Source organism: Notothenia rossii (assembly GCF_949606895.1).
Source record: "Notothenia rossii genome assembly, chromosome: 11".
Lineage (NCBI taxonomy): Eukaryota > Metazoa > Chordata > Actinopteri > Perciformes > Nototheniidae > Notothenia > Notothenia rossii.
The window spans coordinates 21,299,168-21,554,585 of record NC_136910.1 but is presented as its reverse complement, the minus strand read 5'-3'; the positions used below and the strand labels follow the sequence as shown (position 1 = coordinate 21,554,585).

The 255,418-nt window shown below is 41.3% G+C and overlaps 10 protein-coding genes across 17 annotated transcripts; 2 read left to right on the top strand and 8 right to left on the bottom strand.

Annotated features, from left to right (window-relative positions):
- Nucleotides 1-23,340: 23,340 nt before the first annotated feature.
- On the bottom strand, nucleotides 23,341-26,240 carry LOC307025696 (uncharacterized protein). The gene is made up of 2 exons (XM_079660531.1): nucleotides 26,038-26,240; nucleotides 23,341-23,938 (listed from the first exon to the last, which is right to left on the bottom strand). The coding sequence occupies exons 1-2, from the start codon at nucleotides 26,039-26,041 to the stop codon at nucleotides 23,571-23,573; spliced, it is 372 nt and encodes a 123-aa protein (XP_079516657.1). The 5' UTR covers nucleotides 26,042-26,240; the 3' UTR covers nucleotides 23,341-23,570.
- A 1,531-nt stretch (nucleotides 26,241-27,771) lies between these two features.
- On the top strand, nucleotides 27,772-33,017 carry LOC307024236 (zinc finger protein 862-like). 4 transcript variants are annotated; one of them, XM_079658194.1, is made up of 13 exons: nucleotides 27,780-27,863; nucleotides 28,781-28,846; nucleotides 28,993-29,200; nucleotides 29,319-29,489; nucleotides 29,773-29,948; nucleotides 30,031-30,203; nucleotides 30,588-30,757; nucleotides 30,844-31,082; nucleotides 31,173-31,430; nucleotides 31,537-31,743; nucleotides 31,985-32,203; nucleotides 32,279-32,431; nucleotides 32,536-33,017. In XM_079658194.1, exons 3-13 carry the CDS (start codon nucleotides 29,152-29,154, stop codon nucleotides 32,713-32,715), a joined length of 1,995 nt encoding a protein of 664 aa, XP_079514320.1. In that variant the 5' UTR covers nucleotides 27,780-27,863; nucleotides 28,781-28,846; nucleotides 28,993-29,151; the 3' UTR covers nucleotides 32,716-33,017. The 4 variants fall into 4 exon arrangements, with proteins under 4 accessions (XP_079514319.1, XP_079514318.1, XP_079514321.1 ...); XM_079658193.1 differs by having other exon boundaries at nucleotides 27,772-28,846; XM_079658192.1 differs by having other exon boundaries at nucleotides 27,772-29,200.
- Nucleotides 33,018-35,116: 2,099 nt separating this feature from the next.
- LOC307025257 (zinc finger BED domain-containing protein 5-like) lies at nucleotides 35,117-38,682 on the top strand. The gene is made up of 2 exons (XM_079659901.1): nucleotides 35,117-36,977; nucleotides 37,216-38,682. Exons 1-2 carry the CDS (start codon nucleotides 36,069-36,071, stop codon nucleotides 37,690-37,692), a joined length of 1,386 nt encoding a protein of 461 aa, XP_079516027.1. The 5' UTR covers nucleotides 35,117-36,068; the 3' UTR covers nucleotides 37,693-38,682.
- Nucleotides 38,683-59,643: 20,961 nt separating this feature from the next.
- st6galnac (ST6 (alpha-N-acetyl-neuraminyl-2,3-beta-galactosyl-1,3)-N-acetylgalactosaminide alpha-2,6-sialyltransferase) lies at nucleotides 59,644-97,220 on the bottom strand. The gene is made up of 10 exons (XM_079659094.1): nucleotides 97,064-97,220; nucleotides 95,436-95,667; nucleotides 70,797-71,100; nucleotides 69,315-69,480; nucleotides 67,719-67,893; nucleotides 64,421-64,559; nucleotides 64,230-64,333; nucleotides 63,458-63,541; nucleotides 63,121-63,220; nucleotides 59,644-61,424 (listed from the first exon to the last, which is right to left on the bottom strand). The coding sequence occupies exons 2-10, from the start codon at nucleotides 95,582-95,584 to the stop codon at nucleotides 61,257-61,259; spliced, it is 1,389 nt and encodes a 462-aa protein (XP_079515220.1). The 5' UTR covers nucleotides 95,585-95,667; nucleotides 97,064-97,220; the 3' UTR covers nucleotides 59,644-61,256.
- Nucleotides 97,221-98,301: 1,081 nt separating this feature from the next.
- cep131 (centrosomal protein 131) lies at nucleotides 98,302-124,315 on the bottom strand. Of its 3 annotated transcripts, none has more exons than XM_079659091.1 (30): nucleotides 124,162-124,315; nucleotides 122,544-122,740; nucleotides 122,301-122,395; nucleotides 120,427-120,538; nucleotides 119,332-119,459; nucleotides 117,570-117,674; nucleotides 116,813-116,992; nucleotides 116,601-116,718; nucleotides 116,357-116,473; nucleotides 115,743-115,935; nucleotides 115,205-115,296; nucleotides 114,985-115,107; nucleotides 114,710-114,890; nucleotides 113,304-113,401; nucleotides 112,996-113,175; nucleotides 112,561-112,752; nucleotides 112,299-112,436; nucleotides 109,214-109,339; nucleotides 108,996-109,112; nucleotides 108,743-108,772; nucleotides 108,287-108,389; nucleotides 106,804-107,005; nucleotides 106,309-106,416; nucleotides 104,788-104,905; nucleotides 104,555-104,629; nucleotides 102,537-102,679; nucleotides 101,746-101,923; nucleotides 101,414-101,610; nucleotides 100,762-100,822; nucleotides 98,302-100,643 (listed from the first exon to the last, which is right to left on the bottom strand). In XM_079659091.1, the coding sequence occupies exons 2-30, from the start codon at nucleotides 122,727-122,729 to the stop codon at nucleotides 100,572-100,574; spliced, it is 3,768 nt and encodes a 1,255-aa protein (XP_079515217.1). In that variant the 5' UTR covers nucleotides 122,730-122,740; nucleotides 124,162-124,315; the 3' UTR covers nucleotides 98,302-100,571. The 3 variants fall into 3 exon arrangements, with proteins under 3 accessions (XP_079515217.1, XP_079515218.1, XP_079515219.1); XM_079659092.1 differs by having other exon boundaries at nucleotides 119,332-119,450; XM_079659093.1 differs by lacking the exon at nucleotides 108,743-108,772.
- Nucleotides 124,316-124,678: 363 nt separating this feature from the next.
- On the bottom strand, nucleotides 124,679-169,342 carry rnf213b (ring finger protein 213b). Of its 3 annotated transcripts, XM_079660426.1 has the most exons (65): nucleotides 169,243-169,342; nucleotides 168,233-168,367; nucleotides 166,782-167,677; nucleotides 166,547-166,702; nucleotides 165,049-165,221; nucleotides 164,677-164,960; nucleotides 164,340-164,587; nucleotides 163,161-163,367; nucleotides 162,878-163,079; nucleotides 162,726-162,781; nucleotides 162,485-162,650; nucleotides 162,250-162,402; nucleotides 161,967-162,065; nucleotides 161,332-161,454; nucleotides 158,814-158,979; nucleotides 158,544-158,711; nucleotides 158,297-158,440; nucleotides 157,558-158,189; nucleotides 157,116-157,275; nucleotides 156,815-157,032; nucleotides 156,584-156,727; nucleotides 155,901-156,050; nucleotides 151,756-153,103; nucleotides 151,376-151,560; nucleotides 151,126-151,278; nucleotides 146,269-150,102; nucleotides 146,039-146,175; nucleotides 145,280-145,378; nucleotides 145,057-145,169; nucleotides 144,835-144,948; nucleotides 144,668-144,714; nucleotides 144,421-144,577; nucleotides 144,117-144,252; nucleotides 143,761-143,949; nucleotides 143,539-143,672; nucleotides 143,162-143,334; nucleotides 142,881-143,084; nucleotides 141,880-142,067; nucleotides 141,677-141,797; nucleotides 141,102-141,202; nucleotides 140,270-140,446; nucleotides 139,388-139,533; nucleotides 139,188-139,287; nucleotides 136,822-136,933; nucleotides 136,498-136,702; nucleotides 135,641-135,831; nucleotides 134,907-135,029; nucleotides 134,066-134,167; nucleotides 133,744-133,986; nucleotides 132,910-132,994; nucleotides 132,773-132,807; nucleotides 132,583-132,680; nucleotides 132,197-132,347; nucleotides 131,929-132,094; nucleotides 131,755-131,849; nucleotides 130,877-131,125; nucleotides 130,139-130,271; nucleotides 129,825-129,905; nucleotides 128,812-128,977; nucleotides 128,453-128,654; nucleotides 127,956-128,033; nucleotides 127,581-127,778; nucleotides 126,600-126,689; nucleotides 126,018-126,196; nucleotides 124,679-125,507 (listed from the first exon to the last, which is right to left on the bottom strand). In XM_079660426.1, the coding sequence occupies exons 2-65, from the start codon at nucleotides 168,320-168,322 to the stop codon at nucleotides 125,366-125,368; spliced, it is 15,615 nt and encodes a 5,204-aa protein (XP_079516552.1). In that variant the 5' UTR covers nucleotides 168,323-168,367; nucleotides 169,243-169,342; the 3' UTR covers nucleotides 124,679-125,365. The 3 variants fall into 3 exon arrangements, with proteins under 3 accessions (XP_079516552.1, XP_079516554.1, XP_079516553.1); XM_079660428.1 differs by lacking the exons at nucleotides 161,332-161,454; nucleotides 161,967-162,065; nucleotides 162,250-162,402; ... (9 more) ...; nucleotides 168,233-168,367; nucleotides 169,243-169,342 and adding an exon at nucleotides 159,477-159,521; XM_079660427.1 differs by lacking the exons at nucleotides 161,332-161,454; nucleotides 161,967-162,065; nucleotides 162,250-162,402; ... (9 more) ...; nucleotides 168,233-168,367; nucleotides 169,243-169,342 and adding an exon at nucleotides 159,339-159,410.
- Nucleotides 169,343-170,876: 1,534 nt separating this feature from the next.
- LOC307024956 (uncharacterized protein) lies at nucleotides 170,877-177,816 on the bottom strand. Its single transcript, XM_079659479.1, has 5 exons — nucleotides 177,011-177,816; nucleotides 176,606-176,787; nucleotides 176,402-176,502; nucleotides 172,249-172,378; nucleotides 170,877-171,511 (listed from the first exon to the last, which is right to left on the bottom strand). Exons 2-5 carry the CDS (start codon nucleotides 176,710-176,712, stop codon nucleotides 171,244-171,246), a joined length of 606 nt encoding a protein of 201 aa, XP_079515605.1. The 5' UTR covers nucleotides 176,713-176,787; nucleotides 177,011-177,816; the 3' UTR covers nucleotides 170,877-171,243.
- Nucleotides 177,817-177,955: 139 nt separating this feature from the next.
- nploc4 (NPL4 homolog, ubiquitin recognition factor) lies at nucleotides 177,956-195,547 on the bottom strand. The gene is made up of 17 exons (XM_079659478.1): nucleotides 195,351-195,547; nucleotides 194,606-194,686; nucleotides 192,029-192,135; nucleotides 190,947-191,183; nucleotides 190,815-190,863; nucleotides 190,639-190,733; nucleotides 190,423-190,546; nucleotides 189,224-189,403; nucleotides 188,992-189,078; nucleotides 188,184-188,255; nucleotides 187,964-188,090; nucleotides 185,622-185,782; nucleotides 182,676-182,747; nucleotides 182,483-182,575; nucleotides 181,696-181,812; nucleotides 181,295-181,397; nucleotides 177,956-180,585 (listed from the first exon to the last, which is right to left on the bottom strand). Exons 1-17 carry the CDS (start codon nucleotides 195,363-195,365, stop codon nucleotides 180,425-180,427), a joined length of 1,881 nt encoding a protein of 626 aa, XP_079515604.1. The 5' UTR covers nucleotides 195,366-195,547; the 3' UTR covers nucleotides 177,956-180,424.
- A 1,179-nt stretch (nucleotides 195,548-196,726) lies between these two features.
- On the bottom strand, nucleotides 196,727-200,563 carry pde6gb (phosphodiesterase 6G, cGMP-specific, rod, gamma, paralog b). The gene is made up of 4 exons (XM_079660005.1): nucleotides 199,859-200,563; nucleotides 197,961-198,177; nucleotides 197,843-197,883; nucleotides 196,727-197,752 (listed from the first exon to the last, which is right to left on the bottom strand). The coding sequence occupies exons 2-4, from the start codon at nucleotides 198,104-198,106 to the stop codon at nucleotides 197,676-197,678; spliced, it is 264 nt and encodes an 87-aa protein (XP_079516131.1). The 5' UTR covers nucleotides 198,107-198,177; nucleotides 199,859-200,563; the 3' UTR covers nucleotides 196,727-197,675.
- Nucleotides 200,564-201,373: 810 nt separating this feature from the next.
- On the bottom strand, nucleotides 201,374-203,854 carry oxld1 (oxidoreductase-like domain containing 1). The gene is made up of 2 exons (XM_079659769.1): nucleotides 203,609-203,854; nucleotides 201,374-202,442 (listed from the first exon to the last, which is right to left on the bottom strand). The coding sequence occupies exons 1-2, from the start codon at nucleotides 203,657-203,659 to the stop codon at nucleotides 202,053-202,055; spliced, it is 441 nt and encodes a 146-aa protein (XP_079515895.1). The 5' UTR covers nucleotides 203,660-203,854; the 3' UTR covers nucleotides 201,374-202,052.
- Between the last annotated feature and the right edge of the window lie 51,564 nt (nucleotides 203,855-255,418).

The window sequence follows — 255,418 nt, the reverse complement described above, 5'->3', positions numbered from 1 at the left end:
CTCGCTGTATAAGCCTGTGGTATTTAACCAGTCGGTTAAAAGACAGCAGGGCTTGACATTTAAATCGGCTGCTTCTATCCTTTCGGGTAACAAGCAGCGCGGTTTTTCCTCTGTTCCAGTTGTGCCTACACACAGTCGTATTAAGCCTAGCGCGGCTATTACGCACGAGGTGAATAGCACTGCACACACCTCCGCGAGTTGGAGTATAAACCCGCCTCAGGATCCTGTTTATGAGCCTTCTCCTAAACAGAGACAGGATGAGAGTCGGTGTGCGATGCAGCGTGTGGAGACCCCTTCTCAGCCCTTTAGGGCGGGGCCCAACTTGGGTTGCTTCACGGGCAACGGCGGCAAGGGCTCTGGCATGGCTTGTCCCCATGACTACCACAGCACAACAAAAACAGGTACGCCCGCTCTCAGAGCGGTGCTCAGAGTGGAGGCGGCTATGTTTAATGGACGGATGGATGAGCAGGCTGATCAGCAGTGGGTACTCTCCCCGCAGTTCGAGGGGATTCAGGAAACACTCCTATCATCCCAAGAACAGTGTCTTGCGCTCCAGTCAGAGCTGCGGGAACTCCAGTCAGAGCAGTCAGAGCTGTGGGAGCAATTTCCAGGGTTCCTCAAGGGGAAGAAAATTGGGGGTTCTACTCCTGTTAATCATAACTATCATCCCAAAAACACAAGAAATTCCTGCGTTTCTCATTCCAGCGAATAGCGTACCAGTTCAATCGACTGCCATTCGGATATTCCCTGGCCCCGCGCACTTTTTCAAAGTGTGTGGAGACGGCGCTGGAGCAGCTACGCAGAGGAGGGATGAGAGTGTTATTCTATCTGGACGACCTGCTATTGCTGGCTCGCTCCAGAGAGGAAGCTGCTTTACAGACGGTACAACTCGTATCTCACCTGTCAAGCCTGGGTTTCATAATCAATTGGGAGAAGAGCTGTCTTCTTCCCTCCCAGATTATCACGGATCTGGGAGTGGAATTCAACTCAGCCCGCATGAGAGCACGACTCTCACAGCGGAGAGTGGAGAATCTGACAGCTCTCCTCAGGCGCGTCACACCCGGCAGGGTGGTGACAGCCCTCTCCGTGATGCAGCTGTTGGGCATGATGTCAGCTGGTCACTCGGTGATTCCCTTGGGTCTCCTTCACATGAGGAGACTTCAGAGGTGGTTTATTTGCAGCGGCAGCCTACATAAATCGTCAGGGAGGTGTACGATCAGCACAGCTGCTGGACACAGCCAGGCGGCTGTTGTGCTGGGCGCGCACACACGTACTCTCTGTCAGAGCAGCATATATTCCCGGCGAGCTAAACAGAGGGGCAGACCTCATGTCAAGAGGGGGTCCTCGACAAGGGGACTGGAGCCTCCACCCCGAGCTGGTCTCCCAGGTGTGGAGCAGGTTTGGGAGAGCGGAGGTGGATCTGTTCGCTGCACGCGGGAACGCGCAATGTGCTCTCTGGTTCTCCCTGAGAAGGCAGGGTCACCCCCCTCTGGGGGTGGACGCGTTCGCACACAGACCTTGGCCCAGGGTGTTACTGTACGCTTTCCCACCAGTCCCTCTGATCCCTCGGTTCCTGGACTGAGTGCAGGAGGAGCGACTGATAGCGGTCTTAATTGCCCCGGAGCGCACGGGAGCGTCCTGGTTTCCCTGCATACAGCGGATGCTGTCAGGGAGACCGTGGGAAATTCCCTGGCGCGGGGATGCTCTCTCCCAGGTGGAGGGAGCGATCAGCGGTCACCCAGTGTTATCCCAACGTTTGTAGGCATGGCCCCTGAACGGGAACACTTAGAGGGGCTTGGCCTCTCTCAAGATGTTGTGAGTACTATTCAGGGATCTAGGACCGCGTCCACCAGGGCGTCTTATACAGCCAAATGGACAGCTTTCCAGCGTTGGTGTGTAGGGAAAGGCTTGGACCCCGTTACGTATGCCCTGCCTCACTTGCTGTCATTCCTCCAGCTGTCGCTGGACAGGAATTTGGCCTATAGCACGATAAAAACATATGCTGCTGCCATTCCTTCATGCCACGTAGGTTTTGAGATCGGCACGGTGTTTAGTCACCCTGTGACAAAACGTTTCCTACGAGGAGTAAAGAGACTCAGACCGGTATCACGCGCTTTAGCGCCTCAATGGGATTTGGCTGTAGTGCTGCGCGCACTGATTAAAGCTCCTTTTGAACCATTAGATCAGATTCCCCTGAAGTTTTTGTCAGCCAAAGTAGCTCTGCTCTTGCCTCTGACATCAGCTAAAAGGGTGAGTGATTTGTCTGCTCTCTCGGTGGCTCCGTCATGTCTCCAGATCCAAGGAGATGGCAGCTCAGCTGTGTTGCGCCCGAGCCCGGCTTTTATGCCAAAGGTGATCACAAGCTCTTTTAGATCGAGAGTGATAACTTTGGATGGCTTCTTTCCTCCTCCTCACACATCAGAGGAAGAAGCAGCATCTCATCTCCTCTGCACGTACAGCTGCTTTACGCAAATCCCAGCGTCTGTTTGTGCATTATAGAGAGCGCTCATTAGGGCAGCCTCTCTTTGCACAGTGCCTGTCACACTGGCTGTGTGAGGCAGTGTCACAGGCATATGTTTCCTCTGGGTTGGATCCCCCAGAGAACATTAAAGCGCACAGAACCAGGGGAATTTCAACCTCTACGGCGTTGCACGGAGGAATGACAGTGGAAGACATTTGCACTGCTGCATCTTGGTCTTCACCCTGTTCTTTTATTTACGGGGATGTCTCCCATTCCTCTCTGACACATTCAGTACTGAATAGCCTGCCAGAATGAGTAATGTCGGATTTTTAATTGCGTGCCCTCTCTCCTGCCTGTCGGCACTTAGAGAGCTGCCCTTTTTTCCCCCTCTCTTGATCGTTTTTAACAAGAGAGACTCGATCTCTACTTTTTATAAATGACAAGTAGCCTAAATAAGCCTACCTTCGTTCCCTGATGGAGAATATTCATTTTTAATGCTATATTCCCTGGGAATGTGATGCTCCATTTTACGCATGGCGAAATGGACATGGGTTATTAACTGAGTAGGTGTGTTTTGTGCTTCTGGTAACGGACGGAACCAGTGGGGCGTAGACTACATCCTGCTTCGCCCTTAACCCAACAGCAATAGCCTTAGAGGGCGAAGCCTTATACGATATAGAACTGGGGTTACATACTGTACAGATGGAGCACTGAATTTCGGACTCCAGCTTACAGCTTACTGCCTACCACCAGCCAAAGACCAGTATAGAGGAATGTTAAGCCCTCCCACTATTTTCCAAGAGGGCGTTGCCAGATTTTCAATTTCAGGTTTTAACCAGGAGATGGCGCTTCATTCACAAATACAGAAAGACAAGTTTCATGGACTTTCAGTTGTGTTTTGAAGAGCATTTTAACACATCAATATTTTAGATCAACTAAAGTATATCTAATCTTGTAATTCAATAATATATAGTCTTTATATATTAAATAATCATAATTATAATGTAAATGTTTACATTACACTTCTTTATTTGTTATGCTCATACTTTAACCTTTACAATCGTTTGCTTTAATATGCAGTATATTTTTGTGTTTGCTTCCTCCTGCTCCCTTTCGGACACATACTGTATGATTTATTATTATTATTAATATGAAGATATTATTAAGATAAGATAAGATGTTACTTTATTGATTGAACATTTTAGTTTAGAATGTGCTGTCCCACGGTAATTCAGAAGGCTCACAGGTCACATTCCGACCATTATTTAAAACAATAGATGCTTTCACACCGTCTACAGTTTGATTTGTATAGAGGGAGCTCTGTCAGTTTTCGAATTACCCATTTGCTTTCGGGGAGCCCTATTTTTCAGAGCACATCCTGCTAAAATATGTCACACGCACGCTGTTGACTGGCGCAGCAGCGCGGATGCGATCAATTGCTATAAAAACACTCTTCTACTAATACAGACGGTGTCACTATGCCGGCGGATGTGGCCGTTGTTGAAGCCTCTTCAGGCTCCGCATCGGCAGGCCTCTCCCTCGGTGTGGAGCAGTCAAACTCGACCCTAACGCCGCTTACAGCCAGCCAACTAAAAGTTGTTTTCCGTTCACGTTGTCATTTTTAGACTCCTTCGCTTCTTTGCTTGTGAATCCAAAAGCTGTGACGCTTGGCTGTTTTCGTTTTGCCATATTTTGTTATTACACAGCCAGAGTTAAAAAAATATCAATATGAACATTTCAAATACCGCGCCGGCATCACCGCCATAATCATAGCAACGTAAGTAAGAATGCAGCGCCGCCACATACAGATGGCAACACCCAGACATATTCACAAATATAAAACAAATATTCAGAAACTGTAATGAACAATAACTATTATTTATTTCAAGAACTGTTATTTACAGAAACTCAACATTTCTAATCTGTGTGACACAAATATGCACGATTGTTTTGGGCTCCCCCTATTTATCTCAAAGTCAGCCTTCAGGGGAGCTCCCTCCCTCTTCGGGGGAGCCTAGCTCCCCCCCATTTCGAACAGTGTCTGTGGCTGAATGGCCAGCGATTAGGTGCGGCGCATTTGTCATAGGTGATCAGAGCTAACTGCCTGCCGTCAGATTTCATTTAAAAAACAGATCTGATTTTAAGACTATTTCTGCGCTCATAAAGAATGATAAGAATAAGAATAATGCGTATTGAACTGGTTTCATTAATTAGTGAGTTTATTTAATACTAGAACCGCCAATCGGGTCAATTTGTGTGATGTGTGTTGTGTGTGTGCAATGTAACTTTTTTTCAATAAAATATTAAAGTCTCCCAGTCCCTGACTTTTCCTGAAAGTGTGTTATGTAGCACCCTATGTTGTTAAAAATTGCATTCTAATAGCGGGATTTGACAGGTTTAGGTAGGCCTATACAAAAACCTCTGGCGGTTCTAATGTTAAGGTAATTAGGTACAGTAGAAGCCCTTTTTTATCAATAACGAATTTAGCAGTTGAACATAAAAGTCAACTAACTGAGGGTCACTTGCAATGACAGTGTTGTGTCTAACTGTAAGCTTGTCACTCAGAGTAACCTACCGTTAATTTAGCTGCTGGAGAAGAAAGATCAAGGGGGGAGGGGGGGAGAGAGCTGTGGTTGATGGGCCATTAGTTGTGTAAATACACAGCTGAGAGCTGCCGTTTCAATCAGACTTTTTAAAAAACTGTAACAACGGACTATTTTTCTTAGCGGATGCATGTCAATTTAAATCAATACATACAACTATTTTTTAAATCAATACATACAACTATTTTTTAAATCAATAAAAACATTTTCTAAACCCATAAAAGCATTTCAATTAATATTGGGAGTCATGTCGTTACTTTGTTGAGAATTTGGCCGTGTAATAAGCGGGATAATTTGCAGCGACTTGTTCCTTATGGGGAAAATAACACCCGTCATGTGTGTGTAGAGGTTTGTGTGGTTAAAACACTTTCATGAAGTGAAGGAATTTCCTTCTATAAAACAGCTGTGGGCAGCAGTGAGTGTCATGGACATGAATTCATAGATCAAGGCAGACTGGTGCACACACTCTCCTGTCCTGCCAGGCGACACGCCCGTTCTAAGCCGTGTCCCTCACTCCTCACATCCCAAGCATCCCCACAAGTGTATTATGTTGTTACATCGTTTCAGATGTTATGTTTCAGTTGTGCTCTGTCTATGTTCAGTGATGCAAACTTGTCACCTTTCGGCGAAATTCGCCGTTTTTAATCCAAAATAAGTCGTTTGTGTGATTCATGTAGATCTGCAAAACAAATATTTTTGGGGTATGGGGGGGGCTGGGACCCGGAGTAATCTGCGGCCGTGAGCTGTTATGTGCCATCATGACACGCATGGTGTTCTTTTTTTATATATTATAATGAAGTACGAGCTGTGTGCTCGAGTCTTCCTGCCTGTCGGCTCTGCTCATGGATGTATAATAAGGCTCTGCTGCTCCGAGATGATGGTCTAGCTTCAGCAGCTACATTACCTACGGGTGCGTTCGTTAATATTAACTGTGCGTCCGGAGTCACTGTGGCACAGACTGGACCGCTGGTGAACAGCTGTTAGAACGGGCCGTTCAGGTGTTCAGAGCAGAGCTCCCTGTCGGAGCGGCAGAGCGTGATGTGAACTGAAAAGTTTTTCTGTGGCAATATTATTTAAGGAATCGTTGAGCTAGCTAGCTAGCATACATTGTCACTATCTGCTAACGTTAGCTTTAGCCTTCTATTTCTAATAGTTTTTTTCATAGGCTATAAACAGAGGTGGTATAAGTATATATATTGTACTTGAGTAAAAGTAGAAGTACTCAGATCTTGTACTTGAGTAAAAGTAATAGTCCCAGAGTGTAGGAATACTCTGTTACAGTAAAAGTCCTGCATTCAAAATGTTCCTCAAGTAAAAGTAGATAAGTATTATCATCAAAATATAGTGAAAGTAGCGACAGTAAAAGTAGTCATTGTGCAGATTGGCCCATTTCAGAATAATAGATATGATATGTTTTATAATGATTGATCATGAAAGTGTTCTCAAAGCTGCTAAAGGTGCAGCTAGTTCGAATGACTTTGTATACTGCAGGGTAGCTTGTGGATTTACTCCAGGTTGAACTAAAGTCTGATTTAACACTTGATTATATTTCACTTAATTAATCCAGATCTGTGAAGTAACTAAAGGTATTAAATACATGTAGTGGAGTCAAAGTACACCATGTACCTCTGAACTGTAGTGGAGTAGAAGAACAAAGTAGCAAAACATTGAAATACTTAAATAAAGTACAAGTATCTCAAAATTGTGCCCAAGTATAGTACTTGTTGAGTTTATGAACTTAGTTACTTTACACCATGTGGCTATAAAGATAAAAAGACTTAAGCCTTGCACAGAGGCCTGAAAATACATTTTCAAAATGCTCAACAGTGCTGCCAAAATTATAAACTGACTGCTCCACAATTCGAAATAAATTATTTTATATATTTCTATTATGTGACTCTTTGGCGTTTCTGTTATTATTAACACTGCTGCTTTAGTATTTCTGACTGCTAAAATCCTCTGTCATTCCGTGGGGTGGGGGAGCCGGGGGCTCGGATCCTTGTCACCTTTTTCATACCTGATGAGTTTGCATCCCTGTATGTTAAAAAGCCTCAGTCACCTTAATTCATGTAATAAAAACATCTCAGGTCAGTAACACTCAAAGCTAAATGTGCAATACCATGTTCAGCTATGTTACTATGTATAATGTTATTGTTGTTACATCAGAAGATGTACATATTGAAATGATTTCTTAACTTACAGTAGGCTATTTTTTACAATGTGTGTTGGAAGGATTTATTAAATTACAATGAATATTGTCATTGTTGAAGGCTTTTAGAGAAGGGTGAACTATAAGCCTGAATTACATAACATTTTATACCTAAAAACATAAAAGCCACAATAAATAAGTCACAATTACTGTAGTTATTTTTACCTCCCGTATTGCTTTCAACCCACCAGCTTTTATGGTGTTGTTACGTCACTGACTGTAAGCTTGTCACATACAGTCTATGGTCACTCAGAGTAACCAAATGTTAATTTAGCTGCTGGAGAAGAAAGATCAGGGGGGGAGGGGGGGAGAGAGCTGTGGTTGATGGGCCATTAGTTGTGTAAATACACAGCTGAGAGCTGCCGTTTCATTCAGACTGTTTAAAAAACTGTAACAATGGACTATTTTTCTTAGCGGATGCATGTCAATTTAAATCAATACATACAACTATTTTTTAAATCAATAAAAACATTTTCTAAATCCATAAAAGCATTTCCATTTATATTGGGAGTCATGTCGTTACTTTGTTGAGAATGTGGCCATGTAATAAGCGGGATAATTTGCAGCGACTTGTTCTTTATGGGGAAAATAACACCCTTCATCCAGATGAGGATCCCTCCGCTACACTTTGGGATCCTGATCGACCGACGAAACTCCATTAAAATATACATATTTTTGGTGAATTACTGAGTTTAGGCACGTTAATAACGTTTTAATGAAGTTGAATACAGTATATTCATATGTGTCAGTGATTTCATGTCAATTCGGCGAACATAAACATAAATGATCGTGGTGAAGATGATGATTAAATTAGGATTAAAAATCGAGAGCCGGGCTGCATTTCCTCCCGTTCGTTTTTTTCGAATAACAAAATTATTTTGTTAAATAACAACATGTTGATGTTTTGTAAATGATTACATGTCTCTTATTTAGCACAGAGTATGATATCCGTGACATATGGATCTTAACAAAGTTCCGCTGTACATCCAGCGTACTGTATCTGACTTTATTTCACATGAGCTCCAGTGTGGAACCCCACTGCACCTCCTGGTGGATCAATGATCCATTGCAGCTGGCTTCATTATAAATACATTTATCTATCACGGGGGCGGTCTCAAGTCAAGCTGGAGGTTTCTCTTGAGCGAGGGCAGATCACGTACCAATCACGGCCCTCGCGTTTCAAACTGTCCGAAATGAATCGCTCCATCTGTAACCCAGTTTCTATGAGTATAGGCGCAGCCCTCTAAGGTTCGGGCCCCACTGGCTCCGCGAATAGCTGAAGAAAAGCGGTTGTGTGGGAGTGGATTGTAGGGTCTACTTCCTATTTATACGGAAGTGAGCCCGGAGGTGGGGCCCACGTCATAGGTGGGCGTGGATTAAGTCTGTCAGTGCTGCAAACTTGCAGTGGGGATTACCCAATAGCGGTAGCCTTAGAGGGCTGCGCCTATACTCATAGAAACTGGGTTACAGTACGTAACCCCAGTTCCCTCCTGTCCAACCTGATCTCACCAGAATGCGTGACTCCACCACGACTCCTTAACACCGCATTGCGTGGTGGAGTCACGAACTTTGCTACATTTACGTGTCTGCACCACGCAAACAACCCCAATCTAAAGTGAATGAGGCTCCTTTCTCGTGGTGCACACACGCATTTCTACAACGTCCAGCAGTGAGCTTTTATTCTATAAAACGTTTTTTAAATCTACTTTATAGCTTGTAGTAACTCACGGGAGGCTTATTTTATTTTATTTGTATTCATAATAATTTGTATTTTTCGTCAGCATGTATTATGGCAACCCTGTCTCCTAAAAATTACATTCCCACAGAACTAAACTGCATTCTCAATTACGTTTAGCGAGAAAAGTATTTTCTCCCACGTTACATTCGTTATGAACGTATCTCAAATATGTTTATTTTCTACAGATCTTCTAGAAACATATTTTCTCCAACGCTACGTTTCTTATGAACATATCTTAAATACGTTTATTTTCTACATATCTTTGCCATTTATTGTCTTGCTTATAATAATGATAATAGTCATTTATAAATATCATTTGAGAGCACACATTTGAAAATCCTGTTTGTAATATACATGGATCGGATTTCAAGGCGTAGTCGTGGGGGAGGGGGTCTGCAGTTCGGTGGACTAAGGATTGCACAACTGCTTTTTGCAGATGATGTGGTTCTGATGGCTTCATCGGTCTGCGACCTTCAGCACTCACTGGATCGGTTCGCAACCGAGTTTGAAGCGGCTGGGATGAGGATCAGCACCTCCAAATCTGAGGCCATGGTTCTCAGCAGGAAACCGATGGACTTTCCACTCCAAGTAGGGAATGAGTCCTTACCCTATTTAGGGGCAATGGATGTCCACTCGCGGGAGACGACAGACAGTGGTGTGGTTAGCCAAAGTGACAGACCTAATGTTAGCCCTATTTACAGACAATGGACATCCACTCTCGGAAGACGACCGACAGTGGTGCGGTTAGCCAAAGTGACAGACCTAATGTTAGACCTATTTACAGGCAATGGACGTCCACTCTCGGGAGAGAGACCTCCAGCATGTGTCCCTGAAATGGAGACTGTCGTTATTTCTCTCATCCAGGACAGAGACCGGGGAAATCTCCTCTCTGTGGCCCCTCCAAGACCCCCAAAGGACAGACCACAGACCTCCAGCATGTGTCCCTGACATGGGCACCTCCATAACCTTGCACACCGTGAGTCCCCGGACTCCCGGACTTAAGCACTCCCCCACGGACTAAACCCAGATGTTCACACCCTACAGAACTTCATGCCCCTGGTTACCCTAAAGGGGGTGGATTTTGCGGTGCTTTACCGTCCGCACATCGGCATCCATATTCGGCCTTATTCACGGCACCACCACCCCTTCTGTGGAGGATATTCTCATGCTCCTGGTAACCCTTTCAATAGTCTGATACTGTCAGGGCTCATCACCGCACTTTACAAGCCAGAAATAATGTTTAAATGGTCGGGAAAAGTGTTTTTAAACGTCTGGAAGAGAGTTGTAGCCTGTCATTTTGCAGGATATAATTTAACATGTAACCTCTCCTGGAAATGCACAGAATATGTCCATTTCCAGGAGAGATTCCATGTTAAATTATATCCTGCAAAATGACAGGCTATAACCCAGGAACAAGTGTTTGAAAGGCGGGGAAAAGTTGTTTAAAATAGTCGGAAAAGTGTTTTTAAACGTATGGAAGAGAGTTGTAGCCTGTCATTTTGCAGGATATAATTTAACATGTAACCTCTCCTGGAAATGCACAGAATATGTCCATTTCCAGGAGAGATTCCATGTTAAATTATATCCTGCAAAATGACAGGCTATAACCCAGGAACAAGTGTTTGAAAGGCGGGGAAAAGTTGTTTAAAATAGTCTGATACCTCCAGGGCGCATCACCGCATTTTACAAGCCAGGGAAGGTGTCTGAATCCTGGGTAAACATATTTTAAATAGTCTGACACCTGGCACTGTATTTGCCCCTGGGAACCTTCAAGGTTATATTCATGTTTTATTATTTATTTAATAATCACATGATTTTTACAAAAACAGTATACACAGTATACATATATACAATAATAATAATAATAATAATAATATAACAATATACATAATAAAAACATGAAAAGTGGTTTAAATGAGAAAATGTATCCGAAAATAGTGCCTCATAATAAGGGCATGTGGACAGTAGCCAGAGACTCACAGGCACACACACATGCAGAGATCCAGGGGGCGGAGCACATGGCTTTTTTTACCCAGAAATAAGTCTCTGAGAGGCGGGGAGACTCAGAGGACAGGCTGCGTCACCTCACTTTATAACCCAGGAAAAGAGCAGGAATTCTGGCTGCGTGAGTGTTAAAAGTGCATTCATCTGTGTTAATCCGACAGCCGCAGAGGTGCTGACGGAAAGCAGGCGGAACAAATTGATTATTTTAACCAGGAATAAATGTTTGCAAGGCGGGGAAAGTGTTCCTGCAGCCCTTCCATAACGGTAATAATGATTAGAAATGATTTCCAGGGCAGAAAGCGGTTTTTAAATGTGGAAAAAAATATGTTAAACTGTTTAAAAAGCACAAAGTGATTTGAGTGCAGTTCTCATGTGTCCCCACAGGAGGGCGCGTCGTCCCAGGGAGCACAGTGCATGGTGACAAGGTACGATTTATACCCTAAAATAGCATGCTAAGCGTGGGTGGATTAGTTTCAAAGCATGCACACTCTGCTCATGTCAGACTTACATTAAAATAGACCGGGGAAAACACCTCTATTTAGCCCCTCACAGAGCCCCAAAGGACGGACTAAGCAGCTCCAGCACGGCTCCCTCACATGCACACTCTGCTCATGTCAGACTTACATTAAAATAGACCGGGAAAAACACCTCTATTTAGCCCCTCACAGAGCCCCAAAGGACGGACTAAGCAGCTCCAGCACGGCTCCCTCACATGCACACTCTGCTCATGTCAGACTTCCATTAAAATAGACCGGGAAAAGCACCTCACAGAGCCCCAAAGGACGGACTAAGCAGCTCCAGCACGGCTCCCTCACATGCACACTCTGCTCATGTCAGACTTACATTAAAATAGACCGGGAAAAACACCTCTTTTTAGCCCCTCACAGAGCCCCAAAGGACGGACTAAGCAGCTCCAGCACGGCTCCCTCACATGCACACTCTGCTCATGTCAGACTTCCATTAAAATAGACCGGGAAAAGCACCTCACAGAGCCCCAAAGGACGGACTAAGCAGCTCCAGCACGGCTCCCTCACATGCACACTCTGCTCATGTCAGACTTCCATTAAAATTGACTGGGAAAAGCACCTCTCTTGGGCACCTCACAGAGCCCCAAAGGACGGCCTAATGACCTCCAGCCTCTCTCCCTCACATGGAGCTCAGGTTATTTCATACCTCCAGGAGAGGGACCGGGAAAACCACCTCTCTGTAGCCCCTGACAGAGTCCCAAAGGACGGACTGAGGACCTCCGGCAACAGTGGTACTTCCATAACCTCGTGCACCGTGAGACCCCGGGCCCCCGGACTTAAGCACTCCCTCACGGACTAAACCCAGATGTTCACACCCTACAGAACTTCATGCCCCTGGTTACCCTAAAGGGGGTGGATTTTGCGGTGCTTTACCGTCCGCACATCGGCATCCATATTCGGCCTTATTCATGACACTACCACCCCTTCTTTGGAGGATATTCTCATGCTCCTGGTAACCCTTTAAATAGTCTGATACTGTCAGGGCTCATCACCGCACTTTACAAGCCAGAAATAATGTTTAAATGGTCGGGGAAAGTGTTTTTAAACGTCTGGAAGAGAGTTGTAGCCTGTCATTTTGCAGGATATCATTTAACATGTAACCTCTCCTGGAAATGCACAGAATATGTCCATTTCCAGGAGAGATTCCATGTTAAATGATATCCTGCAAAATGACAGGCTATAACCCAGGAACAAGTGTTTGAAAGGCGGGGAAAAGTTGTTTAAAATAGTCGGAAAAGTGTTTTTAAACGTATGGAAGAGCGTTTTAGCCTGTCATTTTGCAGGATATAATTTAACATGTAACCTCTCCCGGAAATGCACAGAATATGTCCATTTTCAGGAGAGGGTCAATGTTAAATGATATCCTGCAAAATGACAGGCTAAAACACCCAGGGATACGTGTTTGAAAGGCAGGGAAAAGTTGTTTAAAATAGTCTGATACGTCCAGGGCGCATCACCGCATTTTACAAGCCAGGGAAGGTGTCTTAATCATTGGTACACATTGTTTAAATAGTCTGATACCTGGCACTGTATTTGCCCCTTGGAACCTTCAAGGTTATACTAATGTTTTTTTATTTATTTAATTATCACACCGTTTTTACAAAAACAGTATACAAAATAAACATAATAACAACATGATTACAACATGATTAACAGGGGCCTGGGGGCCATATTAGCCGTCTAACTTGTACAGTGCACCGGGGAAAAAAGATTGAGTCCACGGCCCCTTTCCCCTCATCAGGAGTATCAATCGGTCCTGAAGAAGAGGTATCGCTGCTCTCCGCCCCTGAGTCCTCTTCGGAGGTAGCTGACGGTGGTAGAACTCCTTCTGATGATGATGCTGCTGCAGCTGCTGCCGCCGCCCTGAACATGGAGCGGATCTTCAATGCCTCCTTTATTCCAGGCGTATTCGCGTAGAACCGGTCTGCAGTGCTTACGTCGTGGCACATAAACCTAGCGAGAATCGACCTGCTTTCTGGATCTTGGTGATGCTTGATATTGTCAGCGAGGGCAGTGCGCAAGATGGTGAAGGTGACGGCTGTTTCTAGCCCAGCATCAGCCCAAGCCCTCTTCAAGTGAGCGTTCAGGTTCTTGGAAGCCTGCTTCCCAGATGTGAAAAGGAAGAATTCACTCTGAGGACCCGACAAGCCCTCTTTTATCCCCATCCACCGCATGACCCAGCTAAACTCCTTTATTGTAAGCACCAGCTGTGCTTCACCAAATGTCTTGGCAGTCTTGTGATCCTGCACGTGGATGATGTAGCCCTCAGCAGTGCCCCTTCTGTCCGCCTCAAAGACCTCCGTGTTGGTCATGTTTGCGTACACACCCGGACGGTGGCCATAGAGGAGGCTCCAATGGAGGGTTAGATAGCCATATAGCAGGGACTGGGTGATTGAGGTCGGATTGCTAGCCATCAGGTCAAGGAGATCAGGGATGCGTTTCTCAGCGGCCGCCATGGCGGCGAGAAGCTCCGCCTGGCTCGGCAGACGATCCAGCTTGTCCCTCTTCACCTTAAACTGGTGGAGAGTGACAGACTTTTTCAAATCGTTAATGTTGGCTTTCAACTCTCTGATGATGTGGGTCATATCAGACTGGGTGAGCCTGCACCCCCGGAGCTTTGATGCAGACATGTTCCTGAGGAAATGGTTCACAGTCTTCAGGAACAACAGCGATGTTGTGACTGTCCGGCCCGACTCTGAAATATACTCGCTCCAGCCACGGACCCTCTTTGTGTCTTTTAGAAACAGCCAGTCTGACAGCCGGTCAACACCATGGGCCATGAATACTAGGAAGTTCTTTATCCGGCTGACATTGGACATACAATTCTCTTTCCGTTTTACTGTCGGTGCGAGACCCTCACAATGACCTCTGTATGTCTGAATGTACGTCTCCATGCTTTTAGGCAACGTGATTTCACGCATGGTATTCCCCCGTCCCTTCCCAGTGGACCATTGATTTTGGGGAGAGGGCCAGTCCTTAGCCAGATTAGCTTTCAGCTTATTGGAGACAGACGCACGGGTCTTCTGGCATACAGGGGTCTCACTACAGGAGGCTTCTACAGACCGCATGACAGTCTTCACCGGGGTCTTGCTTCCGGAGGCTTCTGGGGACCGCATCACAGACTTGAGAGGGGTCTCACTCGCAGAGGCTTCTATGGACCGCATGACAGTCTTCACCGGGATCTCACTACCGGAGGCTTCTGGGGACCACATGACAGTCTTCACCGGGGTCTTTCTTCCGGAGGCTTCTGGGGACCGCATGACAGTCTTCACTGGGGTCTTGCTTCCGGAGGCTTCTGGGGACCACATGACAGTCGGGGTCTTGCTTCCGGAGGCTTCTGGGGACCGCATGACAGTCTTCACCGGGGTCTTGCTTCCAGAGGCTTCTGGGGACCGCATGACAGTCTTCACCGGGGTCTTGCTTCCGGAGGCTTCTGGGGACCGCATGACAGTCTTCACCGGGGTCTCACTACCGGAGGCTTCTGGGGACCGCATGACAGTCTTCACCGGGGTCTCACTACCGGAGGCTTTGTCGGACCGCATGACAGTCTTCACCGGGGTCTTGCTTCCGGAGGATTCTGGGGACCGCATGACAGTCTTCACCGGGGTCTTGCTTCCGGAGGCTTCTGGGGACCGCATCACAGACTTGAGAGGGGTCTCACTTGCAGAGGCTTCTATGGACCGCATGACAGTCTTCACCGGGGTCTTGAGAGGGGTATTGCTGCCGGAGGCTACTGTGTTCATGCCGGGGGTACTTGAGATTGCTACGCCCTTAAATCGTATACATTCTTCGTCTTCCTCAAGCAGAGCAGCAGTGGCATTCTGCTTCCTGGGTTTTAGACCCTGTTTTAGCCTGGAGCGCAGGGTCTTCACCTCATCAATGAGGGCATCCTTCTGAGCCCTCAATGCCACATTGTCCAGCCTCACCTGCATGCAGTCCTCTTCGTCACACTCGGTATGTGGGGAGAAGGGTGGAGGGTGCACCGGGTATTCCTCCTCATTGTCTATATCCAATAATGTAGCCATTCCAATGATGGGATTAGTCTCTCGGAGGTCATGGAGCAACTGCATGGCCACACTATGCTTCAGCCTTGCCATGACCTGATGTGCCTCATCTCGGGAGAACTCAGGGTGGTCACGAGTTACATGACGGTGTAGTTTCTTCCCAGCATACAAACACCCTGTGATGGGACAGGGTTTGGTCCGAACATTTATTCTACCACTGGCCATTTTAAGAATGATGCCTCTTTCCTCCAGGTTCCGCACTGCATGTTTGTGCTTAAGGTGCTTATTCAAAGCCAGATAGCGGAGACTGCACACCGGGCATTCGGTCAACATCCTTCCCAAAACACACACAATGAATTCTATTTAAATGGTTTTCTGTTTCTCCGTTTATATGCATTAGCCAACTGGTGATTGCAACCATGGGTCCGATGCTTCAATGCAGGGAACACGGACCAAGGGGAGGACTTGGGTTACCACCTGGTTAAAATGGTCCCACCTCCGCACCAACGCGGGGCTGGTGATGGGTCCGATACATTGATTGTATTTTGTTTCATGGTTCTGCCACGAGCTCACAAGACAGTTTTGGGTACAAAAACGTGGGGATAACAGTACCTCCGGGCGCTCCATCCTGCTCCGGCTTTCGCCGCAGCGGGGGGAGGAGGCATTGAACCCCTCGCACCTGCCCCCGGAGGAGGCAGGGGAGTCAGGTACCCGGAGGCGCACGGTGGACGGCCAGGGCGAGACCGCTACACCGCACTGGAGTCAGAGTTCCGAGTTTTTCGAGCCAGGTCCCGGTGAAACGCAGTACGGAGCACCCGGCAGGAACCTCCAGCAGACCCCCCCGCGCGGTTCCCTCGTCCCTCGGAAGAGGCGGAGAGGTGGGTGTTTTTCATCTGCTGGCGGACTGCCGGGGAGAACGTGCTGCTCGGGAGCCAGGCTCAGAGTTAGTGGCAGTGAGAGCCCGTGCACCTGCCTTTTACAGCAGGCACGCGCTGGAATCGGGGTGGGGAGAGAAGGTAGAAGCAGAGGCTGCAGAAACAGCCAGAGCCTTCCCCTCTAACACACCCCTCATTTGGTTCATGAGCACTGGGCAGAGTCCCCTGTCAACTCTCCTTATATTCCTCCGGAGACCAGTTGGGACATGGCAGCATCCCAATTCGCCTGGTACACCATATCGTTAAATGAGCTCAGTAATGTACTGCACAACATCACATGGGTAAAATGAGCTACGTAAAGCCCTGCAATATCACATTTGGTTTATTTCCAAAAAGCCTGGAAAAAACACATATCCGTCATGTCCTGTAAAATATCATTCTTTGTTTATTTCCATCCTTCAGGCAAATACACATATCTTTGTCCGCTCAAGGAGCACCCGTAGTTTGGATGAACCGACCGCCAAGCACCGGAAGCTGGACCCGGGGAGGAGGCCCTCCGATGGCGGGTCAAATTTGCTGATACCGCAGCTGGCTGGACACTAGCCGTAGAAGAACACCCGGGCGGGACCAGGCATGTCCCTCTTTGCAGACAAGCATATATGCGCTCCGGCATTCGCCGCTGACTTTGTCAGCCCCAGGAGCAGAGTCAAACCCGCAGTCTGGATGAACCGACCGCCAAGCACCGGAAGCTGGACCCGGGGAGGAGGCCCTCCGATGGCGGGTCAAATTTGCTGATACCGCAGCTGGCTGGACACTAGCCGTAGAAGAACACCTGGACGGGACCAGGCATGTCCCTCTTTGCAGACAAGCATATATGCGCTCCGGCATTCGCCGCTGACTTTGTCCGCACCAGGAGCAGAGTCAAACCCGCAGAATGGATGAACCGACCGCAAGAGCACCGGCACGAGGCCGGGCCGGCGGAGGCCTTCCGATGGCGGGTCACGTTTGCCATTTGATCAATGTCTTTGCAGACAAGCATATATGTGGTTGTTACGCAGGATCAAACAGGTAGTTTGATGAAGTAGGGTCCTGTGCCCGGAGCAAGGCCAATTGCTGAATGCCGCAGCCGACTAAGGCCGCTATGCCACAGTGGAGGATGAGAGAAACAGGTGTTTGTCTTGCATTCCGCTGCGAAGTGGGGAGGTGGAACTTCCACCCCGCTACGGAACCCGTGGTGGGACCCCTGAGTCAGACGGTTCGTCTTGGAAACGCTTCATATCGGTCGGCCTGGGAGGTAAGAGACACGCAGGGTAACGGACACGCAGGGTTACCCCTACGCAGCCCACGCAACACGGAGGAGGCAGGGGAGTCTAGTACCCGGAGGCGCATGGCCGCAACACCTCACTGGAGTCAGGGTTTCGAGTTTTTCGAGCCAGGTCCCAGTGAAACGCAAGACTCCAGCAGGAGCCTCCAGCAGACCCCCCCCCCGACGTTTCCCTCGTCCCTCCCGGCCATCAGTCGAACCCGCAGTTCGGAGGAACCGACCGCCAGAGCACCGGCACGAGGCCGGGCCGGCGGAGGCCCTCCGATGGCGGGTCGCGTTTGCCATTCAATCAGTGAGAAATCAGAAGAGGAAGGGAAAAAAATACTAACTTGTCTTTTTGGAGTTCCATAAAAAATGGGTGAAAATGAAAACTTTTATCCGAGAATAGTGCCCCATAAGGCGGGTAGAGTCCCCTGTCAACTCCCCTCGCATTCCTCCACACTCCCAAAGTAACACTTTACTTTTTGGAGAACCATCAAAAATGGCTAAAAGTGTTGAAATGTATCCGAGAATAGTGCCCCATAAGGCGGGTAGAGTCCCCTGTCAACTCCCCTCGCATTCCTCCACACTCACAAAGTAACACTTTACTTTTTGGAGAACCATCAAAAATGGCTAAAAGTGTTGAAATGTATCCGAGAATAGTGCCCCATAAGGCGGGTAGAGTCCCCTGTCAACTCCCCTCGCATTCCTCCACACTCTGAAAAAGTCAGAGTTATTTTTTGGAGAACCATCAAAAATGGCTAAAAGTGTTGAAATGTATCCGAGAATAGGGCCCCATAAGGCGGGTAGAGTCCCCTGTCAACTCCCCTTGCATTCCTCCACACTCTGAAAAAGTCAGAGTTATTTTTTGGAGAACCATCAAAAATGGCTAAAAGTGTTGAAATGTATCCGAGAATAGTGCCTCATGAGGCGGATCGAGTCCCCTGTCAACTCCCCTCGCATTCCTCCACACTCTGAAAAAGTCAGAGTTATTTTTTGGAGAACCATCAAAAATGGCTAAAAGTGTTGAAATGTATCTGAGAATAGTGCCTCATGAGGCGGATCGAGTCTCCTGTCAACTCCCCTTGTATTCCTCCACACTCTGAAAAAGTCAGAGTTATTTTTTGGAGAACCATCAAAAATGGCTAAAAGTGTTGAAATGTATCCGAGAATAGTGCCTCATGAGGCGGATCGAGTCCCCTGTCAACTCCCCTCGCATTCCTCCACACTCTGAAAAAGTCAGTTATTTTTTGGAGAACCATCAAAAATGGCTAAAAGTGTTGAAATGTATCTGAGAATAGTGCCTCATGAGGCGGATCGAGTCTCCTGTCAACTCCCCTTGTATTCCTCCACACTCTGAAAAAGTCAGAGTTATTTTTTGGAGAACCATCAAAAATGGATAAAAGTGTTGAAACGTATCCGAGAATAGTGCCTCATGAGGCGGATCGAGTCCCCTGTCAACTCCCCTTGCATTCCTCCCCACTCTGAAAAAGTCAGTTATTTTTTGGAGAACCATCAAAAATGGCTAAAAGTGTTGAAATGTATCCGAGAATAGTGCCTCATGAGGCGGATCGAGTCCCCTGTCAACTCCCCTTGCATTCCTCCACACTCTGAAAAAGTCAGAGTTGTTTTTTGGAGAACCATCAAAAATGGCTAAAAGTGTTGAAATGTATCTGAGAATAGTGCCTCATGAGGTGGATCGAGTCCCCTGTCAACTCCCCTTGCATTCCTCCACACTCTGAAAAAGTCAGAGTTATTTTTTGGAGAACCATCAAAAATGGCTAAAAGTGTTGAAATGTATCCGAGAATAGTGCCTCATGAGGCGGATCGAGTCCCCTGTCAACTCCCCTTGCATTCCTCCACACTCTGAAAAAGTCAGAGTTATTTTTTGGAGAACCATCAAAAATGGCTAAAAGTGTTGAAATGTATCCGAGAATAGTGCCCCATAAGGCGGGTAGAGTCCCCTGTCAACTCCCCTCGCATTCCTCCACACTCTGAAAAAGTCAGAGTTATTTTTTGGAGAACCATCAAAAATGGCTAAAAGTGTTGAAATGTATCCGAGAATAGTGCTTCATGAGGCGGATCGAGTCCCCTGTCAACTCCCCTTGCATTCCTCCACACTCTGAAAAAGTCAGAGTTATTTTTTGGAGAACCATCAAAAATGGCTAAAAGTGTTGAAATGTATCCGAGAATAGTGCCTCATGAGGGAACCATTAAAAATGGCTAAAAGTGTTGAAATGTATCCGAGAATAGTGCCTCATGAGGCGGATCGAGTCCCCTGTCAACTCCCCTTGCATTCCTCCACACTCTGAAAAAGTCAGAGTTATTTTTTGGAGAACCATCAAAAATGGCTAAAAGTGTTGAAATGTATCCGAGAATAGTGCCTCATGAGGCGGATCGAGTCCCCTGTCAACTCCCCTTGCATTCCTCCACACTCTGAAAAAGTCAGAGTTATTTTTTGGAGAACCATCAAAAATGGCTAAAAGTGTTGAAATGTATCCGAGAATAGTGCCTCATGAGGCGGATTGAGTCCCCTGTCAACTCCCCTTGACTTCCTCCAGAGCCCAGTTCAAAAACTTAAAGTTTGGTAAGAACCATGCTGGGGGGTCTCCGGGCAACAAAATGTATCCGAGCCAGAGTGCACATACAGCGGATGAATTCCTCCATGAAGTTAAACAGCCGTTTTTTTTCTGAGTCCTCTCAAAAACCGGGTTTCCGATTTCGTGCAGACAGTAGCTTGGAAAACATGAACGGTTTTTTACAACGGAGGAGGGGAAGTCTGCATTCCCCTCTCCGTTGTACATTGCAACGGGGGAGGGGAAAAGTGTTCGGCGCTTCGTCCCGAAGCGCCGAACACTTGAGCATCGGAGCCCCTTCTTCTGAGCCCCTTCTCCGTTGTAATTTCAAAAGTTCATTTTTTGATTATTTTAACATATAATTGACCGTTTTCTTTCAATTTTTTTTCTTTCCACGGGTGGGGGCCTATGGCAGGCCGCCTATGAGCTCCCAAATTTGGCCCGGATCCTCCGGGATTTGTGGGATAAGCTCCATAAACTGACAAAGTCATCCAAATATGTCGCTTTTATAGCCCAAAGATATATAATGCAAATACATTAAAATAGTAAAAGGTACAATTGTGCTCTGCATTAACCGGAATTTGATTTATATAGCCCCGAAAAAATGATTAAAAATCATTTTCGTGGGGAAAAGTGTTAAAACGCCTGATTAAAGCATATGCAGGACCCCAGCGAGCTCCAGACTATGTGCATTGTGTTGGGGACCCTTGTGAATGATAAGACCCATCATTTAAATGCAAAAACCACCATTAAAAGTCACTTTTAGGGGGAAAAAACAGGCTCTGTCCATTTGGTTAACAAACTGATAGGCAAATGGACAAAAGTGTGATTAAAGCATATGCAGGACCCCAGCGAGCTCCAGACTATGTGCATTGTGTGGGGACCTTTGTGAATGATAAGACCCATCATTTAAATGCAAAAACCACCATTAAAAGTCACTTTTAGGGGGAAAACGCAGGCTCTGTCCATTTGGTTAACAAACTGATAGGCAAATGGACAAAAGGGGGAACACGACCCAGCCGCTGCTCCACTGCTCCAGGCTGTGTGCATTGTGTCAGGGGGCCAGGTCAAACCCCTCCATGCACACCGCCAGAACCAGAACCTCACGCCCCTGGTGACCTTAAAGGTGTTTGTCTTTGTTTGTTTTTGTATTCCACATAGACAGGCTGGGGTTCAGCACCACGGACAGAGCCTGCCCGCTACCTCCAGGGCGCATCACCACATTTTACAAGCCAGGAAAGGTGCATGGATCCTGGGTAAACATTGATTAAGTGTTTTTAAATGTGTGGAACAGTGTTTTGTCACTTTCAAAACTCTCCTGTCATTGACCGGAGAATTTGGGTCGATGTTGTATTCAATCTGGCCATTAATATTCCAGTGAGACGAAGTACGTACATTGACCGGAGTGATCCCATGTTAATTTTGTCCAAAAACAGGAACGTTCCCTACCTACCCCCAAGTGAAGGAGTTCAAGTATCTCAGGGTCTTGTTCTCGAGTGAGGGAACAATGTAGCGTGAGATGGGTCGGAGATTCGGAGCGGTACTGCAGTCGCTTTGTCGCACCGTTGTGACGAAAAGGGAGCTGAGCCAGAAGGCAAAGCTCTCTGTCTACCACGCCCTTTTCGTTCCTACCCTCACCTATGGTCATGAAGGATGGGTCACCATCCTTGACCACCACCATGACCGAAAGAACGAGATCGCGGGTACAAGCGGCCGAGATGGGTTTTCTCCGCAGGGTGGCTGGTGTCTCCCTTAGGGATAAGGTGATAAGTTCGGTCATCCGGGAGGGACTCGGAGTTGAACCGCTCCTCCTTCGCGTCGAAAGGAGCCAGTTGAGGTGGTTCGGGCACCTAGTTAGGATGCCACCTGGGCACCTCCCTAGGGAGGTGTTCCAGGCACGTCCAGCTGGGAAGAGACCAAGGGGTAGACCTAGGACCAGGTGGAGGGATTATATCTCTTCGCCGGCCTGGGAGCGCCTTGGGATCCCCCAGTCAGAGCTGGTTGATGTGGCCAGGGAAAATAAAGTTTGGGGCTCTCTGTTGGAACTGCTACCTCCGCGACCCGACCACGGATAAGCGGGAGAAGATGGATGGATTTGAAATCAGTAGGCGAGGCTGTAATTTCGCCAGCTGTTACTCTCATGAGCGAGGCAGAAAATAATAGTTTTAACATGCCAAAAAGCTGCGGTGTCTTTTATTGCACCTCAAACATTAAAACAAATCCAGAGTTACGTGTTTCTGTACTTCCTCTAAGAAGAAAGGACAGTAACAGAAGATCTCTGTGACGCCAGATGTGGTGTTGTTAATGCGATATGATATCCGAAAAAAATTCAGTTTAGGATGGCCGAAGACACTACATAATCCCCAGCTATTGTTTGGGACTACAGTCCCGTTGACAAATCCCGTGATTAATCTTCAAACTCTGAGATTGGATGTTGGAGTGGCAGTGTGCCAAGGTTACGCCGAGCGTCAAGCTCTTTGAAATGGAACGAAACAACGGCAGACTATTCAAAACTGGACTCGAACGCCCCCCGAGAACTACACATGCTAACTATTGTGTTTCGCAACATGTTCTCTATGGCACGTCTCAACTGGGAATTGTAGTTTTAACCCTCTGGAGTCTAAGGGTATTTTCTCGATTTTTAGATGTTTTCTTAAATCACCTTTTAAATGTATTTCTTCTAACATGGCACCCCATGTGTTGAATATCAAAATGTTCAGGACGATCTCTGGTATTGCTATATATGCAAATTACTCACCTTAGAGCACTGTGTGATGAGATAAGTAGCTCAAAAGCTTAAAATGTGACATCCGATTTTCGTAAAATCGTCAAAACTCTTGCGAAAACACAAATTTACTCATGTGATCAAATTGTTTTGGTGTTTTAGATTTGGTTACCAAAGTCTCAGGATCACAAAAGTAGTGAAATATTTGAATTACACTGTATATAAATGTTTAATTCATGTCTAAAATGAAAATTAATAATTCGAATTTTGAGTAAACACTTGAGTACTCTCACTCTACTTTCACCACAGCAGGGACTGAGATACATTAGGACTGAATAATGACTTCATATTACATACGAAGGTTCATGTAATGTGTACAAGTACAAATTGAGCATTAAAACTTTTTATTAAACCAACAATTTATTATAAATATGTTTTTTCAACCAAATATTTATATAAATATAAGAAACTCGAAGATCTCACTATTTACAATATTGAACATCAGAAATTTCAACCAACTCTTCATTATAAATGTCAAAACAGTGTCAAGGTCTTTGTCTGTCTTCCAAGACAGTGGGTCTGGCTGCTGTGAAGATGGGGGTGATGGTGCATGGGCTGCTGTGTATGTGGGGTGTACAAGTGCTATACGAGACCTCCTTGCTGGCTGGGTTGAAGGTGATGGCTGTGGTGGAGCCTTTGTGCTGAGGTGTATCTTGACCTGGTGGCAGCCGCAGATGGAGGTGGAGGTAGCTGTAGTGATGCTGGTCTGCTGGTCCTTGGTGGTGATGGCTCTGGTGAAGGCCCTTGAGCCACGGTAGATCTTGACCTAGGGGCCGGCACAGATGGATGTTCTGGGTCCTGGATAAACGTCGCCTGTGGTGGGCCACTAGGCCCAGGCAGCTGTGAAACCTCTCTGTAAAACAAATAAAAATGTAGGACAATAATTACTGCATTGAAATAAAGTTCAAGTAAAATGTTGCTCAAGCACAAATAACAATGCACACATGAAAATAAAGTTTGGGAGGTTGGACAGGTGTCTGTCTGTCTGTCTGTCTGTCTGTCTGTGTCTGTGTCTGTGTCTGTGTCTGTGTCTGTGTCTGTGTCTGTGTCTGTGTCTCTCTCTCTCTCTCTCCCACTTAAAAAGATGAGAGGCCTGTAATTTTCATCCTAGGTATACCTCAACTATGAGAGACAAAATGAGAAGAAAAAAAATCCAGAAAATCACTGTCTGATTTTTAAAGAATTTATTTGCAAATTATGGTGGAAATAAGTATTTGGTCAATAACAAAAGTTCATCTCAATACTCTGTTATATACCCTTTGTTGGCAATGACAGAGGTCAAACGTTTTCTGTAATTCTTCACAAGGTTTTCACACACTGTTGCTGGTATTTTGGCCCATTCCTCCATGCAGATCTCCTCTAGAGCAGTGATGTTTTGGGGCTGTCGCTGGGCAACACAGACTTTCAACTCCCTCCAAACATTTTCTATGGGGTTGAGATCTGGAGACTGGCTGGGCCACTCCAGGACCTTGAAATGCTTCTTACGAAGCCACTCCTTCGTTGCCCGGGCGGTGTGTTTGGGATCATTGGCATGCTGAAAGACCCAGCCACGTTTCATCTTCAATGCCCTTGCTGATGGAAGGAGGTTGTCACTCAAAATCTCACGATACATGGCCCCATTCATTCTTCCCTTTACACGGATCAGTCGTCCTTGGTCCCTTTGCAGAAAAACAGCCCCATCTTTGGATGCAACTCAGCATTCTTTCTCCTCCAAACAGGTCTAGTTGAGTTTTTACCAAAAAGTTATATTTTGGTTTCCTCTGACCATATGACATTCTCCCAATCCTCTTCTGGATCATCTAAATGCTCTCTAGCCAACTTCAGACGGGCCTGGACATGTAGTGGCCTAAGCAGGGGGACACGTCTGGCACTGCAGGATTTGAGTCCCTGGCGGCGTAGTGTGTTAGTGATGGTAGCCTTTGTTACTTTGGTCCCAGCTCTCTGCAGGTCATTGACTAGGTCCCCCCGTGTGGTTCTGGGATTTTTGCTCACCGTTCTTGTGGTCATTTTGACCCCACGAGGTGAGATCTTGCGTGAAGCCCCAGATCGAGGGAGATTATCAGTGGTCTTGTATGTCTTCCACTTTCAAATAATTGCTCCCACAGTTGATTTCTTCACACCAAGCTGCTTACCTATTGCAGATTCAGTCTTCCCAGCCTGGTGCAGGTCTACAATTTTGTTTCTGGTTTCCTTTTACCTGTTCTTTGGTCTTGGCCATAGTGGAGTATGGAGTGTGACGGTTTGAGGTGTCTTTTATACTGATAACGAGTTCAAAGAGGTGCCATTAATACAGTTAACAAGTGGAGGACAGAGGAGGCTCTTAAAGAAGAAGCTACAGGTCTGTGAGAGCCAGAAATCGTGTTCGTTTGTTGGTGACCAAATACTTATTTTCCACCATAATTTGCAAATAAATTCTTTAAAAATCAGACAATGTGATTTTCTGGATTTTTTTGTCTCATTTTTTGTCTCATAGTTGAGGTATACCTAGCAATGAAAATTACAGGCCTCTCTCATATTTTTAAGTGGGAGAACTTGCACAATTGGTGGTTGACTAAATACTTTTTTGCCCCACTGTACATTGGCTACATTTGATTACAAAGTCTCATCTGTACAGGACGGTAAAATAATCACAGGCACACATATAAATAAATCTATGACAGCCTCATCTGTAGAGAACAGTATGATACAATAATCGGTGGCAAAAACATTTCTATAGCCACTGTAAATGTCTCCGTTGTGGGACGAATACATTATTAATTTAATCTACACATGTAATCTCACTTTTACACACCAAAATAACGTTAACACAGAGTAAACATTTGCTAACGGAGTCTTTTTTGTCCCAAGAAAAAGTTCATGACTATCGATAAAAAATATATCAACAAACCTATTACTTTTCGCGGTATTCCCCACACATTGCCAGTACACTATTACTGTAATATTTACACTTACCCATGTCCAAATGGATCCTTGTTGTTGTCTTTGTATTCTTCTTCTTCAGAAGAGTCGAACATTTCAGGTTCTGAGGCTCTTTCTTCACTGCTGCTCGCGAAAAAAATCTCTAGCGAAGTCGGAACTGTAAAGTTTTTTTTTGAGCCATTTTCTGTCTCTCTTTCTCCTCACAGACGTGAACTGATGGGAGACAGGTGGTTCATGTTTCTTTTTACTCGGTGGGTAGGTGCTTAGTGATTGCTCGATGTCCATTGGTCATTTCAGACCATGATGGCTGCCGGCCGAGATTTCCTTGACGGACAAACAAATCCACCAATCCCACACAGTGTAAAGTCAAGCTGCTTTGAGCGGCCATATTGGCTGCTCTGCCCTGGTTACAGTCTCACAGGAGATACCGCTTGAAAGCTACACTTTCAGCGATTCCGCGGATATCTGAATCATATTTCTACTCCTTATAATCGAAAATATATGATTAATTTACGTAAACAATGCGCACTTGGACGCGCCGGCGCGTCCACCGACTTCGTTTTTCCCAAAATTAGAAGTTGACAGTATTAAACTGTGTACAGCCCAGGAGGTTTAGGCGATAGGAAACAAATTGGTGTGTACAATTTAAAACATGTAATTACTAAACGGGTCAAAATCGCTTGTATCCATAATGGGCAGCATTAATATATACCCGCATGAAAGGTCATTGTTACTTTGTAATTCTACTCCACTACAATTGAGAGGTTAATATTTTTACTCCACTACATTTATTTTAGTTACTGTGCAGATTCTGATTAATGATGTGAAATATAAACAACCCTTAAAGCAGACTTTAGGGGCTGTGTACGTTTTGTCAGTTTGATTTTTTGTTTAAACGGAAAGCCAAAAAACGAAAATACCAGCCTTTTTTCGTTTTTTATTTAAAACGAAAAAACGGAAAACCAAAGCCGTTTTCCCGTTGTTGTTGTTGTTGTTGTTGTCTGAATCAAAAGACGGATAACGAGAAAACCTAATAAAAAAAAGTCTGTACGTTTTGTTAGTTTGATTTTTCGTTTGAATAAAAAAAAAGAAAATACCAGCCTTTTTTCGTTTTAAATCAAAATGAAAAAACGGGAAACCAAAGGCGTTTCCCCATTTTTATTGTCTGAATAAAAAATGGATAACAAGAAGACCTAATAAAAAAACGGTCTGGTTTTTGATAACAACTTCATTCAATTTTCCGTTTTGTATTGAAGATTGAAGAAAAGCAGTCCGGTGGACCGGAAGTCAAAGAACATATTTCAAATTAAAAGACACGAGGATATAAGGGCAATGCTGTAAAAGTTCAACCCTGGAACCCAGAAGTCTGACTAGGATAAGTGTATTTCTGCATTCACATGCAGATATGCGTTTAGAGATTAATACAAGTATGCAGTCCAGCTTGTTGGTGTGTGACAACGTCATTTTTGTTGCATACCTGCAAGATTTACCTGTGACAAATGTCAGCGATGTGAACAGAACTGTCATCCTACTTTCACCTGCACCCAACAGCAAGTGGGAGAACAATATATCAGTCGACCCCTAAAACAGTTCACACAGTAATGGAACAGTTGAGCATGATTTTGTCCAACTAGTCTACATTATGAATTTGATGTTTGTCCAGTGTTTCCCCTATATGTTTTCAGCAGCGGCGCTGCCCCCTAGCGCTCGCGGCAACTTCGAGCCACCGATACGCGGGAAAGCTGTCATTTTCAGAGCTGAAGGAAAACTGCCTGACAAGATAGACAACAGCAAGTTGAAGCAGACATAACTTTATTTGGACACAATCACCTCAAGAAGAAGGTCATAACGCCATAAATGTAAGTTATTATAATTTAAAATGTTGTTACATTTAGATTAAGTAAATTAATACTTTGATAAAAGCCTACAGTTAAGAATGAATTACATCTAGCTAACTTAGCTAGTTTGTAAGGGATAATGTGCAGCGACGCGGTCATTATGGGGAAAAGAACACCCGACAGGCTGATCAGGAGCCCGACGCGAAGCGGAGGGATCTAGATCTGCATGAAGGGTGTTCTTTTCCCCATAATGACCAAGTCGCTGCACATCATCCCGCTTATTACATGGCCACATTCTCAACAAAGTAACGATATGACTCCCAATATTAATTGAAATGCTTTTATAGATTTAGAAAATGTTTTTATTGATTTAAAAAATAGTACGCTATTATTTATTTAAAATGACATGCATCCGCTAAGAAAAATAGTCCTTTGTTACTGTTTGAACTAACGTAGCAACGGCAGGAACTGCTTCGATAGCGTTTTTGAGGAGCTTTCTGATTACAGATTTGAAAACATCGCTGCTTGCTTTAAAAGTAGCACAATTCATTATGTCAAAGCTTGGAAAGTATCTAGATATCCCTGCCCTAATGCCAAAGTAACTGGCAACTGAATATGTGTCGCCGTTTGATGTCTATGTCTGGACCGTTGCGTAAAAAGGAGGGTTTCTGCCCCGTTAATTCTCCGCTGTTTTTCTTGTCCCAGTTTGAAAAGCAAACTGCGGCCATACTGTATACAGTTAAATCGACCGAAGTTCTTTGTAAGCGTCCTTAACAACGGTCAATAAGTCCTTGACAGCGGTCTGTCTGTTCTGGATTAACAACGTGTCACGTGTTCTGAATTGACCAATCAGAATAGAGTATTCAACTAAGCCATGTAATAAAGCTAGTTAACACCCAGTGTAATAGATTGTTCATCACATCTTATGTTATTTTCAGATGAGTTTAAAAGGCTGGCTTGTCAGCAAACGAAAGAGAAGTGATGATCGTGGTGATGAGGAGGAGGTTAGTTGGGTGAAGTTAGGGAGGTGGGTCTCTGTTGTCTGGCAGCAATGTTTTGAAAGGGGAGCAAATGGATACACACTTTTTGGGAAATCGTTTTTAAGTAGTTGTTTAAATTTACAATTGTATTGACTGATATCTCGTACTAGACAGGACATGCGATGAGAGTAGGCTAGAGCAGAGGAGGTGAAGGAGCAGGTCAGGATAGAAGAGAGGAGCAAGGTGCAGCTGCTGCTGCTGTCAGAGGGTCAGAGGTAGGAGGATCAGAAAGAGCAAGGCACCGGCAATCAGGATTTGATCCAGGGTGGATGGAGGACCCGAGGTTCAAACCTTGGCTGTACAACATAGCTAACCATGGTGAGAATCTAACATATGGAGCAGTTAGGGGCTTGATCTCTCAGATGTTTTAACGATCATACAGTAGCCAAAACCTCTTAAAGAAAATAAATATATATCAAAGATCTTGTCCCGACAGGAATGTTCTGCCGCTTGTGCCGCCAACACAAGCAAGCACCGAAGCGGGGGGTGTCTACACGGCCATTTATTGAGGTTGGGTGCATGCTTTTCCGAAGCGACTACCTTGATAAGCATGCTGCCACTCGGCACCATCAAGAGAGTGTGAAGGCACACGCCGCACTGATTCAAGGTAAAATTCACTAATACTGTAGGCCTACTGTATCTTATTTTTAGCTTATTATTCACAAAACTCTCTGGTTTAGTTTATTTGTTTCAGTTTATTTATTTTAAAGAAAAGAATGCACATTAATCAACATATCAGGTTTTACATCAATGTAAATGTGACAGATTTAGCTAGTAGACCTAAGCTAGTTTTCATCTGCAGTCCCTCAGCAGGTCAACATAGTACAAACAACACAGTAGGCTATAATACATTACAATTTTTATTTTTATTTTTATTTACCTTTCAACAGGGTCCTCAGTGCTGGTCGCCTTTGACCCAGTTATCACCCTTGAACACGAAGCGGTGATTGGTGGTTTTAAGTGCCTCTACCACCTCATGAAAAAAGAACATGCTCACCATACGAACTATGCTGACCTTTTGGAGCTCGCAGAACTACTTGGCTGCCAGTATTTTGAGAAGTTAAAGGTAAGTTAATGCTTTCTTTAATCAACTTCATCACAAAAAAAGTGTGCAATATTTAATCTTAAGTGCATTTGTTTTCTTTAAGATCGGGAGGACCAACTACACATCTCACCGAATCATCGATGAGATGTTAGAAATCCTGGGCACTGTCGTTGAAGAGCCTATCTTGGCAAACATCAGTGCTTCTGTGGCAATTGGGCTTGAGGAGGACGAGACCACAGATGTGTCTGTGAAGAAGCAGCTCGATGTTCACGTTAGGTATAATTTTATTCCAAGAATGACAACAATTAAGACTTAAAATAATTTTGATTGACGTGTCTTTATTATGTTTAATATAGTCTTGCATAGCCAGACCTATCTCCACACTTTGTTTACACTGTGCCAGCGCTGAAGAAAAGTCTGGCTGGACTCATTACCACTCGGGGACAGGGGGGCTCCGGGGGAAACGCTCTATTTCTTTAAACCAATCACAGTTGGTTGGCGGTTGCTAGCTTGTTGTTCTTTCACGTAGTCTGGATTGAATCTGATCGGGGCAACAACATATTCCACCGCCACTGATTGGGTAGTAATAATAAACAAATAAGGCTTATCCCAAAGACCTACATCTGTTGAGTCAGTCTGACTGTTTAATATGTTCATCAGATACATGGACAAAAATGGGCTGCTTTACAGCCAATTTCTGGACCTGGTGACAGTCAGCGATGGCAGAGCTGACACCATAGTCAAGGCAATAAGAACGATCCTTTCAAAAAAGAACATTCCCACCCAGAGGATTTATGGCCTGGGGACAGATGGAGCAGCTGTTATGACTGGTATGAACTACCAACAAAAACAAGGTTGATATTCACTGCAGCTTAAAAACTAAAACATGACATAAAAGATGTTTGTCCTGAAACAGGGAGAGTGAATGGAGTGGCCAAGCAGCTACAGGACACCTTCCCATGGATGGTGTCGGTTGCATGTGCCGCACACCGCCTCGCCCTGTGCTGCAAGGACGCCTCATCAGGAGTGGCTTACATGAACTCTTTCAGGGACCTTCTACAGCAGCTACACCTGTACTTCAGGAACAGTGCGAATCGCACAGCTGTACTCCAGGCTGCAGCAGAGTGCTTGGGCCTGGATAACTTGAAAGTGAAGGTAATTTAAAAGGGAAAAAACATCTTCCATATTTGGAGGCACCTGATATGACTTAATATGCTTTCATCTTGTGGCTCTAAATATTTTTAGGAAGTGAAGGACACACGCTGGCTTTCGCAAGCCATGGCTGTTTCCAACCTACAGCGGAACCTGACCGCTGTCCTGGCAGCCTTGGCTGAGGAGACGGAGCATAAGAAATGCCCAACAGCCAAGGGGTTGTATGGCTTTCTGGCCACCTACCGCTTTGTGGCATCGGTCTACCTGCAAGCAGATGTGCTGCCACATATCAGCAGGCTGTCAAGGCTGTTCCAGAAGGAAAATGTCAACTTCCTTGCTCTGAAAGTGCAGGTATACTTTCCAATGTTTTATTTTTGACACCACTGTCCATACAATGCTCATACTAACCAGATATCTGCTGCTGCTGCATTTACACCTACTCTGTCTTTGTTATTAGGTCCCTGTGACAATGGCCTGCCTCCGAGCAATTAAAGATGCTGGAGACCATCAGCCACCAGGGTCTTTCCTTTCAAAGCTCCACGCAGACCTGGACAACCCTGCGGGACTTGGGGCTTACAGTATTGTCCATGAGGAGGAGAGGAACAAGAGGGGGACAAGAAAGGGACTGACCAGGGAAGAGCTCTGGGCCCGGTTCAGGAGCCAGGTATGTTTGTTTTGGATTTAGCATTTAGCAGACGCTTCTACTCACCAGAACTCACAAGTGTATCTCCTTTCTAAACAAGCGACTAAGAGCATAATCTAGAGCTAAAGTCAAAGTGCAATCGTAGCAAACAATAATACAAAAGGTGCTTAAGAGGGAGGATCCTGTTAATACTAGATGCCTATTAAGTGGTTTGAATATGGACACAAGTTTCAGTTTAATAATCTGTTGCTGTTATGGTTAGGTGATGGATCCATATTTCGATGGCCTGCTGGAGAGCCTGGAGAGGAGGTTCCAGAATCTGGACCTTTTAGGGGCCTTCCATGCGCTGAGCCCTCAGGCAGCAACTGGAGATGAGGCCAATGTGCAGCTCCTTGCCGGCAAATTTCTACAGGCTGACTGTAATGAGGTGCTGCAGGAATGGTCCTCTTTTAAACAGCAGCTGATAGTTGGGCCATTCAAGGTATCATAATGAATTACAGTAACATTCCTTTTCAGGAGTTCTATAGCCTGGATTGATGTTCATGTTGTGTTTCAGGACTTGGATCAGCAGCAGGTGATGCAGGAACTGGCATCAGAGGTGGGTGAATGGGGGCTGCTTTACCCATCTCTGAGCAAGCTGGCTGCCATTGGCCTGACCATCCCAGTTTCCAGTGTAAACTGTGAGAGGGATTTCTCAACATTGAACCGGGTAGGATACTTGAACAAGTGATATCATTATTTGACTTTATTCAAATCTCAACCCCATGGGCTCCACATCCACTCGTCTGTTGATTATTATGTTTGTATTTACAGGTGAAGACTGACTTAAGAAATCGCTTGCAGGGGGAACACCTTGCCACCTGTATGCGATTGAGCATCAATGGCCCCCCAACCAGAGACTTTCCCTTTAGGAGAGCCTTAGAGCTATTCTTTAAGACCCCCAGAAAAATAAAGTGCTCTCAGGCAGGATGCCAACTGTGCCATCATCACTAAATGGAGTGAGTCATTTTATGTATAGAGCATAAAAAAAACATCATTTTATGTATAGAGTATAAAGAAAACATATATGGATCAAGAAACAAGGCAGGACAAATGATATATGAGAGAAAAACTAAGGAAGTAAACCCCTTGGCAGAACCCAAGATATTCAAGTCACTGGGGCAGTGGAACGAAGTGGAGACATTTGGCACATTCATTACTAGGTGCCATGTTCTTTTGACACCTGATATTAAACTAAAAAATTGCCTGATGAAAGTGATGTAAATGAACAACAAAAATAAAATAAGTTACATATGTGTTATTGGCTATGGTAGTTTATTGGTATGTTCAATTATTTGATTATTAAAATGTAAAACGATCTTTTTCATATGGGTGTTTAGAGTTAGATCTAGTCTCTAGTCATTGTGTGCTCAAAGTGCACCATATTGAAGCATTTTATATTAAAATGTAAAAACAAATCTTCCCGGGGGGGCATACCCCCGGACCCCCCTAGAGGATGTGATGTCCAACCACCAATTATGTTCATACAATACTGAATACATTTGAAGCCTTTAATGATGTATGTGTCTTTCTTGTGCTGGCAGACAAATAGAAACATAATGGCGGGAAGCACTTCGCACGCGCACACACTTAAAATGTCCATGCGCGCCGCGCTCACATTTTGCTGGGCCCGCGTGCCTTAGCACCGCTGCTATGACTCCATCCTAGGGGAAACACTGTTTTCTAAACCGCTAAGAAGCTGACAGCTGAGTTAGAACAGAAAGACATGCAGGCCATAATCACTAGACACTCAAAAGAGGAATGTGTGTGTAAGGCTTACATGAACTGAATTGAAACACTGTTCATTAATTGATTAATAAACAAGACATTCAAGTCAAAGTTTTAGACATTTCATTTGTAGCACGCTGTAAATATGGACTATGAATGAACACATGCAATATGGAAACACACAAATAGGTTTCTTCTCAATACTCATAACAGTATCAGACACAATGACTTTACTGAGAGTGAAGATGACATGAACATAGTTACCGTATGGTACTGAAGACAAAATACAGTCTACCTCTAACCCTCTCTCTAAAAATGGCCTCCATTGTTGTGCACAACAAAGTGTTCAAGCTCAGGTTTCTAAGTGATCTAATTGGTTACATGGCTTTTAACATGTGCATTCTGGGTGCAGGGGCTTGATAATTGAATGTGGTATTTCAGTGGCAGTGTTTAACAAACAACACACAGGCTGTCAGTTTTGAATAACGTGTCTAATGTAAATAAGAGTGTGTAGTTATTTGGTCAATCCAGTGTCCAGCTTGTCTCTGTGTGACAACGTCATGTTTGTTGCGATACCTATAGATTCACCTGTGACAAATGTCAGCGGTGTAAACAGAAATATCGACCTACTTTCACCTGCACCCAGCAGCAAGCGGGAGAAATGTTTCAAGTTGCACTCGTGAAGTTACGTCTACAATTAGGAGGGTGAGTAATTAACAGTGCATGACATTAAGGATATTGGGAGATGGCCCTGTGGGCCATCTAAGCTAATTTACAGATGGCCCTGAGCCCAATAGAGATTGCCCTGAAAAATGCGTGCGGACGAAATGCCACAAAGGGTTTTGGGGGCCTCCCCCTAGAACATTTTGATTTTGCAGGTCTTAGATGCTGTCTGGTGCATTCTCTAGACTGAATTATAAGATGAACCAGCACAATATTATATTGTACAATTTCAATTTTATTCTTCATTTCACTTGTTTGTTTGTTCTTGTTTGTGTTTGCTCGCTTGCATGCCTTGCATAGCTATAAAAAATACTTTAGTTGTTGGTCAAGACACTCATGAATATTAAACATAACAACCTCTGAACATTACATACATACAAAGTGTGTGTGTGTGTGTGTGTGTGTTTACATTTGCGTAAAAAAGTAGAAAACATTACATTCAGTTGTAACTGAACAAAACAAACAATATTTACACTATTATGGCCCCTGTTAAAAAAATGTTTAATGTTATCTACTGTAAATTGGTCGAACGAATGCCTCCTCATCCGGAAGCTGACCGAGCAGACCCGAGCAGCAGTCGAGAGGAGCCGAGCGCATCCGCGAAGCATACAAAATGGCGACGTCAGAGTTCCCGTTGGCCGGCAAATCAAAATCTCTTCGGTCACAATAATTTCCCTTTTGCACACTGGTTCTCAACGGGGGCGGTACCGCCCCCCAGGGGGCGTTCAGAGAACATCAGGGGGCGCTGGAAGCAATATTTTTGAAAGGGGGGCGTTGAGGTGTTCTTGGGGGGCGTTCACGCATAATGTCTTTTTGTCATGAAAAATGCTGGCCCCAGCGTCTTTTCCTGTACAAAAAGCAGCTGTCAGCATCTTTTGTTGCTATAGGAAACCACAACTCTGCTTGCGATTGGTCAGCTGTCAGCAGTGTTATTACGGGTACGTTCGTAAATGCACGAACGGTCAGTCCGCTCGGACAACCCGTGTGTTCCGCCAGAGCACCCAGCTGTGAGCGCTCAGAGCGCAGCGCTCTGGACTGTGGAACGGGGACGCTCGGAGCGCTCTGAGCGCATTTACGAACGTACCCTACAAAAAGCAGCCGGGAGCGGACCGGAAGTCGTTGTAATTTTGGGATCGCGACTGTTAATAATCTGTGTCACTTTGTTAAATTTTGATATGTTTTGATATGACAAATTCCACCAACAGATTCGAACTAAGTGGTCAGCTTATGAAAATAATACCCGTTTCTATGTCTGCTACGACATGGAAGAGCTGGCTAGCCAGGCTGCTCCACACAGAGCTCTGTTTGTTCAAAATTACAACGACTTCTGGTCCGCTCCCGGAACGATGTCTTGTCATGTCACCAGCTAGCCCTCTAGCGTTTGCCGCCATATGGTGACACTACCCCCCCCTCCCTAAATATTAGCATCATAAAACAACAAAAATAATATCACATCAGCAAAATGGCCGCGAAAAAGATAAAATGCAGACAGTACTCTATTGAATATCTTAGCTATGGCTTCATACCGTCTCCTACCAATGCACAACTCCCAATGTGTTTACTTTGCGAACATGTCTTTTCCAATGAGGGAATGAAACCCTCACGTTTAAAGGAGCACCTTACCAAGATCCACCCGGATAAGGCAGATAAGGAGCGTCCGTTCTTCCAGGCCCTCAAAGAGAAACATGGTAGGAGCACCATCAGCAGTCTCTTCGCTAGGAAGACCACCCAGACTGACAGCGGGCTAATAGCTTCATATAACATCTCCTTGCTGATAGCCAAATGTGGCCAGCCGTTCACAATCGGAGAGAAGTAAGTTGGTACTCCCTGCCATCAAAGAGGTCATATCTACTGTGATGGAGCGTGATCCCACACAGGTGCTGAAATCCATCCCACTCAGTAATGACACCGTAGCACGCAGGATTGATGAAATGGGCGCTGATAAAGAGGAGCAGCTGTGTGCCATCCTGCGGGAAACTCCATTCAGCCTTCAGCTGAATGAGACAACCACTTCTGAACCCAATGTTCTGTTGATGGCCTATGTCCACTATAACACCTCCAACAGTCAGGAGATGGCTGAGGAATTTTTATTTTCCAAATATCTGGTCACAGACACCAAGGGCCAGACCATTTTTAATGCACTGGATGCTTATCTACAGGAGAAGTCAATCCCGATCAACAACATCCTCGCATGTGCTACTGACGGTGCCCCTTCCATGGTTGGCAGGTACCGTGGCTTCACCACTCTGCTGAAGGAGCAGGTTCCGCATGTCCTCACAGTCCACTGTGTCTTGCACCGCCACAACCTTGCTGCCAAATCTAAAAGTCCACCTCTCCACGAGTCTCTCAATGTTACAGTAAAGGCAATAAACAAAATAAAAGCCCACGCCCTGAATAACAGATTGTTCCGACAGCTGTGTCAGGAAAATGATGAGACCTTTGAGCGTCTTCTTCTCCACACTGATGTCCGCTGGCTCTCAAAAGGAAACTGCCTTGCTCGTTTTTGTGAGCTGTTTGACAGCATCGTGGAGTTCCTGGAGGAGGTGGATGCAGCTCTCGGGGAACAGGTGTCATCCAGCCGCTGCGACATCATGTACCTCGCAGACTTCTTTGGCAAAATGAATGAAGTCACGCTGAAGCTCCAAGGAAAAGGAGTTACTCTGATCCAGAACAAGGCGGTCATCCACAGTCTCACTTCCAGGCTGGATCTATACCGGCAGAGCATAGGCAGGAGGCAGTTTGCTCATTTCCCGCTGTTGACCAAGGTGATCTAGCCTAGGCTACTAAATAATGATAATAATAAATAATACATGTAATAAATGTAGGCTCCTCTATGCAACACTATATTTGTGTTCCTGGTTAGTATAAATAACTTATGTTCTGAATGTATTATGAGAATAAAGAAACATCAATTAGTAAACTAATTAGCAATAAAATAACCAGTTTAAAATCGGATGGTAACATTCTGCACCAATAACAATTTCCTGGTTATACTCATTGCAGGTGTCTGAGGCTCTTACCGATGAGCGCCTCCTCATTTACACAGACCACCTGAGGATGGTGAATGCCGACTTGAAGATCCGCTTCAGAGATCTTTTGGACCTTGATGTTCCCACCTGGGTGGTGCAGCCCTTTCAGGCGGACGTGGCGGAATGCGAGCCAGCAATACAGGAGCATCTCATCGACATCCAGAGTAACGATGAGGCCCAGGCTATTTTCCGCACCTCTGGCTGGGGCAACATGTGGGTCAAATACTCTCAGCGTTACCCGGCTCTCTGGGAGAAAGCGAGGCTGCTTCTTCTGGCTTTCCCAACCACATACCTCGTGGAGCAGGGATTCAGCCAGGTCCTCCACATGCAGTCCAAGTACCGCAATCGCTTGAACTTGACGGCCTCAGGTGCACTGCGACTGAAACTAAGTTCTCTGCAACCCGCAGTGAAGAAACTGGCGGAGAACCACCAAGCGCAGGGCTCACACTAACCTTCCCCCCCCCCCGCAATTTGGCGAAATGCAACACCTTTCCGACCTGTTAGTTCTGTAGGCCTAATGTACAGTTTTGTAGCCTACTGTTTGTTCTGCACTGGACATGTGTGAAATTGCTGCCGTTCCGTAGCAGTCTGTTTGTATTCTCTGCTCTTGTTTAACACTCATAAATATCATTTTTATTCACATTCACATGGCTTTTCTGCTCTCTGGTAAACTAATGATAATGATATTCCAACTGCCCAGTTAAATCAAATCTATTATTTGGCATTCAGTGACATGCTTTTTAAATGATATAACACAGAATATTAGTCAACATTAATATTCAGGGAAGAAAATAAGTCTACTTTTTTTGATGGGGGGCGGTAAGAGACCTGGATAATGAACAGGGGGGCGCTGGCCCAAAAAAGGTTGAGAACCCTTTAGCACAATACCGCTTCAGTTGCGCCACTTATGTGACAGACAAGAAGAGTGTGTGACAGACAAGAATAGTCAATTCTAATGTCTAACACTTAATGTGGAGAAAGAGATGTCCTGTATGGGTTGATTGTGCGTTGATCTGTTGGTAATGCCTCGGGGTTCCGGTGGGCATGTAAACAAATGCATAATGCTGCGCTATACTTTGTGGCCTCACCCAGTTGCATAGCAACACTTATTGTTTAGGTGTCTTTTAATAAGCAGGTAGTCCTATCATTAGCTAGAACTAGCTAGATCTGATCAATATGGACATAAACGCGAGTGAAGTCTAATCTTACGGGAGAGAGAGATCAGCTGCTGCTGACGAGTCGACACGCAGCACTGCATGATCACATGCAGCGGTGAGCAGACAAAACACACACTTCAGGTTAGAATATCACACGTAGCTATTTTAATTACCTCTCAAACTACCTAAACTAGTTATAGATATGTTTAGTTTTACTGTCGGGTCACTCATTACTGGTTCCGCGAGCTGCATGATACTGGTATAATAGATTGCCCGATCGGGCAACCAGCAGGTGAGGCTTCATTGCCCGAGCTAAATACTAGATGGCCCTGGGCCATCGGGCAGCCCTTAATGTCGAGCCCTGATTAAGCTTTTATTTCTGTAACATTAAACTTGTTATTTTTTCTTCAACAAGTTTGACAACATTGAAAGACAGAGGAGGGACAGTATGTGCATTCTTAATGAACATACTTTGTATTTTGTATGTGTCAGGGTGTTATGCTACAGGTCCATGAAGACAGGCCCCACAGTGAGTTCAGGATGAAGTGTTACTGTCTTACCGTCTGGTTAAACATGTTCCTGGGGATTCGGCTATTTTTAGACAGGTTAGACACAGCCAATAGTAAAACATAAACTTGAATATAACTAGCACAAGGTAGCTACTCCCCAGAAATGGACTGACTGGTCTGTCTGCACAGAGGTCACAGTTGTGTTTTGTTCCGGTTCTGTTGTTAAAGAGTCATTTTTCTTCATTCTAAAAGTAAATCAATTCATATCAGTATAAGAAGTTGTAAGTATAGAAAACATTTAGGAACAAAGATGTGACTTCTTATTTACTCCTTAAAATAGCACAATTTTATTAAACCAAAATGTTACCATAAAATAAATAATACAAAGCAAACTGAATACGTATTTATTTTGTTTCTCTTCTTACAGGTGGGGCTGAAAAACTCGACCCCCGTTGAGCTGGAGCATCATGGCTGCAGGTGTGACGTGTGTCCCCAATACTCAGCTGTACAGAGCAGCAGTGGTACGAACCAAGAACTATGGCAAGTCTGAGAATAATGTCATTGTAATTCAAATACTAAAACTACACACTCATTATGTCTCATACACACATCATCTTATAATTTCTATATCTTGCTTAAACCCAGTGTGTAAAACCAGTCCCGGTAGAGAACATGGCTGGGATGTCCGCAATCCAAAGCAGAGAACAATGTCAGAGGAAGTAAAGTGAGGGATTAGTATTTATGAGAAAGCAATCTATGCACACAGAATAGCTTGGGCTGATGTCTCTGAGAGCTGAGAGCTGCTGGATCTGTCTGCCCTCAAAGTGGATCTACAAGAACTTCACCGCTGCTTCTGCACAATAGGTATCCCTGTGAGATGCCACTAGTGGACTCTGCTCTCGGTAAAGTTCAAGCTGGCAGTCCCTTGTCATATGAACATCACCATGACAGCTAGAAGTCACACCGCTGCCCACCATGCTCCACCACGGCCAGATCTACCACTGTCTGGCTACAGACTTCAACCATCTGCATGCGTTTTTTTGTTGTTGCGAACATCAGCAGCTGCCCGGGATAGTTCTGGTCTTTTTAAGTGGGGTAGTATGTGGTATATATCCATAATCAGTGTACTAGTATCATGTGGAGAAACATACAGGAAGCATTTACATAAGCATTTATTTTATCCACCCAAAAAGGCTGTATCAGTTTAAGTACGTTATTTAATTAATGCTAAAAATAGCGATTTTTCAGGTGGGCCTTCATTTTTGGGTGGATAAAATAGGTTTTGCTGCTGTGTTTTTAGAAAAATGTGATTATTTGAGGCCTATTACAGCTTTGTGCAATTACCAAGAAACAAACTGGTACTTTTGGCACAATTATTAAACTCAAGTTGCCTTTCATCTATTGTACAGATATGCTAAATCATAAGCACATCGTCTGCTTTACACTAAGTTTGATATTCCAAAATACACTTTTTGCAAATAACTACTCACTCTTTTTTAGCCTACATTAGATACGTTATTCAAAACCAACAGCCTGTGTGTTGTTTGCAAAACAATGCCACTGAAATACCACACTCAATTATCAAGCCCCTGCACCTATAATGCTGTTAAAATTAGATCACTTAGAAACCTGAGCTTGAACACTTTGTTGTGCACAACAATGGAGGACACTTTTGGAGAGAGTTAGAGGTAGACTGTATTTTGTCTTCAGTACCATACGGTAACTATGTTCATGTCATCTTCACTCTCAGTAAAGTCATTGTATCTGATACTATTATGAGTATTGAGAAGAAACCTATTTGTGTGTTTCCACATTGCATGTGTTCATTCATAGTCTATATTTACAGCGTGCTACAAATGAAAATGCCTAAAACTTTGACTTGAATGTCTTGTTTATTAATCAACTAATGGACAGTGTTTCAATTCAGTTCATGTAAGCCTTACACACACTATTTTGAGCGTCTAGTGATTATGGCCTGCATGTCTTTCTGTTCTAACTCAGCTGTCAGCTTCTTAGCAGTTTAGACAAACATCACATTCATAATCTAGACTAGTTGGACAAAATAATGCTTAATAACTATTCCATTACTTATTGAACTGTTTTAGGGGTCGACTGTATGCTATAGTGTTCTCCCGCTTGCTGCTGGGTGCAGGTGAAAGTAGGGTGACAGTTCTGTTCAGATTGCTGACATTTGTCACAGGTAAATCTGGCAGGTTTGCAACAAACATGACGTTGTTCAATGGTTGTCACACAGCGACAAGCTGGACACTGGATTTGCCGACACAGTACAAACTGGAAGTCAGCGAAATAAAGTTATGCACAGAGCTTGCATACTTGTATTAATCTCTATAAACGCATATCTGCATGTGAATGCAGAAATAAACATATCCTCGTCAGCATGGGTGCCGGAAGCAGGGGGGCCAAGGGTCGTCAGACTTCTGGGTCTTACAGCATTGCCATTACATCCTCGTGTCTTTTATTTTGAAATATGTTCTTTAACTTCCGGTTAACCACCGGACTGCTTTTCTTCATTCTTCAAAACAAAACGGAAAATTGAATGAAGTTGTTATCAAAAACCGATTCATTCCGTGTATCTACCGTCCAATTGTTTTTCTTTATTAAACACGTAAACGGAAGAGCGTCTAAATAAGTTTACTAAATGGTCAAATGGTCATTGGAGCGAGGGGCAGAGGCGTCAATTGGGTATGGCAAGGTATGGCAGCTGCCACACCTTGGCTCCAGGGGAAAATGTAAATGTTCGTTTTAAAAAAATAAATTTATGGAATTACTCTGTGTCAATTTGTATTGATTATTCTATTATTTAATACATATAAATTAAATACAAATGAAAATCAGAACAACACAATCAATTTCTCTAGTCTAGATATTATCTTTCCCAATACTTATCGTAACGTATCCCCTCTCCCTATCTTGAAATGTGGTATCTCCTGACGAGAAGCTGCCGGAGGTCAGAGCGGGTCATGTTATCGCGTTTTTTTTTATTTTTCGGCTAAGCTAATTAACTAAAATGAAAAGAAAGCAAAGAACTTTAGAATCTTTTTTTATCAAAAAAAAGGCAGGTGAAGGTGATGTTGCCCCAGCAGCAGAGGGAGAAGGACCAGGTAGTGAAGGTGGGATTCAAGCTGTTAACGAGGCTGTTAGCCACTCCAGCACCTGCGCCGGGGATGCAGATGCTAACAGGGAGACGGAGACTACATGCATGGAGGCTGAGAACTCGTCCACACCGACTTCTCGAATTGAATCCGAGTCTGAGTCCCCACCAATTTCTCAGATTGAAAGAGCTGGATCAGACGTGGACAGCGATAAGGAAGGTCAAGGCCCGGGTGCAGCAGCAGTAGCAGCCTCTGGGTCAACTGGAGCAGAGAAGAAGGATATTAGTGGATGTAAAACAGACGGACTCAGGCGTCCTCGTTTGACCCACTTCCCAACTAGAAATGGAAGACGCTTTAATGTCAGTGTGTATCAGGAATATGACTGGGTTGAATATTCTGCGCAAGAAGATGCAGTTTATTGCTTTGCATGCCGTCATTTTGGAGGAGCCTCAACTTTAACAGGTGACAGGCATGGACTGCGTGTGTTCATAGACACTGGATACACATGTTGGAAGAACATGAAAAAAAATCTCCGGGATCATCAAGGGAGCAGTAGACACAATTGTGCTGCATTAGCGTGGTCTAACTTTAAGGCTGTGATCAGCGGACATAAGGAATCCATCGCAAGTCGGATTGACGCAAACAGGACAGATGAGGTGCAGGAGAACCGGGCTCACGTCAAATCCTTGTTCAAAATCACGTCATTTCTGGGAAGACAGGCCCTCCCTCTCCGTGGCCACAACGAGAGAGATGAGGATGAAAATAAAGGAAATTTCCTTGAACTTTTGGACGTTATTGCAACAGATGACAGGAACGTGAAAAGCAAACAGGAACGCAGGTATGCGCACTATTCTTCCCCAGAAGCCCAGAATGATATGGTGAGAGTTATTGGGGAAAATATCAGAAGTATAATCATAAATGAAGTAGGAGAAGCACGGTACTTTTCAGTGTTAGTGGATGAAACGAAAGACCTGTCTAAGAAGGAGCAGCTGGCCATTTTGATCCGTTATGTACATGACGGGATTATAAAGGAAAGAGCCATTGGAACCTATCACATGAAGGACCTGACAGCTGAATCCCTGGCCCAGAAAATAATAAAGGAATTATCGAGTTTAGATATTCAGCTGTGTGTTGCACAATGCTACGATGGTGCAAGTGTTATGCGGGGTAATGTGCGTGGAGTGCAGGCTTTAATACGTGAAAAAGTGCCGCATGCAGCGTATATACACTGTCATGCACATAGACTAAATCTTGTGCTTGTGAGCTCGATAACTGAAATACCAGAGATGGCAGAGTTTTTTGGTGTTGTTCAAACACTATATACTTGTATTGCAAATAGCAATACCAGACACATGCTTTTCATTGAGGCTCAAAAGAAGTTGGGACACAACAAAATACTGCACTTGGAGCGCACCTGTCCCACTCGGTGGCTGTATTGGTATAGGGCTCTACAGAAGATAAAACTGCGCTACGAGGCTATACTAGCTGTGTTAGATGCCACAGTGTGCATCCAGACTCGGTGAGGATACTATCGATACTGACTCAGCAATCACTGTAAGTTATATTCTTGTTTAAATAGACTTCTCTGTTTCATTTATTCTACTCTGTATAATTGTTCTGTAGTTATTGTAGCTAAAACGGCGATTTCTGAGAGATTTTAAAATCTCAGATCTGCTCTAGTCCAGCAGCTGTAACTCAGGTCTCAGTGAGTCACGCCCCTCAAGTGTGCATTCCAAGAGGTTGGAAGACTGCTGATTGCGTGAAGTGCATAACGCTTCCCAGCCGAAAAACATTTTAAATAGCGCATTTCAAATCAGAATAACTGAGTGTGCATCCAGACTCGGTGAGGATACAATCGATACTGACTCAGCAATCACTGTAAGTTATATTCTTGTTTAAATAGACTTCTCTGTTTCATTTATTCTACTCTGTATAATTGTTCTGTAGTTATTGTAGCTAAAACGGCGATTTCTGAGAGATTTTAAAATCTCAGATCTGCTCTAGTCCAGCAGCTGTAACTCAGGTCTCAGTGAGTCACGCCCCTCAAGTGTGCATTCCAAGAGGTTGGAAGACTCTGCTGTCGCCCATCAGCAGAAAATAGTTAACTAATTACAGCGGCGTGCCCCCAAAGCTGTGAGAACTGAGCAATCAGGTATCCATCTTAGGTTGCGTTTTCCTGGAGCGTCAGCTTCAGCGTCAGCCAGACGAAGACTGACAAAGACATTAAGAGTCCTGTGGGAGTAAGACTGACAAAGACATTAAGAGTCCTGTGGGAGTCACGTGGGAGGCAAAGAGGAGGCAAATCCTACTCTGATTGCGCCAAGTATCGCTGGTGTTATTTAGTTTTATTCAATTCTCTTGGGTTCTCTAGCCCCTCATGCTATAATCATGTGTATTTTCTGCATTCCTGTTCATGTGTCTTCTCGCAATTATCACTGGCCCCGTGTTTCTCCTAATCGATTTCACCGGCCTGCTCTCGTCTATCCCACATGCTCCACTGAGATCCAACATCTCGTTTCAGGGGGCCTGTGGAACTGCCAGTCAGCTGTCCCTAAGGCTGACTTCATCTCTGGCTACGCTTCCCTGCAGTCTCTGGATTTCCTTGCTCTCACGGAGACCTGGATCACTCCATCCAACACATCCACCCCAGCAGCTCTCTCCACAGCATATTCCTTCTCCCATACACCCAGACCCTCTGGCAGAGGAGGTGGCACTGGTCTCCTGCTCTCTCCCAAATGGAGCTTTTCCCTCTTCAAGCTACCTAATTTCACTCCTTCCACCTTTGAATTCCATGCCGTCACAGTAACCCATCCTATACAATTAACCATTGTTGTTCTCTACCGTCCACCAGGCGCCTTGGGGGACTTCTTGGAGGAGTTAGATAATCTCCTCTCACACATCCCTGAAACTGGCCCTCCCGCTGTACTTCTCGGAGATTTCAACCTCCAGACAGGGAAGATATCTGAACTAACATCTCTGTTAACCACCTTTGCTTTCTCACTGTCTCCATCCCCACCAACTCATAAAGCTGGCAATGTCCTTGATCTCATATTCTCAAGGAACTGCTCTACTTCTAACCTCTCTGTAAACCCGCTCCACACATCCGATCACTTCTTCATTTCATTCTCTCTACCCCTTTCCAAACATAACAACCTAATCTCTTCTAACTCTGCTCCTGTCCGCCGTAACCTCCGTTCCCTCTCCCCCTCTACCTTTGCCTCATCGGTGCTCTCAGCCCTCCCTTCCTCTGACTCATTCCAACTCCTGCCTCCAAACGCTGCTGCAAAAACTCTCCTCTCTACTCTCTCATCCTCTCTGGACTCTCTCTGTCCTCTCACATCGCGGCCGGCTCGTCAGTCCCCTCCTGCTCCCTGGCTAAATGACGCACTGCGTGCTAATAGAACCATCCTTCGGGCAGCAGAGCGGAAATGGTGGAAATCCAAACACCATGACGACCTCCTAACCTATCAGGCTCTCCTCTCCTCTTTCTCTGCTTCCATCTCTCAGGCAAAAAGCACTTTCTTTCAAGATAAGATCCAATCTTCCTATTCCAATCCCAAAAAACTATTTTCTATCTTCTCCACCCTCTTGGACCCTCCCAAAGCACCTCCCCCCTCCTCCCTTCTGTCAAGCGACTTTGTTAACCACTTTGAAAAAAAGGTTGATGATATTCGCTCTTCCTTTTCTGACTCACCTTTACTCACCGCTGGGTCACCAGACCCTCCCTTCACCCACACACTGACCTCCTTCTCCCCTCTCTCTCCAAGTGAGGTTCTTACCCTCGTTACCTCTGCCCGTCCTACCACCTGTTCTCTGGACCCTATCCCCTCAAACCTCCTTCAGACTATCGCTCCTGATATTCTACCATTTCTCACCCATTTCATCAACACTTCTCTAACTTCTGGTCACTTTCCAAACAGTCTCAAGGAGGCAAGAGTAAACCCTCTCCTTAAGAAACCCACTCTCAATCCGTCTGATGTTATTAACTACAGGCCCGTCTCTCTCCTCCCGTTCCTGTCTAAAACACTTGAACGCGCTGTCTTTAAACAACTCTCCTGTTATCTCCATCAGAACAACCTTCTGGATCCGCACCAGTCTGGTTTCAAGGCAGGTCACTCAACAGAAACTGCTCTCCTTGCTGTCTCTGATGAACTGCACACTGCTAAAGCAGCCTCCCTCTCCTCTGTCATCATCCTTCTGGACCTGTCTGCTGCATTCGACACAGTGAACCATCGGATCCTCCTTCGCACTCTCCAAGAACTTGGAGTTTCAGGCACTGCACTTTCCCTCCTCACCTCATACCTCAACGACCGCACCTACAGGGTTACTTGGAGAGGGTCCGAGTCCGACCCTTGTCAATTAACTACAGGGGTCCCTCAGGGCTCGGTTCTTGGTCCCCTCCTCTTCTCCCTGTACACAAACTCGCTCGGGTCTGTCATTAGCCCGCATGGTTTTTCATACCACTGCTACGCTGACGACACCCAACTAATTCTGTCCTTTCCCCGCTCAGAGACCCAGGTCGTCGCACGCATCTCTGCTTGCCTAGCAGACATCTCTCGGTGGATGTCTGCTCATCACCTCAAGCTCAACCTTGACAAGACTGAACTGCTCTTCCTTCCGGGAAAAGATTGTCCCACTCTTGACCTAACAATCAACATCGGCACCTCTGTTGTTTCCCCGACTCAGACTGCAAGGAATCTGGGTGTGGTCCTAGATAACAAATTGTCCTTCACTGCAAACATCGCTGCTACAACCCGCTGCTGCAGATACACGCTTTACAACATCAGGAGGATACGTCCCCAGCTGACCCAGACATCAGCGCAGATTCTGGTCCAGGCTCTCGTCATCTCACGCCTAGACTACTGCAACTCCCTCCTGGCTGGTCTACCTGCATGTGCCATCCGACCTCTGCAGCTCATCCAGAATGCAGCGGCTCGTCTGGTCTTCAACCTTCCCAAATTCTCCCACACCACACCGCTCCTCCGCTCCCTTCACTGGCTTCCAGTAACTGCTAGAATCCACTTCAAGACACTGGTACTTGCGTACCATGCTGTGAATGGATCTGGCCCTTCCTACATCCAGGACATGGTTAAACCGTACACCCCAGCACGTGCACTCCGCTCTGCGTCAGCCAAACAGCTCGCTGCACCCGCACTGCGAGGGGGACCCAAGTTCCCGTCAGCAAAAACACGTGGGTTTGCTATCCTGGCTCCAAAATGGTGGAATGAGCTCCCCATTGAAATCAGGACAGCAGATAGCTTACACATCTTCCGACGCAAACTGAAAACTCATCTCTTTAGACTCCACTTCGAGCGATAGAATTACTAACAAAGCACTTATATACTAATAAAGGGCTGGCTTTCTAAATGCCAGTTGAGTAGCACTTGAAATGTTTGGCTCTATGAAACCTGATGTACTTATATGATTCTGTTTTCTTAAAGGTTGTATCTTCCTGGTCGAATGCACTTATTGTAAGTCGCTTTGGATAAAAGCGTCAGCTAAATGCAATGTAATGTAATGTAATGTAACTATTGACGCTCATGCAGAGGGTTCAACTGAAGCTGCTGGACTTCGGACAAATATGCTGACAGTCACTTTTGTTGTGCGTCTTCATGTCCTAGAAAAAATCTTAAATCTCACTTATGGACTGTCTGAACAGCTTCAGACAAAAGACATTGCAATCACGATGGCTTCCAACCTCATACGGAGTACTAAGGCCCAGCTGGAAAAGATGAGGTCAGATAAAGAGTACCAGGACACACTGAGCAGAGCCAAGGCATTTTCCACAGAGCTCGGCCTCCCAAGCAGCGACACTGCCCCTCTGCGACCAGCAAGAGCACGGAGTGTGTCCAAAGCCTTGGCAGGGTTTATTGTCGGATCATCCAGTGGCCAGAGACAAACAGGAGATGACCAAGAAAAAAGACTATACTTTGAAACACTGGACCGCTTCATCTCTGAGTTAGATCGCCGATTTACAGATAATGATGAGCTACTTAATGCTATCCAGGCATTTGATTGTTCATCTCCCCATTTCATGGATGTAGTTAAAATGGAACAGTTTGCACAACTCTATGATGAACTGATCGACACCACCCTTCTCAGTTCCCAGTGTCACACAGCAAAAGCTTTCCTTGAACTTGAGATGAAGGAGGACGTGGAGGAGGAGAAAAACATAATGCTGGCTTTGACACGACTGAAGACCATGTCTGTCGCTTTTTCAGAGGTCATCAAGCTATTCAAGATCGCAGCAACAATTCCTGTCTCCACTGCATCCAACGAAAGATTCTTTTCCGTTTTAAAAAGAGTCAAGACTTACCTGCGGACCACCATGAGCGATGACAGGCTCACAAACCTCATGTTGATGGCTGTTGAGCCTGCTGTCGTAAAATCCCTGGACGCAGATGAACTCGTCAATAACTTTGCTGCTTTGAGGACCCGCCGTTATCCACTTGTGGAATAATTAATAAAGTTCATCTCAAAGTAAGATACCCAAACATCTTATTAATATGATTTCTCTTTCTCTTTTCTTCTCCCTCCCTCCCTCTCCTCTCTCCCTCCCTCCCTCCCTCCCTCTCCTCTTTATATTTGGACTTTAACAGTTTACAGCAGTTTACCTGGTATGTTCACGTGATATTGTTGCAATTACATAGTGAATGAAGTGAACAGAAAGAGTGAAATTGTGTCAGAAAGGCTATTACTGCTGTCTAACCCTGCCGCTTATTATCCATGGTGCTGAAAACGGATGCGTAACGGCGCATTTGACTGAATTGATTGATTGACGTGCGTAGTTAAGTGTTTGTGTCCATAGTTACTTGCGCTAGCGGGATGTGAGTGAGGCTGCATTTGAAAAAGTTCAAATTTTCCTAACCACACAGAAAAGCTACATAGCAGACTTGTCACTTTTGTTATGATTATTTGCTGGGCATGTATATTGATTGATACTGTAGTTAAGTCATGTGACTAGTAACCTTGCCATACCTTAGCTTTGGCTGAATTGACGCCACTGGCGAGGGGCGGGGAAAAACTCACGGAAGTTTTTTAAAAACAAAAGCACTCGTTAGCTAAATCACTCAGCCGTCTCTCGAGTTTGTTTTTTCAAATCAGCTGCTCTTCATTATTTCTGCTATATTTGACGAGTCATACAAATATTTGTTACCACAAGTTCTTAAGGAAACTGACACTGTTGGACTCGGTTGCTAGTTCGTCACAGATTCTTCATTCTCATCAGCCTCATCCTTCCATCAGTCCCAGTCAACGCCTCCAGCACACTTCCAGTGTCTGACTCCATATGATATTGTCCTGATGCTGTAAGGGTGATGCCCCATGATCACACAATGACCCCTCTAAAGTCTGAGTGCCAAGGACCTCATATTATGTCTGTCATTAATGTTACATCACCCATTATAACAATTTGCTTTCCTTTTTCTCTTCTCTTAACTCAGGGGTCTGCAACCTTTTTGACCAAAAGAGCCATTTTGCTCCTTTTTCCAAAGAAAACATTGTCTGGAGCCACAAAACATATTTCATAGCTTGGTAGCTAATAAAGTTGTATTTATTGTTATATATGACATTGCATTTATTAGGCTATTTATTACGTTATATAAAACTGTTAACCTCTAATAAGAAACAAAGAACTCCTATAAGGAGAATTACAAATAATACACAGGCCTACTTTAAAATAAATTAAACACAGCACTTGGGGAGTCCTCTGTCCATTTGAAGGAAACAAATATATAATTAAAATGTGCCAACTTTGAAATAAATAAAACATATAGCTGCACCCTAAAAAGAGTTGGGTAGGTAAGAATGGAGAAACCAGCTCGAGTGCGCTAGAATTTGAAAATACACAACCGGGAAAAATCTGTCTCTTCCTTCAGACTTCCTTACAGAGCCCCTCCTCCAACACACACGAACGCGCACATGACCAATGAGGGCACGAGATAAGTTTGTGCACAGATGGAAGGCTGACAGGCAGGTAGGCCATCCAGTTACTTTACCTGGGCCGGCTCAGATGATTGGTCGTGCTTTTTACAGCGCAATGGCTTCCAGAGATTAATTTGTGTATGTATTTATTGTCAAAGCATTTAATATATTCATTGGTATCGGGATATAACAAAAAGTGTTTTCTGAAATAAATTACATACCCCATTGAATTATGACTGAAGATCCTCAGCTGTCTTCCTCTCCCGTGTTGTTCCTCGATACGTAAAGGCTGCAGCACCTTTGACAACTTCTCTCTACATATCAAACATACCGGTAAACCAGCATTGTTTGCTGTGAAAGCATAACTCTGTCGACGCAGAATTAAATCCTGTGTTCCTCCGGTACTTTTCTTTGATTTATCCATAATTCGCTCATGGAGGTCAGGTTATTCACCAGCAGGAAAAGGCGCTGGCGCGGGACCGTAGCAGGATGTGACGCATATTTTAGTTGACCTAATTAAAACCGTTTTGTTTTTTATTTATGTGTCACAGTATCACCTCAAAATACAAGATATGAAACGATTTCGACCATGCAACAAAATATAGATAGTCCTACAAATACTTTTATTTTATTTCCTTCTTATTTTTGTCTAAGCTCAAGGGAGCCAGAGCAGAGGGCTTAAAGGGCCGCATGTGGCTCGAGGGCCGCGGGTTGCCGACCCCTGTCTTAACTGAATAGCCCTGTCTTTAAGTATAATACAATGTAAAGTCCTTTTCCTGCACCATTTGAAGGCTTCAAAACAGGCATTTTTACTGTATGTGTTTGGAGAAATGACACAATCAATGGCCCAGAATTGTACTTTATAAACTATGAATCTTGTGGTGCTTGAAAAAAATTCACACTGGCTAAGCCGGACAGGTTATATATGCCTTTTTTGGAGCCCTTTTTTGCAATATTTATTAAAATGTCACTAGTTATTTAAACAAACCACTATCTGAGGATAATACAAGCAACCATACAACGCCCTTTATCTAGAGAGCCATTGAAGTCCATCAATAATTTATCCTTCCACACATCTTTTCAACTGCTGTAAGTTATGGCACTGTCTGTGCAGAACATTTAAAATATTCTTCATTTGCAGTATTTTTTTTTAAAAGTGTTCAGAAAGACTGCATCAATTATATGCTTATATATATATATATATATATATATATATATATATATATATATATATATATATATAATATAATATAAATATTTGTATTAACTAACCAAAGTCAATTTAAATAGCGGGCAAAAATAGGTTAATTGCCATTCATGTGGTGTTTGTTATAGTTTACATTCAATTTCAACTATTTTAGGCAGAAAAACATATATTGACTAAACCTTTTTTAATAATTTACTATAATTTAGAAAGGTTTGTGAGAAATCATTTCAAAAGTAAACTTATTTTCATTTTATATTTCAATTTGAAATGTTTGCCCACAACATTATTAATGTATACATTTTTATCAATTTTTTGAAATTATGAATCCATTTATTTTATTGTATTTCCTTGAGGCTGGGAAGATATCCAGCATGTATCAACATGCAAATGTTCTAATGCAAGTAAGTATAACATGGAAAAGGAAATAAAATACGTTTCATAGGAGGATGTGGATTTATTTTTCTCTCACCTTGTAATTACACAATCAAACAATCTATAATTTAGCTCTGGCTTTCACTCACAAAAAAACATTTAGTTGAATTGGACACATTTTTCGAAGCTCTATTGACTGACATGCAATGATTGGGACTGACGGAAGAATCTGCGAGGAATGAACTAGGAGCAGAGACATAATCATATATTAAAAGACAGCAGCATCATAAGAGGCCAACAAGAGTGACAAGAGTGTGTCAGTGTGCAGTCTATCATCCTCTTAAAATACTCTGTCCAACAATATCAGTCTCATGAAGAAAGGTTTTTCAACGCTTATTCAAAATAGCAGAAAAACATGCATTCTTGTTTTCAGGAGGGGAAATTGACAGAGGAGTACTGGAAAAGTAGTAAGTACTTCATAGTACTTGTGGGGGTAGTTTCACTTGTACCGAGTCCAACAGGATCGATCTCACGAAGAACTAATGGCAACAAAAAAGAATTCCCTCATCAAACTTAGCAGAAGTGACTTGATTTTGTTCTCAGCAGGGGACTTTGAGAGAGGATTTCTAAAAAAATACACAGTAAAAGTACTTCAATGTATTGTAGTAGTAGGCTAACTAATAGAAAGTCAAACAGTATCAATTTCATTAAGAACTAATGGTAAAATTATATTTTTATCATTCATCAAATATAGCAGCAAAACATGCATTATGTACTAAGGAGGGGACTTTGACAGAGGATTACTCACAAAGTACACAGCAAAAGTACTTCATTTTATTTCTGGTAGAAGTCAAACTAGAACCGAGTCCAACAGTGTCGGTTTTCTTAAGAACTTGTGGTAAAACATATTTGTATCACTTGTCAAATATAGCAGGAATGAAGCGCAGCTGATTTGAAAAAACAAACTCTAGAGGCGGCTGAGTGACCGCAGTGCAGAACCGCTGTAGGCCTATATTTTAAATCTCCTAACAATGTTGTCCATTTTAGACAGAGTCTTATTATATTTACAGCCCTTAATAACATCCATTTTCTGGGCTCATTATGTGTCTTAGACGTTTTCGTTGTGATCACTAAATTCCCCCTGTTTATAATAATCACCAGTCCTTCAGCAGGATACTGTAGTGATTCAAAGTGTGATTTTAGCAAACGAGTGCTTTTGTTTTGAAATCACTTCCGTGAGTTTCGCCCCGCCCCTCGCTCCAAGGACCATTTGACCATTTAGTAAGGTAAAAAGCAAAAAGCAAAAAGGCTTCTCAGACGCTCTTCCGTTTACGTGTTTAATAAAGAAAAACAATTGGACGGTAGATACACGGATTAAAAACCGTCTTTGATTCAGACAATAAATACGGGAAAAAGGCTTTGGTTTTCCGTTTTTCCGTTTTAAATATAAAACGCAAAAAGGCTGGTATTTCGTTTTTTGGCTTTTGGTTTAAACGAAAAATCAAACTGACAAAAAGTACACGGACCCTTTAGTTACACCTGAGTAAAATTCAGGGAAAGTGCCAACAATCAGGAGAGATATTTGATTGTTGGAGCTTGAGAAGACTAAACATTTATCAGCATGACCTCTATAAAGTATATTCATTAATCGTATTCTCTACTAATAGTTAATTAAAAACTGCAATTGCTATTTTGCACATCCCTTTCAAGATTTCAAGATTTTCAAAGGTTTATTGACATATCATATACACAACTACGGTATAGTTATGCAATGAATGAAAAACTTGGGTCGCAGGCTCCTCAACAGTGCATTACAAGACGTCTATCAATATGTGTGTATACCTCCACCATTAAAACTGTCATATTCTGCACATTTCTTATACTATCTACATACATAAGAGTATAATTAATATGTGTATAATATCAGTTCATATGAGTGCTTCAACATAGTTAACATTGCAGGAAAGCAATATATTAGACGTTAAGTACTTTGTCAGGCTTAATATTGATCCGTAGATAGATACCCCCAAAGCGTTTTTCTTATTTGAAAGAAGACCTTAGTCTAAACTATTCTTTAATGTGTTAATAAAGGTTAATTAGTGTCTGTTTTGCACATCCTCCTATTAATATCTTTGTAGATCCAGCACTAAACTGTTTTATTGTCGAGATCACTTACAGTATCTTCTTGTTTTTTTATATTCTATATATCATTGACCTTCTACTTTCCCCCTATGTACTCTTAATATTTTTTTCATCAAATAACATTATTCAACAAAAATAATTCAATAACGTGCTTTAACCACTAGGCGGTGCACACAAGGTACACACAGTTTACTAATAATAACTTTGTACTATTAGTGTAGGACACTTATGTATGTATAACATCTGAAGATATTTAGTTTTATTCATGTTTTTACATGATTTTACAGGATATTGCTATACTATTTCTCATGTTTTACTTCTACACTTTAATATATGATTTGTAAAACATCACAGACAGAAAGGTATCCGTCATTTAATGGTAAGCTATTGAAATTGTGATTCCATAGATGTGTCTCCCATCACCCAAATCCCCTGACTATTCTCTTAACTCAGTATTTACATTCTTATATTCAAAGAAAATCAGTACTATCTTTAAAAACGTGCATCGCGGCTAAAACATCCAATCAGCGAGCTGAGGATCTTTCCTACGTCTGTTTCCGGTATTGTTCCTGTAATGAGAGTTCACATTTATGCTACATTGAAGGGTGGGAAAAGACTATTTGTAGAAGTAGGCTTCTGATGTGGGTGATTGCTCTGTGTTAGTACTTCTTGACCTAAGTTCGGCATTTGACACTGTAGACCACCATATCCTGATAAAGAGGTTACGTGACTGGGTGGGCACATCTGGCATAGAATTAGACTGGTTTGCATCATATCTTGCTGATAGAAGTTTCACCATCTCGATTGGAGACTTTGTCTCAGACTCCTCTCCACTGTCCTGTGGTGTCCCACAGGGCTCGGTCTTGGGGCCTCTGTTATTCTCCCTATATTTGCTACTCTTAGGACAGGTCATAAATTGTTTTAACATTACATATCACTTATATGCGGACGATATCCAGCTCCACATTTCATTCAAACCTAGTGAGGCTTTTAGGATATCAGGACTCTTAGAATGTCTTAGCGCCATTAAGGACTGGACAGCAGATAACTTCTTACAGCTCATTGCTGATAAGACGGAGGTTCTGGTTGTTGCACCAGAAATGATTATGCCCTTTATTCTGAAAAGCTTGGACCATATTCCTCTGCTGCCAACTCCAAACTACACAACTTAGGGGTAATATTTGACCAATCCGCATCGTTTGATACCCATGTTAAACAACTGACGAGATCATGTTTCTTCCACTTACGAAATATTAGCAAACTGAGATCTGTAGTTTCAACACCCGACCTAGAAATGATTATCCATGCATTTATTTAATCTCGCATTGATTACTGCAACGCGTTGTTCTCCTCTCTCATTTTGTCTGCCCTTGGTCGTCTGCAGTCAGTCCAGAATGCAGCTGCAAGACTTCTCTCCCGGTCAAACAAATGGTCCCACATTACCCCGATACTCAGATCACTTCACTGGCTCCCTGTAGCTTGTAGGATTAAGTTCAAAATCCTCACTCTCACCTACAGAGCTTTGCACGGTCAGACTCCTGCTTATGTGGCCGACTTAATTCACCCTTATACATCAGCCCGCCCACTCAGGTCTCACAGGCAAAATGTACAGTCTGTACCACGAACCCACCTTAAGACCCGCGGTGATCGAGCGTTCGCAGCAGTGGCTCCTAAATTATGGACGCTCGAGATTTGTCAACGGCGGGGGTGAGGGAGGCGCTCATGAATTGTTGTTAAGGAAACAGAGGGGTTTTAGGTTGCCATAAGGCTGTTGACGGTCTTATTATAGACTACATCCTGTAAATATAATGTATTCCTGTAAATATAATGTATGATGTCCTTTATTGTTTTATGTTTCATGTGGAACCATATGCTGCAGGTCTCCCTTGAAAAAGAGATCTATGATCTCAAGGGGACCAATCTCGTTAAATAAAGGTTTGAAATGAAATGAAATGAACATCCATTGGTTGGTTTTGTGGCACATTTGTAACGCTGTGCCAACTTGGGCAAGCACGCAGGGTGGAGAGGCGGAGTGAGGTTGAGCGATGGAGAGAAAGGGAGAGAGAGAGATTGAGAGAGGCAGAGAGCGTGTGCAGCAGTCTGCTTGCGCACAGAGCCGGAGTTTCTGAGAGAGCCGGCTTGAGAGTCAATTTCTCTTCAAAATATAATTGATTGCCAGCCGCCCTTGTCCCTGTATGGCTTGCTAGCTCGTTGGTAACATAACTGATGTCTTCTAATGTGCCTGCATCTGGCGCTGAGTTTCCATATTCCTTTCATGAACCACTTCCTGATATCCATTGTTGCAGATAGATGATAATAGCCAAACTAACCTAGCAAGAGTAAACTGACAGGCTGCTGTGCCGCATCTCACTCAAAAACCCACACGACTCAACCCAGCGAAAAAACCAGTCTCGCGCGCAGCCTTTCATTCAGAATTTCATAGCAAAATAAAAAAATGACGCCGGGTCTGCCCAATGTCCTGTCCTGTCCTGTCCTGTTGGGGGTCCCGCCGACTTCTCTTCTGCCGGGGGTCCTGCCAACCCTATGTCATGTGCCGTTGGAGGTTCCGCTGGGGGTCCTGCCAACTCCATTTCCTGTTTCGTTGGGGGTTCCGCCAGATTTCCTGCCAACACCTGATCCTGTCCTGTTGGGGGTCCCGCCGACACCTGCTCCGCCGGGTTTCCTGCCAACACCATCCTGTCCTGTTGGAGGTCCCGCCGACACGTGCTCCGCCGGGTTTCCTGCCAACACCATGTTCTGTCCTGTTGGGGGTCCCGCCGACACCTGCTCCACCGGGTTTCCTGCCAACACCATATCCTGTCCTGTTGGGGGTTCCGCCGACACCTGCTTCGTCGGATTTCCTACCAACACCATGTCCTGTCATGTTGGAGGTTCCGTCAACACCAGCTCTTGCTCCGTCCGGGCTTCCACTGACACCAGCCCATGTTCCGTCCAGAGTTCTGTCTACGCCTGTCCAGCCAGGGGTCCCACCAGCTCCTGGTTTCGATCCCAGTGCTCCGGCGATCCAGCTGACACTGGAGGGGTCCCATTGCGGCGTACGTCGTCCTCCGGAGCTATCCCGCCGCCGCCTTCTTGCACGACCTTGTGCCTGGCCTCCTGAGTTCCCCAGCGGCCTTCGCCCTCGAGCCTTGCCTCCTGAGTTCCCCAGCGGCCTTTGCCCTTGAGCCCGGCCTCCTGACTTTTCTAACTTTGCCTTGCTCCCGGGCCGTCCGCCCGATAACTCCACCATGAACTCTGCCTTGCCCCCGGGCCGTCCACCCGAGTCCCCCTTCTCGGCTTCAGCTGTTCCCCCGGGCCGTCCTCCCTGAAGAATGATCCTCCTCCTCCTCCTGGATCAAGAACTTAGGGAATGTACTGCAATGGCAATCCTGCAAGGACTACCGATCGGCTCTGGACATTGGGCTGTTTAGCCACAAAAAGAACTAATCCTATTAAACTGGAAGGAACGCAAACCAGCCTGCTTTACTAGGGACGCACGGCTGAGGGAGTATCTGGACCTACTGAACAAGGAGCGTGCAGCTTCTCTGCTGGGGGATTTTGAGGGGAGACAGGAGGATTGCGGTTCACTGTCCGCAGCTCTCCTATCTAACCCTGTCAATATGGCATCTCCTGTGTAATGTATAATGTATAATGTATTGTGTATCTAATGTCCTGTGTATGTCACAATCAGCTGTCTTAGGAAGTCATCCTTGCATCCACCCCCCCCCCCCGTTACGTTTTGTTTAGTTGTTTGTTGTTACATGTTTTGATGTACGGTTTGTTATCTGGAGCAATGTCTGTTAAAAAAAATAATAATAATAATAATTTTAAAAAAAAGAATAAAAAAAAAAAAGAACTTAGGGAATGTTATATCTACCGATAATTTTTTCCAAAATAAAAAAGGGGTAAAATAGTTTTGGGGTGCCGTATGCATTTTCACGCACGAAGTTCCCTTTTCTCTAGAGACGCTAGGAACTTTTTGGCTGCTGCCACCTCTGTATTCTTTTAAGTGAAGTTATTTTCTTTTTTTAATATACAAGTTGGGTGTTTTAGTTTTTTTTAGGGAATACATTTGACCGGCCAAGTTTTTTTTTTTTCATTTGTTGACCACTTTTTCCCATCCTTACTGACATTTTGAGAAACCTCTGGTATTGTGATCAGGTGAAAATTAATAAACTTAATTTACACTGCTGCCTATTTGACAAGTTGTGCTTACTGGTGAACTGAGCTATTTTCACCACTAGAGGTCAGCAGTGGGTAACTCTTCATGAGAAACAGACACCCTTTTAGAGAACAGCAGCTCACTCCAGGGAGTTCATTCAAGATTTTTTTCAAAAGGTTATGAGCATATCACAATGTGCGCTCATGCTGCAGTTTATAACAGTAGTACATGTTGCCATGGAGGGATAAGATTCCACATTTCCTGACAAGAGCCAAATTGCCCAAGATTTTACAAAAACTAATAAATACAATCTCTTGCGGAACAAAAAGCATGTTAGTGAGCTCCTGAGAATGCTTTGCATCTGCTTTGATGGAAACTGAAGGGGAACCCTAATCTGTCCATGTACCCAAATGTGTTCATATCTCTGAAACAGGCCCTGTGTTCAGGCTGGTAGCTGCACTCCTCCAGCTTCACTGTGTGTAATTGTAACGTCTTGCTGCCAGACATTTTGGCAACCCTGCAAAGCCTGTCTCATGACTCTGGTAACTCCCTAAATGCGGCCCCCACCCTGACCATATTACAACATGCACATCTTGCCCCACACCTCACAGGGCTCTCTCACATGGGGAAGATAGATAAGAGGTCACTGAGTTCATCTGCACTGTAAAGTTTTACTAAAGATAGGTGATAAAGATAGGAAAGGAAAAGAAAAAGGCCCTGCTTAAAGAATGCTCTGCTTTCTGTCTGGATCATTGAAAAATATGCATTTTTGTATAGAATTCTATAAAAAGTTGTCTAAAGTTTTTTAAAGCATGTCTTCTTTAATAATTGACTGTGTCCAAGGCTATCAGCAATGATTAAACCTTAATCTAAATGTGATCGCTTCCCAACAATATAGAGGAGGTGTTAGCACATGGCTGCTTTAGTATATATTCCCACCAAGGCAGAGCCATAGAACAGGAACACAAACATTCATTTCGAGAATGACAGTGTGGACCTTTTGCGGCATCTGTGTTTCTGTTTCCTGTTGGATGTCAGGACAACAAAAGCTCAGAGTTGCTTGTGAGTTTCTTGGAAGAAAGTCATTTATTTCAGTTTGGTTAGTTGTACTGACTTAATAAGAATATCTTTGTCTCAAAAGGAGTTCTATGGTGGCCCATTGGTGCAAACGCGCTACAGTGGCCCAAAAAATATCCAATGTGCTGCACTTTCAAAAACGATGTAAATACATAAACACAAATGGAACGCTTGTTGACGTTTGGGGATTTTCTAAAAGTCACTTTCGCAGAGTAAGTCTGTTTTATAATTGTAAGTGTTTTGTCAGTATATATTAAATGACTAGGTTAGCTACATTAGCTCGTTGGTTACAGCAGATCGTGATTGTCTTGCAGAATTTATTTATTTCCAGTATTTTGTATTTGCAGCTTTTGGTTTCTGCAGCGCTTTCAGTAAGGGTTGCAATGCTGTTGTCAAGTTGGTGACTATCTTTCCTAATTTGCATGTGTTTCGGAACATTTGTGTTCTTATATTTGCAGCGTTTTGAAACTGCAGCCGTTTCTCCTAATGGAAATGTTTTGTTCTGTTCTATGATGTTTGCACCCCGCCACTGTAGGGTTCCATTAAAAAAGATGCTTGATTTAAAAAATAAATAAATGATTATTATTTAGTATTAGAAATGTAAGTGTGCCAATTGAACACTAATTCTTTCCAGGAATCCACATTTACATCCAGAGCAAATGTTCCTTCTTTTGGAAATGATCCAAACCTGGACCTGTACGTTGCTGTGACTAACCAAGAAAGAAACACAAACTAGGAGATACAATCACAATTTGATTTAATACAGACTAAAAAAGTAAACCTCAAGAAATTGCACCATAAAAAAAAAAAGGTTTCTCCTGCCCCTGTTGCACTTTGTAAAATTCGAATCAAGTATCATATGACTGGATCACTTTATCTGAATATGTTGAGATTCAATATTACATAAAGATACACACACATTCCCTGATTTACTGATGTCTTTGGTTTCTTTTCTTAATTTAAGAATGCGATGATTGGGTTAGAGGTAGGGCTGCTCAATTAATCATATTTTAATCGCAATGATTGCAACGATTACGAAAACAACGTAATCGAAATAAAACGATTATTATTGTTTTATTTTTTTATTGGTTTTTCAGTTTAATTATACTTAAAGTTCAGGGTAATCAACTGTTAAAAACATACTGTTCAATTTTTTTCCAATAAATGGATGTTTTCAAAGTAAATGAATAATCGTTTTTAATAATCGTGATATCAATTATTGACCCAAATAATCGAGATTATGATTTTTGCCATAATCGAGCAGCCCTAGTTAGAGCGAGGTGGACTTTAAACCTAAAGGAACTTTGCCCTTAATTTCCAAAGAGAAGGTGTGGCGGCTGAACAAGCAGTAAACCCAAAGGAGTCCTCGGCAACCGTCCCATAAAATCCAAACTGAAGGAAAATGCCACGGTCATTCCTCTTTGTGTTGTGGTGGAGACGTCCTTAATCGCCTCAGAAATGCACAATGCTAAACCCAAGCTGCTGGTTCACATTCAAAGAAAAGGCACTCACAGTTTTCATATTATGGCAGTGTAAAAAGAAGAAAGTACATTTGTATGCTTAAAAAAAAGGTAAGAACAATAACAAATAAATTAAGTCCCTTAAAGTAAATACACCTACAGGTTCAAATATTAGAGCTCTATTCTCTCAGTGTATCCTTCCACAGTAAACACCACACACAGACCCGGAGGGAGAACATCATCTGAGTTAACGTCAGAATAGACGTTGGCCACTGCCAGCAGAGCTCTGAGGTCTATTTAGAGCAGGATATTTTAAGCGAGTAGCCCACTCAATTGCAGTCCTGTCCCTTGTCCCAGCGCTGCATCACACAGTGACAGACACCACTGTAACTCAGGCAGAGACTGATTGTATGATACGTTTTAAACTCAGCCTAGTAAACATCGTTTTGGTGATTTGCTTAATTTGGGTGACGGGTATATTGTAACATATATTTTAACAACATTTCATATGATGGCAATCCATTCAACATTTGTGTGAATGAAAGTGGACTAACAACGTTGCTCAAAATCAGTTTAATCAAATTTAGTCTCATTTTAACCCTGATGTCTGGACCTGTTTTAATGAGCAAATCACCAAAAAATGTTTTTTGGGAGAGGAAAAAATGATTATAAATAAAAAATATATATCTAAAATTCCCCATGCTGAACCATCACAGCATTTTACTTAAAAATAAAAAAGTTTTCCTTCATGACATTTGTTTCCTCTTCTTTCTTTCAGCTCAGTACAGAGATTCTTGAATAAGTCATTTAGAGCCTAGGTAGGCGGGACTTCCTGTTTCCCAAAACTGCAGACTGTAGACAGGAAGATGTGATGTCAAGTCTTCCTGAATCCACTAACGCATATAGAGTTTTATGAGGCCCGCCTGGTGCAGCTGTTGCCATAGGGACAGTTCCATACGGAAGTCGTGGTTTACGTAGAAGCCCACCGAGTGGTAGACGCTGTCGTAGTAGTGGTTCGAGTACTTCTTAAAGTCCGGGGTCATGAAGCCGTAGGCACTCACCTTCATCAACAAAAGAGACACAAAAAACAGTCAGGACAACAAATTCTGCCATCTTATCTTCTAGAAATCTAAACAGAGATTTATTCTGATTAAATGTATATCATGATTCAAGCATGACTCACTGTCATCCCTGTCAACTAAACTAAAGACAGCTTGAAAAACAGGTTTGACAGAGATTATTAAGGACAATTTTTCACGATGGCACTGAACTGTGGTCTAGAACAGGGGTTCCCAAACTTTTCAGCCCGCGACCCCCAAAATAACAGTGCCAGAGACTGGCGACCCCCTGTCGACGGGGAGGGGGGAGTTTTAATCAGGGCTGAATACAACATTTTAATTGTTTTATTATTATGTTTATGGTTGTTATTTGTAGGGCTCTGTCGTAATATTTATTTTTGTTTTAAACTATGTTGAAAGATTAGTTTAATATCATTTTTTTTATTTTGCTATGAAATTCTGAATGAAATTCTGAATGAAAGGCTGCGCGCGAGACTGGTTTTTCGCTGGGTTGAGTCGTGTGGGTTTTTGAGTGAGATGCGGCACAGCAGCCTGTCAGTTTACTCTTGCTAGGTTAGTTTGGCTATTATCATTTATATTTATCTGCAACAATGGATATCAGGAAGTGGTTCATGAAAGGAATATGGCAACTCAGCGCCAGATGCAGGCAGGCACATTAGAAGAAATCAGTTATGTTACCAACGTAACTGATTTGCCAGGGACAAGGGAGGCTGGCAATCAATTATATTTTTAAGAGAAATTGACTCTCAAGCCGGCTCTCTTACAAACTCCGGCTCTGTGCGCAAGCAGACCGCTGCACACGCTATCTGCCTCGCTCAATCTCTCTCTCTCCCTTTCTCTCCATCGCTCAACCTCACTCCACCCTGTGTGCGCTCCTCAAGTTTGCCTGCATGCTTGCCCAATTTGGCACAGCGTTAAAAATGTGCCACAAAACCAACCAATGGATGCAGCCTATAATAAGACCGTCAACAGCCTTATGGCAATCTAAAACCCCTCTGTTTCCGTAAAAACAATTATTTTGCATATCTCTCAGTAGCCAACAATCTGTGAGTCTGTTGGCTCGGCCATAAACTCGTGCTTAAAATAATACTACATAATAAATGTAGTCTAAATTTCCTAATAAGAGGTGTAAAACCTGAGAGGATTTTAAATCGCATTTGAACTAAATGCTTATACAATCTGTATTTGTATTGTTGATTTAATATGTGATCGAGGCGATATAGAGAAGGTTAAGCTGTCATTATTAGGCTGTAATTTGTTATTTACTGTTGGAATGGGTAAGCAGGCCTATTGTTTTTGGATATTTGTGGAGTTAGGTGGTCCATGAGTGTTTTTTATTGGTTAAGTGGTCCTTGGTATGAAAAAGTTTGAGAAACACTGCGCTAGTGGATTGTCAAAGGGGGAGCCTCGTTGCGGGGAAATTATACAGATGGCTACTCCGCCCCTGAAAATGTCTATGCATTTTTTTTTTTTTTTCATTTTTATTTTGTAATCATCTCGCGACCCCCACTTTGGGAACCCCTGGTCTAGAAGAGTCAATAGCAGCATATAATTAGAGATAACAGGATGTGCAAGGCCCAAATGCCAAGAGTCAAACATTCTCACGTGCAGCCTTGCCCTACAGTAAACACACAGCTGACTGACAGTGACTATTTCTTAAAGTAACACTGAATGCCACCTGGTCGCAGGTGTGCAGAGCAGCCAACAGCATCACAGCCCCCGTTGACGGACGGTACAGGTTCCTATATTTGGTTTGCATGATATGAGATCGAAGGAACCTGAAACAAAGACAACAAGAAAAAAATGTAAAAGAAAAAGAGGAAGGTCAATTTATTAGTGAGCACTTCCTCTTTTTCCCCTCTGATATTGTGTGGGACATTTTGTCAGAGGCTCACTCTGGTTTCACCCCCCCCCCCCCCCCCCCCCCGCCCACCTAATTTAATCTAATTTCCTACTATTTGAAATGTGAGCCCTGCTTTCCGTCTGCTCACCTGTTCCGTGAATAATTCGCTCACCTGTTTCTGAGGTAACGGACGAAATCAGGATGGTATATCTTCAGCTTTTTTGCTGACACATCCGCTCCAAAGTAGTCGGATGGACTGTGGAATTAAATGTGAAATTAATAGGAAAAAAAGCCGAATCATAAAAACGGTCACTAGTTAAAAAGAGTAAACGTTCATAAGAAGATAAAATAAATCTTTACCATGTGCAGACCAATTATAAATCGAATCTGAATGTGGTGTTTACTGCACATGCTAGGGTTAGCATGATTAGCATGAGCTTTCTCTAGCTAGCCACAAGGGCTGTGACACTTGATAGGGTGTGAATATGTAAACTGTAGAGATTAGGGCGTAGCACAGTGAGGTTTAAAATCTTATGTGGGTAAACAAACTGCACGAACCACCAGCTTATTGTCTAACACAGGGAGGCTGCTCTTTATAAAACAAGCGGCACACTCAGAAACTGAACAGGGACGTTCTAACTTGCATTCTCTCAGTATACAGCAGGGCGTCCAGTTTTAGAGGAGTCTATGCGAAAATTACCCTACTTCTCATTTGTTTTATAACCTCAATTTTGTAAATAATGGTTCCATTTTAAGCAAAATAGACAAAGCAGCATATGATTTAGGGTGTGTGAACATTGTCATTGAGAACAAACGGCTCAATGCGTTATCCGGTTTGAGTTAAAGGACAGTTAAACTAAAGGAATAAAAACCAGTGACATACAAAGGACATTATTGTGAGTCAAACTGCATCCTCATTATGAGAGCAGCAGAGTGTTGCTTACTTTTTGTTCCGCTCAGGTCCTGTCTCTACTTTTGTGTGTGTTGCCGCAGCCTTCATCAGCAGGTAATCAAGGCCGTGGTCCGGCAGAAAAACGTATCGGGTTTCCTGTTGGAGGAGAACAGAGTGTGAGGTGACTCAAGCCTGAATGTGGTATGTCGACATTTTTGCAGTTTATGGAGGATTTCTTCTCACACTAGACTTAGGGGGGCCTCTAAACCCAGCACCGGAGTAGGCCCTCATGGAGTTCCTCATTGTGTTGGTGGAGAACGTGTAGTGGGTGGTCCGAGAGCCCACGTCCTGCTCAAAGCCCTTAGTGATGGCCCCATTGGTCCTAAAGAACACAAGCGTCCACAAATTCAATAAATAAAAATGTATTTGTTACAGGGGGCCCATCTGCATAGGCAGTCGAGTAACACAATATGTAAATGATCAAAGTAAAGGTATGGTATATATACATTTTAAATCAATAATAACAATAATTATTAATTAACATATAATAAAAGCAGTATTATTATTATTATTATTATTATAGCTGACGCTCCTGGAAGACAATATTCAACAAGCTTGGCTAATGCCACAATTACATAATAAAATGCAGGTTACTAATTGTTTAGCATTGAAGCCTACAACGAAAATGCAATTTAAATGCATTTATTACAAAAAGCGCAAACAAACAACCACGATCTAAATCAGGGATGGGCAACTTTGATGGTGGTGGGGGCCACATCATTGATGTACTGGCCACCAGGGGGCCGCAGATTCACTTGGAACACACACACACAAAAATTCCATGTGTTGTATGTAATTATTAACAAATATACTAAGTCTGACATCTTCATTGACATTTTACAATCAAAGGGAACATCCCCAAAAAATGGGAACATCCTCTAATAAGCTCACTAAACAAATATCAGTTCACAGAAATTTGATTTCATTTTTACAAGTGGCATGTTTGTATTGAACAGGTTATTAAACAGTGGAATAAAACTATTTTTAAACTATTGGAAAGCACGGGAAATGTGTGTGTATTGAGATTAACCATTAAAATGACATACACATGAAGTCATAAACACTAACCCAGACATTAGTTGTCTAACCTGAACCACTTGTAGCCAGTCTCTGCATTCCCCTTATTCCACAATAAGGGGAATGTCACAACACAGACACCTGTCAGCCCGCACTCTGCTGTTCCTCAGCACCACTCCCCCTCCCTCCCGCTGAAATTATGAATGAAAAGCGTAGTAATCATAGATAACACGGCAGGGTCCGTGACAGTTTGTTTTCATCTGATTTCAAATAAACAAAGTCTTGGTTTTAAGAATATTAAACTTGTTTCGCCAAATTCAGATGATAAAAACAACTTTTAAGCTTGTAAAGGCATAATTACAAGAGGCAACTTAACGTCACAGCAGGCATAACAACAGCTGGTGTTTCTTGTGAGATACACAATACACACAAATACGTCACAGATTATTTTGCGGTATTTGAAATCATGTACGCAGCTCGCGACGTAACTAGGAGTCTAGTGGACGGTATCAGTACTACAAGTAAAAACATTTATTTATTTATTTTTTATTTGATTAATTACTTGGTTTATAAATTAATCTGAGGGCCGCAAAAAGAGGAGGTGGGGGCCGCATGCGGCCCGCGGGCCGCCATTTGCCCATCCCTGATCTAAATAGTCAACACAGAAAGTCACAGTAGATTTACTAAAGAATGTTGCTGTGAGATAAATGGATGGTAATTCAGAGACACCAGCTGTTGGTGTGCAAACATCCATAGAGACATCCTGAACACACATCCTGCTCGCTGTAGCCCGAGACCCAGCGTGTGACAGGACCTGAGAAATAAACTCTGAGCAATCTGACAGTTCAGATGCAGCTTGTGGGACTAAGACACGATTCCTAACCAGAGCTGTGGTAGTAGCCTGTGTATTAAACGATGAGTGTTGGGTCTGCACACTGTGGTGGAAACATTTCAATCTACATGAAATACCCTTTTGTTTAGTTTTTAACAGCTTTTTAAAGATTTTGCCTTTCACTTTCATTACTTGTGATTTAGGTTTACATAATGAATTTTCAAAGGTAATACACTTATATTTTTTGATTATAAATACTAGGCAACTGTGAGGTTCCTATTTAGGGTTTGGGGCATGAAAGTTAATCTTATAATTATTAAATCAAAGTTGCTATAAGAGGAAAATATGCTTTTGATTTGGGCATGCTCTTAAAAAATATGTGTATGTATGTTTTAGTTGGTTCAGATACATTTTGGACTTTGTACTAAATCTAAGTTAATAAATGACACAAATTGTGTACATTAAGATAAAATCATTGATATATTCGTAGGCGATATATAAAGATTTTAGTTTATTTAACAATATAACACGGTAAAGTCAAATCAAGCAATCTGATTGGTTCTTAGCCGTGATATACTGAGCGTATACCACGGGTAGAATTGTAAGTTACTTTTCACAACAAGTCAGTATCCCTCCGCGTCTGAGAAAAACAGTATACCGTTGGGCTGAAACATACTGGAACAAGAAAGCAGCGGAGAAGTAACGGGGCAGAAGCCCTCCTTTTTGACGCAGCGGTCCAGACATAGACATCAAACGGCAAAACATATTCAGTGTGCAGTTCCTTTGGCATTAGGGCAGGGATATCTAGATACTTTTGAAGGTTTAACATAATAAATTGTGCTACTTTTAAAGCAAGCAACGATGTTTTGAAATCTGTAATCAAAGAGGTCCGCAAAAACGCTATCGACCAATCAGATTGCTTGATTTGACTTGTCAGTTTTTATAAATATATTTAAATTTCTTCCGTTACGAAACAAACTTACAAAGCATAAAATGGAAACATTTGAGATTAACTTCGACCTCCGGGGGGGGTCTTACTATAGTATGGAGGAGTGCATTGAGCAGTGCCTATCTCCAGAAAAAAAGCACCTAAACTACGACATGCAGAGCTCCGTGAAGAGCAGGTAGACCAACTGGAAAAGTACCACCATTCAAAAGCTTTCTGATGCGGGTCTTGAAACAAAGCAGAGAAATTATGACCGTTAGTGGCCACAGGTGCGAAAGCTCTTTCCAGAGCTACTGGAAGCCCAATCTAATAAATTAGAGTGTGTATTTTTCTTTCATATTGCCACAGTTGGTAACCGTTTTATAAAAGCAATAGCTCACTTCAGGCCGTGATATATGCTCATTATATCACAGCTAAGGGGATTGTCGACCCTCCGCTTCGCGTCGGGCCGAACCACGCCCCTTAGCTGTGATATAATGAGCATATACCACGGCCTGTCGTGAGCTATTGCTTAAATATAACACGGTAAAGTATAGCGACTTTGACAGCTAAATACACCGAACTGCAGGTTAAATTAAACTTCCTTTGATTAAAGTGGCCTTATCTAAAATGGATGGAAATCAATGGAATTGACTGTTGGGTAGAATTTAGCTCTAGTTAGGATACTCTCAATGTAGGACATGTACCTGAAGACATAGTGGTGACTGTCGATCTCCTTCCCTTTCTTTGAATCCTTCAGTATCCCACCATTCCCTACCACAGCACAGCGGATACACTCTGATTTATCTCCACGATCCTTCCAGTCATCCAACATCCGCCAGTTAGCAGAAGAGTTGAGGACGGACAGAGTATCCACCAACACTGTGGAAACAGAAAAATAGAGTTAATCTCGATAAGATTTATTAAACAAAGTCTTAACAGCTTTTTTTTAAATCCTTGACTAGTGAATAAAAGATTCAGTTGTTGAACGACAGTTTTTTTTGTACTTATATAATTGCACCCACCCACAGATCCAGTTATTTGTGATTGATCTGAAATGAAGAACCCTCCCGAGGCTGCATGTGTAGGCACAGAGACAGGAAGCTCCAATTATCTCAACATGATAATCATCTTAACTGTGATGAGGCCCACATGTCCTCAAATTATCCAAAATACTTTGTGCCTTCTCTGGATACATTTGGTGTTGGAGAAATACTGTTGTCTCCTCTTTGGGTTTGTTTTAATGCACTGATATCATGTGTGACTGAACTGTGTACGACCTTGCAGCGGCCTCTTTATGATAAGAGGAGGCAGGGCATTTCAGGTTGTTGATCTTTATGAGGAGACAGGCACATACTTGTTGTCTCCTACATATACTTTCCGACACCCGCGGCTGATATTAGTGCCACCTCGATTTACGACTTTGTTGTTATCTATCTCCGTGTTTTGGACTATATAAGCCTGATGTTTTTTGCTGCTCCGGCGAGCAACATACCCCATGCGTGTGAGTTAACCCATCTCCTTTGTATGTGATTTAACTCTGCTCCTTCTTGCAAGAATAAACTATAACCTGATTATTGATTCTCAACCTGGTGTCGAGTGATATTTTCTTAACATTTGGCATGCAAACAAACAGCTTTCTTCAACCTTTGATCTCTACACAACAAGTCTAATACGAATGTCATTTGAATTATATGTGCATTGTATCAACACATGCATAACAGGAGTTCATGTTGACAGGATATCTCAAATAGGTTTTAAAAGGTCATGTACATTCTTGTAAAATACTGCACTTCATTCAAAAATATTTATGTGGTAGATACAAAAAAGCAAGGGCCTCAAACTCTAAGGGGTTAGTATATTCATAAATACACCTTTAAAGAAATAGAAACAAAAAAGGCAGGGAAATAAAAAAATGTATCATAAAGAGACAATATTATGCTTTTTGGGGCTTTCCTGTAGTGTGTCATATAGGTTTTAGTGCATGTAAATGGTCTGCAAAGCCTAACATCTTCATTCCCCCCATAGGTAGTGACAGCACTATGTTACATCTTCTATTGGCTACCGCTCCAACACACTCCAGGAACATCTCTAAGCGGTTGACCAATCACAACAGAGCTGGCCAGCTAACAAATCAGAGCAGACTGGGCTCTGGTTTCAGACAGAGGGTGAAAAGAGGTGCTGCAGCATTAAAGCATGGAAACATCTCACGGAAGAAGCAACACATACAAATGTTAACCTGAAAATGAGCATAATATGTCCTCTTTAATGGGAAAAAAACATATAGAATAACAAAAACTCACTTTTGTAATCGATCCCCCCCCAGCCATGTGTTCCTGGGTACTTGCTCAGACGCTGGTAACTTTCCTGAGTGACGTGTTGGGCCCACTGCACGACTGGAATGTTGTTCAGAAACCGTAGACCAAATTCTGTTTTGGCGGCCAGTCTTTGGATACTATCTGTGCATTCCTGAGGGAAACAGGTACAGCCTGGTTGTTAACATTGTCACACATCTTATCTGCTCCTCTATTTCAGATACCAAACATGTTTTGTTTTTTTACAAGATACTTTCAGATGAAGGGAATATTCCTTGGCACTTCAAAACTTATTTGGAAGCCTAATCACAAGTTCATTCTTACGTAATTTGTCAATCGTTAGATCTTCATCACCCTAAATGTTATCACTGAAAGAAGTCAGATTTAAATAAACAAATACGGAATAGCTTTTCACACCAACTCACAGTTTTGTCAAAAAAAGCTACCAAAATAGCATATCTGCTGTGTTATCCAAATTATTTTCCATTTATACACACATACATTTCCTTTATTTTTTCACAATAAATTGTAATTTTATAGTTTTTTAAAATATTTTTGTTCTAAAATGTTGCCAACAATATTAAATTCATATTATTTGATGTATACCAATCTTGCTTGCTATATAACATTGTACACTTTAACATAATTAAAAAAGGTAGATACTTTAATTATTAATCAATTAAATTAAAGTTAAAATTATTGTTATCTATTACGTTTGTGAATTCTTTTGATCTAACAACACACATACAGTACTATCCCTACTTTCTATGGATTAGCAGCAACATAGAAGTGTGTCCCACATGATCATAATATAAAGCCAAAAGCACAACCTCAAGATTAACCTCCGGACTCTCACTCTACTGGGAGCAATAATGTAGGAAAAACACAGCTGCCAAAGAACAGCGCTAACCACAAGAGCTTTTATCCACAGACATATTCATTAGGATACTTACAAGGGCATTACAGTGCAATACATATAAAACCACATGCACACAGACAAGGTAGCATGAAAAGGTTACAAACCTCAATGAATGTATGTATCTAGGTAATTGTGTTATACGCCACTGCTTCTCTATGGAATAACAATTCAGCCTGTGTAAAATATGTAAAATATTGGGATGTTGCGTTTTCTGCCAGAACACTAAAATCACTCCTAATATTTTGAGGCAGATTTGAGTTGTCATATCTACCTTGCGTACAAAAATATACTAGGAACAAAAAGCAGAGCCCAGCTTCAGGCGACAACGTTTGATTTGTTATGAAGGATTTACTAGAACAACAGACAACTGTGACACCCATCCTATAACAACATATCCAGCACAATGAAAGCATGTGTTACTAAAGCACTATGATCCACAGATATAAATACATTATTAATTTACAATAATTTGAAGGTGTTTATTCAGACATAAACATTCACAGGTTTTTTTTAGAGGTCTTATAGGTCATACCAGCACATTTGGAACTTACCGTTTGTGGTGGGAAGACTTCACTCATGTAGGTGTCTCCGATGAAGGAGGGCTCTGTGGGTCCGTGGGCCTTTGGGGGCTGCTGCTGGGGCAGTGGGGGGGCTTTGTTGATGGTCCTGGGTTTACCCACGCCATCAGACCTAGAACTGGATTCTGGGACATTTGGGACATCTGGGACATTGGGAACAACACTGTTCTCTTCTGGTTTGGTTTCAACAGGGAGCTCTCGGTCTAAGGTGGAGATAGGGGTCGACTGGTCGTTGATGCCCTCTTGGTCAAGAAGCTTCCCAAAGTCTAGGAAGTTGCTGTGGAGGACAGAACAGGATTTGGCAGTGAGTCGCAGCAGGAAGCAAATCAGCTGATCCCTCTCACTCTCTCAACATGATCCCATAAGGTTCACTCTTGAAAAAACAGTTCAACTTTGTCGGAATCATGCTTATTTGTGTTCTTGATGTGTGATATGCGATTGATACCACTCTACTTTGAAGTTAGAGCCAGCCGCTAATTAGCTTAGCATAAAGACTGGAATAGCCTACTATGAAACAGATGGCTGGCTATTTCAAAAAGTAATCTAGAAAGCTCATGTCATATCTTGATGTTTCTATAAAACACACAAAAAGAGAGCGCCTTGGGATCCCCCAGTCAGAGCTGGTTGATGTGGCCAGGGAAAAGAAAGTTTGGGGCTCTCTGCTGGAACTGCTACCTCCGCGACCCGACCACGGATAAGCGGGAGAAGATGGATGGATGGATGGACACAAAAAGAGAGTTTTGAGATGCTGGGGGACATTAACCTCAAGCAGGTTAGCCAAATTTCTCCATGTTTCCAGGCTATATGCTAAGCTAACTAGCTTCTCACTCCAGATTCATATTCAACGGCCAGATACAGTAAGGTGACCATCCATCCATCCATCCATCTTCTCCCGCTTATCCGTGGTCGGGTCGCGGAGGTAGCAGTTCCAGCAGAGAGCCCCAAACTTTCTTTTCCCTGGGCACATCAACCAGCTCTGACTGGGGGATCCCAAGGCGCTCCCAGGCCAGCGAAGATATATAATCCCTCCACCTGGTCCTAGGTCTACCCCTTGGTCTCTTCCCAGCTGGACGTGCCTGGAACACCTCCCTAGGGAGGCGCCCAGGTGGCATCCTAACTAGGGGCCCGAACCACCTCAACTGGCTCCTTTTGACGCGAAGGAGGAGCGGTTCAACTCCTAGTCCATTTTCGTCACAACGGTGCGTTAAAGCGACTGCAGTACCGCTCCCGCTGCTCCAATTCTCCGACCCATCTCACGCTTCATTGTTCCCTCACTCGAGAACAAGACCCCGAGATACTTGAACTACTTCACTTGGGGTAAGGACTCATTCCCTACTTGGAGTGGACAGTCCATCGGTTTCCTGCTGAGAACCATGGCCTCAGATTTGGAGGTGCTTAGTCTCATCCCAGCCGCTTCACACTCGGTTGCGAACCGATCCAGTGAGTGCTGAAGGTCGCAGACCGATGAAGCCATCAGAACCACATCATCTGCAAAAAGCAGTGGTGCAATCCTTAGTCCACCGAACTGCAGAACCCTTCCCCCACGACTACGACTCGAAATCCGATCCATATATATTACAAACAGGATTGGTGACAAAGCGCAGCCTTGGCGGAGGCCAACCCTCACGTGAAATGGGTCCGACTTACTGCCGAGGACCCGGACACAGCTCTCGCTTTGGGAGTACAGAGATTGGATGGCCCTGAGTAGAGACCCCCTCACCCCATACTCCCGCAGCACCTCCCACAGTGACTCCCTGGGAACCCGGTCATACACCTTCTCCAAGTCTACAAAACACATGTAGACTGGATGAGCGTACTCCCAGTCCCCCTCCAGGATCCTTGCGAGAGTAAAAAGCTGATCCGTCGGTCCACGACCAGGACGGAATCCGAATTGTTCCTCCTCAATCTGAGGTTTGACAATCGGCCTGACCCTCCTTTCGAGTACCTTAGAGTAAACTTTCCCGGGGAGGCTGAGTAGTGTGATGCCTCTGTAATTGGCACACACCCTCTGATCCCCCTTTTTAAAAAGGGGAACCACCACCCCGGTCTGCCACTCCTTCGGTACTGTTTCCGACTTCCACGCAACGTTGATGAGACGTGTCAACCATGACAGTCCCTCAACATCCAGAGCCTTCAGCATTTCTGGGCGGATCTCATCCACCCCCGGGGCTTTGCCACCGTGAAGTTGTTTGACGACCTCAGTGACATCCCCCCGGGAGATTGGTGTCGATCCCCCGTCATACTCCAGCTCTACTTCTAACAAAGAGGGCGGAGTTGTCGGGTTCAGGAGTTCCTCAAAGTGCTCCTTCCAACGCCCTAACACTCCATCAGTTGAGGTCAACAACGTCCCATCCTTACTGTACACAGCTTGGATGGTTCCCTGCTTCCCCCTCCTGAGGTGTCGGACAGTTTTCCAGAACAACTTTGGTGCCGCCCGAAAGTCCTTTTCTATGTCTTCTCCAAACTTCTCCCACACCTGCTGCTTTGCCTCGGCCACGGCTGAGGCTGCTGCCCTTCGGGCCTGTCAGTACCTTGCAACTGCCTCGGGAGTCCCCCGGGATAACAAATCCCTGAAGGCCTCCTTCTTCAGTCGGACGGCTTCCCTGACCACCGGTGTCCACCAGGAGGTTCGAGGGTTAACGCCCCTTGAGGCACCTAGGACCTTGAGACCACAGCTCCCCGCCGCGGATTCGGCAATAGAGGCTTAGAACACCGACCACTCTGGTTCAATGTCCCCGACCTCCACAGGAATGCCCGAAAAGCTCCGCCGGAGGTGTGAGTTGAAGGCCTCCTGAACTTGGGCCTCCTCCAGATGTTCCCAGTTCACCCGAACTACACGTTTGGGCTTACCAGGTCTATCCAGAGTCTTCCCCCGCCACTCGACCCAACTCACCACCAGATGGTGATCAGTTGACAACTCCGCCCCTCTCTTTACCCGAGTGTCCAAAACATACGGCCTCAGGTCCGATGATACGATAACGAAATCGATCATGGACCTTCTGCCTAGGGTGCTCTGGTACCACGTACACTTATGAGCATCCTTATGTTCGAACATGGTGTTTGTTATGGCCAATCCATGACTAGCACAGAAGTCCAGTAACAAACCACCACTCCGGTTCAGATCAGGGGGGCCGTTCCTCCCAATCACTCCCCTCCAAGTGTCTCCATCATTGCCCACATGTGCGTTGAAGTCTCCCAGCAAGATTAAAGAGTCCCCTTCAGGAGCCCCATACAGGACTCTTTCCAGGGTCTCCAAGAAGGCCGTATACTCTGAACTGCTGTTGGGTGCATAAGCACACACAACAGTCAGAGTTTCCCCCCCCATAACCCGCAGGCGTAGGGAGGCGACCCTCTCGTCCACTGGGGTAAACTCCAACAACGAAGCACCCAACCGGGGACTTGTGAGTATCTCCACACCCGCCCGGCGCCTCACACCTTGAGCAACTCCGGAGAAGAATAGAGTCCAACCCCTATCCAGAAGTAAGGTTCCAGAGCCGACGCTGTGCGTAGAGGTGAGCCCAACCAGATCCAACTGGTAACGCTCCACCTCCCGCACAAGCTCCGACTCCTTCCCCCCCCAGAGAGTTGACGTTCCACGTCCCCAAAGCCAGCTTCTGTCGCCCGGGTCTGGTCCGTCGAGACCCTCTGCCTTCACTGCCACCCTTCTGGCAGCGCACACGACCCCATCGCTGTTTCCCGTAGGTGGTGGGCCCGCGGGACGGAGAAGCGGAGGTGTTGCCCACGTTGCCTTTTCGGGCTGTTTCCCCGGCCGGGCTCCGTGGCAAGCCCGGTCACCAGACGCTTGCCGACGAGTCCTCCTTCTGGGCCTGGCTCCAGAAGGGGACCCGGGGCTTCCTCCGGGCCGGGTATCCTCACTTCTTTGTCGTTCTTTCATGAGGTCTTGCGAACCAATCTTAGTCTGGCCCCTTGCCTGAGACCAATTTGCCATGGGAGACCCTACCAGGAACACAATGTTCCAGAGGACACAGCACCCAGGTTCATCAGGACACACAAACCTCTCTACCACGGTAAGGTGCTGGTTCTTCAGAGAAGTAGTAAGGTGACCAGATTTTCAAAATTAAAACCGGGGACATTTTGAGTTTTGCGGTCAATATATCATTAACATATCCAATTTTCTTCACTGTTAAAGAAAAAAGGGGGACAATTCTGGTTTAATGTAATTCGAACATTTGAACTGTTAGATACAAACAGAAGGACGATAGCTCATATATGAGACTTCAAAGGTCTTTTATTTTGAAACTGTACATCAGATTGTCCAGATTCTTTCTGAGTGACTAGATGGGGTGTCCTGCTATCACCCTGGAGTGAAATAAGTCTTTGATAATTTGAGAGTTTTATATTTATTCTTGTATAATACAGAAGGACGATAGCCCATATATGGGATTTCAAAAGTATTTTATTTTGAAATTCTTCATCAGATTGTCCTGATTTTCTCTGATTGACTAGATGGGGTTTCCTGCTATCACCCTGAAGTGAAATAAGTATTTTATTGACTTCGAATGACTCTTTGATTATGGACGGTTTCCATTAAATAATAAATCAAAATATAGATGGACAATAGATCTAATTTGAGATTTTAAACAGCATACATTTTAAATTGTGCTTCAGAAAGTAATGTTATTTTAGGAGTGTTGTGAGATGGTGTCAACATCAATTGAAATTAGTCACCCAGTGGAAATGTCCGATATGTCTTCATAACTGTGTCCTTACATTTTACATTCAATCAGTTATAATGTGGTAATTATACGTAGTTTGTTTTAAATTATTATTGATCACATTATATAGTACACATTTCTTAATTTAAGCTCCACTCAAGAATATGTTTGGTGTGTTTTTTAGGTATATTTGTTATTGACCGAGTAAACGCTTTTATTTTGAAGGCAGTTTTTACAGGCCTCTATCTATCCACGCACCCAACCCAGTCTCATGGCATTTCGTGTTCATCAAAACAATTTTTAATCTATTGATTCGTGTTCACCAACACGATTTTCCCCTTTTTTTCGTGTTGCACAGCACGATTTTAAAAGCAATGTATTTCAATTGGTAGTCTCACGGCATTACGTGTCATAGGAAGACCGGGAGCTGTGTGGTTCATAAAAACATGTTCTTACTCAATAGAGAGCCACAATCGGACTTTTGCTGCCGTCTGTGAGGAAAATAAATGGGGCTCAGAGCCTCAGAATACTGAAATCTGTATTTTTTTAATCTTTTTTTCCTTCTAATTTGTTATTCTTTTCAAAAATAACACACTGTGATTTACTCACCAATAACACACAATTATCCTTGTTTTTATTTATTTGTTTAGTTCCATTATCTCTGGCTTTTTTGGCGTCCGTCAGGAACTGAATTTCAAAATAAAAATAACCGGAAACAGACGTAGGCATTTCGAGCGATTACCCAAGATCCTCAGCTATGGTCTAAGCTTGTCGATTGGATGTTTTAGCCGCAATGCATGTTGGGATTTGGTGTTTATATGATATGAAATCGGAAAAACATTTTAAAATAATAAAATAATACTTAATTCCGAGTGTTCTTGCTTTTCTCTTTGAAAGTCATCACATAACGGCATTGTAATACACGGTTCGGCTGCATTACATATTACAGATCTGCCGTAGTTCTTTATTTATAGAGAAGACCTTTGGAAAAACTGGAAGACCACGGACCACTATTGCGGTAAGCATGTTGTAACTTCCGGTTGTTGTTGTCATCTCCGGGTATCCCGTGTGCCTGTTCTGTTGCTGATAGCTTATTATCTTAACTTAATCGATCGTTTTAAAACTCTTGATCACGGCAACTGCCTGACGTTGTAATCACACGTTACTACAGCTTAAGCACTCACAAACTCTCCTTCTCTTAGCGACTGTAACTCCACAGTTGCCTACACTCTTTTCGGGTTTGCTAACGGTAGCTACTTTAGCTTGATAGCTAGCCATGGCTCTTTCCCCACCCTCGGGTGCTATTTCCTGCTCTAACTGTCTCATGTTTGGTTACTCCCCTACCTCCTTTACTGGTACCGATACATGTGTTAAATGTAGTATAGTTGTTAGGTTGGAGGCGGGAATCATAGCCATAGAAGCCCGGCTCCGCATCTTAGAAAATAACTCAGCTACAGTAAAGCCCATGTTAGCCGGTGCGGACCGGCAAAAGGTAGCTCCTCTTAGCCATCCCCCGCCAACTCCCGAGCAGCAGGGAGAATGGGTGACTGTTCAGAAGGGGCATAACGCGAAACCCGCAGGTCCCCACCAACCCGTTCACGTATCTAACAGATATTCCCCACTCAGCGAGACACCCGCTGAGAAGCCAACTCTGGTTATTGGTAGCTCTATTATGAGACACGTGAATTTAGAGACCGAAGCGTCCACAGTCACATGCATTCCGGGGGCCAGAGCGGGCGACGTTGAGGCGCATCTTAGACTGCTGGCTAAAAATAAACGTAAATACAGTAGGATTGTTATTCACGTCGGTGGTAATGATGTTCGTTTACGCCAATCAGAATGCACCAAACTTAATGTGGCGTCGGTGTGTAGTTATGCTAAAACAATGTCGGACACCGTAATCTTCTCTGGTCCCCTCCCCAATCTGATCAATGATGACATGTATAGCCGCATGTCATCATTTCAGCGCTGGTTGTCTTGGTGGTGCCCAGCAAACAATGTGGGCTTCGTGAATAATTGGACAGCCTCCTGGGGAAAACCTGGTCTGATTAAGAGAGACGGCATTCATCCTACTTTGGAAGGTGCAAATCTCATTTCGGCAAACATTTCAGGGCTCTGTGGACTTAATCCATGACAAACTGGAGTTGAGACCAGGAGGCAGAGTCGCAGTCTCTCCTAGGCAGTCATCCATAGGAATCCCGACCCCAATAAAATACCCAATATTAACGGTGTGTGTGTCTGCCCAAGGACAATTTAAGGTAAAACCTAATAGAGGTGTCATACATAATAACCTAATAAAAGTAAATGTAACAACTACTACAGTGCAACAAAACAGGAAGATTAAATGTGGTCTCTTAAACATAAGATCTCTAGCATCTAAAGCAATACTGGTAAATGATTTAATATCAGATTATAATATTGATATATGCTGTCTCACTGAAACTTGGTTGAGACATGAAGAATATGTCAGCATAAATGAGGCCACTCCACCCAGCCATATCAATACTCATATTGCCTGAGGCACGGGCCGAGGAGGTGGAGTTGCAGCAATCTTTGACTCAAGTTTACTTATCAATACTAAACAAAAATTAAATTATACCTCCTTTGAAAGCCTCATTTTCAGTCTTACGCATCCGACCTGGAAAACTTTGCAGCCAATCTTATTTGTTACAGTGTACCGTGCACCAGGTCCTTATTCAGAATTCTTATCAGAATTCTCTGAGTTTTTATCAGCTATGGTACTTAAAACAGATAAAGTAATTATCGTAGGTGACTTTAATATTCATGTTGACGATGATAAAAATAGCCTTACTGTTGCATTTAACTCTATATTAGATTATGTTGGTTTCTGTCAGAGTGTAAATAAACCAACCCACTGCTATAATCACACTCTTGACCTTGTTCTGACTTATGGTATTGAAATTGAGCAACTATTAGTCGAACCGCATAATCCTGCTTTATCCGACCATTTCTTAGTAACTTTTGAAGTACTGTTACTAGACTACAAAGCATTAGCCAAAAGCTCCTGCAGCAGAAACCTATCTGTTAGTGCTATAGCCAAATTTAAGGAAGAGATTCCACCAATACTTAACTCGATAGCATGTCTGCATGTAGGGGAGGAAACTTATACAAAATGTACACCACCCCAAATTGATCATGTTGTTGATAGTGCTACAGATGCGCTGCGAATAAAATTAGACTCTGTTGCTCCTTTGAAAAAGAAGAAAATAAAACAACATAGATTAGCTCCATGGCATAATGCCGAAACCTGCAAAATAAAGCAAAAGTCGAGACAACTTGAAAGGATATGGCGTTCCACTAAACTTGAAGAATCTCGTTTAATTTGGCATATTACTCTCAATGAATATAAGAAAGCACTGCGTAAAGCGAGAGCAGCATACTACTCTTCATTAATAGATGAGAATAAGAATAATGCAAGATTTCTTTTCAGCACTGTAGCCAGGCTGACAGAGAGCCACAGCTCGACTGAGCCTTCTATTCCCATAGCACTCAGTAGTAATGATTTTATGTGCTTTTTTAACGATAAAATTGTTACTCTTAGAAACAAAATCAATGACCTCTTGCCTTTGACCAGTATAGTGTTATCAACAGCTCCCGGAAACGTAAGTTCTAATATTACACTAGATAGTAAACTAGAATGCTTTTCAGCCATAAACCTTGAACAATTAAATTCAATGATTCTCTCTTCTAAACCATCAACGTGTATCTTAGAGCCGATTCCAACTAAGCTGTTAAAAGAAGTTTTTCCATTAATTAGCACTTCTTTATTAAATATTATGAATATGTCTTTATTATCAGGCTATGTTCCACAATCATTCAAAGTAGCAGTGAGAAAACCGCTTCTTAAAAAGCACAACCTCGATCCAGAGGTTTTAGCCAACTATAGACCTATTTCTAATCTTCCGTTCCTCTCAAAAATTCTTGAGAAAGCAGTCGCAAAACAGCTGTGTGATTACTTAAAAAACTATGATTTATTTGAAGATTTTCAGTCTGGCTTTAGAACACAACATAGCACAGAGACAGCTCTGGTTAAAGTCACAAATGACATTCTAATAGCCTCTGACAAGGGACTTGTCTCTATTCTTGTCTTGCTCGATCTTAGTGCTGCATTTGATACTATCGACCATGATATCCTATTGCAAAGACTAGAGCACTTAGTTGGCATACAGGGAACTGCTTTAGGCTGGTTTAGGTCCTATCTATCTGAACGCTCTCAGTTTGTACGTGTCAACGATGAATCTTCCATGCAAACCAAAGTTAGCCATGGAGTGCCACAGGGCTCAGTGCTTGGACCTATTTTGTTCACCCTATATATGCTTCCGTTAGGCAATATTATAAGGAATCATTCTGTAAACTTTCATTGTTATGCGGATGATACTCAACTATATTTATCAATCAAGCCTTATGAAATTAATCATCTAAATAAAATTCAAGACTGCCTCAAGGACTTAAAAACGTGGATGACCTTAAATTTTTAAAGTTATTGTACTTGGCCCGAAGAATCTACGAAACAAATTATCTAAAGATATATTAACTATGGATGGCATTAATTTGGCCTCCAGTGAGACTGTAAGGAATCTTGGTGTTATATTTGATCAGGATTTATCCTTTAACACCCACATAAAATCAATTTCAAGGACCGCCTACTTCCATCTACGTAACATTGCAAAAATAAGGCATATCTTGCCTCAAAACGATGCAGAGAAACTAGTCCATGCATTTATTACTTTAAGGCTGGATTATTGTAACTCCTTATTATCAGGGTGTACCAAGAAGTCAGTCAAGTCGCTTCAGCTGATTCAAAATGCTGCAGCTCGTGTACTAACCAGAGTTAGGAAAAGGGACCACATTACTCCTGTTCTGGCTGCCTTACACTGGCTCCCTATAGAACACAGGATAGAATTTAAAATTCTTCTTCTCGCCTACAAAGCCCTTAATGGGCAGGCGCCATCTTACCTTAAAGAACTCATTATACCCTATTGTCCTACTAGGGCATTGCGTTCCAAGAATGCAGGGTTGTTGGTTGTTCCTAGAGTCTCTAAAAGTACAATGGGAGCCAGAGCCTTTTCTTATCAAGCTCCACTTTTGTGGAATCAGCTTCCAGTTTGTGTTCGGACGGCAGACACCCTATCCGTTTTTAAGAGTGCGCTTAAGACCTTCCTTTTTGATAAAGCTTATAGTTAGGGCTGATTAGATTCAGCCCCTAGTTTTGCTGATATAGGCTTAGTTTGTCGGGGGACATATTACTTCTTCCTTCTCTCTGTCTATACCTGTGTACTCTCATGTTCCGATTAACCCAGCTTCCCCAAATTTCTTTCTTTTTGGTGTCTATATACGCCGGGATCCGGAGTCATGGATGATCCTGCGGTCCTGTGTCATGGATTGCGAGTCCTGGATCTTGAGTCGTGGCTGTGGTCCTGGATCATAAGTCCTGGATGGATATCCTCGTGGATTCATCTTCTTATTATACACACATGCATTTCCAAACATTTGGACTACCTATGTTGCAAATGTATTATCTTTTCAATTTATACACGGCATCTATTGCACGTCTGTCCGTCCTGGGAGAGGGATCCCTCCTCTGTTGCTCTCCCTGATGTTTCTCCCATTTTTCCCTTTAAACTGTGGGGTTTTCTCTGGAAGTTTTTCCTTGTACGATGTGAGGGTCTAAGGACAGAGGGTGTCGTATTGTCATACTGATATTCTGTACAAACTGTGAAGTCCACTGAGACAAATGTAACATTTGTGATATTGGGCTATATAAATAAACATTGATTGATTGATTGAAGAAATGCCGCCGAAACTGAATACTTGACGTGGATCATAAATATATCAACAATTAAACAACATCTTCAATTTCTCTTCACACAATACGTCTCCTTGCAGTGTCAATAGTAATTCGGCTGACTTTTACATTTGATCTAATTCATAGATAGGTTATATTTACACCATAACGGTGCACAGCTGATATAAAAGGACTTGTAGTTTTTAAAGATATTACTGATTTTCTTTGAATATAAGAATGTAAATACTGAGTCTGAAATAGTATAGCAATATGCTGTAAAATTATGTGAAAACATGAATAAAACTACACATCTTCAGATGTTGTACATACATAAGTGTCCTACACTAATAATACAAAGTTATTATGGCTGTGTGTACCTTGTGTGCACCGCCTAGTGGTTAAAGCACGTTATTGAATTATTGTTTTTATGTGTTATATTTGATTAAAAAAATATTAAGTACATACTTTCATAGGGGGAAAGTAGAAGGTCTGTGATAGCAATATAGAATATAAAAAAACAAGAAGATACTGTAAGTGATCTCTACAATAAAACAGTTTGGTGCAGGATGTACAAAGATATTAATATGAGGAGGTGCAAAACAGAAAAACAAATTAACCTTTATTTAAACATTTAATAATACTTTAGATTAAGGTCTTAAATAAGAAAAAAGCTGTGGGAGTATCTACAGATAAATATTAAGCCTGACAAAGTACTTAACGTCTAATCTATTGCTTTCCTGCAATGTTAACTATGTTGAAGCACTTATTTTAACTGATATTATACACATTAATTATACTCTTATGTATGTAGATAGTATAAGAAATGTGCAGAATATGACAGTTTAATGGTGGAGGTATACACACATATTGATAGATGTCTTGTAATGCGCTGTTGAGGAACCTGAGACCCAAGATTTTCATTCATTGCATACACCGTAGTTGTGTATATGATATGTCAATAACCTTTGAAAATCTTGAAAGGGATGTGCAAAATAGCCATTATACAGTCTTTAATTAACTATTAGTAGCAGTGTCGGTTCTAGAACAATTTGACTGGGGGGGCCAGTTACTTTCTGAGGGGGGCACAATAAATGCAGGACGAAAAAGACAAAGACAGTATGAAGTAATTGCGCATACAGCTAAGAAAACAATGCAATACAGTTATTGGTATTTGTTTCATTACACATTATTATACGCTTACCTTTGTTTGTTGTTTGGGTCTGTGGGACCCGTTTTCAGTGTTTACTAAAAGAAAATGTATGCAATTTAATTATTTGAACCTGCTTTATTCGGGGGTGGACCTAACCTTCTCTATGGGGGTCCGGGGGCATGCAGCCCCCTGAAGATTTTTTTTTAAATGTTGAAGTTAAATGCATCAATCTGGTGCACTTTGAGCACAAAATGAATTTATGGATACAGCTCTCAACACTCATGAAAGAGAGCTGTATACTTTTCAATAATCAACAAATCTTTAGAATATGATCACAACCAATAACAAATCATTTAAACTTGTTTATTCTTATCTTGTGTTACCTATAGTTAGCATTCTTTCTTTATGCATATTTTACTAATGACTCCACTTTCAAACTGTTTTTTTTTTTGACTGTCTCAAGTACACATTGGAATGATTTATTTATTTTTTACAACACATTAAATAGATAAAGGTGTGCTCTCTCTAGCTCTCTCTCTCTCTGTCTCGCTCGCTCACAAAGCTCCTCCATGGCGATGACGGCTTGTGTTAAAAAAAAAAAAAAAAAAAAAGCATATTTGTAGAGTGGGGGCTATTAAGGGCTTGCGAAATACCGGTAGCTCGTGATCGACGTGTTTGAGACCCCTGCTCTAATGGGTCCGACTAGAATGACAAATATTGTTACTTCCGCCTATTCCGTCAGCCAATAAATCGTTTAATCATAAACCTTTTATTTTTTTTATTTTTAGGGGGGCCACAGGGGGGGGCACTGGCCCCCCTGGTCCCCCCTAGAACCGCCCCTGATAAGTAGAGAATAACGAGTAATGAATATACTTTATTACTCGTTTCCATTCATGTCAATTGCAGATAAATGTTTAGTCTTCTCAAGCACCAACTATCAAATATCTCTCCTGATTGTTGGCACTTGACAATCACCTTCCCTGAATTTTACTCAGGTGTAACTAAAGTCTGATTTAAGGGTTGTTTATATTTCACATCATTAATCAGAATCTGCAAAGTAACTCAAATAAGTGTAGTGGAGTAAAAATAGCAGGTTAACCTCTGTATTGTAGTGGAGTAGAATTACAAAGTAACAATGAGCTGTTATGTGGGTGGATTAATGCTGCGCATTATGGACACAAGCGATTTTCACCCATTTATTAATTAGATGTTTTACATTTGATAACACCAATGTTATGGCAACTTCTAATTGTGGGAAAAACGAAAACGTTCAAAAGAGACGTCCCATAGAACATTTTGCGAAACACAATAGGCTAGTTGCACAAGATGGCGTCTATCAACTTCCGGCGGCTGGGTGTGAGCCCGACTTCCGGTCTTCGCCATCACTCACTGTACGGAGGCTCAGTCATTGGTACACATTTATTTATAAAGCTATGTTGGGAAAACTCCCGTATTACATCTGTTCACTGATAAAGCAGAAAGTTGCAAGCAGCTATTGTCTGAGATCGCATGATGTAGTCTTGTTAGATGTGCCAAGAGAAAGGACTGTCTTAGGTAAGACAGCTTTTATGTGCGCAGCTCCACTTGCTTGGAACAGTCTACAGCTAAAATTGAAATTGAGCAATTTTATTTCTCTGAATGTTTTTAAAGCACGTCTAAGTGAAATGCTTTCTGAAACTATGGGTATTTGTAAATGTTGATAAGTAGGTAAATATGTTGTATGATATCCTCTATTGTTTGTTTTTATGTTGTTTTATGTTTCATGTGGAACTTAAATTGCTGCAGGTCTCCCTTGTAAAAGAGATCTATGATCTCAAGGGACCAATCTGAATAAATAAAGGTTTGAAATGAAATGAAACATTAGTGTACCACACACAGAGGTCGCGTTAACCAAATATATTCCGTCTTTGACGGATTTTTTTTAACAATGACGGAAAAATCTGAAAGCAGTCCGTCATTTTGACGGATTAGAACAAACACAGAACAGCGCCAACATTTCCCCGCAGCAGGGCGGTGTTATGTCGTTTCCAGACCTAACTTTGCCGTACAAATCATTGAAATGTCTGGGAGTTTTTGCTTTACGCTGTTGCGTGCTCCCGCGAGGTGCAGTGGGCATGCATAACACCGGTGTTGTGCCAAATTATGCACTCCCGGCTTGAAATGCACCCCTTGTCACGAGAACGCGCATTTGAAAATGATACGTTTACACCTTAAAACGATGCTTAAAACGAAAAGTAAACGTCCAGGGTCACTAATTGCTGGGGTCCATGTGGAGAGGTGCATCAGAAGAGTCAAAGAGAACAAACTATTTGATAAAGCCATACCACTGTCTGTGTGTGGAAGCATTGAGGAGCTCTTCAATGTGGCTTGCTTCCTGGTCAACTACCAGAACGGACCGCTGGTAAAAGCATGGGCAAGCCTGGGCAGCAATTAGTGATGGGAATTATGGCTCTTTGAAGGGAAAATAAGCGAAATAAGCGAAATAATCACCAGGATAATGATTGACTGTATTGCAGGGTCGGCTCCAGAACAAATCGAATGGGGGGGGCAATCATTTACCACGGGGGGGGCACACACATGCTGTAAAGTCTCTTGTGTCTCACACACACAGCACGCTTCATTAAGCCAAGTCTCTCTCACACACACACACACACACACACACACACACACACACACACACACACACACACACACACACACACACACACACACACACACACACACACACACACACACACACACACACACACACACACACACACACACACACACACACACACACACACACACACACACACACACACACACACACACACACACACACACACACACACACACACACACACACACACACACGTGTTATGTAGCACCCTCTGTTGTTGTTACCTATTTCCGCCAGCGGGTCATTGACCCCACCCCTTTTTACATAAACATGACGTGTTGCTATAGCAACGCCTTTTGTCTACTGCGGTTCCCACTACTGACTGTAGTGAATGAGTGCGCTCCCGCTCACCGGAGAGACTGCTCGCGCTGCGCTCCGCAGCAAACAGCTGTGGGGCGATTTGAAAGTACGTTATGCTGGCCGGGGTGTCTAAGTAATGCTTCCGGGCCAGCGGGCCATTTATAATGTCGAGCCCTGTTCATATGAACAGCTGAGACTCCACAGATCAGGCCAGAGGGCCTGGCGATCCACAATCAAAACAAACATCCAGTAGGCTATTAACCTTACTGTTTTTACTAACAGTAACCAACTAATAATTTTCATAAAGTGCATATTTATTCCAAACTCACAATATATTTATCCTTCCAGTAATAAAACGTAATGCACAATGCAATGGTACACAGTATCCAAAGTCTTTAGGCACTGGTTAGAGGCATTCATGTAAAGCAGATCGCCAGAATCCAATACTGGTAAAAACGTTACAGAGATCAAATGTTTCCTTGTCTGAAAGGAGAAACCTAATTTTAAAACAACATTTTCAGTGTGTGACTTGAAAGATAAGTTCTGATCAATAATAAAACCTAGATATTTGTATCTAGTGACCCTTTCAATGTCAATGTCAGTCCCTTGAACAGTACAAATGTTGGGGAGAAAATAAGTTAACTTTTTGCCATTTGAAAATATAATGAGTTTGGATTTGTCTGCATTTAATACTAACTTGAGTTGAGATAAATTAGATGGAAGAACATCATTGCTCTATAGAAGAGGATGAACAATAAATAACAGTATCATCTGCATAAAAATGGAAAGCAGCCTTTGATAAATTATTACAGAGATTATTTACATATATGGTGAAATTATTGGTCGGGTTCCATCTACTTTCAGTGTGTAAAAGGAGTCTCCTATTTCCTCCACGATAGCCTCAGTCACCACATTGCTGAGTGTACTTATGAGTTCATTTTGCATTTCGTGACAAGTGTAAGTGGCATTTCGAGGGATTGATTTCACTACATCAGCCAATTTGGGGTCTTTTTTTATCGTATAGTCCAGCAGGGAGAGGAAAAGGCCACTGCCCCCCTCTGACATGTTATCAAAAGCCTCTATCTTCCCTCGTAAAGGCAGCTGGTTTTCCACCAGAAATCAATAAGAGAGGAGATATAATACCTGTTTTTTCGTAGTTGGTCTGCGTTAACAAGTGTAGAAATCTCCTTTCCAGTGCTGGCACGCCTCTCTCGCTCCTTCCACATTGCACAGCAAGAGAGATGCTCCTTTGAATTTGCATGTTTCTGAAATCCCTTGTCTCTCTCCACCGCATTTTTCCAGTTACGGAAGCCAACGGACATAAATGCATCCATTCTCCGGGTTTTGCTAGACTGCCGACAGCAGAAACAAAATGCAGCATCGGCCTTGACACTGTATTCAAGCCAGTCTCGGTTGTGATGCCAAGCAAAGACAAACGAACGCCTCCTGCCAGTGAGGATGCTGTAAGGGTACTGTTTTAAGAAGATTTGTTTGGGCTGATCAGTTCCAATATCATCTATGGGTTGTTGAATTCCAGCGCTAACGTTAGCTGCAGCAGGTGGATGGGCTTGGCTAGCAGGTTGGCTGGTCGAAGAGCACGGCTCCAGCTCTTCAGAGGTGGTGCCGCCGGCGATGCTGGAGATGGGTGCATTATTCCCTTCGTTTTCAGGAGGTGGAGGAGTTGGAGGAGGCCGTGTAGCAGCTGCGCCTTGCAGCCATTTACGTATATCCATTACTTTATTACTGTCCGACAGTCCGAACATTAGCTTCGTCTCACTGACTTGCTAATTATAAGCGCATTTTTTTTGAATTAATAACAACAAATCAAAGGCCGGGGTCATTGGTCAAGAAACACACCAATCACCAGTGAGCACACCTCAGGCTGTGTTTTTTTATTTATATTCTTTATTTCTGATTTATTTCACACAAAAAAGATTTAGTGGAAACGTTTTCACTTATAATATGATAAAAAAAAAATAAAAAAAACGGCCAAGTGGCAGGGCTTGCCTGGCCTGGCAGGGGGGGCACAGTGACTCATTTGGGGGGGCATGGCCCGCGAATGCCCACCCATGACGCCGACCCTGCTGTATTGCCAGACCTAATGTCAATAATCTTCTTTGTAAACATGACACAAGGTGGCGCCATATCCATGTCAGTGAATGTACTACTTTGAATTTACCCTCTGTATGTGTTACAGTTTTTCTCAATCGCTAAACCCACTTTTTAGAATCAAAATTCATTTCTTCAAAACAAGAACATAGCCATCTAAACAGAAACACACTTGCCATAACTCTGAATATCTTTTGCAAAATGCACTTACATGACCAAAACTGAAAATACTGGTCACAAAAAAGAATAAGTCGATCGAAACAGATCAAATTGTCCTTTAATGAGACAAATGTGTTTTCTTAACTGAAACTCCGGTCACCATAACAACACATTCTACCATAACAATATAAATTTCTTGCAAAGTGCTCTAAGGCACTCAAAACTAAAAATACCCCTTCCAAAACCAGATACCTTCTCCAAAAACAAACATTTGTCAGCTCATTAGAAGACTATTTGAACAGTCATTGCTAAGTGGCACACTAAATACTGACTACAATCATCAATACACAAACCTCAAGCTATCAATATTGGAAACTGAACGGAAAACTAACAAGTTGGGAGAAACAAACTTACATATAGGAAAAACAGTGTGTTACTGTAACTATGTCATTGTTTTTATGTCTCATTTTCAGAAGAGCACCGTAACAGAAACAAAAGATGAATAGAAATACACTGGAAAAAAAATAACATGGGTAAATGATGTAAATCAGCAGTAAAGCAGAGAATGAGATCTATATAGCTTTAGTGCTTTAGTGATGGGAATTATGGCTCTTTGAAGGGAAAATAAGCGAAATAAGCGAAATAATCACCAGGATAATGATTGACTGTATTGCAGGGTCGGCTCCAGAACAAATCGAATGGGGGGGGCAATCATTTACCACGGGGGGGGCACACACATGCTGTAAAGTCTCTTGTGTCTCACACACACAGCACGCTTCATTAAGCCAAGTCTCACACACACACACACACACACACACACACACACACACACACACACACACACACACACACACACACACACACACACACACACACACACACACACACACACACACACACACACACACACACACACACACACACACACACACACACACACACACACACACACACACACACACACACACACACACACACACACACACACACACACACACACACACACACACACACACACACACACACACACACACACACACACACACACACACACACACACACACACACGTGTTATGTAGCACCCTCTGTTGTTGTTACCTATTTCCGCCAGCGGGTCATTGACCCCACCCCTTTTTACATAAACATGACGTGTTGCTATAGCAACGCCTTTTGTCTACTGCGGTTCCCACTACTGACTGTAGTGAATGAGTGCGCTCCCGCTCACCGGAGAGACTGCTCGCGCTGCGCTCCGCAGCAAACAGCTGTGGGGCGATTTGAAAGTACGTTATGCTGGCCGGGGTGTCTAAGTAATGCTTCCGGGCCAGCGGGCCATTTATAATGTCGAGCCCTGTTCATATGAACAGCTGAGACTCCACAGATCAGGCCAGAGGGCCTGGCGATCCACAATCAAAACAAACATCCAGTAGGCTATTAACCTTACTGTTTTTACTAACAGTAACCAACTAATAATTTTCATAAAGTGCATATTTATTCCAAACTCACAATATATTTATCCTTCCAGTAATAAAACGTAATGCACAATGCAATGGTACACAGTATCCAAAGTCTTTAGGCACTGGTTAGAGGCATTCATGTAAAGCAGATCGCCAGAATCCAATACTGGTAAAAACGTTACAGAGATCAAATGTTTCCTTGTCTGAAAGGAGAAACCTAATTTTAAAACAACATTTTCAGTGTGTGACTTGAAAGATAAGTTCTGATCAATAATAAAACCTAGATATTTGTATCTAGTGACCCTTTCAATGTCAATGTCAGTCCCTTGAACAGTACAAATGTTGGGGAGAAAATAAGTTAACTTTTTGCCATTTGAAAATATAATGAGTTTGGATTTGTCTGCATTTAATACTAACTTGAGTTGAGATAAATTAGATGGAAGAACATCATTGCTCTATAGAAGAGGATGAACAATAAATAACAGTATCATCTGCATAAAAATGGAAAGCAGCCTTTGATAAATTATTACAGAGATTATTTACATATATGGTGAAATTATTGGTCGGGTTCCATCTACTTTCAGTGTGTAAAAGGAGTCTCCTATTTCCTCCACGATAGCCTCAGTCACCACATTGCTGAGTGTACTTATGAGTTCATTTTGCATTTCGTGACAAGTGTAAGTGGCATTTCGAGGGATTGATTTCACTACATCAGCCAATTTGGGGTCTTTTTTTATCGTATAGTCCAGCAGGGAGAGGAAAAGGCCACTGCCCCCCTCTGACATGTTATCAAAAGCCTCTATCTTCCCTCGTAAAGGCAGCTGGTTTTCCACCAGAAATCAATAAGAGAGGAGATATAATACCTGTTTTTTCGTAGTTGGTCTGCGTTAACAAGTGTAGAAATCTCCTTTCCAGTGCTGGCACGCCTCTCTCGCTCCTTCCACATTGCACAGCAAGAGAGATGCTCCTTTGAATTTGCATGTTTCTGAAATCCCTTGTCTCTCTCCACCGCATTTTTCCAGTTACGGAAGCCAACGGACATAAATGCATCCATTCTCCGGGTTTTGCTAGACTGCCGACAGCAGAAACAAAATGCAGCATCGGCCTTGACACTGTATTCAAGCCAGTCTCGGTTGTGATGCCAAGCAGAGACAAAAGAACGCCTCCTGCCAGTGAGGATGCTGTAAGGGTACTGTTTTAAGAAGATTTGTTTGGGCTGATCAGTTCCAATATCATCTATGGGTTGTTGAATTCCAGCGCTAACGTTAGCTGCAGCAGGTGGATGGGCTTGGCTAGCAGGTTGGCTGGTCGAAGAGCACGGCTCCAGCTCTTCAGAGGTGGTGCCGCCGGCGATGCTGGAGATGGGTGCATTATTCCCTTCGTTTTCAGGAGGTGGAGGAGTTGGAGGAGGCCGTGTAGCAGCTGCGCCTTGCAGCCATTTACGTATATCCATTACTTTATTACTGTCCGACAGTCCGAACATTAGCTTCGTCTCACTGACTTGCTAATTATAAGCGCATTTTTTTTGAATTAATAACAACAAATCAAAGGCCGGGGTCATTGGTCAAGAAACACACCAATCACCAGTGAGCACACCTCAGGCTGTGTTTTTTTATTTATATTCTTTATTTCTGATTTATTTCACACAAAAAAGATTTAGTGGAAACGTTTTCACTTATAATATGATAAAAAAAAAATAAAAAAAACGGCCAAGTGGCAGGGCTTGCCTGGCCTGGCAGGGGGGGCACAGTGACTCATTTGGGGGGGCATGGCCCGCGAATGCCCACCCATGACGCCGACCCTGCTGTATTGCCAGACCTAATGTCAATAATCTTCTTTGTAAACATGACACAAGGTGGCGCCATATCCATGTCAGTGAATGTACTACTTTGAATTTACCCTCTGTATGTGTTACAGTTTTTCTCAATCGCTAAACCCACTTTTTAGAATCAAAATTCATTTCTTCAAAACAAGAACATAGCCATCTAAACAGAAACACACTTGCCATAACTCTGAATATCTTTTGCAAAATGCACTTACATGACCAAAACTGAAAATACTGGTCACAAAAAAGAATAAGTCGATCGAAACAGATCAAATTGTCCTTTAATGAGACAAATGTGTTTTCTTAACTGAAACTCCGGTCACCATAACAACACATTCTACCATAACAATATAAATTTCTTGCAAAGTGCTCTAAGGCACTCAAAACTAAAAATACCCCTTCCAAAACCAGATACCTTCTCCAAAAACAAACATTTGTCAGCTCATTAGAAGACTATTTGAACAGTCATTGCTAAGTGGCACACTAAATACTGACTACAATCATCAATACACAAACCTCAAGCTATCAATATTGGAAACTGAACGGAAAACTAACAAGTTGGGAGAAACAAACTTACATATAGGAAAAACAGTGTGTTACTGTAACTATGTCATTGTTTTTATGTCTCATTTTCAGAAGAGCACCGTAACAGAAACAAAAGATGAATAGAAATACACTGGAAAAAAAATAACATGGGTAAATGATGTAAATCAGCAGTAAAGCAGAGAATGAGATCTATATAGCTTTACTGATCTGCTCTTTGCCGTCTGTCTGGCCACATAGCCTCATCTACGTCACAGCGTATGTCTTCCCTTGCAAGGCAGCGTGGGAAATATCTCCTTGCGTGTCGACACCACCCTTGACAAACATCTTACTGAAGTGAGGGAGATCTTTTATAGGATTCTCACTACAGTAATTACAATTACTATAGGAAATTCATTGATGTCAGCTGTGAGCAATTCATTTACATGGAAGTGAAGTACTCAATTCACCCCAATACAAAAAAAAACATTTCTCAATGTGCAAAAAGGAAAGGACCACAATTACTGACTGTAAAAACTTTGTATCAGCTATAGCTAATCCTCCCCATATGAACATCTCAAAGAGCTATGCAAGTCATATCAACACTATTATAGCTTTACCGGCACCATTTAAAAAAATATTTTAAGTACAGTCATGCAAATTCTATCATGTAAATGTTCTCAATGTAACATCATTACTGTAAGGTATACAGTACATTCCATGGAGTTACCTTTTTCAATGGGCTGATTGACTGATAACAAGTGTTAATATTTTGCACATCAAGTGTCAATTAGTGTAGCTATGGTCTAAGTTTATGAGGAAGTGTTATCCACTGTGAGAAGATTATTTTTGTTTTGTTAGACATGAGTTACACAAAAGATTTTTGATCTTTGTGTAGAGAATTGTAACTTCAGTTCGAGAATTGTGTGATCTGTTTTGCAAAACACTGCTTAGCATCTGCATTTTGTGTGATATCAATGATAAATGGTATACTGTTGTAGAGAAATGGTTTTCTGTTTCGATGGCTGTGCTGTTGGTTTGATGAAAGGAATTTTGATTCTAAATAGTGGGTTTAGCGATTGAGAAAAACTGTAAGTAAATAAAGTTGTCTTGGCTTGAATGAAATCCACGCAACTCTTTATCAATGACTGAGCCTCCGTACAGTGAGTGATGGCGAAGACCGGAAGTACTCGGGCTCACACCCAGCCGCCGGAAGTTGATAGACGCCATCTTGTGCAACTAGCCTATAGCCAGCATGTGTAGTTCTGGGGGGGCGTTCGATTCCAGTTTTGGATAGTCTGGCGTGGTTTCGTCCCATTTCAAACAGCTGTTTGACGCTAGGCTAACCCAGAGTCCTAGAGAGATTTCTCTCTAGGGCTCTGGGCAAACCTTGGCGCACTGCCACTCCAACATCCAAACCCAGAGCTTGAAGATTAATCACGGGGACTATAGTCCTAAACGATAGCTGGGGATTATGGGTAGTGTAGTGTCTTCGGCCATCCGAAACCCCTCGGGTTATGGCTAGAAAGGATCCGTCTTGTGTAAAACTTTCGCGAGAGTTTGGCTGAATGTTTACGTTTGGCAGGCAGCCTTTCAGTTACGATCGTTAACATCAGTTGGCCACAGCAAATGACGATGAGAAGCTAAACTATCTATTAATTATGTCAATGACAGGGAGTGTGATTAATGAAATAGGGTGTTAGCGGTCTTGCTGGTGTTCAAAGAAGAATGACAACACTGTAGATCACCAACACTATGGTTTATTTTGTATTCACAGGCAAGTCAACGTTGTCGCAGTAAAAGTCCCAAGATAGCTCCTGGTGCAATAAAATGTTCCCTTGCAGTGTTTTGCTATTATATCTGATGTTCTCTATTAATATTGCTGCTGGATTAATGTGTATGTTGCATCATATTACTGCTGTAGATGTGTTTCCGAGCCGCTCCGATTACAACGAGAACATGACGTCATATTTACAGTAGACGGATCCTTTCTAGCCATAACCAACTCCAGCTAGTAAGTGAACTTTGAGTTATAGGGTTGAAAATTAGACTCCACTGTCAAAATCTGCTAAAAACACAGCCGAGCAGTAAGTATACCTCATAGAGCCGGGGAATGAGATACGGACACTGCATTTAAAGTGTAACTAGAACACAATTACTTAATGTTAAACAAATATCAGAGGTTAACTAAAGAGTGGGCAGGATGTCATTCAGGACGCAGCTTGTTTGTCATTTATATTTCACCTGTAATACGTTTGTAAATATAGCGTAAAAGAGAAAGTAATAATTTTTTTTAAATCATTTTGATAGATAATTGAAATAAAAAACACTATTAAAAATATATAATAATGACATTGCTTGAGTTTAATTCCTCCTATTATTTGTATACAATGTATAAAATCTAAGTTAAATATTTTTGAGGGATGCAGCGTAAAGAAGACAAAAATAGTTATTTTATTTTTCCTTATTTTACATTTTATTATTTTGAGAGATAACTGTGAAAGGAAAATGACTTTTCTTTAAATATTTAAGGAAAAGAATAATAACAACATAGCTTAAGTTTATTTACTTGATTTATTTATTTTCATTTAAAAATATATATTTTATATCTTTAAACGCAAAAGGACCCCACAGTCCAGTAAAATAAAATTGAGGTGTAGTATATAAAAAAAAAGCCCCAGAGCAGGGGAAGTGAGGAGGACACTCATAACCTTATTTTTACCCAGGCATTCAAAACAAAGAACAGCTTTCTAAATGAAAGACCTGCGAGCTCTGCATGCCCAAACTTAGCATTTAGTTTCTGTAACAGACCTTTTAGAAACAGCTATCTTTCCCATGTCTCTCCCCTGAGTTCATGCATTTTATCTGGACCGGCTGGCTTTTAAACCTGGAGCGCTGCCCATTATAACAACGCATACATTTCACATACGCGTGTAAAAGACTACCTCCATTAGTGCAGCCGAGTGCTGTGTGGCTCCTTTGTTAAAACCACAATGATACAACTAGAGGGGGGAATAAGTGCTGGTTAAAGAAAAACCATGGAACCTTTTATACCACGATCTAAAGGTTTAACCCTTCAACCTCGTCCCTTTTCTCAGCTGAACGCTGATTAAACTGCCACATCTCCTCATGTGTCTCTGATTTAGAAACAACATATGGAACCTAAACGGAGTGAGATGGTTCTATCATTTCCTCCCCTTATACCTTGCCCTAATCCCTTTACACATTAGATTTAGGATAAATAATAACTAGCTTTTTTATAATCAAAATGGGGATCTACAATTACAAATCATTTAGGTTCATTATCAACATTTTCTTTTTTTCTTAAAATGCAATTCAAATAAATAAAATATCACCCCCCCCTTATGCCTGCCGAAATTGTGATCAACATAAACTAATAACTTTCACACAAAATATATACGTATGTGTGGGGGGGGGATTATTTTAATAACATTTTGATCCTACCATACCTACACAAGCCGCATTCACATTTTAGAGTTTAAATTTGTTTTAACAAATGTGTAAATGTATATGTATTGTTTTCATTTTGAAAAAGGAACATTTTTTAAAGCTGGTTGAGTCATCTCGAAAATTAACTGGTTGGATAATCTCCAAAAAAGAACGCCCATTTCTTCTCGGTGAGCGGAGCAAAACACACATTTCAAGTTAGATCTGTCACATTTACCAATCTTATCTACCTCTGGAACTAGCTAAATTAGTTATAGTTATGTTTATTGTTTACTGTCGGGTCACTCAATACTGGTTCAGCGAGCTGCTTGAGACAGGATGACAGGATGGGCTGTCAAAATCCCCCCCTGAAGTGACCAGTAATGCCGGGAGTCAGCATTTTAATTTCTCGTACAATATGTCAGACTGCCAGAACAATAAAAACATGTCACTTCCACTTTCAGCTCGTTTGCAAATCACTGAGTGTGGTCACTTCGCTCACCTGATATGTTTGTGTGTGAAGCGATGGAATGTTTTCAGAGGCCCTATGGCGCTTGACAGAGGCGTCTCCAGGTTCAAACACAGGATGTAGACGCACAGCAGGGAGCCCGCGGTAACAAACCCGAGCAGCAGCTTCTTCTGGAATGCCATCCGTGTCAGGTAGTGTGTGTCCTCGGCCGGGGGGCTGTGTGTGTGTGCCCAATAGGATCCACTCTGGGCTTTTCTCAGCAAAACTACAGTGTGAGGGAGACAGAAAGAGAGAGTTGAAGGGCAACAACTCGGGGGGGGGGGGAGTCAGGATGGAAGGGGGGACTTTATCGTCAACAGAAGTAATCCCTTTTTAATGAAACCTTTGAACACATAGTGAAGAGTCACAATCTTATATTTTTTTACATGCTAATTTCATTTATCTCCTTCCTGCTCTTGCAGTTCTTGAAGTGTGACTTCTTGACTTATGTCTTATTTTTGTATTTCATTACTGTGTTTATGTAAGGAACTTACTAACTTATTGTCAGATCAAGTCTGACATGTTTCTTGAAAGATCACCAAGGAAATACATTGAAACAAAATACAAGGAAGCAGACACTAAACATGACATTGCAACGTGTTCAACCCCCTTCATAGCCTACGTGAAAACATACTTGCCATTCAACCAGATACTGAAAAGAACATTTGCATTTAGCTGATGCTTTTATCCAAAGCGACCGATAATAAGTGCGTTCGACCAACAAAATACAAACTTGAAGAAAACAGAATCATATAAGTACATCAGGTTTCAAAGAGCTAAAACATTTCAAGTGTTACTCAACTGGCTTTAGATAAGCCAGTTCTTTATTAGTATATAAGTGCTTTGTTAGTAATTATGTCGCTCGAAGTGGAGTCGAAAAACACACCCAAGGAGCATTTAAACAGGAAACATGTTGCTGAACAAAAGTTGCAGTTGATGGGCAAACAACAAATGCAGGAAGCCAGAAGCTCAATCTTACAGGGAACTTCTTTTTTTTCGCTCTCCCTCCAAATGTATGCCTCTGGAGGTCCCAGCAGATATTCAAGACATTAGCATAGACCCCCGAGCACCACCTTATTCTCCACTTCTCACCTCTTTGTAAGTGTAATAAACAAAGCCCAGGGCCATTCTGTGAGAAATATCTAAACTAAGTCTCGAGCTGCTTTTCTTAAGTCCTTCAGAGTAATCACTTGATAAGTGGGTCAGGGAAATAATAACAGCGCTGATGACAATGTGAGTGGTACAGTTTCCCACGCTTGTGGGACTCCTGGCTGAGGGTACATGGGGAATGGAAAGAATGTGTTGTAGGGATCCAGTGATAAACTCAGCTGCCATATCTCTGATAACAGACACAATAAGGGAAAAAAACTCCAGGGGGAATTCATATTTTCCACACATAAAATACAGTTTTAGCAGATTTCTACTAGATGAATATAAGTACAAGTCTCTAAAGTGGCTGAGAAGGAGTCCAAGCTAAATAAAAGACAGGAAAGGAAGCATACAGCATCAGACTTTGACAAATCATGAGTCTTCCTTTAGTCAGAGTCACCATGTTGCCGTCTAACATAAACAAAGCCATTCAGATAGAAAACAGACAGATAAAGTAAGACACATTCTCTCACCAGTAGAAATCCTCGTTTGTCTTTAGTCTCAGTGTTTCTCGCATGGTCATGTATTCCTCTAAGTTAGGAGCTCTGCCTCTCCTCTGGTGAGGAGCGTCTCACTACCAGCCTCAGCACTGTATGGGCGGGACCATTGTGAAATGAGCAACAGCTGCTGGCAATTGGTCAACCCCCTCAACTCCACAGCATGAGAGGGGAGGGCTGGAGAAAGAGAAACCCACTCTAGGCTGCAATAAAATCAGACATGAGCAGACTGCTCTAAGGATCTCTGCTATGCAGGATACCCTGGATCACAGGACGGACACACACACACACACACACACACACACACACACACACACACACACACACACACACACACACACACACACACACACACACACACACACACACACACACACACACACACACACACACACACACACACACACACACACACACACACACACACACACACACACACACACACACACACACACACACACACACACACACACACACACACACACACACACACACACACACACACACACACACACACACACACACACACACACACACACACACCTCAGAGGAACTGTCAGGTGACAAGCAGGAACATGCAGGCTGAATTTCCGCCACACAGCTGACAGCTTTTTAAAGAGACTCTCTGCACATCCACAGTTACATTCACTCCAGCCAGCAGTCAGCCGGGGCCCTCGGAGCCAAGTGAGAGTCAATGGTGTGGGTTCCTGAGTGAAAAGAAAGGAAATACTCTGAAAGGAGAGACACGTTTCAGTACGCACCACCGGTTGCTTTGGCAGTTTTGGAGGAAGTGAGCTAGCTGGAGGGCGAGAAAAAAAAGAAGGGGAAGAAGGAGGGGAGAAGTGGGTCAGTGCTGGACATTATTCCAGATGTATAGGCTGAAACATCCCTGAGGTGGTTTTAGCATGGCAAGAAAAAGGCATCTAGGACATGCCTTAAACTCATTTATAAGATTTGGTTGACAGATATTTCAGGAATTAATTTAAATTCAGTGAATAAATCATTTGAGGCTCCAGAACAACAGCTATTTTGGCTCTTAGTTTGGATTCCGCAGGGTGTTGGCGGATAGTTGTGATTAAAGACACTTCTTCTTCTTTCCCAACCCGAGAGTTATGGTCTGAGAGAGCAAGGGATGATGGGAGGGCGGGTGTCAGAAACAAGCAAACAATTGTCTGTTTTCACATAGCGAACACAAATGAGAAACACAGCGCGTCTTCCCAGCAGTCTTTGCTTTTTATTCTCTCTTCAGTCACCATCTTCTTCACAGTTTTTCGAACCATCGCCATGATTAACAATAAAAACTAAACTAAAACAAGATAGGAAAACAGTGAGGTCAAGAGATACTGGTACATGTAGAAATTCAACAAGCTATAACCGATGACAGCTGGAATGGTTTGTATACAAAGTTACAAATAAAATAAATAAAAACAAAAAAAAGGTACATCTCTGGTCAAGATGGGAGGAGTGGTGGCACACAAACACACACAAGGCAAGGCTTATAAGCACTTGTAGGACGGTAGAGCGTGAGCAATGCCAACAAACAATTCCTCATGACTCAGAGAATCTCAGTAAGTGATCCTGAAACTCACAGTGACACATAACCACGAAAAGATATATTTATATAAAAACGTATATTTATTTTACATTCTCCTACATTTAGGAGGGTTGAAAGTGGTATTTGGCTCTTGTGACAATCTGATATGACGCCTCAGGTCAGAAACTACATTACCCATAAAGCTGCACTACGTTACTGCTACCCTTCCACTACATTACACTTCATATGAACCCTTTACATTGTGGCTCGGACAACTTCCATGTCAGAAAAACCGGACATACTGTATTTAAACCATCTACTAATGGCATAGTTATAACGTTTTAGCACGGCAGTTAGCAGTTCTGCTAAGTAACTGTAAAAACACTTATTGTGTCGACTAGCTTTGAAAAAAGAAATACTTCAAATCCTTGACCTTTCTGAGGACCGATAACACTACAAGAGGTCATTAACAGTGCTACATTGGAAAATAAATAAAGAAAAAAGGAACAGAATAAATATTTTCTGATGTGAGGGTCTAATTTTGGGCCTGAACAATCACATCATGTTGCACCTAAATAACAGGCTTTACTTCCAGCTGTAGAGTTTCTCTCTGCAGAACAAACTCTTGTTTCAGCCCCACACCCCTCGCTACCTCATGCTTTGGACCGTTCTCGCTGAAATTGTATCCACAAAGACTTTTTGTGCCTGGCTTCAACCCTAATCATTGTAAGGGTTAAGGAATTGGAAAAAAACTAAATGAATAAAATGCAGATTTGAAGTGCTGAGGGGAGGTGTCTCCTGAGAGGATTAGGAAACAGAGTATCCAAAACGCAGATCGTTTACATGTGTGTGTGACTCGAGGCCCCCCTCTTGCCGGTTGAGTTTGATGCGTTTTGTCACAGTGCAGCCTCTGGATCGGAGCGGGCGAAAGCTATATGGCTTTTAACATACCTCAGGTCACATGCCTTGTGCCCCCTCAAACCCTCCTACCACCCTCTGCTCTCCTAATCCTATAAACATCTTCTCTGTGCATTCCTTCTTCCCTGCACCCCCGATCCTCTCTCCTCTTCCTTCTCCCCCACATTCAGAAACTTTCTCTAAAAATCATCCGTCTTCCGCCTCAATCATGCCGTCTCCTTTTTATTTCCTTTTAGTTACATACTCGTCCCTCTCGCAACATTCTACTCACACTCTAGTGTGTAACCAGTGTTGATAAATCACTTGGTACGTCTTGGTTGGATCTTACCTTTGGTTTGAGACACACATAACAAACTGTTCAGAGCGAGGCCGTGTTATAGATCCTGTAATTAGCACTCGCCTTGAGGGGGCACTGGGACAAAACGCATGACTCTGCAGATAAAAGGGGGCAGCATGAGTACAAACAGGAGCTCTTATAGCCGCTCTGATGCCCAATGGTTTGTTTGAAGTGTTCCATCTCCCACTTTACACCAGCACAGGCCCGGGCTGGTTTCACAAACATCTGGAACTGTTCTATGTGGCAGCCCTGTGGGGAACATTGAAGCATTCCTGCTCAAGAGGGAGGGGGAAAGGGGGGGGAAGTACAGTCACAAAAAGCTGCAGCAATCCTCCTTTTGAAAAAGGGAAGAAGAGGAAAGCGAAGTCCAACCATAGTCTATTCATTTCTATTCATCAGGTGTCACCTGGTTTGTGGCATTTCAATTAGGGACGCTCCAACACAACACATCCCTTCATGCCTGGAGAGGCGGGGCTAAACATTGAGGCCCAGTTCATGTCCCTATTCTGTACGAGGTAGGACAGGGTTCAGCCACTTGTTCCACCTCCTGTAGTTCCACAGGTTCAGTCTAGCTGGAAGGAACAACATCCAAGTGAATACAAAAAAATCAGGTGAGGGCTCGTGCGACACAAAGGATAGAGCTTAGAGCAGAGGGGGGTGGGGGGGGGTCCAGACAGATGAAGCCCTCCTGTCAGTCACTTCTCCAGCAGCTGCTTCCTCTGCTGCTCCCACAGGGCCTCCAGGTGATCCGCTCTCTTCAGGGCAGCCTTTCAGAGGAGAGAGCCATATATTTAAACATGCTGTCAGTCATCTCTGCACAACCGTCTTCTCTTATGTATCATGCTCTGACAGAAAGAGGCGCCTGTGTGTCGTTGGTTGACTCACCTCGTGCTGCTTTCGGAGATTATTGACAGTTTCTTCCTTCTTCAAGATGGCCGACTTCACTCTGGCAAGTGGCAGAAAAGAGGACGTTAACAAGGGAAACTTAAAGAGAGATTTAGGTTCGCAATAAATATGCAAATACTTTCCCCGCAGCTTGTGAACCAAATATGTTAAATAACATTAAGGTTATTGAGGTTGACGTTTTTTGGTCAACTCCTAATGCTATGGTGGCTTATTTCAAAACAGAAAATGTCTACCAATATTTAAAATGTCATTAAAGAGTTATGACCAATATACTGCTAAGAACAAAAGGACAACTTTAGCTCATTTATTTTGCATTTATAAATGGCAAAGGCTGTATACCAAATGTTGCACGTTGTTTGTAAGTGTTCATCACCTTTTTTGTTTTGTTTTTATAAATCCCCTTCTCTGTGCCGTTTTGACCCAAACATTTTTTAAAACACATCTATGAGCCTCATTCTGTCACATGGTGACACATTACCAGGATTAGACATTTGAATAGATTTGTACATGTCATTTGACCTAGCAGGCTCTTATAAAGCAGTGGTTTCAATCTTAAAAGATGTTATTCAAAACTGAATAAAACGATTTATTCAAGCCAAATGTTATTAGGTACTCTTCCCCTCCACCTTACCGTTGGTGGACTTCTGCCAGCTCCTCCTCCTTCTCCCTGGTGACTCTCTCCACCTCTAGCCGTAGCCGAGCTCGCAGCTCTGACACCTCCACCTTCATCCTGCGGTTCTCCTCCTCCGTCACCACCAGCCGCTCTGCAAACTCCTGCCTGATCACCTCGGCCAGGCTGCGGCGCTCCTCCACCAGCTTATCCCGGGTCTGAACAAACACGTTCACGAGTCATTTCATATGGAATCTTTCTCACTCATACCACAAGCTGCTAACATTAAAAAAGGTAATAACATGGAACTAGAGGGTTTTATAAACGACTAAGAAGAGGGATTTGCTCCTTACCTGAGTGACGTCTTGGGTCTCCTGACCCTTCTGTCTGAGCGCGCCCTGCAGTCTGATCAGCTCTCCCTCCGCTTCCATCTGATGCTTCCTCAACTCCTGCTGTTTCTCCACGGCCGCCCTCTCAGAGCGCTCCAGCTCCCTCCGCTCAGTCTCATACTTTTCCTTCACGCGCTTCACCCTGAGAACAGAGGTAAAGATTTTAAGTGACTTCTTGGAAATATCTATAAAAGACTATTTCTCTAAATAACTACAAAACGTATCCTACGAAAAGCTCCAGAAGAAATAGAACAGAGAGAACCTTATTTATTGTCATTAAGAGAAGCAATAACTTAAGGAATGGGTTAAAAGATGATAACTTATAAAAAAATATATAAAGAATTGATCAATTTAATTATGGTTTTTTCCCTCTTTTATGACTTGTGGATTGTTTTTAATGTTTTTGAGTGTAAACTGTAGATCATTTTATTATGTATACCATAAAACAAACTAGGATTTGCAAAAGTAAAATTGTAAAACCTATAAGTCCTCAAGGGTCAAATCAACATCGTCTTTATATGTAGGACAGGTCTGAGTCAGATTAAGGACACACACACACACACACACACACACACACACACACACACACACACACACACACACACACACACACACACACACACACACACACACACACACACACACACACACACACACACACACACACACACACACACACACACACACACACACACACACACACACACACACACACACACACACACACACACACACACACACACACACACACACACCTGTTGTCAGCTGCCCTCTCACACTCCTCTTTGTCCTTGCTGGTCTCCTCCTCCAGAGTCCAGATGGCGAGCTCGATCTCTTTGTCACGCTCCCGCCTCAGACCTTCTTTGAGCTCACGCTCGCGGCTCAGCAGCCACGCTTCCTGTGAACACACACACACTGTCTTGGCTGCCTTATGACCACACACCCACATAAAAAGGTAATAACACACCCAGGTTTAGATAAATGTGGAAGTTTGTCCTCATTGGTTAATTCTTCACCTATTAACAACTCACTCATGTATTTATTTTATTAACGGCCACTGACTCATTAAATGTTTTCTTCCTCATTGTATGTGATTTACACCCAGAGGGTTTCATCCACATCACAGACTGCAGCAGCTAGGATTCTCTTTGGTTTCTCACCAATCATTCCCTGTTCGTTTTAGATTTTTAAATACGATTTTATTACTTTTAGAGCCGTCTGGCTGGGGCCCGGAGCTACATGGTGGAAATGTTAACTCAATAAGAATCGCAGCCTTGAAACCTTCTGGACGGTCCAAAGTTGAGGCTGATATCTAAGGGTGACCTTTCTTCTGCCATGGGGGCCCCTCGGCCTTGAGACAACCTGCCTCAGGCGATAAGGCTGGCAGAATCAGTAACACTCTGATATATGTAATATGTAATGTAAAGCGCTTTGAGCATTTGGAAAAGCACCAAAATAAATGTAATGAATTCATATTATTATTATTATTATTATAAGGCATTTCTGGGTTTTCCCTTCCTGAAGTGTGTTGTATAGATTTTCTTTCTCCGTTTACTTCTGTGAACATATCGACATTACTGCTTTACTTTCATATTTTTTTATGTTATTTTTAATACTTTTTGTATCTGTTATTTAATGCTGTCAAAATTATCGCGTTAACGGTGGTAATTAATTTTTTGAATTAATTGCGTTAAAATATTTAACGCATTTAACGCATGCGCAGAATGGCCCGCCAGTGGCGGCGCCAGGGTATGGCTGGGGTAGGCTACAGCCATACCAATAAATGGCTTAGCCCCACCATCAAAAATGATGTTAAAGTAAGCAAAATAAAGTCCGCCAACTCGCGCCGAGAATTGCATAGACAGCAGTTAGTAAGATTGATTTCAGCAGCCACTTGTCTGGAAATACCGAAGACCAGAAACGGTTTTGAAAACTTTTGTCACGTGGTGAGCGTCTTCTCAATAGAACATCTTTGATAATGTCTTCTGGCCAATCAGAATCAAGATAACGGCGTGGTGTTGTTGCAGGAAGTCCCGACGGAGAATACTTTTGCTGTAGTACATCAATACAACTTTACGTGTTGATAGAAATCAACACGTAATGAAATAAGACCCCACGGTTTGATGATTGATAGGTGTGTGGGCTGTCTTTCATTTTGACACACATAACAATGTTATAATAAACATAGATACTGTATGTGAAATGGATATATCCGCCTTCTTTCATTTATCTTTCCATTCCCACAACAATATACATAAAGAAATGGCATATTTTGGACATAGGTCGAATGGTGATTAATCATGATTAATACATTTTAAATGTTTGACAGCCCTACTTTTATCATAATTTGCCTTCTCGCTACAGTGTTTTTGTGTTCCAATTAAACCTTATTTTAATATGACTTTTTTGGCTTTCTATTTTTATATTGTCTTGAATCCTGCTGCTTCTTTGCTTTCATGTTAGATCACTTTGTAAACTCTTTTTCAAAAGGTGCACAGTTGAAAAGCACAGGTTGCTCTCACTCTCCTGCACTCCACAGAGCTGGACACGTGCCACCTCCCTCAGTCACTATGGAAAATAGATTTTTGGCAGGAGTCCTCTTCTCCTTCTCTTTTTACATTAGTAATGAAGTTAAAAACCACTGAACCAGAAATATGTACCTGCATTGGTGATGGATGGGTCTATGAGCACAATGCAGGACATTCCGTGCTTTGTTACACCTCAGTGTGAACAAAAGAAGGTCGACTTTAGAAAGAACAGAATGCCAACAAACCTCTTTTTTCTTGTAGCTTTCTTCCCAGGTCTGCTTTTCGATGTCAATGCGTTCGTGTAATGCCTTCATCTCCAACTGGGAACACAAAGAACACTCAATTATCTTGCTGCTTTACCTTGTTAGCAGATGGATGTTAGCAGATGTGGAGATACTAACTAGACAGACTTTATTTATGGGTTCTGTTAAAGTCTATGGTTAATGATACTGTTATTGCGCCCCATGTCGCTCATCACCTGGTGTCTCCTCTCCTGTCCCTCTCTGGTCTTGTCCAGCTCTTCTCTGAGGGCTCGTCCAGCAAGAGAGTTGTTCTCCTCCAGCTGTCTCCGCAGATCCTCCAGCTCACTGCGATGCCTGCCACAAAAACAGAAAGAAGAGCATTGAGAAGTAGAACCCAAACAATCGTTTTGGCATTAGTCTAGCGTTAACTGACGGCAGAGGCTGCTAAAAAAGACTAGAATGTCTTCACTGTTTGACTGTCACACAAGCAACGTCCACTGATGCATATCCCCCATCCCCATAAGGTGTTTTCAGGCTGAATTGACACTATTTGGCATCATAACGCCGTTATTAAAGTTTCTCTGTTATTAGATGGGTGATGTTAGCATAGCATCTGACTGTCTCTTGACTACTTTTTGCTATCATATTGTGGCATAAGTCGTTTTCTACAGGAATATCTTACCGGCGTATTTTTCATTATTATTGTACTTGTGATAGTCTGACATGGCAAACGGTGTAGCCCATGTATTGGTTAAATCCGATAGCTGCTATAATACAAAACAACAGGAAAACGTATGCTGCTGAAATAATAGCGAACGGATGGTCAATAAAAGTAAGGTAAAAATAAACAGCATCGCACTATACCTGGTTAGTGTTGCCTGACTTCATATGTGTGGTTTTTACAGGTGTGTGGACACATTCTAGTCCCTTTGCTCAGCGCTACTGCTTGTAAAGAGTTCTCTTCACTGTACTCTCAGTGAACTGTTATTGCTCAGGTTCATCTCTGACGTAAGCACTTTTGGGTGCCAGCTGTTATGTTTACATTTGGTTAATTGTAGGTTGGCCTATCATGTAAACTGATGTCAGTTCTGTATATTGACATTGTTTATTCGTTTGAGATACTCAATAGATATATGTCTTTCACTGTCCATTAGATCTTTTATATATTTACTTTTTATGTTTGTTTATTTTCACTACGATCTCATTTGTATTTCATGTGCAGTGCCTCGTTTACATGCTGCTGTGACGGGAAACATTCCCAGATTAAGGTCACTAAATTAAATCAATAAATGCGGGATGTTAAAAAATGAAGCATCTAAGTGTGTTTAACTTTAGTTATCACTTCTTTATGCTGTTTTTCTTTTTGTTCAATATTTTTCCTTTTAATGGCACTTAATAGAGCTTACATTAGTCCTCTATGTTTTAAAGGTCACTTGGTGCCTAGCAGCTGTGTTAGAAAGAATATATAAAGGCTACATGTTCCCTGCAGGACTGAGACTTTGTGCCAGAGCATGATGGTGGGTACAACAGAACAGTTCCTCTACTCTGTAACACACAAGCTGAAAGCAGTTCCAGTCTAATCCATCTTCAAGGTTTCCTGTCAACAGTGTGCCAGCATTACCCAACCAGACTGGAACCTAACTGCAGTGTGTTCTTAATTTCCCACTGACTCAGCCTCTTCTGGAGACCTGCATGACGACCAGCTACTGGAGCACTGTGGGGAAGTCTCTGGCTGAGGGTTTTTTCAGATTTCTCACCTTGCAGCCAGCTGAGCCAGCCTCTCTTTCTCATCGGACACCTCCTTGTAGAGCCGCCTCCTCTGCTGCTGCAGGGACAGCTCCTCCTCCTGAAGCTGCTTCTCATATCTGAAACACAGAAACAAGAATGGTCAAATAAATAGGATTTATTTCATTTCCAGTTTGTTCAAAATGTCCTAATGTTATCTTATTAGACCAGATGTGTGAAATTGTAATGAATTCTCAATTTATGGCCGAAATATTTGTTCTATGAGGTCAAAGAGACCTACCGCTTTGACCATTGACAACCAAAATCGAACCACTTCATTTCCAAGTAACAGCTTGTGCCCAAATCTTAGAAAATGATATTAAGAACCTTCTGAGATATTGCATTCATGAAAACATTGTGCAACAGCTACAACTGTCACCAGCACAGAGACCTAAGAAGACCCAGTGTAGTAGTGTATGACATGTGTTACAGTAAAAAGGCCTGCACTGATGATGTGTCAGGCCTACCTCTGTTTGGCTAGTTCCCTCTCTCGCTGACACTGCTCCTCCTTGTCCCTCTCCAGCTGCTGGCGGAGCTCCTCACACTGCCGGACGTAGCGCTGGGCGGCGCGGTCGTCTGCCTGCAGCAACTCCGCCTCGTGGAGCGTCCGCAGCTTCTTCAGCTCCTGTTTGTGCTTGGAGATCAGCTTCTGGATCTCTGGCTCCAGACCTGAGGGAGGAGCAGGAACAGAATATAGTTTGTGTTCAGAGGCTGGGTGGGGCCTGCATGAAGTTCACGGCTCACTGAATAACATTTGCTTGGGGAAAAATTGGGATGACTCATGTTAAAAATAATTCTGGAAGATGAGACAACTGTAAGCAAACAACTCTGAACAGTCACAAGGCTTGAGAACCCAAACACTTCAACAGCACTGGCTGACAACTGTCTGTGACTTTACATTAACTCAGCACTTCACAGGCATGCAATAGGGGAAGAACACTTTATTCATGCTGCCCTTAAAATACATGCTCTATTTTCAGCTTCTCCCTGCAATGACATAGCTATACAGTATGTTTTTGCAAAGGCATTGAAGCCCTTATCTATGCTCACAAAAACAATCTGCCTTGCCAAGGTTGCTGGTGTAAAGCAGCCTTGGTGAGTTTGTTTGTGTTTGACTTTGGTGAACACTAACCAAACAAAGTGACAGAGTGAAAATATTCTGCCAAAATCACACACTTCAACTGATATGATTCTTTTTGGATGGCCTAAGTGTTTTCTTTCTTATTCTAGATAGACTGATGGATGACCTCGTACAAACCCCACTTCAAAACATCCAAACTATCCATTCAACAAGTTGGAAAAGGCAACAACCGACAACAAGTACAATGGATACATTTACTAATCATGTGTCCAAATAAACAACATTTTAGATCGTACACTTCAACTGATATTGATTTTTTTTAGATGGCTTAAAAATGTTTGCAGCGATTTGTTGCTCACCGTTTCTCTTGTTTGTTTGTTTGTTTGTTTGTTTGTTTCAAACCGCCTTATCATAGGTTATAAACTGGCTATGGATGATCTCATACAACCCCTACTTGAAAACATCTGAACTATCAATTTTACAAGCTGGAAAATGCAACAGCCAGTTTAATAGATACATTTACAATACTTTGTTTATTTTCTAATCCAGCATCCAAATAAACAAACCTGTTACATGGGACAGACACAATGTAGCATGTATGTTTGAGTTTGATGGCATGCTAAGCTACCAGCTGCTGGAAGGTAAGAGACTTAGAGCCAATGTGAGCCCTGAAAGGAATCTTGAGGTCATGTCACATTCCTGCTAAAGGATGCATGGCACCTGCACAGTAGAGGATTGTGAAGAAAATAGGTGTTATCCCCTAAATTGAGTAGAATTACAGAGCATCAGTTTACCCGTGTTTGCTCACTGTTCGTGTACCCTGATGGTTTAATCGGAGATTTCCGCCCTGAGCCGAGGCTGTGCGGTACCTTTAACAGTGATCTCTTTGATCTTCTTGGTTTTCTCGTCAATCCATTTCTCCCGGCGGATCTTCTCTGTGGCGCTCATTAGCTCTTTCAACTTCTTGATTTCCTGTGGAGGGAGGGGGGGGATTTAAGGTTGTGGTTCTGTGTCAAAGTGAAGTGGCACAAATAGACTAGCAGCAGGGTGTTTGTGTTATTTAAAGAAGGAAGGGGTTTTACACAGAGACAAACAGTGACACATTCAAGATCAATTCCAAAAACACCACAGTGGTTATAAGAGGAAGACGACAGCAAGAACAACAGCTTTTATCTAAATCTAAAAATTACTGAAAAAAGAATGACTCACACGCAGACAGACTGTCCGGCAGAAGTTGTGAGGGACAGACAAATGAAAGGGAAAAGGAATGACAGAGTGAGAGAGATGATCGTGCCAAGGATGACTGTGAGAGGAAAAAAAGTTACCTCACACAAGGGACCCAGAATTTGCCACACCTAAAGTCCAGGAAACAAAGATGTATAGACAAGGACAGAGAAAGACCGCAAAAAAGGAGGGAGAAACAGAGAAAAGATGGTTAAACAAAAGCAGCACGGCAAGAAAGCAACATGATCACACAAGATGCAAAGCAGAGAAGCAGAAGGTATTTGCAGTGAAAGCTTGCCCTGCACATGCCATTCATTTCATTATTAGATTATCATTGTTGAAACCTATTCTCACCATCTCATGTTGCTCCTGCATTTGTGCAATCTTCTTGGTGTACTTTTGGTCCACCTGCTTCAGTTCCCCCAACACTCCTTCACAGCGCTCACTCAAAGACTTTTTGTCATTGATCAGCTGAGAAAAAGAAAAAAAACACATTTTAGACCACAAGTCATACCAAAAAAAATGTAAGAAAGTTTGATGAAGGTGGGATCAGATTGTGTGTGCACTCCTACCTGATCAATGAATGTCAGGTGTCTCTCGATGGTGGCTTCATATTGTTCCTTCTGGAGCTGGAAGTTTCTGTTCAGCTCCTTCTCCGTCTCCTTCACGTGTCTCACTGTGAGCTCCCTCTGCTGGGCCTGAAGGGGAGGAGAGGAGGTGAAGGAGATTAACACCCCTGAGGTCTAAGTATTTTTTATCTACAGCAGCTAACAAGACTGAACATGTCTCTCTATAAAAGGGAAACACCACCTCAATTAACAAATTCCGAAATGTGATTTCCATGGCCTAGGGAAATCAATATTTTGAAAATTAGCTTGTCCCTCAAAGCCAGAAACCAGAGAGGTAATGCTATGTTCACAGAACGACACGGCAACAGGCGGCTACAGGTCACTGTAAGTTAAAGCCGGTTATATTAAGCTACAAACACTAAAGGGGGTGTGGCACGGACAAATCAAGGCTGAGCTGCAGAAACATCAACTAATCAGATGTTTTCAGATCACAATGTTCATTTTGTCTAAAAAAAATAATACAGGTTTTAGCCAGTTCCCAGTGCCATTTCACAACACAACGTCAACAAGAGCAACACTTTAACAACAACTTGGCAACAATGTAGCTGGCCACACTTGGATTATGTAGACCAGGGGTGTCAAACTCAATTTCGTCACGGGCCATATTAGCATTATGGTTGCACTCAAAGGGCCTGTTGTAACTTTAAGACTATATAAATATTTAATATATATAAAATAATGTTATTGTCTCTGCATTGGATTGTTATCGGATAGGGTAATAACTTCATAATTAACTACTTCTGAAAGCAGAAGTCTTCGGCAAATAATTGCAAGTCTCTTCAGTGAGAATGTCACAAAATGTTTGAAAAAGAAAAGCCAAATTCTGATGAAAAAAAGTCAAAACAAAAAGAAAAAAAGTGACATTTTGAAAAAAAAGTGTAGTTTATGGGCAACGTTGTTGTGGGCCACTTAAAATGAAGTCACGGGCCGGATTTGGCCCCCGGGCCTTGAGTTTGACACCCCTGATGTAGACCCACAGCAAACTGACTGTTTTCTTTTTCATTTACAAAGGAACTGTATTCTATTGTAGTCTTCCCCATAGTGCAACAGAACATGTAGCCATATACTCAGAGCTCCCATTTGGTGATCTCATCTAAATCATCTTTCGCAATTCATTGTCTATAAAGCAGTTCCAGACTTTATACTTGATGGGGTCACACATTTGAGTTTCAGCACCCTCGGTGCTCCACATTAAAATTGAGAGCATATGTTGTTTGAAGGAACAGAGTGTACTATTACTATATGAACAACCAACTGGTTTAGTTTAAATGTATTACAAATATATATTGGAAAATGAAGGCATGATCCTATTTTACAATATAGAACAAATTAAAGTTAAATGTCTTAATAAAAGTGACTTTCACACATTCACTGCACATTGTGCTCTACTACACTCTGGTACTGAGTTTGGACTGTCTAGGACAGAGGTGCCCAGTACGTCGACCGCGGTCGACCGGTCGACCGCGGGGGAAATGCTCGTAGATCGCGAGTCATTCATAAATTAAAAAAAATCCAGCTCCGTTAAAATAGACAAAACAGGTTTTGATCCCTCCTCCTTTGGCCTCCCTGCCACTTAATTCAGGAGTTGACTTGATTGACAGAAAAAGCGACCTATTGCTTTCCAGTCTGTTAACACAGAATGCAAAGCGATACAAAATCAGTCAAGTGCCGGGAGAGACAAACAACAAAATGAGTGCGGGAACGAGCAAAAAGCTAAAGACATACCACTTCCACACAGAATGGGAGGGAGAATCTTTTTTTGTGATGTCACATTCAAAGGTTATTTGCCTTATTTGTAAAGCAAGCGTCGCTCTGCCAAAGAAAGGTAACGTGGAGAGGCATTATCGGAGTGTTCACAAGGCATATGACAGCGACTTCCCTCCGAGTAGCGAGTTGAGAAAGAGAAAGGTCATGTATTATTGCTACACAAACATTATCTCTTAGTCTTAGTGTCGCCAACTCGTTTCTAACATGCAAAAAGACAAACAAATGCGTCTATGGTCGGTGTATTTTCTATCTTTCCAATCCAGAAGAGATCTCTCTCTCCCCCGTCTGTTTGCAAGGGGGCGGGGCAGTTTACACATACGCATCTGCTACATGCAGCAACACACGGAGGAGATGGTGGAGAGAAGCGCTCCAAGGTGTGGTTACATGTTACCCGTCTTGAGGTGGACAATGCTCGTCACCAAAAGTGTTTAGCATGTAAGGGCGGTAACACGAGCAATTTGTCTAAACATTTAGCAAAAGTGCACCACATTCAGACGGAGGAATGCACCGGGTTCGACTGTCTTTCGAGTAGCTCTGTAGCCCCATCCACGAGTAACGTTTCCACCTCAGGTGTTATGTATGCTAGCAGCAACACACGGAGTTAACTACATTATACAAACATGGGTTAATGATTAGACTTAGTAACTGAGTTATTTATTTTGTTAAAGTTTCAGCTATTCTGTTTCCAGTTCTGTCATTAGATTATTTAATAAGATTTGTTAAAACATTGTTGTTTCTTTTGATGTGAAATATTATTTATTTAATTCAAATAAAAAGCAATGTTAATTTTGTTCACAATTTGTTAAGTTAATTTAATAATATATGTATTTTTGAATCAAGTATTCATCTTTATTGTCTTCATTGTTAGTTTCCACATGCCTAAAACAACCTCAAACTAAATCTAAAAGTTGATGGCTAAATAAGAGCGTTTGAGAAATTATGCAAGGCACACAGTAGTAGTCCGAATAGTCGATTAATCGTTTCATTAATCTATAGATTAATCGATAATCAAATTAGTCGTTTGTTGCAGCCCTATTGTAGTTATCCCATGTAAAAATAAAACGTGTTATTCAGCAACCCTTGCAATTTGGGTTTTTATTTTTGGTTGGTAGACCTCGGTTAGCTGGTCATTTCAAAAGTAGCTCACCAGCCAAAAAAGTGTGGGCACCCCTGGTCTAGGACAATAGTAATAACATGTATGAATACAAAAAAATGGATGTCCCCTTTAAACTGCTGTATTATGCGTGTTCATTTCCCCTACCAGAGCGGTCTGCAGCATGTTGACGGTGCGCTTCTTCTCCTCCAGCTGAAGCTTGATTCGCATCATGGAGCCAGTGACCTCAGCAGCAGTGGCAGACGCCTGCTCCACTCCAACCAGCTCCTCCTCAGACAGCACAGCCTGAGAAAACACAGGCTGCATTCAACAGGAAGTCCAGACTTTTTAAACCTTTTGGCATTTTTCATTATTCAGGAAATCCATCAACAACAGGATGAACATTATCAGACAAGTGCCAGATGCCGACCTCTCGGTGCGACCCTGAAGTGACAGAGCGAGGTCTTTCCTGTTCAGACTTCTCCATCTCATCCAGGAAGCTCATGATGCTCTGCAGCTTGGCCTCAGAGAGCAGGGCGGCCCCATCAGGCAGTGCAGGGTGGAGGCTAAGCTGACCGTGCCGCTCCAGGTTATCAGTGGTCAGAGAGTTGGAGTCCACATCCTTTGATCAGACACAGTGGAGACGCCTGTTACATTTGGGACATCACTGGCAATTTATCTAACAATCGCTGTTTCAGTAATCATTATTTCATTCCATTTGAGTTGTAGAATTTACTCAATTATTTCGTATTTAATTGTCTTTTAGTTTTTAGTGATGAGTTCACACCCTTTTCATTACACTCTGGCTGAAGGTTAGCACTTTGAATACTTCAGTTATGAAAATGATGTATTGACGAATTCTCACCTCATCTATCCAGGCGTATTTCTCTTTAGTGTAGCACTTTGGCTCCGACAGCCTCTGCGGCTCCGACTCTAGCAGCTTCAGGGTGTCCAGCAGCTCGTTGAGCGTGGTTTTAGATGGAGTCCTGCTGGACAGAGCCCCCTGACGCTGGTCCTCCACACTCACTGACCTCTGCAGGATCTCCTGGAATTACCAAACACGCTTAGAACTGGAGCATATGAACAACTGCTTCAGAAATGTGCACTTGCTGATGGACTACTTGTGAATAATTAAGATCATTAAAGGGTAGTTAGAGGCTTTTTATCATTTACCTGGGAACACTGGGAGCCTCTGCAGTTGGACAAAGCAGGGGAAACAGCTCTGAAGCTGGAGAGCTCCCCGAACTCAGTTACAACATTCAAATTTGAGTCTGAGGAAACATTTACAGTTATTACAAATCAAAATAAAAAATGTCCCAAATTGGGATCAATAAAGTACTATCTTATCTTATTACAGGGTTCTTTTAGCAACCTTTAGTGCAGGGGTTTTCAAAGTGTGGGTAGGTGAGCCTCCCCTCAGAGAACATAAGAACAGCCGCGCCCCCCCTCCCAATTATTATTGTTATTATTATTATTATTATTGTTGTTGTTGCTATAATGCAGGAGTATTCAATTGCATTTCAAAGAGGTCCAGTAAGAGAAAATGTAATTAAATGCTCTGTTTTCGCTGTCTACCTTCCGCCATTTGAAATTACTCCGACTGTTTCTCTCCTCTTGTCGTGTCTCTGTGTGTGTTTGAATCTATCGTGCTGACTGCACCGATTTGATTGGCTGAGTAGCGTCAGCTCCTTAAAACATTAAACAATAACTTTTTTAAACCTTTTTATTTTTAGGTTTTAAACATATTGTATAAAACTCCCCCACTACTTGGACTATTCCTTGCACCCCTCTAGAATAAGCCCGAATGGTCTCAACCATATTGCATCAGTAACGTGCACTTGTTATTATAACAAGATCGCAAGCACGCTGGGAGCGATCGGAAAATTGAGTGTTGTTCAGTTTGTGTGTTGTGGAACATGCGTGTCCGTGCATGAAAATATACCACACACCCAATTACAATTGCAAGTTCAATTCACTACCCTGGAAGTTAATACAGTTGTTAAAGTTGGAACAGCCTGTGGACAGCCGTTCTTCCTTGCATGTCAGTCGCCGACACCTTCTTACAGAGGACAGGCACATCTAGCTGCAGCACGACCCGTATATTTCCGCAAGCCGTGTTCTCAAGACATTTTTTTTTTTACATTTTCAACATGGTGGATAAATCCTTATATGCTCCCGGTAACACACTGAACGTCAACTTTATTACACTCAACCCTACTTTAGTGGGAACAATCAGTCTGCGTCTTTGATGCACACAGGAATAAACTTAGATCATACTCTGGCTGCAGCCTTGACCGGTACTTGCTTTTGATCAAAGTCAATGCGGAAAACCTGCACTCACACAGGTAGGTGGAGGTGAAGGGAATGAGCACTTTTACAGCCTTTTTGGCGAGGTGGGGGAACTCGGTCTCCACAGACAGCCACAAGTGGGCAAGTGTCACTTTACTCGTCTTTTTCTCGTTCTTTTGTGTCTCACGCTGCGCCTCCCCTGAAGCTCTCTGGCGCCCCCCAGGGGAGGCGCGCCTCACACTTTGAAAACCGCTGGTATAGTGGATATTTTGGCATTTCATAAGGCCCACCTTTGTTCTTGGCTTTCACATCTATTGGTGACATTGGGCTGTTGTTGCTCGGTGAGGCTGGGCTTTTGTTAGCCAGACAAATCCTTGGTGTTTTTTTGCGTCCGACAACACCCGTTGGCCTCAGGCTCTCCAGCTCCACCACAGCTATGTGCTGAGCCTCTGCAACCCTCCGCTGCAGTTCCTGCAACACACCACCAGAGGGAGACATCTGTCAATCAAGAGTTGTGACCAATCATTACTTTAACCATGTATTAAGTTTACAACAAAGTACATACATCTGAAATGTTTGCTTGGGTGGCAGCAAGGCGGGCCAGACGAGCTCTCTCTTTACGAATTAATCTCCTGTCATTGTGCTGCTGCTGCTGCTCCAGCTCGACCTCTGCTCTGTCCTCCTGATCCTGAGACGGAAACACAAAGAGGATTGTCAAATATAACGAGAAAGGGTAAGGAAGGAAGCAAGTGGAGAGTAAAGCTGTGAAGATACACTGTATTTACCTGGGAACATTGAGAGCCTCTGTGATTGGACAGAGCTGGGGAAATGGCTCTGAAGCTTAGCTCCAATTCAGAAACAACATTCAAATTAGAGTCTGTGGGAACACATAAAAAGACATTTATTACATATTTACGTCATAATCGTATTTGTCTATGTTCAAAATAGGAGATGAAGTGATTTAATTGTGCTTTATTTACAAGAACAATAGTTGACAGCCAGCCCAAACATTTAAGAAACGTGTCCATAATAAAACACCAAATATTAAATAATTTGGACCAAGTTGCACAAAGTTACATAACTTTCTCTCAAACTTCAAAATAAAAGTGTATATTACAAATGTCAAGCTTAATGTCTTCTTCACTCCTGCTGCAGAACTTCTGCAGTAGTTTTGGGTGAATTCCAGACTTTTAGTTTTCCACAAATCATTCAAAGATAATGACTTTCTTATTTTCTTTCCTAATAAGTTCAAATGACTTATCTCATCTTATGAGAAGGATGAATGTAAATGAATGATGTATACGAAGTTAAAGGAACACAGACCTGTGTTCTTGGCTTTCACATCTATGGGAGACATCGGGCTGTTGTTGCTCGTTGAGGCTGAGCTTTTGTTGGTCAGAGAAATCCTGGGTGGCTTCTTTCGTCCGCCCACACCCGTCTGCCTCCGGCTCTCCTGCTCCACCTCAGCTGCACATTGCACCTCTGCACTCCGCTGGGCTCTTTTCTGCTGCAGCTCCTGTTACACACCACCAGAGGGAGACACAAGACAATGTTGTAAGCCGTTACAATCATGGGAGAAAAAAAGTGCTTGGAGGTATAAGGAACTTAAGTGCATGAAATCAAATCAAATATCTACAGACTATTTTATAGATTGTCACTAGAGAATTTCCAATAGAGACAAGATGTCTTTCTTTAAGAACCTTTGTAGCATAATGGGAACATGATTTCAAGTATGTTTCCCAGGCAAGATCTGTAAACAGAAGCGCCTTATTGCTGGGTGTTTAGACAAATACTTTGGCACACATTAAGCCAGGGAGTCAGGCTATCACAGTCTTGTCTACTTCAGTTTTGACCAGACTTTTAAAAAGATATCTCTTGCACGTCTCCACACTTTATGGAAACGCTAATGCAGCTAGAAGTGAATCAGATGTGGGCACCTGGATGGCAGCCAGGCGGGCCAGACGAGCTTTCTCCTCTCGGATCCGTTTCCTGTCTTCATCCTTCTTCTGCTGCTGCTCCAGGTGACTCTCCTCCTCTGTTCTCTCCTCCCACTCCTAAAAGGGCAGAGCATAGACAGTGTATCTCTTATTACAGTAGCAATGGAAAGAGAGAGATGAACCCAGTTAAGGCCATGGAGAATAAAAGGTGAGGATAGAGGCAGCCTGGGGCACAGATGGATACCTTTCTTCTACTGGCAAGGGTGCGTTTGAGCGCTGCCTGGTTAGTGTGTCGCCTCTTGGCATGGCTTCTGTACCAGCGCTGGATAGTGACTGCTGCCTGGTTCACCTGCTGAATAAACCTTCAAATACAAAAAGGAGCAGCTATGGGTCACGGAACAATTATCAGACAGCATCATCAGAACAGTAAACACACAACCGTGCTGTGGGTCAGACCTCTCGGCCTCCTCCTCAGTGGCCTCCCTCCTTCGGGGCGTGGTGGGGCTGCCTCCCTGGGCCGACACTGGAGAGTTGTTGTTTGAGGTGGAGGAAGTTGAAGAGAAATTCTTCTGAGACTTTGTCAGGGAGCTGTTATCTTGTGAAACCTCGTCGTTTGCTGTGGCCTTCAGGATGTTGCTGAAAGACGAAAAAACTGTCAATCTTAATCTTAATTGGAATGACACCTTGTTAAAGGTTATTGCAGGGCTGTACAGATGACTGACAAGCAGGAGAAGACAGACAAAGTGTGGGCTGTAAAAACACCGAAAAGACAATTCAGCATTTTAACTAATTAGAGACCAAAGAAATTAAGGATATTATCAAAGTAATAGTAGTTAAAACAAATAAAAACCATATTAATGAAAAACATGTGTCAACACATTAATATTAATATGTTAAATACAATGTAATGTCTATAAAACCATTATTATTTAAAGGATGGGCAGAATAGGTAGGTTTACTAAGGTTTTTTTTGGTGGAGTGTGAAACTATTTTCATAGTACAAAAAAAGATATAGTGATCATAATAACGTATACCTCCGACATAAAATAATATCAGTACTGTGCACATAAACAATTATCATGACATTGAATAAGAAACACGATATAACTGACACTGACTGATATGAATCATTTAATCCGCCCAACATATTGGATAAGGCCTAATAAAATCTCCAAACACATGTCAAACAAGCAATGTTCATTTGAGTCCATACTTAAAGGACGGCCTCTGGTTGGAGCTCTTAGGCGTAAGTGGTATCTCAGAGTAGTTGTTGTGTAAGATGGTGGTGACAGAGTTCCCCACAGCTCCCTTGTTGCTCCTGGGAAAAACAAAAAAGGCACAATGACACCCTCCATGATACTGCAGGGCTCGACATTATAAATGGCCCGCTGGCCCGGAAGCACTATTTAGACACCCCGGGCCAGCATAACGTACTTTCCACTTGCCCGCTCGGGCAACTAAAAATATTGCTTTAAAAAACAAAAATGTTTCCTGTTGTATTGGTATTTTGACTAGCAATTTAGTTAAATTGTTTCGTTTATTAATAACATTCCGTGAGTCGGTTGTTGTTGTTGGGTGAAAAGCAAACAGCTGTTTGCTGCGACGTGCAGCGCGAGCAGGCTCCCGTGAGCGGGAACGCGTTCCTTCACTACAGACTATCGCGCCACCTAACCATTCGCCAAAATGTTTTTAATATCAGCGGTAACCGGCCAAGCTCCGGGCAAAAAACAATCTTCAAATAAAAGAAAGTCACCGGAGGAGTTAAAGGAGAGTGACAGGGAGCATGAGAAGAAGAGGGAGAGAAAGTTTCAGCCAGCTTGAGCTTGAGGAGTTGGCTTCTATAGAGTGGTGCAGTGACGCGTCCTAAAACCCTTTTATAATCTATCGATTAGATTTATGATTCGAAAATTATAAAAGTAGGGCAGACATGTGGATATTATCCAGCTGAACAAAACGTGCATTTATCAAACAGGTTCGTTTTCCACAGACCTTATTTCCAGCTGTTTTCCAAAACCCTGTGGAGAAATCCCATTGCTTTTTTGTCGAGGGAACCAGCAGCTTACTTCCTGGTTTTATGACGCGTCACTGGCTGCACCTCTCAATATGATGCCAATATAAACAAGGTCTTCTGTCGGCTCTGTACATCAATGCCGACCTATGCTGACAAGTAAGTGAAGATAGGAAAATATAAAGGTATTGGCTATAGGGAAATGTCCCAACAGTTGAGGATAATGAAGGTTCTAATCTAATCTAATACATAGCCATTATATTTCTAACTCCTAATGACAGGAACGCAGAGAGCACATTATACAAATAATAATACTCATAATAAAAGCAGAATTTTTTTTATCAATGACCACAATATCATTATTTTAATAAACCAAATATGAACAATTGAGGAAAATGAGGAAGAACTGATGATTCAAATGTTGTAGTACAAGTAGTAATGTAGTTAGTGCATAAATTACTATTGCAACAAATGTGTTAATTTTCTTCATTATAAGTCAATTTTCTTTGGACGAATGCTCTTGGGTCAGTGGTTACAATGGTGACCACTGGTAAAACAATGGTGACCACTGGTAAAACAATGGTGACCACTGGTAAAACAATGGTGACCAATGGTAAAATTGTACCCTTAATGTCTACGCCTGTACTGTACGTGAGAAAAAGGACTTGAAAAGGCCACTGCCCCTTTTCACCCCCTTAGGAATTACAGTTACTGATACTACATACTTTGACACAAATTCTTCAACCCTATTACAAACTGAGCCTATGCACACCATTTCCATGAAAGAAGAAGTCATCAGTGTGTGGGAGGAATTCCTGAAGGCAGTATCAGCTGCCATGATCAACAGGTATGAAACATGAGAAGCAGCTAGGAAACCAGAATGCAGCAGTGCAGGTAGTCACCGGACCAGTGGACTTAACTCTTTTTTTGTTAGACGTTTTAGCGAGTGTGTGTCAGAGTTGCCCACCTGTTGTTGGCAGTGAAGGTGGCAGCCAGAGTGATGCCAGGCTCTCTTTTCTTCGGGCCGGAGGGAGAGACCACACCGTCGGTGCTGCGGGAGCTCGAGTGAAGGGGGAATGTTCTGGGCTGATCATCCTTAAAGCAAGGAATACACACTTATTACCCCATAAACTAAGGAAACATTTGACACCGTTAAAACTGATATCGGGTAACAACTATAGTAAAACTTTTAAATTCTGCATAATAGCCAACTTGCTAGCACTATTAACCCTGGACATGTGGATCACATCCATGTTTGATGTCCAACACAACTACCCAGTGTTCAGCAACTGCCAGATGCTAACTTGCAAATGTTGGGGAATTTGCACAATTAGCACAAAATGCGTTAATTTGCATTAAATGGCAAAATCATCTATCATCATGGATAATTTTCCAACAATGGTTTGGACAGTTTGGACAATATTGGAGTAGTTCCCAGAGTTATTGAGGATGCTGAATCTCTTTCCTAGTTCTTAAGAATCCAAGATGGCAAATCCAAGGATTTTTGAGTTGATTTGGATGTTTTAGAGAATCAATTAATGGGACGGATTGGTTTTTCTAGTTGAAATCTTTTTGTGTCAAATTGTAGGATATTTCTGATTAATATATTCTGATAGATTTTACGAAATGTGCTGGGCATGTTTATGAACACAAGGATCTATAGAAAAAAGATAATAATAATAATAATGCTTTCTGTCAAATCCCCCTTTTATTTAGTTTTTTGTGGGTTTTTTGTGTCTTTTATTGGAAAATTAATTCCACTGAAAATGTAGGGAGATTGAGGAAAAAGTACGGAAATAAATGGAAGTGAAGTCAAAAGTTGCTGGGTTATTTAGACAACATAATCATACTGTATTTGTATTTTAACACACAAATTCTTCTTTTTTCATGTATCAAAGTTATCGCAAATGCCGGTATATTGCAAGACCCCTAATTCAGGATATACTGGATACACAACTGGATATACCTTTGAGCTACTTAGTATAGATAATATGATTGTCAAGACGTATATTAAATCAAGGGTGATGACGAGTTAACAAACAGAGTGGTTGATGACAATTACCAGAATGTTCCATGTGGTTCTGTCTGGAGAGGCTTTGCTGAGGCTAGCCAGTTTCTTGCGTCCATCTGAGCTGCTGTCAAACAGAGCCAGGTAGTCCTCACTCTGCTCCTGACTGGGAAATCAAGACAAGCGGGCCGCAGGTTAGTCACATTGTTTATGTAGAACAATAATGTATAATATTATTTCTGTGGCAACAAAAAAGACCAAAAATAATCTGACTGTTATCGATTTGCGAGGATTAGTTTCAGTAGAGTGGGTTTGGGTGAACTGACTCTTTAAAAGGCTGTGGTGCTAAATGTGAGACAAAACTAATTCTAACGTGTCGTATTTAGTGGGGTAAAATCACATTCTGGGCTTCATTTTCACGTAACAAGGGCTTAGCAGTGCACTTAACACAATTAAACAACACGACACAGTGACGGAACCCCGAGTCTTGGCTTTTAGCGGCAGCCTTTGTGATTAAATGTTGTAATGACAGCTGCAGAAACAGGACTCACCCCCTTCTCCTATCCCCCACAAGTTCTGGAATTCAGTGTGTAGCAGCTGACCGTCTGCTAGGGGAATTCCATTATGGATTCCATGTAAATACGTGCATGCATATGTTTATCCCAATGGCCTGTCATTCACCCTCCAAATAGCCTCACACACCAAACACCTCCATCATGAGGCGCAGATGTAGGGGGACCTCTTGTCAGGCCTCTGGTATCTGTGCGGTGCAGGGTGTTTCTGTCTGGGTTAGTATAGAAATGTGCATGTGAGTGAGCGAGTGTGTCTTCAGGGGGGGGATGCCAGCTGGCCCAATGAAAAGCCATCTGACAACACAATTCAGGCAGCACATTCCTCTCTTTTTTGCTTTACAAGTGGTGCAGGGAGGAGAGGGAGGACGGTGAGAGGGGTGGTCAGTGACCCAATGACAGCCCAGAAAGACTACGAGATTTGGAGGGGGGTATTTAGAATGTCTTTAAATGTAAAGCCCCTCTGGTCTGCATCCTCGGTGGGGCGATGGCGGCAGCTGCTGGACAATAGAACCAGAGCGTGTACACACACACACACACACACACACACTTCTCCTTTCACTGGCTCCTGGTGGTGGGGGTAACCTGACTCCAGGGTCCGGGCCCTCCCCCTCTAACCTGGGACAAAGCAATTTGCTGCACCCCGTGACCCTAGCAACAGCCGCCCAGCATCCCTCCACTCTTTATCATGCAGGAGCTGGCGCGCTACAACTCCTATTGTCCAAACTGCTGAGGCTTTAGGCCTGCCAGCTGTTGCTCAGGGAAGAGAGCCACTCTGCTTTAAAGAGCAAACACTCCATGCAGGAGAGCTGAGACACAGGGAGAGCTAGTTGGTTCACTTTTTTGCAACTTGATATGGATATCACGATTGCATTAGATTTGTAACATACATTAATCCTGGGTTTATTTATTTTTGGGAAGTGCATTTTTCCAACACAGGTCCATAGGAGGCTGAAAAGTTCAACAACAAAAAAGAAAGTACATCCTACAACCAATGTTGTTGCAACATGAGCACGACGTAAAGACGGTCTTGCACACACTATCTGAAATGCACACATTCTTTTATGACATATCAAAAACATGTCCTTCATTTTTCAGACGCATGTAAGATGCTGTAAAGGTCATTTGATGATCTTCTAAGAGCACATTTTGCCTGAGGCTCTGCACAGTACATGTATCAGCAGCACATACTGTTCTTTATGCAGTTTAGTGTGTCAATGCCAGTGATAAGACTGAAGAAAATAGGTTTGGCCCAGAGAGAAAAGAGGGGATAGTGATTTTCACTGCAATACTTCTGTTTCACATATAAATGTGTTACAAATGTTCCAGGGTTATACCCCACCATGTTTGTTTTTGTACCTTAAACTGATGTTGGCCTGCTGATTAACCTGGGTGGTGCTGTTGGACCGCCGAAGGTTCTTGATGGAGCGGGAGCTACCAAAGCCGACATCGCTCTGTGGATTTAATAAAGTGTGTTAATGAATTATAAGATGTTTTCTGAGACAAGCAACTAATAAGAGTGTCATGATTTGCCCCTGCATCTTGGTTAGATTATGGTATAACTCATTAACAATCCATTCTGTAGCCAGCACAGTTTCTCACCAGGGTGTTGCGTTTCCCTCTGCTGTCACTTGCCACAGAAACCGACACAGACCGAGAGAAGTATTTCCCAGGTGATGCACTGCTGGGTCTCTTGGACATGGATAGCTGGGAGCCTGACAAGCTGAGATCCAAGGCATCTCCTGAGACACCTGTCGGGATGGATGAAGGGCTTCGTGTTGGATGCATTCTTTGAAAACCTGAAATAGAGTCAAAAAGGCTTGCTTATGAGACACAATAGGCCCCGCAGGCTTTTTGGATTTAGAAGAATAAACCACAACAACAGAGGGAGTCACAGCCACTTCCCTCTTCACTGTTTGTCTCCCAGGGTAACCAACAACAAATTAACTCTATTTATACTACAGCTGGGTTACGTTGAAAACGTGGAGAACAAGCTGAAATCAAAGTATAACTAACAGTACTTACAGTTACATTAATTGTTTTGTGCTTTAACAGCTTAATGTTTATTATGTTGGCTACGACTCAAGCTAGGTAACGTGTAAAATAAATACTATGTAATGATGATGAGGCTATGAGGCTAATATAACCCTGGAGTTGCTAAGTTTAAGCCTTGAAAGCAGCTCTTTAAAAAAAACATAATTGTTGCTCCTGACAACTTTTGACAATAGCTGCTGAACAGTGATATTAGTAAAAGTAGCAATACTACACTGTAACAATACTTAGCTACAAGTAAAAGTACTGCATTCAAAATTGCACTTACTTAAAAGTACAAAAGTATTAGCATAACCAATATACTTGAAGTACCAAAAGTACTCGTCATGCAGAAGCGCACAATATATTTAAAATTATTGTATTATAATTATTCGTGTATTTGTGTATTGTATTCATAACTTCAATGATGCACTTGGACAAACTGGAGTTGTATATACACTACTGGCTAGCTAAACCTGTAAGAAATATAATAATGTCTTAGTTCATTTACATTTTGTATTAATAATCTAGATCTGCAAAATAACTAGTAACTAAATCTGAAAAATAGATGTAATGGAGTAAAAAGTACAACATTCGCCTACATTTTTTACTTAAGTACAGTTCTTGAGTAAATGTACTTGGTAACCTAAATCCACTGCTGCTTTACTAGAGCAGGTGTATGTTAGCTCTGTTAGCTAACGTAATCATCTTTCCATCACAAACACAAGGTTGTAAAAGCATGCCAGGTATGATAGACATCGTGACGTGTGAAACCGCACGAGCTATAGAAGAAAACACAGCAGCTAGTGTGAGTTAACATAATTGCAAGCTAGCCGTTTGTATGCTACTCTTACGGTAAGCTAACAGTTATTATAGCTTAACTAACGTTAACGGTTAATGTAAGAGTGATGCTAGTAGTAACGTTACCTTGACTGCTAAAGATAATTCACAACTGGATGTTTTGCAAATTAACTTGAAGTAATTAAAAAAAGTATGTTAAGATACTATCTTTGTTAAATCACTGCCTTATTACAGCTGCCAAACTAAGCTAACGTTAACGGTTATTGGTTGGAAATAATAACGACTGTGTTTCTGGCTTGTTTCTTTTAAGCGTTTCTCTAGATACAACGTTTATCCCTCAATTAACCTCAAATGTGTTGTTTGCTGAAGAAGCAATGTAAGTACTTACTTCAAAAGCTGGTTGGCACCATTGCTGTTAAGCTGTAGTACGCGTTACGGTTTTAATTCCCAACACAATCCTCCTGATACCCAGTGAAAGTACTCCGTTGACTCACTGGACAAACACTGGGAACCAAATAACGCGTAACATCATCTCTGTGGTAACAACACACGTAATTGCCGCCTCTGGATGTCTGTGATTGGTTAAGGGAGATCATTGTCTCTTGGTTATGTCATCTGATTGGCTGGACGGAGTTGTCGGTCTACTGAGTTGGATTCCTAGGGGCGTGGATCGAACAACGGTTTGGTTGACTTTGCAAAGGGAGGTGTGATGGCAAACTGATTTTATGGATGTTCTGAAATGGTTGTCCATTTATTCAGGCATTGCCCAATTGAGTAGAGAAACAACTTATGTGGTAAATGTTACTGAAAATATGTATGAGAGTTTTGTCTTGCTTAGAAGGAATGTGTTTCTGGTCATGTGTAAACAGTTATTCATATTATTATAACTGACAAATACCACAAAGTTTAAAATGTACAAGTTTTATTTTGTTTATGCAATGAGTTCAATAATACATTATTTCATCTCAACATTCTTCAACCTCTTAAAGTCAAACAATAAAGCATGTAATGTGATACGATATCTAATTCTTTACCTGATCTTTAAACCGTTAAACTTAAGTGTTTCAAATGTTTCCCCATTTGTTTTATCTATTATATACTTTACTTAAAGTTATGTATTTGTAAGTTGTCTTTAGAGAGATAAATCAAGAGCCTGTCTTATAAAATGGACTCAATTTTAACAGCTTCAAAAATGTAAGATGTCTTTTAAGAAAAATAGGAAAAATAAAATAGAAAGTGCCAACAATTTAACAAAAAAGAAAAGTAATTATTCGACGTTGGAAAATGGTTTCACCGAAAACTAAATTCTGATTAATTTATAATCAACTTAAGTATTGTTCCCTGATTTGTTATTAACACACTTTACATAACATAATTAATATAAAAATAGGCCTGCTTTAAATACATATACTGCACTATCCTGTCACTTTCAGACATCTCAAAATATACAGATATATTTAGACTCATCAGAACATGCCCTATCATTATCATAGACATTCAATCCTAATGCAGATATCGCATTAATGATATAACAATAACACAAATAAATTGCAATATAAGAAAAAGATCAGAAATAAGACTGTAATCATAATTTATCTTCTTAATTTGAACTCCACAGCAGCCCTCCACACGTCAGCCCCTTGTTCCAGAGTGGTGTCCTCTGATAAAGACTCGAGCTCCAGCAGATCTGAAAGGCCTTTCTGCTCCAAATGGTTCTCTAAGGTGGACCTGACGCTGAAGACAGCAGGGAGGGTGGGAGGACACAAACAAAACAACTGTTAGCACTGCATCCATTGTTTTCACCATGAGCAGGCCTATTCACTTCCCTGCCCAGATGCTGCTTCAATAGAAATGACCTGCGGCCGAGGGGATACAACTTAAGCTGCTTTTCCCTGACAGATGGCTGCCTGGAGGGGTCACACTCTCATCCTGGAAGTCCAAAGGCTTCAATACCAGGGGACAGCCCCTGGGTGAGACCACCACACTCTACTCTGATTCAAACTGTCTGAAATCAATGGATTCCTTTAGACTAGGATGATAATCTTTGAACTGACAATATACACACTTCTGATATTCAGGAGCTTAAAGAACATTCCTAAATACAACTTTTGGTTAAAATAGGGAAGAAAAGCCAAAAGTGCTAATGTTTTGGGATTGTTTTACTATTTGGTGTGTCACCTTCTAACCTCACAAATGGTAAAATGGTTGTGTTTTCACTGTGAATGCAAATGGTTTTTTGCTTACTCCCAATGGGCTTGGTAACCCTCGTCAGGCACGTCGTGGTTGATCTTCAGAAGCAGGATTTCATGCAGCTCCAAACAGAATGTTTCAACATCTGTGGCAGCAAGGAAAACCTTCAGCCCCTTCCTCTCGTCCTCAGAGAGCTTCTTCTGGAACTTTGTGGGTAGCTTCTGAAACGGGTCCTGAAACATGATCAGCAATTGGGTGTAATAAAAAAATTAAAATACTTCAGTGGAGTCAGAATTCATCAAATTCAGTGTTTATTGGGGTCAAACTGTGGGCGCCTGCCGTGTCAGACAGCACACTTTCAATGGATTACAGCCCAGGACATTTAACTCTGCATGGTGTTTGGGGTCAGTCGCCGGCAGCCAGCGGGGTCACGAGTGAGAATAAAGACTCAAAGAGAAATACCGTGGTCAATCCATGAGTTTCTTTCATGGATTTTGCATTTTTAAGTCTTAAAGTCTTAAAAGCGATTGCAAATGTTGACTGTTGTGACTGCAAAATCAACTATTGTATGTTATAATTATAATTTCTGCCAAATCCTAATAAGTCATGTATTTTTATGATTTTTGTAATACTTACTTGCTTTCTGCTTAGCATTAGCTCAGATTTCCAAGAAGTCAGGATCTGCCAGGTGGATATGCTGTGTTCAAGTTTGCTCTCTCCAAGAGCCTTTAAAACAATAAATAACATTATGACAATTATGAAAAATGTAAAAACACCATGCCAAGTTATAACTACTGTATTTATGGCTCTTATTGTATTTGGTTTCTGCCAAAGCTATTTGAACCAATACATTTTTGTATGGCAAACTAGTTAAACTTGCTTCACTTCTGTAACCCAACACTAGTAAGTAGTAACATTATCTTTGCATGATAGTGCATATTAAGTGGAGATTGAATTTCAGAATATGCATTGTAGTACATCACAACAATAATCCAATGTATTCACATGTAGTTTTAAGTTAAAGTATAGCATGATGGATATTTTTACCTAATACCACACATACGTTTCAAAAGATGAAAGGTTTATAACAATGAACAGTTGTTGTTTAGGTACATTGCATACAAAATGTAAACATGATCACATCCCATTCTGTTGAAAGGATTTGGAAAATGTAGGATATTGGTTTTGACTCGAGAAAAACCAACATTTTCATAATGTAGTGACATTGTTATGTAACACTTGTGCTTCTATTGGCTAGCGCTCTAACACATTGTCTGTGATATTTTAGGGGCGTGACATCTCCAAGCGGTTGACCAATCACAAAAGTGCCGGCCAGCTAACCAATCAGAGCAGACTGGGCTCTGGTTTCAGACAGAGGGTGAAAAGAGGAGCTGCAGCACAGGCAGTATGAGAAAAAGAAAGAGCTTTTTGAACATTAAAGCATGTAAACATGTCACAGTATATAGACATAAATTATAAATATTAACCTGACAATTAGCATAATAGGGCCCCTTTAAAGTTATCCAGAATAGATACGGTCAGCTTGTATATTTATTCGGCCTCAGAAGATAAAACATTAACTGTGTTGTAAATATCTGTGTGTCTGGAGCTTTCTACCTTGGCTACAGTGCTGGAAATCTGCTTCTCCATCTGCAGTGAATCAGTGAGGTAGGTCAGAAGTTGACCCTGTGGATCCCCGCCTGCCTTGCCAAGAAAGCGAAGGCCAATATCCACCACGTTCACGGCATCACACACATCTGTGTACGAGCGCAGCACCGTCTTCATGGCGCTGCTCACCGAACCCTTCAGCGGTTCCTGTGGTACAGACAGGGGAAAGTGAGAGGGAAGGAATTTGACCTCCTACAAAGTGGCCTCACAAAATCCTGCAGGAAAACTACTGTGAACATTCTTCGGCTGGCATTAGTCAGTTCCAGATGAAGACGTTGGTACCGTGAAATGTTCCTTTTTCAAAAGAGTGTGAAATGGTCTTACCTGGTGAATCTTGCCTCTGACCTCGGCTAGAATCACAGAGAAGTCCTGCAGCTGTCTGTTTAAGTATCTTGAGGTGTCCTGATTTTGATCAAAGAGGACAAGAGCGCTGGTAAGCAGAATGTCTGCTATTCTTCCATGTACATACAATCAATAGGAGATATGGAGATACGGTATGTGAAATGGGACACCCTAATAAGCTACCTGAATCTTAAGAATCGGAAGACAGACACGAAAAAAGAATGTTTTTACAATAAATATTACTAACACAGCTTACATTGGAGAGATTCTGTATCATCCAGAAAGATTACAAGCTAAAAAACTACTAACACTAATAAAATACTATAAAAATAAAAAACTAACCTCTACTACAGTACTAAATGTTTCTAAAACATCATTTTTCTTAACATTAGTTTGAAATAGGTAGGGTAAATCAAACACATACAAATAGCACATTTTAGAGTTTAAAAGCATTCCAGAGTAAAGCAGTTTGATTTTACCGCTTGGATAAGTGGTTTTCCAGCCAGGAAGCGGTGGGCCAGCTGGGTTTGGATGCCCGGCAGGTCGTAGTTGCTGTCGGTCTCCCCACCTTTCTTCAAGGTGTAGTGGCAGTGGGATAAAACCAGAGGTAGCAGCTCTCTCTCCGGGCTGCACAGGGTCAGCTGGGTTTCTGATATGCTCTCTAAAGGAACACTGTATTCACTGTGGGGAAATAAAAGAGGAGGATGTCCTTGATCAGCTGAATAACTGTTAGCTTAAGAACAAAAGGCTGAGAAAATGTATTTATTATAGCTGAGTATTTTCATTTCATGCTACTTTGTACTTCTACTTCGCTACGTTTGGAAGCTGGGGTACTGACCTGTCCTCTGGCAGCCTGGCTCTCACCAGGCTGTTGTGAGCCTCCGACAGGAAGTCCACCAGAGTTCGGAGACAAGAGCCCCGTCCATGTCGGCACGGCGTCAGAAACTCCCCAGAGCTCTCGGTTGTCACCTCCTCCTGACACAAGTTCACATCCAGCTCTGCTGCTGCAAACACACAGGCGTGGGAGAAAGTAAAAGAGTGAAAAGAGGAAACACAAGGCATACATAATCATTACAGTTGTGAATACCTGTTTTCATTTGGTTCAATTGTATTTTTATTTCACAATTGTATTAGATTTTGTACATTAACAAAATTGACAGAATTGTTACATTATATAGTTAGAATGTGTTTTAATTATTTCACATTTCACAAGATATTATGATACCAACATTGAAGAGAGTTTATATTAAACACTGCTGTTCAACCAGTTCAGATTTCAACCCTAAGCACTCTTACTTACAAATAATAAATCTAACAATGAATTTCAAATAAAATGTTTTGAAAAAAGTGTAGACCACATGTTATTCTATCAACAGTAATATCTAGACATTATGTCACATTTGGTCCCTACCTAAATTCTAATATTGATCACAAAGCTGGCATTGAATTGAAAACTTAACTTTGCCTTATGAGGAATAGTAAAGACATAAACTTTCACAAATGTATAATGTTTAATTGAGTCCTCTTTTAAATAATTGTTAAACTATACTTTTATTGCATTGTATATCATGTACAATGTGTTGGAGCGCTAGCCAATAGACACACAAGTGTAACATAGTGATGACACTATGTTACAGAAGTGAACAGAGGAGTCCAATGGAGGTGTTTCAGGCAGGGGGGGGAGTGTGGGAGGGAAACTCCATCTGGATGGAACACAGGGATATTCATACTGCTCTAGACAGATCAATACATCATTCACAATGAATGCAGTGAAAGCCACACAGGAATAGTTACTCCTTTATAACTTTCCATGCATACATCAGAGTTAAATGTAAATGCAGACATGCTTACAGTTAGCCACCTCTGCTCTGAGGCAGTTCCACACCTTCATGAATTTCTTCACTCTCTCGTTCAGCATCTTCTTCTGGTATCCTAATGAGGACAGTGAGAAGGCTCAGTGTGTGTGTGTGTGTGTGTGTGTGTGTGTGTGTGTGTGTGTGTGTGTGTGTGTGTGTGTGTGTGTGTGTGTGTGTGTGTGTGTGTGTGTGTGTGTGTGTGTGTGTGTGTGTGTGTGTGTGTGTGTGTGTGTGTGTGTGTGTGTGTGTGTGTGTGTGTGTGATGTCAGGAGTGGGGTATGTTGAATTAAAAGTGAAATGTTGACATACCTGTTGGTATCTGCTGTAACATCTGTGCAATAGTCTTATCTGTGGAGTCTGACATCAGTGGAAACACCCTCAACAGGTCGGACTGTAGAGCAGCCAGCTCAGGCAGGTGATGTAACTGCCTCACACAGGGTATCTGGGACACACACAGGCAAAATAATACAACACTATCATATGATAACATTCAGTGATGCTGCGTTGGTTAAAATCACTGTAAAGTAACATCACAAAAGGACCAATCATGGACATGAGAGAGCTTAACAAAAACAGCTTTACATCTTAGAGTAATAAGAGAAGATGACCTGACCCAGGTCAACTAAAATAGAAGAGTTAAAATAATAAAGCACATGATATTGAAAAAGTCATAAGATTTTGAATGATGTTACACAGCTAAGGTCTGGTCGTCTTCTCCCATTACTCTGAAATGTGAGGCTCTTGTTGGTTGGGTCTCTCAGATCCAATATATTTTGGGGAAGAAATTATAGTAAAATTATAATAAATAAAAATAAAAATAGTATGTCTAGAAAAAAGTTATAAAAGATAGGTTGATAATTTGTTTGTGAAACTTCAATTAAATCAGAGCTTTACTGTGTTAATATTAAAACCTTTCTTAACATTGTTACGTTATTCTCATTAACTTCATTTCCCTTTAAAAAAAAAAAAACATCATCTTAATTATAGTCCACTATATGCCCCCAGTCTTCGTCAGATATTTCACATGCCCCTGAAGATGATGGGTACCTTGGTGATGAAGAGGCTCAGCATGGGGAGGGGGCTGCGTCCGTGTGCCTCCTCCACCAACTGAGAGAAGCGCTTCACTGTCAGCGTCTGTGGAAGAGTCCAGAAGGAGGAGCGGTGTGTCGGGCAGTCGGAGGGGAGGGTCAGCATGGAGCCGGGGTCCTTGAAGAGGAGAATCCTCAGGGGGCTTCCAGCGAGACCGTCATCAGCACCGATTCTGTCCTGAGCTTTGGACATATTCTTCTTCAAATCCTGAAAGCAGACAGGTGGAAGTTACATCATGTTATCACCATGTGGCAATCAACATCTTTGTGTATTTCTCTTATTCCTCTTTAAAGATGTATTGATTGATCACATTTTTTATTTAAGGCCACATTTCCACCAATTTATGTATACAAAATAATAAATTCATACAAATACTTTAAAAGTTCATAGTAGGAATTATTTTTCACTAAATTGGAGGTTTGTTAACTTATATTACAAGCTTTTTTATCAAATAATATTACGTTATTTTCATTAAATTAGTGTTTTTATAATCTTAATATTACAACCCTCTTCCTGAAATAATATGACTTTATTATGATTCAATTACAGCTTTTGTAATCGTATTATTACAACCTTTTTGATCATAAAATAATATTTTTCCTGAAATAATATAACTTTGCCAGTATATTTATATATTTTTAATCATTTGAATGTTCTGTTTACGATTCCCTAAACAAATCGGTTCATTATTTGTTCTTTTGCCAGATTCTAGGAAATGAAGTATTTGACAACCAAATGTCCCCGTAGAAAAACAAAACCTATTTCCTGGGAATTGTTTCCAGTTACAACCGTGTAATAGATCAAGTCACTGGTTTTAAATAACATGTATTTCTTACTTGAAGAACGGGGTTGATGGCAGAACCACAGACAAACTTCTCCCACTGTTGCCGTCCTTGTCTGGAGGACAGATCCTGTGTTGCTCCACGGGAACCTGTGGTCAGATTATAGCAAAGTAAGATCATGTTTTTTGGTTTTAAAGAGCAACAAGTTGAAAGTAGTTGTAACGTCACCTGTAGTGAATCCTGTGCAGGCATTGAGAATCAGATGAACTGTGACGGCTGTGTTGTCCATGTTCTGATCCAGAGTCTGCCCCAACACGTCCATGTCCTTCTCAAGGTGCTCCCACAGGAAGTTGGAAACATCAGAGGGCCTGGGGTGGATCATGTCACCAACTCTCTTCAATAACCACATTAAACCCACAGGAGTATTATTATACTGTGCCATTTATTCAACACCACTGATATTCAAAATCTTGTGCAAATTGAACTGAAGTCTCACTCGGTTGTTTTTGATGGAGCCCTGAAGCATGGCGAGGTGTGTGAGCAGCCGCAGGATGCAGGACTGAGCGCTGGTCATCTGTCTCTCGGGGGCTTCAGACCTTTGGTGAGCCCTTCCTAATATGTGTCCTGTCCGAGTTTGATCTGTGACACTTTATACAGATGAGAGGAGCATTAGTTCAATCAATCTAGGACTGTCACACTAGCAGATTTACATTACACAATCAGTGTGGCCAAAATGAATCCTGATATCTATTTTAAAGTATTATCATAAGAATATTGTCAGTAATAAATCAATAAAAAAAAAATGTAAATATTGAGGCACCCCTAAATAAAACACAAATAATTAACAAATAATACTGTGACAAAGGTTGTAGAGAATAATACCTTTGCGTTGCAGTAAATCCAGCCACTGGGTTGTGGTTACTCCCACCAACTGGGACCCCACACTTGGGACATATTGCTGTAACCACTGGTCTGCCACACTTAGATAATAGAGAAGCATAACATGTATTATTTATTGAAATCTGTATTCTTAAAGAATGTTTGGCAAGAGGAATACAAAACCAGCTCATACCTCGGTCACAACCCATGGATGCCCATTGGCACAATCTGGGAATGATGTAAAATAAATTATAAATATATCCTCTATGACAATTCATATAATTTATAATAAAAAAAGAAAAGCTAAACTTGTATATGTAAAATACTTACAGTAGATTTTTGAGTTGTTTCCCTGAGTCATCAACTGTAGGACTTCACTCGCATTATCGTCGGGCATGGTTGGCAGAAAGGAGTTCTTAGAGGAAAAAGTAAGTTGCGTTAATGTGCAAATAGTTTGGAGTATGGGGAAGGTGCATTATAATAAAAGTTCATTATTTTCAGTTATATCTGGAAATGCATCATTGTTCAAACAAAACATTCTTAAGAACATGTGATTTAGCAAAAGCAACAGCTTATCAACTGAAATCTTCTGGAATGTTTTTTTGATCTGTGCTTGTATTCAAGATCATTTTTGTTAACTGTAAACTAATTATGGTGTTCAGTGTCTTTTTGATATAAAAATCATATGGTAAAATGTAGATTTGTACACCGATAAAGTTGGAAGTTTGTAAGTGTGTAATGTGCCACTAGGGGTGTCTCAATAAAAACAATAACTCTACCTTCACTACAGATTTCATTTAGTTTGAAAAAAGTTTGGAAACATTTGGAATAGTGTAACTACAGAACAAGTTATTTTTATATTATAAAAGTACATATTTGACCTTTTAACCATTACCCTAGTCCCTAGTATAGGGCTATTCAAAAAACTAAAGATTTAACATTTCCAATATTGCAATATTGGTTCCTATTTTTGTTAATTTATCTCTGTCTGGATAACAACCACGTCTTCTAATCTCCACACCTCATGTTTGTGATACAACTATTTTCTGCCAAGTCTCCAAGATGTGGTTATATAACTATGACATCATCACTTATTTTCTTCCAGACAAGAAGTTATACATTTTGGGGCCTATTGGGCCTTTCAAATGTCTAGAAATGTCTTACTGTGACATTCTGAGGTTGGGAGGCTATCTGATGAAGAGGAAGCAGTAGAATATTTCCACTGAGCATCACAGAGTCCAGGTGGAGCAGCAGCTCCAGGAGGCTTTGTCTCTGAGCAGGAACATTACTGCTGATGCGAAGACCTGAGCCCGGTCCACCGATGTGATTGGACAGGAGCGCAGCGCAGAACTCCCTCAACTCCTTTGACTTGACGTTTTTCAGGAGAGCTTCCAGTCCCGCCAACTCCTGTAAGTTCATTTGAGCGACTTGTTACAAAGTAGATATATTATAGACACAATTGATATTAGATAGGACGTATAGTGACCTGTGGGGAGGGAAGCATACGGGCGTCAGAGCATTTGTAGCGGCAGGTGACCTGTCTGTACAAGGCCAAGGCCAGCAGGCCCATCTGAGGATCTCTCAGCTTCTACAAAACACAAAAACAACAGTTATTAAAACAGTGAGTACAAATAAAACAGTAATTTAACTGGGTTTCTGAAGGGGTTTTAAGCACCATGTTATTACCCTCATCATTTACTGTTCAATATGGGAATTACACAAATAAATAAACAGTAATTTACCCACAAACAGTAATAATTTAGTTTAATCCAGATCAGGCATTTATATGCAACATTTAATAGTTTATGACACACTACAATGTAGTTGTAATTATAAATAACAGTTATTTATTTAGTTTTGACCACTTTAGAAATGTATAATTTGAGGCTAGTGTCTAAACAGATAAGGATTGAAAACATACCGGTAGTTAGTCCTAATAGGAGCCAGAAAAGTTACAAATTGCGTTAGCTAGCTTATTTTTCTAGTTGTATATTTAAAAGCATAAACATTGACCAAATAGTTAAAAAATACTAAATGATTGAAATAAAAACAAAATCAAGCTTATTATTAATTGAATGTAAAAACATAATAATATCAAGTTTAATGTTGGCACACACTGTAAATGATGAGTTTCACATATATGTGTAAAACAACACTAGTTATATTTATTAAATGGTTACATAGTGCCTGGTTAAAATAAAGAGTTGTCTCTGCCCTCTACTGTTTTTTAGGGGAAATGACAGACTGCAGAATGCACTGAAGCAGGACCATTGCTCATAAACACACTGAACTAAACATTTGAACTATCAGCTGTGGACTCATCTGACCTTTATTTGTGTCATGAAGCTGTCGGACTTGTTTTCCAGCAGCACCTGGCCCACAGCTTCTCTCACGGCTCTGTAAGACGCTCCGCAGCACAGGAACGGGTCCATGTTAGATGGCGTTACCTTCTGTGAGAAAACATCATATTTTAGAGTTTTTTTCTTTATGTCAACACTCCTCTTTACACAGTAAACAGTTCCAGCTTATGGATCACATTTTTATAACACAAGGGAGAAGGTCATACTAGGAAACAGAGCAATTTAGTTCCATGGAATGGTGACAATACGTAATTAGTACTCGGTTCTCAAGAAAACTTGATATAGATTAAATGATACAATGAGTAAAGCTGAAGTTATTAGTACATAAATAAGATGATGGACAAGTTAATAATAAGTAAACTGCTTTATATTTTTCTTGTTAATGTTTGAAAAATCTTCAGGCTCCACCTTTTGATTTTGTGTTATCAGAACCACTGATGTGATGTTGGCGTTCGAAATGTATAATAATTCAGACGTTTTATCGTCCAAACCAAATAATTGTTGTGTCTTTAATTGCGTTTCTACAGCAAATAACTGCCCTTGTTAGAAAAAAAAATGCTCAAATAAAAGCTGTTTTGTTTTAAAAGCATATCAATGTTTTCTTAAAAGTACGAAAAAATATTATTCTTACAGTTATAGAGATTAGCAAAATAGTTTTCGGGCGCCTTTACCAGATATGTGTTTCTCTAAGATATCTTTACCTGAAGTCGGAGGAGGTCAGCAGGGAAGAGCCACCTCCAGGCCGGGATGTTCAGCAGCGACAGTATGCTGTCCATACCTGAGCATTTGTTCAGGGCCCGGAGCAGGTAAACCCTGTGCCAGTCATTCCCTCCATCCTCACACACCGCCTTCACCTGCTGCAGGAACTGAGCATCCATGTCCTTAGGTCTGCCTGCATTTCACAAAAGAACATCAAAACTTGTTACATAAAAAATCTTAAGGCCTGTGTCCCAGTGTCCACAGAGCACAGTTTTTTCTGAGCGCTTTGCAATTTTGGATATGTCTGCTCCAAGCGCTGTCAGTTGAAAACATTTCTGCTTTTCGGAAAGCACTAGTTAGCTAGAGAAGCTTGTTTTTGGCCATGTCTTTCAGATCAAAACGACCACAACAAAGACCGAAAAAGCCCATTTGTTGGAGCAGATCAGCCAGGCTGACTGGATGTTGCCGTCAGTGAGTGTTTACTTTAATCTCCGTACATTAATCTTTCTCATCGTTCTACAGCTGTCAGATTGAGCGTGAAAAAGCTCATTTATACAAAGTGTGAGAGCAAGAATCTTCCGGTTGGTTGTAATGGTGAATAAACAATGTCAAACAAATTTAAAGTGTCATAAACAGATAATAAAATCCAAGGGAGCAGGCTAGTCTTTTTTATAAAAGTGGTGATACATTGTTGAGATATTGTTTTCATAGAAACACCAAAAAAGCGATGGGATGGGGCTCAGCCCAGGGCCTTCTGCCAGAAAATGTGATATGTGGACAAAGGCCTTTTGTAATCTTGTACTCCTCTAAATAGAAACATTGCAGTGATTGTATCCAAACAAAGTTGAGCATTACAGACCTTGAGCTTCGGCAGCTTTTAGCAGCTCTGCAGCAGTGCTCAGGTTGACCCTCAGCCGGGCCGTGTTGAGCAGGAACTCTGCGGGGTCCTGCTGTCGGTCCGGAGTCTGTTTCTTGGCAAAGCTGCTCAGGAATCTGATCTCTGCCTGTCTTTGTTGTTCTGCACTCTGTTCCACTTCTCTCGCTTCTGAGCAAAGCAGAGAGTCCTGAGAAGAAAAGTAAACATTTTCAACAAAGAGTGATAGTATCTGGTTGTGTATTAATGAATGTTTTGCAGAAAAAACAAGTCACAAAGTAATAAGACAATGAAAGACTTGTGTTTTACCTGGAAGCAGTTGACAAACAGCAGGTAGAGTTCAGTACGGTCTTCTCTGTTCAGGAGATTCTCCTCCAGATTCTTCAGGTAGATCTGAATGTGAGCCTTCACCTGATCAAAACTGAGGAATACACCACCGGTTATTGTAGATGCAGTAAGAACACATTTGGGGCACTTATACTTGAGAAAAGTTCAAAAAAGTCAAACTTGTAACAGCTCCATGTGGCTGTGTGTTAATTACATTTTGTGTTAAGTGTGTGGCTCAAATAATCTCTGACTACGAGAATCTTCAACATTTTAAATTAAAAAAACTAGAGTCCTGATGTTTTTGCATCACAAATAGGACAACCTATTTTTGTGAACATCCACATTACACTCATAAGAATCTTCTATAATAATGCATTACAAAAATATACAGTGGGGCAAAAAAGTATTTAGTCAGCCACCAATTGTGCAAGTTCTCCCACTTAAAAAGATGAGAGGCCTGTAATGTTCATCCTAGGTATACCTCAACTATGAGAGACAAAATGAGAAAACAAAAATCCAGAAAATCACATTGTAGGATTTTTAATGAATTATTTGGTAAATTCCTCAGTAAAATAAGTATTTGGTCACCTACAAACAAACAAGATTTCTGGCTCTCACAGACCTGTAACTTCATCTGTCCTCCACTTGTTAACTGTATTAATGGCACCTGTTTGAACTCGTTATCCGTATAAAAGACACCTGTCCACAACCTCAAACAGTCACACTCCAAACTCCACTATGGCCAAGACCAAAGAGCTGTCAAAGGACACCAGAAACAAAATTGTAGACCTGCACCAGGCTGGGAAGACTGAATCTGCAATAGGTAAGCAGCTTGGTGTGAAGAAATCAACTGTGGGAGCAATTATTAGAAAATGGAAGACATACAAGACCACTGATAATCTCCCTCGATCTGGGGCTCCACGCAAGATCTCACCCCGTGGGGTCAAAATGATCACAAGAACGGTGAGCAAAAATCCCAGAACCACACAGGGGGACCTAGTCAATGACCTGCAGAGAGCTGGGACCAAAGTAACAAAGGCTACCATCAGTAACACGCTACGCCGCCAGGGACTCAAATCCTGCAGTGCCAGACGTGTCCCCCTGCTTAGGCCAGTACATGTCCAGGCCCGTCTGAAGTTTGCTAGAGAGCATTTAGATGATCCAGAAGAGGATTGGGAGAATGTCATATGGTCAGATGAAACCAAAATATAACTTTTTGGTAAAAAACTCAACTAGACGTGTTTGGAGGAGAAAGAATGCTGAGTTGCATCCAAAGAACACCATACCTACTGTGAAACATGGGGGTGGAAACATCATGCTTTGGGGCTGTTTTTCTGCAAAGAGACCAGGACAACTGATCCGTGTAAAGGAAAGAATGAATGGGGCCATGTATCGTGAGATTTTGAGTGACAACATCCTTCTATCAGCAAGGGCATTGAAGATGAAACGTGGCTGGGTCTTTCAGCATGACAATGTTCCCAAACACACCGCCCGGGCAACGAAGGAGTGGCTTCGTAAGAAGCATTTCAAGGTCCTGGAGTGGCCTAGCCAGTCTCCAGATCTCAACCCCATAGAAAATCTTTGGAGGGAGTTGAAAGTCAGTGTTGCCCAGCGACAGCCCCAAAACATCACTGCTCTAGAGGAGATCTGCATGGAGGAATGGGCCAGAATACCAGCAACAGTGTGTGAAAACCTTGTGAAGACTTACAGAAAACGTTTGACCTCTGTCATTGCCAACAAAGGGTATATAACAAAGTATTGAGATGAACTTTTGTTATTGACCAAATACTTATTTTCCACCATAATTTGCAAATAAAGTCTTTAAAAATCAGACAATATGATTTTTTTTTTTCATTTTTTCTCTCATAGTTGAGGTATACCTAGGATGAAAATTACAGGCCTCTCATCTTTTTAAGTGAGAGAACTTGCACAATTGGTGGCTGACTAAATACTTTTTTGCCCCACTGTATATAGCAACATTGTACATTATAATGCATCTATGTTTTAAATCAGGCTCTATTTCTCACTAATCACTCTACCAAGATAGTAAAGATAGTTTTTAAACTTACATTAAAAAACGTTATCTTTAATAACCCTATACATATGACCCATCACCCAGCAGGCTGGAATTTGGGAGATTTTCATTTCCATTGGTATCGTTGATTTTGGCATTATAAATAAGATTCAATTACGGAAACAGGCAAATGTTTTAATACATCAAAAAAAGAAATACTTTTCACATACTTATATCTATAGACACTATATTGTACTTGCTGTGTAACTGCGTTTGATTGAGTAAAGGGTTTGAGTAATTTCCCTGCACATGCTCACTGGATCCATGCCCTCACCTGTACTGCAGCAGCAGTTTGGGCAGCACAGAGCGCACCACTGGATTGTTGTCCACACACTCCAGGAAGGGAGTGAGCTCTCTGGTCCGGTACACGTCCCCTGCAGCACAACGAGGATTAAATATAAGAGTAAATGCCTCGTTAGCACAGCATCTTCAGTTAACTGGTTATTATTATCATTGACTTATTGTCTCACTGACCGTTGGCAGAGACCAGTAAGGAGAAGAGTAGCTCCACCACCCCCTCCCCGGGCGTCTGTCCCTCTGACAGGCAGAACCTGGACACCACCTCCAGGAAGAAGGAGTTACAGCAGTCCCTGATCGCTGCCTGCCGCGCAAGTGCTGCCCTGAACCAGGAAAATAAAAAAGGTACTGACAGCTGATAGATTTGTCAGACAATAGAATCAGGTGGCCATACAGTAATGAGTGTCTCAGACTGATGCATATGGCTACACAATTATTTAAAAATTGTCCTGAAATTGCAAAATTGGACTAGTGCGCAATCAAAATTGCAGTGAGCACAAAATGTGGGAAAAATGTCATTGTGAAAAACATATTGTGGCGCTTCAGAAAAATGTTGGCCCATAAATGGTATTCTTCAGAGTTTAAAAAAAATCCTTGTTTGGCACAGGTAATCTTAAAAAAGAAACACACGTTATTACTCCCTCTAATATAGCCATCCTATGACAATTACAATATCAGTCGAAATAATCACAATTCGTTGTTTTTTTTGCAACCCAACTGATAGAAACATGGTATGGTTGAAAATCACAACCCCTAAAATTGCTTGGGGGCAGTAGAAACCAGTCTTAAACAAACCATGAACTCATTACAATCAGATAGTATGGTGAACTTGTTAGCCAACAGCTGCTCTACACATCCTAAATCTTAACGTTAGCTATAGTCTACAATAAACGCATATTTTTACAGGCTATCCTGTCTTATCATAATTATCAGTTTTATTACCATTCAAAAAAATGTCATGCATTTAAAATTACCCATTCCTTAATTCATGCAGCAATAGAATTCTGATTCATTCAATACAATTCCTATAATTTCCATGAGTACTTTTTCTGAACTCACTTGACGTCAGGAGAAACAGCCGGCCTGAAGTTAGGTGGCAGGTCTGCCCTGCATTTAGGACAGTAACTGTGTTCCTGAATGCAGCGTTTCAGACAGGCCAAACAGAAGACGTGCTGACAGGGCAGGACGGCCGGCTCTTTGAGCTCCGACAGGCAAACTGGACAAGACATGCCCAACCTGTGCAGAACATATCATGAGAAATCATTAAAGAGTGCTACAGTGATGATGTATTCATGTAGCCAACCAGGGAGTTAGCATCGCAAGGGCTAACTCGACAAAATGCAATTGGATTTATCCATTCCATTTTGGATTATTGCAAAATATTTGGCAAACACATTTAAAATGCTTACATGTTTTGTTCAGCAAGATCATTCCCACATAGGTACCACTGTTAGGAGTTTTGAAGCCTAAATGCTATCACTAGAAGTAAAAAGCTAACGTTAGGCTAAAGAGGAATTACATCAATTCAACTCTGCTAATGTTTGTCGTGATGAGTAGTGAATCTTATTTCAGACATCTTAGCAACACATTTTTTTTAAACTGTTTGCTTTGAGACAAAGTAACCGGAAGTGGTAAAATGCTAACGTTGCTAATGTCCGTGTGTTAGGAACCATTCCGGCACCACTCTGTTGCACTCTGGAATAAGAACTTTATTTTAAGAAGATTATTGTGTTACTTATTGTGTACATTGCAAATTAAAAGTAAGTATTGTATTGAATTGAACAGTGAAGCTGTGGTTAAATAATAGGCTAATTTGTCACATTTTAAGCTCATTGGTATAAATTCAACTAAACAAAAACAGGGAATGGAAATTGTAAAGGCAGATCCTGACCTCAGGTCCCTGCTCATACACTCATCGTGAAAAGAGTTGAGTATCCGGATCAGCTGCTGCAGTGTGTCCACACTCTTTACATCCGGTGATTCCTGCATCAACTGTTAGGAAATACGAAAAGGAAGTCTTAAACATGACTTCTTTTTTCCCACAATCTGACTGCTGACAACTACAAAATAAAAGTGTTTCTGTTTTTAATGTTCAACTATTGCAAATATGTTTTGTTCTTGTCCCTTAATATACTTTTTGGTACTTGTTATTATTTTATTTCTACTATTCCTGTTAGGTTCCGAAGTTGCTTTAGTTGGGGTTTATACTGTGTTTAGTAGCTGAGGCTTTCCACAACACCTGAAATAAAGGCTGCCTTTGCAAACAGAATAACAATTGTGTTAACATTAACCTTCAGGTTAAATAAGTGCAGGTGCTATTTCAAATAACAAATTCATTCACAAAAGTCATTGTTTATGCTTTTATCTGCTTATTAAAATGTCGCAAGTCACCATCAGTCATATCATTTCAATTTGTTTTTCAGTCATATCAAGATGATTCACAGAGCCTAAAGCTATTTTACTTACGTTCAGGTGAAGGTTGCAGTGTTTGAGAGCCAGTTCTTTCAATCTTGAGTCATTTTTATTAACTTTAAAAATGATGTGCTGTATGAAAGATGCAACAACCAGCATCCCATGCCACAGTGACCTGAAAGGGCGAATGAGGTCATTAATAAAAAGTCTATAAATAACTTTGTTTTTCTCCTCAATGTTTATCTTACCACACTCACCTGATGGAGTCCAGTTGGTGCAGACAGCTGGGGTTGCAGAGGGTTCTGTATTTCTGACCGAACGCTCGGTCCAGACACGGCTGCAGGAGTTTCATCCTGCTCACGAAGGTCTCACACTCCTGCTGGGACGTTACTGTCAGCAGTTTAGTCTGTTCAACACACATACCAAGAGCTAGAATATCCTCCACCTGCAAGAAAAAAGAGACATACAATAAAAGATTATGACAAGTTGACATGTTTTAAATCACACATATGTATTGGCCTATATCTCAGAATTGTATTCATTTTTGTGAAGACAACTGAATTACATAGTGAGTTTTAAAGTTTGGATTATTATTTAAGATTTAAACTACAAATCTAATTGAAAAGTGGCGCGGTAAAGACCTAAACACAAGTTATATTAACAGAGTATTCTTTCCCTGAAAATCAGCCTGTTCAGCATTAGTATGCCAATAAAACAACCCAATGGAACAAAAGCCAGGCGTTATTGAGAAGAAAACCAACATTGAATTTCAAAAAGAAAATTAGGCTTTTAAATATGAATAAAAATATGTCTAATACAGACCAAATTTCCAAGGTTCAAAAAAATAAATAAAATGTATGTCTGATGCAATATTTAAAGGAAATGAACTGTTCAAAATGTATCCAAATTGCTTAATTTGAACAAACTTCCTGGTGTTATTACTCTCTGTGTCAGATGTTCATTACTGGTATTGTTATGAATTGAATATAACATATAATATCAATTATGATGTCAGTTAGTCAAGGATCGTCAGTTTACTCAATGAATTAAAAAAAAAGGGTTCCTTTAAGGAAAAAGGCTGGGAACCACGCAAAAGGTGAAAGGAATAATTTTAGAGGTATCTTAATAAAAAACGGAATATAATTTGGAGGTAATGACAGAATGTGAAATACTATTTTCTTGTACGTAACCTGTGTGTCCAAACAATTTCAAAATAAATACAAGAGTCACGTTCTAGATTCCTTAAGGGTATTCTCACCATTTCTGGCGGCTCCCTCTTTCCCCCCTGCTTTTGAACATTGTGGGCTAGCTGGGGCTGCAGCAGAAATATGTGGCAGAGAGTGTCCAGTCTCAGGGCAAAATGTTTGGCAGCAGCCATTATCCAAGCAGGAGAGAGCTCAGTGACAGCACCCAAAGACGTCTGAAGCTCGGACACACAGCCCAACATGGCCCGGGTGAACACCTGTGTAAAAGGGAAGACTATTACTGGCTGTTCCCTAAAACATGTCTGTCCAAATGTTAGACTCAAGATGTCCATACCGTCAGTTCGTCCGTAGACTTGATCTTCAAAGCGAGCAGCAGAAAGTCTTGTAGAAAGTGGTGGCCGTACTCCAATCTCTCTTTTTCTGAGAGCTTCTGGAAGTGACTGCCCAGCCTGCTGTTGGTGAAGGAGCTCACAAACTGGAGAATCCTCCCTGTACCATCCTCTCTTACTAAGAAACAGTCATAAAACCACAACAAAACATTTGACACAATTCGATATAGATCACGCTTACACATGCAAACATTATAATGGTGGCTAAGTGAATGTACTGGTGCAGTGCATGAGAAGGACATCAACTGAATGAAAGTAGGCATAGACCCAAACTGTTGATAAGAGATGTTCTATAGTATACAAAACCAAGATAAAGGCAAACCTGGCATGAATTCTGATTCTTCCCACAAACTTTCAAGGTGGATTCTGATGCACCAGCTGAACGGGGCAGCACAGGGTTTTTCTTCACCATCCAACATGAAGAAGTGATGCACAAGCACCTCCTGGTCTGACTCACTAGAACATATGATAATCAAAGAAAAATGAAGCCTTGTGTTGCTTAAATTCACTCTGTGACTTATACAGAAGACGTAATCCACAATACCTTGGGTTTTGGACGGTTGTTAAACCCAAACTCTGTGAGTCTGCCAGGATGTCCAACCACAGCTGTATCAGGCCCTCGCTGAGCCTGTCACCAGAGAGCAAGTCCAGATTTGCATACCTGTCCATAACTTCCAACATGTTCGCCAAGATCGGAGTCACGGTGGACTGCAGACAGCGCCACAGGGTATGTCTGTCAGTTGAAGACACAAAAGAAAGCAGAATGTGATCAAACCGTTTATTAGAAAAAAGAAAATGTTCCACATTTCAACAGCTGTGGTTTGATTCATGCCGAAAACAAATCCCCTTTTCTTGTTCGGTTCTCTTTTCTTTACAAGTTATATTGCTAATGAACGTCACCTCCAAGTTCCCCCCTCCTGTAGAGCCTGGCGTTTCTGGGCTTCTCTGCTCACCCACTCCTTAGGAGAACGCATCAGTTCTTCTCTCTGTGCCAAAGCCTCTGCCAGTCTACTCAACATCACCTCCTGAAATTGGGCTTTAACAAAATACAAAGTTGACATCAATCAGAAACAATTCCGATAGAACGTTTTTAGACTGAGCCTAATAGACATGATGAATCACAAAAGTGATCTACAAACCCAATCATTCTGGTCAACTCTATAGTAATAACCTACAAGTAAAATGTTCTGATGACTATGTTTACCTCCGATTTGAACTTCATCAGTTCTCAGAAGAGTCAGAAGGATGTGCATCCGCTGCATGCCTCGCGATGTCACACCATCGGGTTCCCTCATCAAACCCACAGCTTTTTGGATACATGATCTCACTAAGGAGAGGGTGTTGAGATGGGCTCTATCTCCCTGTACACAAACATAATTGAGTTAAATTCAAGCAACATTAAGATATAAGATTTGTTTTTTAGAGGAAAATATTATATATATTGTACCAACCTCAGAGTCTTTCCTTTGCTTCAATGTTTCTCCATCTTCATCATGTTCTATTGAAGATTAAGAATACTGTTTATTTTCGGTGCAACATTGCATAGAGAACAATGAAATCACTTCATGTAGATACTCAGAAACACACATTTAATACCCAAAGGTTATACAGTTTCTACCTGAAAGTGCAGGGTTAACTAGGCTGCTAATGAGAGTTCCACAGAAAACCAACAGGTTCCGGCTCATGTCGTCTGAATCCCTCAAGTCATCAATATGCACCGACTGCCAGACACCTTTGTTTACAAGAGACAAAACATGACTTTAATCTAGTTATGAGTCATGTATAATGCAGTAGCAAATAATTTAACTGCAATAATGACCACATTCCATAAAGTCCTCACCTCCTTGGAAACCAATGTATTGGGATTTACTTGGGATCCTAGAAACCCTCACAATGAAAATCACCCAACAGGTCTGATGCTCCAGTGTCATCAAGTAATTCATGGTGCAATACCTGAAGGCAGATGAAATCATAAACACACGTGAATTGCCTGTAATGTTGTTTTTATCGTCTGAACCTGCATATAGTCATGTTTCAATCTGAATCTTGAAATGGAACCCTACTTTGCTGATGCTATGAGCTCATCGCTGCAGTGGGATTCCTCGAGGTCCATCTGGATTAGCATGATATGAAGAGAGTTGTCAGCATCTTTGAGGAAGGCCCTGACACAGAAAGAGTAGAGTAAGAGAAGATTAAAAGACACAAAATAAAGAAAAGAACCATGCTATGTATGTGCATAAAGCTGAGTTATGATTGGTCATAATAACACCGAATGTGGTTATGATTAAATTGTTAACTGTCAGATTTACAGCATACTTTTGGCCATAATTGCGCAGCCCTACAAATGAACTGAGATTTCCACACACATATTTTAAGCTATTGTAGTACGCCCGACCAATACAAATCAGGGTATTAGGATAATGTCACTACTCATGTAGTTCCTTTAACTGTTCTTTATTAAGTGTGCAGAGCAATGTTGATTAAACATGGTAATTTGAAGGTTGGATATTTGTGAAAAATGTTTTTTGTATATATTAATAATTGACGATGTAAAATAATTCCAGTTTAATGTTACTGTTAAAAAGACGGTTATTTTTGTAAGCCGTTTGTTATTATTGTCACGCTTGGTGGCTTCAATGTGTTCATTTGATTCAGATACAGGAAAAGTTGCTTTTGGAGTGGGCCTCATATATAGCCCTTAAGGTCAGAATAATGAGTTCCTCGATAAGTCCCCCCCCCCCCCCCCGCAAAAAGCTTTTAAAAAAATTTATCAAATTCCAATTGAAAGAAGGCCATGTTGTGGTTATTTGAAAATGTGGTACCTTATATTGTTGCAGAAGGAGATCTCAGTGTCAAACTGGTGGAGTGACAGCATGCGGATCCTGTCAGTTTGTAGTCCTAGAGCATTGGCTAAAACGCTGACATCTGATCTGGTTAGCAAGCCCGAGAATGTAGTTATCTATGCAAAACCACAAGGTGGAAAGTTATGTAGAATTTGTAGATATTGCAAAAAAATAATAAAAACTCAATTGGAGCAGTAGTGCTAACCTACCTCTAGAAACTTGCTGGACCCCTCATGCTTGTTCAGGAAATCTTTCAGGAATTCTCTAAGGCAGTGATGATGCTGTTGCTGGAAGTACAATCTCTGGAGTTTCTCCTTTTCTTTGTTTGCCAATTCTGAAGACTTGAGCCTCACAACAGCATCCGGGGTTGCACAGTTCAACAAGAGACATTTAGCTAAATCCAAGACTTCTTCTTCCTCATTTGCTCCAGGAGACTCAACAGCGTTTTCTGTTTCCATCGGTTCTTCAAGCTCAGACATCACTTTGTTTTCACCATCACATACCTCAGTGGATTCATCATCGTTCTTTTTCATTGACTCAATTTCTTGCCCTTTTCCTTCAGTCTCTATGTCCATTGCATCACCCAACTGACCATCCTCTTTATCAGGGTCTTCTTTCTGTTTGTTGGCATTTGGTCCATGTGATTTGTTTGGATCTTGTCCTTCCAGTAGGTCTTCTTGATCAATTTGTTGATGTTGTCTTACTGTACTGTCTTCACCTTGTTGTGCTCTCCTTTCTAGTGCTTGCAAGAGAGCACTGGCACAGGCATCTCCATGGTGGCCAATGAAAATATCAGACAACTTGAAATATTCCAAGGCCTCACCTGAGAAATCATTCACCCACTCCTTCAGTTTGTGGTGAACCCTGTGTTGCCATGGTTCCAGATCGGTACTCCTATCCACCCTGTGTTTTTCAAGCCTGTTGATGAGGGGCATGGGAAAGTGCTCATAGACCTTCTTCTGGTCCTCTATCACCACCAGTCTGAAGTGTGTATGGACACGACATTTGACTCTGTGGGAACCAAGACCAAGATCAACGTATTGCTGATTACTGAGGTAAACGTAGTACTGGTTCAAGGCATCGTACAGGCTTTCATAAAGATTTTGCATGTTGAGGAGGATGACAGTACGTCCGGTCTCCATGCAAGTCTTCACACGGTTCACGTTACGGCAGATTTGGGCATATTCCTGGTCCTTCGGGAATCCTGAGCCAAAGACTATTTCAGGAGGTGGATAGTCTCCTTTGGCGAAGATGTGTTGCTGAAGGAAATGGAGAGCTGCATTGTTGGTGGTCAGCAAAAGGAGGTAACGGCTCACATGGTTGGTGTCATGGTCAAGATTCTTTTTCACCATTTTCAAGGTGCTTGGTCTTGGAATTTCTATTAAGTTCTGGAGAACCTTGTGGAAGAACATTACAGGGTCAAAATCCTCTGGTTGTCCACTGAAGTTACACAAGATGGCCTCAACCAACTGTCCACCATCTGGCTCTTCTTGTGTTGAATCGACAACGGCAAAGAGCATTTTGACCAGGCTATAATAGTCCCTTAGACCAAAGAACTGATTATTTGTTGTCTCATTACAGATACTCAAGAATGCCTTTGCCAAAGATGGGAACAGGTGTTTGATTTTCAGAAGAATTTGGTTGGAGGAGGAGCAAATTCCCTTGGCAGTTGCCACAAGTTCATCCTCAATCGGATCACATCTTGACACAAATATTCCTCTGTTCATTTTTGCTGGGTCAAGAGCCCAGTTGGAAATTCCAACAAAGCCAACCTTCATGTGTGGATCTGGCTTGTCGTTGTCAATGCAACCATCCTCCAAGAGAGGGTGAAGAGTCTTCAGGGGCATCTTAGGAGAATCTTCTGCGAGTCCTATCTCATCAAGGACCACCACAGATACATACTCGTCCATGTTTTTGTCCTTCTGGAAACGGGCACAGTTCCTGAATGTGCCTATGATTCCCTCTGGACTTGAGTGAGGACTGCACTGGAAGGAAACCATATGAACTTGTTTGAGTTTCTTGAATAGTTCACAGTGTGAGTTCTGGCCTTGCATGGCATCAGCGACCACTGTTTTAGCAAGCGACTTCGAGCTGCCTGGCTTACCAACCACAAAGAGTGGGATCCTGAGCTCAATGCAAACCACCATGAGAAACACATTCTCTTTGAGAGCAATATTTTTGGCTATGGTCTTCCCTGTCTGTATGTTCTGAAGGAAGAAGTCTTGACAGGTTGAAATCTCTTGCTGCAATGCTGTTGAGCAATAAGGGTCTGGAAAGTATCTACAAATCACGGAGAGGTACTCATCTTTGGCCACCAGAGATGGGTAGTAGCAGACCCCAACTGAAAGAATCAAGCACTTCAGTGTTTTATGAGCCGCACTGAGGGGAGGGCAGTTGTTGAAAAGGACCTCGGTATGCTGGTAAAACCAAACTAGCACCTTCATAGTCCTCTCCACATCTCTGAGACTCACAAAACTGCACTCATTCTTCCGACCTCGCATATATTCCTGCGAGGCTGCCAGCACATTGGAAATGATGTCCTTGCAGGCTGCTGGCAACCGATGTTCTTCGAGTTGCTTCTGCACAATCTGTTTGATGTAGGAGAGTTCAGTTGAATCACTCAATTGACCAAAATCCCACACCAAGGAAGCCATGCTTGGTGGCAGAGGATGAACTCTGTACACCAGCTGCCTCAGGGGGACTTTGCCAAGGCGGTCTTCTGTTTCATCTGCCTTCACTCTGTATCCTAAACCAGCACGTTCCAAACGTTTAACCATTTCAGGTGAGTGCTTCCTGTAAGGATTACATGCAGCAATTATTTTTAAGCCACTGCCTGCTTTTAGAGGTTCCCCTTTCATTGATTGGTCACACAGGATTTCCTTGATGGCAAAAAGGGCCTCTGTCGTGTTGCCTTCGTCAAAGAACAAAATGGTGTCTAGTTTGTGAGATCTTCGGTTATTTACAGCAAGTATCTCTGCCTCTCTCACTTTTCTGTAGATCATCTCTGCTGTTGTTCCACCATGAACCTTGACAAGTACCATGTTTTCCACAGGTTTTTGCTCCCTCTGCAGAGCACAAAGGAAACGGACTAATCTGGTTTTACCACAGCCTGTTTCCCCCATGATGACAACTGGAATTCCACATCGGAATCTCATGTGTATTGCCAACATCTTCATCACATTGTCAGCAGTGAGTTCATATGTTGGGTCTGGATCAAATGTTCTGTCCATTATTCCTTTCTCTGCACCAACAACGCATGAAATCCTTTTGATTTTGTCTGCCCGGGGCAACTGATCAAAGTCTTCTGTGAGACAAATCGTTTGCCGTTCCAAGTCTTCAAAAAGTCTTTGTGACATCACATTTTCTATCAGGACTTTGTTGCTTCGAGGATCAACTGCATTGAATGTGTTTTGCCTCAGACATTTCCGCACATTAAAGCCCAGAAATGACATTGAGAATCGGTCTGCATTAAAGAAAATGTATGGATGAGACTCATTTTCCCAATGCTTGCGAATTGTCAGACGGGCAAGAAGGTCATCTTCCATACTGTTATTGATGTGCAGCATGGAACTTTCATCAGATGTGTTCAGAGATGGCGTAGCAAAATCTTTTGCCATTCGGATCATAAACTTCACAACGAAGCCTTTGAAACCGGGAAGCTGGTCAGCCAGAAAATCTGGATTACAGAAAATGGAGTTCTCACAGTCTTTCAGTTGCACATTGAGGAACCAGGAGAAGTTCTTCAACTCTGCCCAAGATGGATCTTGCATTCCACAGTTTAACAGAAAAAGATTGACACAATCAATGTGATTTCCCTTTCTGGATCCTTCCTCGTATTTAAACCGATCCAGATTCTGATTCTGACCGTAGAGCTTTAAGTACTGATAGGGTCTTTGAATACCCTCACTGCAAAACTCCTGCTCATCCATGAGTGGATCAAAGGTTGATTTTGTCAACACTCCTTTACTGTCCACCAACTGCTTCACCTCTTTTGGAGGTCTACAATGGATGGTAGGCAGAATGTCAAGAAGTCCAAGCTTCATCTGAGTGAGAAATAATACAAATAAAAAGAGGTATGGTATCAATACAAAAATGTTTGGCTTTACATTTGAAAGTGGCACAATCCCTTAATTGAAAACGTTCGTATCGCCTCAGGACCAATTATAGAAATATGCTGTCATTAAAAGCTGTAACTTGACAGAGCTTAAAGATGTTGAAGAGGACATATTATGCACATTTTAAGTTTCATATTTGTACCTTGTGCCTCTGCTGTGGCATGTTTACATGCGTTCATTGTTAAAAAAAGGTCTGTATTTTTCTCATACTGCCTGTGCTACCGCAGCTCTTTAAGCCCTCTGCCTGAAACTAGAGCCAAGTCTGCTCTGATTGGTAGCTCAGTGGTTCCCAACTGGGGGTACGAGGACCCCCCGGGGTAATTGAGGGGATTGTAGGGGGTACATAGAAAGATTAGGGGTTGCAATATATTTCCACAAAAAAACAATTTTAAATCAAGTTTCTTAAAACTGGTGTCCTGCCCCCAGAACTATCAAAGCTTAGGAAACAGAAGGAAGCCCAAGTGTCTAATTGAAAGCTCTAATCTTATCAAAAGATGTTCAAACTGCTAGAAGTGAGTCTTAATATATATTTTTTTAACTCACAATAAGTGTACATTTAAACAAGTTTAAATGCATTTGTATTAAGGTTGAGTTATACAAGTGATTTTCATTCAAGGAGCAGTTAGGGTGAATACGATTGCAAACAGTTCTCATCGAATCATCACAGATGAGAGAGGGTACTAGAATTGTGACCAGGTCAATGGGTACACGAGACAAAAAAGGCTGTGGGAACCACTGCGCCAGCTCTGTTGAGATTGGTCAAGCGCTTAGTGATGTGTCTGAATGTCGAGCCCCTTAGCTTTACAAGGTGGTGGAATAAACTATATAACAAACTACAGGAATAGGAAAACCAAAAAGCATAATTGGGCCTTTTTGATGTCTAAAGATCCATATAACATGAATTTTTAATGCAGCATTTTCTGACAGTTAAAAATAAAAATAAATGAATACCTCTTTTGGTTGGTTTTGAGTGGATTTGCATGTTCTCAGGACCTCAACTGTAATCAAATGAGAAACATTTCTTCTCCACAACATGCCATGGCTGTCACTCAAACAGCCCAGTACCAACAGATGGAACAGAAACTCCTCTAGACCTGAACGGACCTAAAGGGTAACAACAGTACAGAAAAAAGACAGACTTTCAAGTACAACCATCAACAGAACAAGGCATCTGCCAAGACAAACAGCTGTGCATACTTACTCCAGCGATGTCTATGTGCAGGATGCAAGGGTCCTGCTCTCTCAAGGGGACAAGTTTCTCTGAAAGAGTCTTTATCAAGGAGTCCATATCAACACATGGCTCAATCAGTCTGATCCTGATATGTTTTGCTCTGGGAGATTTCTGCTGGAACTTCTCAAACAAACGATCCACAAAAAGGGATTTTCCTATCGAAAAAAAAAACAAATGTATTCCGTCAGGATAAATGTTTCATGAAACAACTTGAATATTGTAACTGTATGTGTTTATGGAACTTTGAATGATAGCATTTAACCAATATTTTTTACATAACAAACTGATTCAACATGTGCCTCTTTGGATAAGCATTATCATAATGGCATAACAGTTAGGGACATCCTTACCAACTGCAGGGCGTACAGATGACACCATCCAGACTGAGAGCTTATCAGGAGAAACCTTTGTGACAGGGTTTTGTGGGATGTTTTGTGTGAAGTGGTGATGTAGATATTTCCTGGCAGTCTCTGCTGTTAGATTCATGCCAGCCTGTACTTTGAAATTGCTGAAGAAAGAGGGTACATATCTGTGCTGGTGCTCAACCGGACTGACTATAATCAAGCGATAATGAGGGTTGGCACTTCTCTCAAGAAACTCAAAGAGCTCCCCAGAGGCCTCACTGACATCATATCCCAGCAGCCCTGGATTGACGAGAGAGTATATCTTCTCCCAGTTTCCTTCTGAGCCCTGACCGAGGGCTCGGCGGAAAAAAATCTCCACCTCCTCTTCTGTGGTTTCCTCTTTGCAGACTAGAACCTCATCAGTAGATGGAAGAGGTTGATCTGGACTCTGCATGTAAAAAGACAGGATGGTGGTAAAAACTTCTGCACTGGGACAAATCACAAGATTGGGTTTTCCCTCCTGGAGAACCAGTGGAAGATTTCTTATGGTCTGTTCCTGGTTCAATTCAGAGAGGCATGAGAGGAAATTGGCAAGAGATGGGATGTCCAAGTGCTCGTCGAGGTACTGTGGCATGTCGTTCTTGAATTTACACCAGAGTTTTTCAAGACTGTCTTCATCGCAGTTCATCTCGTCATCAGTGGGCCCGGGTAGGGCGCCCTCTGCAGCATCATCATGACACTTCAAGACACCATCATCTTCATCCTCTGAGGAAAAATCCATCAAATCAAGAACCTCCTCCCTGTCCTCTTCACTGTGTCCCGGTGAAGCTGGTGGTGAGTCCATAGAAGGAACCGATTGATCTTCATTCACAAACATAACATCTTCCTCTTCCTCATCATGCTTTAAATGAATACTTGCTGCATTAATGTAAGCTTCTTTGACATCAGTAGGAGTGCACTGAGGCTTTATGGGGAAAAGTAAAAGCCATAACTGTGGAGGAACTGGCGCATGACGTTGTCGTTGACACACTTTGTGTATCCAGTGGCACAGGTACACCATCTGCTCTGAGGTGTAGTGGTTCAACAAGTTAAAGGAGGAGCGCATCTCACTGATGAAGGAGCACCATTCGTCTTTGCAGCTATCCATGGAGTGAGTCAGCTTTTGCAGCTGCTCGGTCACCTCGCCGTAGTACGCCATCTCTTTACCCCGCAGGGATAAGAAGGTGGCTTTGATGCACGGCTGCTGCTGTTGTGGGCAGCATTTGACCTCAGCATGCCAATCCCTGAAGAGCATGTTGCCGGATGTTTGCATCTGTTGAAGGATGGTGCCCAGTCTTTGAACTCCTTCAAAAACCTACAGCACAGGAAGGGATGTATACAGTTAAAATCAGAAGAGAAAGTAGACGCTAGGGTTGCACTCGACTTAATATTTTTCAAGTTGACCAATAGTCGCCAACTAGAAAATGCATTTCCTGCAGAAAATGCGTGCGAATGCTGTAAACCGTGAACATTTATGGCTGAATTTAGCTGAAAATGCAGAAAAAGCTGAATATGTTATTACCTGAATGGTGGCTGCTTTTAGCTAAAAAATTCAGAAAAAGCTTAATATTTAAAAGAAAAGGTTTTAAAAAAGGTATAAACAACAACATGTATAGCCTTGATGTCCTGAAATAGCTGAATAATGTAATAGTTGAATGGTTTCTGCAGCTGAAAATAGGCTGAAGGAGTTAAATATCAGATGTAAGTAGTAGTGAATGAATTTGTATTAAGATGAGAAAATAAAGTAAAAAGGCTTGGGCAAGCAGCAGAATATTTTGACTGCAAACTTTTTGACTAAAACCATACGTCACCAATAATGTATAAAATATGTGGAACCTGTTGAAGTCTGTATGAAGTCTCCATCAGACAGAAAAGAATAGTCTGAGACAGTCTGTTAAAGTCCAGTCTGTCAGTGTTTGTTTCTGTTCCTGAGCACCTACTCATAACAACCATTCATAACACCTGTGTGTGTGTCCAGAGATCAAAGACAACCAACTGCAGCACTGCGTCCCATAAGAATGCATTGAGTTGTATATCTGACCATTTTGCCACCCGTTCAAAAACTATGGAGAGAGAGAGAGAGTCTGTGAGAGAGAGAGAGAGAGAGAGAGAGAGAGAGAGAGAGTTTGTGTGTGTATCTTGGTGTCTGTGTGAAAGAGAGAGCGAGTGTGTGTGTGTCTTGGTGTCTGTGTGAGAGAGAGAGAGCGAACGTGTGTGTGTGTGTGTGTGTGTATGTGTGTGTGTATGTGTGTATGTGTGTATGTGTGTGTGTGTGTGTGTGTGTGTGTGTGTGTGTGTGTGTGTGTGTGTGTGTGTGTGTGTGTGTGTGTGTGTGTGTGTGTGTGTGTGTGTGTGTGTGTGTGTGTGTCTGTGAGAGAGAGAGAGTGAGTGAGAGCAAGAGAGAGAGAGAGTGTGTGTGTGTGTGTGTGTGTGTGTGTGTGTGTGTGTGTGTGTGTGTGTGTGTGTGTGTGTGTGTGTGTGTGTGTGTGTGTGTGTGTGTGTGTGTGTGTGTGTGTGTGTGTGTGTGTGTGTGTGTCTTGGTGTATATGTATGTGTGTGAGAGAAAGAGTGTGTATGTGTGTGTCTGTCAGAGAGAGAGAGAGAGAGAGAGAGTGAGTGTGTGTCTGTGTGTCTGTGTGTGTGTGTGTGTGTGTGTGTGTGTCTGTCTGTCTGTGTCTGTGTCTGTGTCTGTGTCTGTGTGTGTGTGTGTGTGTGTGTGTGTGTGTGTGTGTGTGTGTGTGTGTGTGTGTGTGTGTGTGTGTGTGTGTGTGTGATTGAGAGAGAGAGAGAGAAAGAGTGTGTGTATGTGTATGTGTATGTGTGTGTGTGTGTGTGTGTGTGTGTGTGTGTGTGTGTGTGTGTAAACCCAGAGATCAAAGGTTACCATGGTGATGAGTTATGCCGATTTACCAACTGCAGCACTGAGTCCCATTAAGAATGCATTGAGGACTACATCTGACAATTTTGCAACCTGATCAAAAACTATGGCTCCTATCAAAATGAGCAGACCGTGAGCATCAGGGAACCCCAATGAACTGAAATATGTTTTTTTTGGGGGGTTTTGTGTGTAAAATGTGGAGATGGGAGCAGTTTGTCTAAAGTGTACTTCTCTCTGTTCTGAAGAAAGATCCGGAACAATTTAACATGGGAATCGATTGGGAGCTAGCTGGACTTTTTGTCTCTTCATGCCCTGAAGAGGCATTTTGTTTAATATTGTTTCTTAATTTTTTTTATTTTCCAACCTAGGAGAGGTTTTCCTACGTTTTTCATGAAAAAATATGTCTGAGGAGTGTAGGGTTTGGGAATTATGGCAAGTTTAAAATATTTTTGGGGAAGAATTTCAAGCACTGCTGCACTCTGTTTTGAGATCAAAGCACTCTAGACTTAACGAGCTGCTCCATCCACTCTAATGTTAAAATCTGAAAAAGGCCTCTCTACCAAGCTCCAAACTAAATTCAATATCTCAAAAAGTTTAAAAGATATCAAATATCTGAATAAGAATTGAATAGCTGAAGGTCTTGTGATCATTTGAAAGTTGGAATTAAGTGTCTAGCTGAAAGTATGTGGAAGGAGTAGCATTTGGCGCAAAGTGTAGGAAAAGTGGATTTGAAGGCATCTCCCATTGACTTCAATGTTAAAAAAAAGAGTTTAAAAAGCTGAATATTTCAAAAAGTATGAAATATTTTGAAAAAGTTGAAAGTTAGCCAATGATTGCTGAAAAGGCTGAATAGTTTAATATTTGAATGGTTTCTATAGCTGAAAGTAAGCTGAAGTTATGGAGAGCTAAAGTATTGGCTGATTTGAAGACTCTTCCGATTGACTTCCATGTTAAAAAAGAGTTTAAAAAGCTGAATATTTTAAAAAGTATGAAATATTTTGAAAAAGTTGAAGGTTTCCCATCTATTCCTGAACAGGCTGAATAGTTTAATATTTGAATGGTTTATGTAGCTGAAAGTAAGCTGAAGTTATGGAGTGCCAAAGTATTGGCTGAAATAATAATAAGGGGAAGAATAAAGATTTGAAGTACTATAGTGGAATGCTGTAAACAGCATTCACACTAATTATGGCGATTAGGCGACTAATCGTCGCACGTATGATGTATTGCCACTGACCTCTGTAAATCTGTTGACTTGCTCTCTGCCGTGCTCGCCTTTGGAAGACATAAGCATGAGTTTGTTTTGTAGCTCCAGAAGGTCTTCAAGCTTGTAGCTCTTTTCCTCTGTGCCCCTTATTGTGACCCGTATCATGTTCTGTAGACATCTCTGCAAACAAGTGAAAATCTTAAAATCTTAAATAACTTGTATGCATGCAGTTAGCATTGTTCATCTTAGTATCTTAGACTTTGAATGTGTATCATTTTTCTGAACATAACTGCCTTTTATTTTTTTTGCAATGTAGCACAGTAATGAGGACTCTACTGAGCAAGGAAGATGCTGAAAAGCTTGCTCATGTTATTGTTGATAAAATAAATAGCAAAGCAAATTCATTCAATAATTATCTTTATCTTTATCGGAAATACTTTAATAATCCCAAGGGAAAATGTGTTTCCATGACAGTTGTTCCACTTTAGAATGAATAAAATACAATAAAATATATATATATATATTATTAAAATGTGGATTAAAAGATCAAATAAGATATATCACCATAATACATTAAAGTTATATGTCCAGTAAAGATAACAATTAAAATAATAAACTATTTTATAAACATAAGAAGACATGTGCCAGCTTATTGACTCAGAGAACTGACACTGAGTTTAAAGTGTATCCTTAATGGAAGATGGTTCACGTACCTTCTCTGTGTTTTCATCACACCACCCTATGTGATAAACTCCATCAGCATTAATAGAAGAAGCCAGGGTGAGGGAGGACTGCTCCACAGAGCCGTGCGTCTCCTTCAGTGCTTTCAGCCAGTTCAGCAGACGAGTGGACTCTCTCTGGAAAACAAACCCAGTGGCATCATTGTCACTTTAACACAGTAACAGGGCTTACAGTATATGTTCTGCATACAAATAAAGAATTACCAATTTGTCTGGTAGCTTTTCATCTCTGTTTTGGGTGTCCCACACCTGCTGAGCACACTTCAGGAACTCCTTAAAGCCAGCCTCAGGGGAGAGGGAGTAGAGCAGAGGAGCGTATCCCATCACTGCATCGTGGAAACACGCCACCTGGTCGATCTCTGTGTCATTCTCTCCAGCAGAGATGGAAGCAAGGTCCACATACACCTTCACATCGCTCATATCTGTACAGGGAACAGAGTAGTAAGCAGGCATCTTCTGCAAGACTGAAGAAGATTTATGGTTTTGCACTAATGTGGAGACTCACTTGTAAGGTTCTCTCTGACCCAGCTGACCAGAGTCTGGCTCGCAAGAAACTCTTCCAGACAGGCTGTGTGATGCTTGGTGACTGCGGAGAGCTGCAGTTTGGCTTGAAACAGGTCAGCAGTAAGGGACCCCAGGGGCCTCTGCTTAAATGTGTCTTCTTCCTGTTAAGCCGACAAATACATATTTAAAAAAGTTTTCTTAAAAAGATCATCAAGCTATGAAAAGCAGTTGCGTTACTGCGTTAAATTTGAAAATCCTTAGTTCAAACCATTAAATGTCACTTTTACCTACTGCCATTCAATTACATTTCTAAAAAGGTTCCTTTAATATAAATGACAGATAAAAAGTCAAATAAGGAATAAAAAGAGTATTATTTCTTCTATGTAGCCCACTGCAACTCAATTCCTTTGTGACTGAATTACGTTAGATCACAAGACAATTACCAGTTGGCTGAGAGTTTCAATTTCTGCAAATTTCCCAGAAAGCTTCATTTGTTCTGCGATTTTCAGCATTGCACTGGCTGCAGCGGCCGCCTCGTGGAGCTGTCGATACTCCTGGATCTGAGTCAGCCTCCGCTCCACCCAGTTCTCCTGAGGTTTGAAGCTTGCCGACTCACAAAGTATCTCAGACATCAGACTCAGCTCCTTCTTCATTCGTTTCCCGTCGCCCTGGTCGCCGGATTCCATCAAAACCTCATTGAGCTCTTCAAAAGTGATGCTTGCATTGGCCATGCTGACACCGAGCCGAGAGAACTCTGTGATCAGCGGCTGCCAGATGATTTCATAGATCTGTGTCAGGGTGACTGGAACAGGAGATGTGCAGGGTTGCCTCGCAGACGCCAGAGATGCAGCCTCCCTGACCCAGTGGGGCAGAATCAGGTTGCTGTGTTGCAGTTTGTGCATCTCATTGGACATTTTCAGGACATTCATACCAACTTTGTACCAGAGGACCTGGGTGGGGCCCGTCTTTCGCAGCTTCTCCTCAGAATCAAAGGTCTGAACAAGCACCAGTGTGTTCAGGCTCACAGTGTGCAGATCTGCACTGTGCTGCTTCTCCAGAGTTAACATCTCAGGAACTGGTTGAATAAGAAAAAAAAAACATACATATCCAAACTCTATGCAAAAGTTCTCTAATTTAACATAAAACTATTTGGCAATGGGTTATTTTTCCACTTTGATTTACCTGTGAGGCTTTCTGCCACCTTTGCTATCATCTTTATCAGTGTATCCATTTTCTTTTTTCGTTGCTTGAACGACTCCAAATCCTTCTCTCTCTGATCCAAAACCACATTGACAGGAACGCTCTCAGATTTCATTTGTTTCTTGTCTGTGGAAGACATAATGCAGCTATTATTAACTAACACCTTTCCAATAAGGAGGAATATAATGTAGTAATCAAGGGGGGATTTTTGTAATGAAAAGATCCATACACTGCTGATGAAGTCTCTTGAACTGCTCTCTGTATTTCAGACAGGTCTCCAGGTTTCCCAGGGCCACGTCTCCCTGAAGCAGCGACTCCACCAGATGATGCAGAGAGGTCACACAGTTGTCGAAAACCTGTCTTGCAGCATCATCCACGTGGATCGACTTCCAATCACCTGCACCAAAACAATGCCATTGTTACCATTGTGAAACTTACTGAGTAAACATTCTTCATGGAAAAAATATAATATAAGTGAATGATAAAAAAAGAAATGTACTTTGAGACAGCAGGTAGTTCATGGCAGACTGTGGATCTAGCAGCTGGACTACAGAGTCGTCTCTGAATCGTGCTGCTGATTCAACCACAACAGCAGACAAGACAACAACGGGTGGGTCCTTCGTCTTAGAATAGAGGCTCCACATCAGGCTTCCCTCCTGCTTTCTCTGAAAACAGAAAAGTATGATAATATATCTTTTGTCATTATTTCACTTTTGATTGACCTGTTTTGTGAGAAAAAAAACATCTAAGGTTTGAGAAAAAGTAACTTATGAACACTTTGATGGAGGACGTCATTCCCGACCAGGAAGTTAGCATACAGGCTACATGTTCTTGATACTTTAACTTTTTTTCCAGCATGATGATCTCCACATGACACTCATTTTATGATGATAGAAAAGTCAAAGCAATTGCGAGAAGTAAAAAGCTAACGTAGGATATACAAAACGAAATCAAAGAAGCATGACTTCGTATCACCAGCGCTAAGCTAAAGGCGGCTAAAGGCCCTGACACACCAAGCAGTCACCAGAGAACTCGCCGAAGCCGACTGTTGCGTTGCTGTGTTCTCCTGCGTCTTGGCCATGTGTCGCACTGGAACACACCGCAGACTTCAGCCGAGCACGTACGAACTGACGCACGCGTGAGTGGCAATAACTCTCCTTACCAGCAGGCGGCGGTAGTGTGTATTCGTCATTCAAAAGAGGCAACAACCGGAAGACAGAGAAGAAGAACAGACTACGTGATATAAACAAACAATAAATAGAGTGTGTGTTCCATTTTCACTCTCGTCCATCGAAAACATGTTTTGTGCGGTACTGGAGCTATCAGCCATTGGAGTGTTGCTTGTGGAAGACATTCTCAAGCAACCGTTTCGCTTCTCATGCACTGATTCGCTAGCTGAACAGCCAATCAGAGTGATTTCTTTGTCCGACTGCCTGTGGCCGACGCATGTTGAATCGGCCGTACGTCGGCCATGAAAGGCCAAATAAGGCGTGTCACGGCCGACGGTGCGGGACACACCAAATTGAGTTTGGGCGACAGGGAACGCTTTGTCGTCCGACTCACGAAAACGGCCGATTTCGGCCTGATTTTCTGACTCCGGTTAAATGGATTCCTTGCGTCCCTCACTTGCGTCGTTTCCCTGCGACTAGTCCCTCTCACCATGGAAGCATGGAGAGATGCAAGGAAACCACGAGAAGCAGGGAAATTAGTTTTAAGAGCAATGGGACGTCCTTTCCTCCGGAGCGTCACGTGAAGCGACGTCCGTTTGTGATGACGCTGCACAGCTGATCGTCTGACAGCAGCCAGCTCTGTCCCCGTTGTTTCCACACACACCCCCGCCTCTGTTAGTACACATTTACTGACACAAACATTTGTATCATCTGTTGTAGATCCAAATAAATAAAATAAAATAAGAACTCATTCTCAAAAAAGATAAACCCCATTCTTAAAATGTATAAACGAACAATATGATTAATATTGATTAGAGTGCACAAAATAAATAAAAATAATTCAGAGAAGAAAAAGAGATATGTTATCTATCAAAACCCAGTTAGATTAACATTCATTGGATTGCACACTTTGTTTGTTTGTTTGTTTGGATATGTAGCAAATTAACATTTTAAATAGCACTTAATGACTGACTGAATGGAAATGACAATGTATAACAAAAAGGCGTTCATGAAAATGTTTCCAAAAAATGAATAAAATGATTTTTGACCACTTTGTTGTTCAGATATATCACATATTTGTAACTAAATGATACATGAATGGAAACAAAAGACGGTATAAACTGAGGAGTGAGTCCCGTGAGGTTCATGTATTTTCTTCACTCCGCTGGGAAACTGCTCTCATGTCAAGAAGCATCAGATGAGTGCATGCACTGCATCGTCCAATCAGTGAGCGATATACAGTAAGGGGCTGGGCGAGTGTCTGAGGATTTCATCGGAGGATGGTCTGATGGTTCCTCGGTTATCGCTCCTCCATTATCGCTCCTCCGGCAAAAATAAGGCCATTGGGACGCTACTCAAGATGGCGCAGACAAATCAACTTCCGGTGAGACCGAGACCGAGGAGCGAGGAAATGAAAAATAAGAGAAGTGAGAAGGGCTGGTGTGTCCGGGCCTTAATGTTTGGCATGACAACGTTTAGTCAAATTTAGATTCTTGTTAGCAACCACTGCTTTAAATGACACATTTAAGGATCAGACATTCACGAGTGGGGTATTTTCATCTTGATATGTTAAAAGAAAAAGTGAAAATTATTTTTTAAGCTAGTGTTAACCACAGATCTTACTGTATTTCAGGTAACTGAACAAAAAGATGTTTAAAAAAGAGACAAGCAGTCGGAAGTGGTAAAATGCTAACTCGTTTCTGGGTTTTTGGACTCAATCCTGCACGACTCTATTACATGGGTTAGCATGCATAGGTGTTGACCGTACATTAACACCCAAAGGCATCTTATGAATACAGAGCTTTCTGTAAGGACGTACCTTGAACAGATAATTAATATGCACTGTACCTGGCAGATTTCCTTGATAGCAGACTGACACAGCTCGTCGAAACTTGTCTGTACCACCTCGTCACTTTTTCTTATGGCTGCAATTTCAAGGCAGCAGACCAAGACTTTGTCCTCTTCACTGGCCTGCAAAAAAACACTGTAAATGTCCTGTAAAGAGGAAAGCATTTACCTGCTGCTACTGGATCCCGTAACTTTGCTCTTGGTTTGATCTGCAGATAACTAACAGAATACAAACTAGAAAAGGCCACTCTGTAATTGTCACTCCTGGATCTCTTATAGTCAATGGCATCTAAAATAAGAAAGAGTGATTTTTCATTTTGTAGTCTTGTATTGTGCCTAATTTAAGTGGATTATATAGCATATCAGGTATAGAATGAATCGTATGGTCCACTTCCAGATGACACCAAACCTTTTTCCGAATGAAAGTTTTTGAGACTAAAAAACAACCCTTTTTTTTGTGCATAAAGTCATAAAATACACAAACAAAATTAGGCTGAGGGTACATTATTATAAGAGATAATCTGTGGACATACAGATACTCTAAATATTGTTCCCACAAGCTTACACATGGTTATGTCTACTACTGTCTACTATGAATAATAATGTCTATTTTACTCTGATCAATAAATGATCACCTTAGAAATCCTCTTCTTCAGGTCTTTTTTCAGGGTCAACCTCCAACTGGATGAAACCTCTTCAAGAGAACATTCCACCTTCAGCAGCGAGTCCCACATCTGATCATTAAGAAAATCAAACAACATTTTTTCAGGAAAGAAAACAGGGTTTATCAAGTTCATTTTTCACCTTTACAGCATTTATTTTTGTTTCACTTTATCTGTTCGCTGCAAACTGCATACAAGAAAGAAGCAAACTGAATAATTAATTTAAATACTTTCCAATATTCTTTTTAATGTTTACCTCAATTTCCTTTGGATAGCAGAGTGTTTTAGACTCATGCTTCAAAAGGGGTTTGTGCAGCAATGCATCTCTCCACTCAATGACTCCCTGCTGCACGGATTGTAGAACCTCCAAGAGTTTCTTATTTGAGGTCTCAAACTCATCTTCCGAGGACTGAAAGGCACAAAAGAAACCATGAATTAAAGTTACTACTCCAAAATAAGGCATTCAGAGTGCGTTTTAAGGAAATGATTACCTCTTTCTTCAGTTTAACATCCATCATGTCTGCCAATTTCAACACCAGCTGGTAGGAGAGGACTGCAGCGTGGTACGACTGGACGAGTTGCGTTATTGTACATGTGTTTGTCAACACACTGATGCAGCTCGAGAAGACCAGCTTTATATTACCAGATTCAATCATTCTACAGACACAAAACACAAGTTACAGGGAGCAAAACAACGCTAGAATGCATCATGGGAAATATTTCAGCTCTTACCTTTCCTTCTCTTTGTCTACCTTCGGCAGTAAATGGGTCAGGATTTTCTGAGTGCTCTGCATGCAGAAAATAAAATATTACAAAGCATTATTTTGGTGTTATAACAACAGTATTTGGAGTCTTAAATATGTAAATGTATTTGATTTGTTCACCTCTGCTCTGTCGTTATCCCTTGACTCTACACATCTTCGCAGTCTGTACAGCAGACTCTGGATCAGGTGCTCTGCAGGTATTCCCGTCATGTCTGAAAGTTCCGGAAGATCCTCAAATGCGACCAGAGATAACCAGCTCACCAGAAGCAGAGGCATCTCCTCAGCCTTTTTTAGGTGTGCCTGGATCAAACCCAGCATTTTCCTGTGAAAAAGTTAAGTGTTTTTTAAATTAAAAAGGCATCATCTGTTTTAGGAAAGTAAGGATGCTTTGAGACACACTCACTTCCTTTTGTCAGGGTGGGACTGTATGTTCTCCCTGAACTGTCTGTAATAGACTCTTTCAAGTCCTGACCAGTTGTCCTCCTCCACAGACGGACCCACTTTGTTTGCGTCCGCTCCCGGCTGTCTGAGCCTGAAGAGCAGAGGAAGGAGCAGGACGAGCTCTGACACCATGGACTGAGCACAGCGGTTCATCAGAGCCAACAGCACACTGAAGGGAGGATAGAGAAGTGGGAGAATTAGGGATGAGGCAAAATCCATTCATGTAACAATTTCATCTGAATCGATTCACAACTTCCTTTTTTTTTAAACGTTCCTTTTTAACAAAGAACCAAACCTTTGCTGTTCAAAAAGCTCTTTATTTCTCTCATACTGCCTGTACTGCAGCCCCTCTTTTCACCCTCGGTCTGAAACCAGAGCCCAGTCTGCTCTAATTGGTTAGCTGGATTGCTCTGTTGTGATCAATTCGGTCAACCGAATAGAGATGTCCCACCCCTTAACCCCTTAACCATCATGTGCAATGTGTTGGAGCGCTAGCCAATAGAAGTGTGAGTGTTACTTAGTGATGTCACTATGTTATAGAAGTAAACAAAGGAGTCCTATTGAGGCGTTTCAGGCAGGGGGTGAGAGAAACTCCCTCTCGAGTGATTTCAGCCATTTATATGCACTAAAACCTATATAACACACTACAGGAAAGGAACAAAAACCTAAAAAGCACAATAGGGACTCTTTAAAAAGTGTTATTTTGCCAACAATTTTAAGCCTAATTGTTTGGGAATTGATAAATACTAAAAACGTTTTTTAAATATTTTTTATTCATGAAAGTTTAGCATGAATAAAAATGTGACCTTTTTTTATGTTTGCCTATGGGGTTACATTTTTTCAAAATCCCTTGATATATCTTACTTTAAATTCCTAAAATCGAATATGTTCTTTTCTCTGCTTTCATGCAGTAATGGGCCACCCCCCTCTATGAGTAGATCCTGAAATTAAGACTTCTATGTACTGAATCCAGAAATTATTTTAAATAGGGAACCGATGTTAAAGAGAGTGTTTCAGTAGGCTATATATACAGTATTTCAGATAGTGTAATGAGTCATGGAAGTTATGGAAGATAGTTGACAGAAACCAAGTAAATTGACCTCTATTTTGTCGAACTACTTGACACTTTTTCCAGACTTACAATTGTGGATTTTGGAAATCACTTAGCAACTCGTCCAGGTGTTTCTTGTCCATCGATGTCTCTGAGGACACGAGGAGACACAGCTCAGCCAATCCTTTCACTCCGAGGCTGATGTTACACTTTTGGGAAACCATGAACACAGACAGGCCCTGAATGAGAGGACTGCTGCTCCTCCAGCTGCCGGGGACTTTCTCCTTCGGCTCTCCTTTTAGAATCTGAACCAATGTTTCCTCAATCAGCTCAGATGTCTGGGAATACAATAAATGTGATTAGAGGCAGACAATTTGTGGTAAAGTATAATAAATACTGTGATTTATATTCTTCTTGTTCAACCAACCTTGATCATTGGTGGTTGTGAATGACCTGGAAATGCCATCCTTGTGTGTGCAGAACCGAGACTCTCCATAAAATGCGACAAGCTGCCACACAACCTCTCAGTGCTCTGTTTGTCAGATGGGTTCCATTTCTGGAAGATTCTGTTCAGCAGAGTCCCCGCTGAGGCCTGCCAGGCTTCTGATACCGCAACACTTTTTGATCTCTGTAAACCGATCATCTGAAGGCTAGACTCCCACAAACTTTGCCCGTCATGACGAGAAATGAAGCCTTCATAAAGGTGCAGCTCTAGATAGATCACAGGTAGGTTCTTGTTCAAGAAGAAAATGTATAGATATGTGTTAGAATGCTAGAGCTAAATGGTTTCTTGCCTTACCTTTAATGTTTGTGTTGAATGGGATACGAACGTGTCTTTTAGTGATTCCTGTCTTTATGTCTTTGGATCGTTGCTTCACACCATACCAATACACCCACCACTCGCCTCTTGTCAATTCCCGCTCTTCAACGGAAAGACTTGCTTCCACCAGATATCCTCCCGGTTGTAGTCCACTACACAGAACATATTGAAACATCTGTTGGGACATCTTTACTGAAGATACAAAACTGCAGTGAAGGCTGAATATTAGAACAATTGTGTTCATGGCAACGGTGTGCACTGGATAATGCTCTTGATAATCAAGGCAAATGTTATCAAGTCATATTAATAATGTGGCCATGTAGAAGCAACTCATGGTTAACACTTTGATTAACACTGACTCTCAAGAGGCTAAATGCATCCCTGTCTACAGCTGCTGAGCAATAACTGTACTCTGTTACAAAAAAAAGTCATCAATTAAAGATTTTGCTTGTTTAAAACTACAAGAGCATCCCTAGCGAAATGTACTAAAAAAATCGCTTCCAGATTGTTTTTTTGTTTAAAAAAATCGCTTCCAGATAATGTTTTTTTAAAACAAACAAAGTGCTTTTTATTATTATTATTGAGATGAAATGTTTTTTTAACAACTCCACACAACTCCACCCTGATTAATCAGCACAACAAGTGAAAACACTTGTGAGGGTATGTGGGGCCTTTAAAGTTTAACAATGCATCACATTTAAAATAAGAAAAACGTTTTGAAATTAAAATCTAAATTGGCTTCAATTGTCTGTCCTATAAATAAGGGAAAAGTTGAGTTTGTGTTGTGCGGTTAACTGAATGATAAAAATGGTGCCGTTAGATTGAGAAAAAAAACTGTTTGTTGACCACAGTAAAAATAACCATTTTGAAAAGCTTAACGCCAACAAATAGAGATAAAAGAAAGAAAACATGTTGGAAATGATTTGATCTATCTTTTTTCAAGCCTTTTGACTTTAAGACCGACCACACTAATCAAGATATTCTACAAATAATATTTCACTAATTATATCATTATAGCCTGATCTTTAGCTGCTACAGTGCATATGGGCTTGCTTCTTAATTTATTTGAATGTTCATGTAATAAAAAAAGATTGAAGATGTATCTATTTGATACAGGCCTACTTGTAACTATGGCAGTGAAATAACTGCAGTAAAGTAAACAGTACAGTATTTTGTGTAGTGAAGTAGAAAGTAGAAACACATGAATATACTTAAGCAAGACTCAAGTACAGTACACAAGTACAGTTACAGTTACCCACAGTTTAAAGGGGAACATGGGAGAAACCTCAGGGAGAGCAACAGAGGAGGGATACCTCTCCCAGGACAGACAGACGTACAATAGATGCCGTGTGTAAATTGAAAAGATAATACATTTACAACATACAGTATTAACACCCTCAAATGAAATTTGAGTAAGAACTTAAATTACAATTCTATGATTCTTGAATGATTTGCAGATTAAAAAGTGAATACTCACACAAACTGCGTAATCTTAAAGGGTGTTTGCCCTTCATCATAACACATCATAAGCGTGTCTTGTTCTTGGTTGAATCTAAACTTTTTGTCCAGCACTGCGTAGATGTGAACGGTGAACATGGGAGCAGTGGGTGGATATCTCACTGGGCTTCGATCCCTGTGGAGAAGGGAGAATACACGTTAACTGTCCCACCAACAACCACAGTATCAGATGTTGCTGCTTGTGCCTGTCTTACCGTGTGCTTTGGGGTGTTTTTGTGTTTTTATCCGCTGCTTTGGAGGCTTCCACATTGGACTGTTTCTGACTCCCACCCTCTCCAGACACTACTTTGGCCCATGACTTGGGTTTGGCAGAGGGATTCTCCTCTTTAGACTTTGACTCCTTCTCAGGGTTTTGCTTCTCGGTTGACTCTGATGCTGCTTTGTCATTGCCTTTGTTTGCATTTTGCTTTAACTGAGTCTGAACAGTGTTTTGCATTTTGGCTTCTGGCGTGTCTTGTTTCTTCTCCTCCGTCTCAGGTTGAGTCTTCTCATCGTCTTGTTTTGTCTCAGAGAAGTCGGTCTGTGTTTCCTGGTCGCTGTGACAAACAACAGGAGTTTGTGTGTATTTAGTTGTATCTTTTGGGTTCTTCGTCTCCGTCTCAGGTTGAGTCTTCTCATCGTCTTGTTTTGCCTCAGAGAAGTCGGTCTGTGTTTCCTGGTCGCTGTGACAAACAACAGGAGTTTGTGTGTATTTAGTTGTATCTTTTGGCTTCTTCGTCTCCGTCTCAGGTTGAGTCTTCTCATCGTCTTGTTTTGCCTCAGAGAAGTCGGTCTGTGTTTCCTGGTCGTTCTGACAAACAATGGGAGTTTGAGTGTGAGCTTGCACCATCTTAGCATCCCCGTGGCTTTGTTCTTCCACAGTCTGAACTTTGTCTTCCGCTTGTGGATCCACATGTTGCGTTTCTACGGGCCGAGTCTCCTCAGTTTGGTTGCTTGTTCCTACAACCTCCATCTCACCTTTATCTGTGTCTTCATTTTCAGAATCTGCATCTTTCTTTACACTGGAGGTGCTCTTTTGTGTTTTCTGATTCTTCTTTTTCCTCCTCTCTTTGTCTTTGACCTTCTTGTTGTGGTATCCTGGCCTTTGTTCCTGGAATACACATCAACATAAAGATTTGCTTTTATTTTATCAAACGGTCACTCAAATAATGTGTGGGATTTCTTTCTATGACTGCATTCCTACCTTATTTCATTGATGTGAGGAAAATATTGTTTTAGGAATATCCTGTTTTGGGCAATTTACATCTTTCTAATTGTGTAAATAGATGCTGAACGCAGCAGAGCTTCACGCAACTCCACTAATCAGAACAAAAGGTGAAAACACCTGTGAGGGTACATGGGGCCTGTAACAATCATTACATGTGATGCACTGAGCACATTATGCATGTACAAATACCTAGTTACTAGGGATTATGGTATCTATTTATTTTTACATTCCAAGCTTTTATTGAGGTTTACATATAAAGCTTCAAATGTCTTTCCTCATATTATAAGATGTTATCACCCTAAAAATATAATAGGGAAATGTAGTTGTTGTTGTTACTGTGGTCAATTGAATGTTGTGCTTTTAGATTGGTGGTAGGTAATAGCTAAGAGCTGCATACCTGTCTTTGTGTGAAAAATGTGAAAATGGAAAACAGCATACCTTATTTCTTTTCTTGCGTTTTTTGGTTGCATCATCCTCCCCTCGCTGGGATCCAGAGGTGCTGGGGACGTTTCCTGCTCCCCCCTCCATCTGTAGGGACTTTCTGAAGGGAGTCCCTGTTCCCCTGATGTCTGTCTATGAATATAAACATCTCAGTTACATCCTCCATGTCTCTCTGGGACACTTACTATTCAAGTTGAGTCAGTTAGATAACTGTCAGTTAGGGAGTGGCAAGAAGAGAAATGCTGACACTGAAGATTAAAAATGCACCCCTTCGTTAGAATTAATCATTTATACAACTAAAATAAACAAATATGTCACCTAGTCTGTTATATAACACCACAAGGGCTATAAATACCAAGTATGTTATCAATACAATGAATACATTATAAATCAATAAAAACATAAATGTCAGCTGACTGACTGATTTGTATTTCTCTGAGCTAATTTTAGGCCGTTGACGATTCATTAAGATACAAAAAGGGTTATTAAATCATAATTCAATTCAATACATTAAATCCCTGTTTATAGGGCATAACCTATATCCAGTGAAGGAATGTAACTAAGTACACTCAAGTACACACAAGCTACTTAATTCTTTTTACTGACAACATTTTTTAGTTACTAGCTACTAGTAAATGAAAGTACTGCAAAGAACCCCGTTTAGTGCAATTATTTCACAAGTTGTTTACACAGCTCGAAAAATATTACCGAGGTATGGACCTCGGTGACCTCAATGGTGGATACGGCCATGCATACCCCACCTTTAAATGCGCCATTCTGCAGGAGTACGTTTGATACTTAAAGTATAATGCTAATGTTTTTTTACTTTTACTTAGCTACAATTTGGAATACAGGACCTTAACCTGTAACTGAGTTACACCTCTGCCTATGTCAGGTACATATTTGGATTACCTGTGAAAACTGCACAAAATGTAGCTATATTGCACAAGTGAAGCAGTTGATATAAGGCTAATGACATGTCATATATTTATGCTATGTTTAGTTACCTTTTCAGTAAGAGGTTGGTACGGCCTGTCAGATGATATCTTGGAAAACAACTTGTGAAGAACTGTTGAGGAAATGTTTTTTTTATATCTGCTGCAACCTCCCTAGTTTTCACTTCAAGGGAGGATCGCGAAATTACTCGACTACTTTAAAGTTTGCGGTTTCCCTTTGACGTAAACTCTATCTAAGCTAACGTGCTAATTCGCAAAACCTATTTCAACATATTAATCATTTTTAAAACACTTATGGTGAAAAAATCGCCAATTAAAACACTGTATTCATTCGTGATTTACTAACAATTTCTCGACAGTCCCTAATGCAGAAGCCTGGGTTTCAGTTTCATTTCTCTCTGAATCTCATCAAACAAGAAACTTATGCTGCGTTCATTTACTCGGTAGTGTCTTTCACTTCAGGATATGGGCAGTTTAGAAACCTATGATTTTTCAGGTTTCAATGCTTTAGGTTTTATGTGCTTTTTAAAGTAAAATCTAAACGCATATATTTTATAATACCAGAGGTTGAATGTAAATACAATACTTAAGTATTGCATTACAGTACACACTTGAGGTAAATGTGCAGCTATTTACATTAGAAAGTCCATTGAATACTACTTTACAATATATTGCTTCTAGTAGGTATATTGTTCATGTTATAATCATGTTATTGTTTTATTTTTGCAGCACTTGTTTTTATTTCTATTTGTATTTAATGCCTATTGTTGGCCCAACCATACAGCAAGTTTGTACTACTACTTGGAAGCTGTTGTGTTTTTAAACAATTGTCCGTTTTCCTCAATTATAACTGCCAATTATTTTCTGCAATTTCCTGTAACCAGATTGCACATAAATAGATTGTGTAAAATCCACCACTCTCATGTCACATTCTTACACCTACCAACACAGTTATACACTATTTCACAGATGAATGCAACAGTAATAATTGCCCAACGATTTATAAATGGGTAATTTTTTGCAAAATGTGTACTTTTAATAGGCTACTTGCTAATTTATGATGGTCTTTGCTAAAATTGTAAGTAAATCCGTTGTTATGGATAACTTTTAAAATTTGCATTAGTCCAGACTTTTTCTTCAATGTAAGGTTTAGTGAAATTTGGACTATTTAAAAATCGACTTAAAAAATGCTTATTCGATAGAAACAGATAAAATACAAAGCATGTCCAAAACAAGTTATTTAGCTAGAAACCAGGCTACTAGTAAGATGAAGAACAAACATTAAAATAATGAGTATATCAAACATGATAACTGGAGGGTTGTTGTGTTAATGGAACACTGGTTGTTGACATGAGGAAAATACTTTTGAAAAGTTGTTTTCTATAACCAGATACATTTGCTGGATGATGACAGGTGAAATAATATGTAAATATATAAGATCACAGTAGTGAAAAGGCTGAAGAGTAACTGTATCATTTCAAATGGTTGATTCAGTTAACAGTTTGCAGAGCCATCTTGTGGTATAAAAAAATATATATACAACAGTATATAAATACAAAAACACCTCTTTATGCAGGAAGTTTATCAGAGACAGTCCAATGAGAAAAGATGAGCAATAGGAATAAATACATTAAAAAGTCATATTGGTTTCCGCTCCCCCCCCCCCCCCCCCCAAAATACTAGAAAGTTCAACACGAAAATAAAAACGTGTTATAGGCAGTGTGTAAACTGTAAATCTAACAGTTTCACTTGATCTCTTTAGGGTTTTGTATCAGGATTTATTTCCTGTGTTACAATTTAAACATGTGATGTAATTGCAGCAATGAAAAATAGTTTCCAAACATTCGAGTGTTAGGCCTAAAATGAGATGGAAATAACCTCACCTGTAGATAAAAAATGTATCCGTCAGTTTCCTAAATTCCCTGACTTTAGCAGAAAGAGCTAATTGAACTGGTTTGGAGGCTAAGAGCAATATCCTGCATCAAACATAACATTGCTCCCCACCAGGCATGAGGCTGTGTCTCAAAGCGTCATCATCCTTAATTCGAACTCTCAAGCTGCAGGTTTCTTGATTCTCCGAACGACCACCCTCCTCCTCCTGCCTTGACCCCCAGCATTGAAGCCTGCAGCCCCCCCCTCCCCTGGCTGCCACCCCTGGGGTCTGGCTTCACCTCGGGGCTGTGAAGGCTTCCTTCCTGAGCGCACGTCGTCCACAAAGCCCTCCACTCCCTCAAACTTGACGGTGAGCTCAGAGAGGCGCTCCTTCAGGGCGTTGAACTCCCCGTACAGATCTCCCAGAGCGTCTGACAGCGGCTGGATCCTGAGGGAGGGGAATTCACTTTTATTACTTACAATAAAAGCTATTTTCACCCGCAATAAGGACGTGAGAGGAACATATACATAGAATACAATCACATTATTATAACAAAATGGGCCGCTTTCACAGACATGCAAGAGTTCCCAACATCTTTCCAACATTGTAGCAAGACACAATATTTTGTAGTGGATTTTCTGTCATCTTTTTATTGTTCTTTTGTGTCTGTTTGTAGTTGTAACATACAGTATCTCTCTGGTTTTGTGTATATATATATATATAAATATATATTGGTAATTCTGTGTCTCTTTTGATAATTGTTGTGCCTTTTTGTGTTCATTTTATGTCTCTTTTCAGTCGTTTTGCATCTCAATCTGGTCATTTGTATCTATTGTCTTGTATCTATTTGTTGTGGTCAATTGTTTTTATGAGTGAATTTATGTCTTTGAGTACATTGCCTGTCTTTTTTGAGTCTTTTGTCATCATTGTGTGTCATCTATGTGGTTTTCTTGTGTTTCTTTCTTGTCATTGTGGTTATCCTTTGAGTCATTATGTGGTGTTCTTGTGTCCATTTGTAGGTATTTTATGTCTCTTTAGGGTCATTTTTATCTATTCTTGGTTGTCACTTTGAGGGACATTTTGCAGGTGAAGGCCAGCAGTCCCCTTTGGGCCCCTGTGCTCGGTGGGCCCCTTCATTAACCCACCTATGCATCCTGGTTAAATGAAAACAGATTGGTCCTCACCGTCCATAGTCGGGCAGCACGGTGCTGTGGTCGTGCAGCAGCAGATCTTTGACCTGCGTCATGATGGCGTATTTCCAGTTGTCTAACACCAGCGTGAGGTTGGAACATGCTTTGGTGTTCACTTTCTCCGCTGCACACACAAAGAACCACAGTGAAACACAAACCAACACAAATTATGATCATTAAATAACGTGCTTTTTGAATATGTTTGCTTGTGAAATTATTCAAAAGTAATTATTCAAATAATCCTCCGTAGTGGAAAAAGCACCTGAATCAAATATCTAATTATAAAAAGTTACCCAATGCATTATGGGTAAAAGCTCTGTATCCAGTTATTGAAAGTAGAACAATAGAAAGAAAAACACAAAGAAAAGAAATAAGGAACATTAAAAGAAAATATATCATAGAAGGGAAAAAACATAACATAAGATAGAAGTATAAATTGTTATGTGTAAAATCTAATGAATCATCTGCATCTGTAACTCTGGATATCAGATTCAGTGATTTGCAGGTAAAATACATCTGGCTTTAAAGGGTTGAATTGAAAGGGTGATTTTCAGTTGGGATGTTAAAAAGACATCTGTATTATATTTAAAAAACAACATTAAAATAATAATATTAACGATAATAAAATAGTGGTCAACATTCCCGCATAGAATGCAATACAAACTGCTTAACATAAAAGGCAATAATTAGAAACAATTAATCACGGGTGAATACCATAACATAGGATGCATTTCAATATAAAAAGAAAATATGAATATCTAGGAAACTTTATTTTTAGGAGAAAGCATTGTTATAAATATGTCTTAGGTTGCGTCAGAATTAGAGTCCTATATAATTACATTACATTGCATTTAGCTGACGCTTTTATCAAAAGCGACTTACAATAAGTGCGTTCGACCAACAAAGTACAAACTTGAAGAAAACAGAATCATATAAGTACATCAGGTTTCATAGAGCTAGCAAGTGCTACTCAACTGCCAGTCCTTTATTAGTATATAAGTGCTTTGTTAGTAATTCTATCGCTCGAAGTGGAGTCGAAAGAGATGAGTTTTCAGTCTGCGCCGGAAGATGTGTAAGCTTTCTGCTGTCCTGATTTCAATGGGGAGCTCATTCCACCATTTTGGAGCCAGGATAGCAAACCCACGTGTTTTTGCTGATGGGAACTTGGGTCCCCCTCGCAGTGCGGGTGCAGCGAGCTGTTTGGCTGATGCAGAGCGGAGTGCACGCGCTGGGGTGTACGGTTTAACCATGTCCTGGATGTAGGAAGCATGGTACGCAAGTACCATTGTCTTGAAGTGGATTCTAGCAGTTACCGGAAGCCAGTGAAGGGAGCGGAGGAGCGGCGTGGTGTGGGAGAATTTAGGAAGGTTGAAGACCAAACGAGTCGCTGCATTCTGGATGAGCTGCAGAGGTCGGATGGCACATGCAGGTAGACCAGCCAGGAGGGAGTTGCAGTAATCTAGGCAAGAGATGACGAGAGCCTGGAACCTGCGTCGCTTTCTGAGTCAGCTGGGGACGTATTCTCCTGATGTTGTAAAGCGTGTATCTGCAGCAGCGGGTTGTAGCAGCTATATTTGCAGTGAAGGACAGTTTGTTATCTACTGTAGGGTCACACCTAGATTCCTTGCAGTCTGAGTCGGGGAAACAATCGAGGTGCCAATATTGATTGTTAGGTCAAGAGTGGGACAATCTTTTCCCGGAAAGAAAAGCAGTTCAGTCTTGTCAAGGTTGAGCTTGAGGTGGTGAGCAGACATCCACTGAGAGATGTCTGCTAGGCAAGCAGAGATGCGTGCGACGACCTGGGTCTCAGAGCGGGGAAAGGACAGAATTAATTGGGTGTCGTCAGCGTAGCAGTGGTATGAAAAACCATGCGGGCTAATGACTGATCCAAGCGAGTTTGTGTACAAGGAGAAGAGGAGGGGACCAAGAACAGAGCCCTGAGGGACCCTGTAGTTAATTGACAAGGGTCGGACTCGGACCCTCTCCAAGTTACCCTGTAGGGTCTTTGAGGTATGAGGTGAGGAGGGAAAGTGCAGACCCTGAAACTCCAATTCATTCACCGTGTCGAATGCATTCACCAGGTCCAAAAGGATGATATATAATATAACATAATATTAATAACTAAAAATGACAAAAACCACCAGACTCAGTTTCTTCCCACAGGCCATAAGACAATCAAACACCTGAGCTTGCTCTATTTCTATTATTGTTTTTAATATTTATTTTTTGTATGGTTTGTAATTGCACTGTTGAGGAACTTGCGATCTCAGTTTTTAATACATGACATAACTACACCGTAGCATGTCATGACAATAACATCTTTGAGTCTTGAATCTAACCCAGGGTATATGCAGGAATCCTGAGGTCAAATATAATACCTTTTAAGACCTTTTTTAAGACCCTTTCCATACATTTTAAGACCTCATCGCAACTTTGAGTTCTAGCCGGTTACATTGGCAACACACTTTACCTCACATTTACTTTATTGATTGTAAGATAGCAAAACTAAACAGAGTGTAGACAGACTACTGAAGCCTCCTCTCCACATGAACTTCAACCTCTCTGTGAAGGTCAGGTTTAATGCAGTATGCTGCTTTGTTGCTTCTGTACTCTGTGCTCTTTCATTCCAGTAAAACTCCTCAGAAACCATTAGAAACCAGTATTTGACCAATAAACAAAACAATTCACAAAACTTTGAACTATGAAATATATTAAACTTTGGTGAGCTTCAGCGGGGTAATGCCATATAGGAGCTCCCTCACAAATACCCAGGGGTTAAATTGGGCTGGGGCTGTCCGGGGCTAAGCCCTGGCACATAGGACGATGCTCTGACGTCATCACCCTCACACATTTGTCATATGTTTACAAAAAACGATATATAGGTTAAGACTTTTCTCGTTCTTAATATAGACTATATTAGGGTCGATATGTGTTGACTTTACTTTAAAATAGCAGATCTCTGTGACCGGAGATAGTTTGGCTTAGACCCCGGCCCCACGAGGACGCATACGGTAAAACGCATACGCAAACGCAAAAAAGTCTTCCGTTCACACGCATTCGATTCATTAATGTGTCCGTTAACACTAGGCCGCTGGAAATGCTGGAAACGCTGTAGTACATATGCCAGGCCTGTAAGTGGCGCTGCTGCCGCCACAAAATACACCAAAAGCAGCGAAGAAGACCCCGGAGCATGGTTGCCCTTTTGTTTATTCTCCGCGGTGGACGACGTGTTCTCCTGCTGTATATCTCTCAGGTAGTCCACCAGCAGATGAAAAACACCCACCTCTCCGCCTCTTCCAAGGGACGAGGGAACCGTGCGGCAGAGTTTCCGTTAAAAAAAATGTTCCGCCGGTCAACATGTCTGTTAAAGTTTAAATCTTCCGTACAAAATTAGAAAAGTGCCGATCAGAGGTCTTCTTTGTTATTTATTGAGCTTTAAAACAAATTGATAACGACTCTGTTCTCTGTATAATAATATTTAATAAACGGTGCCTGCCTCTCTTTTCCTCCCCCTCTTCTGACAGCCCAGCAGCAGCAGGAGACGTGGGGAGAGGGAGGCGGGCTATTTCATCGTTATCAGAAAATGATCATATAGGGCTTACACACGGAGCCGTTGGACCCCTAGAGCGTTGCGTATGCCGGTCTACCCACCTTGGGACCCCCCACAGAGCGGAGCAAGGCAACGAAACTTAAAATAAGAAGCAGCATTTTACGGCGCGCTATGCATGTCTTGAGGGGGTTTCCCGACATGTCGTTTCAGTAAATTAAAGGGTGTTTCATGTTGTCGTTGCTGTGGGACTTCTTAATACCTTGGAAAATGCCGTTTAATACTTTTTAATAGCCTTAATTTTTGCTAAATTGATTTATCAACTTTTAATACTTTTTAAGACCCCGCGGACACCCTGTAACCGGACAGCGTTACCTTAAATATCTTTAAAATGTCCATTTAGTACCGGCCACGCATTAAAATAGTCAATGCAATACTGTTAAAACATAGTAACATAAACATGAGTTTAAAGCACTTTGTGTCAAGTTTAAGAAATGTTTTTACCACGAGAGATTAAGGAATAAAATATGTTAAATTAAAATGATAAAAAACTGAAATCTCTAAAACAATATGTGATAGTAAATGTACTTTATTCCTCACCTTCGTTTCTGAAATCCCACTCCGGTCTCCCACTTATTTTCTTTATCTGAGCGGCACATAGAGCCACCGATAAGACGAGCAGAACTCCAGCAGTCTTCATCCTTAAACACACACACGTTTATTTAACTATGAAAAAAAACTGCATAATAATATTAAACATCCACAACTCCAGAGCTCAAAGTAAAAATGATGAGGAGAACCTACCTGCAGTGGCAGTCCAAAGCGAAGTAATGAAGTACAAGAGGATGGAGGGTATATTCTCTGCAGAGGGGGAGGGTCTTCTTCAGTCTCCCCATCAGACTGGGCATCATATATCAGGATCCACTTCAAAGTCTGCCTCAAACCTGTTCCTTCAGTCTGTTTCCTATCAGAACTCTCCTTCACTCCTAGTTTCAGCAACATTCATCATTTGTCAACACTTTATAAGACTGAGGGTATTTGATGTCTCTTTGTGATCATTTTGCATCTTGTCATAGTCAATTTGCCTCTAGTCGAGTGAGACAATGCAGAACATGTCCAGATAAAAGACAGGAAAATGTATCTACAGTGTAGAAAGCTGCAATATGATCTGCAGAGGTGCTGGAAGTTTTACGGTCATGTCTAACTTACACATTCCTGTCCTTCATCTGTTGTCCATCTGCAGCCCTGTGTGTGATGTCCAGGATCACCTCCACTGGACTCCACCTGATCACTAGTAAAACATCTGTTATGGCAGATTCACTTACAGGGAACTCTTCATGTACTCTGGAAACGATCAAACATTTACAGAGTATTGCGGTTGTGATAAAACGGCCATATGTGCACTTCACGGGCTGCAGTAGCCTGTAATGTGTTCAAAGTGATTTCCCCTTGTTTGACTGATAAAAGAACGCTTTGTTCATTCTTTTTACGGATTCAAAATTATTCAACTAAACTGATAGAGATTATTGTGAACCATTACAATTTGTCAACTTAAATAAAGAAAAAAACAAGTTAAATTGTCTGATTCCGTCTTCATAAATGTGATTACTTGTGAACAAAACAAGACATTTGAAGCCGTTAACTTGGACTGATTGCCATTGACATGTTATAGGCCAAAATAAGAATTGAGAAAATAATTTAACAAAATGTTAGATGTTTGTAGATCGTAGAAGCACAACATAACACTCATTTAAAATGGTGGTATAAAAATGCCAACTCGTTTTAAGGTAATTTAAAAACATTTTTATGTCCATCTGAGATCACTGATTTGTACAAATGTTTATTTTGGTCACAATTCTTATTTTTCTAAGAATTGTGACCAAATGTCATCCTTTTTCAAGTATTTATTTTATGTCTTTTGATTTGACTGTCGTTCACTGATTGGTTATTTTCTACTTATTAAATGTGCTTCTTGTTGTCATTCAATCAAACTTACATGTTCCAAGGCATGCCTGTATGCTGCAGCATTAAGACTTCCCTTTAATAGAACAAAGTTATTTGTCCATAAATCATAAAAAAAAGTCTTCATTTAAATGATGCCTTATTTTTTTACTTTTCCGATTGACATTAACAAATCAAAGACATTACCAGCAATACGAATTTGTTGTTGTTTTTTTATTATCATTTTGTTTCAAATCCAGGTCAACAGCATATAACTTTCTGTGTCCTCGGTCAGGACCGGCTGTAAGACCAGAGCATGCTCGCTCAGCAAACGGCCCGGATCAATACAAAAGGAAAAGGTCACCGCCGTCCGTTAGCATGACATCAGAGAAATCGCTCTTAAAAACTCACACGGGAGGGTGGGGGCAGGCAATAATGATATCAACTGGGCAAAGAAAGAAACCAAAAAAAAACACAAGCTTCTTTCAAATTAACCTACAACTAAAATATATATGTCATGGAATCACTGTCAAGCTCTTACAAAGCACACGTCTCATTAATTCATAAATAGCAAACCAGCGTCTCTTGTCCCAACTAAGAAGCCCGTTTCCCCGGCAACACCCCGATGAAACGCCACAGTATTTAGTGATTCACTCCTGCCAGATCCTTTTAGCAAAGTAATGACATGGAACTATTTCATGGAGAAGTGCACAAAGGTTTGAGGAAGAAGAAAGTAGCGATGTGAATGTTTTCTGTCAGCAGCAAACATATGGAGGACGTGGATCTACAAATCTATTGTATGAGCAAAGGCATTCAAGTCAAACCAGATGAGTTTGGTGACAGACATTAAATATGATTTTAAAAACTACACTGGCTTTTCATTTAATATATGTAGACATATGTTCCTTTAGAATATTGTTGATAGTACTAAAAACATCATTATGGCAACACATTAGCTTACCAAGACTCCCACTTAACATTGCATGGACAATATCAATGTGGTCCATTTTGCTGAACCAATGTAAGAAATGCTACGAGAATCTAGGCGGGGTAGTTTAATTCAACATTTTGTTGCCAGATGTGGAAGTTTCAAATGATATCACAAGTTTTGGTCGACAAATGTGTCTCATGAAAGAAGAAAAGGGGAAAAAACTGTTATAAAAAAGAACCAGTTTTAACCAACTATCCTCATATGCATACTGCTGACTGTGATATGTTAAAGGTTACTTAGTTGAAATGGAAAACAAAAAATGTCCCCACTCACAGCAGTATAAAATGGAGATTGTTTTGTTGTCTCTGAGTTGTCTGCCTCCTTATATGGATAACTTCCTGCCACATTGCAATGCTCTTAGCACAAACATCTGCATCAACAGTGGTCAAGGCAGACAAAGAGACGCATAAACTGTGTGTATGGCTATCGAATATCGTATACCTATGGAAATCTTTTTTGCAGTTTTGATGAACTGACCCTTTTTAGTGCCATTGAGGAGAGCTAAGTGCTTTCAAATTGGTTTAAGCCTTAGCCCCTTCCAAAACACCGACAAAAAACATCAATCTGACGTCTCCTGCTGGAAGAGGCTCTTGGTTTATGCTTGTAAGATTACAATTATTTGTAGAACATAAATCAGACCATGCCAACTTCAAGGTTTAGTTCCAACACGGATCATCATCATCCTGCTTGAGACAAGTGAAATCAATATGCATCTTTTCTCTCCTCGTAGTGACCAGTGACCCCTCACACTTGGAGTCTTCAAGGATGAGTCATGGTTACCCAGCAGGGCCCCATCAGCAGCGCCAGCGAGAAAACCAAAGGAGAATCCCAGGTAGGGAGCGACGGAGAGGATATTGGCAAGCACCAGTTGTTTCTAGAAGCACCTCGCGGCTAATATAGTGCAAGTCAGCAATAATGTTGGCCATTTAGTTGGGTTTCATCAGAGACAGCTGATAAAATAAGCTACATATTATTTTTGCTCAGGTTCAAACCACTGTTAAGGTTGAGTAAGGGGTAAAACGCTCTTTGTTGATGCATTTTCAACTCTGGGACTTATTCTTAAAGTAAATTAATACTGAAAATATAAACTCTCTACTTACGTAGAGCTATTTAAGAGTTTTCAGGTCTGAGCTTTGACTGATGATTGTACTTTAAGGGGCTTGTCAAAGAGACCTGCATGAGTAGAGTCCACAGATTCAAAACATGAAGGTATCGCTACAATCAGATACAAAAAATAAAGAATTAAATAACAGTATCATTCCTCAAATGTGTTTCATACACAGCATTATTCCAGAAGACGTTGTGAGAGTGAGAGGGGCACTGATGTGAGAACATCCAAACACTCCAGTCTCATTTGATGGGCTGATTATTCAGGGCGGGGGGGATTGAGGGAAAGGGGCCTCAGCCAAAAAAAAAGTGCTTTACCTTAACGAGACTCACGAGAGCCGCTGTGAGGAGGGATACAGAATAAACACAGTCTGGTTTTATTTTATTTACTCATTGAATTTGGTGTAAACGAGTGCATCCCCTTCATCAGCAGCCTGTGAGATGGGAAGGCTTCAGAGCGAGGCGAAAGAAAAACCAAAAAAGGGAATCCAAATCTCGCAGCTCGTCCTGGTGCAGCGATGAGATTGGCTGGGGGGGATGAGATTATGGCGGGACATAGGGGGAGGGGGGCAGGATGGATTTTTTTAACTGTGGGGCAGGCTGCACATTTCACAGTGCTCTGTGCCGGGCTGGTTCATAAAGGTGCAGTGGAGGCAGGACCACATGGCCGAGGAGGAGGCGGGGGCCGAGGGGCCGCCCATGGCCCCGTAACCCTGAGAGCTGGAGGGCTGCCCACCCACTGTACCTGAGGAGAGGGAGGACACAGCATTAGCTACTTTTTGATAACCCGTTTTCCGGTTCCCTCGTCGTGTTTTTGGTTAGCTGCCTGAAAAAGGTCAGTGGTTAACACAAGCTAAATAGATTTTCATGCTTCGTTCCACAACATCAAATGCGTCACTAAATACCGCACTGGTGAAAGTTTCTATGTGTCACAAAACTGACTGCGGTTGCAGACTAGTAACTAAATGAGACTACTAAATGTAATCAAGACAAACATTAACCACCCTTTAGCTTAGTGCAGTCATGTTACTGTAATTTAGTTTATAGCCTAACGTTAGCTTTCTACTTAAGGCGAGTGTACTGCATGTTTTAGTCTGACAATAAGGTTTCTCTTTTACAAAGTCAAAGTCAAGCACTTTTCAAATATTCAAAAGTACATATTAAGCTTTTCCCACACCTAAATACACCTATAAATAGAGCAAAGATAGAATACTAGTATATGCTTGTCATCGAATTAAATGAGATGTTATTGTACAGAAAGGGGACAAATTAAAAAGGAAAACACAACACAGTGTCATGTTTCAAAATGTGTCACAGTTTTGCCTATTTTTGAACTACAAAACCAAAAGGTATTAAAGATTTTTGTCACCAGATGTGTCAGTTGAATATTCCGCACTAGTTCACAAACTAAACTGAGATCTGTACGGGTATGAGTATGATGGGCAGAGACTTACTGCACAGCTGCTCGATGGTGGCCCACTGCTCCGACTTCTTCCAGGTCTGGGCCAGATCCTCATCAGAAGTCCTCACTGCATCAAGTAGCAACCCAATGCTGTCCTGCACAAACAAACACAAACTCTCATCTATCCGCTAGACAATTCAGGGATAAAATACACCAGCTGGTTGTTTTTGCAAAGTCTGTTTTTTATAGAAAAAGTCCAAATTGATCAAGCATCCAACAATTTGTTATCACCCTTTGATCGTCATGGTGGGCCTGGGGCCAGTTTCAAAATCTGTCAGCATGAGTGAAAACATCCTCACAACAGTAACCGTTTCCAGACAGGAGAAGAATGTGGGCTTATGATAACCCGTTTGCTGCTAAACAAAAAGGAAAACAAAGGGAGTATGGACTTACTCTCAGAGGCATGACCTCATTGGTGACGAGGAAGAGGAGCAGATGGAAGTCCGACACGATGTCCAGGAACGACGTGGAGGTGCTCTGGGACAGGTATGTTGCTAAACTGTGGAAATTCTGCAGACACACAAAAACAAAAAACAAGATGTATAACTTCCTCTGACCTCTGGAGGTTATGGAATTCAAAAGCTCAGTTACCCTCATTTTCTCAAACACCAAACTGTAGCCGTGTGCAAGCTCTATTATGAGGAGAGGAGGATTCATATGTAAAGCAGATTTTTTTACAAACATTTCCGTTAAACAATGCTTGGGATGGACAGAATATACACATACCCAAGATCTCACATTTACTGCATACATGTTCAGGAAGAATTGGTTAATACATTTATTTCAATTCTATAGTTGAAAAAATATATAGGATTTCATTTGCAAAAATATTCCTATTATTTTGAATATGCTTTTACAATTGTTTTCAGTATTTTACAAAGCATTATGGCCCTTCAAAACAAATAAAAACTACAAGACTTAAACACTTGGAATAATAGCAACTGGGATTCATCATTACAGAAACACAAACAAGTCTAGGGTTTATTCACACATTTTGGATCCGTTTGATATTTGTATAACACATTTATGAGCTTTTTCAAAAAATGTTCAGCCTTAAGGTATATTTCCCAAATGTAAGACTTTAAATAAATTACAAAATAAAATGTATTTAACAAGAAAATGTAGAAACTAGTTTTGCCAGCCACCTGTATTGGGTTTAGTTGATGCAGAAATGACTCACTTGTGTCTCTCCCATGATGTCCCGGTTCTCAATGGGGAAGCGTTGTGTAGAAGAGAAGGTGTACTGCGGGTCCTTTGGAAAAGTGGTAGTAATCTGAAAAAATAAACAAATAAAGTCAGTAAATTAAATTGTAATAAAAGAAAAGAAAAAAGCTGCATGTATAGCTGCTGAGCGTAGAAACAGTCATACTCACATCTATGATGAGATACTCCACAGGCAGAGGCCGAGCTAGAAACGTGACATCATTTCCAAACTTGTCTTTGTCCTGTAGAATGGTAGGAGGACAAATAAATGATCACAAACAAATAGTCTCAATAGTCTGCATATGAAACATGTTGTGCCTATCTAAAACAAATCAAATAGTAGGCTTACTAGCTCCTACAGGCTAAAGCAACTAAAATCTCACCAGCAAAATACCTCGTCAGTTAAGCCCCAAGCCTGTTTTCCAGGTCTCAGGCTCGAAAATGACCATAACTACACTTCTAAAAAGGGGGAAATTAATAATCTTTTTTCTCAAAGCAATGATAAACCTGTGAGTTGGATGTAGAAGAGTCAGAATCAATATAGATATTTTTTATTTTAAAGTAAATTCAGATTGAACATAGTAAAAAAATGTAAATTATTGTGTCCGTCCAAAAAAATTGATGCAAAACAAGTGAAATTTGATATTTTTAGAGAGGTTTGGAAAGAAAGAAACCCACTTCTGAGGTCATTTGGGTGGATTTGACCTATCTCTGGCCCCCATCGGTCGATTTTGATGATTGACATCTCTTTTTAACCCCTAGAGCCAATGGAATCGAGGGAAAGTTCCACATACACGTTACCAAATAAGGAGTGAGAGTGACGCGTAGCAAAAACCGGAAGCTGCGCTAACCTCTGGTGGCTACCATTAGCAGCTAATATTTATTCTCCGATTTTTACATAAACAGGGTATATGCAGGAATCCTGAAGTCAAATTTAATACCTTTTAAGACCTTTTTTAAGACCCTTTCCATACACTTCGAGTTCTAACCGGATACATTGGCGACACACTTTACCTCACATTTACTATATTGATTGTAAGATAGCAAAACTAAACAGAGTGCAGACAGACTACTGAAGCCTCCTTTCCACATGAACTTCAACCTCTCTGTGAAGGTCACGTTTAATGCAGTATGCTGCTTTGTTGCTTCTGTACTCTGCGCTCTTTCATTCCAGTAAAAATCCTCAGAAACCATTAGAAACCAGTATTTGACCAATAAACAAAACAATTGACAAAACTTTGAACTATGAAATATATTAAACTTTGGTGAGCTTCAGCGGGGTAATGCCATATAGGAGCTCCCTCACAAATACCCAGGGGTTAAATTGGGCTGGGGCTGTCCGGGGCTAAGCCCTGGCACATAGGACGATGCTCTGACGTCATCACCCTCACACATTTGTCATATGTTTACAAAAAAGGATATATATGTTAAGACTTTTCTCGTTCTTAATATAGACTATATTTAGGGTCGATATGTGTTGATTCGACTTTAAAATAGCAGATCTCTGTGACCGGATATAGTTTGGCTTGGACCCCGGCCCCACGAGGACGCATACGGTAAAACGCATACGCAAGCGCAAAAAAGTATTCCGTTCACACGCATTCGATTCATTAACTTGTCCGTTCACACTAGACCGCTGGAAATGCTGGAAACGCTGTAGTACATATGCCAGGCCTGTAAGTGGCGCTGCTGCCGCCCGAAATACATCAAAAGCAGCGAAGAAGACCCCGGAGCATGGTTGCCCTTCTGTTTATTCTCCGGGGTGGACGGCATGTTCTCCTGCTGTATATCTCTCAGGTAGTCCACCAGCAGATGAAAAACACCCACCTCTCCGCCTCTTCCAAGGGACGAGGGAACCGTGCGGCAGAGTTTCCGTAAAAAAAATGTTCCGCCGGTCAACATGTCCGTTAAAGTTTAAATCTTCCGTACAAAATTAGAAAAGTGCCGGTCAGAGGTCTTCTTTGTTATTTATTGAGCTTTAAAACAAATTGATAACGACTCTGTTCTCTGTATAATAATATAATAATATTTAATAAACGTTGACTGCCTCTCTTTTCCTCCCCCTCTTCTGACAGCCCAGCAGCAGCAGGAGACGTGGGGAGAGGGAGGCGGGCTATTTCATTTCCGCTATCCCCCCCCCCCCCACAGAGCGGAGCAAGGCAACGAAACTTAAAATAAGAAGCAGCATTTTACGGCGCGCTATGCATGGGGCCGCCTTGAGGGGGTTTCCCGACATGTCGTTTCAGTAAATTAAAGGGTGTTTCATGTTGTCGTTGCTGTGGAACTTCTTAATACCTTGGAAAATGCCGTTTAATACTTTTTATAGCCTTAATTTTCGCTAAATTGATTTATCAACTTTTAATACTTTTTAAGACCCCGCGGACACCATGATAAAAATGGATGATCAATTATTTTTTCAAAGTGACAGACATTGGATTAACCTATGGATTAACCTTCAGCAGCGTTTTTCTCGTTTTAATGCCATTGAACACGACTTTTGATCAGAATAACAGCTAAAGGTGAGCATATCTCCGTGTTTTCTACCTAAAGCTATACGTTGTGTGCTGTCTGTATTTGCTTACCCTGTCGCGAGTTCTGATCGCTCAGTGATGATACTTATATTTCTATAATCTGTGGAATCTCAGGATGTTAGCTAAACTTGTTTGTGCGTATCCAATAAATATATGGATCGGTATAGCTAGAGTTCTGTGCTAAGTGCGTTTGCATGTTTTCGCTCAGGGATCATTTAAACCCTTCTTGCGGGACTTGTGTTTTGTTTCGGTAAAATAAAAATAAAAAGACTCGCCGAAGGGGTCTTTGGGGCTTAACAGGTTAAATGCCATTTTATGTTTCACTACTATACGATACAGTATTTATTATCATTATAGTATTATCATTTCGGCGATTAGATAAAATATAAATTATATTTGATGCAACTTTAGTTACATTTCCATGACTTTTCCAAAACTTTGGGAAAAATATTGTTTTCCATAACTTTTCCAGGGCCTGGAATTAGCATTTTGAATTTCCATGACTTTTCCAGTTTTTTAATGACCGTAAGAACCCTGGAATATGGATAGTGAAGATATGTTGTTTGTACACTCAGGAAACCTCACCTTGAAGAAGACGTCTGGTACGTACTGTTCGGAGCTGGACTCTTTAGCGTAGCCCAGCTCCGGAGCGTCTTTGCAGGGCAGCAGGCACTCGTCTCTGACCAGAGCCATGCACTGATTGGACACCTGATATCCTTCAAAGTGCACCTGGTTATCTGGACCCCCTGCACACAGAAACACACGTTTATTCATTAGTTGGTTGAAGAATAATCACTATCACAGTTTTTGTATTGTTGACTGAATAGACTGGTGCAGGAATGAGTCCAAAGACCCGGGAGTGAGTTCGAATAACACCACTTCAGGTTCCCTCATTTCAAAGTTAAAGCTTTTGCTAAAATTGTTATTGGTTAGATTAACAAAATGACATCATCGTCTGTGATCCTGTCTCATTATATACTTTGTTATTTTGTTCTAGTCCAATGCTATACTATAGGTGTCATCAATGTAGTGCAATGTTCTGTATCCATTAAATATATATATATATATATATATATATATTCTTTTCTTCAAGCGTACAATTCGACACATTATAGGTGCAATTATCATGATCAATAAGTGAAAATTGAATATATGTATGTGTTATTTATTAATCTTTTTATCTTGCTTAATTTGTATTAATCACTTTATTTCTCCTTTACTTCTTTGGCCCTCTCTTGCAATTGAACCTCATCGGTGTCGTTTTAATATCATTTCCTAACTTTGATAACATTGCTATTTGTCCAACTTCTAAAGCTCGTGACACAAGTTGTCATGAAGAAATACGAACAACTGTCATTTACCTAGCACTAATGTTCTCTTTAACATGTTAAACATTTCAAATGCCCATGACAGAGTAGGTAACACCTTAAGATTATTATTATTATAATTATATGTAGCACTCTATTAGCAGCCTTTTCTCTTTTGAGAAGCTATAAGCAGTTAATGTAGACAACTTGCCTTTGATAAACAACCACAATGTTTAAATAGTTATCAAAAAGGTCATTCATCAACTAATATTATTTTGTTTGTCTCAGCATCGAGTTTTTCACAAAACGGGAAACAACAGCTATAAACAAAAATACAAACAAGTCCCGCCTGATGTGTAGAACCAATTAAAATACCAACTAAGAAGTTTGGCACACTGCTAACGTTTTTAAAGTGTTTTTCTTTCAGTGTGCTTTGTATCTCATCTAATAGCTCTTAACACATGAAAGTGATTAGCAAACGAACTACGTCTTAACACAAAGGAAAATAAAAACAGATGGACTTTCCATTTCTGCTTCAGATGTGAAGCCATGACGTCAGATTTGGCTGTCAGCGTCTCATTAATGCAAAGGAAAGTGATGAGCTCACTGTTACATGTGTACTTTTCTGGAACCAATCATCGGCACAGTTGTAAAGGAGGGAAAGTGAAAACATGTGTCCTTGATCCTATGGACCTGAGAGCATCTGGCCTGAGTTAAGCTGCTCCATTGGACTCAACATTACTACGTATGCAATACCTGAAAGGAAGTAAGACTCTTTAACGATCGGCCCTCACAACGCTTATGTTGATGCTGTTTTTACTGTCAGTTAATACTTGTGAGTCGGCTGGCTAAGACACAATAACAGGAATGTTCATTTTAAGATTTTCAGCCGCATTGTTTGCAATTTCATATGACCATCAAGTTTTGTTTTGCCTCAATAGAAAGGAAACGGGGACAAAAATACTGCTGCAGGCAGTAATAGAACCCCGAGTGCTAGAGTAAGGACTCCTTTAGCACATGCAGAGGCTCTACCTGTGGCCTGTACTACAAAGCCAGTTTAAAAGACCCTGGATATCTTTGTGTTATTTGCTTTTGTTATCCAAACGTGATCCTGCTAAGCTAAAGATAAAGATATACCTTATAAATTGTCTGGATATGTGAGCTTTTGTAAAAAAAAAATTAATATCTCTTCAAATCCACCCATGGTGTACCAGTTAAGACAATTCACATGTTGTAATGATTGGTTGTATTGAGTTTTAACGATTATAAGACCTTTGCAGTCAGTCCACAGACAATCATCTAGCTATTTTGATCATTGATTTATAAAGTAAAGTCATTCTTAATGCAGAAACAGATCTTTGTTCAGCTTTTCAAATGTTGAGATTTCGTGTTTCGCTCCGTCATAAATCCTATAAAGCTAAATATTTGGGGGTTTTGGAGTGACATTGTAATTGTCAAACCTCTCCTGCTATATGTGACAGTTCATACTAGTAAAGAAGAAACTGGACTGGAAAGTCTTTAGGACCAGATGATATAAGCTTATACAAACGCATCATACCAAATACAATGGTTTAGGCAAGAATGACCGCATCACTTCAGCCTCAGTGAATATAAACCTACCTGTTGCCACCACGGTCACAAATTTGGAGCCAAAATGTCCGTCTCTGGAGAGTCTGCAGGGGTTTGAATGTAGATTCTGGAAGTATCCGGCGGTGATGCACTCCTCTGCGCTCAGGTAGTGTGAGTCCTGACAGCAGAAAGCAGCATGTTAAATAACAACAGGGGAGAGCAGCACATTCGTGTCGTGAAGAGGTTTTCTCTTAGTGAGCTGCATCCTCACATTGTTTCTCGTGTAGCGGACGGTTCCTATCCTCGTGTCCTCAGAGAGCAGGTCAGAGAATATCCAGCCCACCTGGAACAGGAATACATTGATCAAATTAGTCAAAATAATTAGTTAACAATCTGTACAAATTATTAATGTTAGTATTTTTTAAAGCAAAAAAACCTATTCATAATTTCTGCTTCGGAAATGTGGATATTATTTGTTTTTTTAGTCTTATAAAGATAGTAAATATATATATGGACATCTATATTTTAATATGTATTGACATTTTATTGTCCAAATAATAAATTGTACAAAAATCAGCAGATTAATCAATATTGGAATTCACTTTTGGGTGAAGCCGACAAAATAAGGGTAAAATAATCTTAATTCATACGTCCACAAAGGAAAGGGCGTCCAAAAAGAATGCAAAAAGAACAGGAAGAGTTAATGGCGTTCACACACACAGCACCACCATCCTGCATGTCCCCTTTATTTTTTTATTTTTAAACCTGCTAATCTGATATACACTTAATTGTATTAACATGTGACTTCTAATGCAATATGTTAGTCAACTCAATTGATTTGCCTTTCATCTGCACTGTTCCCTTTGCTGTAACAATGTTAATTGTAAATCCATTTCTGTGCCAAAGGCCTAGAGCTGGAACACTTTGACAGAGAAGAACTAATCCGTCTTGAATTTGAAGTTGATCTCAATGCTGCAGAACCTTCATGCTTCAAATGAAAGGTAAGGTACAAAGGAAAACCTTTGTCTAAAATGTAATAACAAAGCAGTGCTAAACAGAGCAAGCGAAAGAAGGCCAACCTTGGTCAGGCCCAGTTTGGCGGCGATTTCATCCACAGCTGCAGCTTTAGGATCGTCCACCAGCTCCAGGCTGTTCTGACTGGCGTTCTGAAACACAGCAGGGACAAGTGTTACCATCACATGACAACTCAAATAATGAATGAGGAGTTTCTTTGTTGATGGTAGGCCAGACTGAAGTATACGAAACAAGGACACTGAAATGAACTGTGATACATTCGAGTAATTTGCTCACCTGTGGCGGCTCGTAGATGGCGGCCACCTCGGCTCTGATGCCCAGAGGGATGTCTTTTTTCTCAGTGAACCTGCCGTACAAGTATCCCATCCTCTGACTGCCCGTCTTCCTCCAGAAGTCCAGGAAGCGGTCAGCGATGGTGTGGTTCTCAAACATGATGTTGTCCACGTGTCTGTATTTCTGGGAGAAGAACAGAGAAAGACACATTTATGCTACAGTATTTGGGGTTCATTTTGGCCACAGGGCCCAAACACAAGAGCAGATTATTGTTTGTTTCAATGCCACGCCAACACCAGCTCCACCTGTCCAAATGTCAAAGTGTAGATGCATAGCAGATGTTGCTCGTGGTCAACGCTTTAAATTCAATTATTATGATTTTATACTCAATCCATTACTACCAGTAATTAAATATCTTAAAAAATGTATGTGGATATCAAGGAAAGGTATTTGACAGGACATACAAGTCGACCAGCATTAGCTGTGATGCAAAACATGCAACACAATTGTCTTGCAGTGTGTTCAATGCTGGACAGAATGTGGGTTATTGTCGCCTGATGTTTATGTTTATTAAGGATCCCCAGTAGCTTTCGCTCTTGACAAAAGCTACTCTTCCTTGGGTCTGAAACTTAAAACAATACAACAATAATACAACAACATATTCATTACATAGCAGGGCCAGCGTCTGTGTAATCTTCTCTCTTTCATTCATTTAAATATATACTTTTGGCACTTTTGGCAAAGAAAAAAAGGCAGGGAACAAAAAGACAAACGACATTCAGCAAAGGGCCCGGGTCGGATATTACAGTGAAACAAGAATATATCAATAATAATAAGTCAATAGTCAAATTAATGTATAGAGCTACCCAATGAATAATAGACTTTACATAAACCCTGTAATGGGACTCTTCAAATACTACGTCCTAAAGATTTTTGACTGAATCACAAACTCTATTATAATAATAATAATATCCAAATGTCAAGACTGATCCTGAGGCTTCTTAGTTTTTTTAATTGAATGATTAAGTGATTACAGGACAGGTGAAGACAAGAAAGAAAAGAGAATTTACAAAGTAAGACAAATGACAAAACACCAACGGGAACAAAACAAAAGCTTCTTTCTTTTTCCTTTATTAGTCATCCCCTCGGTTGTTGCACTCACTGAAAGCTTCATTTTCAGACACAAAGGCTCGTTCCCGTACCTGTCTGTTGAGGGTGAGGGCGCTGGGCTGGCACTTGGTGCAGATCCCCTCGGGCCAGGGAGGGTGGCCCTCACAGCCCGACTTGATCTTACAGCTGAGATTCTCCAGAGCTGCAAACTTCCCTCTGGAAGGAATGGAAAAAAAAAAGTGTCAAAAATTAACAACACATTTAAGAAAAAAGGTCATATTTAATTCATTTTTAACACAACTACTTACTTATCAGCTCCACCGGTCAATTTCCGGAGATATGCATGGAATGACATGTGCTTCACTGGCGGGTCGAGGTGATTCAGGTAGTCTTCATCGAAAGGCTGACAAAAAAAAAGGTAAAATAAATCAAACAACTCTATCTTTGCATTATAGTCTGGATAGTTGAAGTGAAAGTCTCTTACCTCTAATGGTACACAGTGCACACATTTTCCAAGGGAACCGTGGTGACATCTGTAACAAGGAAAGAATCATGAGGTCCCTGACATTTGTTTTGAATGTGGATTTAGTTTGCAGCAGTTGGTTGTTTTTCTTACAGCTGTGGATCTTTGTTCCTGTAGATCTTGCCGTCTTGTTTGGACAGATACTGATCGATCTCGTCCTCCTGGACCTGGGGCGTTGAGAAGGACCGGGGGATCATGGAGGACGAAGAGGAGGATGAGGCAGTTGAGACGGATGGTAGGGATGAAGATGTGTGTGGGGTGGCCGTGTCCATCACCTCCCCCGAGGTGGAAGGGGATCCTGAAGGGACCAGATACAGCATGTCGCCATGCCTACAGTGAAGAGAAGACAAAGCGTGTGACCCATGTAACTTTTAGATAATTATTAAAATAAGTATTTTCTTAATCTAATACTACTACATTATACTGTACAATTGTTTTTCTAATTTCTTTTAGCAGATACAGCCACATGGATGATACTTTTAAAAGTTACATTGTGTCTTTTCAAAAACTCGCAGAACTCAATGTGATTAAGGAAGGATCTAGACTTTACTGATGCCTAACGGCCCGTCTACACTACAGGCATGAAAGAATCTTGGAGCTGGGCGTGTCTGAAGCTTGGCGATTTTTTGCGAGCAACCAATCACATGAACCTCCCCGCCCCCGACATACAAAGCAATAGCAATGTTAAAACGAAGTAAACTGGATATAAACTCTCCAAACAGGCGAAAAAACTATCAGTTTCACCCACTGTCTCTGCCACCTCCCTCCATGCCTGGTTCCTCCGGTTTGTATCCCAGTAAATAGTTCCGGTCGTAAAGAACCGGGTGATTTGCTACCGTAATATCTCGTTTGGAATATGAGGAAATGAACTGCGGTCTGGCTCTCCCAGCTTGCACGCGGTTTGATTGGCTGCGCTTGCACTGGCGGGATTTGCATAAACGGGATTTCATTGGCTGATGCCAAGCATCGAGCCTCAAAAGTTGAACATTGTTCAACTTTTGATGCCGATAGATGCTCGTGATGCTTGCAAAGCCATGCCATGCTCCCCACAATGCAGTTCGGCGAAGATTCAACATTTTCTACGTCAGCCCATTCAAGTGAATGGGCGAAGCGTTGAAAGCATTTTTTGATGCCTGTAGTGTAGACGTACCGTAACACTGTACACGTTTACTTACTTGATCTTAAGCAGGCTCAGCGTTTTATTCTGGGAAAGGAGCTCTTCGGTCTTGTTGCGGTTCAGGTAAACAGAAAACTCGGAATTTAACCCAAACTCTTTGGCCACCTGAGAGAGAGATACATTTGCTGATTAGAATGGATCACATGTATTTCATAGAATCAAATGAAAAGCATTTAAGAAGATCAAAAATACACAATGTTCTCAATCAGTCTCAGATGATGAGTATCAAAAGTATCCTTAAAATCCACTCTTAGAAAGAGTTCAAAGAATAGGTGCAAAGGAAGGTGTCTCTCTTTGAACAAAAAAATCAGGATGACACTTATAGAAGAATATTTCAGACGGCTGGATTGACCTCTAGACAATTAAACCAATAGACCATCACAAACCATCTAACAGAGATTTTTTTTTAATCTTCAAAGTCGGTATGCTACAACTAAGCAGACACAGTCCACATCTTTGAGGATAAAGCCATGGACTGCATTGGACATGAGCAATCATTCTGGTTATGGTCCTATATTAAGAATAATAATGTTTATATGTGCATAAATAAATTAGGTTATTCATTCCTCAAAGAAAAGTTTAGTAACCAGGTTACTGATAACTGCATTCTATTTGCACAGGCGCTCTATTGTTGACAAAAACAAGCCAGACCAGAGAGCGCTATGAAATATTAAACACTACGCTATACACTTACGTCCACTTCATTGATAATGTATTTACCGCTCTGTTAGCCCTGAGAGCTTATAATAACATCTCATTGTTGTTGTAACCGCTTTAGCACGCCATCAGCTGTTTGACACACACACACACACACACACACACACACACACACACACACACACACACACACACACACACACACACACACACACACACACACACACACACACACACACACACACACACACACACACACACACACACACACACACACACACACACACACACACACACACACACACACACACACACACGTTTGTATTTCTGTAACGTCACCTGGCTGAAGCTGTGCTGGTGCGGAAAGTAAACGGTGCTCGATAACTGGGCTAAGGTGCTTCCATGAAACAATATTCTGGTTTCCTTTGGATTAACTGGAGAGAAACTATTATGCTTTTTAGGTTTTCTCTCTCCTGTAGTGTGTTATATAGATTTAGTGCATGTAAATGGTCTGCAAAGGCTAAAATCCCAAAGTTCTCTCCAGAGGGAGTTTGTCTCCCACACCCACTAAATGAGCATAATACATCCTCTTTAAGCTTGCCTATTTGTGTTTCAGAAAATGGGATATTGGCCAATGGAAACAGGGAAGGGTTTTAACAACAACTCGATTATAAATGGGTTGTCCATGTCACAGCAGCAGTCATGATTTCTTTCAAGCCACAACAAAAGAACAGATATTACTGTATACTGTCAGAATCTATAAGAAACAACATCACTTTGATCTCCTTTAATTTCCTCTCCAGATACTAACCTGCAGGTCTCTGCACTGTCTACCTCTTATCCATGGTTTTCTATTCAAACTATCAAAGGCTGCACATCCGCAGGGAATGAGCCCATCTCCCCACATTGATCTGCAGGCTACACCATCCTGCCTCAACATGGAGACATACATTTTTAATGAGGTGCTGCTGCAATGCTTCACTGTGAATGGTCTGCTGTTGGAAAATTGTTCTATTTTAGGTTCTTTAAGTCCATTAACTCAAATGCATTTAAAGCAGTAATTATTTGTAAGCGCTTATGTGTGAACAGAACTCAGAGGAGCCAAATGAAGAAGGGGATAGTTGTTACATCACATTACAGGGCCAAATTATCTTTTGAATACGTTTTTTTATTCTCTGAAGTGTCTGGGTTGTAATCACAACATGATAGTCGGCTGAATTGTACACAAATCTCCTTGGCAAGGCATGTGTTAATAGCGCAAACCAGTAGAGTTGCACAATATAGCTATATAGGGATACTTTCACAATGAACACATCGTGAATAGCAGTGATATTGCACACAGGGATCTTTTAAATTTGTTTAAAGAGAGTTCCATTAGAAAAATACACTTTAAAATGTAACTATCATTCATTGTTTCATTGGTGCCTTTTGTTTTTAATTAAATGTTAAATATGGTGAATGAAAACATTTTGAAAGTAATTTATAATTGTATAAGTAATACGTTGTTTTGAAGCAGTGCAATGAAAAAGGTAGAAAGGCAGAGCTGCAATAAATAATGTTCTTGCAAAATGTAAGTAATCAGATATTTCCGTCATATCATGCAGCTCTAGGAGCCAGCTTAGAACAAAGAGGCAGTGCAGGGCTGACCTACTCTGGTACTTTCTGTACAGCTTCTTACATAAATGAACAATGAGCAGGCAGAAGCACAACCCAGGGAAACACATGTTTACTTTGTGATATCAATTCCCATGTTGGTGACTGCATTACTGTAGAAAAAGGATGAAAACAGGTGGAATGTATGGTGTGTTGTTGTACCCTCGCACACACTGGTGGCTTCAAAAAGAAAGCAAAGTGGATTGTGTGATTTGACAGTTCAACCCATTATTACTTGAAAACGGTTGTGTTTTGCATACAGTACCTTCTTTAAAAAAGCAGTAGCAGTGTCCCTCTTGTTAGAAGCAATTTTCTTCATGCCATCTGGGGATTGTACCCTGACGATCTAAAAAGAGACAAAGACATACGCTGTACCATTTTATGCAATTGGGATAGGACACTCCATTGTTAATTACATTTTCAATATGATTTCCAATCCCTTGTCAGACAAACAATGGCCATAATCCCCCTCCTCTACCCCTTCTTTATAGTGGTGACAGTGTCAGGATACTATGACAGCGATGACAGTGCAAAAAAGTAATGTTAACGTTAGCCTAGGAGTCTCTAGTTTTCATAAAATAGCTTTGGTATAACGACAAAAACATGTCGAATATGAACAAGACAACGTTAACTAAAGCTGTCACGGTGTGGAGGGGTCTTTCGCAGTCAACTTTTAATGAATCGACAACATCTTGGCTTCCATTATATACACCAATTATATGCTGGCCAATGTTTGGCAAATAGGATGCCATACAGTTGTATTCCTAAATGTAGCTTTCCTTTTATCCAATGACGCCTTTTATTATTCAAATGTCGTCAGAGAGCCTATGAGCTAATATTAGCCGGTTAGCTAAACAGGCCCCACTCACCCATTGCTAATGATAGCCAGCGAACGTTAGCTACCAAGCTAATTCTGCTGCCTCATCACTCCGGACTTCGGCTAACAAGCTAGCTAACGTTAGCCAAGTCTACCCTTCACAGTCGTTAATAAAAAATGCCGTTATGCTTACAATAGTATCCGCCATGTTGCACTGGGGAGTCCTCCCGATGTCGCTGTGTATGAAGACAGAGACACTAAATACAAATGTCACGTATTGTTACTGTCTGTCAACGAAACTCCATCCCACAACTCAAACACTGGGTGTTGCAGACATTAGCGACCGACAGTTTCCCACCGGTCCTACACCGAAGAGACCACGGAGGAAACACGTTTTTTTTCAAACTGAGAAGGAACGTTCCACTTTTTTTATTTCAAATTGTTTATTGTTCTTCAACTACAATTTAGAGGATGCTGTGCAACAAAGCAGATTAGAACTCCAATAGCATGTCAAATATTATAAATATATGCAAGGCATTCCCAGCTAACGGTTTGGTTACCAACTGCAGGGGACCATACCAACAAAGTCCCACCTGCATTTCAATTAGTTGCACATCATTGTATTAATTGCAAATGTGTGGCTAACGCTTGTTGATGGACCCTGATTCGAATATGTGTCAATAGAATCAGGTTGAATCATTACCACAAACCAAGATTCACAACAGTCTTCTAGCACAGTACTGCATTGCCCCTGGGATTTTAATAAAGCAACTGATAGTGTAGTGTGCACTGTATGAAATGCTCAACGTATTACACTGCTTTATTATCTCTAATAAACAAAGTTTCATCAATTGCATAGAGAGATGATATGCATATTATCAAAGTCTAAATACCCCTTTCCTTTAAAATATTTTGCATTTTTTAAATGAGTTGTGCACATTGTTGTATTTGTTAAAACACTACTTTAATTGTATGTTACGGTAAGGCTGATAAAAACAATATAATCTGATAAATAATTTGGTGAGAAAAGATAAATCTCCATTTTAATTTTACTTGTTTAATTTTTCTTCATGCTGTAAAAATTACAAAGCTTTATATACATCTATTCAGATCTGAACATTTACTGAAACATCCATCCTTTGAATCCCTATGCCATCCATTACCACTACAGAACAATCATTGAACACAAGTTATTTAAGAAAAAAAACATAAAATCTTCCTTTACCAGCTAGCAACCTATTTGTTAATATCTTCCTTATTTTACGTTTGTTTATTGTATACTCTTCACATTTCAAATTATGTGCAATGCCTTTGTTTTGACATGCTGCTGTAATGGAAAATAATTCCCAATTTGGGATCATGAAAGTATTTCTTACCTTATATCTTATCTTTATTTGAAAAACAATGTAAAAGAGAAAAAAAAGAAATGAAACTCAAGGTGTGCATGCATTGATCTTATGTACAACAGATTGGTAATATTCCAGAGTCTAAACATGAACAGAATGAAGGATCAGTGATGGAGATTCAATTATAATGAAAAGAAAAATAGATAAATTATGGATGAAAGAAGACATTGCTATATATATTAAAAACAAAAATATAACACACAGGACACAACAGTGTTGTGTGGAAGTATGACAAGAACATAAAACACAAATGTTCATATACATTCATATTATACACGAATGACATACAAATAAGAGGGGATATACAATATACGTAAACAGTAACACAATCATAAAAGCTGCTGTGTGTTTTTTTCTTTTATGAGAAAGCTTCTCTAAATGCACCAGAGTCAGACTTACACATATTTTGATGGAAGAAAACAAAATGGTATTTTAAGTTTTTGTGACGGTCAAACCAAGGAGACAAAAGGATAGAATTGATTCAAATTATCCCATTTAAAAGGTTACGATCAGAAATGTCAAGCTGGTTCAGTCTTTATATAATTCAGGTTTTGTATCTTACATTCTCGACATTGATGGACAAGCCTCTGAGATGGCGAAGGAGGCGTAGAAATCATATGAAGTGGGAATCCAACCTCTTCGTTGTCACTACATTTCAGGTTGCCTTTTTTTCGTAAATGTTTTATCTGTGAGAAAAAGATAAGAGGAGAGGAGAAAGAGAGGAGAAAAGAGACAAGAAGCAAGAGAAGAGAAAGGGATGTGTGTGGTGCTAGTGCGTTGGTGTTGGGATCAGGGGAGCACAGGTTCAAACCCCACTGCAGTCAGCATGTTGTTGTGTCCCTGGGCAAGATACTTCACCCCAAAGTGCTCCTGTGGGGATCTCCCACAGTAAGTTGCTTTGGATAAAAGCGTCTAACAAGTGACATTTAATGTAATGGATGCTAAACTTGAGCAATGTATGCTCGTGAGGACAGTTCTTTTTTGTAGTTGTTTGTGTTTGTTACAGTTCGTTATTTTAGTTTGTTTGAAATAGTTCCATTTGAAGTTAGAAGATGAAGACTGAAGCGGCAGTACGAAGTGTATCGATGCATCCTGTAATCCTCAGTGGGGGCTCAGATGATACCGTACTTGGCCAGCTCATTGAGCTCCAGGTGATTGAAGGCCTCCCAGGGACAAATGACGGTAATATCTGCAGGATAGAAAAAAGATATGGTTATTTACCGGTAAGCCTCTTCATAGAATAACAGCTCATACAAAATGCATTTCAAAGTGATCTCACCGGTTCCTAAGCCCTCCATTCCAGGGATATCATCACCAAATCTACAAAGAACAAATAAGTTACACACCATAACTGGCCATTATATCTAAGCCTCTGACGAAACAACCTGCATCCTTACCCTTGGATTCCCTTCTTCGGAGGCTTGCTCTTGAACTGACGGGTCTGCCTCTGTTTGAACTTGGGGGGTCCTTTCCGTGGGGTGGAGGGGCCGCCGGTGACGCGAGTGGCAGACTTTATCTCAGCTTTGGGCACCTCAAGATTCATTTTGAGAAGTTAGGATACCTCTGTGCAGGCTTTAGAGACACCTTTCTGAAGTATGGTAGTCACAGTGATATCTTTTTGTTTTGGAAAGGAGAAAGAAAAAGGTTCAAACAACGAAATATGATATTAGAATCTGAATACTTGAATTATCTATAGGGGTAAATTAAGTTCCTTTATTTGAGAAGGAAACAAAAATAAGCTATTTATTATGTAGATCATTGTTGACTACAAACACCCGGGTGCAATACAAATGATTGTATAAATATAAAAAGTGAAAGTAAGAATATGCAACAAAAGATACAATACAATAAAATAAATGTATGATATATTTTAAAATAAGAAGTTAGAGTAAAATGTCTAATAAAATTCCAAATAAAATATTCATGTATGACGTTAAAGTAAAATGTTCTGTTGAGGATAAAATTAAAATAATAAAGTGTACAAATATTGATAGAGTCATAATGCCAAGTAAAACTACTTTATTGTACTACAATATATTACATTGATATTACAATATATACAATTAGTTAATCATTAAAATCTTGTTAGAATGAGCATGTAGCCTCTCACTTCAGTCTGACAACATTAATTGTCTTACTGATCAGCAAGCAGGATGTCTACTCATGTTTCCCACTGATTGAATGTGTGAGATGGAATACACCTTGCAGCATGTTCTCTGAGGATGATCCAATCTCCCATAATCCCTGGCTCAAGTTAATAAGTACTCCCCCTTCTCTGTTTCCAAATGTAATCTCGTTAGAGCAAGGACAACACAGCAGACATGCTGAGCATGCTCTGAGGGTCTCAGTGATCTGCTCAATGACACTGACCCTCTCCAACAAGGCTGGATCTTAGTGTGCAGTAGTTTTAGATCAAAACATAGTGACTGCATGTGTAGTCTAAAGATTTTATGTGGTTAGTTTGGAAGATAAAACATTATTTTGATGTCCAATGCTTAACAATCCTTAATTGCATTGTTGAGGAACCTGTGACCCAAGTTTTTTATTCATTACATAACTACACCGTAGTTGTGTAATCTTTGAATCTTTGAATCAATGCTTTGCATCAGTTTGAAGACTGTAACCAATGCTGTGACCAATTGGAAAAATGTACAACATCTTTCAGGCATATTGTACTGTATGTTGAAAATACTTTGACAGGAACCCTCAGTACTATGACTGCAGCAGTATCAAAGCAACTGTCAAGTACGATCGCAGGCATTGGATTTAGTCTCAAATGTGTATGACTTTTCTCAGAAACTGATATCCATCCCGTGTTTTGGTACAGCTGCTTGTTTAGACACTATTTGACATTACAGAATATTGTCTTCCGTTGAAGGAAAAAAATGTGTGATTGTTAAAAGTATCTTTCTCAAAGTAAGAAAGAAAATGTATCCTCATATGTACGTCAGTATCAAAAGGTTTCAAACATGACTTGGCTCTTATAATTTGGCAAGCTACAGTAATACCCTCCCTACAGCACCCCTGACTGATACATCTTCTGTACAAAAAGCTTGATAAACAAAGTAAACAAGAATCTATTTCCTCAATATATTATGATTATGTCACATTTCCATCTTTTCAGTTACAGTGAGATCATTTCAGGTAAAACAAAGATTGCAATATCAACAATAACCATTGACAAACAAGAATAACAACATCAATCATTACTCTTTAACTCCCCCAGCTTCTACAATCTCTATACATTCCAATATATTTGTGTTTTTGATGGGGAGGAAATAGTGTGTTTACTCACCGGCTGATGGGAGAGGTGTTCTGAGCACAGCACTGTGTTAAGGAACTCTATGCTGGGCTTGCTGTGAGGGCCAGTGGGAGCTTAGGGCCCCTCTTATATGCTGAGCCCGCAGAAGATTATGAATGCCCTGAATCCCTGCTTGATGTCAACACTTCACATGTTTGGGCTTTGGGTGAAATCAGGTGACGGTGAGGATGTACATATGTCAAAACTAATTATTTTGTATGCACAAAAGTGTTATTTAGAAGAAAAGATCCTTCATTTTGCATTGCATAAAAAATGGTTCAATCTGATGGAAAATAGTATTAAGAGCCGGAGCTCTATATATTTCATTAACATGTCATTTCATTCTGCAATGGCCATGGGATCAACATCTGAGGTTAGTATGTTTTTCAGAAAGAGATTTTTGTCATTAAAAGTCTGATTACATTTGATTTAGCTGATGTTTGACCAAAGTGACTTACAATAAGTGCAACAAGCCGTAAAGATACTCAGAACAAAAAGAAAAGTGCAGATATGTTCTTTACAAATAACCCTAACTATAGTGAATTACCTTCAAATGGCCAAACTCTTTAGGCGCTATTTTTATTTTAATTGAATGATATTTAATTTGATTGAATGGCCTCGGTACAAGCCAAACAGGTGGGTTTCAGTTTGCGACAGAAGGTGTCTGGCCTTTCTGCTGTCCTGATATCAATGGAGACCTCGTGCTACCGATTAGGAGCCAAGATTGCAAACAGGTGTGTTTTTGTGGAGAAGTATCTGGGTCCAACTTGCAGTGAGCCGATTGGCTGATGCACAGCTAACATTAGCAGCAGCAGCAGCAGCAGAAAAAGTTCAGAGAAACAAACATTTTCAAACATGACCCTGTTTTAATTAGTGCTTTACCTCATTTTAAATACCAGGTCCATTTCTCTAAGAGAGCAGGGCACCTCTGTGGATAATTCAGCTCCAAGAAATGCTGAAGATGGATTCCCAACCAAGAGAAGCTCTGTCACTGAAGACAGCTCAGTCCCCAGCCATTGGGCAGTGTTCTGTACATGATCAGATGTGTGTGCTGTGCTTCTCCTCCTGTGTAATAAGGACTTACAGAGGGCCATTACCAGACTCCTGCTGACTAGGTCATGCAGATCAGGGTCAGCATCCCCTCACACACCCAGAGACTGACAGCTGCAGACAGCGGGTGTTTCCACCGCGGCTCACAGAAACACGTCACTCCATCTGAGCGTTTCTTTTCCCATGTGGTCCATCAGGGTATTCATTGTGCTCTTCAAGAAGCCTCCTTTATTCAGCTCATTCCAAGTCATGTATGTATGAAAACATCATTATTGGGTACATAGAGCCACAAATAATTGATTAATTGTTTCAATTGCTATTTTGAAAATCAAGTAATTGGTTTGAGTAACTTTTAAAGAAAAAACTATAAAACCTGATCAAATGAATTGCAATGACAGTGTGTGTACTACGGTCAGTCAGTGACTAAAGCATTCAAAAGAAAACGAAACAATCTTCATGTCAGCTCACAAAAACATACATTTATTTAACAAACAATTGTTAAAAATACATTTCAAAATCAAAATAAACTCTTAAATATAATGAAGCAAATGATCAATACAATACAATTATAATGTAAACACTCCAGTTCAAACTAATAATAAAGAATGTGCATATGTGCTTTATGATGAAAGGAACAATGAATACATTCACTATAAAGTTGACTGAATCAAGCTGTACAAATGAAAAATGAAAGGTAATATTAAACCAAATACATCTTTGAATGAGGCCAGAAACATTCCGATGATCTTTTAACACACAATTTCAAAAACCCACCACTTCAAGCTCTGTACAGAATAATGTGAGGACAATCCTTCCTGGCTCGTTAGTTACGTTGTTAAAACAACATTAAGCAACAATTGTGATTTGACTAGTGGCATTCCTAGTAGTAGTAATTGCTTTGTACTCACTGAAAAAAAAAAAGATCAAATAACGAACAGGTTCGGAAACAACTCCCCAAAGATAGGCAAGCATGTTTAGAGGAGACACACTGATTTTTGTCGGGAAGGACAGGTGGATTCCTGAAGTCCACAGCTTCTACCTTTGAACCCGGTAGATTTGATGAGTGTGCGTAAAGTTTACAAGATTCTTTGTATGAGTCTCACAACGCTCATTCGTGTCGACACTGTGATCAAATCCTTCACGTCTTTTTCAAAAGCCTTATCTCCATCTTCAGGTAGGTTTTAAGGTTTTCATCGAGGACGTTTTCCTCAATGGCTGCGAGTGCCAGGTCTCCTCCGTCGTGGTAATACGCCAGCAGCTGCTCGGCGTGTTCGATCCACACACAGTTATGGCAGCCGCTCATGCAGCAGTGGGCGGGGGCCGGCGGGGGGCCCTGGTCAGGGGTCCAGGCAGGTGTGCTGTTGCTGGGCTTTGCTTCAGTGCACTCAGAGGAGGGGTCAGTCAGTGTGGGGGGAGCAGGTGGTCCGGTAGAGAGGCAGCGAGCGGCACCACTGTGTTGTATCCTCCACCGCTGCAAAGGGCACTGACAGGGCGGATGTCTCATGTGCGTCAGGGAGAGGAAGCACAACTGAAACACAGTAGAGTAACATGTGATTAGTTATAGTCACATTTTGAAAAGATATTCCATGCAATTATTTCTTCTCTCTGTCAGTATTTTTCTATTCCAAACTATTTTCTTTTAATGATGACATAAGAAAGGAAGGCAATCTTATTATTGTGCAACATCTCCTGAAAAGCTGAGAGGTTAGTTGAGTTATCAATTAGTTGACTGGCAGAAAGGAAATTGCCAGAGATTTTGATAAACCTTAATTAAACATTAAAGTTGTTTTTATATATTTTTTAAAAAGAGCAGAACATGCTGTTTTAGCTTATCAAATGTAGAAAAAAAATTGTATCATATTAAAGTCAATTCCTTTGGGTTTTGGAGTGAGGAAACAAGACAATTAGAGACATCTTCTTGGATTTTGAAGAACTGGAATGGACAATTTTCACAATTTTTTCTTAACATTTTATTGTCAAAAACCTCAAATCTAAAGTTAATGTATTCTATTTATAAGAAGACATGAAATAGGGAAAAGAATAAAGGAACTCTTTGTCTATGATGTGTAAATATCTATGTGCAAATGGAATGACACTGAGATAACAAGGAAAGAGGCAGTTTGATAAAAGGCACAGCTGTGATATCTTCGGTTGGATTTCTTACTTTATGTTTAAGAGAACCGGGGGGAAGACTCTCAAGTGACAGCGGCATTGTGAAAGTGTCTCTTATTGTTCAGTTTAGGTTTCCATGTCAAAACTGGAAAAATCACAGCTGTTTAGAGAATGTCTCTGGCCCAGGTACACTTAAATGTAATGCATACTGCTACCAATAAAAACAACATCTATGTTAAATATATGAAACTTAGCAATGTGAATATATTCATCTAATATGTTCCCCTTTACTGTGTGTTCTCTGTCCTTAATATCATGCACTGATGATTTAATTTGAGTAATGTAATAATGAAAGCACAAGGTGTAAACATTGAATGGTAGTGAATAACTGCAGAGCTTGGAACACATTTAAACGTAATTAAAGGCACCACCTATTATTAAACGGTAGAAATAATATGGTGTATTTTATGCATATAAATACAAAGTGGTGTAAAAAAGGAAAGGTTAGGTTAAAGTCAGCCTGTCATATCTGCTAGAAATAGAAATACCGTTAGCTTCTTTACCATTAGCTTAGCTACCAACCTTTCTCAAAGACTCCAATGACCTCGCGGCATTTAAACGCAAACACAGCATTGTCGCAGAAAATACGACGCTTGGTTACATGTGGGTATACTTCATTTTCTCTGAGCTGTGGTATTTGTGGTATATTGAAATTTGCTCCCTCCTGAGTGTGTTATCCAGAGCATTAGCTGCCTGGCAAGCGAGTTGCGTCACTTCAAATGTGGATGAACCATGACCTCATGTGTGTGGTTGTAAACAAAATCGTTGATTGGCCAACTGAAAATAATATGACCAATCAGATAGCACGCTTCTCAAGATTTAAACCAATGGAAAACGAGAAGTAGTTTCTGGGCGGTTCCCAGAAGACTATCTGCATTTCCAATCTCTGTCCAGCAGGTGTCATTGTTTCATCAGTATGTCCCATGTAAAGATCCAAAAGAGAAGTGGTAATCTTACAAAAAAGCCCATAAACCGTAAATAATAGGGAAGAGAGAAACCCCACACAAATTAAAAGACAATAAAAACACATGTATGTATATATTTATGCTTATTACATAATAACGTTATTATCTGTAAGTGAGGTTTTGTTTGTGGTTTGAAGTCTCTCTAACTTAGGTTCATGTCTATTTTTATATTGTTGCCAAGCACACCTTAATTGCACTGAACAAAGCCTTTTGTAGCTGAGAGATGTCATCAGTTGCTTCGACAGAGAAACCCAGATCTACTACATGATGTCGGACTATCTGCAATGTGTTAACATTTACTTTTAAATATGTTTTTGTTCTGTGTCAAAGGGCCTATTGTATTTCCTCGTCACAATGATCTGTTCTTTTATTCAATTACTAACAAAGGGAAGAGATGTAATGTCACTTCTCATTTGCAATGTTTTGCCAAGTCATGAATCTGATTCATTTAGATTTGCAACTTAGACTTGACTCTAACACAACAACATGTCATAAACTATTTTGTATGTTTAATTATATTTAGTTAACATCCACTCAGTTCCTAAATAATACAATAATAATGTCGTAAAAAAACGTGACAGCTAATTCAGTTGTTATTTACCTGTAACATACAATCACATCAAAAGCATTTCTTATTTGTTAAAATAACTCATAACTGTTACTCCGAGTGCATAAGGACAATCAAAATGATGTTGTCAATGCTCAGGAATATAGAAACAAGGCTTTCTTTTGATTTACAAACAATGACTTGGTCCCACTTCAAGTAGAGGCAACCAGTGCTGTGATTGGTCAACCGCTTAGAGATGTCCCGTCCCTTAGCCTATCACGTACGGTGTGTTGGAGCGCTAGCCAATAGAAGCGTGAGTGTTACGTAGTGATGTCACTTTGTCAGGGAAGTAAACAAAGGAGTCCAATGGAGGCGTTTCAGCAATGTTTCCTCTGGAGGGAACACAGGGATTTGAGCCTTTGCACAAACACATAAAACACACTACAGGAAAGGGAAATAATAAGGCCACTTTTATAAAAGGAACTGAATACTTATTTCAACTCTACTGATATGTGTCCTACTCCAGGTGATTAGCAAGCTGGGATCATATTTTGGGTACACAATGTAATCAGAAGCCATCTGTAAAGAGCATTAGAACCATAGTAAATCAGACGTTCTCTGTGAAACGGCTCCTTTATGCTCATAAACCAGGGTAAACCCTCTTTGATGTCGTCTTTCTTTGTGTGTGCAGTGATTCTGTCTCATACCCTGGCCATTTCTTAACTATTTGACCCATTCGCTGATGCATGAGGAGGTGTGTCGCTTGTGTGTGTGTTTAGTATATGAAAGAGAAGGATTGAGAGTCCCCACAGACTTCAATGTTTGCTAGCTACGTCCATGGTAACGTGCAGTGGAAACATGGCAGCTGCTCGTCCTGGCATGAGATACCAGGTGTGTGGTGGGGCATGTTATCTCACCAGAGGCCCACAATGTCACTTTATCCCAAGGGGAGCTTCTGCCTCACATTTACGCTTCATAGAAACTCATATTTATGCAAACAAATAAAAGCAAACACAATAAAAGCAAGCCCTGCACGGTAGCTGAGTGAATGAAGGGCAGAATGAACAAAGACATTCGTTTTAATAGCTGCAAGGATACAGGATTAGTGTTATGATAATGGCTTTATCTCTATCATAATAGATTCCATTCCACAGAGGGTTTTGTTATCATGAGGCGTGCCTGTTGGTTCATACTTTACTCTGAAGGACAGAATAGATGTTAGTCTACTCATAGGGTGACATCATACTGTGGATATAATACAACTGTATAGGTGTATAAATCCATTGTAAGATACCCAGCTGATGATGTGTAGTGTTTACAGTGACATCAATTAACAGATTGTGAAAAAGTGAATCAACTAGCAAACAATGAATAATTCTGATTTGGGTTAACAGAAGCTATTTTCTATTCCTTTCTTTTCTGAGAAGTGCCTGCTTTAAGGGATCGCAATTTCACAGATAAAGGGTATACAAAAACAATAGGCTGAAAAATGCTTAGACACTAAAAACTACAGAAATGAATTCTTTATGTTTGTCACTTTAAGAGACACCTTTAACATTACAGTCATTTGATCCCTTTAATATAAACGCAACATAATATTTAGTGCCGCTTTAAGTAACAACAATTATATATTTTATTTAAAACGTTTTTATTTAAAACACAAAGCATTTCAAATACAAGGTGGATCAAACTGAAAGTTTGTATAATGACATGGAAACCTGTTGACACAATACATTAATTTAAAGCCCTATTTTCACATTTGAATGCATATACCATTGGGGAAGAGCAAGTCATTATTATAAATAAGAAAACAAGCCTGTAAACTGAATAGGAAGATACAATTACTTTTCATACTACCACAATACTACTCGGAGTAGAGAAGCACATCTTCATAATAAATATACAAGCTAAATCATAATAAATATTGTTACTATATATACTTAAGTGTTTGAATCTAGTGTCTCATAAGATGTCTTTTTTTTTGTTAAAATGTTTACTGTGGTCCTTCTACATCTCTGAGGGCTTCATATCTGAAACCAGTTTTTTGTTATAAACTCAACTCCTGATCGTCCATGCCTTCCTGTTCCCTTTCGCCTTTTTCCAAATAAAATGTATTCACGATTAATTGTAATGTATCTTTACACTGTAGTAATACTCCTTTCGTAAAAACAAAAAAACACTTTGTCTAATACTGATTTGCATTTAATCTATGTACAAGGATTGAACATAACACGATGACAGGCCACAAAAATAAAAAAATCACATTGTATGAAAAAGGCTTTCCATTCAGGTAACATATATGACTTGATATAGGTCACAGTTAAGATCTCGCAGAGCTTGGTATCAGATTGTGTAGGTCAGCTCACCGAAACTTTTAAGTATGTCAGGTATGTGAGCAGTGAGCAGGCTGAGGGGGTCCGTTTTCTGCAAGACCACCACGGCTTTCCTCACAAACAGCCCACCCCCACCATGACCACCCCTGCTGCTGGATTAGGTTTCTCTCAACGCTGTTTCCCTTGGAAATCCTGGAGCCCTGCTCTAGCTCCGGCTGCCGTTTCCTAAAGGCTTGCAGATTGAAGGAAATAAAGATTAAATCTGGCACATGACTCATACTTAAAGACAATAAACTCAAGGGGGGGGGGACTATTTTTGATACAGTTAACGTTTCACACGACCCAGTTGTCTCCCAAAGTGCAGCCTGTGGACTCCCATGGGTTTTCAGGGAATTCCCTGAGGACTCGTAAAGATACGTCAACACATACTTTATTTTATTAGTAGTACTTGGCAAAAAGATAATTTTGTATTTGTAAACATGGCTTTTTTTCGTATTTGGTTGATCATGTGGTTATTTATTAAGCATCGGAGTGGGGATTACATTTCAATGTATATAATAACAACTACCACGGGTGCCCACTACGGTGCTGTGGCTTAGTTGGTTAAAGCGCCTGTCTAGTAAACAGGAGATCCTGAGTTCGAATCTCAGCAGTGCCTTTTCTTAAAGTGCAAAATAGTTTATTTGAAAATGTAAACGAGTAAAGTGTGGGGGATAATTTACCGGAATATTTGCGTGATTCTAAGCATTAGCAATCTATTACAGTCCATCTTTAGGTTTCTGAATATGTACCTCAAACAGATAAGCCATAAAACACTGTATACACAGAGGATGATTTCTGTACCACCATCCAGGTCAAAGTTTGTTTTACAAAGATATCTTGGTTTATGCAAAAAGTTATACAAAAATTGCCATCAGCCTCAATGCACTTTTTTGTGCCAAGTGGCACATTTTTAGCATGCTGCTAACCATACATGCTAACCCTCGACTCCACCCGAAAGTGTTTATGATTGTGTAAGAATGACAGCGGTTGAGATTAATCATTGTGTGCAAATAATATGTTTGAGCGAGTATATATCATGACGTTAAGCTGCATTAATTATATAAGTGAAAACTGTGTAAAGTTTACGTCCATCGCTTATCCATGCTGTTTCGTCCTGTATCCGGTCCAGTGTGTTCTGCCTAAAGGTCCTCGGGGGAAACAAACACTGACCAGAGAAGGTTCCGGGACGAACCAAGTGGCGAGATAGGCGTAGGGTTTTTTTTAGTTGGGAATGTATTTATATTTATTATGGTCAGTTATAATGTGGGTTTTGGGTTATATTAACAAATAGCTGTAAACCACTAATCATGCATGCACATAATATTATAGATATTCGTTATAACCATTATGATGACTTTTGTATTTATTATAAATTACCTGTGAAAGGTTTCTCCCAATAAGATTAGCCAGTCTTCAAGGCAATGCAAGGCAAGTTTATTTATATAGCACTTTTTAACACAAGGCAATTCAAAGTGCTTTACAAAAAATGAAAGACATTAAGAAAATGACATTTAAAATCAGTTATTAAAAAGAAAAATTAATAAAATAAACATTAAAAGAAAAAATACATGGATAAAAGTTACAGTGCAGTCGAAGATATGAATAGTTCAGTTAAAATTAGCGACAAAAAGAAAAGTCTTCAGCCTGGATTTAAAAGTAGTAAGAGTTGCAGCGGACCTGCAGGTTTCTGGGAGTTTGTTCCAGATATTTGGAGCATAATAACTGAACGCTGCTTTACCATGTTTAGTTCTGACTCTGGGGACAGAAAGCTGACCCGTCCCTGAAGACCTGAGAGATCTGGATGGTTCATAATTTAGCAGTAGGTCAGAAATGTATTTTGGGCCTAAACCATTCAGTGCTTTATAAACCAGCAGCAGTATTTTGAAATCTATACTTTGACACACAGGAAGCCAGTGTAAAGACTTCAGAACAGGAGTGATGTGATCCACTTTCTTAGTGTTAGTGAGGACTCGAGCAGCGGCGTTCTGAATCAGCTGCAGCTTTCTCATATATTTTTTAGTGAGACCTGTGAAGACACCATTGCAGTAGTCCAGTCTACTGAAGATAAAAGCATGGACAAGTTTTTCTAAATCCTGCTGTGACATTAGTCTTTTAATCCTAGATATGTTCTTTAGGTGATAGTAAGCTGATTTAGTAACCGTTTTAATGTGACTGTTGAAACTCAGATCAGAGTCCATGACTACACCTAGATTTCTGGCTTTATCTGTTGTTTTGAACATTGCAGACTGAAGCTCAGCGCTAACTTTTATACGTTCTGCCTTGGCTCCAAAAACCATTACCTCAGTTTTATCTTTGTTTAATTGGAGAAAGTTCTGACACATCCAGTCATTGATTTGTTCAATGCACTTACTCAGTGTTTGAATTGGAGCATAGTCTCCTGGTGAAATTGTTACGTACATTTGTGTGTCATCTGCATAGCTATGGTAACTTCTTTTGTTGTTCTTCATTATCTGAGCCAGGGGTAGCATGTAGACGTTAAAGAGAAGAGGCCCCAAGATGGAGCCTTGAGGTACCCCACATGTCATATTTGTCAACTCAGATGTGTAGGTACCTATAGAAACAAAGTTGTTTCTGTCCTTTAAGTAGGATTCAAACCAATGTAGAACTGTTTCCGAAAGTCCCACCCAGTTTTCTAGTCGGTCTAGTAATATGTTGTGGTCAACAGTGTCAAACGCAGCACTGAGATCTAATAATACTAACACTGAAGTTCTGCCACTGTCTGTGTTTAAGTGGATGTCATTGAAGACCTTTACAAGAGCAGTCTCAGTGCTGTGGTTTTGACGAAAGCCTGACTGGAACACATCGAAACAGTTATTTAAATGCAAGAAGTTACTCAACTGTTGAAAAACAACTTTTTCAATGATTTTACCGAGAAATGGCAGGTTTGATATGGGCCTGTAATTGTTCAGTCGGAGGGAAAGTGGTGAACACCACAACATGCTGGCTGTCTGTTCTTTGGTGGTGTTTGCTAAATAAAGTCACCATGGTTACCAATTCTACCTCCTCTCGTGGTCGATTCTTTTCCTGAAAATCCAACCGCTCACAGAGGGATACTTGATATGTAAAAAAAAAACAGTCTGACATAAACAACACACAACTTTTTTCAAGCTGCATGCATTCTGCATGAGAGGGATTAGTTATATAATCCGTTTAAACCCCTATGTGCACAAAAGGCCTGGCAGTATTTCCAACTATTTGTATATGGCAAATATTTCCCAGGAAAGCAACCTGGGAAAAGATTATCTGTACTTTATGACCCTGAAATAGTTTAATTTATTTAACAAAGAGAGGTTGAGTTTTTGAAAAATAGTACAGTACAAACGCGTAACTGTAAATGGCTGGAAGATTAAAGGTGGGGTAGGTAATTCACTTCAGAAACACATTACATTACATTACATTTGGCTGACGCTTTTATCCAAAGCGACTTACAATAAGTACATTCGACCAGGAAGATATAACCTTGAAGAAAACAGAATCATATAAGTACATCAGGTTTCATAGAGCCAAACATTTCAAGTGCTACTCAACTGGCTATAGATAAGCCAGTCCTTTATTAGTATATAAGTGCTCTGTTAGCAGTTCTTTGTTAGTAATTCTATCGCTCGAAGTGGAGTTGAAAGAGAGGAGTTTTCAGTCTGCGCCGGAAGATGTGCAAGCTATCTGCTGTCCTGATTTCAATGGGGAGCTAATTCCACCATTTTGGAGCCAGGATAGCAAACCCACGTTTTTTTGCTGATGGGAACTTGGGTCCCCCTCACAGTGCGGGTGCAGCGAGCCGTTTGGCTGCTGCAGAGCAAAGTGCACGCGCTGGGGTGTACAGTTTAACCATGTCCTGAACAGTGTTGGGCAAGTTACTTCCAAAATGTAATATATTACATATGACTTATTACTCTCTTTTGAAAGTAATAAGTTACATTACAATATTACTGTCTCTGAAATGTAATGAGTTACACTACTTTAGTTACTTTTTAGTTACTTTCACCAAAATAACCGCAAAAGAATAGCTAGGTATTTTAAATGCTAAAATGTAGTTTAGTGCAGCTCATTATGCATCCAGTGAAGGGCAATGTGGTATAGCATAACAACTGTGTAGGCCCTTAAGGCTACTAACAACTTGTATTACAGGGCTTAGTTGAATACTCGATTCTGATTGTAAATTCTTAACATGTGACACGTTGTTAATACAGCAGTACAGACCGCTGTCAATGACTATAATGAAGGTTAACATATTGTAAATCAAGGCAAATATTATTTAAACCATGCTCATGGTTTGAAATGGCAAACATTGAAAGGCAAAAGTATTATTAAAACCATGTAGCCTACTACATCATCACCTTGGTCCCATCATATACGCTGGGAAGAGAATATTTACTGTGCTTGAAAACTGGTATCACATCATCATGTGAGGTTGACTTTGTGACCTGGAGAACATTTCAGCTGCAACATCAGCTCGTTGATAATAAGCTTGGGATATGAGATATTTTTGTAGCCATTCGTGGTGAAGGCATCTGTTCTATTGTATGCATTATTTCTGAACCAACATTTCTACAGGCATGTCAGAATATGGTACTATTTTCACATGAATATTCTAATCATCGTCTATTTTTATACCACAAGCTGCAAAATGACCGCCTTGCCCCACTGTACAGGCGGGTAGTTGATAAGATATACCTGGCACCTGCGGGCCGCAGAGGGGCGGCGTAGTTTCGGGCGACAAAGACTGCTGCTCCGGGGCTGGCGAGTCAGACGGGAGTAAGCTAGTGTCCACAACGGAGGGTAACGTGATGTCCGCATCTGACCTGTTGCTACTGTCTGCAGTAGCAGTGTTGCTGGCGTTTAGTGATGGTTGCTTTAACCATTTTTGTATAAATGATTATCCACAGATCAGATGTGTGTGACTGCTGTGGAAGCACTTTTGAAATGATGCACGCGCAGCGGAGCAGGTCACGCGCACCTGACACAATTTGTTGTTTGTATTTTTCGATACGTTCTCTTTTTTGAATGGTTGCATAACGTTCAACTTCCCCGAAGATCTCGACGCGAAGCCTGAACGGTAAACACCAGGTTTACTAATCTACCCGCAGAATTTGTCCGGTGTCGGAATGTCTAGCTATGTTAGTACATTCTTAAAAAACAAAACACCATTTAATTTCGGGTTAAAATGTGTTGTACCTGCGTTACTGAGCATTGTAACGGGTAATATATTACCCACATTTCATTAGTAATGCGTTACATTACTTCGTTACAGCAAAAAGTAATATATTACTGTAACTTCGTTACTCTTGTAACGCGTTACACCCAACACTGGTCCTGAATGTAGGAAGGGCCAGATCCATTCGCAGCATGGTACGCAAGTACCATTGTCTTGAAGTGGATTGTAGCAGTTACTGGAAGCCAGTGAAGGGAGCGGAGGAGCGGCGTGGTGTGGGAGAATTTAGGAAGGTTGAAGACCAGACGAGCCGCTGCATTCTGGATGAGCTGCAGAGGTCGGATGGCACATGCAGGTAGACCAGCCAGGAGGGAGTTGCAGTAGTCTAGGCTTGAGATGACGAGAGCCTGGACCAGAACCTGCGTTGCTTTCTGGGACAGCTGGGGACGTATCCTCCTGATGTTGTAAAGTGTGTATCTGCAGCAGCGGGTTGTAGCAGCGATGTTTGCAGTGAAGGACAGTTTGTTATCTAGGATCACACCCAGATTCCTTGCAGTCTGAGTCAGGGAAACAACAGAGGTGCCGATGTTGATTGTTTCCCGGAAGGAAAAGCAGTTCAGTCTTGTCAAGGTTGAACTTGAGGTGATGAGCAGACATCCACTGAGAGATGTCAGCTAGACAAGCAGAGATGCGTGCGACGACCTGGGTCTCTGAGCGGGGAAAGGACAGAATTAATTGGGTGTCGTCAGCGTAGCAGTGGTATGAAAAACCATGCGGGCTAATGACTGATCCGAGCGAGTTTGTGTACAAGGAGAAGAGGAGGGGACCAAGAACAGAGCCCTGAGAGACCCCTGTAGTTAATTGACAAGGGTCGGACTCGGACCCTCTCCAAGTTACCCTGTAGGTGCGGTCTTTGAGGTATGAGGTGAGAAGGGAAAGTGCAGTGCCTGAAACTCCAAGTTTTTGGAGAGTGCGAAGGAGGATCTGATGATTCACCGTGTCAGCAGACAGGTCCAGAAGGATGATGGCAGAGGAGAGGGAGACTGCTTTAGCAGTGTGCAGTTCCTCAGAGACAGCAAGGAGACCAGGTTCTGTTGAGTGACCTACCTTGAAACCAGACTGGTACGGATCCAGAAGGTTTTTCTGATGGAGATAACAGGAGTTGTTTAAAGACAGCGCGTTCAAGTGTTTTAGACAGGAACGGGAGGAGAAAGACAGGCCTGTAGTTTATAACATCAGATGGGTTGAGAGTGGGTTTCTTTAGGAGAGGGTTTACTCTTGCCTCCTTAAGACTGTTTGGAAAGTGACCAGAAGTTAGAGAAGTGTTGATGAAATGGGTCAGAAACGGTAGAATATCAGGAGCGATTGTCTGAATGAGGTTTGAGGGGATAGGGTCCAGAGGACAGGTGGTAGGGCAGGCAGAGGTAATGAGGGTAATAACCTCCCTTGGAGAGAGAGGGGAGAAGGAGGTTAGTCTGTGGGTGAACGGTGGGTCAGGTGACCCAGCGGTGAGTAAAGGTGAGTCAGAAAAAGAAGAGCGAATATCATCAACCTTTTTTTCAAAGTAGTTAACAAAGTGGCTTGACAGAAGGGAGGAGGGGGAAGGGGCTTTGGGAGGGTCCAAGAGGGTGGAGAAGATGGAAAATAGTTTTTTGGGATTGGAATAGGAAGATTGGATCTTATCTTGAAAGAAAGTGCTTTTTGCCTGAGAGAGCGAAGCAGAGCAAGAGGATAGGTTAGGAGGTCGTCATGGTGTTTGGATTTCCACCGTTTCCGCCCGAAGGATGGTTCTATTAGCACGCAGTGCGTCATTTAGCCAGGGAGCAGGAGGGGACTGACGAGCCTGCCGAGATGTGAGATGACAGAGAGTAGAGAGGAGAGTTTATGCAGCAGAGTTTGGAGGCAGGAGTTGGAACGAGTCAGAGGAAGGGAGGGCTGAGAGCACCGATGAGGCAAAGGTAGAGGGGGAGAGGGAACGGAGGTTACGGCGGACAGGTTCAGGATGAGAAGAGATTTGTTTGTTATGTTTGGAAAGGGGTAAAGAGAATGAAATGAAAAAGTGATCGGATGTGTGAAGCGGGTTTACAGAGAGGTTAGAAGTAGTGCAGTTCCTTGAGAATATGAGATCAAGGACATTGCCAGCTTTATGAGTTGGTGGGGATGGAGACAGTGAGAAGGCAAAGGTGGTTAACAGAGATGTTAGTTCATCTTTCTTCCCTGTCTGGAGGTTGAAGTCTCCGAGAAGTACAGCGGGAGGGCCAGTTTCAGGGATGTGTGAGAGGGGATTAGGAGATACATGGGGCCAGTGATGATTGCGGGAAGACACATAAACAGGAATGGAGAAAATACACATGATTATAGCATGAGGGGCTAAAAAATAAAATAAAAATAAAATACTAGAGATACCTAGCACAATCAAAGTAGGATTTGCCTCCTCTTTGCCACCCTCGTGACTCCCGCAGGACTCCGATGTCTTTGTCAGTCTTAATCCCGCAGGACTCCAATGTCTGACGCTGAAGCTAACGCTCCAGGAAAGAGCTACCTAAAATGGACACCTGATTGCTGAGTTCTCACAGCTGTGGGACCACGCCCCTGTAATTAGTTAACTCTCTTCAGCTGATGGGCGACAGCAGAGTCTTCCTGCCTATTGTAATGCAGGGTTGAGACATGTGACCCACTGAGACCTGTGTAACAGGTTCAGTGATTGCTGAGTCAATAGTGTCGTCACCCGGTCAAGATGCACACTGAGTTCTTCAAATTTTAAATGCGGTATTTGAGTGAATTTTAGCTGAGGGATTACTAAGTCACGCTGTTTGTACTTCACGCAATCAGAAGAGTCTTCCTGCCTATTGTAATGCAGGGTTGAGACGCTTGATCCACTGAGACCTGTGTAACAGGTTCAGTTGAGCAGATCTGAGATTTAAAATCTCTCAAAAGCACCGTTTCAGCTACAATAATTACAGAACAATTATACAGAGTACAATAAATGAAACAGAGAAGTCTATTTAAACAAGAATATAACTTATAGTGATTGCTGAATCAATAGGTAGTGTCGTCACCCGGTCAAGATGCACACTGACAAAACACTTTTTGTTATATTCCATTCTTAACATCCCGATAGCAATGAATATATTAAATGCTTTGACAATAAATACATTTAAAAAAAGGTCATCTGTGGAAGCCGTAGCGCTGTAAAAAGCACGACCAATCATTTTAGTCGGCCCGGCTAAAATAACTGGATGGTTTACCTGCCTGTCAGCCTTCCATCTCGTGCCCAAATTTATCTCGTGCCCTCATGTGCGCGTTCGTGTGTGTTGGAGGAGGGGCTCTGTAATGCTGCGTTCACACCGGACGCGATGCGATGTTTGGGGGCGGCGCGATTACATGTAAAGTCAATGCAGAGACGCGGATAGAAGCGAATTCGCTCCGATGGCGAGCATGAAGCGGTTGATGCGAATTCCGCGGCGCGATTGAGGCAATTGAAGGGGGCCGCGAAAAACGCTCGAGTTACATTTTTTCAACTCGAGTGTCAAATTCCCATGACGCGATCTCGCGGTAGCCAATCAGCAGTGAGGATCTCAGCCTGCCGTCACTGACTTTCAACCAGAAAACATCAGCCGTTAGCTGTTAGCAGTTAGCAGACAGAGCTCACAGCTCCTCATATCTGTTCAGAAACTGGACAAAAGTTAAACAAGTACAAAACACAGACTGTCTGTGTAATGGCGAATACAGTCGCTGGTTTATTTATGTCTGTAGGTCGTTGTTGTGAGTGTGGACGGAGCATATACAACGTTAGCTTAGCCTGGTCAATCCGATCTTCATTCAGAAAACAAGCATTTTAAAAGGGTTTTTGCCTGCCGTCTGTCTGCAGACTTGCCAAAGCATTAATTCATGGTTTTGAATAACCTGTATCAGTATGTTGTTATTTCGGCATCATTTAGAAACTTGTATTATAATTTAATAACGGTAAAATATGTTCATTTTGTTGTAGTTGTAGCCCCCGAGTCAGCGTGTCTTGTTTGAATGATGCGAGTAAACACATCTGACAGCCATGGTGAAAAAAAGCGTTTAGAGCGATGCGATAAAAGCGAAGCGAATATTCGCATTACGTCCGGTGTGAACCATGCGGCAAACTCTGGGGAAGAGCCGGGACGCCAATACAGAAGTGGCACACACTGCAGTTCATATATTGGCCGATAGGCGATGGCTGCAGAAAGGAGTAATTTCCATAGACCCCCATGTTAAAATGCCCAATTTTACAGCAGAAAAAAACATGTTTCTAACCCTGGCTTGAAGTATTATTTGAATTATTTGAAGGATTAAAGTAACGTGTTATGGCAGGAAAGTTCAATCTGGTATATTCATTTTAATGTCACCTTACATAGAATGTGTGTTAAACTTGTGATTTCTGCATTGAGTGACTTCTGCCTAGCAGATACCAAGAAGAGGCCCCTAGGGTCTCTCTGTTAATTATCAATAGTCCTTGCAATTAACAGGGGAATTCCCGGATACATTTTCAGATAATGTAGTTAAAGTCTTGTAGAATTAATGATTTATCTCCTACACATCCTGCAGGCCTTGAGACTTGGGTCACCCAGCAGTAAACGAGATAAACGTCCTTTTGAGCTTATCAATAAAATGTATTCATTCCTAGTAAGCTGACTTTGGGGTGAAGGGAAGTTCAGGGAAGCCATTAAGCCAAAAGAACAATTAACTTATGTTGGTTGACTGATGCGGTGACTGTCATGGGACGATGGCGTTTAGATATTTACAAATATGGCTTTCATAGAGAAAAACAGGTGACTGTTGTGTGATAAGATCCATGATAGGATGTGTGTTGAAGATGTTTAGGGGGAATGAGTATGTGTCCTGTCAAAGAGTCCTCTGTCATGACTCCAAATCATTGATTGGGGGATCTGCCTAAGGGCAGAGGGACAAACACACACACACACACGTGCACAGAAGCAACAGATGGAATCAACAAACTGCTGACTTACTACCTGGGGTCCCGCCCAGAAGGGAAACCGACGAATGGAACACTGCAAACTCACTTGCTAGTTCGCTCAGAAGTGAACTCGCCAATAACAAATAGCTAGGGAAGAGCAAGCGATAAAACTCCTCCCCACCTGTGTATAAATGTTGTGATCATTTTGTTGCTCGGCGCTCTTGTTTTTGACTTGCCGTTCCTGAGACGTGTCTCACACGGTGGTAGAACCTGAGCCCGGAGTACTCTGCAGAGTGCTTTGTGATTCGGTGATGTATTTGTATGTTTTTACCATTAAAGCAGATTATTGTTTAACCCTTATCCTGGCTGCTTTGAATTTTTCCTTCTTTTGAGAACCCGCTCATATAGGAACGGCGCGGAGCAGAGATTCTGCCCCAACAAATGGTGTTTCCCCGACGTGATGACGTCATGACGTGGTGACGTCATGAGTAGGGTTTTTTAAAGGAAAATCAGCAGCCAGCGGACGAATGGTCCGGAGAAGAGGCCTAGAATAATCTCTGACAACTAAAACGAGGATCCTACAATTGAAAGGTGAGCAGACGAGCCTGTTTGTATCGAAGGTCTGTAATTGGCTAAACTAAATTTTGGAGTTGTCAGAGACATATTCCGGTGTCATTGTTGTTGCGGTGGAATATACAAATACATATTTTAGATAGGTAGGAAAGTTAGATAACATAAAAGTGAATCAACGAGGTATGTAAGACGAAGGTGAAAGGCCCCGTACTTTTTGCAAAAGGAGACGGCTGAAGACTCGTTGGGGGATGTTCAGTTGCTGTTTTCAGACGCCATCCGGAACAAATCAGAATAACAATTCTTAGGTTCATAGGAATCAAAGTTGAGTTATATGTAAAAATCCAAGAGGAGAAAACGCAAAACTTTGAAAAGCCATTTGAAACTAACAGATCTCGCTATCTCTAAACTCCCATTCTGTTGAAAGAAATATCGCATCTTAAAAGCTGCACAGACAGTGAGGAGGATATATTTATGTACCAGGTGAATAAATAGAATATATTATTGAACATGAAACAGCCTTAGTCAGATAAATAGATACAAAGTCATAATAGAGGGAGAATTTGAACGAGAGGAGCGTGAGTTAAGAGCTTGCGAGAACAGTGGGTTCAAGCAGAAAAATTGAATAAAAGGATAGCAGTGTTAATTGTTGAAAGAAGCCCCCCTTCTCCTAAAAAGGCTGAGAGCTGCAGCGGGGGAGAGAGAGGGGGGTGTCAGTATTTGTCTGTGAGAGCCCCCCCTTTTTTCCTCTCGAGAGCAGCAGCAGCCCGGAGTGTGTCTGCTTGCTTTTTTCTCTAATGCCTGAAGTTGGAAGGAAATACATTGAAAATTAACAGATCAATGTGTGATTTGAAGTGGTAGATATATTGAAATAAATAAGAAAGAATGATTTGCTGCTATTTAAACATAGTCTTTGAGAACTGATTGATACCTTTGCATTGCATTGTGAATTTCATGGTATTTGTCATTAACTAAGGATTGTACTTAATTATACTTCAAGGACAATTATATTATATACAGTAACCTTGGGGAAAGTAAAAAGAGATTTACTGAGTATATGAAGTACATTAAAGTTAAGGCTTTATTCAAATTAAATACAATAGGTGGATTTTTCCACCTAGAATAAGACATGGAAAGAGGAGAATTTGTTAGACATGAAATAACGAACTCACTGGAGGAAATATATATTGTAATGTTATTTAGGAGTTGTATTTATCATATACAGTTACTCTCAGTTGATGGTTGTTTAAAGTAGATAGGAAACTGAAAACGTAAACGATCCACTAGAATGGTGTTTTTAAGTTTATGAAGAAAGAGTAGAAAGTAAAAAGAAGGTTTTTGTAAGTTTGTCAGAGGGAATCTGTTAATGTTTAAACATGACAGAGGTCCTGCAGGAGGTTTTACTCCAGCCATCTCACACAGTTACACAAAGGGGTGATTTGTGAGGGGCTGGAGCGGAGGCAGCTGCAGGGTGCAGTGAGACAGAAAGACAGGAGAAATGAGACGTTTTGGAAAGTAGAGAGAGACAGGAGAAAAGTCAGATGGTTTGAAAGAGTAGAGAGATAATAAATGTTAAATAAAGTTAACCAATATTCTGGAAAAGGTCATATTGTTTTATGAGTAACATAAAACAAGAATATTTACTAGATATGACAACAACAGGCTTATCTAGTTTAACAGAAAATTGCAACTAACCAGTTTCAGATGCAACTATCCTATCTTTGTTCGAAAGAGAACATACGTTGCATTTATAATTAATATTAAGAAAGTTCACAATTGATACCATTAAAGACCGTTTGGGATTAATAGGACGAGTTTGTCATAAACATTCGTGCTTAGATGGAATCAAAGTGTTGAGATGTTCTCAAAAATGGGAGTTTTCACAATGCTTGTTACGACTGATTAAACGGGTATGAACTCAAATGCACAACTCACAGAATTTAACAAAAAAAAGGTTTTATTCAAACCAAAGCTCAACGATAGTGGTACAAAAACAAAATCACTCTTAAAGAGGAAAAACACTAGGAGCATGAACAACAAAAATACTTAAACAAGACGTGGCTCAAAGCTCTGCTTGGGGTTAATCCTGGATTGCTAATGCTGGTGGTAGTCACAAGGAACGAAACGAACTGGCACAGGACAAAGGGAGACGAGGACAATAAATACACCAGGTAATGGAGAACAGGTGGAAACAATCAGGGGCGGGGGCGACAATCACAGGAGTGGGAGACACACAAGGAAGGGAGGTCAGAGTATCTGAAACGAGAGGGAAGGTTACTATTCAAAAATAAAGGGGAAAATCCCTAGACCAAGACAAAAACTAACTAACATAATTTGCGAGACATGACAATGCTTTTTAGTTTTTATTGAAACAATTAAGTAATAAGGACAGAAAATGTTCCGTGATGATTTATTTAGGTTTCAGCTTTAGTAATAATGAAGATTACATTTTGTAATAATTCCTTTAAGTGTTCCAAAAATATATTCATTAACTGTAATCAGATTACTTATTTTAAATATATAGCGCTGAATACAGTTAGTTTTGTATTCTGTTACAAATCTAACCATGCTTGTAACACAACTTAGATAAACAATTTGAAAAATAATAGAATAAGCAAGTAGATTAAAGATGAATCTATAGTGGTTAAGGTGTCTTTGTTTTGCCTATTAACTTAGAACTGAAGTAATGAAGAATAGGAAGACTGTTACCATTAATGGGTTTAACATTCACATGTTTCAGCATTCCTGACCATATAGACACTCAGCTGTTTTGTTTTGTCACCCGCTGGGGGAGAGATTTACATTGAGTTTCTCTCTAGTAGCTGATTTGCTGTGATTACAGCAGCATTGGATAGTTGTGCGCCACCTTTGGGTTGTACTCTGAATCAGTGTGTTGGTGAAAAGTTGCTCATTACAGAAACAGAAGAACTGTGCAAAGAACGCATCTCTGAGGAGGTTTTGACAGGTTGCTTGTGCCTCGTTGTCAAGGCAACAGTGGTGTGAAGAGGTACTGCAGTTTTTGGGGATTTCTGCTGTACAGAGGACAACGTGTGTCTGCTGATTGTATCACATTGATCCAGAGGTCCCTTCCCCCTCAGGACATCCCAATGCCAGAGAGAGTTTCCTTGAAGCCCACTGACCAGGGCCGGTTCTAGCTTTTTGGGGACCCTGCCACTGACTACAGCTGAAGAGGACAATGAATCATTGACTGTTCTCAATATGACAAGATCAAGAGACAGGCTGGTCTCAGTCTGTTCAGACTCTGAAGAAATCATGCAATGATTTTACAGCATAACTGTGCAAGAGTTTACCAGAAGGTGGTGTAGAACGATATGCTTAGTGTTTAGGAAGGGAGGCTGATTGTTTAATGATGGTCTGGAATACTGAAAAGATTAAAGTTTAATATCCTTGTTTGGCAAACAAGACATCTGATTATTATGTCACACATGATAATCTTGACATAGTGACTAGCTATGGGTAAACGTGTGGATGTTATACCATTATTATCATGAACTAAAAATAAATAGTATCTGGTTAAAGATGAATGGATTTCATATCCTAGAGAGGATTAGTTATATTGTGAATACTTCACAAGGTATTTACTAATGTATTTTGAAGAACACATAACAAGAACACAAGTCCAGTTTTGTTTTGTTTCTAGATTAAATTGTCCATTAAAAAACTGTTCAGCTTAGGTCTAGCTTTAGACTTTGATAGTAATAGAGTATTTAGGCTTATTTTTGTATATCTGACATTTTTAAAATATGTTGGCTATTCACTAGATAGAGAGATGGCATTACTCTCCATTTGTTAAGAACATTTCTGAAGATTAAATATTTGTTTCATTTCTGATATTCCTATTTAAGACGTAATTTTAGAGTAACAAGGCTGATGCTGAAATTGAAAATGTGGTAGTGGTTTGCATGATGTAAACAAAAAAGGTTTTGTTTGTTCAACCTCCAGTTAGATCTGAAACAGTAATAATGATTGATTTGGCCAAAGCTTAGTTTAACATCCTGATGTAACATTATGAGGTATGTTCACTTCTAAGGGTAAACAAATTGATAAAATTTATTATTGTTATTATTATTGATTAATTTGGAATATTAATTCAAAAGGCCGTTTTCTGCAGGTTCACTTAAGAATGCCTTGCATGAACATTTGTCAGGTATTGTGTTTCCTAGGGGCGGTATATTAATAAAGTGGATTGATAATTTGTTTGTTAAACATCTGAAGAAAATGGTGCTGCGAACACGAGAAAAACTTTGTTGCATTGGTTGACATCAACAAAATGATGTCACTAGTACAACTCCAGCTAGTAGAATATTAAAGTCTCTGCAGAGCACGACATGGCCAAAAAAGACTGAGACCAAATGACCTTTTGACCCTGACTGACTAACAGGCTCCATACATTTTATTGTTGATATAGTTAGATTCCACCTTCATGATTATGGATCTGTGAGTGAATTGTTTTCTAACACGACCCTTTTATTTATGTTAGGTCTTAACGTTTTTGCATAAATTAGGGCGTGGTCACATTGAGTGACGGCTCTGTCAAGTAACTGCTGCTGCTAGCTTCTTGTCTCTCTGCTAGCTGCTCCGTGAAGCTAGCTACAGGGACTCTGCCTGGTCAGTTCATCCAGGAAACACAACTTGAAGCCGGCCGTGGTTATTTGTTCTTCATGCTTATATATCGGACTATTGTGACTCGCTCTGCGGTTAAAACAGACGGTGCATGAATGCGGTTTTGCGTTAAGTGAAATTCGAGTACTTATTTATGTGCTAATGATTTTAATCTACGTAATGAATGGGCTTGGGTTGCGAGTGGTAGCTACATCGGTGCTAATGATGCTAATCGTAGCCTCCAAGTTAAAATCATAGACTGTATATTTAAAGGTTGAAACAAAATAGAGAAGTGTTAAGCGTAAAGTGGGATAATACTGTTGAACAAACAGCTTCTGTTTGAGGTTGATAAAATAAGGTCATCCTTGTAACTTAGAGAGATATTTTATTATGTAGGTAGGAACTGTATGCATCGCTAAGGTTAATTTAAATTGGCTATGCTCAAGTATGTAGACAAGCTAATGTCGAAGTAGTAGTGTATGTGAAATCAACCTCACAATAAGATGTGTGTATATTACAATTATTAATGTCATATTTCAAGATGATTACTTAGATATTACAATATGGTTTGTTGAGCTGGAGTTCATTATTGTGCTTACACGTTAACATCACAGTCATCTGAAGAACGAACCCAAACCTTGTTTTTTTAATTAATTGCATTACCAAATGGGTATAAAATAAACAGTAAGCATTGGTAACACAACTTCCAAAGTTACAGTATAATAAAAAGGACCCTGACCCGGACAATACACAATCCAACATGTTCAACAGAAGAGAATCAGTTATATTGTTTGTACACATGGTACTTTACATATATCTGTTTGTTTAAGGTGTCCAGGTGATGCAGACAGGCTGGACAAGAGAGTGAGAGACATAACTGGACTCCTCACAGCAGTGAACTTCAGCTCATGTACAAGACTCTTTTTTTCATGCTGTACAAAGAATCAAGAAAGATATTTGTTTAAATGAATGAAGTATTGACTTTAATACACTGATATACATTCCATTAAACAATACTAGATCACCTACACATCAGTGAAGTTGAGGGTTTTTTCTGTGCAAAAAGTTACATTTAGATGTTAACAAGCAATATGATTTTGTCAGCTTTCTAATTTAATGTATTAAAGGCAAAGATATTTAACACTGTTGGCGCAGCAGCCATTACCAGCAAAGGTCTAGATAGCCTTGGACTAATACTACGGAGGAATAAAAGACGCCACACACTTGCATTGTAGTTCACATGACACTGACTGAATCCCCTCCGACGAGTGAGCCAGCAATGATCCCTTTATTAGAACCAGCTGTGTGATTGACAGATTGACAGATATGACGTCAGCATAAGAGCATTCAAGAGATGAATTGTTCACAACATTTCAACAAACACATAGTGAGAACTGCTACTATTTATCTCTGAATATTGTTCAAAAAAGGTGGTAAAAGTTATTCTTTCAGTGAGACAACAGGGCAAGCTTCTACAGTTGCACTACGTTTTGATAACAGTTAAATATTATTTTGATAATAAAATATATTTCAATGTTGAGGAACTTCATACTTTTCATTCATAATCTGATTGTCTTTGTAGCTCACTGTTGAAATAAAAAAAAAAACATTACAATTACAAAATAATTATATCTACAGCCCCTAAACACACCGCTTTCATAAATAACACTTGTTCTGCAATAATATGTTTTATGTTTCCTGTAATTTTTGTTAGGAAAGGACATGCCTGAAAGACACGACATGTTCTCCTTCTCTGAGGGTCAAGAAGAACATCCAAGAGGAACATTAAAAGCGGATGCTATGAGATTTTAAGACCAGTACACTAAGCCACTAATTTTATTGTAAAAACAGTCAGCTGATCAAATACACCTATTTCCACATCTACACTCCATCAGCTGATTATTTCTATTTGCCTCGCTTTATGAGCTTCACATCACTTGTGACTTGTACCGCAGAGTTTGCAACGTCACAAATAAATAGGGCCAATCTTCAGTCAGATGTGAATGTGTAATCTAACATTTTCAGTAAGAATAATGGACAAAAGGAGTGCAAATACAATTTATTGAAATGTGAACCAAAACTTAATCAAACATGTTTTAAATAAAAAGCACATATGGACAGAAGGTGTAAAACTATTAAATGTATAAGTAAACACATTTAGTCAAATAAAGTGACAGACTAGGCCTGTGCAGTTGGTATCAGCTTTGCCCAGCATGGGCTCCTCCATCAGGCCTGTTCCTCCTCGCAGAGGAAAGACCCTCAGTCCTCTCCAAACCAACAGACAGGATGTCCATCACACAGAGGTTTCTCCCTGAAGTCTGCAGTTTTCTGGACACCACGCTGTCTCAATCCGTCCACACTGAATATGAGAGGGGGAAAATTAAAATAACAAATGCTTTAGACCAAGGGTGTCAAACTCAAGGCCCGGGGGCCAAATCCGGCCCGCGACTTCATTTCTGTGGCCCCACAAGAGCTTGCAAAGAATATAATATGTTTATTATACGATTACATGCCGATCTACAGAAGCATGATGTCCATAAACTACATGTCCCACAATGCATCTCATATTAGACTCGGAATTTTACTTTTTTTTCTCAAAATGTCACTTGTTTTTTTTAGTTTTTCCAGAATTTGGCTTCTCTTTTTAAATCATTTTGTGACATGCGCACTGAAAGAGACTTGCAATTGTTTGCCCTAGACTTCTGCTTTCAGACGTAGTTAATTATGAAGTTATTACCCTATCCGATAATAATCCAATGCAGAGGCAATCATGTAATAGGATACATTATTTTATATATATATTGAATATTTAAATATGTATATTTATATAGTCTTAAAGTTACAACCGGCCCTTTGAGTGCAACCATAATACTGATGTGGCCCGTGATGAAATTGAGTTTGACACCCCTGCTTTAGACAATAAGAAACATAAAGTTGACTGTTGAGTTGCTCAATTTTTTTAGATTGTCAATACTATTACTGTATAATTAATATATCAGGTTAAGAGGCACATTCAAATAAAGATTGGTCTTTAAATACATGTTGTCTTTTGAATTGTTTGTCTAAAGTCAGGTTATTATGCTGTGTGGAGGAGGCCTCACAGGTAAGAGCACTACCCAGCTAGCGGGGAACGTTCTCACAACTTTGGCTAACGTTACCTATTGGTTCTAACAAGGTTTTAAAGAAACGTTTTAATCTGATGTTCAAAGAACCTTTTTAGGATGTTTATTTGTTCAGATAATGTTCCTATAAGGTTTAAGGTTAACTAAGACATAACGTTTTAACTGCAACATTCAGAGGATGTTTTGAGGATGTTATTAGGGCCTGAGATGACAGAAAGTTTTTTTATAAAACGTTCCTTTAATGTGATATGTTAGGTAACACATTAAAGATGTTCTTTATAAAACGTTCCCTCAATGTTACATGATAACAAATGAACAACATTTTCAAAGCAACATTCTGAAAATGTTTTCAGGATGTTATTGAGGCCTGAGATGACAGAAAGTGTTTTATAAAATGTTCCCTCAATGTTACATGATAACAAATGAAGAAAATTCTCCAAGAAACATTCTGAAAATGTTTTCAGGATGTTATTGAGGCCTGAGATGAGAGAAAGTGTTTTATAAAATGTTCCTTTATTGTGATATGTTAACAAAGGTGGAACGTTTTGCCTGCAACATTCTAAGGACGTGTTTTGGACACATTAAAGATGTTCTTTTATAGAACATTCCCTCAATGTTACATGATAACCAAAGAAGAACATTTTGAAAGCAACATTTGGATAATGTTTTCAGGAGGTTATTATGTTTTTATAAAATGTTCCTATGATGCGGAATATTAACAGGGTCATGGTCAACGTCAGATTTATTTCTAGTTCGCTTTAAAAAACAAAGTTGTTGCATTTGTTTGAAAAGGATGTTTAAAATAAATCTGATATCACCACATTTTCCTTTTTAGAAAAAAACAAGCACGTAATTCATGATATTGCATGTTTGCGTAGGCATGTCTGAGTTCCCAGCTAGACATTGTTGGTTCTAAAAACATTTTGAGAATGTTACCATTCATTGTTCTAGGAATGGTTTCATCGAGAAGTTTTATTTTGGTTCCTAGAATGTACTTCTGAAAGGTAGGATAACGTTCTCTAAAAAAATTCTTAAAATGTTTGGTGATAACATTGTTCGAACATTATACCCCAAGTGTTTTTGTTGTTTATGCACATATCTCTATTGTCATATGGATCGAATAACACTTAGAAAACCAAAGACAGACATATAGAAGAACGGACCGACTATCACTGCCCGTCCCTGAAACCCCTGTTAGTGTTTGTATGTGTTTGTTTCTACTGTGTGTCTCTCTCTCTGCTGGTCTGCTCTACACGGCTGGGAGCAATCTCCAATCAACCAAACCTGCAACCTGCTCATCAGCCACACTATGAAAACCTGCAGCCTGCACTCATTCCCTGTCGGATTGTTGCCGTGAACGGTTTGTAGCGTGCCGCTCTAGCTTTTTACCAGCATATTCTTTGACAACTTTGCCTGCTTTTGCCTCACACTGATTTTTGTGTCTCTCCCAGGAGGAATCCAAGGCCTTCCACACTCCCAAGACCAGCCAGGCCTCCTTATCACCCTGGAAGAACTTTTTCCCACTGCCGCCATAACCAACCTCAACTCCCAGCTCCCCTTTTCTAATAAACAAATGTTACTTTCACCAGCTGATTCCGAGTCATCCTTTTACATGTGTTAATAGTCAAATTCCAATAGTTAAGTAAACTATCATAATCATCCTAATGACCACAGTGGTCAGTCCACTTACCCAGGAATTTTGAGTTGAACAATTGCAGGAATATTATGTCTTTGTTTAAAATATGTAAACATATTTTAGTAAATTGTTAACATAGAACATTTGCATAATTTCTTTAACATAAACCATGTTATCCTTCTCTAAAATAATAACATTCTGGCAACATAAAAAATCTAACTTGCAGCTGAAAATGTTTTAAGAACAGTAGGGCATAATGTTCTAACAATGTTATCAAAAACATTTTAAGAATGTTTTGAGAGAACGTTATCCTACCTTTCAGAAGAACATTCTGGGAACCAAAATAAAAGCTTCTGGCGAAAAGGTTTTAAGAACAGTAGGGCATAATTTTCTAACAATGTTATAAAAAACATTTTAAGAATGTTTTTAGAGAACGTTATCCTACCTTTCAGAAGAACATTCTGGGAACCAAAATAAAAGCTTCTGGCGAAAACGTTTTAAGAACAGTAGGGCATAATGTTCTAACAATGTTATCAAAAACATTTTAAGAATGTTTTTAGAGAACGTTATCCTACCTTTCAGAAGAACATTCTGGGAACCAAAATAAAAGCTTCTGCTGAAAACGTTTTAAGAATAGTAGGGCATAATGTTCTAGCAATGTTTTCAAAAACATTTTAAGAAAGTTATCACCAAACATTTTAAGAATGTTTTTAGAGAGCGTTATCCTACCTTTCAGAAGAACATTCTGGGAACCAAACAAAAACTTAGCTTGATTTAAATGTATTAAACGTATAGTTAAGTGATATCAAAATATAAATAACTAATGTCATGCAAACATATTAATATTTGCTTGATTCCAGTGCTGAATTTAAGACAATTGCATACAAATGTTAAGGGTTTTAAGATTCTGAAGTATTATGCTAAAAACTCGATAACTTAGATTATTATTTATAGTTTTGCTGAATAGTTTCATGTTCGCTTACCTTAGAAACGTAAAATGCCACGGCAGTGTGCAGATGGGGAGCATGTTAGCTTAGCTTCGTAGCTTCAGCTAGCTCTGGAACTTTCAGCTCGGTGGCAGCAGGTCCCGCCTCGGCTCCGCCTCTTTTTCCTTATTTGGAGCAGGCTGGACCAGGCGGGAGTTGAGCTCTGACGTCACTGTCGAGCCGTTAGTGGCCGACTCCGCCGGCTTCTCGGCAACTCTGCAGAATCCTATGGGTGACGTCACGGACCCTACATCCATTTATATTCAAGCTGTGTCCCAATTCAGAGGCTGGGTCCTCCTGAGGACCCAGCCTCCTGAGGACCCAGCCTCGCAGTCCGCGGAGGAGCTGGGTTATGGCTAGAAAGGATCCGTCTTGTGTAAAACTCTCGCGAGAGTTCGGCTGAATGTCACGTAGCTGAATGTTTACGTTTGGCAGGCAGCCTTTCAGTTAGGATCGTTAACATCAGTTGGCCACAGCAAATGATGGTGAGAAGCTAAACTATCTATTAATTATGCCAATGACAGGGAGTGTGATTGTTGAAAAGCGGTCTTGCTGGTGTTCAAAGAAGAATGACAACACTGTAGATCACCAACACTATGGTTTATTTTGTATTCACAGGCAAGTCAACGTTGTCGCAGTAAAAGTCCCAAGATAGCTCCTGGTGCAATAAATTGTTCCCTTGCAGTGTTTTACTATTATGTCTGATGTTTCTCTATTAATATTGCTGCTGCATTAATGTGTATGTTGCATCATGTTACTGCTGTAGATGTGTTTCCGAGCCGCTCCGATTACAACGAGAGTTACAATGAGAACGTGACGTCATATTTACACTAGACGGATCCTTTCTAGCCATAACCGAGGAGCTGGGTCCTCAAGCTGGGTCCTCCGGCCCAGCTTGGGCTGGAGACGGTCTACGGAGCATATCCTTGTACGTCACCGGTGTCGGTACCAGATGTGTTCGGGGTACCATATGTGTTCGGGGGCCGTCTCTTACCAATGACGTCGCGCATTGTACGCATTGTGATTGGCTGTACGGTAATTTACCCAGGGGTGCTCGAGGGCAAATCACATCTACAGATCATGACGAACCGAATTGAATTATTCCTATGCTCCTAGCGTGTGAAAATGTTTGTGAAAAACATGTTAAAAAAACATGAAAACGGAGCAATGGCTGTACGCCATTGGCTGTACGGCAACTCAAGAGGACCATCATACACGGTCAAATTCCGAACATTTAAACATAGCCTACACTTCATTCTTTACTTTGTCCGTTATTATATGTAGAAGATTAACTACCTCTCTGAAAGGTCCCAATGTGTTCATTTTGATGGGCTGTCTTCTGAGTGGTTAAACATCACTAAAGATTTTCTGACTTCTGACTGCTTTGGATATATAATTACACCACAATAAGGTTTTACTATCACAGTGCACTGAGATTTGTGACAAACTGTAAAGCACTTACGCATCACTGTACACTGTAAACCAAGGCGGTTTTGCCATCACTTACTGTACTGAGGCTCAGTCACTGGTACATTTTCATTTAGAAAAGCCATGTTGGATAAAGTACCATCTTATATCTGCTCCCTGATCTCTCGGCAAATTGAAAGTACTTATTGCCTGAGATCTCATGCTGTGGTTTTATTAAATGTGCCAGGTGCTAGGACTGTCTTAGGGAAGAAAGCTTTTAGATGTGCAGCTCCACTAACTTTGAACAGTCTGCAAAAAGAATGTAAAATTACCAAGCTGGTACCACTACATGTTTTTAAAGCTCGGTTGGATGCTCCACAGTCAGATGCTGTTGGTACCTGTACATGTGGATAGATATGTAAATTGTAATCCCTGTATTTTTTGCTGTATGATGTCCTTTTGTTGTTCTGTTGTTTATGTTTTTATGTCTTCATGTGGAACCTACTGCTGCAGGTCTCCCTTGAAAAATAGATCATTGATCTCAATAGGATTTTACCTGGATAAATAAAGGTTTTGAATTGAATGTCGAGCATTAACTGCAAGTCACTCAAATGCATAAACTGGAGAATAATTATGTTACAAGTGTTACAGAAAACATATCCAAGTGTAACAAACATCCAGTATTAACCTTCCGTTTTTTTTACTAACAGTAACCAACTAATAATTTTCATGAAGTGCATATTTATTCCAAACTCACAATATATATATATATATATATGTATATGTAATAAAACATAATGCACAATGATACACAGTATCCAAACTCTTTAGGCACTGGTCAGAGGCATTCATGTAAAGCAGATCACCAGAATCCAATACTGGTAAAAACGTTGCAGAGATCAAATGTTTCCTTGTCTGAAAGGAGAAACCTAATTTTAAAACAACATTTTCAGTGTGTGACTTGAAAGATAAGTTCTGATCAATAATAAAACCTAGATATGTGTATGTAGTGACCCTTTCAATGTTTAGTTTAGTTTTAGTTTTTATTAGGATCCCCATTAGCACTAGCATGAGCATTGGCTATTCTTCCTGGGGTCCTCACCCACACAAAACATACATAATACAAACCAGAACGGAACAACTCATCATTTCATGAAAAGTGCATGGTAAGGAAGTGAAAGCAAAAACAAAACAGAAAAAAATAGTCATCACATTTTAGCCATCATCAAGTCAAAACCTAAACAAAATTTTACCAACAATATAATTTACATGATAATACTAATTACTAATTACTAATTGACCCACAAGTACAGTTCAAATTTAATTTGTAGTTCTCAGATATTGTTTTAGCAAATGTTTGAAATGTATGTTTGAGTTGTCTTGAATGATATGGACCGGTAACGAATTCCAGCTGACCATTGCTCTGTATAGTACTGTTTTCTGTCTAATATTTGATCTTGATTTGGGTAAAATGAACCTTTTTTCTATTGCATGTCTGGTTTGATAGTTATGTGTAGAGTACTGTGCTATGAACTTTTGTGACAATATATGTGGTAAGTGTGTCACTGTAATATTCTTTACAAAATTTAACAGAGAATAAATGGACCTCTGTCTAACACTCATCCATTTCAGTGTCTCCAGCATTTCAGTCACTCTGGTTCTGTAGGAGCACTGCAGAACACATCGTGCTGCCTTATTCTGTGCTACTTGTAGTTTATTTAAATCGTTTTCTGAAGCACTAGACCAAACAACAAAACAGTAATCAAGCTGTGATAGCACCAAAGCATCCAAGACTTGTCTCCTGACATCTATTGGCAAATGTTTTACAATTCTTTTAACGAGTGACACACCCCTTCCCATTTTACACACAACATTATCAATTTGTTTAGACCAAGACAGTGTTTGATCTAGAGTTATCCCTAACAACTTAGTTTCCTTGACTTGTTTAATGTCAATATGGTTTAAATGTAACTGCAATTTAGGTTCACATTTTAACTGATGATTTGACCCAATTATTAAAGATTTAGTTTTTCCTGCATTAAGTACCAACTTATTATTTATTACCCACTCTGAAATCATTTGTAGATCCTTATTTATACAGTGACTCAGCTCCCTTGTAGATGAACCTGCTCCATATATTGTCGAGTCATCTGCATACATAACAATTTTGGATTCCTGTAAGACCAATGGTAGATCATTTGTGAAAATAGAAAATAAAAGTGGTCCCAAACAACTCCCCTGAGGAACTCCACAACTGACTTTCTTAATAGTTGACAGACTTCCATTGAAAAAAACAGTTTGACATCGATTGGTCAAATAACTTTCTATCCACCTCAGTGCATTCAGATGAAAACCATATTGCTCTAGCTTGTTCAACAACAATGGATGATCGATGACATCAAAGGCAGAACTAAAATCAAGTAGTACCGTTCCCACTAACTTCCTATTATCTACCTCCACCTTCCAGTCATCGGTCATTTGTGTTAAAGCAGTGCATGTGGAATGGCCCGGTCTGTAGGCATGTTGATAAGCAGTATTAAGATTGTTACCTTCAAAGTATTTCTGTATTTGATTAAACATTATTCTCTCCATTATCTTTCCTAACGCTGGTAATAAACTTATCGGGCGACTATTTGTTCCAGAAAATGATCCAGCTGGATTTTTTGCAAGTGGAATAATTTTTGCTATTTTCCATGCCTGTGGGCAAATACACTTTTCAATACTTACATTGATGATATGGCAGATAGGCTCCGCAACCAAATTAGCAACATATCTAAGAAATTTACCATCTAGATTATCAACACCCGGTGGTTTATCATTACATTTACCTAGTAGACATTCAACATCTGCAATTGACACTTTCTCTATTTTAAATTTACAATTCTTATTTTCCATGATTAAATCATTTATTAGAAAAGTGGAGTTCCTGTTAATAGGTTGCTTCATATCTCTCCTCAAAGTATCCACTTTATCAAGAAAATAATCATTTAAATAATTAGCAATTTGTACCGGTTTAGTCAAAAATTTCCCTTCCACTTCAAGATATGTTGAGGTGGATTTGGGCTTACGGCCCATCATGCCATTGACTAAATCCCACATCTTCTTCTTATCATCATTAATAGCTTCAATTTTATTTCCATAATACACTCGTTTTTTCTTTTTATTTAATGCTGTAACATAATTCCTCAATTTTCTATAAATGTGCCCGTCTGACTCATAACTTGATGAGATAGCTACAAGTTTTGCATCATCTCTTTGTTTCATTAGTTCTCTTAGCTCATCATCTAACCAGGGCGTTCTAAGGTTCCTTACAGTCTGCTTTCTAAGTGGTGCATGTTTATCAATCACTTGCTTGAATAAGAAATTAAAGCCATCAAGAGCATCATCTGGGTTTAGTTTCTCAAGAACTTGTTTCCAACATATCTTTTGAACATCCTTTATAAATGACTCTTCACAAAAATATTTCATTGATCTTCTAACTATTACTTTTGGTCCTGGTTTTGGCACCTTTGTCTTTCTCACAATGATGATTAGATTATGATCAGTGCACCCTACCGGGATTGAAATTGCTTGTGAACATAAATGGCTGAAATTAGTAAATATATGATCAATACAAGTTGCACTATTTGATCCATCTTTCTTTCTAATTATCCTAGTAGGTTTAGTCACCATTTGTACTAAGTTACATGTGTTAGTAATTGTCAGCAACTTATTTTTTAGGGCACAGTGCGACATATTCCAGTCTATGTTTAAATCACCTGTAAAATAAATCTCTCTATCAAGATCACAAACTTTATCTAACATTTGACATACTGTTTCTAAATAAGCAAGGTTAGCATTAGGAGGTCTGTAACAGCATCCCACCAACAAAGGTCTTAAGTGTGGTAAATGAATTTGCAACCAAAGTACTTCAATATCAGGAGACATTAAATCGTATCTCACTTTAGCTGGTATTTGCTTTTGAATATACACTGCCACCCCACCTCCATGTGCATTCCTGTCTTTTCTAAATATACTATATCCCTGAATGTCAACTGCTGCGTCATTAAATGTGTCATCTAAGTGAGTTTCTGATATAGCTAAACAATGAATACCCGATGATAGTATTTCCTCTATCTCAGTAACTTTATTCCTTAAACTACAAATATTGATATGAGCCAATTTAAACCCTTTCTTTGGTAACTTATTTGACATTAAGATGGCAATTTAAAATGTGTTTCTCTTTCACTACTTTTTAAATTGAGAGCTGAACCAAAACACACATGTAACACAACTAAAACCACACATACAACCCACCACCTAACTGCACATAAAGGATTACTATCCCTGTGCATACTCACTCACTCAATCACCTATACGAGCAGCATGTAGCTCCCAAACATTTTAGATCGTTGTCAATGTGTTAGATACATTCATGGTAATGTCTATTACACACGATCTTATTTATGAATCAATAAATCAAAAAAATGAATAAATCAAAATGACATTTTAGGAGGAATGAACAACCCCAGAGACCAGTAAGAATTGGTCTCTATTCAACATCTTTAAACAAAAAAACAAACACCTTATATAGCCCAATAATAGCAATAAACTCATAATCGCAGTTGATGAAATAACTAATTTAAAATAAAATAGTAGATAACTCATAGACCAGAGGATATTGGTCTAAGAGAACAATCAAAAACACAATTCAACAAACCTGCAGCAATTCCCTTTGTATAATATAATTAATTTCAACTCCTAATGGGCTATAATAATCACAATAAACTCATAATCACAGTCGATGAAGTAAATCATTTTAAATAAAAAGTAGATCACTCATAGACCAATGGATATTGGTCTAAGAGAACAATCAAAAACACAATTCATCAAACCTGCAGCAATTCCCTTTGTATAATATAATTAATTTCATCTCCTAATGGGCTATAATAATCACAATAAACTCATAATCACAGTTGATAAGTAAATAATTTTAAATAAAAAGTAGATCACTCATAGGCCAGTGGATATTGGCCTAAAAGAAAACAATCAAATACACAATTCACCACAACTGCAGCAATTCCCTTTGCATAATATAATTAATTTCATCTCCTAATATGCATAACCATACCATCTGATACGTCATGTCCATCAGTCCTTTCCCACCTTCATTTCAGATCTTAGTTGAACTCGGGCTTATCACTGTTTTATAGAAATGTTCAGCTTCACTACAGTCCCGATACAGTTTTGTCTGTCCATTGAAGGTTACAATAAGTGTTGCGGGGAACAGTAGTCCATGCCTCACCTCAGCCTTACGCAGCTTCATCCTGAGTTCATTGAATAGGGCTCTCCTCCTGGCAATATCCGCAGTGATATCAGGAGATATCTTCAGTCGCATGTCTCGGAACATGATCTCTCCCTTGCTTCTTGCCAACTTCAAGATAGCTTCCTTTGCTTGATGTCTCTGCATTATGACGATCATAGGTCTGGGTCTCAAATCAGTCCCCTGGCCAATCCTGTAGGCAATCTCTACTGCCGGCTCACACGAGAGCGGCAGTAGATGTCAATCTAATGTCAATGTCAGTCCCTTGAACAGTACAAATGTTGGGGAGAAAATAAGTTAACTTTTTGCGATTTGAGAATATCATGAGTTTGGAGTTGTCTGCATTTAATACTAACTTGAGTTGAGATAAATGGGATGGAATAACATCAAAGGCAGACTGGAGGAAATCAAGACTTGCTCTATAGAAGAGGATGAACAATAAATAACAGTATCATCTGCATAAAAATGGAAAGCAGCATTTGAAAGATTATTCGAGATTATTTACATACAGTATATGGTGAAATTATTGGTCCTAATATGGAACCTTGGCGCACACCCTTTCAAATCAAATCCATCAAATCAAGTTTTATTTATATAACACATTTATAAACGATTTTTGGTCGAGCCAAAGTGCTGTACAAATAATAAAAAATACCCTACAGTAAAGACATTTTACAGCTAATACAACAACAGTTTGTTCAGAATATCAGAATGAGAAGAAAACGACACCCTTTGTCCTTAGACCCTCACATCGTACAAGGAAAAACTTCAAGAGAAAACCCACAGTTTAAAGGGAAAAATGGGAGAAACCTCGGGGAGAGCAACAGAAGAGGGATCCCTCTCCCAGGACGGACAGACGTGCAATAGATGCCGTGTGTAAATCGAGGAGATAATACATTTGCAACATAGGTAGACCGAGTGTTAGGAAATGCATGCGTCTATAATAATAGGATGAATCCACGAAGATGTCAACAATCCTGTGGGAGCCTTCAGGGAGGCAGCACGACGAGACCCAGGCAGGACCGCAGAGACAGGTTCAGCCACGACCCGAAGTCCACGACTTAATCCAGAACTCAGGATAGAGGATCCAGGATGCGGGACCACAGCAAGAGGATCAGCCTCGACTCAAGATCACATCAAGACACAAAAGAAGAAAAATTTGTCTGGGTTAATCGGAACATGAGAATACACAGATACAGACAGACAGAAGGAAGAACAAGCACTCCCTTTGGAGTGATCTTTTTTAAATATTGAAGTTAAATGCATCAATCTGGTGCACTTTGAGAGCAAAATGAAGAGATATATGGATACCTCTCAACATACATATGAAACAACTGTAAACAGATTTACTTTGTCTTTATGGATTCGATTGTGGACTTGATTGTGATTGCTGCACATTATCCCTTACTTAATAAATACTTTTTTTGATAATCTATTATATAGAAAAGTATATCATATTGATATATAATATATAATTTATTGATAATATATAATATAATTAAATATAACAATCAAAACGAAATAAGTAGTATTAAGTATTAGGGCTAAGAAAATATTGTACATGTGAAATAGTTGTATGTATTGATTTAAATTGACATGCATACGCTAAGAAAAATAGTCCGTTGTTACTGTTTGAACTAACGTACCAACGGCACTGAACATATTACATATTACCTACCATATTACGTTTTATACTTCTTACCTTCGATTTCTCTTGTTCTTCTCCTCATTCGTCTTTGTTTTTCTTCAAGTTTTATTGTATTTCTTCAAGTTTTTATCTTGTTGGTCGAATGCACTTAAGCGTCAGCTAAATACAATGTAATGTAATGATCAAAAAACCCCTCTATACTCTAGACAGCGTGGGTAAATTACCGTAGAGCCAATCACAATGCGTGACGTCATTACGTCGTGACGTTGTGACGTCACTGGTAAGAGACGGACCCCGAACACATATGGTACCCCGAACACATCTGGTACCGACACCGGCAGTTACCCCTACATTTTGCCGCCCCCGTCACCTAGCAACCAGCTGCAGTCACAAGTGCCGGTAATAATTTCTGACACTAGGCAAAATATTTTCAAACTGTTTTCAAACTGTTTTCAAAACTGTTTTCAAAACTGTTCAATATGGAGTCAGATCTTGCTGTACTTATTTTGGTGTTATGTTTAAATTATTTTCCCGAGGTCGCAACAGGCCCCCGTGAAGAGGGCTTCACTCTCCCCGTGCATCTGGATAAATTGCGCAGTCTGCTCCTTGCTCCCTATCAAAACAAAATTGTTGCAGTAAGATTTGTATAACAAAAGCAGTTAAATAAATAAATTAGCTTTATAATAAATCCCAACAATATGAAACCCAAACAGGGTTTAGAAATATTTTCACTTCATATTATTTTATGTATGTAATATAAAGAAGACATCTCCAATTGCCCGTATATTTAAATACACAAATTAAATAGGTTTACTTTTCTTTCATGTCGTTTACTATTTGGGTGAGTACATTTAAAAACGAATCCAGCTGAAACCGTTATTCACTCTTAATAGTTTGATCGGTGCTCTCTATAAAGGCCGATCAGGAGAGCTGGATCTGATCGATATGGATATAAACGCGAGTGAAGTGTAACCGGACGCGAGAGAGAGATCAGATCAGCTGTTGAGTCTGACGGAGAAACACAGCTCTACATGATCACCTGAAGCTCCGCCCTCTGTTTAGCGAGCAGACCGGACAGCGCAAAATGCGTACATGAAGTGTCATGAACGCAAGAAATCCTACCTTCGTGGGGGCGCGCTCATGTGATTGGCTTAGACTGGAGGAGACATCTGATTGGCTATGAGAGAAATTACAAGTACGAATCGGGTGAGCGTCAGGGGAATCTCAAAAACCCCACACACGAATGCACAGCGATCCATGCACAGAAAGCGGTTTGTGTTTGCAGGCCGAGGTTTTAAACGGAAAACAAATATGTGTGGATCAAAAATACACATTTAAAACTTTTTTCTGTGTTTGGATTTTATTTACGGAACACATTTGTGTGTGCATTGAAAAACACAAGTGTGGATCCGGAAATACAAGTGCAGTGTTTCTCCTAGGATGGAGTCATAGCAGCGGTGCTAAGGCACGTGGGCCCAGCATAATGTGAGTGCGGAGCGCGTGGAATTTTTTAGTGTGTGCGCGTGCGAAGTGCGCCCCGCCAATTTGTTTCTATGTGTCAGCACAAGAAAGGCTCTTGAGGCCTAGTACCAGGGCCGGTTCTAGACAATTTGCTGCCCTAGGTGAGATTTTAGGCGAAATTTTATTTGTAAAGAATAAATGACAAATCTCTACAAAAGACAAATACACTGCAAAAACAGAAACTTATTGACATAGGTAATAGACGTCAAAATGGCTTCAAATGTATTCAGTATTGTATGAACTAGTTGGAATTGGGGGGTGGACGTCACATCTTCTAGGGGGGTCTGGGGGTATGCCCCCACGGGAAGATTCTTTTTTGAACATTTTACAGTAAAATGCTTCAATCTGGTGCACTTTGAACAAACAATTACTAGAGACCTGATCTAGGGTGTACAACTCTAAAACGCCCATATGAAAAAGATCGGTTTACATTTTAATAATCAAATAAGTGTCACGGTTTGTGAAACAAGCAGGACCCAAATGCAGGTATAAACTGAAACTTCCTTTATTTCAAGGCTATGAGATATATGTACAATGACAAACAGAACACTCACCGCAGAACTAGTCAGGGAACAAGACGAACCGACCAAGACAGACAGACAACCCAGAACTTAAATACACACAAGACTCAATCACACAACAAGACACAGGTGAGGAGGGAGGAGAAAACACAGGGGCCCAGGTGAACATAATCAGACAATTAGACACACCAGGGAAACTAATGACAAGAGGAAAACACAGGGAAAAGGACCAGACAATAACCCAAAGGAAAACATGACATGGAAAACAGCAAAAACAACCAAACCTACAAAACTATAAACGTGACATAACATGAGAATCGTGACATAACCCCCCCCTCAAGGGACGGATTCCAGACGTCCCAAAAAAACAAAAATCCAGCAGGGTGGGTGGAGGGGGTCTGGAGGAAGGGTCTCGGGCGGACGGCCCGGGGGCAGGCAGAGTTCAAAAAAGGGGAATTCGGGCGGACGGCCCGGGGGCAAGGCAGAGTTCAAAAAGGGGAATTCGGGCGGACGGCCCGGGGGCAAGGCAGAGTCCATGGAGGGAATCTCGGGCGGACGGCCCGGGGGCAAGGCAGAGTCCGAGGAGGGGTGAAGACCAGAGAGCTCCGGAGGCCGGTCAGGAGCCGGTGTCGGCAAGATCCCCCATGGAAGAGGACACAGGACCGGCAGGACCCCCGGCAGGAGAGCAGTCGGCGGGACCTCCAACGGCACAGGACATGGGGTTGGCAGGACCCCCGGCAGAAGAGCAGTCTGCGGGACCTCCAACGGCTCAGGACATGGGGTTGGCAGGACCCCCGGCAGAAGAGCAGTCTGCGGGACCTCCAACGGCTCAGGACATGGGGTTGGCAGGACCCCCGGCAGAAGAGTAGTCTGCGGGACTTCCAACGGGACCAGACATGGAGTTGGCAGGACCCCCGGCAGAAGAGTAGTCTGCGGGACCTCCAACGGCACAGGACATGGGGTTGGCAGGACCCCCGGCAGAAGAGCAGTCAGCGGGACCTCCAACGGCTCAGGACATGGGGTTGGCAGGACCCTCGGCAGAAGAGCAGTCTGCGGGACCTCCAACGTGACAAGACATGGAGTTGGCAGGACCCCCGGCAGAAGAGTAGTCTGCGGGACCTCCAACGGCACAGGACATGGGGTTGGCAGGACCCTCGGCAGAAGAGCAGTCTGCGGGACCTCCAACGTGACAAGACATGGAGTTGGCAGGACCCCCGGCAGAAGAGTAGTCTGCGGGACCTCCAACGGCACAGGACATGGGGTTGGCAGGACCCTCGGCAGAAGAGCAGTCTGCGGGACCTCCAACGGCTCAGGACATGGGGTTGGCAGTACCCCCGACAGAGAAGCAGTCTGCGGGACCTCCAACAGCTCAGGACATGGGGTTGGCAGGACCCCCGGCAGAAGAGTAGTCTGCGGGACCTCCAACGGCACAGGACATGGGGTTGGCAGGACCCCCGGCAGAAGAGCAGCGTGCGGGACCTCCAACGGCTCAGGACATGGGGTTGGCAGGACCCCCGGCAGAAGAGTAGTCTGCGGGACCTCCAACGGGACCAGACATTGAGTTGGCAGGACCCCCGGCAGAAGAGTAGTCTGCGGGACCTCCAACGGCACAGGACATGGGGTTGGCAGGACCCTCGGCAGAAGAGCAGTCTGCGGGACCTCCAACTTGACAAGACATGGAGTTGGCAGGACCCCCGGCAGAAGAGTAGTCTGCGGGACCTCCAACGGCACAGGACATGGGGTAGGAAGGACCCTCGGCAGAAGAGCAGTCTGCGGGACCTCCAACGTGACAAGACATGGAGTTGGCAGGACCCCCGGCAGAAGAGTAGTCTGCGGGACCTCCAACGACACTTCAGTGGGTTGGTTCGCCAACAGAACACGGGGAGCTGGCGTCGGACGGACAGCCAACAGGTCACGGGGAGCTGGCGTCGGACGGACAGCTAACCGGAGACGAGGTGCTGGAGTCGGCCGGTACGCCGACAGGACTCGGGGAGCTGGCGTCGGACGGACAGCCAACCGGAGACGAGGTGCTGGAGTCGGCCGGTACGCCGACAGGACTCGAGGAGCTGGCGTCGGCCGATGAGTCAGCAGGTGACGAGGAGCCGGAGTCGGGACCATGGTTACTGGAGCCGGCACTGAAGCCGGGACCATGGCTGTAAGGTCCGGTTCTGGAGCCGGAAACATGGCTGTAAGGTCCGGTTCTGGAGCCGGAAACATGGCTGTAAGGTCCGGTTCTGGAGCCGGAAACATGGCTGTGTGGGCCGGCACTGGACCCGGAAACATGGCTGTAAGGTCCGGTTCTGGAGCCGGAACCCTGGCTGCTGGGCGCGGAGCGGAAGCCTGGACCCTGGCTGTGTAAGCCAGGTAATGGAGTATGGAAGCAAAGCTGCGTGGGCCCGCACTGGAGCACGGAGCCACGGCTGCTGGATCCGGCGCTGGAGCCGGAACCATGGCTGTTGGGCGCGGAACCCTGGCCTTGCGTCTCTTAGGAGTATTTTGGAGGCTTCGTGGACCCCCAAACTCCAGACCAGACCCCAAGAAAGGGTCAGAAAATGGGGACTGGCTCTCAGGGCTACGTGAAAACATCCTAAGCCACTCGGGCAACAAGCTCTAGAGCCAGGGCTTGCGAGCAACCCCCTGACGTGCGTCCTTCAACGCAGCCTCTCTACCCCGTCTAGATGAGGCGCCTTTCCACGTATAAAAAATATACTCCAGAGAATATCCAAGACGTTCCGCCTGTAGCTTCAAAAGGTCTGCTGGGTCCATTTTAAGGTCGGTTCGTACTGTCACGGTTTGTGAAACAAGCAGGACCCAAATGCAGATATAAACTGAAACTTCCTTTATTTCAAGGCTATGAGATATATGTACAATGACAAACAGAACACTCACCGCAGAACTAGTCAGGGAACAAGACGAACCGACCAAGACAGACAGACAACCCAGAACTTAAATACACACAAGACTCAATCACACAACAAGACACAGGTGAGGAGGGAGGAGAAAACACAGGGGCCCAGGTGAACATAATCAGACAATTAGACAAACCAGGGAAACTAATGACAAGAGGAAAACACAGGGAAAAGGACCAGACAATAACCCAAAGGAAAACATGACATGGAAAACAGCAAAAACACCCAAACCTACAAAACTATAAACGTGACATAACATGAGAATCGTGACAATAAGTATATGAACATAACCAATAACTACCATAGCCAATAACAAATAAATGTAGCTTATTTTATTTTTGTTGTTCATTCATATCTTATTTTCCCAGTTAACATTTATTTATTTATGCATATTTTTGTATCTCTCCAACTTTAAACGATATTTTTGGTTTACTGTCCTATAGTATACATTGGACTGATTTCAAACCTGTTTTTATTTATCCTAATAATTATAAAGGAGTGCCTTTGAAATATGTGTTTACATAATTTGTGGTCAAAACGTTTGAGACCCACTGAGATAACTTAGACTAAAATTAACTATCTAAACACTCAGAGAGTCCTTCACCTCACTGAGCCTCTCAGTCTGATAGGAGAGCTCTCCTCCACCCTGGTTGTAGAAACATTTACTTCTTATATCCGTTAGCGCAGCTAGCACCAGATTCTAATAACAACAGCACCGGTACCGGTGCGCCCTCTCCCTTGCTCGCTCTCTCGCTACCACGCTCGCACTTTGGCTGTGAGCTGCGGGCGCCTGATAAGCCAACATCCCCCACTTTCATCACTTACACTTACAGCGCCCACCATACAGGACAAATTAAACGTGTAACCGGGGTGAAAAGGGTGTTACATTTACTTAATTATGAATGTTGTCACATCAAGGCCGAACATTTGGAAGAGCGCCAACGGTCAAACATTTTTTTGCCCTCCCAGAGCTACCAGCGCACCGCCCCCCAGATCTGGCGCCCTAGGCCAGAAATGGGCCCTGCCTAGTACATACAGTGGCAATGTCTCAACATTTAGCAAAAATACAACTTTATTGAACATACAGTAACACAAATACTACAAATCCACATCACAAACAATCAAAAATGAAAAAGGGTCACCACTTACTATTATTTTAAGAAAAGAAAAAAAAAGTTAAAAAAATAAATATATATATATATATTTTGTTTGTACCTGGCTGGCGCCCCCTAGCAGCGGCGCTCATATTTCAGCAGCGGCGCTGCGCCGCCACTATTTCTATATAGGGGAAACACTGAAGTGTGAATCCTTTCGCGGATCATGAAATACAAGTGTGAATCCTTCTGTGTACATGTGTGTATTATGAGACTGTTCTGAGCCCATATATTTCTCCTAATGGAAATGTTTTGGGCCGTTGAAGCACGTTTGCACTTCACAGCCTCCGTCAGTAGTCAGCATCAGCTAAAGATACAAAGGCATTAAAAGGTCTCTTGTCTGACCTTTGGAAGGTTTGGGTTGTGCAGAGTTTGGGTTATCTGGCTTCCTTTAATGTACTGTACATCTGATACATTAGTGGTGCCAACAGTTCAAAAAACAGTGTTTCTATTTGCAGCTGTGTCAATAGAGTGGGCAAACTGCGCCCCTCAAAACAGGGTAAAGGAGCAAAAAGCTTTTTCTGTTTGACTGTGCTCCCTTTATATGCTGAAATTCACCATCAATGGCGCCTCTGATAACCACATTTATTTTCCATTTGTGGTATCTGGTAGTAGGATGAGTTCACACTGTGACAGCCAGCCTGCGGTGAAAAGGAAGAAAGGAGGTGTTTTGGTGCTCAGGTGTCCTTCCTCAAGGTCCTCCTGGCTGCCTCACAGCACCAGCTTTGTCCCGAGCGCACAAAGACAGCACTGTTCCTTTTCCCAGAGTGGACGGCAGCCGCGCCACTGACCAAAAATGACATGTCAATGACACACCTCAAATGAGAACATGCCAGAAATAACAGAAACATGTTTATGTATCTGCCAGGAGGCTGACTCATGAGATAGTTTAGTAAGAAAGCAATTAAAAGTCAGTTTCCAATTGAAATATTACATTAGGAATTCAAATAAACCTTTGTTTTAAAACCTCTTAAGCCCCACGGACCCGGTTCCGGAGCCGAAATCGTGTCATTTGCAGGAAACAACGTCTAAGGAACCTTAATATTTAATAAACTATGAGTATTTTATATCCACATAACGGGAAAAAACTAATTTAACTGATCTTTTTCATATTTTTGTTCAAAAAAAACACACAATGCTAACAGTGAGCCTCTGAATTAGCCCTGAGCGAAAAATGCTAACCTATTACTGCACCGAAAATCACTCCTAGCTCCCTTATTACTTATCCTAGCTGCACATCCAACACATCGGTTATGATCGTAAAGACACAGAATCTAACGGTTCCCACCTCAACACTGAAAGATACAAACTCGCGACGTTATCAACAAAAACGTACATCAAAACATGTGGCGCTAGGTAGCCTACAACTAGGAGGGCTTACCTTGGTTTTGTCTGTTCAAAACTGGTCTTCAATGGCATTAAAACGATAACAATGATGATGTAGTTAATCCATAGGTTAATATCCAATGTGGCTGTGTCCCCTTTGAAATGTTCTGATAATCTACAAGCAATCAAACTGCAATTCCGTTTTAAAATAGTAGAGCAGGCCATTCTTACGCTCTGTAGTAAGATTGAATTCGCGAAGACGGAACCTTTTTTTTTTAACATGAGTGTGTGCGGGACGATTTCCCTTCGATTCTATTGGCTCTAACGGTCAGAAAGAGATGTTATATTTCAAAATCGAAGAAGGGGGGCCAGAGATAAGGAAAATCCACCCAAATGGCCCCAGAAGAGGTTTTTTTGTGCTAAATCTGTCTAAAAAGGTCAAATGTCACTTGTTTTGCATCAATCTTTATACAGGGTACTTATTATATGTTGTACTTTGGATTCCTAAAGCGTTTAGTCTACTAACCCATCATCCAAGGTTAGTTTTCACTATAAGTATAAAATATATTTTGGACGGACACAATAATTGACAGTTTTTTAACATGTTCAATCTGAATTTTCTTTAAAATAAAAAACATTTATATTGATTCTGACTTTTCTACATCCAACCCCCAGGTTTATCATTACTTTGAGAAAAAAGATTATTAATTTAACCCTTTTAGAAGGGAAGATATAGTCATTTGTTCTGGGAATGTCATTTTCTAGCCTGAAACCTGAAAAAGAGGCTTGGGGCTTAAGAGGACAGGTTCGACATTTTAGGAGAAGCACAGGAGTGGATGATAAATTAAATGAAGGCTCTATTTACCTGCTTCTGTTTCAGCTGGATCCCTGTCGCAGTAATCAAAAAGCCATCGTTAACATCATGAGGAACACCTGGTCTTTTTTTGTGTCCTACTGCTATATTTACATACATATATATATATATATACATATGGTAATCAATTGAAAAACAGATGTATATGTGTAAACATATATATGGAAATGTACTTTTGTAAATGTTGCACTGCTGATATAAAATTATAATTTCTTTAATAATAACTTGCCAATTGGTTTTCCATTCATACCACATACAAATATATAAATGTTTACTAGAGGCAAACTCCAGTTATCAGTTGTTAAACCAATGCAAACTTTAAAATGGCCAGCAAGGTTGCAAAAATAATTCAGATTATTGGTATTCTCCCGATGAGTTCATTGTCTCTATGGCTAGTTTCAGGTCTTGTTCAATGCAGCACGATGGTTATTTTGTAAAGTATGGTTCAATTTATAAACTAGATAGACGATAAACCCGAGCATGCTTTATGGCCTAGCTAACTTTTAATTGACTGGTCGCTATTCGCTAATATGCCAACTTTAACCCTTTCAGTGTTTTTTTTTTCATTCCTCAGTTTTAGAAAATGATCATTCTAATGACATCCACAACACAGCAAAGGCTTCTCCCTCAGAGGATGTTCCAGTAAAAGGGCAACAGAGGAAGAGTCCAATTAAGAAAAAATGAGCAGGGAAGGGTTCCATGTAAATCTACAGAGTATATGAGTGGCTTCAACCTGTGGGCCGTGGCACCTCTCCAATAACATGTTTGCAAATCGCCATTGCTGTATTTCGCATGGCATGAAACTGAATCTTCTAGCCAAACGTATTGGTGGATTCAGTGTTTACTCTGAGTACAGTCCAGGTCAAGCTGCTGGTAAATCATTCCTCAGTTTGCGAGGTCACATGAAGGTCTGCGATGGCTGACTGACTCTAAATGAAGGGGCTTGAATGCATAAAGTGTTTCTGCCATGAGAAGTAAAGGTGCACTGGCCAATCAGCGGCCCTGGATATAAACACCTCACTCAGTTAACACCTACACTGTGAGAGAGAAGCAGCTCTGTAAGGTAGCAGCAGGATGTAAAGCTGTTAATGAACAACAGGTCAGTTTACTCTCTGAGAATCATAAAACGTGCATCATAGGATGGGCAAAGAGACAACAACAATAGTGGGGATGAATTACAGGATTAGGAGTCTATATACTGTTATGTTATGTTAGAAAGCATAACAAAAACTAAAATACACAAAGAACCCCCAAAATATACTGTAAGATATAACCTAAACATGTTTTAGTTTATTGCTCCCCTTTTTGTAACCTAAATATCTAATAATAATAATTATAATAATAATTATAATTATAATAATGATAATAATAATACGTTAAGATTGAGGTTTACATTTTTTTATTTAATTAAAAAAAAATTCTATGTTTGAGTATATTGGGTTCATGGAATTAAAAATGTTGTTATTCCTCTTTCTTTTCTGTGAAGTTATTATTACAAAAAAACAACTCATGTCAACTCATCGATGGCTACAGTGTGCTGAGCTGTGGGAGGGAGGCCTGTAGTGTTTTGCATGGGAGTCGGTGGGTGTTATTTTGGATAGAGATGTGGCTGTGAAGTGCCAGAATTCTGGGCTCCGGTCTGCCCGCCAACTTTGCTGTTTTTATGCTGAGGTTATCAGTGTCAGTGCCCTACTACGTGTTAACACAAGGCAAAGCAAAATGTAGTAACAGAAAATATGATGCATTGTTGCTATAACGTTGAAATGCTGATCACGTTAAAGAACCATTCATATTTACAATAGCTATGCATAGTTTAATAATTGTACTTCTAATACTTTTATACTTTTACTCATTTTTTGAATGCAATATTCCATTACCTGTCTGGTGATGAATATGTTTACGGTCCAGCAAAGTAATACAAGCAAAGATTGGTGGAGACCAAAACAGAGTACAGTATAAGGTAGCTGAATAATGCCTCATTCACACCAACGCAACTCCGGTTCAAGCTCCGTGCTAGAGCTTTTCAGGTTCAGAACCGGTTCTTCGGTTTAGCTCCGGCTCTTTTCACACTGCCCAGAATCCGACTGGTGCTGCGTAATTGCGTCATCGTTTGCATCATGACGTAACCGTTTGCGTGCCTGCTTCATAAAGCCAAACCGCGCAAACCCCTCAGAGCTGACACCGACAACAACAACAATGGCTGTTAGTGATTGTGCTCCAGCTTCCTCTGTACCTCTTCGGGAGACGAGATTCCCAGTAGGTAGCTGGTCTCTTCAGTGGACCACTGCTGCTTGTTAAGTTTCTCCATTGTTGTGTACAAACTGGATAAAACGCGGGCTTTTTGTTGTTGTTCAGGAGTTGATTCCGCCCCTGCCCCGCCTCGACGTAAGCGTGACGTATGCGGTGCTTTTGCTCTAGCCGGAAAAAATTTTGGTGCTTGAAACGAACTGGATTCAGGAGCTAAGAGGCTGCTCCGCTGCGGTGTGAAGAGGAAAACCCGGTGCTTTTCAAGCTCCAGCTCCGAACCGGCCCTGAAACACCGTTGGTTTGAATGAGGTAAAAGTATAGTTGACTTACATGCATCAGGGGACCAGATCCATGTAAGCTGCATGTCAGTTGTGTGCATCACCTTTTAGTGTCCCCGTTTCCGTAGTGTTTTGAGCTTCATGTATGTTCATGTGTTCTTTTACTAAAGCAAATCTTGAATGCAGGACAGGCAATGGAATATTTTAATTTCAGTGCAGCAACAGCAATATAAAGATAAGCAACATATATGAACACTTTACACTGTACACACACAAAAATTAAGACTGGGGAGGCTGTGTGCATTAGTTATCTGCTTTTTTATTGCACTGTGTGGGGACTGTTTTGTCTCACCAGATGACACTGGCTTTTATATGTACCTGTGTTATTCATGTTTTATTATCTTTGTGTTTTAAAATGCCATTTTATAATATGTTTCTGCTGCTCTATTTCTTAATGCTCTTAATGTCTTTCATTTTTGTAAAGCACTTTGAATTGCCTTGTGTTAAAAGGTGCTTTATAAATAAACATGCCTTTCCTTTCCTTCCACTGTAAACAGTCTGCCACTACATCAGGCCCTCTGTGTTGAGAGAACCTGAGTGCCATTAACACATATCAAAGGCTCCATAACAGCTTCTTCTCTGCTCATTCCCTTCAGACAGCTCTCTGCAGGTTATTCCCGAGTGCGACTGCACACTGTTTGTGTGCGTGTCACTGACTAATTGGACAAAGCACTGGCTGCTGGGATACATGCACTATCAGCAGGATGCAGGCGCTGGCTTCTAGCAGCAATTAGCTCACAGTGAGACTCTGCGGGAGCTGCCGTCCCCCCCGGACCCTCAGCCTCACCCTCCCACTGCTCTACTGCCTGCTGGGAGTTATAGGCTCATACAGGGACAAGGATTTCACAGGTTTCAGATTGGTTTGGATTTTAAGTTTTGATATCTTACAATATTATCACAAATGATTAATATTCAGTACATAGGGGTGCAAATGTTCGGATCTTCTTTAGTCGATTGTGTGCTAAAGACCAAGTGGCAAATGATGGCATTAAAACATAGTAAAGTGTGTAATCAGATCTAATTCTTAATTAGAAATATGTTCAGCTGACTCCTTCATCTTCTTTAAATATTTTCACTTCAGGTACTGTAAACCAAGAAGACAGTCATCATGCATTTTCTGCAGCTCCATCAAACAGTACAGAAGCTAGTATAACAATAACGTCTAAAATAAAGAACTTCATGTCTTCTTTTCACCCTGCAAACTTATGTTATTCCCCAGTCTATGGGAACCAGGACACAACATAAAAATGTGAATTCCCCACCCTTCTCACTCCCAAGAAATACTCAGTGACACCGAAAATCACCTTTAGTAGTTTAATGAATGCTTCTGACGTTAGACAAAGCCAACATAACAAACAAAACGTCTGTACAAAAGGACCTTAAACTTACCTAACAAAACAAATAAAATAAATTACAGGTATCTCACCTTACTCCTACCAAAAAACAGGAGAAAACAGGATTCAAACAAAAGGGCTTCTCACTCCTACTTTAAACTCAAAAGCATGTCACCAATCTGAATACTTACAACGGTACAAAGGTTACTGCTTACTACAATGATCAACTTTGCCTCACAGGCCTACATATTTACAGGGGTCTGAAAACACACAGTATGCTGACTGTTGGGAGCAGGAGAGGAAGAGAGGGTCGAAGGACTGCCTTGCTGCAGCTCAAATAGCCTGGTGCCTTCAGGTGGACCAATCAGGCATTAGGAGGCAGCCGATCTGCTAAGATGAACCTCCTCACTCACACACTCACACACTCACACACACACACTCAGGAGTAGTTTTCTTCTGCTTCGGCCATCATGTTAAATACAGAATCACTGACCAAACACATGTGATAGCAGGGTCTGCTGAGCGTGAAATAGACCTCGATGTGGCCTCGTGTCACCTCCTCAGGAGAGTTGGAGGTTATCAGGCCACAGCAGTTGGAGCGCTTATAAATCACAGAACGACCCCCTTGAACACAGCAGCAAGCAGCCGAGCCGGGTCAATAAAGACACATGAAATATGAGCAAGGGGAAGTGGAGGTCAGATCTGAGTGTGTGTGTGTGTGTGTGTGTGTGTGTGTGTGTGTGTGTGTGTGTGTGTGTGTGTGTGTGTGTGTGTGTGTGTGTGTGTGTGTGTGTGTGTGTGTGTGTGTGTGTGTGTGTGTGTGTGTGTGTGTGTGTGTGTATTTGTATGGGTTTGTATCAGAAGGATCCATGTCAAAAGACACAAAAGGCCTTGTAGCAGTTAATCAGGAATGTAACAAAATACACATAACTTAATTTTATTTCCCCTTTTTAGTTTTTTTTTCTTCTAAATGGACTGTTATTAATACATGATAAATGGACTGTTATTAATACATGATAAATGTACTGCATTTATATAGCTTTATATAGTTTCCAGTATTTGTAACCCTTCAAAGCGTTTTTTCAGATGAAGGTCAGCATTTAACCATTTTCACACATTCAGAGAGGTATGCCCTGCTCAAGGGAAGCTACCATTCACACACATTCACACACTGTTGGCCTTGTCATCAGGAGCAGTTTTTAGTTCATTATCCTGCCCAAGGACGCTTCTACATTTTGACATCAGGGCCTGGGAATCAAACCACAGACCTTGAAATTGTAAGACCACCATCGACCTCCTGAGTCAAATACCCTTTTTTCTGTGTTTGGTTTCATTCGTACAAATGTATTTATGTACGTATGAGTATACATTCAGGCGTGCATGTGTGCATAGTTAAAGATACAGTAAATGTCCAGATTATCTATTTCTTTATGATGGACAATCAATTACTCACAATTAGTTTTCTTTCTACTCTCTTTTTTATTCTCAACGTTAATGTAGGTTGCATTAAATTGTCAACTGTGAGCATGAATGCTAATGAACCTAAACTAAATGTAATCAAATTTCAAATCAAAACTCGCCCTTTTAGAACTGCTTTTAATCTGTAATTAATGTTGTGTTTTATATATTTTAAGTTTGTTGTTTTATGTTTTTCTGAATTTTTACTCTGTAAAGTGTATTTGAGTTTCAAGAAAAGCGCTCTATAAATAAAATGCATTTTTATTATTAATGTTTTAAAACTGTAGGTAATTAGTATGTATTTACACTTTTTAACAAGCTATATTATTCTTAACTTTGTATTTACTTAACCCTCCTGTTGTCATAACTTTTTTGTTTTACATTTGATTGCATTAAGGCTTTATGATATGACCTTCACAGTAGACGTTTGAACATGTGAAATTGCTGATCACCACACTGTAAAATATTACCATGATTTCACAATATTTAGCTGTAATATTTTACAATAAATTACTGTTTTACCACTTTACAGTCTTTACCTGTAATGTTCACAATATAACACTGTAATTTAGAATTTCACAGTGAAATCAATACAGGCACAGTTAATTAATGTGAATGTACAGGATAAATGATTACCAGGATTTCACAACATGTTACTGTATTATTTCATAGTAAAATACTGTATTCAGACCATCCTCTGTGATAACACAACAAATTAAGTGATTTTTTTGCTTTCATCGCTCTTGCTTGGCTTTAAATACTAATTTCTTTCTTTGATGCAGGTTTTACTTAAATTGAAAGGGGCACTGCTGCATGCCTTAAAATAAACGATGCAACATATAAATCTATGTAAAATTGTTGTCTTGGCTTAGTATTTTCAGGTGCTTCCCGGGCATTAATCCTGAGATGGGCTCGAAAGCCAAAAAGAGGAATGTCAATTTAAACCCCCTTGTCAGCACATTCTTCAGAAAAACTGTTGACTTTGAGTGGATGTCTGTGTAGACATGTGTTAAGTGCTCCCCTCCTTGTTTTCTCTTCTGTCTCCCTGGCTCCGCCTCTGCCCAGGTGCACCGGGGTTGCGTTCCAATAGTCCATTTAGCTTAGGAACCTTCCTAACCAAGTTAAATGACCCGGAAGTACGTCAGTGGCAGCCATGTTAAGTTTCGTTCCAATTCTCCAAATGAAAGGAAAGGAGGTTTCAAACTTCCTTTATAACGTCCTTTAGCTTAGGAACCACTGGACCTCCCTTACCGAAAGGAGATGAGAAAATGCTGCCCCACAATGCCTTGCAGCCGCAGCATTTGCGTCACACAACAGTCGGCCGTTCACTGAAACAAACGACTATGACGGAGAAATTATATCATGAAAGTTACGGTCCTTATTAAGCATTTTAAAACGTATGTGGTAAGTTGCCAAAGTGCTTTGTTTTGAACGTTCATCAGTATTATAACCAAAAAGAGAAATATGAACGTTAGTTTTTACTGAAATGATCAAATAAAGTCAACATTTCACTGAGCTGTGTGGGGTTTGTTCAACTTTTAAAAGATGTTTGAATGGTGATGTACACAGTGATAGGTGTTAAGGACTAACGTTTATAATAAATACATTTGTATTGATTTTAAGATATTTTCATACAATCATACGTATTGGGATCATTTGTATTAAGTGAACTCCTTCACTTGGGGTAAGGACTCATTCCCTACTTGGAGTGGAGAGTCCATCGGTTTCCTGCTGAGAACCATGGCCTCAGATTTGGAGGTGCAGATCCTCATCCCAGCCGCTTCACACTCGGTTACGAACCGATCCAGTGAGTGCTGAAGGTCGCAGACCGATGAAGCCATCAGAACCACATCATCTGCAAAAAGCAGTGGTGCAATCCTTAGTCCACCGAACTGCAGACCCCCTTCCCCACGACTACGCCTCGAAATCCGATCCATGTATATTACAAACAGGATTGGTGACAAAGTGCAGCCCTGGCGGAGGCCAACCCTCACCTGAAATGGGTCCGACTTACTGCCGAGGACCCAGACACAGCTCTCGCTTTGGGAGTACAGAGATTGGATGGCCCTGAGTAGAGACCCCCTCACCCCATACTCCCGCAGCACCTCCCACAGTGACTCCCTGGGAACCCGGTCATACGCCTTCTCCAAGTCTACAAAACACATGTAGACTGGATAAGCGTACTCCCAGGCCCCCTCCAGGATCCTTGCGAGAGTAAAAAGCTGATCCGTCGGTCCACGACCAGGACGGAATCCGAATTGTTCCTCCTCAATCTGAGGTTCGACAATCGGCCTGACCCTCCTTTCGAGTACCTTAGAGTAAACTTTCCCGGGGAGGCTGAGTAGTGTGATGCCTCTGTAATTGGCACGAACCCTCTGATCCCCCTTTTTAAAAAGGGGAACCACCACCCCGGTCTGCCACTCCTTCGGTACTGTTTCCGACTTCCACGCAACGTTGATGAGACGTGTCAACCATGACAGTCCCTCAACACCCAGAGCCTTCAGCATTTCTGGGCAGATCTCATCCACCCCCCGGGGCTTTGCCACTGTGAAGTTGTTTGACGACCTCAGTGACCTCCCCCCGGGAGATTGGTGTCGATCCCCCGTCATACTCCAGCTCTGCCTCTAACATAGAGGGCGGAGTTGTCGGGTTCAGGAGTTCCTCAAAGTGCTCCTTCCAACGCCCTAACACTCCATCAGTTGAGGTCAACAACGTCCCATCCTTACTGTACACAGCTTGGATAGTTCCCTGCTTCCCCCTCCTGAGGTGTCGGACAGTTTTCCAGAACAACTTTGGTGCCGCCCGAAAGTCCTTTTCCATGTCTTCTCCGAACTTCTCCCACACCCGCTGCTTTGCCTCGGCCACGGCTGAGGCTGCTTCCCTTCGGGCCTGTCGGTACCTTGCAACTGCCTCGGGAGTCCCCCGGGATAACAAATCCCTGAAGGCCTCCTTCTTCAGTCGGACGGCTTCCCTGACCACCGGTGTCCACCAGGAGGTTCGAGGGTTACCGCCCCTTGAGGCACCTAGGACCTTGAGACCACAGTTCCCCGCCGCGGCTTCGGTAATAGAGGCTTTGAACACCGACCACTCTGGTTCAATGTCCCCAACCTCCACAGGAATGCCCGAAAAGCTCCGCCGGAGGTGTGAGTTGAAGGCCTCCTGAACTTGGGCCTCCTCCAGACGTTCCCAGTTATCCCGAACTACACGTTTGGGCTTACCAGGTCTATTCAGAGGCTTCCCCCACCGCTCGACCCAACTCACCACCAGATGGTGATCAGTTGACAACTCCGCCCCTCTCTTTACCCGAGTGTCCAAAACATACGGCCTCAGGTCCGATGATACGATAACGAAATCGATCATGGACCTTCTGCCTAGGGTGCTCTGGTACCACGTACACTTATGAGCATCCTTATGTTCGAACATGGTGTTTGTTATGGCCAATCCATGACTAGCACAGAAGTCCAGTAACAAACCACCACTCCGGTTCAGATCAGGGGGGCCGTTCCTCCCAATCACTCCCCTCCAAGTGTCTCCATCATTGCCCACATGTGCGTTGAAGTCTCCCAGCAAGATTAAAGAGTCCCCTTCTTTCCAGGGTCTCCAAGAAGGCCGTATACTCTGAGCTGCTGTTGGGTGCATAAGCAGACACAACAGTCAGAGTTTCCCCCCCCCATAACCCACAGGCGTAGGGAGGCAACCCTCTCGTCCACTGAGGTAGACTCCAACAACGAAGCACCCAACCGGGGACTTGTGAGTATCCCCACACCCGCCCGGCGCCTCACACCTTGAGCAACTCCGGAGAAGAATAGAGTCCAACCCCTATCCAGAAGTAAGGTTCCAGAGCCGACGCTGTGCCATTTTCGTTCCTACCCTCACCTATGGTCATGAAGGATGGGTCATGACCGAAAGAACGAGATCGCGGGTACAAGCAGCCGAGATGGGTTTTCTCCGCAGGGTGGCTGGTGTCTCCCTTAGGGACAGGGGCGGATCTAGAAAAATATTCATGGGGTGGCAAGAGGGTGGCAGGAGAATTTCAGGGGTGGCATCCCCTGGCAGAAGTATATGCTGATTTAATCGCAGTCATATCAATCAATGTTAACTTGGAAAGCCACAATATTGATATTTTAACTTAATATCATTAGGTGACATTATTGTGGCCCATCAGTAAAGCCATAAATATAAATATATAAGGTGGCAGACATAATTTAATGAATTTTAACTGAATGAGTTGGTTTCACTCTTAGACCAGCGGGGGTACCACATCTATGCAGACTGCTGCAATAAGTACATGAATTAACTGTCTCATCGATGTGTGTCTGTATGAATATGATAATATCAACAATCATATTATTCCTATCAGCTGTCAATCACTGTTATGATTCACATATTCAGTGTTATTATTTAATAAATTATATTTTTTGGAGGAGTTAATGATGAATGTTCCTCAAGATGCTTGCTCACCCTCTTTCAAATTTGAAAGACAAATAATTACTATTATAAAAGAACAGTTCAGCGCCCCACAACTTCATTGCATACACTTACAACCTTGACTTTACATCAGAAAGAACAAACATTAAAGAAGTGACTAACTGCATCAATTAGGGTTAAAAAACTGTGTATTCAGCTAAAACATATACATCGCTGCAGTTATTATCCAGTGGAAAGTCCTTACCTACTGGCCTAGTTAAATCAAAGTGGTTATTGGGAGTATTTTTGTTGGGTAATCTATGGTAGGGCTAACCCATACAGTGGTGTGGCTCAAGTCAGTATTTGCAATGTAATTACATACACGCTATATTGCCCCCCTTGACAGTGAAACGCCACGCATGAGGTTTAGATTATTTCTCAATCCAAATTGAACTGTATGAAATAAAAAGGCACATTTGTCTTGTAGTAAATAAAAAGGGCGACCTGGAGACAATCCTGCAATTTACCCACAAGTGAAAGAGTTGACATGCTGAAAAGCCAACCCCTGCAGGGGGTTCTGGGGGGATTCTCCCCGAGGAGATTTCTTGAAATACTAACATAAAATACACATTCTGGTACTCTCTGGAGAAGAAAAATAAATAAATCTATTACTACACGACATATTCAAAAAAATGAATGCCATTTTAGTTTTTTGTTACTTTGTTCTGAAAGCTGAACCTGCTGCTCCTCACAGAGAGAAGAGGGAAGAGGCTGTGTGAATGACTTTACTTTGTGGATAAGGGTGGATAGCCCCAATTGTTCTGTGTGTCAAAATGAAAGACAGCCCACACACCTATCAATCATCAAACCGTGGGGTTTTTCTTCATTACGTGTTGATTTCTATCAACACGTAATGTTGTATCGATGTATATAGAGATGTACTACAG

Bases quoted from the DNA above. Each gene is read 5' to 3' on its own strand.
- LOC307024236 (XM_079658193.1), top strand. From the start codon at position 29,152: ATGGAGGACCCGAGGTTCAAACCTTGGCTGTACAACATAGCTAACCAT. The intron at 30,204-30,587 runs GTATAATTTTAT...TATGTTCATCAG, and splicing joins CAGCTCGATGTTCACGTTAG to ATACATGGACAAAAATGGGC. The intron at 31,083-31,172 runs GTAATTTAAAAG...AAATATTTTTAG, and splicing joins TGGATAACTTGAAAGTGAAG to GAAGTGAAGGACACACGCTG.
- LOC307025257 (XM_079659901.1), top strand. From the start codon at position 36,069: ATGGAGCGTGATCCCACACAGGTGCTGAAATCCATCCCACTCAGTAAT. The intron at 36,978-37,215 runs GTGATCTAGCCT...TACTCATTGCAG, and splicing joins ATTTCCCGCTGTTGACCAAG to GTGTCTGAGGCTCTTACCGA.
- st6galnac (XM_079659094.1), bottom strand. From the start codon at position 95,584: ATGGCATTCCAGAAGAAGCTGCTGCTCGGGTTTGTTACCGCGGGCTCC. The intron at 64,334-64,420 runs GTGAGAAGAAAT...CTCCTCCAACAG, and splicing joins GAGGCCCCCCTAAGTCTAGT to GAAACCCGATACGTTTTTCT. The intron at 61,425-63,120 runs GTGGCATTCAGT...TTGTTGATGAAG, and splicing joins CTCTGCACACCTGCGACCAG to GTGAGTGCCTACGGCTTCAT.
- cep131 (XM_079659091.1), bottom strand. From the start codon at position 122,729: ATGCATCCAACACGAAGCCCTTCATCCATCCCGACAGGTGTCTCAGGA. The intron at 116,474-116,600 runs GTATCCATCTGT...CTGCCCTTTTAG, and splicing joins CCCTTGCCAGTAGAAGAAAG to GAGTGGGAGGAGAGAACAGA. The intron at 101,611-101,745 runs GTAAGGAGCAAA...GTGTTTGTTCAG, and splicing joins AGACCCAAGACGTCACTCAG to ACCCGGGATAAGCTGGTGGA.
- rnf213b (XM_079660426.1), bottom strand. From the start codon at position 168,322: ATGGAGGGGGGAGCAGGAAACGTCCCCAGCACCTCTGGATCCCAGCGA. The intron at 164,588-164,676 runs GTTGGTTGAACA...TTGTATTCCCAG, and splicing joins CACAACCACCAATGATCAAG to ACATCTGAGCTGATTGAGGA. The intron at 143,673-143,760 runs GTATTGTGGATT...CATATGTTCTAG, and splicing joins ACAACCGTCCAAAACCCAAG to TGAGTCAGACCAGGAGGTGC.
- LOC307024956 (XM_079659479.1), bottom strand. From the start codon at position 176,712: ATGATGCCCAGTCTGATGGGGAGACTGAAGAAGACCCTCCCCCTCTGC. The intron at 176,503-176,605 runs GTAGGTTCTCCT...TGTGTGTTTAAG, and splicing joins GCTTTGGACTGCCACTGCAG to GATGAAGACTGCTGGAGTTC. The intron at 171,512-172,248 runs GTGAGGACCAAT...CCCCTCCCTCAG, and splicing joins GTGCTGCCCGACTATGGACG to GATCCAGCCGCTGTCAGACG.
- nploc4 (XM_079659478.1), bottom strand. The intron at 188,091-188,183 runs GTGAGGATGCAG...TTCTGCTGTCAG, and splicing joins TCCGCTACACGAGAAACAAT to GACTCACACTACCTGAGCGC. The intron at 185,783-187,963 runs GTAGGTTTATAT...TTCTGTGTGCAG, and splicing joins TGTGACCGTGGTGGCAACAG to GGGGTCCAGATAACCAGGTG.
- pde6gb (XM_079660005.1), bottom strand. From the start codon at position 198,106: ATGAATCTTGAGGTGCCCAAAGCTGAGATAAAGTCTGCCACTCGCGTC. The intron at 197,884-197,960 runs GTAAGGATGCAG...TGTTCTTTGTAG, and splicing joins CCGAAGAAGGGAATCCAAGG to ATTTGGTGATGATATCCCTG. The intron at 197,753-197,842 runs GTGAGATCACTT...TCTATCCTGCAG, and splicing joins AATGGAGGGCTTAGGAACCG to ATATTACCGTCATTTGTCCC.
- oxld1 (XM_079659769.1), bottom strand. From the start codon at position 203,659: ATGCTGTGTTTGCGTTTAAATGCCGCGAGGTCATTGGAGTCTTTGAGA. The intron at 202,443-203,608 runs GTTGGTAGCTAA...ACTGTGTTTCAG, and splicing joins CATTGGAGTCTTTGAGAAAG to TTGTGCTTCCTCTCCCTGAC.